This window comes from Homo sapiens, chromosome 1, assembly GCF_000001405.40.
Source record: "Homo sapiens chromosome 1, GRCh38.p14 Primary Assembly".
NCBI classification, from domain to species: domain Eukaryota; kingdom Metazoa; phylum Chordata; class Mammalia; order Primates; family Hominidae; genus Homo; species Homo sapiens.
Genome location: NC_000001.11, coordinates 179,010,775 through 179,279,660, shown reverse-complemented (window position 1 = coordinate 179,279,660; position 268,886 = coordinate 179,010,775). Strand labels below are relative to the sequence as shown.

At 42.8% G+C, this 268,886-nt stretch overlaps 3 protein-coding genes, 1 non-coding gene and 7 pseudogenes across 22 annotated transcripts, besides 23 other annotated features; 3 read left to right on the top strand and 8 right to left on the bottom strand.

Moving 5' to 3' along the window:
* Positions 8,379-8,734, top strand: RPL39P11 (ribosomal protein L39 pseudogene 11; annotated as a pseudogene).
* Positions 23,580-23,928, bottom strand: COX5BP8 (cytochrome c oxidase subunit 5B pseudogene 8; annotated as a pseudogene).
* Positions 28,993-29,165: a silencer, noted in NCBI's record as "fragment chr1:179219631-179219803 (GRCh37/hg19 assembly coordinates)". NCBI's record gives its function as "represses an EF-1alpha promoter that drives an FKBP-Casp9 reporter gene in an ReSE screen in HepG2 liver carcinoma cells and K562 erythroleukemia cells {active_cell/tissue: HepG2 | K562}" and the evidence as "EXISTENCE:reporter gene assay evidence [ECO:0000049][PMID:32094911]".
* Positions 49,934-50,690: an enhancer, noted in NCBI's record as "H3K27ac hESC enhancer chr1:179198106-179198862 (GRCh37/hg19 assembly coordinates)". NCBI's record gives its function as "activates a minimal SCP1, AML or CMV promoter by ChIP-STARR-seq in primed H9 embryonic stem cells {active_cell/tissue: H9 hESC(primed)}" and the evidence as "EXISTENCE:reporter gene assay evidence [ECO:0000049][PMID:30033119]".
* Positions 49,984-180,331, top strand: ABL2 (ABL proto-oncogene 2, non-receptor tyrosine kinase). Of its 13 annotated transcripts, none has more exons than NM_001168237.2 (13): positions 49,984-50,420; positions 146,287-146,349; positions 148,180-148,350; positions 152,989-153,284; positions 157,794-158,066; positions 159,387-159,471; positions 160,897-161,074; positions 162,145-162,329; positions 164,631-164,783; positions 167,263-167,352; positions 169,206-169,379; positions 170,220-170,453; positions 170,763-180,331. In NM_001168237.2, the coding sequence occupies exons 1-13, from the start codon at positions 50,264-50,266 to the stop codon at positions 171,941-171,943; spliced, it is 3,240 nt and encodes a 1,079-aa protein (NP_001161709.1). In that variant the 5' UTR covers positions 49,984-50,263; the 3' UTR covers positions 171,944-180,331. The 13 variants fall into 13 exon arrangements, 10 of the variants coding, with proteins under 10 accessions (NP_001161709.1, NP_001161710.1, NP_009298.1 ...); NM_001136000.3 differs by lacking the exon at positions 49,984-50,420 and adding an exon at positions 136,585-136,728; XR_007058798.1 differs by lacking the exons at positions 170,220-170,453; positions 170,763-180,331 and adding an exon at positions 168,839-169,086 and having other exon boundaries at positions 169,206-169,297.
* Positions 50,069-50,478: a silencer, noted in NCBI's record as "silent region_1588". NCBI's record gives its function as "represses an Ori minimal core promoter by ATAC-STARR-seq in GM12878 lymphoblastoid cells {active_cell/tissue: GM12878}" and the evidence as "EXISTENCE:reporter gene assay evidence [ECO:0000049][PMID:35858748]".
* On the bottom strand, positions 57,427-59,181 carry LOC100499223 (beta-1,3-N-acetylgalactosaminyltransferase 1 (Globoside blood group) pseudogene; annotated as a pseudogene).
* EIF4A1P11 (eukaryotic translation initiation factor 4A1 pseudogene 11) lies at positions 77,586-77,960 on the bottom strand (annotated as a pseudogene).
* On the bottom strand, positions 78,034-78,174 carry LOC124900429 (small nucleolar RNA SNORA67). Its single transcript, XR_007067386.1, has one exon. It is a non-coding gene; the product is annotated as a small nucleolar RNA SNORA67 (small nucleolar RNA).
* On the bottom strand, positions 83,082-83,188 carry LOC124900432 (uncharacterized; annotated as a pseudogene).
* Positions 94,795-95,887, bottom strand: SETP10 (SET pseudogene 10; annotated as a pseudogene).
* Positions 135,819-137,018: an enhancer, noted in NCBI's record as "MED14-independent group 3 enhancer chr1:179111778-179112977 (GRCh37/hg19 assembly coordinates)". NCBI's record gives its function as "activates an origin of replication core promoter dependent on BRD2, BRD4, P300/CBP and CDK7 cofactors, and independent of MED14, by STARR-seq in HCT116 cells {active_cell/tissue: HCT116}" and the evidence as "EXISTENCE:reporter gene assay evidence [ECO:0000049][PMID:35650434]".
* Positions 140,337-140,843: an enhancer, noted in NCBI's record as "H3K27ac-H3K4me1 hESC enhancer chr1:179107953-179108459 (GRCh37/hg19 assembly coordinates)". NCBI's record gives its function as "activates a minimal SCP1, AML or CMV promoter by ChIP-STARR-seq in naive H9 embryonic stem cells {active_cell/tissue: H9 hESC(naive)}" and the evidence as "EXISTENCE:reporter gene assay evidence [ECO:0000049][PMID:30033119]".
* Positions 149,693-149,742: an enhancer, noted in NCBI's record as "active region_2149". NCBI's record gives its function as "activates an Ori minimal core promoter by ATAC-STARR-seq in GM12878 lymphoblastoid cells {active_cell/tissue: GM12878}" and the evidence as "EXISTENCE:reporter gene assay evidence [ECO:0000049][PMID:35858748]".
* Positions 165,302-165,801: an enhancer, noted in NCBI's record as "H3K4me1 hESC enhancer chr1:179082995-179083494 (GRCh37/hg19 assembly coordinates)". NCBI's record gives its function as "activates a minimal SCP1, AML or CMV promoter by ChIP-STARR-seq in primed H9 embryonic stem cells {active_cell/tissue: H9 hESC(primed)}" and the evidence as "EXISTENCE:reporter gene assay evidence [ECO:0000049][PMID:30033119]".
* Positions 165,802-166,303: an enhancer, noted in NCBI's record as "H3K4me1 hESC enhancer chr1:179082493-179082994 (GRCh37/hg19 assembly coordinates)". NCBI's record gives its function as "activates a minimal SCP1, AML or CMV promoter by ChIP-STARR-seq in primed H9 embryonic stem cells {active_cell/tissue: H9 hESC(primed)}" and the evidence as "EXISTENCE:reporter gene assay evidence [ECO:0000049][PMID:30033119]".
* Positions 183,665-197,591, bottom strand: TOR3A (torsin family 3 member A). Its single transcript, NM_022371.4, has 6 exons — positions 197,274-197,591; positions 196,608-196,721; positions 193,768-194,033; positions 191,572-191,750; positions 185,444-185,568; positions 183,665-184,693 (listed from the first exon to the last, which is right to left on the bottom strand). The coding sequence occupies exons 1-6, from the start codon at positions 197,530-197,532 to the stop codon at positions 184,443-184,445; spliced, it is 1,194 nt and encodes a 397-aa protein (NP_071766.2). The 5' UTR covers positions 197,533-197,591; the 3' UTR covers positions 183,665-184,442.
* Positions 187,203-187,703: an enhancer, noted in NCBI's record as "H3K27ac-H3K4me1 hESC enhancer chr1:179061093-179061593 (GRCh37/hg19 assembly coordinates)". NCBI's record gives its function as "activates a minimal SCP1, AML or CMV promoter by ChIP-STARR-seq in primed H9 embryonic stem cells {active_cell/tissue: H9 hESC(primed)}" and the evidence as "EXISTENCE:reporter gene assay evidence [ECO:0000049][PMID:30033119]".
* Positions 187,704-188,204: an enhancer, noted in NCBI's record as "H3K27ac-H3K4me1 hESC enhancer chr1:179060592-179061092 (GRCh37/hg19 assembly coordinates)". NCBI's record gives its function as "activates a minimal SCP1, AML or CMV promoter by ChIP-STARR-seq in primed H9 embryonic stem cells {active_cell/tissue: H9 hESC(primed)}" and the evidence as "EXISTENCE:reporter gene assay evidence [ECO:0000049][PMID:30033119]".
* Positions 190,222-191,123: an enhancer, noted in NCBI's record as "H3K27ac-H3K4me1 hESC enhancer chr1:179057673-179058574 (GRCh37/hg19 assembly coordinates)". NCBI's record gives its function as "activates a minimal SCP1, AML or CMV promoter by ChIP-STARR-seq in primed H9 embryonic stem cells {active_cell/tissue: H9 hESC(primed)}" and the evidence as "EXISTENCE:reporter gene assay evidence [ECO:0000049][PMID:30033119]".
* Positions 191,124-192,025: an enhancer, noted in NCBI's record as "H3K27ac-H3K4me1 hESC enhancer chr1:179056771-179057672 (GRCh37/hg19 assembly coordinates)". NCBI's record gives its function as "activates a minimal SCP1, AML or CMV promoter by ChIP-STARR-seq in primed H9 embryonic stem cells {active_cell/tissue: H9 hESC(primed)}" and the evidence as "EXISTENCE:reporter gene assay evidence [ECO:0000049][PMID:30033119]".
* Positions 193,275-193,775: an enhancer, noted in NCBI's record as "H3K4me1 hESC enhancer chr1:179055021-179055521 (GRCh37/hg19 assembly coordinates)". NCBI's record gives its function as "activates a minimal SCP1, AML or CMV promoter by ChIP-STARR-seq in naive H9 embryonic stem cells {active_cell/tissue: H9 hESC(naive)}" and the evidence as "EXISTENCE:reporter gene assay evidence [ECO:0000049][PMID:30033119]".
* Positions 195,967-196,026: a silencer, noted in NCBI's record as "silent region_1587". NCBI's record gives its function as "represses an Ori minimal core promoter by ATAC-STARR-seq in GM12878 lymphoblastoid cells {active_cell/tissue: GM12878}" and the evidence as "EXISTENCE:reporter gene assay evidence [ECO:0000049][PMID:35858748]".
* Positions 197,017-197,186: a silencer, noted in NCBI's record as "silent region_1586". NCBI's record gives its function as "represses an Ori minimal core promoter by ATAC-STARR-seq in GM12878 lymphoblastoid cells {active_cell/tissue: GM12878}" and the evidence as "EXISTENCE:reporter gene assay evidence [ECO:0000049][PMID:35858748]".
* Positions 197,327-197,616: a silencer, noted in NCBI's record as "silent region_1585". NCBI's record gives its function as "represses an Ori minimal core promoter by ATAC-STARR-seq in GM12878 lymphoblastoid cells {active_cell/tissue: GM12878}" and the evidence as "EXISTENCE:reporter gene assay evidence [ECO:0000049][PMID:35858748]".
* On the bottom strand, positions 203,094-262,327 carry FAM20B (FAM20B glycosaminoglycan xylosylkinase). Of its 7 annotated transcripts, none has more exons than XM_047436093.1 (9): positions 262,137-262,327; positions 235,437-235,946; positions 234,820-234,888; positions 229,296-229,382; positions 225,023-225,132; positions 215,563-215,734; positions 215,165-215,356; positions 212,802-212,861; positions 203,094-207,748 (listed from the first exon to the last, which is right to left on the bottom strand). In XM_047436093.1, the coding sequence occupies exons 2-9, from the start codon at positions 235,811-235,813 to the stop codon at positions 207,517-207,519; spliced, it is 1,299 nt and encodes a 432-aa protein (XP_047292049.1). In that variant the 5' UTR covers positions 235,814-235,946; positions 262,137-262,327; the 3' UTR covers positions 203,094-207,516. The 7 variants fall into 7 exon arrangements, with proteins under 7 accessions (XP_047292049.1, XP_047292050.1, XP_016858490.1 ...); XM_047436094.1 differs by lacking the exon at positions 262,137-262,327 and adding an exon at positions 253,803-253,857; XM_017003001.3 differs by lacking the exon at positions 262,137-262,327 and adding an exon at positions 253,563-253,767.
* Positions 232,413-232,707: a silencer, noted in NCBI's record as "tiled region #11809; HepG2 Repressive non-DNase unmatched - State 6:EnhF, and K562 Repressive DNase matched - State 1:Tss". NCBI's record gives its function as "represses a minimal TATA promoter and a strong SV40 promoter by Sharpr-MPRA in HepG2 and K562 cells {active_cell/tissue: HepG2 | K562}" and the evidence as "EXISTENCE:reporter gene assay evidence [ECO:0000049][PMID:27701403]".
* RPS26P16 (ribosomal protein S26 pseudogene 16) lies at positions 243,983-244,423 on the top strand (annotated as a pseudogene).
* Positions 249,993-250,287: a silencer, noted in NCBI's record as "tiled region #12139; K562 Repressive DNase matched - State 5:Enh". NCBI's record gives its function as "represses a minimal TATA promoter and a strong SV40 promoter by Sharpr-MPRA in K562 cells {active_cell/tissue: K562}" and the evidence as "EXISTENCE:reporter gene assay evidence [ECO:0000049][PMID:27701403]".
* Positions 249,993-250,931: a biological region, named in NCBI's record as "Sharpr-MPRA regulatory region 12139".
* Positions 250,056-250,931: an enhancer, noted in NCBI's record as "H3K27ac-H3K4me1 hESC enhancer chr1:178997865-178998740 (GRCh37/hg19 assembly coordinates)". NCBI's record gives its function as "activates a minimal SCP1, AML or CMV promoter by ChIP-STARR-seq in naive H9 embryonic stem cells {active_cell/tissue: H9 hESC(naive)}" and the evidence as "EXISTENCE:reporter gene assay evidence [ECO:0000049][PMID:30033119]".
* Positions 252,981-253,720: a silencer, noted in NCBI's record as "silent region_1584". NCBI's record gives its function as "represses an Ori minimal core promoter by ATAC-STARR-seq in GM12878 lymphoblastoid cells {active_cell/tissue: GM12878}" and the evidence as "EXISTENCE:reporter gene assay evidence [ECO:0000049][PMID:35858748]".
* Positions 253,761-253,950: a silencer, noted in NCBI's record as "silent region_1583". NCBI's record gives its function as "represses an Ori minimal core promoter by ATAC-STARR-seq in GM12878 lymphoblastoid cells {active_cell/tissue: GM12878}" and the evidence as "EXISTENCE:reporter gene assay evidence [ECO:0000049][PMID:35858748]".
* Positions 262,200-262,711: a transcriptional cis regulatory region, noted in NCBI's record as "candidate enhancer chr1.10033 targeted for multiplex CRISPR interference". NCBI's record gives its function as "positively regulates FAM20B gene expression with high confidence in K562 cells {active_cell/tissue: K562}" and the evidence as "EXISTENCE:mutant phenotype evidence [ECO:0000015][PMID:30612741]".

Below are 268,886 nucleotides of genomic sequence, written 5' to 3'. Positions count from 1 at the left end.
GAGAGGATAGAGAAAGGAATAGGAAAAAAAATACTCATTCCAAGAAGTAGTGGCTGAAAACTTCCCAGATTTAATGAGAAACATTCATCTAAACATCCAGGAAGCTCAACAAATTCCAGATAGGACAAACTCAGTCAGGTGCGGTGACTCACACCTATAATGTCAGCACTTTGGGAGGCTGAGGGGGGCATGTCGCATGAGACCAGGAGTTTGAGACAAGCCTGGCCAACATGGTGAAACCCCACCTCTACTAATATTACAAAAATAAGCCATGCACGGTGGTGCACGCCTGTAATCCCAGGTGCTCATGTGGCTGAGGCATAAGAATCACTTGAACCTGGGAGGCGGAGGTTGCGGTGAGCCGAGATCATGCCACTGCACTCCAGCCTGGTCGACAAAGCAAGACTCAGCCTCAAAAAAACAAAACCAAGTAGTACAAACTCAAAGAAATCTACACTTAGACACATCGTAATAAAAATGTTGAAAGCCTAAGGAGAAAATCTTGAAAGTAGTAACTTATTGGGAAACCCAATAAGATTAACAACTAACTTCTCATCAGAATCAATGGGGGCCAGAAAGCAATGGGATGATATGTTTCAAGAGCTGAAGGAAAGGGAAAAAAAAAGACCTGACAACCAAAAATCTGAGAGCCAGAAAAGCTATCTTTCAAATATAAGGGCAAAATAAAGACATTCACTGATAAACACAATGAGATTTTTTTTTTTTTTTTTTTTTTTGGCTAGCAGACCCACCTTACAAGAACTAATAAAGGAAGTTCTTCAGGCTGAAAGCAAGTGGCTCCAGTAATTTGAATTTATGTGAAAAAAACAAAGAGCACTGGTAAAGGTAATTATGTAATTACAAAAAAATAGTATATTTCTTCTTCTTTCCTCTGTTACTTGATTTAAAAAGCAATTATATAAACCAGTATATATGTTCCAAATTGTTAGATAAATGTAACATATTTAGCAATAACCGCACAAATGAGGTACATAGGAGCAAAGCTACAGCAAGATGGTAACTCTGGAATCCACAGGAACTAATGAGGAGAACAAGAAATGGTAAATAGGAAGGTTAATGTAACAACTCTATAAATATATACTTGCTCTCTTTTCTTTTCACAGCTTCTTTTTTCTCTCTTGTGGTTTTTTTTTTTTTTTTTTTTTTTTTTGAGATGGAGTCTTGCTCTGTCGCCCAGGCTGGAGTGCAGTGGCACGATCTCGGCTCACTGCAACCTCCGCCTCCCAGGTTCATGCCATTCTCCTGCCTCAGCCTCCTGAGTAGCTGGGACTACAGGTGCCTGCCACCATGCCTGGCTAATATTTTTTGTATTTTTAGTAGAGACGGGGTTTCACTGTGTTAGCCAGGATGGTCTCGATCTCCTGACCTCGTGATCCACCCGCCTTGGCCTCCCGAAGTGCTGAGATTACAGGTGTGAGCCACCATGCCCAGCCACATCTTCTTTAATAGAGATACAATTATATAAAGTAATAAGTATAACAAAGTATTTATAGGTATAAATATATAGCCATATATAGATATCATTGGTATAACAATATTAATACAAAAGGAGAAAGAGGGAATAGTGCTATATAAGAATAGTATTTCTTTTTTCTTTTTTCTTTTTATTTTTTTTGAGATGGAGTCTCGCTCTGTCACCCAGGCTGGAGAGCAGTGTCATGATCTCGGCTCACTGCAACCTCCGCCTCCCGGGTTCATGCCATTCTCCTGCCTCAGCCTCCCGAGTAGCTGGGACTACAGGCGCCTGCCACCACGCCTGGCTAATTTTTTGTATTTTTTAGTAGAGATGGGGTTTCTCTGTGTTAGCCAGGATGGTCTGAATCTCCTGACCTCGTGATCCACCCACCTCAGCCTCCCAAAGTGCTGGGATTAGAGGCACGAGCCACCACGCCCGGCCAGGAATAATATTTCTTTACCTCACAGGAATTAACTTGGAATAAATCTGAACAAGACTCTGCTCAGTTAAGATGATATGGTAAGCCCTACAGTGAGCACTAAGAAAATACAAATATAGGGCTGGGTGTGGTGTCTCACACCTGTAATCCTAGCACCTTGGGAGGCTGAGGCATGAGGACCACTTGAGTTCAGGAGTTCCAGATTAGCCTGGCCAACATGGCTACCAAAAATACAAAAATTAGCCATGCGTGGTGGTGCACACCTGTAATCCCAGCTACTCTGGAGGCTGAGGCACGAGAATTGCTTGAACCCATAAGGTGGAGGGTGAAGTGAGCTGAGATTGTGCCACTGCACTCCAGCCTGGGCGACACAGTGAGATTCTGTCAAGGGAAGGAAAGGGGAGGGGAGGGGAGGGAAGGGGCCACACAAAAACTTGTACAAGAATGTTCACAGCAGCATTATTCATAATAGCCAAAAAGTGGAGATAACCCAACTGTTCATCCATTAATGAATGGATTGTTAAAATGTATTATATCTATGCAATGGGACATTATTCAGCCATTAAAAAAAAAATGAAGTGCTGACATGTGCTACAACATGGATGAACCTTGAAAAGGTACTAAGTGAAAAGAAGCTCTTGCAAAGGGAAGGGGAGGGGAGGGGAGGGGAGAGGAGGGAAATGTAGTAAAAAAAAATCAGTAAAGGATTTAAATTTTACACTAAGAAATATTCACACAAAAAAAGTAAAGGAGGAAGAGAAGAATAAAAAGACATGAGAGATAGAAACAAAAAAAAATTTTTTTTTGAGACGGAGTTTCACTCTTGTTGCCTAGGCTGGGGTGCAATGGCACGATCTCAGCTCACTGCAACCTCTGCCTCCCAGGTTCAAGGAATTCTCCTGCCTCAGCCTTCTGAGTAGCTGGGATTACAGGCACCTGCCACCACGCCCAGCTAATTTTTTAAATTTTTAGTAGAGATAAGGTTTCACCATGTTGGCCAGGCAGGTCTGGAACTCCTGACCTCAGGTGATCCACCCTCCTCAGCCTCCCAAAGTGCTGGGATTACAGGCATGAGCCACCGGGCCTGGCCTACAAAAATTTTAATGTCAGGTATAAATCCAGCTATATCAATAATAATAATAAATGTTAATTAATTGAGCAATCCAATCAAAAGGTAGAGATTGTCAGGCTACATTTATAAAAAAGACCCAACTGTACACGGCTACAGAAGACAGTTTACATTCAAAGATACACATACAGCCAGGCACGGTGGCTCATACCTGTAATCCCAGCACTTTGGGAGGCAGAGGCAGGCGGATCACCTGAAGTCAGGAGTTTGAGACCAGCGTGACCAACATGGTGAAACCCCATCTCTACTAAAAATACAAAATTAGCCAGGCGCGGTGCGCGTGCCTGTAATCCAGCTACTAGAGAGGCTGAGGCACGAGAATCACTTGAACCTGGGAGACGGAGGTTGCGGTGAGCCAAGATTGCACAAATGCACTCCAGCCTGGGCAACAAGAGTGAAACGCCATCTCAAAAAAAAAAAAAGATACACATAGACTGAAAGTAAAAGAATGGAAAAATATATACAAAGAGCAACCATAAGAAAGCTGGAGTGACTGTACTTATATCAAACAAAACAGACTTTAAGTGAAAAGATGTAAAAATGGTACAACTACTTTACAAAAGAGTTTGGCAATTAAACATAGAGTTACCATATCACCTAGCAATTCTACTCTTAGGTACATACTCAAGAGAAATAGAAACATTAAGGCCACACAAGAATGTTCACAGCAGCATTATTCATAATAGCCAAAAAGTGAAGACAACTCAAATGTTCATCCACTAATGAATGGATTGTTAAAATGTGACATATCTATACAATGGGATATTATTCAGCCATTAAAAAAAAAAACAAAGTGCTGACATGTGCTACAACATGATGAACCTTGAAAATGTGCTAAGTGAAAAAAAGCTCTTGCAAAGGATGACAAATTGTATGATTCCATTCATATGAAATGTCCAGAATAGGTAAATCCATACAGACAGAAAGTAGATTGGCAGTTGCCTAGAGCTGGGAAAATGGGTGGGAAAGGGGGAGTGTTTGGAGATAGAGTTTCTTTTTGGGGGTGATGAAAATGTTCTAAAATTGTGTTGATGTTTGCACAACTCTGTTTATATACTAAAAAAAGCATCGAATTGTACACTTGAAATGGGTGAACTGTATATTTTGTGAATTATATCTCAATAATGTTTAAAAAACAGGCAAAACTCTTATCTGGTGATAGAGATCTGATTGATGGTTACCTTTTGCAGGGTTATCAGCTTGGAGAACTGGCATGAGGGAGCTTGCTAATGTCTTAGAGATATTCAGTGTCTGATCTGGGTGATGAATACATGGATGTACACAAGTATAAAAGTTCTTCAAATTATATACTTAAGATTTGTGTACTTTACTATATGCAATACGTTAGGTGAAAAAAAAAAATTTTATTTATTTATTTTTTTTGAGATGGAGTCTCACTCTGTTGCCCAGGCTGGAGTGCAGTGGTTCAATCTCGGCTTTCTGCCTCCTAGGTTCAAGTAATTTTCCTGCCTTGGCCTCCCTAGTAGCTGGGATTACAGGCATGCACCACTACACCCAGCTAATTTTTGTATTTTTAGTAGAGATAGGGTTTCACTATGTCTGCCAGGCTGGGCTCGAACTCCTGACCTCAAGTAATCCACCCAGCTTGGCCTCCCAAAGTGCTGAGATGATATGCACGAGCCACCAAACCTGGCCAAAACATTTCTAAATGTCAGATTTATAATTGTGACTTAAAATATTGATATTAATTAGTTATAATTTTATTTTCTACTCAATTTTAATAGATAAAATATTTTATAAGTAAAATAAAACATAAAATAAATCTTTTTGAGACAGGGTCTTGCTCTGTTACCCAGGCTGGGGTGCAGTGGCACGCTGTCAGCTCACTGCAGCCTCAACCTCCTGGGCTCAAGTGATTCAAGTGATCCTCCCGCCTCAGCCTCCTGAGTAGCTGTGACTACAGGCACGTACCACCAGGCCTAGATAATTTTTGTATTTTTTGTAGAGATGGGGTTTTGGCATGTTGCCCAGGCTGATCTCAAACTCCTGGACTAAAGCAATTAGCCTGCCCCAGCCTCCCCAAGTTCTGGGACTACAGACATGAGCCACCGTGCCTGGCCAGTAGTTTTTATTTTACATTTTTACATTGAGATTCTTTTTTTTTTTTTTTAATTTTTTGAGACAGAGTCTTGCTCTGTCACCCAGGCTAGAGTGCAGTGGCGCAATCTCAGCTCACTGCAACCTCCACCTCCCAGGTTCAAGCGATTCTCCTATCTCAACCTCCTGAGTAGCTGGGATTACAGGCGCCCGCCACCACGCCCGGCCAATTTTTGTATTTTTTTTTTAGTAGAGACGGGGTTTTGCCATGTTAGCCAGGCTGGTCTGGAACCCCTGACCTCAGATGATCTGCCTGTCTCGGCCTCCTAAAGTGCTGGGATTACAGACATGAGCCACGGCGCCCGGCCTACATTGACATTCTTAATGAAAATATATTCACCATATGCAATTTTTGTATCCTTTATTTATTTATTTATTTACTTACTTTTTGAGATGGAGTCCTGCTCTGTCACCCAGGCTGGAGTGCAGTGGCGCCATCTCGGCTCACTGCAACCTCCGCATCCAGGGCTCAAGTGACTCTCCTGCCTCCGCCTCCCAAGTAGCTGGGATTACGGGCCCCTGCCTCCACACCTGGCTAATTTTTGTATTTTTAGTGGAGACAAGTTTTCGTCATATTAGCCAGGCTGGTCTCGAACTTCTGACCTCAAGTGATCCATCTGCCTCGGCCTCCCAAAGTGCTGTGATTACATGCATGAGCCACTGTGCCTGGCCTGTACCCTTTAATTTTTACTACATCTAGGTAATTGCTGTAGATAGAATACAGATAAAAACTTGAATGATAATAACATAATTTGCAATTTTTTTGAAAAGATGGCAAGATAAAAATTATGGAATAAATATAATGATATATAAATTACACTTTAAAAATTTTATTTCTCATCCACACATCACTGGATTATCAGTGGAACATCTGGACACATGCGATAATATTTAAATTCTGTCATTTTTGACATTTCACTTTCAATCATATAAAAACTATAGCTTTACGCACATATTTTTCTATTTGGTTGCTATGAAAATTTACTTGTTGAGGTATGAGGCTATATTTTATTTGGTAGTCTATGTTAACTTGATTTACAACTTTAACAGATTTAAGTATATGGCATGTGGGCCTCAATTTGTTCTTTTGTTATTAATCCCAGAAATGTTATTGGCAGGCCTACACATAGCATGTGTGTTCTGCCTTATATTACAGTTTTCTATGTACTTTTTAACTCCCACTTCATTCTCCCACATACACACAAACAAACACACACACACGACTATAAAGCTCCTGAAGAACAGAGATGGTCTTACCCATTCTTGATTCCCCTGGGTAGTGTGTATCACAGCGATTGTAGGCACTCAATAAATAGGTTTTGAATATCACGGAATCACGCATGTAGGAAGTGGGATGTACACCTTAAGAAATTTCTCCTAAATAGGATGGATTTAAGAAATCCAACAGGCAGAAATGATGGATGTTGAAACTCAAGTCTTTTGTCCTCAGGACATATAAAGCCCCATAAGCAATAGAGAACAAGGTTAGCCAACCTGCCTCACTGAAGTGCCTCCTTTGACACAGTGGATGATTTCTGTAGGTGAGAGGGTCACTGACTCAGAACTGAGCTCTCCAATGTGTGATAATGAGACATATGTCTTCTTGGCATATCTTTTAGAATGAGAAATAGGAAGACATTAAACTTCATACTTGGAGATAAAAAAGTAGCTCTGTAGAACTATATAAATTCCTCTTTGCAATATTCTAACAGTCCACCTATTAGTTCCAGTGGAATGGAATCTAATTGTCTAGATTAGATTGTCCAGTAAAAATTCAAGTAACAATTGTGGTAATTTTAGCAATATAATCAATTGCCATCTATTGGGAAGTTGACTAAGATTCCCTCATAGGTGGGTTGGGCTGAATAAATTCTGAATAACAAAAAATATACATATATATATATAAAGCAACAATTAATTTCACCAAATAGCTATGATCCAGGTCTTCAAATTTCAGGTCAGGCAGACTTGCACAAACCTAAGATCATCTTCCTTCTGTGCAAAAACAGAATGTAGGTCAAAGTTGTGCTGGTGCCAGGCAAGAACAAGTTGGCTTCTCACCTACTTCCATCTTACCAAGTAAATTTTGTGACTTGAAAGGTTTGTATTGGAGATAATAGCAGGCACAAAAGCATGGAAGTCAGAAGAAACAGAATGTCTTCAGGAAATAATCAGTAATTAACTTGGCCAGGAGACCCACTGATTTTCAAACTTTTCTGTCCAAATACCCTCTACAGAGAAAGGATAAATTTGAATGCCCCACCTGCCAGGGAATGTAGGCATTTGGCCCCATGTCCCCACTTAGTCTGTTTTATCTTTTTTTTTGGAGACAGGATCTTACTCTGTTGCCTGGTCTGGAGTGGCATTATCATGGCTCACTGCAGCCCCAACCTCCTAGGTTCAAGCAATCCTCCCACCTCAGTCTCTCAAGTAATGAGGACTAAAGGTGCGCACCACCATGTTCAGCTAATTTTTTAAAAATTTTTTTGTAGTGATGGAGTCTTGCTATGTTGCCCAGGCTGGTCTTGAACCCCTGGGCTCAAGCAATCATCCTGCCTCAGCCTCCCCAAGTGCTGGGATTACAGGCATGAGCTACTGCATCCTGCTTGTTCTATCTTTGAAATGGATGTAAATTTTGCATTCTACTCTATCATATCAATGGTACTCTAAAAAATGTTTAAAGGTCTATCATTAGAGAAGAATACAAGTTTCCTATCTGTATTCTTGGTTAATAGACTTTCTAGGGGAAAACAGATTCCTGTTGGTTTTACTGGCTTATACATATGACCAACCCTTTTATTTATTTATTTATTTATTTATTTATTTATTTATTTAGAGACAGAGTCTTGCTCTGTTGCCCAGGCTGGAGTGCAGTGGTGCGATCTTGGCTCACTGCAGCCTCTGCCTCCTGGGTTCAAGCGATTCTCCTGCCTCAGCCTCCCAAGTAGCTAAGATTATAGGTGCCTGCCACCACACCTGGCTAATTTTTTGTATTTTTTAGTAGAGACAGGTTTTCCCCATGTTGGCCAGGCTGGTCTTGAACTCCTGACCTCAGGTGATCCACCCACCTTGGCCTCCCAAAGTGCTGGGATTACAGGCATGAGCCACCACGCCTGGCCCACCTTTTATATAAATGTATTTTTTTCAAATTTTATGAAAATTATAAATATAAGAATGTATGCAACATAAACGTATGTTTTAAAGATTAATAATAGGACTAAGTTTTTCACCATGTCTTCTCACAAGACTTTCAGGATCACGTAATTCCTGGCCAAGAAACAAAAGCAAAACTGTCTCATTCCCCAGCGGATTTGGATGAAAACTGGTAATCAGGTACAACACCAAGAGGAGACATTGGAGAAGAACGAAGCTGGGTCTATAAGGATTTGCACATGGGATGGCACACATATCTATTCTGTATCAAGGTCACTATCATCTGACCATATCAAGCTGGAAACATCACCACTATCTGGACAGTTGGACATGTTTAATTGCAAAAATTAGTATATACGAATATGCTCTGCACTACCAGCCTGGTTCAGTAATAAATATGTAAAATCTTTTGTTTGAAAAAAAAGAGATTAGCAATAAACTGAACACTAAATAACTACCACTCAACTTAAGAAACAGAACATTCCAGGCCAGGCGCAGTGGCTCACACCTGTAATCCCAGCATTTTGGGAGGCCGAGGTGGGTGGATCACCTGAGGTCAGAAGTTCAAGACCAGCCTGGCCAACATGGTGAAACCCTGTCTCTACAGAAATACGAAAATTAGCTGGGCATGTTGGTGGGTGTCTGTAATCCCAGCTACTCGGGAGGCTGTGGCAGGAGAATCGCTGGAACCCAGGAGGCAGAGGTTTCAGTGAGCCAATATCATACCATTGCACTCCAGCCTGGGTGACAGACCGAAACAGAAAGAGAAGAAACAGAACATTCCAGAACCTTAACCCTCCGAGTATGCCTCTTCCTGATTGTTTCTCCTGCCTGTTCTCCCTTCCTCAAACCACTGTCTCAAATTTAGGGTTAATCATTCCTTTGTTTTTCTCTATTGTTTACTAGTTTACCACAAATGTAGATATTCCTAAACAATATAAGATAAAGTAGCATAAATAGGTTTGTTCATATTTTTAAATTTATCCAGTGTTACTGGACAATGTTTCAGTTTTTTGTAATTACAAAATGTTTCTGTGTTATTCTAGTGTTGCTAGACATCTTGGTGGTTTTCATTTTTTTTTATAATAAAGAGAGTTTTGTCTCCAGGCACATATGGGAAAGAATTTCCTTAGGGCAAATACCCAGGTGTGAAATTATAAGTCATAGAGTATATAAATCTTCAGCTTTAGTAAATAGTGCCAGTAGCAGATTGTATTTTTGAAAGCTGCTTAGCCTTGCATGGTGGCACATAGCTAATCATGTAGTCCCACTTACTCAGGAGGCTGAGGTAGGAGGATCAACTGAGCCCAGAAGTTCCAGGTTGTAGTGAGCCATCATCATGACACCACACTCCAGCCTGGGCAACAGTGAGACCCTGTCTCCAAAAAAGAAAGAAAGAAAGATGGCCACAAAAGTAACTTTAATCTCACGTGGACTTTTTACAATGTGGCTTTGACACACCTCCCATTAAGACATGGAATCTATATCCCTTTCCTTTGATAGCGGGTGGGCAACTGTTTCAACCCTTAGAATATAGCTGAAGTTATACCATGTGGCTTTCAAGGCTAGTTCATAAAAGGCCATGCAGCTTCTACTTTGTTACATCAAATACTTGCTCTGAAAAGATCTTAGCTCCCTTGTAAGCACTGTAGCAGCCTTGTAAGCACTCTGAGGCCCCCATGTTTTGAGCTCAACCTAGTCCATGTTGAGAGGTCACCTGCAGGGATCCTGAGATAACATGAAGACAGATCCTAGTTAGCCGGGCATAGTGGCTCACATATGTAATCCCAAAAACTTTGGGAGGCCGAGGTGGGAAGATCACTTGATCCCAGGAGTTTGAGACCAGCCTGAGAACATAGGGAGACCTCGTCTCAAAAAAAAAAAAAAAAAAAAGACAGATGCTAGCCAACCCCTAGCTGCTCCAAGTCCCAGATGTCCTATTGTAACTAAAGGAGATTACAGAATTGCCCAGCCAAGTCCTTTCCAATTTGCTGACCCACAGAAAATGTGGTGTGTTATTTTGAGTCTCTAAGTTTGAGGTGGTTTGTACACATCTATGGAACTATAGAACAATACCAAATTGTCTTCCATGGGGGCTGTACCAACTTTCAGTAGCAGTGAAGGGAGCACCTGTTATTCCACATCTTCACCTCTGGCTAGTTTTGGCCTGTCTGGTATATGTGACAGGAAATATGATTCTGGTTTTACTTTGAATTTCCCTGATATCCAGTGACTTTGAGCACTTTCATGTATTTAGTTGACCCTTTGTGTTTTTTTCTTTCACACGGTTATATATATATTACAAATACTTCTTTTAGATTGTCACTTGCCTTTTTCACTCTTTTTATAATGTATTTTGATAAACAGCAGGTAGTGATATTTTCCTTTATGGTTTGAGTTTTTCTGTCTTAAGAAATCCTTTCACCCTGAGATCACAGAGATCTCCCATAATTTATTTAAGAAGTTTTAAAGTTTTACTTTCACATTTGAATCTTGAATCATCCATTTAAAATTTACTTTTGTTTGATATGAGTTAAAAAAAATCTTAATGGATCCAACTGAGTATCTTTTCCTAAACTGATGGTTCTATTTTATGTCAAGTTCCCATAGTGTGGTCGGTTTCTGTGCTTTCTTGTCTGTTCTATTGATTTATTTGTTCATTGTTTTGTCAATACCTCATATTTTCAATTAGTACAACTGAACAATAAGATTCGAAAACCTAGTAGAACATGACTCTCTTCCTGATAGTTCTTATTCACAGATAGGCTATGTCTTTCTATTTAGTCTCCCTTAATGTCTTTCAATAAATGTTGATAGGCTGGGCGCGGTGGCTCACGCTTGTAAGGGAGCACTTTGGGAGGCTGAGGAGGGTGGATCACAAGGTCAGGAGTCCAAGACTAGCCTGGCCAAGATGGTGAAACCCCGTCTCTACTAAAAATACAAAAGAAAAATTACTGGGCATTCTGGCACCTGCCTGTAATCTCAGCTACTTGGGAGGCTGAGGCAGGAGAATCATTTGAACCTGAGGGGGTGGAGGTTGCAGTGAGCTGAGATCACACAACTGCACTCCAGCCTGGGCGACAGAGTGAGACTCCGTCTCAAAAATAAATAAATAAATAAACTTTGATAAATGTCTCCATCAAGATCTTACACATTTTTGTCAGATTTATTCCTGAATATTTAAAAATTTTGTTGTTATAATAAGACTATCACTTAAAAAGAAAGTTTTAATGTGTTTTGGTATAATCTTATATCCAGAAACCTTCCTAATTGCTCTTATTAACTGGTTCATAGATCCTTTTTCAGTTTTTCATGTAGAAAATCATTATCTCTCAAGAATTAGAGTCATATCTTCCTTTCAACTTCTTATATCTCTTATTCATTGCCTTGCCTTATTATACTGGCTAATACCTACAGTACAACGGTGAGTAACAGTGGGGATAGTGGCCATTTTTGTCTGCTTCCTAGTTTTAACAGGAATGCTTCATTTCATCATTAAACACGATGTTTGGAGTATGTATTTTGAAACTTGCTTTTATCAGATTTAGAAGTTCTCTTTTTTACCAAGTTACTAAGAACATATTTTTTTCTGTCTAAAAAGGGGTAATCATATGGTTATTGCTATGTGGCACCTAGCCTCCAAGATAGCCCCCAGTGATTCCTGCCTTCTGTTTTTGTTTTTGTTTTTTTTTTTGAGACGGAGTCTCACTCTGTCACCCAGGCTGGAGTGCAGTGGCACAATCTCGGCTCACTGCAAGCTCCTCCTCCCAGGTTCACACCATTCTCCTGCCTCAGCCTCCCGAGTAGCTGGGAATACAGGCGCCTGCCACCACGCCCGGCTAATTTTTTATTTTTAGTAGAGATGGGGTTTCACCGTGGTAGCCAGGATGGTCTCGATCTCCCGACCTCATGATCGGTCTGCCTCGGCCTCCCAAAGTGCTGGAATTACAGGCATGAGCCACCGTGCCCGGCCGCCTTCTGGTATTAACATCCTCATGTAGTGTCTCCCACATTGTACCAGAATGGGTCTGTGTAATCAATAGAATATGGGAGAAGTGATGATATATAATTAGATTAGATTTTAAAAGACTTTGTGACATAATAGAGATATGAATCAATGGAATTGAATTAGGAATCCAGATATAAACCCTACATTCATAGTCAATTGGTTTTGAAAAGGATGCCAAGATATTTTAATGGGTAAAGAATAGTTTTCTCAATAAATGATTCCGAGACAACTCAACATCCACATTCAAAAGAGTGAAGGTGAACTCCTACCTCACACCATATACAAAAATAATGCAAAATGGATCAAAAACCTAACTGTAAGAGCTAAAACTATAAAATTTAGGAAAAAAACATAGGCCTAAATCTTTGTGACCTTGCATTTGGTGATAGTTTCTTAAATATGACACAAAAAGCAAAAGTAACAATAGGAAACACAGATAAATTGTACCTCATCAGAAGGTACTAGTGGCTGGGCACAGTGGCTCATGCCATTAATCCCAGCACTTAGGGTGGCTGAGGCAGGGGGATCACCTGAAGTCAGGAGTTCAAGACCAGCCTGGCTAACATGGTGAAACCCCGTCTCTGCTAAAAATACAAAATATTAGCCAGGTGTGGTGGCAGGCGCCTGTAATCTTAGCTACTTGGGAGGCAGAGGCAGGAGAATCGCTTGAACCTGGGAGGCAGAGGTTGCAGAGAGCCGAGATCACACCACTGCACTCCATCCTGGGCAACAAGAATGAGACTCTATCTCAAAACTAAAATAAAATAATGTACTAGTATCTAGGACAGGTGTGGTGGCTCACACCTATAATCCCAGCACTTTGGGAGGCCAAGGTGGGCGGATCACCTGAAGTCAGGTGTTTGAGAACAGCCTGGCCAACATGGCAAAACCAGTCTCTACTAAAAATACAAAAATTAGCTGGGTGTGGTGGCAGGTGCTTATAATCCTAACTACTCGGGAGGCTGAGGCAGGAGAATCGCTTGAACCCAGGAGGCAGAGATTGCAGTGAGCTGAGATCGCACCACTGCACTCCAACCTGGGCAGCAGAGCAACACTCTGTCTCAAAAAAGAAGAAAAAAGAAGGTAGTAGTATCCAGAATATATAAAGAACTCTTATTCAACAATAAAAAGACAACCCACTTTTATTTTATTTTATTTTTATTTTTATTTATTTATTTATTTATTTTTGAGATGGAGTTTCACTCTTGTTGGCCAGGCTGGAGTGCAATGGCTCAGTCTCAGCTCACTGCAACCTCTTCCTCCTGGGTTCATGCGATTCTTCTGCCACAGCCTCCCAAGTAGTTGAGATTACAGTCATGTGTCACCATGCCCAGCTAATTTTGTATTTTTAGTAGAGACGGGGTTTCACCATGTTGGCCAGGCTGGTCTGGAACTCCTGACCTCAGGTGATCTGCCCACCTCGGCTTCCCAAAGTGCTGGGATTATAGGCATGAGTTACCACACCCAGCCCCAATTTTAAAATGGGCTAAGGATTGGAATAGACATTTCTCCAAAGAAGATATGCAAATTACCGAAAAGCACATGAAAAGATGTCCAACATCATTAGTCATTAGGGAAATACAAATAAAAACCATAAAATAACATTTCACAGCCACTAAAATGTCTATAATAAACAGACAGTAACAAGTGTTGGTGAAGATGTAGAGAAATTGGAACCTTCTTACATTGTTGGTGGGAATGTAATATAATATAGCCCCTTTGGAGAATAATTTGGCAGTTGTTCAAAAAGTTAAACATAGAGTTACCAATATACATTCATATTCCTTGGGATTTCTCTGAGGTCCAGGTTTAAAGCACCTTCTTCCAGAGAGTATTTGAATTTGCTCTCCCAGGTAATTCTGCCAGGTGGAGCAGTACCAATCTAAGGCCACTTTAAATTTGTATCTAGGGATTTTAGGGATTTGCTTTTGTTGTTGTTGTTGTTGTTGTTGTTTTGCATGGTTAGGAACTTTCATAAAAACATATTTTTCCTCTGACAAAACTTAAGTTGAGACAGACAAGCATCCCTGACAAATCCTGCCATTTTTTTTTAAATTTACCTGCTGAAGTGAAGTATCTTTGTGGGGGGCGGGGGGCGGTTCCCAAATCCATGCAGGGGCTTCCATCCAATCTTGCACCATAAAGGGCTAAGTCTTAGTTTTCTCCCCTGCTCACTGAATCTACTAGAACCCAAGCATTAGGCCACCCATGTAGACAAATGCCCCCAGAGCAAATATTAACATTTGAGTGCACTGTTGATTTCAAGTCTTCCTACCAACTGAGCCATACATATTAAAGCTTTTTGAGTGTGCGTGTGTGTGTGTGTGTGTGTGTGTGTGTAAACACACACACATATGGTTTAATTGGGAGGCCATTAGGCTGAGATGGCTTCAGCACCTTGGGTTCCTACCCAAGCAAACCAAAGTTCAATGTAAATGGCAAAAGAAAACTTAAGCCTAACCAATCAGAAGCCATCAATTAACTTCTAACTAGGGATTTCCACGTTAACCAATCAAATATATTTTATTTGTCTTGCTTCCACAAACACGTCATAAAAGTTTGTCTCTCATTCCCCTTGGATCACTTCACTGCTTGCAGGCTGGTGCTGCCCCACTCATGCATTGCTGAATGCTCAAGTAAACTCATTAAAATATTAATGTGGTCAAGTTTATCTTTTAACCATTTGTATGTGTGTGATGTGTGTGTGTGTGTGTGTGTGCGTGTATTCCATCATTTTTAGGGGTTGCATGCCAGGAGGATTTTTCTGGACACCTAATCTTTCATACTGCCCCAAATGAAAAATCTGACAAAACATATTAATTGTGCAGACATTCACACACCCCCACTAAAAAAATAAAATCTTTAAGTAAACACTACTCTCTGGGAAAATGCTTATCTTTTGATTTCTTTTACCCCCTGGATATTCTTGCATTAATCATGTTCAAGGAACACAGTGGAGGAGTGAAAGGTTGGATTGAAGCCACATTTAAAATAGTCCTAAATGCAAAAATAGGAATATAAGACTATTTGGATTTCCAAACTGTCACTTTTGTGATTCAATAGATTGAAACTCCATGGCAGGCATAGTTCCAATTGGCAATAGTTATTTTTTTCAAGTAGATTCCTTCATTCAAACTGTTGAGTGACTCCTACAAATCTAACACTGGATTAATGCTGCATGGAACAAAGGAAATGATGAAAGACGCAGTTCTACCCTGAAGTAATTTGTAAGCAAATCTCAGAAACATTTCTTGTACGCAAATAATTATGATGTAAAGCAAAATATGACAGGTGCTAAATAAATGGTGAGAGTTCAGAGAGCTAAAGAAGTTAAAAGTCAGAAGCAGTATTTCTAGCTAGGAGTGCAGGTAGAGTGACCAATCGTCCTGGTTTGCTGGAGACTGAGGGATCTCCTGGGATGCAGAACCTCCAGTGAGAAAACCAGGATAGTCCTAAGATAACCAGGACAGTTGATCACCTAATAAAGGCGGATGTATAGAAAGAAGCAGAAAAGGCTTCATACAAGATAGGAGATGGAAGTTGAAAAAGACCTTGTGGAATTAATTGGATTGGATTGGCTACCTTTGTTAATACATTTAACATAAACACAACATTAACTTCCTCCTCTACTTCTCAATAGCAGTCCTAGCAACTGTGTAGTGATTCCATTCTTGCTTCAAAAGACAAAGTTACCAAAAAAAAAATTAGTTTAAATATCTAATTGACTTTCATCTGCAATTCAAGAAACAGGTAACATCTCATCCTACATAAAAGAATGGCGTTTCACGGAGCTGATAAGAGGGGATTGGCTTTATAGGCAAAAAAGCACTGAAGAAAGTAGAAAGATAACAAAAGGGAGATTGGTCTTTCAGCTACTTTTCTTATAGGGTTAAAACAGAGGGAACTTTCTAACATGCTTGGTCAGGTAAACTGGGCCCCTTCTGATTGGTTGCTGTGAATCTCCTGGTTGGTTGGTTTTAACTGACAATTTCAAAGTTCAGTTGATTATATGGCACTTAGTTTCAGTGACTCCATTCTGGTTTGGCCTGGTCTGTTGGGCCAGTGCAGAAGCTCAGTCCAAAACAATGGCCTCCCATAAATTTTATTTAACAGTTGTATTTGCTTTAGATTGTCATACAGGTTGAAATCCTTTATTCAGCCATTGATTTCTGGTTTCACTACTGTACTTGTGTATCCTAGACAGTTTTCTAATTTTCAGTTGCTGTACATCCCTTCAACACTGAGTTAAAAAAGCTTTTTGGAATGCTTCTTCCCCCCAAATGTATTAAATTATAATAGAGTATTTGTGGCAATTATGCCCTTGGGTCAACAATTGGAAGGCTGCTTAGAAACATCAAATTGGTCTTCACTGACTACAGATCCTCATAAGCAATAGCTGACCACGCTTTAAATTAAAGAGGAGAAAAGGTGTTTGCCTACTTGGAATACTATAAACCAGTGCTTCTCAAACTTTAACATACGTACAAACTACCCCGAGTTTCCCCTATCTTGTTAAAATGCAAATTTTGACACGTGGAACTGAGGTTCTTATTTCTAACAAGCTCCCAGCTGATTTCATTGCTATTGGTCCTAGGACCACACTTTAAGCAGCAAGGCTATAAAGCAGACAGGCCCTTTAAGTGACTTGTACCTTCCTAAATTTCCCTGCACCCCCTAAAATTTTTTTACGTTGCTATTAAGTCTGAAATTCCACCAATTACATTTCTGTAAAATGAGCTGTAGATTTATTCACAACTTAATATTAATTCTTTTAATCTAATAGTTTTCCTCATCATATCCACTGAGTTGGGAACTTTTATGTATGAACATTGGTTTTTATAAATAAGGAATTTTAATAATGAGGCACTGTGTACGAAAGAGTGAACAAAACAGTGGGCAGAAGGGGGTTAGAAAGAGGTGGGTGTTTGGCAGCTTGCAAAGTATGATGAAAGCAGAGACACCTGGGGTCAGGGCAAAGGCTTTATGAGGAAGTAGGAGGAGGTGAAGAAAGAGAGGTGTGAGGCTACCTGTACAAACCTCACAGTTTTAGAAGCCTTGCCTTGGGCCAGGCTGAGGAAATCTAACCATCTCAATAAAAACAGCAAGCCTATACCTAACTTTTTATAGAATGGTAGTAAGATCCATGTATATATCAGTAAGGATTATTATTTTTTCTTAATTTGCTTATGCAGTTGTGAAATGCACAGTCATTTTGCTAAATGCACAAGCCAGTTGAGACTGCAGGAAATGTCCTTTAATAAAAATTAAAGATGTCAAGAGAGGATTTAGAGCTCAAGGTAAGACCAATGAATGGCATCACAGAATGATAATGATAAATGGTAAATGAGTTAGAGATCTTTGAACAAGCAGATTTAATTGGATTGCTCAGTGTCATTCAGGTAGTTAATGAAATAGCCTGAACTTGAATACCAAGACTCTTGACTCTTCATCAAGTGCTTTCTTTTTTTCCTTCTAACATCAAATGCTTTTTAAAATACTACACACTAGTTCAGAAGTCTAGGTTAACATTTCCCAAAAGGCTTCATATTTTGGTTTCACTAAGTTCTTTCTAAAAATGTGTGGAAGCAGGCTGGGCGTGGTGGCTCATGCCTGTAATCCCAGCACTTTGGGAAGCTGAGGCAGGTGGATCACCTGAGGTCTGGACTTCAAGACTAGCCTGACCAACATGGAGAATCCCCATCTCTACTAAATATACAAAAGTTTGCCGGGCATGGCGGCACATGCCTGTAATCCCAGCTACTCAGGAGGCCGAGGCAGGAGAATTGTTTGAACCCAGGAGGCGGAGGTTGCAGTGAGCCAAGATCATGCCATTGCACTCCAGCCTGGGCAACAAGAGCAAAACTCCGTCTCAAAAAAAAATAATAAAATAAAACTATAAAATAAAAATGTATGGAAGCATTTTTGTGCTTAGTGATCTTATACTTTAATGGTTCAACTAATTTCCTTGTTGCTGTGTTTCGTTTTTGTTTTTGCTTTTTATGGAACTCATCTGACTGGCACGATATATTTTTTAAGGGATTTGTTTTCATTTCTAGGAGACCCATACAATTTATTGCACATAAAGTCCAAACTGAAATAAATCAATTTATTTTCAGAACATAATCCAGGTGACATCAGGAGCATTTGTTTTGAGAAACAATAAACCCTATTCTCCTGTCTCAAAAATAAGCCCTGTTTTCTTTTGAAATTCCTCCACCTACCATGTGCATACTCCATGTCTGGATTTGGACAGCAAAGGCAGATGTGAAATAGACAATGGAGCCAATTGAGATAGACCTGTGAGTCCTGACCTGGGACATTACCCCACCTGCCAGCTTTACCTACTTGGCTAGGACACACCTTGAAGCACCTGGAAGGTAAATGTGGAACAAATGAAAGATAATACCATGCCATCATGCAGGTCATCAAGCAGTGATATTTATTACCAGAAATGACACAAACTAGTATGTTTCCTTCCCAGGCTCTATCTTACCCTTTATCAAAAATGCATTATGATGTTATACTTTTACACTCCAGTGTGAATTAAACTCAATTTATTGCACTTTCTAAAACAGTTCGGATATTATACCTCAGTGCTACTCTAAGTAACAGTGATGGAAAGACAAGGTCTCCAGTCATATCCGTTATCGTAGAGGGCAAGAAAGCATTGTTTTTGTAGAGAGGAGTTTTCTAGAACCCCTGAAATCACAATGGGTAGAGAACAGAATATTCTGAAATCCCAATTATAGCGTCATAGAACTCTTAGGCAGATTTGTTACTTCATGGGTGTTATTCTTAAGGAGTTATTAAGAGAATCAGAATCTCACAATTAGGATCTCATAATCTTGCAGTTGAATTTACAAAAGAAAACTGCTCACAAAACATTCTTTTCTTTTTTTTTTGAGACGGAGTCTTTGCTTTGTCACCCAGGCTGGAGTGCAGTGGCATGATCTCGGCTCACTGCAGGCTCTGCCTCCCAGATTCACGACATTCTCCTGCCTCAGCCTCCCGAGTAGCTGGGACTACAGGCGCTCACCACCACGCCCGGCTAATTTTTTGTATTTTTTAGTAGAGGCGGGGTTTCACCGCGTTAGCCAGGATGGTCTCGATCTCCTGACCTCGTGATCCGCCCGCCTCAGCCTCCCAAAGTGCTGGGATTACAGGCGTGAGCCACCGCGCCTGGCTGACAAAACATTCTTTAGTGTCAGTATTAGACTCAACACTTGCATGGATGAATCACAAACGTTTCCCATAATAGCAAATAAAATCATAAAATCAAAGAGATTACCTAATACAAACTTGCATTTGACAGATGAAACAAATTTTTATGTTCTTGTATACTTGATGTCCTGCCATTAATGAAATAAGTAGGATAAAAAAAACAAAATATACAGAAACCATAAGAAAGAAAAAGAAGTACGAGCCCAGGCAAATAGCCCAGTTTTGCATTTCATGTTTATTATATCCCTATAATTGTTATCATCCTATAAATTTTCAGATAATTTTGTAACCATTTAATGCAAAGACTTCTTTTTTTTTTTTTTTTGAGACTAAGTCTCACTCTGTCACCCAGCCCCAAGACTGTTTTCTTTTTTTCTGAAATTTAGCTTCAGCTGAGCTGAAACTTAAAGCTAAATTTGCTACCCAGAACTCAATAGTGACTCACTATAGTTAAGGAGAGTATAAATAAAGAAAATAATCATAGGCACCTGCAGGTGCTAAGACAATTAAGAGAAACTATAAATATTATTCACATTGAAATTCATCAGCAACTCAATACAGATGCATGTATTGTTTCTTAAGAAATCACAAAGTAGGCCGGGCATGATGGCCCACACCTGTAATCCCAGCACTCTGGGAGGCGGAGGCAGGTAGATCACCTGAGGTCAGGAGTTCGAGACCAGCCTGGCCAACAGTGAAACCCCATCTCTACTAAAAATACAAAAATTAGCCAGGCACGGTGGTGCATGCCTGTAATCCCAGCTACTCGGGAGGCCGAGAGGGGAGAATCGCTTAAAGCCGGGAGGCGGAGGTTGCAGTGAGCCAAGGTCGCCCCACTGCACCTCAGCCTGGGCAACAAGAGTGAAACTCTGTCGGAAAGAAAGAAGGAAGGAAGGAAGGAAGGAAGAAAGGAAGGAAGGGTGGGCATGAAGTATATAGAATGAGCCAATGTTCAATAAACAGTAGAAAAGAACAGATCTAAGGGAAATTTGCTGTGTTTAAAATTTATACTTTCTTTTTTGCCTCATAAAGGATGAAAATCACTTCTTTTTTCTCTTTTATATATCCTCCCTTTAATTAGTGTTCAGATAGTGTGTATAGTGCTGAGAGTCCTACACTTCAGACACAGAATTCAAATGGAGAAGAAAAATGCAAAGTTCTTGCCAATTTCTAGATGAAGTTTCAGCAGTTTTACTTTTTAGGTACAGTGAAAATGGTTGAAGTTGGCTCAGGGATATATGTTATGCTGATTAAAGACTTACTAGATTTATGATAAAGAATTTCCTTGAATAATTTAAAAGAAAAAGATGCTAATTTCTAGAGATTATTTTATATTTAGTTGATCAAAGCTCTATGTAGCAAAATAATTCGCACTCTCCAACTGTGGCAGATTGTTATCATAATAACTCCTAAAGTATTATGAGTCTCATGAGTCCTCATTTTCATGGTCCATGACATTGCCTCTCCTTCCATCAAAAGGTAGACTCTATTACCCTATGGCCTAGAATCTGGACAGGCCTTGTGATTTGCTTTGACCAATAGGATGTGGCAGAATGATGTTGTGTGAGCACTGGAGCCTGAGCCTGAAGATTCTTGGCAGCTTCTGCCTTTGCTGTTTTGGAACAAAGGTGCCATGTAAAGAAGTTTAAACTGGCTGCTGCTTGCTGAATGATGAGAACCCACATGGAGAGAAAAATCTCAGCCTTGCAATTATCCCCATCAAAGTCAAGGAACAATGAGCCATGATCATGATCTTTAGATTGCATTTTTTTGCTAAATGTGAAATAAATATATTATATAATACACGTGTAAATAGAATAGGTTTTCCCCCGAGATCTTAGAAGAGAATGCCTATAGTATGTTAATAAGCCTTGGTATCATACTATAAAAAGAGCAGGAGGTAAAGGCTAACCATGTTGCATCATTATTTAAAATCCTGACCCGGCACACAACGGCTCACATCGGTAATCCCACAGCACTTAGGAGGACTGAGGTGGGAAGAATACTTTGAGCCCAGGAGTTCAAGATCAAGCTGGGCAACAAAGTGAGACCCCTGTCTCTACAAAAACAAAAGCAAAAATTAGCCAGGCATGGTTGCGTGCAACTATAGTTCCAACTACTCAGGATGCTAAGGTGGGAGGATCCTGATACACAATGAAGTTTGAGAACCACTGAGCTAAGAAAACAGCTATTGTTAGCTAATGAAATACTCAAGTGGGCAGCCCCAAAAGTTGATCAGTCCACTCTTGCTATTATTTATTTATTTATTTATTTATTTTTGAGACAGAGTTTTGCTCTTCTTGCCCAAGCTGGAGTGCAATGGCGCGATCTTGGCTGACTGCAGCCTCCACCTCCTGGGTCAAATGATTCTCCTGCCTCAACCTCCTGAGTAGCTGGGATGACAGGAGCGTGCCACCATGCCCGGCTAATTTTTTTGTATTTTTAGTAGAAACGGGGTTTCACCATGTTAGCCAGGCTGGTCTTAAACTCCTGACCTCAGGTGATCCGCCCACCTCGGCCTCCCAAAGTGCTGGGATTACTATTCTGGCTGGATATCGAGATAGTGGGCAGTTTCCTTGCCCCCTAGGGAAGGCTTGCCTAGCATGAGGCTACCCTGTGCAACCTCACAACAATTATAGAAACTCTATCCTATAAGACTGTGATGCTCTTACTTGCCTCAAAGTCTTCCCAGACTCATTAGCCAATACTGTGCTTGACAATCACTTGGCTTTTGATTACCTCTTGGCAGAACAAGGTGGGATATGTGTAGTCACTAACTCTTCCTGTTGTGCTTTGGTAAATAATTCAACATTAATAGAAAAAGACATTAAATTTATCTATGACCAGGTCAAGTGGTTGCACCAATTTACGAAAAGGGCACAAATGCTCAGGGAATATGGGAGATCATAAAATAGGCCATCCCTAATCTCACCTGGTTTTTACCCTTCCTGGGCTCTTTAGCTGCCATCCTACTTCTCTTGATTCTGGGCCCTGTCTCTCAAACTGTCTGGTCTCTTTTGTGTCTAAGTAAATTGAAGACGGCAGGGCGTGGTGGCTCACGCCTGTAATCCCACCACTTTGGGAGGCTGAGGCAGGTGAATCACTTGAGGTCAGGAGTTTGAGACCGGCCTGGGCAACATGGTGAAACCCTGTCTCTACTAAAAATACAAAAATTAGCTGGGCGTGGTGGCACACACCTGTAATCCCAGCTGCTGGGGAGGCTGAGGCAGGAGAATCACTTGAACCCAGGAGGCGGTGGTTGCAGTGAGCTGAGATCGCTCCACTGCACTCCAGTCTGGGCAACAGAGTGAGACTCTGTCTCAAAAAAAAAAAAATAAATAAATAAAATAAATAAATAAATAAAGTGAATTGAAGCCATACAGGGATATAAACAGCTAGATTTGCACCCAGGAGATAACCAGACCTATCTAAGACTAGTTAGGAAAAAATTTCACTAATCTAATAGGCCCCATGTAAACACCCAAACTCAGCTTGAAGAAGCTGTAGAAGACAGACCTTCATTCCACAGCACTCCTCAAGAATGAGGACTGAGGCCAGACACAATGGCTCACACCTGTAATCCCAGCATTTTGGGAGGCTGAGGCAGGCAGATCACTTGAGCTCGGGGTTCGAGACCAGCCTGGGGAACATGATGAGACCCCCCCCCCACCACCACCATCTCTACAAAAAAAATACAAAAATTAGCTGGGTGTAGTGACATGTACCTGTGGTCCCAGCTATCCTGCAGGATGAGGTGGGAGAATCGCTTGAGCCCAGGAGGTTGAGGCTGCAGTGAGCTATGATCATGCCATTGCACTCCAGCCTGGGTGACAGAGCAAGACCCTGTTTCAAAGAAAAAAAAAAGAGAAAGAATGAGGAGTGAATGTACAGAAAAAGGGAGATTTGTGTTTTTTGTTTTTTTGTTGTTGTTTTTGGGAGAAGAGGCCAATGCAAGTCTTTATTGGAAAGAAAAGACTTTATAGCACATTTGAGTAACTTAACACAGAGGCTCCATGGGCCCCCTGATGGGGCAGGTTCCACAGTTAGGATATCACTGGCTCTTGCCTTTGTGTAGCCAAAACTAGATGATGGCACTGTTGTCCTCTTCATAGATATAGCCCACTATTCACTTATTGGTGATGGTGGGGACCAAATTAGGGTTCCCTGTGACTGAAGCTGCCTTTGGGGGTATTATACTGTATGGGTCCAGTCCCTTCCGTGCAGCCATCATGAGCTCCCTCTCCAACCCAGCCGCCTTCTTGTCATCAGTAAGAACACCACCTCCAGATGCCATGGAGTACACCATGGCCACTCCATTGGAATTGCGGGCCCTCAGGGCCTGTGTGGCCAGCGCTCTGGTCTGCAAAGCATCTTGAAGCCATCACACCTGTGACAAGCAGTAGCACTGGGAGATTTGTCACCTGGTATAACATGTAGGTGACATAGGTGAATTCCTACTGTATCCAAACTCTTGTTTATCTTTAAGAAACAGGATGCCTGCAATTAAAAGTTCCCTTTGTAACCAGACTAACTGAGACTGGTTAGAACCAAGATAGCCAACCAAATGACTTCAAGAAGACCTCAGGCTTCATTATAATCTCACTTCCATGCTAAATGACACTCCCACTAGTGCCATGACAGTTGACAATTGCCAAGACAGTGACCAGAAGAAGCCATAAAAGCACAAAAAAGAAGGCAGCACTATGGTTCTGGGAAGCCCACCACCCATTTCCAGAAAAAATGTGAGTATTTCTCCCCTTGCTTTTAAAGTCCAACCCCATTATTAGAGAAGCCCTAAATTTTAGTCCCCTCACCTTTCACTTATTGAGACATTGATTAGTGAGCCAGGCTCCCACTTCTGGATTCCATGGCCATTGAATAAAGCCTGCACTGGTTGACACTCACTTTTAGTTTTGTATATTGACTTCATGACACCAAATAGTAAAGTACCACATCTTTATAGGGACCAGCTTTGTTGTTCATAAAACTGGCAACCCAGATGGGACACTGGACTAGATTAGGGAAGGCCTATTTGGGAAGGCCCTTTGCCTCACCGCAGACCTGGCAACAGGCACCTGACAGCTGGAACCAGCTTTGTCAGTAACATTGTGAAGATTAAATGTAGACATAAACTCTTAGGACAGTACATGGCACAGGATAGGAATAGTCTGATTTTTTAATTAATTTATTTATTTTTTGAGATGGAGTCTCACTCTGTCACCAAGGCTGGAGTGCAATAGTGTGATCTCGGCTGGGGCAGGCTCAAGTAGGCTGCCTCAGCCTCCCGAGTAGCTGAGATTACAGATGTGCACTGCCACGCCTGGCTAATTTTTGTATTTTTAGTAGAGATGGGGTTTCACCATGTTGGCCAGGCTGGTCTCAAACTCCTGACCTCAGGCAATCCGCCCACCTCGGCCTCCCAAAGTGCTGGGATTATAGGTGTGAGCCACCATGCCCAGCTGAATAGTCTGAATTTTAGCCATTATTAGAGATCTGGGGAACTCTTTTTTCCTTTATGTGTAGAGGAGTTGGCCTACTGAGGAACTCTACCACCAATCAGTCTGTGCTATGACTGAGTTTCTGGAGTCAGTCTACCTCTAAATGTGTTCATGGACATAGAGTAGCAAGCATGGCTTCATGTATCCCTATACAAAGTGTTTTCATTTCATTTCCTATTGCTGCTGCAATGAATTCTGGAGGCTCTAGGGGAGAGCCTGTTTTCTTGCCTTTTCCATCTTCTGTAGGCGGCCTGCATTCCTTGGCTTGTAACCCTGCTTTATTCCAGGCCTCTGTTTCCATCGTCATACCTCCTCTTCTTATTCTCAATATCCTGTCCCTCCCCTTATAAGATTCATGTGATTGCCGGGCACGGTGAATCATGCCTGTAATCCTAGCACTTTGGGAGGCCAAGGCGGGCAGACTGAGCTCAGGAGTTCGAGACCAGCCTGGGCAACATGGTGAAACCCCATCTCTACTAAAATACAAAAAAAATTAGCCAGGAGTGGTGGCGTGCGCCTGTAGTCCCAGCTACTCGGGAGGGTGAGACAGGAGAAGTGCTTGAACCTGGGAGGCAGAGGTTGCAGTGAGCTGAGATTGCACCACCGCCCTCCAGTCTGGGTGACAGAATGAGACACTGTTTCAAAAAAAAAAAAAGATTCATGTGATTACTTTGGGCCCATTGGCTAATGCAGGATTATCGCCCCATCTCAAGATCCTTAATTTAGTCACATCTACAAAATCCATTTGACCATGTAAGATAACATATTCTCAGGTTCTAGAGATTAGAAGGTGGGCATCTTTGATGAGGAAGTGTCAGTTTATGCTTACCACACTGGACAAGGAGTTTATCTCGGTTGTGGTGGACACATTTCTCTGAATCATACAGAGGTCATGTTAGCCACTTTCTCACGGATGGCTCTTTTCCCGAAGAATAACAGTGGGAAAGAAAAATGCCAGCCTTTGAAAAGACAGAGAGACAGAGGAGTATACCATTTTTCTTATGTGAGTGAAGAAATGGTGATAGGAATGGTTACTTTCTGAAAATATGCAAGGACTATCTAAAACCCTGGAATGTTAAGGGCTTGATGACATAGAAGTCATAGTAGCAACTCCAGCCTCAGCTGGAAGTAGGCTGAAGTAGGCTGCATGGCCTCTTTACACTTTCGCATATGCTTCCAGATCCCACATGTCAGTGACAAATGATCGTGTTATATAGCAAAACACGTAAGAACACAAGCTCTGGAGTCAGCCAAGACCCACATCCTTGCTCCGCTAGCTCTGCTATTTACTAATTGGGTGACCTTGGATGACCTGCTTAACTTCTCTAGACTAAGTTTTCTTGACTGTAAAATGGGGATAATGAGAGGTCACAGGTTTGTTATTAGGATTACATGAGATAATGTATGCAAAGTGCTTAGCATAGTGTCTGACACAGTAATTACTATTCAGTAAATTATTATTATTATTATAACTGGAATAAATATGAGGAAAGATAAAGTAGAACTGCACCATCTAACACAACAACATATTCTATAATCCCCTATAAATCTCCCCCCAAAGTCCCACTCATCATAGAAACTACTCTCCTAAATTGCTCTTCTTTGTCTCTTTGGAAACTCCTATCCTTTCTGGGTCTCTTCTTCTCACTTTTGGAATAATTTCTGTCAGACATCTTCTGTATGGCTTCTCATTTAGGCTCATTCCATTCTGTTTCTCTGCCCATTTAACTAATGAGTATAACAAAGGCACAATATTGAGTCATATAGATATCCCTTTAAAAGAGCTGAAAGTGGCAGAAACAAGTCTGTGAATACTTACCCTGGTCTCTTTTTGTCCTATCAACTTCTGTTTTTTTGTTTTGTTTTGTTTTGTTTTTGAGACACAGTTTCACTCTGTCGCCCAGGCTAGAGTGCAGTGGCACGATCTATCTCGGCTCACTGCAACCTCTGCTTCCTGGGCTCCAGTGATTTTCCTGCCTCAGCCTCCGAGTAGCTGGGATTACAGGCTCCCGCCACTGTGCCCGGCTAATTTTTGTATTTTTAGTACAGATGGGGTTTCACCATGTTGGCCAGGCTGGTCTCGAACTCCTGACCTCAGGTGATCTGCCCGCCTTGGCCTCCCAAAGTGTTGGGATTACAGGTGTGAGCCACCATGGCTGGCCATTTCTTTCTGTGTTGTTGTTGTTGCTGTTTTGTTTTGTTTTGTTTTTTCCGAGATGGAGGCTCACTTTGTCACCCAGGCTGGAGTGCAGTTTGTGCAATCTCGGCTTACTGCAACCTCTGCCTCCTGGGTTCAAGTGATTCTAGTGCCTCAGCCTCCCAAGTAGCTGGGGTTACAGGCATGCGCCACCACGCCCAGTTAATTTTTATATTTTTAGTAGAGACATGGTTTCACCACATTGGCCAGGCTGATCTCGAGCTCCAGTTCTCAAGTGATCTGCCCACCTCGGCCTCCCAAAATGCTGGGATTACAGGACAGTCAACCTCATTTTTTATCCTCATGCTCTTCCAGCTTACAACCTTGTTCAGGTGTGCCAAATGTTTGGAGAACCATATAAATTGAGCTTATTTATATTCAGTTTGGAATTCTGAAGCATTTATTAAACTCTTTCATCTATGTTGACTGGGGAACAATGCATCTGCTCAATAGTGACTGCTCTGGAAAAGTCCTTGTTAAGCTACTAGCTGCAGGTTTCTTCTATCCAAGGAGGACATCTAGAGGCTAACTGTGATGTGTAGCCTTTCCAGGAATGCTTTCCAAATTGTTTTCTTCACAGATCCAATCATAAATCATAAATCACATACCCAGTAAGTCTAACTAGAATAAATATTAAAGTATAGCTTATCTTAAGGGAAGAAACAGACCTAATGACGTTACATTTATTTTCCAGGCACAGTAGAAGTACATTAAGGGTACAGAAGAACTTTTAAATGTGATGAGTTGGGAGAAGAGCCATAAAGACAATTTGGGGGCTGGGCGCACTGGCTTATGCCTGTAATCCCAATACTTTGGGAGGCGGAGGCAGGTGGATCACTTGAGATCAGGAGTTCGAGACCAGCCCAGCCAACATGGTGAAACCCCCCTCTCTACTAAAAATACAATAATTAGCTGGGCATGGTGGTAGGCGCCTGTAATCCTGGCTATGTGGGAGGCTGAAGCAGATGAATGGCTTGAATCCAGGAGGTGGACGTTGCAGTGAGCTGAGATGGAGCCACTGCACTTCAGCCTGGTCAACAAGAGCAAAACTCCATCTCAAAAAAAAAAAAAAAAGGATTTGGGACAGGTGAAGAAATTTGAGCATGTTGGTTGATGTGACTGAGTTAATATTGATTTTCTTAAGTGTGTTAGGACCCTGTGCTTCTGCAGGACAGTATTCCTGTTCTTGGGAGATTCAAGCTGGGATATTTAAGAATAATGTAGGAAGACATCTGCAACCTACTTTCAAATGTTTTAACAAAAAGGAGATGTGTGTATACATATGTAGAGAGACAAAGCAGGTGTGGCAAGAGGTCATCAGTTGGTAAATCTAAGTGGGGAGAAATGTGAGTATTCATTACACTTTTCTACAACTTTACGTTTTTTCCAAATGAAAAAAGTTAGAACAGGCTGGGAATGATGGCTCATGCCTATAATCCCAGCACTTTGGGAGGCCGAGGCCCGTGGGTCACCTGAGGTCAGGAATTCAAGACCAGCCTGGCCAACATGGTGAAACCCTGTCTCTACTAAAAATACAAAAATTAGCCGAGCATGGTGGTGGGCACCTGTAATCCCAGCTATGTGGGAGGCTGAGGCAGGAGAATGGCTTGAACCCCAGAGGCGGAGGTTGCAGTGAGCCGATATCATGCCACTGCACTCCAGCTTGGGCGAGTGAGTGAGACTCCATCTAAAAAAAAAAATCAGAACATAAAAGCAATGAGCAAAGTCACTTAAAATATTACCTGAATTTGTATCTCCACCGTTGTGACATCTCTTATGCTGTGTTTTGTTCCTGTGTTGAAATTGGACTTTTTTTTTTTTTTTTTTTTGTGATGGAGTCTCACTGTGTCACCTAGGCTGGAGTGCGGTGGCACGATCTCAGCTCACTGCAACCTCCACCTCCCAGGTTCAAGCGATTCTCTTGCCTCAGCCTCCTGAGTAGCTGGGATTACAGATGCATGCCACCACACCCAATTGATTGATTGACTGATTAATTTTATTTATTTATTTATTTTTGAGATGGAGTTTTGCTCTTGTTGCCCAGGCTGGAGTGCAATGGCATGATCTCGGCTGACTGAAACCTCTGCCTCCTGGGTTCAAGTGATTCTCCTGCCTCAGCCTCCCGAGTAGCTGGGATTACAGGTGTGCACCACTATGCCCGGTTAATTTTGTATTTTTAGTAGGGACAGGGTTTCTCCATGTTGGTCAGGCTGGTCTGGAACTCCCAACCTCAGGTAATTCGCCCGCCTCAGCCTCCCAATATTTTTTTATTTTTAAAGATGGAGTCTAGGCCGGGCGCGGTGGCTCGCGCCTGTAATCCCAGCACTTTGGGAGGCTGAGGTGGGCGGATCACCTGAGGCCGGGAGTTCACGACCAGCCTGATCAACATGGAGAAACCCCATCTCTACTAAAAATACAAAATTAGCCAGGGGTGGTGGCACATGCCTGTAATCCCAGCTACTCGGGAGGCTGAGGCAGGAGAATTGCTTGAACCCAGGAGGCGGAAGTTGCGGTGAGCTGAGATCACGCCATTGCACTCCAGCCTGGGCAACAAGAGTGAAACTTTGTCTCAAAAAAAAAAAAAAAAAAAAAAGATGGAGTCTTGCTCTGTGGCCCAAGCTAGAGTGCAGTGGCGTGATCTCAGTTCACTGCAACCTCTGCCTACCTGGTTCAAGCAATCCTCCTGCCTCAGCCTCCCGAGTAGCTGGGATTATAGGCACCTGCCACCATGCCTGAATAATTTTTGTATTTTTAGTACAGGCAGGGTTTCACCACGTTGACCAGGCTGGTCTCAAACTCCTGATCTTGTGATCCGCCTGCCTCGGCCTCCCGAATTGCTGGGATTACAGGCATGAGCCACCGCGCCCAGCTGAAATTGGAGTTCTTATGTCTTCCAATCTCACTGTATTGTAATCACTCACATAGTTATTCTGTGCTCCTTGTATCACTCAGCATACAGCAAACACTCACAAATATTTGCTAATGCTAGAAAAAAAAAGTGATAGAAAACTTCACAGCTCCCCACTGTGCCATGCTCCCTCTGGTCTTCCTTAGGGCGGGGAGAATGCTTCCTTCCTCTGTTTCCCCTTCCTCCAGATTCCCACGTTGGGGGAAGCCTTCCTGGCCCTGCTTCTGTGCTCTTAGGTCATTTCCCCTTCTTTAGCACTCATTGCACAGTATATTCTAATTGTCAATTTTCTTTACTGGATTCTCCAACCACACTACAGTTTCCTTGAGGAGAAGGGAATTTTGTCTGCCTTTTTTACAGCTGTTACCTTAGTCCCTGATACAGCAGCTGGCACACAGTAAGAGCTTAATACTTAGTGAATGAATGGCCAATGCTAGGGTGACCAATGTTTTAAAGAGCCAAACTGGCTGGGCATGGTGGCTCATGCCTGTAATCCCAGCACTTTGGGAGGCTGAGGCAGGTGGATCACCTGAGGTTGGGAGTTCGAGACAAGCCTGACCAACATGGAGAAACCCCGTCTCTACTAAAAATACAAAATTAGCAGGGCGTGGTGGCGCATGCCTATAATCCCAACTACTCAGGAGGCTGAGGCAGGAGAATCGCTTTAACCCGGGAGGTGGAGGTTGCGGTGAGCTGAGATCACGCCATTGCCTGGGCGGAGCAAAACTCCGTCTCAAAAAAAAAAAGAGACAAACTGGAATACAGCCATACTAGAAACTCCCCCAAATACATGTATAGCTATACACATATATGTTGTTAATTTAGCATAAAATATGAACACAGTGTTTATTTGATATCAAAGGTGTTTTGATTATTATGGTAAAACAATTTCTTAGAAAGAAGTTCAAAGTCCTCCTTTTCAGGAGGGACTCTTTATTGAGTTAATCTTTATATTATTATTATTATTTTTGAGACAGGGTCTCACTCTGTTGCTCTGGCTGGAGTGCAGTGGCACGATCATAGCTCACTGCAGCCTTGACCTGCTGGGCTTAAGCAATCCTCCCACCTCAGCCTCCCAAGCAGGGAGTATAAGCATGAGCCACCACACTCAGCTAATTTAAAAACATTTTTTGTAGAGATGGAGTCTCATTATGTTAGCCAGGCTGGACTTGAACTCTTGAGATCAAGTGTTCCTCCCGCCTCGGCCTCGCAAAGTGCTGGGATTACAGGTGTGAGCCACCGTGCCCAGCCAATCTTTGTATTCTTTATTACAGTTTTATACTCACTTCCCATTTAATACTCTTTTCTTTTCCTTCCTTCCTTCCTTCCCTTCTCTCTCTCTTCCTTCCTTCTTTCCTCCCCTCTCTCTCTTCCTTTCTTCCCTCCCTTTCTTTCCTTCCTTCCTTCCTTCCTACCTTCCTTCCTTCCTTCCTCCCTCTCTCTCTTTCCTTTTTCTTTCTTTCTTTCTTTGACAGGGTCTCATTCTGTCACCCAGGATGGAGTACAGTGGCGCGATCTCGGCCCACTGCAACAATCTCGGCCTGCTGCAGCCTCAACTTCCCGAGCTCAGGCCATCCTCCTGCCTCAACACTCCCCACCCGACTACCCCTCTGTCCCCGAGTAGCTGGGATTACAAGGGAGCACCACCACGCCTGGCTAATTTTTATATTTTTTTGTAGAGACGGGTTTTTGCTATGTTGCCCAGGCTGTAATACTTTTTTCTGATCAACTTATTACATATACATATACATATAAACATTATATATATATGTATTGTATATAGATATACTTTGTTTATTTTTACTTTTTCAAATTCTATTTCTAACCCATTGCTCCAATAAAGGGAACCTACTAAGTTTATGGATCTTTACTTATAGCTAGCCATTCTAACTTGTTGTATTAATTCTAAAGCTCTTTAGTTGAGCATCCCAGATTTTCTATATACATAGTCATAGCGGCTGGGCATGGTGGCTCACGTCTGTAATCCCAGCACTTTGAGAGGCCGAGGTGGGCGGATTGCCTGAGGCCTGGAGTTTGAGACCAGCCTGGTCAACCGGGAGAAACCCTGATTCTACTAAAAATACAAAATTAGCTGGGCGTGGTGGCACATGCCTGTAATCCCAGCTACTCAGGAGGCTGAGACAGGAGAATCGCTTGAATCCGGGAGGCAGAGGTTGCTATGAGCCGAGATCACACCACTGCACTCCAGCCTGGGGAACAAAAGCAAAACTCTGTCTCAGAAAAAAATGAATAATGGCCTTCAAATTAATGCATGCATACCTTCGGGTTACACAAAGACTTTGCCAATGCTATATCAACAGGAAAGCTTTAACAGTCTCCAGATACTTAGGTTGTGTGTGTTCTTTTTCCTAAAGCTGGTGACCACGTGTCTCTCTCCCTCATACTTGAAAGGCACTTTTTGGTAATGATACTCAGGATTGTAATTAAATTTTCCAATAGTATTCTAGTTATCTAACCAAAGTATCATTTTACAGTGCAAGAAACTCAGTCCCAGTGAGATTTTCTGATGCTTCAAGGGTCATACAGTTCCATGTTACCTTCCTCTAATTTAGTAGAAAAATTTATGCCAGGCTGGCACAGTGGCTCAAGCCTGTAATCCCAGCACTTTGGGAGGCTGAGGTGGGCGGATCATCTGAGGTCAAAAGTTTGATACCAGACTGGCCAACGTGGAAAAACCCCGTTTCTACTAAAAATACAAAAATTAGCCGGGCATGGTGGCACATGCCTGTAATCCCAGCTACTCAGGAGGCTGAGGCAGGAGAGCACTTGAACCCAGGAGATGGAGGTTGCAGTGAGCCAAGATTGTGCCACTGCACTCCAGCCTGGGCAACAGAGCGAGACTCTGACTCAAAAAAAAAAAAAAAAAAAGAAAAGAAAAAAGAAAAATTTATACCAATTATGGGTTCAGAAATTATTTTAATGATTCTAATTTTTAAATGGTGATTGTATCAAGAAACTAAAGTTTATTATTAGCATTCAGTAGGCCCTTTTTTCCTGCTGCCTAACTTGCCTAACATCTTAGGATTACTTATTTCTCCATCAGTTTCTTCCATTTCTATCATATAGTCCTATATAAGAGATTCCTATATATTAACTTAGGTTATTATACTTATTAATTCAGGAAATAATTTTGAAACTGATGGTCAATATTCTCATCTTAAATTTTACAGGTAAATCTTGTTTTGAACCTTTCAGCTGTATTTCAAGTGGGAGTCTTACAGGTGTAGAAGATAGAAGATGAAAGGTGTTTTATGACGTAGGCTCCAAAATCAGAGTCAATTCTGCCATATTCATTGGTCAAAGCAAACCACAGGACCAGTCCAGATTCAAGGAAAAGAGAAACAGACTATACACTCTGAAGCACATTGGATATCATCATAAGTTAAACCTCTCTTTCTCAGGGGAAATGATTTTAAAGCACAGAGGTAATTTGAACCCGTGAAATTGAAGTTGAATTGCAAATAAATTACAGTTTTATTTTATTTTATTTTATTTTATTTTATTTTATTTTATTTTATTTTATTTTATTTTATTTTATGAGACAGGGTCTTACTCTGTCCCCAGGCTGGAGTGCAGTAGTCCAATCACAGCTCACTGCAGCCCCAACCTCCTGGGCTCAGATGATCCTCTCACCTCAGCCTCCCAGGTAGCTGGGACTACAGGCACACACCACCATACCCGGCTAACTTTTTGGATTTTTTATGGAGATAGGGTTTCACCATGTTGCCCAGGCTGGTCTTGAACTCCTGGGCTCAAGTGATCTGCCTGCCTCAGCCTCTCAAAGTGCTGAGATTACAGGTGTGAGCCACTGCACACAGCCCAAGTTACAGTTTTAGTACTGAAATTGAAAGTCTTGTTTAACTTGGCTATCCTTTCCTGGTGACACTTTTTTCTTTTTTCTTTTGAGACGGAGTTTCACTCTGTCACTCAGGCTGGAGTGCAGTGGCACAATCTTGGCTCACTGCAACCTCTGCCTCCTGGGTTCAAGTGATAGTCTCCTGAGTCAGCCTCTCAGGTAGCTGAGATTACAGGTGCTCAACACCACATCTGGCTAATTTTTTGTATTTTCAGTAGAGATGGGGTTTCACCATGTTGGTCAGGCTGGTCTCGAGCTCCTGACCTCAATTGATCCACCTGCCTCAGCCTCCCAAAATGCTGGGATTACAGGTGTGAGCCACTGTGCCCGACCTCTTTTTTTTTTTTTTTTAAGTTCTGAAGGGGGCTTATTTCTAAAAAAAATGAGTCTTTTTTTTCCATTGTGATTTTTTGTTGCAACCTACATGTAACAGTGAGCAACTCGGGGTGTTCCATTCATACCCTTCCCCGCTTTAAGGCTACTTAGGCCTCTTTAAAGATCATCAAATAGTTTTGGAGAAATGGCACATAAATTTCTGTTTTACTGTAATCCTTTTCTCCATTCTCATCTTCAGAATAATTTGCAAGTTAGAAATGAACATTCTTCTCATCCTATACTTTGAAAATATGATGTTATGGCAAGTCAATATTTTCTATGGCAGGCATCAATGATAGTCATCTTATAGGCACATGTCTAAATAGGCTACCTTCTTCCATTTCTGTCAAAAGTCTCATTGAGTGTTTCTACATGTCTTAAGAAAATTGAAAACTCACCAAAAACTTTTATTATTGTCTTAGCCTGTTTGAGCTGCTATAAAAAGATGCCTTAGACTGGGGTAATTTATAAACAACATGGGCCGGGCACGGTGGCTCACGCCTGTAATCCCAGCACTTTGGGAGGCCGAGGCGGGCGGATCACGAGGTCAGGAGATCGAGACCATCCTGACTAACACGGTGAAACCCCGTCTCTACTAAAAAATATACAAAAAAGTAGCCGGGCGTGGTGGCGGGCGCCTATAGTCCCAGCTACTCCGGAGGCTGAGGCAGGAGAATGGCATGAACCTGGGAGGCGGAGCTTGCAGCAAGCTGAGATTGCACCACTGCACTCCAGCCTGGGTGACAGAGTGAGACTCTGTCTTAAAAGTAAAAAATAAAATAAAATAAAATAAAGAACAGGGCCAGGAGTGGTGGCTTACGCCTGTGATCCTAGCACTTTGGGAGGCCAAGGTGGGCGGATCACCTGAGGTCAGGGATTTGAGACCAGTGTGGCCAACATGGTGAAACCCCATTTCTACTAAAAATACAAAAATTAGTCAGGTGTAGTGACGGGCGCCTGTAGTCTCAGCTACTTGGGAGGTTGAGGCAGGAGAATCACTTGAACCTAGGAGGTGGAAGTAGCAGTGAGCCGAGATTGCGCCGCTGCACTCCAGCCTGGGCGACAGAGTGAAACTTTGTCTCAAAAAAATAAAAATAAATAAATAAATAAACAGCAGGTATTTACTGCTCCCAGCTCTGGAGACTAGGAAGTCCAAGATCGTGGGGCCAGTAGATTTAGTGTCTGATGAGGGCTCACTCTTGGCTTCATAGATGGCATCTTCTTGTTGTGTCCTCATGTCGCAGAAGAATCCAGCAGCTTACTCAGGCCCTTTATAAGGTGTTAATCACATTAATGAGGGCTAGTCTTCATGACCTAATCATCCCCTAAAAGCACCACCTCTTAATACTATTGCACTGGGGATTAGGTTTCAACATAGGAATTTTGGAGGACACAAACATTCAGGGCACAAGTAAACAAATCATACATTGTCTTCGTCCATATTGTACTGCTGTAACAGGATACCACAGACTGGGTAATTTATAATAAACAGAAACTTATAGACTCACAGTTCTAGAGTCTGGGAAGTTCAAGATCAAGCAGCCAGCATGTTCCGAGGGCCTTCTTGCTGCTTTGTCTCATGGCAGAAGGTGGAAGGGCAAGGAGTAAGAGTGAGAGAGCAACAGGGTGTCGAACTTGGTTTTATAACAAACCCACTCTTGATAACTAACCCACTCTCACAATAATGACAATAATTACCTCCTATTAGGCCCTATCTCTCAACACTGTAGCACTGGGGATTAAGTTTACAACACATAAGCTTTAGGGGACACATTCAAATCATAGCATTCTGCCCCTGGCCCCCCAAATTCATATTTTTCTCACAATACAAAATACATTCATTCCATCCCAATAGTCCCCAATGTCTAACTTTTTCCAGCATCAACTCAAAAATCCAAAGTCCAGAGTCTCACCTAAATCACATGTGAGTGGGACTCAAGGCAAGATTCATCCTGAGGTAAATTCCTCTCCCACTGTGAGCCTGTAAAATTAAAAAACTAAGTGTTTTCAAAATACAATGATGGGACAGGCATAGAATAGACATTCCCATTCCAAATTGGAGAAATGGGCAAGAAGAAAGGGCTAACTGGTCCCAAGTAAGTCCAGAATCCAACAGGGAAAACAACATTAATTATGAAAGCTAGGGAATAATCTCCTTTGACTCCATGTCCTGCATCCGGGGCACATGGAGACAGGGGTTGGGCTCCCAAGGCCTTGGGCAGTAACTCGCATGTACTGGAGTCTTGTACCTGCAGAATTTATTGTTGTTGTTGTTTCTGTGACTCAAGGCATCACTTGATAGACTGTAGAAAGTGTGACTGTGACTGTTGGTGGCTGGGCGCAGTGGCTTATGCCTGTAATCCCAGCACTTTGGGAGGCTGAGGTGGGCGGCTCACTTGAGGTCAGGAGTTCAAGACCAGCCTGGCCAACATGGTGAAACCCCATCTCTATAAAAATACAAAAATTAGCTGGGTGTGGTGGCGCGTGCCTTGTAATCCCAGCTACTCGGGAGGCTGAGGCACGAGAATCACTTGAACCTGGGAGGTGGAGGTTGCAGTGAGCTGAGATCACACCACTGCACTTCAGCCAGAGCAACAGAGCAAGACTCCATCTCAAAAAAAAAAAAAAAAAAAGAAAGTGTGACTGTTGGTAGGACCTGTCAGAATCAGCTCTCTATTATGAGGGGCCAACCCATCTGTCATCAAATTTCCCCTTTTGTTTGCCAACAAGACATTTAGTTGCAACCTCAGAATCAGGAAATATAACTTTATTCAGTTTCATAGAGCAATCAAGGATTGCATGCTAATCCGTGTTAGTTTTTCTGATATGCCCAGATCAATTCACCAGCAACTGTTTTAGACAGAGCATTGGTGTCTTTTGAGGAGATGCAAAAATTTTTCATTGATGCAGAAGTACTTACCTTTCTTATTCTGGACTTGTGAGATTTAGTCTTAAAGTTAGTACTTTCACTGTCCAACTCCAAATTATTTCCTGCAAATTGTGTGGTACGCTGTTTTGGTTATTTGCCTCTTTAATCCTGTTATATGGGTCCTTCTATCTATATTGCATTAAAACAACACAATAGCTTAGTCTTGTTTTGCAATGATGTCAAGGTAATGCTGGCATAGGTATTGTAATTGTTCTTTTTCATTATTTGAACTTTTAGAAAACATGGTCACAATATTAAAAGTTAAATAGTACTATCTGCATACAAAACACAATCGTTAATCCACAGGCAAAGTCAAAGACAGAATATTACAAAACACATAAATAACCCACTTCAACTGCATCCCTTGGAGTAAGGCAACAATGGAAGATCTGTTCTTGTGAACTGCTAACCAGAGTGACCAACATCAGCCTGGGGAACTGAGACGGCAGCAGCAACCAGCGACTACAGAAGGCAGATAATTTATGTTGAATCTATTTGACACTAACAATAGTGTTGCTTTCAGCCTCTATTTTGGGGGCCATCACAAGGCTTTTGCACTGGGACTTTTCCTGTTGCTGGCAAGGGGCTTCCCAGGACCTGGGATTTTCATGCTGGGCCACTCCTTTCACATAATTGCCTTTCTCACTCTATTCAGATGCTCACACAAGATTGTTGCTCTGTGGGGACGCTCTATTCAGCCTACTTGGACTCTAACATGTCTTCCTCCTGGCTGATTGTCCTCCCAACATGGATTCTCCTTTACCCTGCCTGGGCTGTCCCTCGATAAGTGTAGTGCTTAACACACAAAAAGATATAGACTAGAAGAGAATAGAAAATAGCAGTATATCACAGTAAAAGTAAGGATTATAGCCAGGCACAGTGTCTCATGCCTGTAACCCCAACACTTTGGGAGGTAAGGTGGGAGGATCCTAGGAATTTGAGACCAGCCTGGGCAACATAGGGAGACCCTGTCTCTAAAAAAATTTAAAAATTGACCAGGCGCGGTGGCTCACGCCTGTATTCCCAGCACTTTGGGAGGCCGAGGTGGGCAGATCACCCTGAGGTCAGGAGTTCGAGACCAGCCTGCCCAACATGGAGAAACCACGTCTTTACTAAAAATACAAAAATTAGCCAGGCGCGGTGGCTCACGCCTGTAATCCCAGCACTTTGGGAGGCCGAGGCAGGCAGATCACCCGAGGTCAGGAGTTCGAGACCAGCCTCAGTAACATGGTGAAACCCTGTCTCTACTAAAAATACAAAAACAGCTGGGTGTGGTGGCACCTGCCAATAGTCCCAGCTACTCGGGAGGCTGAGGCAGGAGAATCGCTTGAACCCGGGAGGCGGAGGTTGCGGTGAGCCGAGATGGCGCCATTGCACTCCAGGCTAGGCAACAAGAGTGAAACTCTGTCTCCAAAAAAACAAAAAAAACAAAAATTAGCTGGGCGTGGTGATGCGCATCTGTAATCCCAGCTACTCGGGCGGGACTCGGGAAGCTGAGGCAGGAGAATCTCTTGAACACAAGAGGCAGAGGTTGCTGTGAGCTGAGATCCCACCACTCCACTCCAGCCTAGGTGACAGAGTGAGACTCCATCTCAAAAAAAAAAAAAAAAAAAGAGTTTAAAAATTATCTGGCCATGGTGGTGCACACCTGTAGTCCCAGCTAGTTGGGAGGCTAAGGCAGGAGGAATTGCTTGAGCCTAGGAGGTCAAGGCTGCAGTGAGCTATGATCACACCATTGCAATCCAGTCTGGGTGACAGAGTAAGACTCTGTCTTAAAAAAAAAAAAATAGGGGATTGTTTCCTGAAATCCATTTTTTTTTTTTTTGAGACAGGGTCTTGTTATTTCTCCCAGGCCAGAGTGCGGTGGCACAATCATAGCTCACTGCAGTCTTGATCTCCTGGGCTCGGGGTATACTCTTACATTAGCCTCCCTAGTAGCTGGGACCACAGGCACACACCACCATGCCCAGCTAATTTTTCATTTTTTTGTAGAGATGAGATCTCACTATGTTGCCCAGGGTGGTCTCGCACTCCTGGGATCAAGCAATCCTCCCATCTCAGCCTCCCAAAGTGCTAGGATTATAGGTGTGAGCCAACATGGCCAGCCTCTAAAATTCTTAAAATTTGTTGTGTGTGTGTATATGTGTGTGTTAACTGCATTAACTATATTGCAATGTAAAATGTATTTCTTACTGTTGATAAAGGTAAAATAACATTTGAAAACCAGTATTTATAGTATGATCCCAATTTTGCTTTTAAAAAAGTGAGCCAACTCTTAACGGGGTAGTGAGGAAAGAATAAAGAAAAACTTTTACCTTTTTAATCTATGTTCTGTATTACTTTAATTCTTGTAACTAAGATACGTATTATTTACTTTAAAAAATTAACAAAAATGGGGGCCGGGCGCAGTGTCTTACGCCTGTAATCCCAGCACTTTGGGAGGCCCAAGCAGGCGGATCACCTGAGGTCAGGAGTTCAAGACCAGCCTGACCAACATGGTGAAACCCCATCTCTACTAAAAATAAAAAATTAGCTGAGTGTGGCGGTGCATGCCTGTAATCCCAGCTATTTGGGAGGCTGAGGCAGAAGAATCGATTGAAACTGGGAGGTGGAGGTTGCAGTAAGCCAAGATTGCTTCATTGCACTCCAGCCTGGGCAAAAAAGTGAAACTCTGTCTCAAAAAAAATTAACAAAAATGGGCTGGGCACGGTGGCTCACACTTGTAGTCTTAGCACTTTGGGAGGCTGAGGCAGGTGGATCACCTGAGGTCAGGAGTTTGAGACCAGTCTGGCCAACATGTTGAAACCCCGTCTCTACTAAAAATACAAAAATTAGCCAGGTGTGATGGCACACATCTTCCACACCTTTAATTCCAGCTACTGGAAAAGCTGAGACAGGATAATCACTTGAACCTGGGAGTTGCAGTGAGCGAGTTCTTGCCACTGCACTCCAGCCTGGGCAATAGTGAGACCCTGTCTCAAAAACAAACAAACAAACAAACAAACAAACAAACCAAAAACCACAAAGGCCAGGCATGGTGGCTCACGCCTGTAATCCCAACACTTTGGGAGGCCAAGGCAGGCGGATCACCTGAGGTCAGGAGTTTGAGACCAGCCTGGCCAACATGGTGAAACCCTGTCTCTACTAAAAATACAAAAAATTAGCCGGGCCTACTGGCACACGCCTGTAATCCCAGCTACTCGGGAGGCTGAGGCAGGAGAATCGCTTGAACCTGGGGGGCAGAGGTTTTAGTGAGCCGAGATCACGCCACTACTCTCCCGTCTGGGTGACAGAGCAAAACGCACTCTCAAAAAAAAAAAACAAAAACCCAAAAAAATGTAAATATGTGTATATATGCACAAACAAAAGAAAATAACGCTTAAAGGAAAAAAAAGAAAAACGCCAAAAATACATACATCTGAGTGGTGAGAGTATGGAGAACTTTTTCCTTCTTTATACTTTTCTGCTTTTGCAAATTTCCGAAAATGAGAATTTATTACCTGATCATTTTCAATTTAAATTTCCAAAAGAAATATTAGAGTGGCATGTACCTGTAGTCTGGCTATTTGGAAGGCTGAGGCAGGAAGATCACTTGAGCCTAAGAGTCCAGGCTGCAATGAACTATAACTGTGTCACTAAACTCCAGCCTAGGTGACAGAATGAAACACCATTCCTCAAAAAAAAAAAAAAAAAATTAAAGAGAAATATGAGGGGGTCCACCTCAGTGACCTCATTTTAACTTGATTACTTCCGTAAGAACTCTATTTCCAAATATGGTCACATTGTGAAGTATTAGGGGTTAGGACTTCAACACATGAAGTTCGTGGGAGGCACAATTCAGCCCACCCACAACACCAAGTTTGCTCATAGCATGGTGGTCCCAGTGCTAAGAGAGCAAGAGCAAACGCTGCAAAGACTCCTGAGTCCTCAGCTACAAAACTCTTACAACCTTCCTTCCACCATATTCTATTAGTCAAAGCAAGTCACAAGGCCAGTACTGATTCAAAGGGTTTAAAGGGTGGGGAAATAGATTTACCTCTTGATAAAAAGACCAGCAAGGCTGGGCGCGGGTGACAGTGCAAGACTCCATCTCAAAAAAAAAAAAAAAAAAAAAAAAAAAGACCAGCAAAATATTATGGCCATGTTTTCAACCTATCACAGGTCTTTAATGTTTTTTGTGTGTGTTTTTTTCGAGACAGAGTTTCACTCTTGTTGCCCAGGCTGGGGTGCAATGGTGCGATCTCAGCTTACGGCAACCTCCGCTTCCCGGGTTCAAGCGATTCTCCTGCCTCAGCCTCCCAAGGAGCTGGGATTACGGGCATGCACCACCACACCTGGCTAATTTTGTATTTTTTTTAGTTAAGACGGGGTTTCACCATGTTGGTCAGGCTGGTCTCGAACTACTGACCTCAAGTGATCCACCTGCTTCAGCCTCCCAAAGTGTTAGGATTACAGTCAGGAGCCACCATGCCCAGCCCTTTTTTTTTTTTTTTTTTTTAATAATTAACTAGCTATAAGGCCTTGGGGTATGACAAAAGTATAGATTCTTAGAAACAGAAGGGACCCAGGCCAATTTTAAGTCCCACTACTTAATACATTTCCTCTGCCCTCTGCCACCCCCAGCTCCTCTTCTTTTCCCATTTGATGAGATGTTCCTGGATAAGCTCATCAAGCCCCTGTGTTCCTGCTTAGGTTGTTTCCTCTCACTTGAAAGCCAGTATCTCCACCCCCACCCCATCTTTTTATTGAAGTATAGTGTTCATACAGAAAAGTGCATATGCTTACTCACTAAATATGTACAACAATTATGTTCCGATTAAAAATAATGTAAACAGAAAAGTATTTATGTGTGTACATTTGACCCCTGAACAACACGGGTTTGAACTACAAGGGTGTAGTTATATGCAGAGTTTTTAAATCAAAGGCGGATGACTTCAAGGGATGTGAAATATGCACATACATAAGTTAACTTTTTGTATAGGAGGGTTCTGCAGGGCACACTGGGCAACTTGAGTATGCACGAATTTTGGTATACATGGGGGGGTCCTAGAACCAATCCCTCATGTATAGAAGGACATGTATAGAAGGACAACTGTATATATATATATATATATATATATATATATATATATATATATATATATGCATGCATACACACACATATAGAAATCACATAAAATATATCTCTCTCTCATAAGTTTACTGCTTGACAAATTTTGCAAGGTAAACACTCCATTAGCATCTGAAAGCAGAACATTACCAGTACCTCAGAAGCCCTATTCATGTCTGTGTCCAAATTTCTTCGTTTTAAAAGGGCACCAGTTATACTGGATGACTTCACTTTAACTTGATTACTTCTGTAAAGACCCTATTTCCAAAGAAGTTCACTTTCTGTGGTGCTAGGAGTTAGGGCTTCAACATATCTTTTTGGGGGACACAATTCAACCCATTTAATGGGTCATATTAGAATTCAAGACATCTGAGATTTGATGAAATCATGGTTATAATCCATTTTTTGCTTAAGCTAGTTTGAGTTGATTATCTGGTATAATCACAATGTAACCAATACAATCAATACAAATGCTCTGGTGCAACCATGTTTGCTTAATGTGAATTACTTACACATAATTAGTAAACTGGAGAATGGTGTCAGTAAAACAAGTAAGTTGTGTTACTTCATTTGGACTTTTCTCAGCATGTTAATGTTTTGAAGTGATATGTAATAAACATCCTCACAATTAGAGAAAGCTTTTAGCAATTTATGAAGAAGACTTAAAAAAAACATAATTGAACCATGCAGAAGTGCCATTGTATTTATTGTAAATACAAGTGCCTTCCTTCAGTGAATAAGCAACTAGTTCAGTGGCTTCAGGAACCACCAAAGTTTCTATTAAGCTATCTAGAAAGCTGCCAAGAGCAGATGAAGAAGCTGCAAAGACAATGTCCTGTGTTCTCCTTTTAGAGGGTTTTCCAGACCTTCCTCAGGATCCTTGTTTCCTCTCCACTTCATAGGTGCATCTCTTGTGACTCTGCTTTCTGCCAAAAAGGGCAAGCTAAATTTGTTTCTCAATGTTCCCTAAAATGCAGTGCTCTTCCCATTTTGCTAAGCTAACTCCTACTTATCTCTTACCTCTTTCCCTTTGCCTGCTCCTGGGAGAAGTTCCACATCTCCTCAACTACCTCACCTTCAAATGGTTATACGTTTCCACAGTAACCCCTTATCCCCCTATCAACACTTACTACACGTTATTGTAATTACATGTTTATGGATGTCTTCCTCAGTAGAGTATAAGCGGGTAGGTCTTATTCACTACTGTATCTCAGTAATTAGTACAGCGCCTGGAATACAGAAAGCGCTCATTAAATATGAATTAAATATGCTGGGCATGGTGGCTCATGCCTGTAATCCCAGCACTTTGGGAGGCAGAGGTGAGCGGATTACTTGAGGCCAGGAGTTCAAGATCAGCCTGGCCAACATGGTGAAACCCCATCTCTACTACAAATACAAAAAAATTAGCTGGTCGTGTTGGTGGGAGCCTGTAATCCCAGCTACTCAAGAGGCTGAGACAGGAGAATTATTTGAACCCGCAAGGCGGAGGTTTCAGTGAGCCGATATGGTGTCACTGTGCTCTACCCTGGGCCACAGAGCAAGACTCCATCTCAAATAATGATAATAATTTAATAAAATAGAACATTAGAAATCTTAATTTTCTATCTTTTGATAATTTGGTTGTAGTAATTTGCTAGGGCTGCCATAACAAAGTACCACAGATTGGGTGGCTTAAACAACAGAAATTTATTTTGTTACAGTTCTGGAAGCTGGAAGTCCAAGATCAAGGTTGGTTTCTCCTGAGACATCTCCTTGGTCTGTAGATGGCCACCTTCTCCCCGTATTTTCACAAGGTCTTCCCTCTGTGTGTGTCTGTGTCTAGATTTCCTCTTCTTATAAGGACACCAGTCCTATTGGGTTAGGGAACACCCTAATGGATTCATTTTAACTTAGTCACTTCTTCAAAGACCCTATCTCCAAAGACAGTCACATTCTGAGGTACTGCAGGTTAGGACTTCAATATTTGAATTTTGTGGTGGTGGGGCACCCAATTCAGATCATAAGGGCCTTATGGAGGAGAGCTGAGGCATTCCAACCGGCAGCAGCACCAATGGTCAGACATGCACATTCAGTCATCATGTACCTTCTAGCCCAGCCAGTGCTGTTACATGAACCAAGGTAAGATCAGCAGAACTGTCCAGCCAATCCATAGAAATGCAGGAAGTAATAAATCACTGCTGTTTTAAGCCACTAGGTTTTGTGGGGTGTTTTGTTATGCAGCAGTAGAGAACTGAAACAACCCATTTCACATCAGTAATAAACTAGGCCCACATCAATAATTAACTATCACTACACTACAGTTAGTGATAGGCTACATGTTAAATGGATTGTTTAGTCAGCTATTTCATTACCTTTGAAAGGGAAATGAGTAATAACTTATTAATTTTAAATGAATAGATATTATTGCTACTGGTAACATTTATACAGCACTTGGCCAGTTGTTCGAAATAGTCTCCTAATAATTTATAAGGTTTTTTAAATCAAAGAAATGTTGAATCATACACTCTTGGGGCTAAAAGGAACAAGAGGTCATTTAATCTGTCTCCCTACTTTCAAAGAGAATGACTAATTCTGTGCCAGCCAGATAGGAATCTTCTAACTCCTCCTCCTCCTCGTTATCTCATCCAAAAAGACTTTTAAAGTGTCAATCTGTAAATGGAACTGTATTTGGCACTCTATAGGTCTTTAAAGATTTAATACAACAATGCAGAGACAAATCACATAAACAAAGTCCAAAGAACTGTGTACATAAACAGTTTAAGAAAAATGCTGGCCAGGCTCTGGTGGCTCGCACCTGTAATCCCAGCACTGTGGGAGGCCAAGGCAGGTGGATTACGAGGTGAGGAGTTCAAGACCAGCCTGGCCAAGATGGTGAAACCTCATCTCTACTAAAAATACAAAAATTAGCCAGGTGTGGTGGTACACGCCTGTAATCTCAGCTACTCAGGAGGCTGAGGCAGAAGAATCGCTAGAACCTGGGAGGCGGAGGCTGCAGTGAGCCGAGATCATGCCACTGCACTACAGCCTGGGCAACAGAGTGAGATTCTGTCTCCAAAAAAAAAAAAAAGAAAGAAAAGAAAAAGGAAAATGCTATACGTAAAATTACAACAAAATTTTTTTCTCTCAATTTATCTACATAAACATTTTCAGCCCACGTAGATAAATATAGATAGATAAACATAACTATATAAACATGCATATATGCAAGAAAATAAAAGATTTGGGGAAACATGATAGCTTTCAAATATGTGAAAGATTTCATGTAGAATAAAGATTATATTTGTTCTGTGTAGCTACATGGTAGAATTAGAACTGGGGTGAAACAGGTGGAAGTTTCAGGGGAACATTTTTCAGTTTATCTTTAGGAAGAACTTTTTTTTTGAGACTGAGTCTGGCTCTGTCACCCAGGCTGGAGTGCAATGGTGTGATCTCAGCTCACTGTAAGCTCCGCCTCCTGGGTTCATGCCATTCTCCTGAATCAGCCTCCTGAGTAGCTGGGATTACAGGCGCCTGCCACCACGCCCGGCTAATTTTTTGTATTTTTGGTAGAGATGGGGTTTCACCATGTTAGCCAGGATGGTCTCGATCTCCTGACCTTGTGATCCGCCCACTTTGGCCTCCCAAAGTGCTGGGATTACAGGCGTGAGCCACTGCGCCTGGCCCAGGAAGTATGTTTTAATAATTAGAACCTTTTGAAAGAAATGGATACCCTCACTGGAATTACTGCAGAGAGGATTCCAGATTAGCCTACATGACCTCTAAGTTTCTTTCCAACTCTATGACACTTGAGTCATGTGTCAAAACAAAACAGCCGGGTGCGGTGGCTCACGCCTGTAATCCCAGCACTTTGGGAGGCCAAGGCAGATGGATCACAAGGTCAGGAGATCGAGACTATCCTGGCTAACACGGTGAAATCCCATCTCTTCTAAAAAACAAAAAATTAGCCGGGTGTAGTGGTGGTCGCCTGTAGTCCCAGCTACTCGGGAGGCTGAGGCAGGAGAATGGTGTGAACCCGGGAGGCGGAGCTTGCAGTGAGCCGAGATCGCGCCACTGCACTCCAGCCTGGGGGACAGAGCGAGACTCCATATCAAAAACAAAAAACAAAAAACAAAAAACCATATTTGAGGGATGTAGAGGAAGGTAAGCGAATTTTATAACGAAAGAATTATTACCAGTTGTGGTTAAGGCCTGTACTGAATAGAGTCCGAGGAAACTGTTAGGTCTGTATTAATAAGTCTGAGGTTCTCTTATCAAGGAGGCAGGATCTGAATAGAATACTGAAGAGGACAGTAGAATCCTGTAAGGGAGTCACTCGAGACTTATATTAGGGAGAATATAATTATTGCAAAACTCATAGCTAAAAGGGATACATCTCAGAAATAGGCTAATTGGATAAAGTATGTATGCCTGCCATAGGAAAGGTGGAGGTTGGAGGAACAGGAGATGGAAGAACATTAGGCAATTATAATCCAGTTATCCTGGAAAATAACTTCGAAACACTAGGTGAAACGTTTATTTTGTTTATTTATTTATTTATTTATTTATTTTTGAGACAGAGACTCCCTCTGTCACCTAGGCTGGGGTGCAGTGGCGCAATCTCCTGTCACTGCAACTTCCGCCTCCTGGGCTCAAGCAATTCGCCTGCCTCAGGTTCCCCAGTAGCTGGGATTACAGGCACGCGCCCCCACGATTGGCTAGTTTTTGCATTTTTAGTAGAGACGGGGTTTCACCATATTGGCCTGACTGGTCTTAAACTCCTGACCTCAAGTGATCCGCCCACCTTGGCCTCCCAAAGTGCTGGGATTACAAACATGAGCCACTGTGCCCGGCCCATTAGGTGAAAATTTTAGACTTAAGACTTTGTACGTAATGAATGAGAGGGAGAGTGTGGTCAAAGCAATGAGAGAAGCAGTTTCTTTGAGTGAGTTGCTTGGTGCTAAAGGTGAGGAATCTCTAGGAAGAAAGGGCTAGTAGCGGGAGAAACCAGCGCAGAGATGCCTAAGCTAACACTGTGTCTTACATAACGCTGTTTATATAGATGAAGGGAAGAGGTAGATATGAGAGATACTGTAAAACTGTAAAAAGTATGGCAATAGCCTAGAAATGCAGACTGGTGAAGTCAGGGATTGGTGAGGCATTACTCACAAGCTCCTTCCTTCTGGAGAGAGTGGTGTTGCTCCTGTGATAAGGATGATGAGGATGAAGAGTATCTGTGTCTTCAGCACGCCTTACTGCTGTTGGTGATGTGTCTGATCTTTTATGCTGGCCTCTGGCCATTGCTCAAATTTATATATATATATATATATAAAATTTGAAAAAGTTAGGCTTGTAAAACCTAAAACCATTATGTTTTTTGTATTAATAGTATATGCATATATGACACCAGTTATATGCCAAATACTGTTTTAAGTACTATACATATATATTGACTAATTTAATTTTCACAATATTCCTATAAGGTAGATACTATTTGTTATCATCATCAGTTTACAGATAATGTACTGAGACACAAAAAGGTTATGTACTTTGCCCAGATCAAATAGTCCATAAGTATCAGGGCCAAGTTATGAACCCAAGCAGTCTGGCTTCAGAGCCCCTGCCCTTAGCCACTGCACTCTACTGCAGGCTGAGCAGCCCTTATCAGAAATGTTCGGACCACAAGTGTTTCAGATTTGGGAATATTTACACACACATAATGAGATATCTTGGGCATGCGACCCAAGTCTAAACACAAAATTCATTTATGTTTCATATACACCTTTATACACATAGCTTGAATGCAATTTAATACAATATTTTAAAAATTTTGTGCATGAAACAAAGTTTATGTTAAGTACTTACGTGAAATGTTCCACCTCTGGCATCATATTGGTGCTCAAAAAATTTCGAATTTTGCAGCATTTTGGATTTTCAGATTTGAGATGTTCAACCCATATATTCATCTATCTTTATATAGTATGCATGAATTAGCAGAGAAACCAAACCATTATCCCCAAATTAAAATTTTCTCCCATAATAAAAATCAAACAGTAAACCAAATTCCGGCTCTGTGACATCTTTATCCCTTTCGAATGAATTTTTTTCAGTAGTTGCAAACACTGGGAATTAGAAGAAAAGACAGGTATTTTAAACACAGGGAAACTTTAATCCAAATGGAAAGTTCATATTTTATCCAGTGTTTACACATAGTGTTTCCGTTCCCATTTTGGAGTTAATTTCAGTTATTTCTGGCTACACCCTAGATGGCAATGGAATAATTTCATAGTGCTTTTACAACAGGCAATATCTACGTCAGTGGATGGTTCATCTAAGGTCAACCTGGTTCAGGAAAGATATGCAAAGGAGAGCTTCATCCACCTCTTCTCCCAACCCTACATTTCCAGTGGTTGTTTTGTTCCTTCTTTGCAGTGGCTCCCGTCCTGTCTAATTTAAGCAAAATTTCAGTGTAGTACCTCCATTAACTGATACTTTTTATAAAGCAAATTGGGAAGCCAAAAGAATAACAGGAGAATGATCAAGATTTGAGAATTAAAAAAAATTGAATTAAGATGCAAGTAAACACAGTGGGAGAGGGGGATGGCGAGTCAATTGTATATAGTATATGTGTATGTATAAAACGCTTCTTTTCTGCCTCATTCACTCTCTTTAGACTGCATAAGCTAAAATGAGTAAGTTCTGACTCAGAAACAGGGTCAAAGATATATATTTTTTCTCCTTTGTCATCAAAAGAAGACCTGACCACGTGCACAGTGTATAAAGGATGCCAGTGGGAAGATTAACTTTACTGTCAGGCATTGTAAGGAAACAGAAACTCACATATGGTGAGATGGTAAAGGAGTTCAAGAGGAATTCATGGTAATATAATATGAGGAATGGGGCTACAATTGCGTCCCCAATGAGACTATAGAAGGCACACAATCCAGGCCAGTGCGATTTAACATCATGAAATAATCTCCAAAAATTAAAATCAAATAAGGTAGCATTTTACTCTCTTCTTGTAAATTTTATACCATTTTAATTTTTACTGGAGGCCTGCTGCTGACAAGGGTGTTTAAAAGAGATCCCCCTGGGTATTTTAGAGCTCCTTAACTGGATGGCAAGGACCAAATAAATGCCTTGTGCTTTTCTGCCCCACCTGTGCCTGCACCTGAGCTGCGCACGCGGTGGCACTGAGCCCTCGACTCACTCATTTGACAGGTGGAGGTGGGATGGGGAAGGCCGGAGACCGACCAACCCCAAAGGCGGTAGCGTGTGGAGCCGAACGCGGGAGGGGGTCGGCTGAGGCGGATTGAGGGGGGGGACGCCGAGGTGCGGCGACAGGACGCGGAGGACGAAAGACCTCAAGCAGCGGTGGCCGGCAAATGAGGTGGGCACTGGGGGACCCACCCTGCGAGGAGGCGGGGGCGGGGACGGGGGGCGCGGCGCGGCAGGGCGGGGCGGCAGCCGGGAAGCCCTCCTTCCCCGCGGCGGAGGTGACTGGCGGGCGGGGGGCGGGGGGCGGGGGGCGGGAGACGCTCTGTCCCACGCTTTCCCAGCGCTCGGTGGTTTAAAGATGGCGGCGGCGGTGGCGGCGGCGGCGGCGGCGGCGTTGGGGGCGCGGAGCCGCGACAGGAGGAGGGAAAAGCAGAATCTGTGAGTCGCCTGGAGGCAGCGCGGCGGCTGCCGTGAGGAGGCCGGGTGCGGAGCCGCCGGTGGCCCAGCCACTCAGGGCCAGGGCCTGGGCTGGGAGGGAGAGACCGGAGCAGCGCCAGGAGCCCGAGGCCGGAGCCGAGGAGGAATGTGACCAGGGGTCGGCGGGGGCGCGGGAGTACGCGAGAGCAGGGATGGGGCAGCAGGTGGGCCGCGTCGGGGAAGCTCCGGGGCTCCAGCAGCCTCAGCCCCGCGGGATCCGGGGCAGCAGTGCAGCCAGGCCCTCCGGCCGCAGGCGGGACCCGGCGGGGCGCACCACAGAGACCGGCTTCAATATCTTCACCCAGCATGGTGAGTGTGTCTGGGAGCCGGCATGAGAGCGTGGGGGAGGCCGGGGGTGGGGTCGGGGCGGGGTGGGTGGCGGACGGGCTGCCCGAGGGGTCGGAGGGTGGAAGGTGCCTGAGAGTGGGGGCGGAATCCGCTGCCATCTGGTCCAGTCCTGGGAGGCGAGTCACACCCCTCCCCCCTCGCGTCTCTAGCCTGGCTGGCAGATCCCGGGGGCGGAGAAGGAAAGAGAAGTGGGTTTGGGGACCCTGGATGGTCTGTCCTCTACTCTGGGACGGGACTATGCGGCTGCAGAAAGAAAGTGAATGGCAGCTTCAGGAGAGGGAAGGATGAAGGGCAGTATTAGCTCAGTCCCAGAGGTGGGAGCATAAACCCGTCGTTAGTGAAGGGGAAATGGGTTGTATCCTAAGGGATTGGGAAATGGGAACTGAATTTCAGGAGATTGTGGAGTACAAGGTATGTGTTTACGTTAGGTGATGAGCAGTGTCAGGATAGTGAACTGTGGACAGTGTCAAATGCTTTTCTGTAGGGAAGATGAAGTTAGCATCATCTTATCACTTTTGACATGCTTTTGTGGTTTATTTTGTTTTGTATTTCGTTTTTACTAGAAATGAAAGGCTTTGCCAAAGCCTCTGTACTATGCTTCAGAGTAGGACACACAATTCTGAGATTGCTGGCAAGGGCTAGAGGTTGGTGGGCATGGTTAGGACGTCAGTCAGGATATGAACAAGTTTTCCTTTGTAGTGTGTGCGTGTGCCCATATACATACATACATGTATGTATGCTCCCTGTAGTCTGAAACCTATTATTTTGATCTCATTGTCAATGTATTTTTAGAATAGTTGTCTCCAAACTTTTTTTGTCTTGTTTTTTTGTTTTGTTTTTGTTTTTGTTTTTTTTGAGACAGAGTCTCGCTTTGGTCCCCATGATGGAGTGCAATGGCGGGATGTCGGCTCACTGCAATCTCTGCCTCCCGGGTTCAAGTGATTCTCCTGCCTCAGCCTCCCGAGTAGCTGGAACTGCAGGTGTGCACCACCACGCCCGGCTAATTTTTGTATTTTTGGTGGTGGTGGGATTTTGTCATATACTCCTGACATCAGGTAATCTGCCTGCCTTGGCCTCTCAAAGTGCTGGGATTACGGGTGTGAGCCACCACCGTTCCTGGCCCAAACTCTTTTTTTTTTTTTTTTTTTTTTGGAGACGGAGTCTCATTCTGTCGCCCAGGCTGGAGTGCAGTGGCGTGATCTTGGCTCACTGCAACCTCTGCCTCCCAGGTTCAAGCGATTCTCCTGCCTCAGCCTCGGAGTAGCTGGGATTACAGGCGCCCGCCACCACACCCGGCTAATTTTTTGTGTTTTTAGTAGGGTGGGGTTTCTCTATGTTGGCCAGGCTGGTCTCGAACGCCTGACCTCATGATCCACCCGCCACAGCCTCCCAAAGTGCTGGGATTACAGGCGTGAGGCACTGCGCCTGGCCACATGTCTCCTATTGAAGATGTGCTTGAGTGTCTCTTTCGGGTATATGAACACTTTATGAAGGTGATATATGAGCTAATCTTTATTAAAATCACTTCCTAAAACACAGGATGGAAGAATGGATTAGTAGTTTACAGGGAAGAAATCATCCAAGTAAGCTTCACTTTGTGGGAAGTGTTACTATGCATTAAACTTGGCCTAGTAGGCAATGGTGATCCTCTTGCTTTACTATCTTATTCGGTATGTAAGATTTTCCAAGAAAGAGGAAGTCATGAAGAATGGAATAGGAAGACATTTTGAGGATTTGGATCTATGGAGAGGGAGAACAATTTGGGTAGAAGAAACAACTTGAACGGGAACATGGGAATAGATATAATTTGTTGATGGGCTAGTGAGGAGACAGCTGTCAGGAATGAAGCATCATTATGAGTTGGAAGAAAAAGATCATAGAGCAAAAATTGGAAGAGTCAAGTTCTGGTTCTGGCTCCACCTGCCTGGGTGATTTTAGTCACCATCTTTGGGTTTCTTTATCTGTAAAGTGAGGAGGTTGGACTGGATGATCTCTAAGATACTTTCTGGTTTTAAGATTTTATGATTCTAATTAAGAAGCAGTAGAAAGAAAATTTTGATAGGCTGGATGGGACTGGGTTATGGAAAATCTGGCAGAGAAGTTTATATCCATTTACCTGATTGGCTAGTCTTTACCTGAAAGACTGGCCTTGAGTGGTGGCAGTGGAAATGGGAGGAGTAATTTCAAGGGTCCTTTCATTCATTCAACAAACAAGGGTTTTTTTTGAGCACCTGTTATGTACTGGATTGTGGGAATGTTGCTGTGAACATAACAGAGTCCCTGCCCTTTGGAACTTAAAGGACTTTATGATTTGATAGAGGATGAAAGAAGAGAGATCACTTTGGAGTATTTGTTAAGGGCATGAACTCTGGACCCATTTTTCCTGGATTTGAAACCTTGCTTGGCTGCTTATGAGCTTTGTGACCTGGGACAAGTTATTTAACTTTTTGTGTCTTGGACTCTTCATTTGTAAAGTGGTGATAATAATAGTACCTAGTATTAAATGAATAGTGGCTGGGCACATAGTATGAGCTAAATGTGTGTAGCTGCTGCCATTACTAATACTACTGTTATTATTAAAAACAGGAGTAATTCGGCCAGGTGCGGTGGCTCACGCCTGTAATCCCAGCACTGTGGGAGGCCGAGGTGGGCAGATCATGAGGTCAGGAGTTCGAGACCAGCCTGAGCAACATGGTGAAACCTCGTCTGTACTAAAAATAGAAAAATTAGCTGGGCATGGTGGCACGCGCCTGTAGTCCTAGCTACTCAGGAGGCTGAGACAGGAGAATCGCTTGAACCCGGGAGGTGGAGGTTGCAGTGAGCCAAGATCGCGCCACTCCAGCCTGGGTGACAGAGCGAGACTCTGTCTCAAAAAAAAAAAAAAAAAAAAAGTAGGGATAATTCAAAGATGACACCAGGATTTAGAACCTGGCTAACTGGGATGATGAAGATTCTATTGACAAGTTTGGAAGTTAGAAGCTGATTGAAAAAATGGGAATAGGTCGAGTTTATTGCCAAAGACTAGTATGAAAAGAAAGGAATTAGCAAATAATATAGGAAACAAAGGTGCAGTGAGTACTGTTTTTTAGACAGATGGGTTTAAAAAGTTTTTTTCTGTACATCATAGTTTCTTTTTTTTTTTTTTTTTTTTTTTTTTTGAGGCGGAGTCTCACTCTGTCGCCCAGGCTGGAGTGCAGTGGCGCGATCTCGGCTCACTGCAAGCTCCGCCTCCCGGGTTCACGCCATTCTCCTGCCTCAGCCTCCCGAGCAGCTGGGACTACAGGCACCTGCCACCACGCCCGGCTAATTTTTTTTTGTATTTTTAGTAGAGACAGGGTTTCACCGTGTTAGCCAAGATGGTCTTGATCTCCTGACCTCATGATCCGCCCTCTTCGGCCTCCCAAAGTGCTGGGATTACAGGCATGAGCCACCGCTTCCGGCCACGTCATAGTTTCTTAACCTCGGCGGCATTGATATTTTGGGCTGGCTAATTCTGTGTTTTGGGGGGCTGTCCTGTGCATTGTAGGATGTTTAGCAGCATCCCTGGACTCTACCCACTAGATGCCAGTAGCACCTTCTTTTTGCCCCTTACTTGTTATAAAAATGCCTCCAGACATTGTTAAATCTCTTGGGGGGCAGAATTGCCCCTAGTTGAGGACACCACTTAGAAATGTGATAGATTCTGAATTGAATGAATGAATGAATGAATTAGATTCGAAAGCTTCTCAGTGGATGTATCATTTGACCTTTACATGGTAAATGTAGGTGCTCGAATCTAGTGTACAAATTACTGTCTTGAGTTTGCCATATTGAGGTATTAGCACATAATTTCATATATGAATGTTAGGTCTGTTAGACTCTTGGGTTTACATGTAGGTTTTAATATAAGCCAAATAATACATTTAGTTAATCAGTAAAAAGGTACATACATTATGGAAATGGTTTATCAGAGTCCAGGACTTTTCTTTCTTTAGCTAAAATGGTCATTTTTTATCGTTAATAATATGTGGGTAAGCTGTGATAATAATTTGCCTTGCCAAAAGTGATTTTTGTGAATGTAATTTAGAAGGAACAAAAATAATAGAGCCATTTTTGGTATGAAAGGAGTGAGTGCTGTGTGACTTTTCTGAGATCTGCTATTTTTTTTGTCAACTCTTTTATTTTATGTTTTATTTTAGAGAAAGGTCTTGCTCTGCCACCCAGGCTGGAGTGCAGTGCTGCGATCGTAGATCGCTGCAGCCTTAAACTCCTGGACTCAAGCAATCCTCCTGCCTCAGCCTCCCGAGGAGCTGAGACTACAGGCACACGCCATCACACCTGGGTAATTTTGTGTTTTTTTTTTTTTTTTTGTAGAGACGGAGGTCTCACTATGTTGCTCAGGCTGGTCTCAAACTCCTAGGCTCAGGTGATACTCTGCCTCGGCCTCCCAAAGTGCTGGGATTATAGGCGTGAGCCACTGCGAGAGGCAAGCTCTGCTATTAAACCTTTCTGGTGAGCTGATGTTTCATGACTAATAATCTAGGGTTGAATACTTACTTGCTGTTGAATATCTCACATACCTTTTAACAGCTGAATGATTTTACTTTAGCTTCCCTCTCTCATTTTCTAAAAATTCTATTAAAAATTAACTTTAGGCTGGGCGTGGTGGCTCACACCTATAATCCCAGCACTTTGGGAGGCCGACGTGGGCAGATCACCTGAGGTCAGGAGTTCGAGATCAGCCTGGCCAACATGGTGAAACCCTGTCTCTACTAAAAAAATACAAAAATTAGCCAGGTGTGGTGGCGGGCACCTATAGTCCCAGCTACTCAGGAGGCTGAGACAGGAGAATCCCCTGAACCCCGGAGGCGGAGTTTGCAGTGAGCCGAGATCGCGCACCTGCACTCCAGCCTGGGCGACAGAGCAAGACTCCGTCTCCAAAAAAACCAACAAACAAAAACCCTTACATTATGAAGTTTGGAATAACAAAAATTTTTCCTTAAATCAAACTCATTATTTTAAGTGATCTGATTTATTTATTTATTTTTTATTTTGGATCTGTAGTTTTTTTTTTTTTTTTTTTTTTTTGTAGTGAGTAGGGTCTCACTCTCTTGCCCAGGCTGGAGTGCATTGGCGAGATCATGGCTCACTGCAGCCTTGACCTCCCAGACTCAAGTGATCCTCTCACCTCTCAGCCTCCTGAATACCTGGGACTATAGGTGCACGCCACCATGCCTTTCTATTTTTTTTTTTTTTTTGTAGAGACAGAGTTTTGCCATGTTGCCCATGGTGGTTTTGAACTCCTGGGCTCAAGTGATCTGCCTGCCTTGCCCTCCCAAAGTCCTGAGATTACAGGTGTGAGCCACCGCACCCGGCCAGTAGTTCATGTTTTAATCTTTGTGGAATGAAGGCTGTTGGCACCCCAGGTTGAAAACGATGCTATGGAAAGCACAGGAAGGCTGTTGTGAGGGAATTTTAATTGTGGTGACTTAATATAAGAACTAAACTTCATTTTTTATTTTTATTTATTTTTCTTTTTTTCTTGAGTGCCAATCCTGCAGACTAAACTTTTAAAAAAAAATCAGCTGTTAGATTTTTATTAATCTCCAAATCTGTGTAAGTTATAGATGTGTAGTTGGGGTCCATATTTTTAGCAAAGTAATAAGTTGTGGTACAGATTCTGTTCTCATAGCCCACTTGGCAGTAAAATTCCAAGTAAAGTGATGAAGTCTGAAGTTTCTCTGTAAGGGTCTTCAGCCTGCTTTATTCGATAGTTTATTTATTTACTTAGGTGGTTTTTTTTTTTTTTTGAGACAGGGTCTTGCTCTGTTGCCTAGGCTGGAGTGCTGTGGCATGATGATAGCTCACTGCAGCCTCAAACTCCTGGCTGAAGCCATTCCTGACTCAGCCTTCTGGGTAGCTGGGACTATAGGTGCGTGCTACCATGCCTGGCTAATTTTTAAATTTTTCTGTAGAGATGGGGTCTTGCTGTACTGGGCCAGGCTGGTCTTAAATTCCTAGGCTCAAGTGATTCTCCCACCTTGGCCTCCCAAAGTGCTGGGATTACAGACATGAGGCCCTGCATCTGGACTTTTTTTTTTTTTTTTTTTTTTGAGAGGGAGCCTTGCTCTGTCTCCCAGCCTGGAGTGCAGTGGCGCGATCTTGGCTCACTGCAACCTCCTCCTCCTGGGTTCAAGCAATTCACCTGCCTCAGCCTCCCGAGTAGCTGGGATTACAGGCGGCTGCCACCACACCTGGCTAATTTTTGTATTTTAGTAGAGATGGGGATTCACCATGTTGGTCACACTTGTCTCGAACTCCTGGCCTCAAATGATCCGCCCACCTCAGCCTCTCAAAGTGTTAGGATTACAGGCGTGAGCCACTGTGCCCGGCCTGTTTTTTTTTTGTTGTTGTTGTTATTTTAAAGGTATTTTAAATATATTCCTCTGAATATCATCTTTAAAGGATCTGACATGATTTTTGTCAAAATAAATCATAAGGTGTAACCAGTTTGTGGGTTCCTGGTGAGTTTCAGGCCAGGCGCGGTGGCTCATGCTGGTAATCCCAGTACTTTGGGAGGCCGAGGTGGGTGGATGACGAGATCAGGAGATCGAGACCATCCTGGCCAACATGGTGAAACCCTGTCTCTGCTAAAAATACAAAAATTAGCTGGGCATGGTGGCGCGCACCTATAATCCCACCTACTCAAGAGGCTGAGGCAGGAGAATCGCTTGATCCTGGGAGGCAGAGGTTGCAGTGAGCCGAGATCGTGCTACTGTACTCCACCCTGGGCAACAGGAGCAAAACCCTGTCTCAAAAAAAAAAATTAGCCAGGCATGGTGGCGGGCACCTGTAATCCCAGCTACTCAGGAGGCTGAGGCTGTAGAATCACTTGAACCTAGGAGGCGGAGGTTGCAGTGAGCTGAGATCACGCCACTGCACTCCAGCCTGAGGGACAGGGCGAAGACTCTGTCTCAAAAGAAAAAAAAGTTAAGTGTAAGCCAGTACACTGACCTCTCCATGAACTTTTCACAGTAGGAACTTTAACACTTTCCGCAGAGTATCCTGTTCTTCTAGGCTTTTCATAGAATGCGAAGTTAATGGCATGTGATGTTCCATAGCATAATCTGCTAAAAAGTGATCATCTCCTTGGAAGAAAAGCCGTGGGCTGCAATCACACATCCAAATTGACAGACATCTGAATGGATTCTATATAGAAAGAAAAGATTCGTGTCTTCTGGAATATGAATGTCCACTTTTAATAAATTCAAACAGATCCTGACATAAACATCATGGGTTTTACGTGACCCATCATTTCATGGATCCTTGGCACCAAATCTTTGGGCATTGTATAACCCAACCCACTGCAGTAGGGAGGAAACACCTTGAAAGGACACTCCTGGTATGAAATACGTTTTTTTTTTTTTTTGGTAAAATCCTCTATGGGAATAATTATCAATTAGGGGATAACCTGTGAAAAACTTCTCTGAGTGGTTTAAGTTTAAAAGATACTACACTAAATTGCCAGTATTGATGAACACATAAGTGTCTGTTGTCATGATGTAGTTGGCAATGGGGCAAAACTCAGTTACCCACCTGAATGCCATAATAGGTTGTTTTTGTTGTTTGTTTGAGACGGAGTCTTGCTCTGTCACCCAGGCTGGAGTGCAGTGGTGCGATCTTGGCTCACTGCAGCCTCCACCTCCTGGGCTCAAGCAATTCTTGTGCCTCAGCCTCCCAAGTAGCTGGGATTACAGGCACACGTCACCATGCCTGGCTAATTTTTGTATTTTCAGTACAGATGGGTTTTCACCATATTGGCCTGGCTGGTCTCAAACTCCTGGCCTCAAGTAATTCACCTGCCTTGACCTCCCAACGTGCTGGGACTACAAATGTGAGCCACTGTGCCTGGCCAGTTTTCAAGGTCAGGTTTTTGTATGTGTCTAAAAAATCTCGTTGGATTACATCACTATAAAGAAGATGTTAATCGTCCGAGGACAGTGCTAACAGTTTGTCTTCTCTTTTAGCCCGTTGGCCTACTAAGAAAAATGTGAGAACCTCATATCGCCATCAAGACTTTTTTCACCCCAAGTAACTCTAATGGCCTGTCTGGCTTTCACATCTGAGGGGTGGGAGGTCACTAGGATAACCAGAATTGGATTTTGATCAGAGCAGTTTGAATGCTCTCAAAATGTGAAGTGAAAGCCTCATCTGTAAATTGGCTCATACTTGTAAAAGTACATCCAGTCTACATATTCTGTCACATTGTAGTGGGGAAGGCTGAGAGGTACCACATCAGGAGGAGAGTCAGGAGTGGCAGCAGCAGGAGACCCCATGTGAGAGATCTCAGTGGGAAGGGCAGTCTGGAGAGCCAGGGCCATCCACAGCAGCTCAGAAGCTTGCGAACTGCAAGTTCTTCTTGATTGATTTCTTCTGAGTGAAAAGACCTTCAGTTTCACCAGTTGAACATTCAGCAGTATGTAGCTGTCAGAAATAATGCTACTGAAAACCAGACTTTCAGACTGGCTTAAAATCCTGCCATATACTGCTTATAAAACACATACCTGTAGAATTTCAGCAGAGATTAAAGCACTAGCTGAAGTTTGTTTTCTGTATTCCATGCTTTAGTCAAAACACTCAAGATTTGCTGTGAACTACTCCATAAACAGAAAAAAAGACATGGTTTGGTAATTTCTTCCTTGGTAGATTTTCCTGACAAAGTGACCATCGCCTAAACAAGGCACTGTCCTGTGCGGCACATACCCAGCTCACAAGTGGCAGGCAGCTGGTGCTCAACCTGCTTTAAACGGAAAACAAAAACCAAACAAGAAAAACCAGCATCTCCCCACCATTGTATGTTTTTATTCCTCTTTACTTCAGTCTCTTTCAAAATAGGGAATGATAATGTTTGTGTAGTTTTTAGAGCTTTTGAAGAAGACCTTTTATGTCTTTCATCTCACTTGACCTTTACAACTACTCTGAAATAGGTGAAGCAGGTATTAATCTTCCCATTTTGTAGATGAAGAGTTTAGAAAATTAAGTGACTTCTTGAGGTTACATAGCTGTTAAATGATAGAGCTGGGACTGATAGTTTTGTCTCCAAGTCTTGCCATAATGTGGAGATTTAGAGAATGTGGGTTTTAAAATCAGTTATAATTGGATATAAATCTTGCTTTGTGTCTGACATTGGTACATGGTTTATCCCTCACAACAGGTTGTTGAAATAATTAAGTGATAAAATTGTACGAGACTCTTAAGTGCCAGGCACTGTGGTGCTCAATAAATATCAGTTTTATTGTCATTATTTACCTCAAGATGATTGTGAAGATTATATGAGTTGTATGTGAAAATGTTTTGTAAACCTAAGCACTGCTATTGTTATCATTGTGATGGCATGCCAAAGTGTAGAATTGCCTTAGCATTTATATTTATTACTTCATTTTCTCTTCTTATTAAGCTACTCTTATTAGAGGACTTTCAGAAAGCAGTAAAAGGTAAGGGAATTTTGGGGATCTGAAATCACAGGAGAATCTGAAATCACTTTAGGTCTACCTTCCTTGTAAGGTAAGTGATATCCTCTCTAGACCATTTGTCTTTGTCTTAGGGACTGGGTATCAGTATATGTAGTGCCTGGTTCTTGTAGACATCTTTTTCTTCCATCAAAGAACTTGAACCAGAAACACTGGCCAATGCAAATTTAAAGTTGATAGAGACTTCATTCTAAGTTGGCCCATTTGTTTGCTGGTTAATAGTTAATGACTTTTTTAAATGACTTTGTTGTAACCTTCTTCATCTGACATCCTTTAAGACCTTTTTTTTTCTTCTTCTCTGTGTTATTTTTACCTCTGGATGTAAAGTTTCTTCTTAAAGGCTTGTTTAGGCCAGGCATGGTAGCTCACGTCTGTAATCCCAGCACTTTGGGAGGCCGAAGCAGGTGGATTGCTTTAAGCTCAGGAGTTCAAGACCAGCCTAGGCAACGTGGCGAAACCCTGTCTCTACAAAAAATAGAAAACCTAGCCAGGCGTGCTAGTGCACACATGTAGTCCCAGCTACTGGGGAGGCTAAGGTGAGAGGATCACTTGAGGCCAGGAGGTTGAGGCTGCAGTGAGCCATAATCACGTCGCTGCACTCCATTCTGGGCGACAGAATGAGACCCTGTCTCAAAAAGAAAACTTGTTTAGTGTGATTATCTTCTTGAAGTTGTGAGTCAGATGGGCTTTTTCTTAATGTGGCACTGCACATACAGAGATTTCAAAATACTTAAGAACCTTTTCCATGTTAACAGATGTCTTCTGGACGAGGTAAATATGTAGCTACTTCAAATCATATAGAACAGTTCTGAAACTTGAGCGTGGAGAGCTTGTTAAAGCAGATTGCTGGGTCCCACCTCCAGGGTTTCTGATTTAGGGCTGAGGAGGAGCTCAAGAATTTGCATTTCTGGCAAATTTTCAGGTGTTACAGGTGCTGCTGGTTGGGGACCATGCTTTGAGAATCTCCTGCTCATGTGAGATTAAGAAGAGTACTTGGCCTGGTGTGGTGGCTCACGCCTGTAATCCTAGTGCTTTGGGAAGCCAAGGCAGGTGGATCACAAGGTCAGGAGATCAAGACCATCCTCCTGGCCTACATGGTGAAACCCCATCTCTACTAAAGATACAAAAATTAGCTGGGCGTGGTGGCGTACGCCTGTAGTCCCAGCTACTCGGGAGGCTGAGGCAGGAGAATTGCTTGAACCAGGGAGGCAGAGGCTGCAGTGAGCCGAGATCGTACCACTGCACTCCAGCCTGGGTGACAGAGCGAGACTGTCTCAAAAAAAGAAAAGAAAAGAGTACTTGATCAGAGGTGATTGAATGACTGTCAGAAAACAGGATGTAATGTACTAACTCTCTTCAAAACTGGTTCAGAAATTCATTTGTTCCTAGCCTATTAGTGTCCACATGCAAGTCACCACAGTCTTATACCATTTTTTTGGTGGTTTATCTCTAAAAGTTCGTACATTAGAGGTCTCTTGAGAGACACATTTTTGAAAAAAATCTGGAGTTATCAGGGAAAGGGGAAGTAGAAAACAGTTCTGCTGACTCATTCTTGAGCAGATTGGGCTACAGTTCCTGGAAGAATTGGGTAATGAAATAATTGCCATTTATTGAGGGCTGTGTGCCAGGCATGTTCTAAGTACTCAATATCTGTTTTTTCTTTTAAAACTCATAAAACCCTCGTTGCTCAAATTAAAAAATATTAGAGACCAAAGAAGATGGGATGTCTGTTTGTGATTCTATAGTTTTGGTATATGCTGGTGCCTAGTTACCTTTTAGAATATGTGTGTATGTAGTTATACATATGTATGTATATATATAATACAAAGATTTTTAGGTATTTTTTACCCCATCTGTCTTGACCAGTGATGAGGTTTTCAGACTGGTAGACCAGGGTTAGATTTGTATAGTATGTGGCTATGGATTGAGTCTTAGATATATATGATGGTCTAATGAAGGAGAGGTGGGAACTCACCATACCATTTGGAATCTCATGGTAATGTTGAACTCCTGTCTTAATCTTTAGGCTTAGTGTTACTAATATTTCTTTTCTTTTTTTTTTTTTTTGAGGTGGAGTCTTGCTCTGTTGCCCAGGCTGGAGTGCAATGGCACGATCGAGGCTCACTGCAACCTCCACCCACTGGGTTCAAACGGTTCTCCTGCCTCAGCCTCCCGAGTAGCTGGGACCACAGGTGCATGCCATCACACTCGGCTAATTTTTGTGTTTTTAGTAGAGATGGGGTTTCACCATGTTGGCCAGGCTAGTCTTGAACTCCTGACCTCAGGTGACTCATCCACCTTGGCCTCCCAAAGTGCTGGGATTACAGGTGTGAGCCACCACACCTGACTGAGCCACAGGCCGAGCGGCTCTTTTTTTTTGAGATGGAGTCTGGCTCTGTCACCCAGGCTGGAGTGCAATGGTGCCATCTTGGCTCACTGCAACCTCGGCCTCTTGGGTTCAACCTCGGCCTTCTGAGTTCAAGCGATTTTCCTGCTTCAGCCTCCTGTGTAGCTGGGATTACAGGTGCACGCCACCACACCCAGCTAATTTTTGTATTTTTAGTAGAGACGGTTTCACCACGTTGGCCAGGCTGGTCTTGAACTCCTGACCTCAAGTGATCCGCCTGCCTTGGCCTCCCAAAGTGTTGGTATTACAGGCGTGAGCTCCCACGCCTGGCCTCCAATCATCTTATATTAGAATCTATGTAACTGGCCGGGTGAGGTGGCTCATGCCTGCAATCCCAGCACTATGGGTGGCCAGGGCAGGCAGATCATGAGGTCAGGACTTCAAGACCAGCCTGGCCAATGTGGTGAAACCCCACCTCTACTAAAAATACAAAAATTAGCCGGGCATGGTGGCGTGCGCCTGTAGTTGCAGCTACTCGGGAGGCTGAGGCAGAAGAATTGCTTGAACCCGGGAGGTGGAGGTTGCAGGCCCAGATCACGCCACTGCAGTCCAGCCAAAAAAAAAAAAGAATCTGTGTAACCACATGATATATTTAGCTTATTATTGCAATATGCAACTTATAAAGACCTTTTCCCCCAGGTGATAATGGCAGGAGAATTTTTAAAAAATTTTAGCTTAACACTCCAGAGCATTTTCTATTTTTTTATTCATTTATTCTGTACTAATTGCCTATGTTGATGGCTCTGAGAGAATTTTTAGATACAATTTAGACAGAACTGCTATCTAAAAGAATGTTGCTGATCAAATAGATGTTGATGAACATCCTTACGAAACAACTAAAAAGAGATGTGTGTGTCTGTGTTTGTGAGGATATTTTGTACAAAAACTCTTGGTTGCCTTTTTGGATTGAGTGCATAATTTCAGTATGTAAATTTGTTGTCATTATACTAATTAGAACATTTTGTCAGTATTTTCAAATGAAATTCACTCAAATTCATGGATAAATACACATTAAATATATTACTATCCAACGTTTAAACTTAGTTGCTTAAAAATATGAAAACAGCACTTAGCTTTTTTCCCACTTGCTGGTTGCTGTAAATGTGCTGATTCTGCCGTGGTAGAACTGCCGGCTTCTCTATAGTGAACTCTGCCATTATTGGCTTTTGATCCAGCAGAACGCTAAAGCTGGGCAGGCCCAGGCCATTTGTATTCTCGGGTTTGCTTTCTAGGGAGAAGAAGTGTTCAAAAACCTTTCACTTCATGTGGACAAGGTCAAAAAAATATTCTGGAGCTTAGTATAATACATAATATGTACACATGTAATTTTGTTAACATGTTTCTCTCTGTGTGCTAATTCCAGCAAATTAAAAAAACAGTACTGAGTTAGGACTGAAGATTACCACTTAGCATTTTGTTTCTAGGTAATTGCTAAGAAAACATTAAAAAAAACTGACAATACTAACAAGTACAATTTGTATCACTCATCTGTTCCTTATAGGAAAGAAAGGTTGATACCTGAAGGTTTTTGTTACAGTAGCTTTCTTTTACTCATTTTGAAATTGGCACTTTTCTTTTCTTTTTTTTTTTTGAGGCAGAGTCTGGCTCTGTTGCCCAGGCTGGAGTGCAGTGGCATGATCTCAGCTCACTACAACCTCTGCCTCCTGAGTAGCTGGGATTACAGGCATGTGCCACCACGCCCAGCTGATTTTTGTATTTTTAGTAGAGAAAGGGTTGTTAGCCAGGCTGGTTTCGAACTCCAGGCCTCAAGTGATCCACCCACCTTTGCCTCCCAAAGTGCTGGGATTACAGGCGTGAGCCACAGTGCCTGGCCATGCATTTTTCAGTTGCATAAAAATATACAAAGGTATCTCAAGGTTAAAAAAATAATAATTCAGAAGCATATAGACTAGACATGAAAGTCCCCTTTGACATTCTTGGCCCAATACATATTCCCTTATTAGAAGAAACTACTGTTTGTGGTTCGATAGGTGTTTCCCACACCCAGCCATTTCAGAACTTGCTGTGTATTTACATATATATGAGTATATATATTAACACTTCTCTTGCCGTTTCATAAATGGCATTATACTGTATGAATTTTCTCCCCAATTTTTTTTTTTTTGGAGACTGAGTCTTATTCTGTTGCCTAGGCTGGAGTGCAGTGGTATGATCTCGGCTCATTGCAACCTCCACCTCCTGGGTTCAAGCGATTCTCCTGCCTCAGCCTCCCTAGTAGCTGGGACTACAGGCGCCCGCCACCACACCCGGCTAATTTTCGTATTTTTAGTAGAGAAGGAGTTTCACCATGTTAGCCAGTCTGGTCTCAAACTCCTGACCTCAGGCAATCTGTCTGCCTTGGCCTCTCCAAGTGCTGGGATTACAGGCATGGGCTACTGTGCCCGACCCACAATTTTTGTGTGTGTGTTTATTTATCTGGAAGGTCTTTCTATTCCAGTATTTGTAGATTTCTCATCCTTTTTGACAGCTTTATAGTGTCCCATGCTTTAGCCATATATTTAACCACTTTCTTATTGATGAATACTTGTTTATAAGAATATTTAAATATCTTCTCCATCTTTCCTGTGTTTTTTCTTTATGTTTGTAATTTGAATCCATCCGAAGGGTATATATATTTGAGCTTGGAACAAACAATGTTTTTCCATTGTATTAATTTGTGAATAGTCCATCAATTCTCCACTGATTTGAAAAGCCATATTTATCATATATTCTCATATATATATATATATATATATATATATATATGTCATTTTAAAACTGTTGTTCCATTGATCTTTGTCTCCTCCTGCACATTGTTAATATACTATTTTAATTATTGTAAGCTTATATAGTGTGTATGTGTATGTGGTTAGCTCCCCAATCATTATGTTGTTCTTAAAATTTTATTTAGATGTTGCATCTTATATCTTCCAAAGATCTTTAGGATTATGTTGTTAAGATTTAGGAGATTTTGATGGTCATATCAAATTATAGGTTAATTTGGGGGTGAATTGATGTTGCATTATTGTGTTTTTATGGCCAAGAACATGACATCCCTTTGCCAGTCCAGGCAGATCTTTTTTTGCCCCTCAGTAAAATCTTTTTCATTTTCTTAATCTTGTTTTTGGACATTACTTGGTAGGTTTATTAGTGGGCATTTTATGATTTTTGTTGTTAAGTATAATCTTTCCTAATTGCTTATTGCTAATGTATAGGAAGCCTTGATTTTGTATGTCCATCTTGAGTCTAGGTTTGGTTGCCTTACTTGTATTGCATCTAATAACTTTGTACTGATATTTTTATTTTATTAAAACTGATATTTCTAGATAATTTTTTTCTTTTAAGAGATAGGGTCTTACTCTGTCACCCAGGTTGGAGTGCAGTAGTAGCATGATCATAGCTCACTGCAGCCTCCTGGGCTCAAACAATCCTCCTGCCTATAGCATCCCAATGTACTGGGATTACAGGTGTGAGCCACCACGCCTGGACTCTTTTAGTTATTTTTACCACAGTAATACATGCAGGCAGTTTTAGAAGTCAAAGAATATGACAAGATTTAAAATGGAAAAAAAATTAGCAGCACCCATCCATTTCCTCCCTATATTGGTACTGTTGAGGATGGCAGCTAGTAGCCACTGTGGCTCTTGAGCACTTGAAATGTCCTTTGTCCTAACTGAGAAGTATTGGCCAGGAGTGGTGGCTCACACCTGTAATCCTAGCAGTTTGGAAGGCTGAGGTGGGAGGATCACCTGAGCCCAGGAGTTTGAGACCAGCCTGGGCAATATAGTGAGACCCTTTCTGTATTTAAAAATAAATAGGCTGGGCACGGTGGCTCATGCCTGTAATCCCATCTCTCAGGGAGGCAGAGGCGGGAGGATAGCTTGAGCCCAGGAGTTTGAGACCTGCCTTGGGCAACATAGCAAGACTCTGTTCTCCACGAAAAGGAAGAAAAAAAAAGACAAAAATAAAAATAAGCGTAAAAATAAATAAATAAATACAAATAAGCTAATTGAGAAGTACTGTAATAAAATACACATTATGTTTCAAAACTCAGTATGGAAAAAATGAATATAAAGTACTGCATTAATTTTTTTATATTGATTACATGTTTTAAATAATATTTTAGATAGACATATATATAAAAATTAATTTTTTGAATTTAAATTTTTGATGTAGTTACTAGAAAAAGTAAAATGGCATTTGTAGCTTGCATTATATTTCTTTTTTTTTTTTTTTTTTGAGACGGAGTTTCACCCCTGTTGCTCAGGCTGGATTGCAATGGTGTGATCTTGGCTCACTGCAACCTCCGCCTCCCAGGTTCAAGCGATTCTCCTGCCTCAGCCTCCCAAGTAGCTGAGATTACAGGCTTGTGCCACCACGCCTGGCTAATTTTGTATTTTTAGTAGAGACAGGGTTTCTCCATGTTGGTCAGGCTGGTCTTGAGCTCCAGATCTCAGGTGATCCTCTTGCCTCGGCCTCCCAAAGTGCTGGGATTATAGGCATGAGCCACCACGCCCAGCCAGCTTGCATTGTATTTCTTTCTTTTTTTTTTGAGACGGAGTTTTGCCCTTGTTGCTCAGGCTGGAGTGCAATGGCACGATCTTGGCTCACCACAACCTCCGCCTCCCGAGTTCAAGCAATTCTCCTGCCTCAGCCTCCCGCGTAGCTGGGATTACAGGCATTTGCCACCATGCCTGGCTAATTTTGTTATTTGTAGTAGAGACAGGGTTTCTCCATGTTGGTCAGGCTGGTCTCGAACTCCCGACCTCAGGTGATCCACCTGCCTTGGCCTCCCAAAGTGCTGTGATTACAGGTGTGAGCCACCATGCCCTGCCCAGCTTGCATTATATTTCTAATGGACATTGCTGCTTTAGATGGTAAGACCTGTGAGAACAGGAACTTGGTCTTGTTCACCCTTGTAGTCCCTGTACCTTTAATGGTGCCAGGCACTCAGTAGTATTTAAATGATTGATATATTCAGCAAGTAGGATGATGTGGTTTGGCTCTGTGTCCCCACCCAAATCTCACCTTGAATTGTAATAATCCCCACGTGTCAAGGGTAGAACCAGGTGGAGATGATTGAATCATGGAGGCAGTTTCTCCCATGCTGTTCTCCTGATGGTAAGTTCTCACCATGTCTGATAGTTTTATAAGGGGCTTTCCCCTTCACTTGGCTGTTCTCTCTCCTGCTGCCCTGTGAAGAGGTGCCTTCCACCATGATTTCAAGTTTCCTGAGGCCTCCCCAGACATGTAGAACTGGGAGTCAGTTAAACCTCTTTCCTTTATAAATTATGCAGTCTCTGGTATTTCTTCACAGTAGCGTGAGAATGGACAAATACATAAGGAGAGAGTATTTTCCTCATTGTACACTCAGAGATATTGTACCTGGCATGTTACAGTGCAGATTTTATTCCACGGAGGTGCTTTGAACTAATCTGAGTTTTCTTTGCAGTTATTGATTGGTAAACAGTTATTTAAATTTTTTTTTTTTTTTCGAGAAGGATTCTTGCTCTGTCACCCAGGCTGTGGTGTGATCTTGGCTCACTGCAACCTCCATCACCCGGGTTCGCAGTGTTGAACAGGCTGGTCTCGAACTCCTGACCTCAAGTGATCCACTTGCCTCGGCCTTCCAAAATGCTAGGATTACAGGCATGAGCCACAATGCCTGGCCTAAATTTGGTTTTATTCTCCTGTATATGTTTTTCCTTTGATTACTGTATTTTTAGTTTAATTGCACTTATAAAAATTTTATTTTTATTTTTATTTTTTGAGACGGGATCTCACTGTGTTGCTCAGGCTGAAGTGCGGTGGTACAGGCTCACTGCAGCCTTGACCTCCTAGGCTCAAGTGATTCTCCCACCTCAGCCCCCTGAATAGCTGGGACTATAGGCACATACCACCCCACCTGGTTAAATTAAAAAAAAAATTTTTTTAGGGATTACATCTCTTTTGTTGCCCAGGCAGATTTCAGACTCCTGGGCTCAAAGCAATTCTCCCGCCTCAGCCTCCCAAAGTGCTGGGATAACAGATGTGAGCCAGCAGGTCCAGCCTAATTGCACTTTTAAGTCTTAGACTGAAAACTTTATGAAATCCTATCTTCATCACTATATGTCTTGTTTTCTGTTTTATTTTGTTCTTTCATTGACCCTGATATTTGGAAAAATTCTAATGCTTTTATAAGTTCTTTGATCTAATTGTTTCAAGTCTTCTGTTTCCTGAAATTATTAACTATCTTTAAAGAGAAAAGTCATCTTGGCTATATGCTGTGGTTGTCAAGGTGGCGTCAGCTCTGAGCAAATATTTTTCCAAGCTTGCAAGCTTGAGTATTCTCAAGTCTGAGGTCATGCTCATCTATTTATATTTAAATATTTATTCTTTCTTCCTGGCAGTATATGAAATATTTTTATTTTTATTTATTATTATTATTTTTTTGAGACAGAGTCTTGCTGTGTCGCCCAGGCTGGAGTGCAGTGGTGCAATCTCGGCTTACTGCAACCTCCACCTCTCAAGTTCAAGCAATTCTCCTGCCTCAGCCTCCCGAGTAGCTGGGACTACAGGCGCCCGCCACTAAGCCCAGCTCATTTTTTTTGTATTTTGTTGTAGAGGTGAGGTTTCACTGTGTTAGCCAGGATGGTCTCGATCTCTGACCTCGTGATGCGCCCACCTCGGCCTCAAAGTGCTGGGATTATAGGCGTGAGCCACCACGCCTGGCGAAATATTTTTATTTTTATCCTTTAAAAATTTTTCTCTTAAAGCTTTTTTTTTTCTTTTTTTTTTTTTTTGTGAGTTAGAGTCTTGCTCTATCACTGTTGGAGTGCAAGTGGCATGATCTCAGTTCACTGCAACGTCCACCTCCCATGTTCAGGCGATTCTCGCCTCAGCCTATCATGTAGCTAGGATTACAGGTGTGCACCACCACGCCCAGCTAATTTTTGTATTTTTGGTAGAGGTGGGGTTTCACTGTGTTAGCCAGGATGGTCTCAAATTCCTTACCTCAGGTGATCCGCCCACTTCAGCCTCTCAAAGTGCTGGGATTATAGGCATGAGCCACCGCACCTGGCCGGTGTTGTTTTTTAAAATCATTTTTTTTCTCATTTAAAGTATTTGCTTTTAACATATTTCTGTCCTGGTACAGTGGCTCATGCCTGTAGTCATAGCACTTGAGGAGGCTGAGGGGGAAGATTGCTTGAGGCAGGAGTTTGAGACCACCCTGGGCAAAATAGCAAGACCCCTGTCTTTAAAAATAAAATTAAAAGTTAGCTGTGTGCCTGTAGTCCTAGCTACTAGGGAGGCTGAGTTGGGAGGATTGCTTGAGCCCAAGAGTGTGAGGTTACAGTGAGGTGTGATTGTGCCACTGCACTCCAGTCTGGGTGCAGAGTGAGACCCTGTCTCTAAAAACAAAAATAAACATGTTTCTTATTACTTGAAATGTTTGGCTGCAGTTTAAGAGCTGGCCATTTTGGGTCATTTCTCTGAATCTCTGAATTTCTCTGAATCTCCTGCTGGTTTGTTTTTCTTTTTCCTGAGAGTGAGTATTTGTATGAGGGTGTTGGTTGTTTTTAAGATAAAATTTTTGATTTTGGTAGCTAGAGAGACATAGGTATAAAAATTTAGAACTGGAAGAGACTGTAGAAGTCATATATTCTAATATATTTGAATTACAGATGGGTAAATGATACTTGGGTAGTTGAAACAAGTTGATTATGGACCCATAGCTTAGCAGTAGATGTATGGGGAGAAAAAGTAGTTATTTTTTCCTCATCCATTGCTAGGTTCATGGCTGAGACCACTACAGCAAAGGGCAGATTAGTGAGAAGAACATACAAATTTATTTAAGTTTTATGTGACATGGAGCCTTCAGAAATGAAGACCCAAATCAACAGGGAAACTTATGTAATTTTATGGGTTAGGTTTGATGGAGAGTGGACAGCGTGTAGAAGTCTGATGGACAGAGGGAGAATGATCTAATGATAATAACCTGGGGGGAACTTAGCAAGGCTTGTTTGGTCATAGTCTTCTCAATGTCCCTGTGTCTTCAGAGATAAGGACATTCCTTTCCTCTGAGTAAAGGGAGGGTACCTCTGGAATGAGGGTCTTATAACCTACTTCAGAGAAGAAGATGAGATAATTCTTCTATGGTCTGCTTCAGAGGAGAAGGGCTGGAGAAGGTCAGAGAGACCTCTTTGCTTCTGCTGTTTCCTCAAATGCCAAGGTGCTGTATTTTGGACTAGTGTGCCCTGAACCCAGTCTTAGAGCACAGAAAGACTAGAATCTAACCCATTTTTCTAGATTTAGTTTCTAGTTATTTTTTGTTAGTGCCTATTTTTTGCTTTTGGTAGTATTATTACATCATTGAGCATTTATGTGCCAACATTTCTGTAAACTTTATCTCATTTAATTCTTAGCTGATAAATGATGAAAACAGTTTTCAGAACAAGGCATATAACTCCAAAAATTACACTCTTAACTGTTGTGCTTTAGTGGTAGAATGGTTTAGGGATTGGGTGCTTGTGTGTCAGACACATTATCCTACTACTTCATTTAATCCTCAGAACTGCTCTAAGAGCTGAACATACTCTCTGGCTTTACAGACAAGGACATTTGGCTAAGAGAGATTGTCTTCTGCCTTCAGACCACACAGCTAGTAGGTTGCAGAGCTTGATTGTAAGTTTTGTTGTTTCCCAATTCTCTGCTACATCTGAGGGGAGATATCCCTCATTGATATTCCGGTCTTCCCAAAGCCTTCATGATAATATGATAAGAGAAAAAAGCAAATGTATACATGCAGCCATAAAAAAGAACAAAATCATGTCCTTTGCAGCAACATGGATGCAGCTGAAGGCCATTATCCTAAGTGAATTAATGCAGGAACAGAAAACCAAATACCCTGTGTTCTCACTTATAAGTGGGAGCTGAGCATTGAGTACAAATGGACATAAAGGTGGGAATAATAGACACTGGGAACTATTAGAGGGGAAGGAATGGGGGGGGCAAGGGTTGAAAAACCTGTTGGGCACCGTGCTTACTACCTGAGTGACAGGATTATTCGTACCCCAAACCTTAGTGACACACAATTTACCCATGTGACAAATCTGCACATGTACCCCCTGAACTTAAAAGTTGAAAAAATATATATATAACATATACAATTCACTTTATTAAAGGTTAATAAATATAACTGATTTATTTTTAGGCTAGTCTTCGTGTACTATTTTTGTGCCTTTCTCAGATATTTTGTGGACTTGAGTCTGAAGTAAATATTTATAAAGGGAAAGTAGATAACTGCTATTACCAGGAAAATACTTATTCAAAAAAAAAGGATATTTAAGAGATAATTAGAATGACTTTACTGACCTTGTTTTCTTACACTAATAATTCATGAAGCATTTAGATTTTCTGATTGAGTGTTTTCTGTGACAATATCAGTCAGAGATGTAATCATTTATAAACATGCTGTTAATGGCATGGACTCTGGTGTCAGTCTGTGTGGGTTTAGATCCTCTGTTAAATTTCTGATTTTGGTAGCTTGACATAGGTATAAAAAAATTTACAACCTGAAGAGACCTTAGAAATAATGTATTCCTGGGCAAGTTATTCATTCGCTATGTGTCCCTTTTCTCACCAGTAAAATAGGTATGCTAATAATACCTACCTCATAGAGTTATGAGAATTAAGGAATTATTACATGTAAAATTCTCAGCTAGTGCATGATTAATGGTAAGTACTCAAAAAGTTATAGCTGTTATTGTTTTTTAAACATTATTTTTTAACATTTTTATTGGTTGAAATAGGTTTCAGACAATTGTAAATAAATTTTAAAAAATTAAAAAATGTTAAGGCTGAGAGAATTTTGAGACCTTAATACAAGGTAGTATATTGTATCAGGCTTGTTCTGTGCCTAGGCTTAATTACCAGATTTCTGTGCTTCTGGACTTATAATGTATAGTTGTCGTTTTAATGCTAACATTCTGATTGGATACGTCCAGCACTTCACTTGGGTAAATCACAATCTTTCTTTCCTCCCTCACAAAGGACACTTTGAAATGATCCTAAAATACCTTCTTATTCAGATAGATAGAACAGCTAGTGGTAGAGGCCCTAACAAAAAAAAAAAAAAGAAAGAAAAGAATGGAGAATCAGAGGAGCTGACTTCAGAAGGTAATGGAAGGGACTGTTGTTATGTGGGCATACTGGGGATCACGACACTCCATGGACAGGCATCACTGTACAGCTGTGCCTGTTGGAAACTGGAGCTGGCAAGCTATTAGAAATTAAGACTGCATATTCTGTCTCTCTCTTTCAGGAACTGCAAGGTTTGGCATCTCTTTTTCGCTCTGTACATCTGTTCAGTTTTCCTTTCTTCCAGCTGGCTTTCTCAGTTTCAGCTTGTATGTGGAGTGTAATGGCTGCTCAGCTCCTTTATCAAGAGAATTCTCAATCTATCCTTTCGGCATTTATCCCTGCTGCTAAATGGCTGAGTTTTTTAAAAAAATTTAAATCATTTGTTTGTTTATTGAAGGGTCAGTACATTTATGTGGTTCAAAATTCAAGAGATACAGTTTGAAGTCTTCCTGCCACTCCTTTTCTTCAGCCACCCAAATTTTGGCAATCCAAATCACCAGTTCGTTGTATATACTTTCAGAGATATATTATGCATGTGTACCTGTATCCGTGTATATTCTCCCCATTCTTTTTTTTTCCCCCTAGATGGATGCTATTATATAGCTTATGTTGGACATTCTTTCATGTCAGTAAATAAAGAACTTGCTTTTTTTTTTTTTTTTAAATGGATGCATAGCATTTCATTGTGTGGATGAATTATATAATTACTTTGTTTTCAGTTTTTTGCTGTTGTAAACAGTGTCCTAGTACAAACCCTAATATGTGTCATTTTAGACATGTGCTAGTATGGCTATAGAATAAATGCCTTGAATTTGGAATTGCTTATAGAAAGGGGGTGGGGATTTCAGAATAACCATGTGTTGAATAAGCTTTTATCCACCTTTTTGTATGCTAAATCCTGTGTGCATTTGATTCTATTTCTGCACTTTATGTTCTCTTAATTTGCCTGTCAAATAATGTGCCAATATCACAGTTTTAATTATTGTACTTTTATAATGTACATGTATACATTATAATGTATAATGGTAGTTAAGGGTATAGACTTGAACTAAGCTGCCTAGCTTTGAGTCTTGTCTTTATCACTTTCTTAGCTGTGTGACCTTGGGCATGTTATTCAACATCCCTGTAATTCAATGTCCTTATTTGTAAAATAGAGATGATAATGATACCTATCTAATAGAGGGCTGATGCAAGGATTAAATTAGTTAAGCTATATAAAGTGCTTAGAAAAGTACTTAGCCTGTAGTTGGTGTTGTATAAGTATTAGGTCTTTATTTTTTTGCTGTTATTGGCAGGGCTAGTTCCTCTTCATTGTTATTTTTTCAGAATATTCCTGGCTGTTCTTGTTTGCTTACATTTTATTTTAACTTTAGAATCAGTTGGTCTGTCTAATCAGGATAGACTAGGTAATAAGTTAGTATCCACAACAACAATCCCCCTTACCCGCCCTCCCTAATCTCAGTGGATTAACACATCCAAAGTTTGTCACTTGTAATACATGTCCCATATGGATCAGGAGGTGGGTCTTACCCCCTCAGACCCCCCAAAGGAGGTGGGAGGTGGGCTATACCCATTTTTTATCACCCAGAGACCCAGGCTGACAGAGTCTTCAACCATCGTTCTAGAAAGCTGGCAGTTAGCATTGCAGAGAGAAACAGAGTAATGAGTCAAGTACTAGTGGAAACTAAAAGCCAGAAGGGATATATGTCACTTCCTTTTATATCTCACTGGCCAAAGCAAGTCATGTGGTCTCATGTAATGCCGGGGGGCATGGAGAAAGTGTAGTTTTGTTATGTGCCTGGGAGGGCAGCTGGAAATATTTGATGAAGAGTTGTAATGGGCCGGGCGCAGTGGCTTATGCCTGTAATCCCAGCACTTTGGGAGGTTGAGGTGGGCAGATCACGAGGTCAAAAGTTTGAGACCAGCCTGACCAACATGGTGAAACCCCGTCTCTACTAAAAATACAAAAATTAGCTGGGTGTGGTGGCACACACTTGTAATCCCAGCTACTCAGGAGGCTGAGGCAGGAGAATCTCTTGAACCCAGGAGGCACAGGTTGCAGTGAGCCAAGATCACGCCACTGCACTCCAGCCTGGGCGACAGAGTGAGACTCAGTCTCAAAAAAAAAAAAAAAGAAAAAGAGTTGTAATGACTTTGCTCTGCTGGTTGCTAAATATTTGGGTCACCCATTATGTTACATGCAGCACTCTGAGCCCCTTCGTTGGAGACACTACTCATGTTTCTATCTAGTAACTACATTTATCTGAAACTCTAGAATAACCGATGTACAGAGTCTATTAATCAGATTCAGAGGAGGTTTCTCTTGGTCTAGACAACTGTGAATGAAACAAATAAGTTATCAGTTGGTCTAAAACAATCATCTTAGTTTTTTTGTGTGTGTGTTTGTTTTGCTTTTTGAGACAGGGTCTTGCTCTGTCACCCAGGCTGGAGTGCAGTGGCGTGATCTTGGTTCACTGTACTCTCTGCCTCTCAGGTTCAAGCGATTCTCATGCCTCAGCCTCCCGAGTAGCTGGGATTACAGGCATGCGCCACCACCTCTGGTTAATTTTTGTATTTTTTAGTAGAGAGGGGGTTTTGCCATGTTGGCCAGGCTGTTCTTGAACTCCTGGCCTCAAGTGATCTGCCCGCCTCGGCCTCCCAAAGTGCTAGGATTACAGGTGTGAGCCACCAGACCCAGCTCATCTTAGTATTTTTGTAGGTTCCTTGCTGGGTGGGAGTAGAGATGCGGAGGGAACTTTCACTTTTAACTCTGCATATGTCTGTGTTATTTGAATATTTTTTTGCAGTGAGCAGATAGCATGTAAAAGGAAATATTTTGCCGGAGGTGGTGGCTTATGCCTATAATCCCAGCACTTTGGGAGGCAGAGGCGGGTGGATCACCTGAGGTCAGGAGTTCGAGATCAGCCTGGCCAACATGGCAAAACCCTATTTCTACTAAAAATACAAAAATTAGCTGGGCGTGATGGCGCCCACCTGTAATCCCAGCTACTCGAGAGGCTGAGGTAGGGGAATTGCTTGAACCTGGGAGGTGGAGGTTGCAGTGAGCTGAGATCAGGCCACTGTACTCCAGCCTGGGCGACAGAGCGAGAGACTCCATCTCTAAATAAATAAATAAATAAATAAATGGAAATATTTTAAAAGCCTAAAACTTTTAATCCTCACATCAGCTCTTTCTATTAGATAGGTATCATTATCATCTCCGTTTTACAAATAAGGACATTGAATTACTGGGATGTTAAATAACGTGCGCAAGGCCACACAGCCAAGGAAGTAGTAAAGAGAAGGGTCAAAGAGCCAGGCAGTTTAGCTCAAGTGTACTGCCTTAACCACCAGGCTATGCTGCCTGTTATAAAAATGCAGTATTTAAAACAGCGTGATACTGGCACGTAATTTGACAAAAGAATTCTCTTATCCCAATTTCATACTAAATGAAATAATGTATAGCATGTGGGGCCAGAGCTGGAACATGAGACCTGAGACCTAACTGTAAGCTATTGCCTACCAAGATGCCTTTCTTAATGCATGGGCTTCTTTGCATAGCTTGTTACAATAATACAAATAGAGGTTATTTTTTTTTTCTTATTTGCAGTGAACATAGCAACAAAAAAAAAAGACTGTTTACTTTGAGAAGAATGATCTTTGGGATAATAATACTTGAAAATGAGGGATGATCCAGGAAAGTTACCTGGAGAGGATGACCTCAGTGAGAGGGCAGTCTGTACTGATAGGGAGGGTGATGGTGCATACTAACTGGTTTCCAATTTGAAGATCTTTTCTGGAGTACTTAGTTGTATTTTATTTATTTTGATCACTGAGTTTTAAGGAAACAGCTTACAAAGGCAACAGAAGAGAGGAAAACCTTCATTCTTTGTGCAAGTATAAAATGTTTATTAAAACACAGAGATTTTGTTTTGACGTTAGGAAATAGAAAAAATATAAGCCATTTATATACTACATTCTTCCTTTACTTCTCTGATGGGAAATGAAAAAAATGATTTGTTCTTTTTACAAATGCAGTATGTTTTATTACGGGAAAAAATCAAGCAAAAACTAAAAACAAACCCCATACCCACTTTCCTACTGGGAGACAACAATCTAATAAAAGTTCTGGGGTGTATCCTTTTAAGCCTCTTTGATGTGTGTATCATTTTGTATTGCTAACCAAAACATATACAAAGCAATTTTTTGTTGTCATTTTTCACTCATGTATTTTGAACCTTCTAAACTGGAGATCTTAAATTGAAGGAGAAAGGGTTTTTGGTGGTTGGTTTTTGTTTTTACCTCTTTTTAGAACTTACTTCACATTTATTTCTTTTCACACTATTTAACATCCAGTACTTTTGTCTTACAATTTTTATTGTTATTTGTTTCTTCTGTTAGATTCAGTTCCTTGAAGGCGTCTGTATTCTTCATTCTGTTGAGCTCATATTAAGTTTACATGAGGACAGGACATATGTTAACAGAAGTGATTGTAGGGGAAAAAGGCAGAAGACATTTCAGCAGTTATTTCAGGGTACAGATCAATCACTGATTCACTTACAGTCCAGTGTTACTTAATTTGCTGGTGTAACCAAAAACTAAGGAAGTACACATTTGTATACAGGTATTTAGGCTCCTTTCCTATTTTTTAAGCTGAGGTAAAATATTCTTGTGATGTTAATTTTTTTATGTGACCTGTTGAACAGAACATACTCAGTCTAAGATACTGTTAACTATTGAAAACAAAAATGTGTAGGAGGACAGCAAGGCTAATTCCTTTTAAAATGTCATGAGTTAATTTCTTTTAAGAAGAGGGAAGCGTGGGTTTCCTGACTAGTTTTTAGGTGGTGATTTTTAAAAGAATAGCACTTCCATATTGTTAGCAGCTAATCTGGAAATTTGCATATTAATTGGTAATAAGCAGAAATAAGAGCCAAGATTTTCTTTTCTTTGCTGAAAAAGTATTAATAGTTACCAATTCTGTTACAGTATAGAAGACCAATAATGATATATATGTTAAATTGCATCAAATGATATTTATCCCAGTGTGCTGAGATTATTTTTTTTTTTTACTATCTTTAAATCTTTTTTTTTCTTTTGCCTCAAAAAGTGACATTTATTCAAAGAAAAAAAAATGACAAGATGTCCATCCCTTGGCTCCCTTCCCTCTCCTCTCCTGCTGTTCCTCGGACCCCTGAGATTGAGCCCTGGCTGGGGTTGGGTGGCAGGACAGCCCCTCAGATGAGGTCGGCAACATTGAGGGGCATTTCCTCAATGGAGGTGTTGTAGAGGGTCTTGATGTCTCAAAGAGTCCTTTTGTCTTCTTCTGTCACCATGTTAATAGCCACACCTTTATGGCCAAACTGTCCACCTCAACCGATTCTGTGGATATAATTTTCCCTATTGGTGGGAAGGTCATAGTTGATGACTAAAGAAACTTGCTGCATATCAATGCCTCTGACCTACGTCAAGAAAGACAACTCTTCAGCATGTGCACAAGAGGACACGCTATCCCGAAAGGAAGACTCTTGGGTATCCATGTAGGCAGCCAAGGAAGGCAGAGGAAATAACCAGCCCTGTTCCCCAAATGCCTTAGGCATGCCAGATTCTGTTCCAGGTTGCTACTTTCCTGAGAGGGGCACTGGATGTTCCCCTTGGAGAGGGAATCACCTTGGATTACTATCTTTAAATCTTAAAGGGATTTTTCTCATAGATATTCTACTTAAGTATAGACAAATAATTTAATCATCCCATAATGTATCCACCATATTTGTGGCTTGTAAAAGTTTTAAAAGTTGGGCATAAGTAGCTGATAAGTTACAAAAAGATACAAATTTCAATAAGGTAATTTTAGTTAAAGTGACAGGAAATGGGGGTGCATTTTGAATAGAAAAACACAGAACTCCAAAAACAAGACAAAAAACCATGTTATTTCCAAAGAGAACATCTCAGTTGTGCAGAAAGAATTAACATAGCAGGCCTGATTGAGACTGATATGCTTAGCGAGGTCTGCTTGCAAGGTTGGCCCTTGGCTGGCATCTAGGAACTTAGATTTGGGGAGGGTTCCTACATTTCCAGAACCAAAAAGAGTGGCCCATTGTGCCTAAGCTGTTTGTATAAACAATGTGGTTTATAGAGAACACCTTTCTTTCTGGGAGTCTGGAATTTTGCTGTGTAGTAGGCAGAGGGTGCTTATGTGATCACCCCCTAAGAAGAACCTTGGAGACAGCATTTTACACATGTTGTTTTAATTCATTGCTGGAGGAAGTAAGTATGTCTTGTGTGACTCCACTGGGAGAAGACTTGGACACTTGCGCCTGGTTTTCTCTGGACATTGCCCCATGTACCTTTTTCCTTTGCTGATTTTGCTTTATATCCCTTTGCTGTGATAAAGCACGGCCATGAGTACAACTATGTGCTGAGTTTTCTGAGTCCTCCTAGTGAATCATCAAATCTGAGGGTGTTCTTGAAGATTTCCAATACAATAGTGGATCAGATAAGTTTATAATTGGAATCTCCATGTTCATACAAAATCTCTACATGGAAGCTTTCAATGGGTAGGTAGCATTTTTTGGGTTTAAGTTGTGCCCAAATGGGGTGGGAGATAGAATATGCGAAACTAAAAGTTTGGGATCTGAAGGAGAGAAAAAAAGGCTCTTAATTTGTGACTGAAAAACTTCTGTTTAACTTTTATCTTTGTGAAACTGTACCTTGCTGTCTAGCTATCTGATAAGGTTCTGTACTGTATAGAAATATATTATTCAGGAAGGAGAACTGAAAGTGCGACAACATAAATGTAACTCAAGAAAGCATTGTGGGCCAGGCGCGGTGGCCCATGCCTCTAATCCTAGCACTTTGGGAGGCTGAGGCAGGCAGATCACCTGAGGTCAGGAGTTCAAGACCAGTCTGGCCAACATGGCAAAACCCCATCTCTACTAAAAATACAAAAATTATCCAGGTGGAGTGGTGTGCACCTATAATCCTAGCTACTCAGGAGGCTGAAGCACGAGAATCTCTTGAACCTGGGAGATGGAGGTTGCAGTGAGCCAAGGCTGTACCACTGCACTCTAGCCTGGAAGACAGAGGGAGACTCCGTCTTAAAAAAAAAAAAAAAAAAAAAAAAAGGCATTGGGGGCCAGGTGCAGTGGCTCATGCTTGTAATCCTAGCACTTTGGGAGGCTGAGGCAGGAGGATTGCTTGAGTCCAGGAATTTGAGACCAGCTTAGGCAACACAGTGAGACCCTGACTCTACCAAAAGTTAAATTTTGGCTGGCATGGAGGTACATGCCTGTAGTCCCAGCTGCTCGGGAGGCTGAGGTGAGAGGATTGCTTGAGCGCAGGAGTTCAAGGCTGCAGTGAGCCATGATTATTGCCACTGCACTCTAGCCTGGGTGACAGAGAGAGAATCTGTCTCAAAAAAAAAAAAAAAAAAGGAAAAAGTGTATGGGTTTTGGAACTAGATAGATCTATGTTAAAATTCTGGTATTAACTGTGATTGTTTAATTATTTCTTCATTTATAAAATGAGGATAATGCCTGCTGCATAGGGTGGTTTGAGAATTAAATTAGATACTGTATATAAAACTTCTACCACTATATCTTTCATATAATAACTCAAAATGTTAGAGTACATGTGCTGTGAAGATGTAGAGAGATTGGAGAAGTTTAAAGGGGGAGAAAAAGAGAGAAGGTAAAGTTTGTGTTTCTCTTCTGTTTATTGTTTGATGTGAGGTTGCATAGGAAGATTAGTAGGAGAGAAGAAACATTAAGTTTTGGAAAATGGAATTTTAAATGGATCTCCACAATCACCCACTGAGACTTTTTATAGTTTAAGAACTAGGAATATCATAAATACAAAGTCATTTAGAGGATGGAAGAGGCATAGAAACTGTTTCCATACCTTTACAGTGAGGTTGTCATGAATTATTGACACCTGTGTGTTAGTAGGTTTCAATAACTGATTTAAACACATCCAACCTCATTCCCTCATCACAAATGCTTCCAGATAATAATGGGATAATTTGCCAGGTGTGGTGGCTCACGCGTGTAATCTCAGCACTTTGGGAGGCCGAGGCGGGTGGATCACCTGAGGTCAGGAGTTCGAGACCAGGCTGGCCAACATGGCGAAACCCCCATCTCTACTAATAATACAAACATTAGCTGGGCATGGTGGTGTGTGCCTGTAATCCCAGCTACTAGGGGGGCTGAGGCAGGAGAATCGCTTGGACCTGGGAGGCAGAGGTTGCAGTGAGCCGAGATCGTGCCACTGCACTCCAGCCTGGGCAACAGAGCAAGACTCCATCTTTAAAAAAAAAAAAAAAAGGATAATTTGGATAAATTTATAGACATGATACCCTATTAGCATTCCTAGAATTCATGTTTTCATGTTTGAAAAGATAGTGGCATCTTGAAACAGAATTGTGTGTGATTCTGGTATATGTGGCTTTGTTTTTTTTTTTTTTTTTTTTTTTGGAGATGGAGTCTTGCTCTGTTGCCCAGGCTGGAGTGCAGTGGCGTGATCTCGGCTCACTGCAGCCTCTGCCCCCCTGGTTCCAGCAGTTCTCTTGCCTCAGCCTCCTGGGTAGCTGGGATTACAGGTGCCTGACACCACGCCTGGCTACTTTTAGATTTTTAGTAGAGACGGGGGTTTCACCATGTTGGCCAGGCTGGTCTCGAACTCTTGGCCTCAGGTGATCCACCTACCTTGGCCTCCCAAAGTGCTGGGATTACAGGCATGGCCACTGCGCCTGGCCTGGGTGGGTTTTTTAAAAATAACTTTTTAATCTTGAAATAGTTTCAGGATTACAGAAAAGTTGCAAGAATAGCACAAACAACTCTCATGTGCTCTTTGCCTAGATTCCCTAATTGTCAACATTTTGTCTCATTTATTTTATCGTATTCTCTCCCTCTTTACCTTTCCTTCCTTTTCCTTCTCTTTTAAACTAGGAGTGTGTATCAAAATCACCTGGAAAACTTTTTTTTTTTTTTTTTTGGCACAGGGTTTCACTCTGTCATCCAGGCTGGAGTGCAGTGGCGTGGCACAACTCGTTGCAGCTTTGACCTCCTCAGGCTCAGGGGACCGTCGCACTTCAGCCTGTCAAGTAGCCGGGACTATAGACGTGTGCCACCACGCCAGCTAATTTTTATATTTTTAGTAGAGACATGGTTTCACCATGTTTCCCAGGCTTCTCTTGAATTCCTGGACTCAAGTGATCCGCCCGCCTCAGCCTCCTAAAGTGCTAGGATTATAGGTGTGAGCCACTGTGCCCAGCAGAAAACAATTTTTTTTTTTTTTTTGAGACAGTTTCGTTCTTGTCACCCAGGCTGGAATGCAGTGGCGTGATCTCAGCTCACTGCAGCCTCTACCTCCTGGGTTTAAGCAATTCTCCTGTCTTAGCCTCCCGATTAGCTGGGACTACAGTCACATGCCACCACGCCTGGTTAATTTTTGTATTTTTAGTAGAGACAGGATTTCACCATATTGATCAAGGTAGTCTCAAACTCCTGACCTCAGGTGATCCACCCTCCTTGGCCTCCCAAAGTGTTGGGATTACAGGCGTGAGCCACCTCACCCGGCCTTTTTTTTTTAATTTTTTTTTTTTTTTTTTGAACCAAGCAGGTGTATTCTGGAAGAAAATCAGACACCCTCCCTGGTTAAGAATTAGTTAACTATAATGTATTGGTGAATTGAGTTTATAGTCTTTTGGTGGGGGTAAAAGGGCCCTCAAAGTCATAGCAGGTTTAGTTGTACAGCCTTGAAGAGTATTTGATTTGCTCTTTAGCTTTTTCAATATATATTTTTTATTATCCCTTGGGTGCCATTGTTGCTATTGAGAAACTGTCAGTATAATTGTCCTTTCTGTAGACAATCTGTCATTTCTATCTGGTGGTTAAATTTTTTTTTTTGTCTTTAGTGTCTTGCATTTTCACTGGAAAGTGACTAGGTATAGATTTCTTATTATCCTACTAGCAATTTTTTGTGCTTCCAGAAACTACAGCAGTTTTTGGAAAAGTCTCAGCAATTATATCTTCAAATATTGCCTCGTTCTCATTTTTCTTTTCTTTCCCTCTTGAATGGTATTTAGATATGTTGGACATTCTATTCTGTCCTCATGTTGCATAACTTCTGTTTGATATATTCAATTTTTGTATCACCATGCTACATTTTGTGTATTCACAGTCATCTTTAGCTGAGCTAATCTGCTATTTGATTCATCCATTGAACTAATTTCAATTATTATGTCTTTTATTTCTGCAGGTTCTGTTTGATTCTCTTTAAAATCTGGTCTTATAAAAAAATTGTGGTAAAATACATGTAACATAAAATTTACCATTTTAACCATTTGAAAATGTACAGGTCAGTGGGGTTTTTTTTTTTGTTTTTTTTTGTTTGTTTGTTTTTTAAGACTGAGTTTCACTCTTGTTGCCCAGGCTGGAGTGCAGTGGTGCTGATCTTGGCTCACTGCAACCTCTACCTCCTGGGTTCAAGCGATTCTCCTGCCTCAGCCTCCCGAGTAGCTGGGATTACAGGCACCTGCCACCACACCCGGCTAGTTTTTGTATTTCTAGTATAGATGGGGTTTCGCCATATTGGCCAGGCTGGTCCTGGAACTCCTGGACTATTCTATTCCAAGTTGCTACTTCCTGAGAGGGTCACTGGATGTCCCCCTTGGAGAAGGAATCACCTTGGATTACCATCTTTAAATCTTAAAGGGATTTTTCTCATAGGTATTCTACTTAAGTACAGACAAATAATTTAATCATCCCATAGTGTATCCACCATATTTGTGGCTTGTAAATGTTTTAAAACTTGGGCATAAGTAGCTGATAAGTTACAAAAAAGATACAAATTTCAATAAGGTAATTTTAGTTAAAGTGACAGGAAATGGGGGTGCATTTTGAATAGAAAAACACAGAACTCCAAAAACAAGACAAAAAACCATGTTATTTCCAAAGAGAACATCTCAGTTGTGCAGAAAGAATTAACATAGCAGGCCTGATTGAGACTGATATGCTTAGCGAGGTCTGCTTGCAAGGTTGGCCCTTGGCTGGCATCTAGGAACTTGGATTTGGGGAGGAACTCCTGGCCTCAAGTGATCCGTCCACCTCGGCCTGCCAAAGTGCTAGGATTACAAGCGTGAGCCATTGCTCTTTTCATACTGTTGTGTAACCATCCATCACTACCATATAACCATACATGACCACCATCCATCTCCAGAACTCTTTTCTTCTTCCAGACTGAAGCTCTGCATCTGTTAAATTATAATTCCCCGTTTTATAATTTCCTCTAGCCCTTGGCAACCACATTTTACTTTCTGCCTTTATGAGTTTGACTACTCTAGGTTCCTCATATAAATGGAATCATATAGTATTTGCCCTTTTGTAACTGGCTCATTTCATTTAACTTAATCTTCAAGGTACATCTGTGTTGTAACGTGCAGGAGAATTTCTTTTTTTTTATTTAAGGGCTGAATGATATTTAATGGTGTGTATGTAGCCCATTTTCTTTATCCACTCATCTCTTTATGGACTACTTTGATTGCTTCCACTTTTTGGCTATTGTGACTAATGCTGCAGTGAACATGGGCATGCAAGTATATCTGAGTTCCTGCTTTCAATTCTTTTGAATATATATATACAGAAGTGAAATTGTTGGATCATACAGTAATTCTATGTTTAATTTTTCTGAGGAACCACCATACTGTCTTCCATAGTGGCTTTACCATTTTATATTCCCACCAATAATGCACAAGGGTTCTAGTTTCTCCATACCCTCACCAACATTTGTTATTTTCTGTGTTCGTGTGTGTTTTAGTAATAGCCATCCTAATGGCTGTGATGTGGTATCTCACTGTTTTTTTGTTTTTTGTTTTTTTTGAGACAGAGTTTTACTGTGTTGCCCAGGCTGGAGTGCAGTGGTGCGATCTCAGCTCACTGCAACCTCAGTCTCCTGGGTCCCAGCGATTCTCTTGCCTCAGCTTCTTGAGTAGCTGGGACTACAGGAATGCACTGCCATGCCCGGGTAAGTTTTGTAGTTTTAGTAGAGATGGGGTTTCACCTTGTTGGCCAGGCTGGTCTGGAACTCCTGACCTCAGGTAATCCACCTGCCTCAGGCTCCCAAAATGCAGGGATTACAGGCGTGAGCCACCATGCCTGGCCTCTCATTGTCGTTTTGATATGCATTTCCCTAATTATTAGTGATGTTGGGCATTTTTTAACAAGTGTTTATTGGCTATTTGTGTATCTGTTTTCGAGAAATTTTTAAGTCCTTTGCCCATTTTTGAATCTGTTTGCTTTTTTGTTGTTGACTTGTTGGTCTTTGTTTTATAGTGCCATTTTCTTCTTACTATCATTACCCTCTTTTTTTCTTTAAGCATATTAAACGCAACATATTTGTTCCTGAGTAACCAGTTATTCCCAAATTTAGCAGCTTAAAACAAACAACATTTATTCTGAGTGTCAGAAATCTGAGAGTGGCTTAGCTGGGTGGTTCTAGCTCAGGGTCTCTCACAAGGTTCCAGTCATACTGCTAGCTGGAGCCCTTGTATTCTTCAGTGGATTTTAATTATTTGCAGAAATATGAAGTGTTTTGTGTGTAGAGTTTTAATATGTGTGTAAATAGTGTGTTGATACCTTAAAAATTGTTTTTTAGAAATCCTTATTCCATGTTAGCAGAAATTATATGATATGTAAAAAAATCATTTTCAAGCCTCCATCAGTAGTTTCTCAAATTTATCTTTGATAACCCCTGGCTCTTTAGGAAGCACTCTACTTAATGTTCATGATTTGATTGTTGACATTTAGTTCAGTGAAGTAGTTTAATTTCCATAAAAACTTCCTTTGCCCGTTAGGAAACTATTAAGGATGATTGATTTTTCACTTACTAAATTCGTGCTCATGTAACAAGATTCTTGAAAGAGGTTATTGTATTTGAAACACTGGAAATGGTATTTGTCAAAAAAAATGTGTTTCTACCTTGTAGGACCTTCACTGTAGTCAAAATTATGAAATTTATGAAAACTAATGTTAACTCTGTTTTGACCATGGGAAAAAAGATATTTAGGTGAGATTATAAAAAAGTGAATTTATTATGACAGAGTTTGATTAGTAAGTCAAAAAACTGTTCCTCACCAGTCCACTAGGGGATACTCCAGTACTTAGGAAGAAAATCCAGTTGTTGCTATCACTTAAAAATTTGGCCAGGATCGAGACCATCCTGGCTAACAAGGTGAAACCCTATCTCTACTAAAAAAATACAAAAAATTAGCTGGGCCACATGGTGGCGGGCGTCTGTAGTCCCAGCTACTCAGAAGGCTGAGGCAGGAGAATGGCGTGAACCTGGGAGATGGAGCTTGCAGTGAGCCGAGATCGCGCCATTGCACTCCAGCCTGGGCGACAGAGCGAGACTCCGTCTCCAAAAAAAACCAAAAAAACAAAATACAACAGCAACAAAAAATTAGGCCAGGCACGGTGGCTCACACCTGTAATCCCAGCACTTTGAGAGGCCAAGGAGGGTGGATCACTTGAGGTCAGGAGTTCAAGACTAGCTTGGTGAACATGGTGAAACCCCATCTCTACTAAAAATACAAAAAATTAGGTGGGCGTGGTCGCAGGCGCTTGTTATCCCAGCTATTTGGGAGGCTGAAGCAGGAGAATTGCTTGAACCCAGGAGGCAGAGGTTGCAAGTGAGTCAAGATTGCGCCATTGCACTCCAGCCTGAGTGACAGAATGAGACTCTGTCTCAAAAAAGAAACAAACAAACAAAAAATTAAATCCCACTTGCTTACCTGAAAAAAAAAAAAGCAGACATTTAGGGCTGGTTTGAGTTACTGATTTGACAATAATATTCACCTTTAGAAAGAGCCTAGTACATTTTTAAAGTTTAGAAATTTTGTGTGATTTCATTGGCCACTTTTTCTGGTAGTGTTGCCACAAATTGACTTCTTCGGGCACTTTAGAAAAACAGATTATTATATTTTTTTTCTTGATACATGAAAATTATGGTTCTCATTTTTTTTTGCAAGTTGTGCCCTTTTTTGGAAATTCAGAAAGGCTGATATTTGGTGTGAGTTTGTATAATTTTCTCCATCATACCATGTATGCTGTTTAAATGTTTACCTTAGAAAAGTATGAAATATGATATGACCTTTGATATAGACAACAACGCAGAAGATAATTCATTCTGTTACCAAAGATATTTTAAGAGTTTAATGTTATCTTGATTTCTTTCTAGTAATTTAAGTAGTAATTCAAATAGACATAATACAGTGTGACTTAATGCTTTAAAGAAAAATACGTGAAAAGTTCTGTACTTGAAATAGCAAAATTTTAAGAAAATAATTCAGACTCTTGTATTTATTAGGAAGAAGTTATCAGACTTAATGTTTCAGAACATACTTTGAATAACCAAAATTTATTAATTTACTTAACCTAGTTTTAAAATTTTTTCTATGTGATGTGATTGTACAGTTTTTCTGCATGCCATGTGTTTCATTCTTTTATGTCTGGCACATAAGTAATTAAAGGTTAAGTCAATTGTCAGATTTAACTCAACCTGCTTGAGTTAATTTACTTGATTTTTCTGGTACTTACAGGTACAACAAATGGGTGAATTGGTGTGCCATTATGATAACATGACTTGGAAAATGGAAATTCAGGCAGTGTGGGACAAGAACAAGGATATTTATTTGTCCAGTGAGAATAAAAGTGGTCTAGGATTTATTGAGAGTTTGTTGTAATTCGAGCTTGAGTGATAATTTTATAGGATGTTATGGAGATAACAGTGTTGGTGGAAGGGTTTGACATTCCACATTTGACATTCTCTTATCATATTTTTTGGTTTGTCTCTGTCTCCCTAATGAAATGAAATAGGAAACAGCTAGAGAGTGGTGGGATATGAGTAGTTGTGCATTTGGATAGATTGACTAGCATGCTCAAGATGCCAGCCATATCTACCTTTGGTAGAGTGAGAGCCAAGGTATTCCTGTGGATTGTTTTTCGTAACTAAATCTGTAACTACTGAGTATAGAGTCCCTGCTATATACGTGACTAACCAAGGAGTGAAATATGATTGGTTCAAATATTTTGTTATATTTTGACTGTAGGGGAATGGTAAAATGTCACCAAGTATAAGTTACTCTTCTGCTTTATACTTTGTTTGCAATTAAATGTATTTTTCTTAAAGAGAATATAAAAGCAAAGGAAAAACCATTTGTAATGCTTTTGCTTAGGTCCAACCTTAATTTTTATATGACAGTTTCCAATTGATTGTCAGATTTTCTGTCTCATTTCAATTGAGTAATTGTTCCATCTGTCATTTAACATGACACAGACTGTTTCTTAGTAATTGTTTTGAAAACTCTTTAGTGATTTTTAAAAACCTTTACAGAGTGTTGATTATTTAAATGATAGCAGAATATGTATATATGAAGTAATTTCAGAGGCCGGACAAGGTGGCTCATGCCTGTAATCCCAGCACTTTGGGAGGCCGAAGTGGGTGGATATCACCTGAGGTAATGAGTTCAAGACCAGCCTGGACAACACGGTGAAACCCTATCTCTACTAAAAATACAAAAAATTAGCTGGGTATGGTGGCACATGCCTGTAATCCCAGCTACTTGGGAGGATGAGGCAAGAGAATCGCTTGAACCCAGGAGACAGAGGTTGCAGTGAGCCGAGATTGTGCCTTTGCACTCCAGCCTGGGCAATAAGAGCGAAACTCCGTCTCAAAAAAAAAAAAAAAAAAAAAAAAGGGATTTCATACAGAAAGATTAAGGTTCTCATACTATCATACAACATCTAATAATTTAATATAGAAGAATTGGAAAAGTATACAGCCTTATTTGATTTTGAAAATTAAGTGCAATCATCTATTACCTTATAGCTGGCAGAAATCAGTGCTTATTCTTTCTAACTTTGGGTTTATAATCCTTACCCTTTGTGATGTAGTAAGAATATAAAGTACTGGGAAGACCATTAGTCTAGTATTGGTCCATGAAGGATTTCATTACTGTCATCATTCTGGGTTTTCTTTTCTGAAAGTGACGTTCTTCCTGTGGCCTTCTTGGCAATTGAGAGGACCGCTGTTTTCAAGAGAACTGGGAGTGGCTTCCTATCTAAATAGGGACTAGCTGTGGTTAGAAGGGGAAGTGGGAAGTGGCTGGATCGCTGCCTCTACTTTTTCCTATTAAACGCTTTTTCCTCTCAACTCCATTACCAGGCCTAGGACCTTAAATTCTGGATATAATGGACCATATCCTGGAATATTGTTTTGTTATGGCAACTTTGGTGACAGAATTTCTTATAACAATGAAACATTATGTGATATTGTGAAATGTATATTTGGTCTTTATTCCGTTTCCCCGGCCAAAAAAAACCTCCTAAAATTCTAGGACTCTCACTGGTGATTAGAGCATCTTTTGTATGCTAATGAGGTGACTGGAGGCTGGGGACCCCTAGATAGCTTCAGGATGGGGACTGGTCACCTGAAAGACTGAGGAGAGGCGTGATTAGAAGGTTGGGGCTTTCATCACTCACCCCCTCACCCCCCTCCATCCCACCCCACCCCCCACGTCTCTGTGGAGGGGGGAGAGGCTGAAAGTTAACGTCATCAACGTCATCAACAATGGCCAGTGATTTAATCAACTATGCCTATGTAATGAAGCTTCCACGAAACCTAGAAGTACTGGGTTGAGACAGCTTTGGGATAGCTGAACACATGGAAGTTCCTGAAGGACTCTGCTCAGCCCCTCTTCTCCCACACCTTGCTCTGTGTATCTTTTTATTTGGTTGTTCATCTGTATCTTTTGTAATATCCTTTATAATAAATAAGTAAACGTATGTAAAGTGTTTCCCTGAGTTCCGTGAGCCACTCTTGCAAATTAGTCTAACCAAGGAGGGGGTTGTGGAAATCCCAGTTTATTGCCAATCAATCAGAAATGGCATCTGAAGTCTGGGACAGTCATGTGGGCCTGAGCCCTGGACTTGTGGAATCTGACACTATCTCTAGGTAGGTGGAATTAGAATTGAGTTAAATTGTAAGACACCCAGGCTGGGCCCGGTGGCTCACGCCTGTAATCCCAGCACTTTGGGAGGCCGAGGTGGGCAGATCACCTGAGGTCAGGAGTTCGAGACCAGCCTCAACATGGAGAAACCCCGTCTCTACTAAAAATACAAAATTAGCCCGTCATGGTGGTGCATGCCTGTAATTCCAGCTACTCAGGAGGCTGAGGCAGGAGAATTGCTTGAACCTGGAAGGCGGAGGTTGCCATGAGCCGAGATCACGCCGTTGCACTCCAGTCTGGGCAACAAGAGCAAAACTCCGTCTCAAAAAAAAAACAAAAAAAATGGTAAGACACCCAGCTTGTGCGCTTCTGTCTCTAGGTAGATAGAAGTGAGTTAAATTGTAAGACACCAGCTTGTGCACTGCTTGCTTGGTGTGTGGAGGAAATAACCCCACACATCTGGTGTTAGAAATATTGTGTTGAGTGGTGAGAGTAGGCCAAAACACTTTGGGGTTTTGTTTTTTCTATCCTCAGACTCCTCTTACCGTTTGGTAGCTGTGTCACCCTTTATGAATGAATAAATGAATGTACATAACGACTTCCTAGTGACAAGACGATTGCTAATTAAGATGTAATATGATACAAGAGTAGGGAACATTTAAGAAAGTAACATTTAACTTGTTCTCTGAGAAATTCCTGGAGAGTCTTATTAAAATACCCTAGAACAGGGCAGGGCGCGGTGGCTCATGCCTGTAATCCCAGCACTTTGGGAAGCCAAGGTGGGCGGATCACCTGAAGTCAGGAGTTTGAGATAAGCCTGGCCAACATGGTGAAACCCCGTCTCTACTAAAAATACAAAATAGCCGGCTGTGGTGGTGCATACCTGTAATCCCAGCTACTCGGGAGGCTGAGACAGGAGAATCACTTGAACCTGGGAGACGAAGGTTGCAGTGAGCCTAGATCGCACCATTGCACTCCAGCCTGGGCAACAAGAGTGAAACTCTGTCTCAAAACAACAACAATAACAACAACAAAAAACACCCGAGAACAACATGAAGATTGTCATGTTTTGGCCATTAGTGTTCCACATCATGAGAATGCAGAATTAAACTGGAAAGTTAATGTAATTCAGTCATTGTTATAACCTGTTAAATTAACATGTTACATTTTGTTTAATTTTGAAAAATTAACTCGTTAATATAGTTCAAGATTTAAGGGGTATACATTTAATCTCCCTATATTTCTCTCCCTTTAGCCTCTTCTCTAGAGGCAATCAATAGTCTCAGTTTAAATATACTTTTAACATTTATTATTTAAAGGACTTCTTTGGTGTGTATGAATAATTAAAGTTGATAACATGGATTCTAGAGTCAGACATTTTAGATTTTCATCTACTCAACAGTTACTGAGCACCTACCAGGTAGTTTCTTGGCACTGGAAATACAGCACTGAACAAATCACAGCCTTCTTGGAAATTACATTATAGTGCGTGGAGACAGGTGCTAACTAAATATTTATTTACTATACAATGTGGTGATTAGTGGTAGGAAGGAAGATAGTGCTGGGTAAAGGGAGAGAGTGATAGTAGAGGTGCTGTTTTAATTTTATTTTTTTGAGACAAGAGTCTTGCTCTGTTGTCCAGGCTGGAGTGTGGTGGTGTGATCTCGGCTTACTGCAACCTCTACCTCCCGCGTTCAAACAATTCTCCTGCCTCAGCCCCCTGAGTAGCTGGGATGACAGACGTGTGCCACCACGTCCCGCTATTTTTTTTTTTGTATTGTTAGTAGAGATAGGGTTTCGCCATATTGGCCAGGCTCATCTCCAACTCCTGCCCTTAGGTGATCTACCTAGCTTGGCTTCCCACAGTGCTGGGATTACAGGCCTGCGTCACCACGCCCAGCAGATGTGCTGTTTTAGATTGGGTGGCTGGGGAAAGCCTCTGATGGGGTAACGTTTGAGCAGAGAATTACTGAAAGAGTCAAACTTTTGGCTTTTGAGATAAAAACATTTCAGGAAGAGGACCATCAAGGGCAAAAGTCTGGAGACTGTATTTACAGTAGAGGTGTATATCCTTCCAGAATGGCAGAAGAGGCTAGACTGGCTGGAGAAGAAGGCTGAAGGAGAATGGTAGGGGATAATATATAAGAGGAAAAAGAAAGTAAAAGAATTGTGTGGGAGTAGTGATGGGGATTGCTGATGACTGGTTATGTAGGATTTGTATATCATAAGGAAGTAGGATTTTATTCTGAGTGGGATGGGAATCTTTTGGAGAGTTTATAGGGTTCAGTCTAGCTGATTTGTGGACAATAAACTCTTGGGGACAAGGGTGAAAGCAGAGAGATTAGTTATGAGTCTGAAATAGCCATAGAGTATACAACACTGTACTAGATACAGTGAGCTTTATCAAATTTAGTTAGTATTATTTCTTCCCTAGATTTGACTTTTACCCCTTGAGGAATGGAGGTAAGAAGTAAAAATGAATTCATAATGAACATTTATATTTGTAAATGATAACTTTAGGAATTACAGTTAAACTCTGGAGGGATTCAAATTTGTACAGATCCCTTATTTCAAGAAATATGGTAAAATTCCCCAAAGAAACTCCAATACCTTTTATAGTTATATTATAGCATACAATAATTTTTTTTCTTAGGCCTTCCAAAAAAGGCTGTGTTGCACAGTTTTGACAAATTAAATATTGGGTACTATTTTTTCCTCCCCATTTTGACTAGATGACATTTTGAATTTGAAACTTCTTTGGTTTCTCCAATGTATATCAAAGTGCTAGAAAGTATTTAAAAGGCAAAATCCTTAGACTTTAAGCAACCAAGTTGCTAGTGATGAAAATAAATGGAATATAAAAATGTCAACTTGGAAAATTTAAACTGACAGAATAATATGTTTGAATTTACTGGCAAACCTGCTGCATCTGGTATTGCAGAAAGGAGTGGAATGTGGGAAATCTGAAATCTGAGGATCTCAGAACTCCTAATAACTAACTGGGTGAATGAAGGCCCTTGAGTCAAAAATGAAATCACATATAAGAGAGACAAAGAGACTAGACATGGTAAAGATGTAGAAAATGGAAAACCAAGGTGGACACTGAAAAGTACACTATAAATGGTAATGGGGCCGGGCGTGGTGGCTCACAACAGTAATCCCAGCACTTTGTGGGGGCAGGTGGATCACTTGCAGTCAGGAGTTCGAGACCAGCCTGGCCAACATGACATAACCCCGTGTCTACTAAAAATACAAAAATTAGCCAAGCATGGTGGCATGCACCTGTGGTCCCAGCTACTTGGGAGGCTGAGGCCTAAGAATTGCTTGAACCTGGGAGGTGGAGGTTGCAATGAGCCTAGGTTGCACCATTGCACTCCAGCCTGAGTGACAGAACGAGACTCTGTAAATAAATAAATAGTATTGGAAGCAGAAGAGAAATGGGAAATGAAAGTTAAATGGAAAGTCCGGCATATTGACAAAACTTTAAATAAATATTTGCTGGATCCAGTCAGGTTTAAGAAAGAAGTTGAGGCCGGGCACAGTGTCTGAAGTCAGGAGTTTGAGACCAGCCTGGCCAACATGGTGAAACCCCGTCTCTACTAAAAATACAAAAAAATTAGCTGGGCATGGTGGTGGGCGCCTGTAATCCCAGCTATTTGGGAGGCTGAGGAAGGAGAATCGCTTGAACTCAGGAGGCGGAGATTTCAGTGAGCCAAGATCACGCCATTGCACTCTAGCCTGGGCAAGAAGAGCGAAACTCCCTCTCAAAACAACAACAACAACAAAAAAGAAGTTGAAATGGCTGATAAACCCAAACACACACGCTCAAAAAGAATTGTGAAATAAATTCCAAGGCTAGTATACATTACTCATTAAGTAGTTGTAGCCCAGAAGAGGGCATTGCCAATTTTTTTTTTAAGACAGCGTCTCCCTCTGTCACCCAGGCTGGAGTGCAGTGATGCCATCTCGGCTCACTGTAACCTCTGCCTCCCAGGTTCAAGCGATTCTCCTGCCTCAGCCTCCCGAGTAGCTGGGATTATAGACACGCCCCACCATACCCAGCAAATTTTTGTATTTTTAGTAGGGACAGGGTTTCGTCATGTTGTCCAGGCTGGTCTTGAACTCCTGGCCTTAAGTGATCTCCCCGCCCGGGCCTCCCAGAGTGCTGGGATTACAGGGTGAGCCACTGCGCCCGGCCCATTGCTAATTTTCTCTACTCTCAATTTCTATTAATTTGGTTTGCTTGTCTAGGCTTCCTAAAATAGGACTTATAAAAGTAGCTATTAAGTATTTCAAGTTAATGGTTTAGAAGGTAATTTTTTAAATTAAAAAAATAGTATTACAGGAGTAACTTTATCCAGGGAAAGCATTGTATATTCTTATTAATAAATTCTCATTATATATCTTCATGGGTTTTTATTATTGCTATAATCTTTATGTACAGCTACCTCTTTTTAGTCAAAAACAATATAATGCTACTTTTAACTCAAACTTACATACTTTTAATTTCTGTTTAAAATAAGAAAATGTAATATGGCATACCACACTTTGGGTCATGGAATCATAAGATGTTTGAGCTGAAATAAGTTTTTTCCTTTGTGGACACATTTAGTTTTATTATAACAAAGTGACTTATACAAAGCAACTTGTACACTTTTAACTTTTAAAACTGAGCATCATCTTTCCTTTCCAGTGAAACAAAAAAATTTTTTTTAAAAAAAACAGGGTGAAAATTACAATAGAGAATGTCAATTCCACATAAGATACTACAGGTTTTGCTGATTCTCCCATTGAGTGGCAGGGCTCAAGTCATCATTAGGAGAGAATTTATTTTAAAAGTATTACCTTAAACTGCAAGGATGTCTGTCAGACACCTCAATTTAACATGCCAAAAGAGAAGCCATGTTGTCAAAATGCCCGCTTAACCCATCCAAACATCTCAAATCCACCCTTTGCTGACCTTCTCTAACCCCATTTTTTAAAGTTTTCTTTCCCCCTTTTTAAACAAGAGAAAGTAGACAGATGCATATTGGTAAATGCTAACTGTCCATATTCACGTAGAGACACAGTGTACTGTCTGAGTCCAGTATACAGAGAAAGGAGAAAAGAAGCTAGAATTCTGTGTACTACTACACAGGGGCCTAGCACCCTCCAGCTTCCAGCAGAGTGAAGGGAGCAGGTTTTTCTTTTTTTCCGACAGAGCTAGGTGGTGGTGATTCCATACAGTTTTTGTTCAGACAGGAAGGGATAAAAATGAATTTGGAACAGAAAGGGGTAGAGACTCTTTTACCATAATACTCTGCTCAAGGTATTTACCTCCCAAATAAGTTGAGAATCATGGTGTATAGAAAAGAGACCTCAAGAACAGGGCAAGTGAGCCACAAGAGGGGGAAAAAAAAGACTGCAACTTACTCCCAGGGACTGGAGAAAATTTTAAAAAGGAAGGTTGAATCCATCAGTGTTCTATTAGTCATCTTCTCCTTCACCCTACTGTCCTTCCTTCCCTTTATCATCATCATCATCTTCTTCCTCATCCCCTTCTTCATCAATATCTTCTAATCCTTCCTCTTCCTCCTCCTCCTCCTCCTCATCTTCTCCTCCTTCTTCATCCATATCAGTCGGTAACCAAGTAGTACTGTAATGGGATGGGACAAATGTCATCTTTGATGAACTTTCCTAACATATGAGCACCTGCATCAGAATGGTCAGTAAACCAGATAAAGAAGCTCTCTGGTGCCTCATGCTGCCTCTTCCTGCTGGCTTTATTCTGTGTTTGACTTGAATGTTTCATCGCATCCTTTCCAGCTTTCCATTTGATTTCAGTGGACTTTGAAGATGGAATACCACTCTCATTCAAATGAAATTCGTTGAAGATAACTTTATTTTTAAAGGAAGGATTTTCATCAAAATAAAAGTCTATTCTGTAACCTGACTTAGTATCTTCAAATTCTGTCACTTCAACTTTGGTCAGATAATGCAGTGCGTCTTTGTCCTCCTCCCTAAGCAGTGCAGACACTTGAGGATGGTTGACAAACGTTGTAACCCCAAAACTTGGAACTTTGGCGATCAATTCTCACCTCTTCTGAAAAAGTGGCTGACAGAGTTTATTTTCTGTTCTGCTTTCAGAATCTCCTCCCTTAGTTCATTAAGCCTGTCTATTTCATTTTGTACTTCATCAATATGTTCAGTTGCTTCCTGCTGTTCTTTTTCTCTCTTCGGCAAGTCTAGAGAGGCTGATGATGTCTCTTCCAGTCTCAGAACAGGAGGTGGTCTTGGTTTCTTCTTTTGAGGTGGGCGTGGAGACTAGCATTTAGGGGCCATGCTGCTAGGAAAGTCCAAGAACCAGACCACAAGTCTCCTTGCTCATCAGGAAGAAGCTCAGAAAACTCTGAAATAATTTTAGAGTGATCTTTTCCCCTGCTCCTTAATTTTACAGATGAAGAAATGGAAACACAGTAAAATTCCCGTATCTAGTTATGGCAGAGAAAAGACCAGAACTTTGGTCTTCTGGCTTCTGGTTTAGTGCTCTACAACATTTTAACTTACGTTTGTATTATAATTTTTTTTTAATCATTTCAGTTGTACATGAACAAAAACAGGAATTATCTTTTTTTGTTAGATTGTTGCTTTGTGATTAATTGACCTGAATTGAGTGCTTTCTGCATACATAGAAAGATGCACTCTTTTTGTTGAGAAGGTTAACAGCCTTGTGATTGTCTTCCTTTAAGTGAAAATCAACCTGTACTTTCTAGGGATACATATTTATCTAAACTTTCTAATGTTTTTGTTGTTGTTGTTGTTGTTATAAATTTAAGTGGTACAAGTACAGTTTTGTTATGTCGTGGTGAAGTCTGAGCTTTTAGTGGAACCATCACCTGAATAATGTAAGTTGTACGCATTAAGTAATTTCTCATCCCTCACCTCCCGCCCCACCCACTGAGTCTCCAGTGTCCTATTCTACACTCTGTGTCCATGTGTACACATTATTTAGCTTCCACTTGTGAGAACATGCAGTTCTCTATTTGGGAGGCTGAGTAGGAGATCATTTGAGCCCAGGAGATCGAGGCTGCAGTGAGCCGTGATCTTGCCACTGCACTCTGGCCTGGGTGACAGAGTGAGACACTGTCTCAAAAACAAAAACAAAAAACTTAGCTATTTGTTAAATCAAGAGCCCCAGTGATTCTTACCAGCAATACTATGACAATCCACTTCCAGTTTTCTGTACCTCAAAAAAAATGCTGATATCCTAAAATATTCCTAGTATCCTAAAATATTCCATAAATCAGATATCCTACAAAGCCAAACTGGTCCTTCTTGTTAAAATTAATAAGATTCTATAAGCTGTTAACCAAAAAAGTTTCCACTAACACTGCATACTTAACTCTCCTAAATAAATTTAAATATGCAAAATGTTAATTCAAATCAAAATAATAATAAACACAACCATAAAGCTAGCAATTAAGATTAAAAGGTTTATGAGTGTCTATTAAAGGATAAATGGATAAAGAAAATGTGATATCTGTATACAATGGAATACTATTCAGCTATAAAAATGAATGAAATCATGTCTTTTTGTGGCAACGTGGATGGAACTGGAAGCCATTATCTTAAGTGAAACAGCTCAGAAACAGAAAGTCAAATATGCTGGAAGATCTTCTCTGATTACTTTAATTTTCTAAGCCAGGTCATTGGCTTAGTAAGAAAGGAAGCTATTAGGAGTTTGAAAAGAGAGGAGAGCATATAATTGTCTAGAAAGTGGGAAAGTGAATGGACTAGAGAAATACAGTATGATCACCAGGCAGTGTTAAGGGCTCATTTGAGGCTAAAGGTTCTGAGTTAAAAGTGAGGCCAGTCAGCTTGGTTTTGTGCTTTTTTTTCTCCAGCCACCTTCACTTTAGGAGTAGGAGAATAGTTGAATTTACCCAGCTTGTGGTTCTGCAAAGTGAGTATGTCCAAGTGAGAGAGGAGCAAGTGATTATAATGATGGACCATGGAACTTAAGCTGGTAAGGAGGGAAGAGAGGACTTCACAGGGTGAGAAACAGTGAAAAGATAGTTTGAAGATAGGCTGGGTGCGGTGGCTCACGCCTGTAATTCCCAGCACTTTGGGAGGCTGAGGCAGGCGGGTCATGAGGTCAGGAGATCAAGACCATCCTGGCCAACATGGTGAAACCCTGTCTCTACTAAAAATACAAAAAAAAAAAAAAAAAAAAAAATAGCCGGGCCTGGTGACACGTGACTATAGTCCCGGCTACTCAGGAGGTTGAGGCAGGATAATTGCTTGAACCTGGGAGGCAGAAGTTGCAGTGAGCCGAGATCATGCCATTGCATTCCAGCCGGGGCAATAGAGTGAGACTCTGTCTCAAAAATAAAAATAAAATAAAATAAAAATTAAAAAAAGATAGTTCAAAGATAGCGGTCAGTAGATGGGAGATCTGGTGGGGTCACAAGATTATATGAATTCGTGTATTAGAAAGAATGAGCTGGAAATATAAAACATGGTATTCAAAAAGAGTTGCATGAAATTGAGATTATTGACAGGGTGCATTAGAGTGTGCTGAGTTAGGGTTACATTTAGCTCTTTGCTTTTCACAGCAGCACCATGATATAGATAGTGTAAGCATCATTAAGCATGTTTCATAAATGAGAAAACTGAAGCTCAGCGAGGTTGGGCAGTTTTCCCAAGGTCACAAAGCTGCTGATAGGCTAGTTATTTAGGACTCAGATCCCATTACTCTGATTCTCAATACTCACTCCTCTACCATACTATATCAGTTTTCTGAAAGTTAGTAACTTATTTCCCTATCTTTGCACCTAGATTGCAATCTCAAGTTGAAACTTTTGACAAATATACATTACCAAAATTATTTTCCTCTTCAGAAATCTTCAGACTCTAATCTTAGGGCAATGTTGGAGGGGTTTACTGCCACTATTTTTACCTAGCTGATCTTATTGAAAACACACATATATTAGAGGCTTAAATATGATAGTTTTGTTTAAACTCCGTTTCATAATGGGGCTTAAGGTGGGTGGAAGATGGAACAAGAAGGAATGTACTGTTCTTTCAGCAGCATGCCTGGACAGACAGCTGTACTGTTAGAATGTGTCCAAATCCATGTGTGTTCTTTTTGGTGGCAGTTTGCACCATTGCAAGTCTAAAGGATAGTTGGTTATTGGATGTTGTCCATTTGGGATATGATTCTCTTCTTTCCCCCAATGAAATAATTATCACGCTTTTTGCATTTTTGCACATTTAGCTTTGTGGTAGGGGGCGGACTTGGAAGAATTCTTTAAATGTGAAGGAAGAATGGGGGAATTATTATTAAGTATACTCTGAACTGATCTTTATCATTTTAAATGACAGAATAGAAAAATGTTTCACCTAAATTTCAGATGGTTTTTTTCTTTTAAAAATTATTTTAAATTGTGATAAAATAAACACAACATAAAATTTACTTTGTTATCAGATGTTTTAATATCCTCTATTATTTTGTTGGTATAATGTTCTGTTTAAAATATGAATAGTTCCCTGGAGGTGACCCTTATGCACCTTGGCCACGGGAACTCTCTTTCTTCTCTGTTACTTTTCTGTTTCCTACCTGCTACTGGTACTGGACCTTTTTATTCCACTAGTGAAGTCTGATGATAGAACATGGGGGTAGAGAGGTGGTAGGCCTTAGCAGCAGAGTCTCATTCAGTATCTGTGAAACATGGGACATATCAGCTCCTTCCTCTCCTCTAGAACCTTCGTGGCAGCTCCTCAGAGGGAACGTATAAGAAAGCCTGAGTCAGGGTATATACAACTCTGATCTTATTGCTTCCTTGCTTACCAGCTTTTATTGATTTCTTACCATCTTCAGAGTGAGGTCCCAACTCCTTAACAGAGCATCCAAAGCTTTCATAATTTGGTGCATTCCCAATCTCATACATGCTCCTGAGGCTGTAGCCATACTAAAGTACAGGTGGGCCTGTAAATATAGCCTGTCCTTGGCATACAGTAGGTGGTCCAGAAGTATTTCCCCCCTTTTTTTTTTTGTTTTTTTAAGACAGGGTCTCACTCTGTCACCCAGGCTGGAGTGCAGTACCCAGGCTGGAGTGCATGGCTCACTGCAGCCTCAACCTCCCTAGGCTCAAGTGATCCTCCCACCTCAGCCTCCCAGGTAGCTTGGATGACAGGCGTGTGCCACCAACACCTGGCTAATTTTTTTTTTTTTTTGTATTTTTAGTAGAGACAGGGTTTCGCCATGTTGTGCAGGCTGGTCTTGAACCCCTGACCTCAAGTCATCCCCCTGCCTCGCCCTTCCAAAGTCCTGGGATTACAAGCATGAGCCACTATGCCCAGCCAAGACATATTTCTTGAATGAAAGAATATAGTATTAATATATATCACAGTTGTACTATTTTACATGCTAACTTGCTTTTATTCAGTGGCTAACTCTTGAGTTTCCTTTAAGACTCAGGCCAAGAGTCCTCTTTCAAGAGGGCTTCTCTGCGTTTTGTGTATCCTAGTAGACACTCTTGCTCTATGATACCAAAAACATTCAGGCCATATCTCTGTATTATAATAGCTGATTTACTTTTTTGTTTTTCCCGTATTAGTACATGAGGTTCTTGAGGGCCAGGGACCATGTCTTATTTTTACCTTAGTACCCCCTAACTCTGGGCCTGTTCTTCCTAGGTACTTTCTATTACAAAAAAAAAACCCTTTAAGATAGCTGTTGCTCTTGTTTCCTAATATTTACATTATATAACATTATATATTGAATATCTCGGCTTTTAAATTTTATTTTTTTGCCTTTTCAAGGTCAAAATTGCTTAGACACTTGACTTGTGAAATAATCAGTATTCCAATGAGTATAAATCATGACAGTCATAATTAGTATAATGTGATTGCCTATTATGGGATTGGGACGTTGGGTAGGAAGCTTAGAATTGCAGAGTTAATCCTCATGTGGAGGAATTATCTGAGCACTTTAAATAATTGGACAACATTATATAAGCCTTACCCTTTTAGGTCTGAGTTTTGCACATTTTAAACTGGTGACTCATTAAATTGTATTCCTGCTTAGGATGTAACTGTTGTTAATGTAGTTGTGTTTCCTAATTTCCACTGTTTTATCAATGCTCCTTTTCTTTTATACTCTGATGTCAAAAGTTATGTAATCTGGGTATTCCTCAGATTTAATGACTTGGTCAGTGGGTATTAACATTATTTGTTCCTATAAGAAGGCTTTATTTTAGATGTTCTTCCTTTTCTTGAGACAGGGTCTTGCTCTGTTGCCCAGGCTGGAGTGCAGTGGTGTGATCATGGCTCCTCAACTCACTGCAACCTCCACATCCCGGGTTCAAGCAATTCTCCTACTTCAGCCTCCCGAGTAGCTGGGATTACAGGCACCCCCCCCAGCCCACCACACTCAGCTAATTTTTGTATTTTTAGTAGAGGCGGGGTTTCACCATGTTGGCCAGACTTGTCTTGAACTCCTGGCCTCAAGTGATCCACCTGCCTTGGCCTCCCAAAGTGCTGGAATTACAGGCATGAGCCACCATGCCCGCCCGATGTTCTTACTTTTTAAAGTCCAGATCTTGATACTTTTGCCATAAGTTTTTATTCTCTCTGTTCCTAATTTTAGTTATAAGGTCATTTAGTTGAAACAGTGGACGAGGAAACTATAAGCTTACTAAAAATGCCTTGGGTTTCTGGAGCATGAATCTGCATACTCTAAAGATTTCTTACACAAATAATTTTTTTTTTTTTTTTTTTGAGGCAGAGTCTTGCTCTGTCACCCAGTCTGGAATGCAGTGGCGGGATCTCGGCTCACTGCCACCTCTGCCTTCTGGGTTCAAGCAAGCAATCCTCTTACCTTAGCCTCTCAAGTAGCTGGGACTGCAGGTGCATGCCACCACACCCAGCTAATTGTTGTATTTTTAGTGCAGACAGGGTTTCACCATGTTGACCAGGCTGGTCTGGAACTCTTTACGTCAAGTGATCTATCCGCCTCAGCCTCCCAAAGTGCTGGGATTACAGGCATGAGCTACTGTACCTGGTCACTACAAGCTTTAATATAGTTGTTACTTTCAGTAGAATTTTGGCATGTTGGAACTTGAACCTTTTATTTCCAAAATTTGTGTATTCCATTTTATGTAATTATATCCCTGCAGAAATATTAGTATAGGCATATTTACATAGCACCTTAAATACATAGCAGAATGTTTTATACATACAATGAGTAGGGAGACCAGAGTCTTGGATCCCGTATTGTGGGTATTCTATTAGAAGTCTGTGATGCCCAAATGGACCATAATTCATTACGGAAAAGAAATTTTAATAGCAATTTTTCCCTTGGTTACTGATGACTGAGGTATGAGAAGTTCTTATTCTCCAACCAAAAAGCTACTTTTATACTGGTTTCATAACCTCTTAATACATAGTCTAACTTTGCAGAAAAGGACTGTCCACTTTTTATTCTTAAATATTTTAAAAGTTGATTTTACCACCTGTGGTTTCCCAGATAGTCCCTGAAATACTAGATTTACAAAAGAGGTAACTGTTTTACCACCTCCAATTAAATGAATTAATTGTTATCAAATTAAATGAATTAATTGTGGTTAAATCCCAGGTTCCTTAATCTACTGTTTCTTGAAGTTTTGTTGGATAAGGAAGGAAACAGTAGTAACAACTGACTGCCCTTCTGAATTCTGCTGTTAGTCCTAGGGCAAGATGCTCCCAGAAACAATCTCCCTGAGGATGACTGTAGTTGGAGGGGGATGGTATGCCACGACTATTCTTGGAACTTGACTTGGCTGTTTCTGTGCCTCTTTGGCAGAGGCCAGAAGGGCTGGGTTGAATCTCGGGGCATCTTTGGAATAATCAGGATGCTTAGTATAGCAGCCTGGCTTGCAACTAGGGTTCAGTGGTCTTGACAGTGTTTGTTGGCTTGTTTTTTTGTTTATTTCTCACATTGTTTTTAATCCCTGTTCTTCTTGTCAGAAATAGGAACCTGCTCCTCACTTGCTCATCTCTCCTAGGCTAGGGTGTTAAATTAAGTCTTTCTCTTCTATTGATTCATTCACTCTCTTAAGTGTTGGACATCAAAAGCAAGGTTTTATTTCAAAAAAGAAGTGTACCTCTTTATAGTTTTCTTAGGATAAGAAAATGTAACAACACTTGGCCGTGTGTGTTGGCTCATGCCTATAATCCCAGCACTTTGGGAGGCCGAGGTGGGCAGATCACCTGAGATCAGGAGTTCGAGACCAGCCTGACCAACATGGCAAAACCCCATCTCTACTAAAAATACAAAAATTAGCCAAGCATGGTGGCGGGCACCTGTAATCCCAGCTACTTGGGAGGCTGAGGCAGGAGAATTGCTTGAACCTGTGAAGCGGAGGTTGCAGTGAGCCAAGATGGCACCTCTGCCCTCCAGCCTGGGTGACAGAATGAGAATCTGTCTGGAAAAAAAAAAGAATATGTAACAACACTAAAAACAAATGCTGACTGCTGCTAATAAAAGCCATATTATTTTTGTTTTCTTGAATAGCACTTGAATATGCCAGATATTTGCCTTCAGCTCCCAAAGTGAGATAATCTTAAATAGAACTTTATAACAGCCTTTTATGCATATAGTTAAAAAGGAGTGATTGATTTTGATCAATTTCTTAGAAACTTTTTAAACATTTTTTGTGGGTACATAGTGTATATATTTATGGGGTATATAGGATATTTTAATACAGGAATACAATGTATAATAGAGTATCCTGTTAAACATTGGGAAAATGGGGTATCTATCACCTCAAGCATTTATTCTTTGTGTTGAAAACAATCCAGTTATACTCTTTTAGTTATTTCAAAATGTATGGTTAAATTATTATTAACTAGAGTCACCCTGTTGTGCTATCAAATACTAGATCTTATTTATTCTATTTTTCTGTACCCATTAACCATCCCCACCCTCCCACCGCCCTCACTAACGAACTTGTGACTGTAGAGACTGTGGTAAGAATGTGTCTACTTGGCCAGGTATGGTGTCTCACACTTGTAATCCCAGCACTTTGGGAGGCCGAGGCAGGCGGGTCACTTGAGGTCAGGAGTTGAGACTAGCCTGGCCAACATGGTGAAAACCCGTGTCTACTAAAAATACAAAAATTAGCCGGGCGTGGTGGCACACACCTGTAATCCCAGCTACTTGGGAGGCTGAGGCAGGAGAATTGCTTGAGCCCGGGAGACAGAGGTTGTAGTGAGCCAAGATCGTACCACTGTATTCCAGCCTGGCCGACAGAAGGAGCCCTCGTACACCCCTCCTCAAAAAAAAAAAAAAAAAGAAGAATGTGTCTACTTGTCTAGCAGTCTAGCATGCAGTCTTCTTTGTTAATTTGCTTCATCATTCCCTTTCATCAGCCTTTAGTCTCACTGCCTAGGGCATGAGCTCACATCCTCATTTGTTAGACTTACAAGACAGTGACATGCCAGACAGTAGTAAAACCTCCCTAGGATATCTGTCTGCTAAGAGACTAAAATTAAGAGCTAGATATTTTCTCCCTTAAGGACATCCATTTAAGGACAGTGGTTCCCCCACTATCCTACCCCGAAAGTAGCTCATTTATTTCATTTAGGTAACTTCAGACTTGTCTGTTGTAATATTCTAATTAAGTCTTCAGATGTTAACTAAGCTTTTATTATTGTGAAACATTCTTGGCAATGGAAGTCTGGTCTCTGCCAGTTCCAAGTGACTGGTGGTGGCTTTTCTGTTCTGGGCAGGGCAGGGAACAGAGGACCCATTCAAGGGGACCAGGGAAAAGGGTAAAGGAGCTAGCTGAACAACTGTCAGCCTGGTCTAACATCTTGCCTCTCTTTATTTTCTCTCTCTGGCATTGACATCCTATTGCTATTGTGGCTATGTTTGGTACCTTACCCATTTCTGCTAAAAACATAACTAACTCATCTTTTCTCCTGGTTTCGAAATAAAAAGTGCTCTAAGAAATTTCAGCTGGGCATAGTGGCTCATGCCTGTAATCCTAGTACTTTGGGAGGATGAAGCAAAAGGATTGCTTGAGGCCAGGAGTTCAGGATCAGCCTGGGCAACATAGCAAGACCTAGTCTGTATTTTAAAATACTATTTTTTTAAAAAAACTAAGAATTCCATGGGGGAAAGACACTAAAAGATCAGGGGATAAGCACCCTTTTATATTTCTCTACTTTCTCCTTTTTGCTTAGAACCAATAGAATTATTATTATTATTATTATTATTTTTTTTATTTTATTTTTTTTTTTTTGAGACAGAGTCTCTGCTCTGTCACCCAGGCTGGAGTGCAGTGGCACGATCTGGCCTCACTGCAACCTCCACCTCCCAGGTTCAAGTGATTCTCCTGCGTCAGCCTTCTGAGTACCTGGGATTACAGGTGCGTGCCAACACTTTGAGGTCTCAAACTCCTGACCTCAAGTGATCAGCCCACCTCAACCTCCCAAAGGGCTGGGATTATAGGTGTAAGCCACTGTGCTCAGCCCCAGTAGAAAATTTGAGGAGTATAAAAAAGTTGTAGAAGGTTTTAAGACTGCGCCTGGGCTGAAGTAATATGAAGTAGTAGTCATTCATATATACATACATACATATATATGTATATATATGTATACACACACATATATATATTTCAAAGTATTAGCCTCCCGAGTAGCTGGGGTTACAGGCATGTGCCACCACGCCCGGCTAATTTTTTGTAGTTTTAGTAGAGATGGAGTTTCTCCATGTTGGTCAGGCTGGTCTCGAACTCCCGACCTCAGGTGGTCTGCCTGCCTTGGCCTCCCAAAGTGCTGGGATTACAGGTGTGAGCCACCAGGCCCCAGCCTTACCAGTATATTTGAAACCTTTTTTTTTTTTTTATTGGAGACAGAGTCTTGCTCTTTCGCCCAGGCTGGAGTGCAGTGGCACGATCTCGGCTCACTGCAGCCTCCACCTCTTGGGTTCAAGTGATTCTTCTGCCTCAGCCTCCTGAGTAGCTGGGACTACATGCACACACCACCACGCCCAGCTACTTTTTGTATTTTTAGTAGAGACAGAGTTTCACCATGTTGGTGAGGATGGTCTTGATCTCCTGACCTTGTGATCCGCCCACCTCGGCCTCCCAAAATGCTGGGATTAAAGGCGTGAGCCACCGCACCCGGCCAGAAACCATTTTCTTTTTCTTGCAAGTAACAATATCATACTTCAGGGTTTTCTTGAGAAGGTAGGTGGCATTGTAATTATTCCTTTAAAAAATTTTTATGTTTTGCTTTTATATAGTCACATCCAGTCAGTGTTCAAATCTCATTCTTTTTCAGCTTTTTAAATTAATATCCAGGTAAGATCTACACATCACAATGATACATTTAATAATTGATATAATACTTAATAATATGTCCAATGGAATTGATCCGTTATCTTAAGTCTCTTTTGATCTGTAGATTCTCTGCCTAAAATAATTAGCTTGGTATTGTTTGGGGCAAAGTAAATTATTATTCTAAAAACCTATTAAAAGCCTTTCTGGCTGGGCATGGTGGCTCTCACTTGTAATCCCAGCACTTTGGGAGGCCAAGGTGGGCGGATCACGAGGTCAGGAGATCGAGACTATCCTGGCCAACATGGTGAAACCCCCTCTCTACCAAAAATACAGGCGTGGCGGCACGTGCCTGTAATCCCAGCTGCTAGAGAGGCTGAGGCAGGAGAATTGCTTGAACCAGGGAGATGGAGGTTGCAGTGAGCTGAGATCGTGCCATTGCACTCCAGCCTGGTGACAGAGCAAGATTCCGTCTCAAAAAAAAAAAAAAAAAAAAAAATTACAGCCTTTCTAACTTTAATGTTTGTGGCTATGTTATTCTAATTGTATGAGCTATTTCCTAAAACATACTTTCAAAATACTTCTTGATAGTTTTGGAAGAATGTATGTGGAATGAAGACTTTTCTGTTAACTTACGTTTTTTTTCTGTTGTTGTTTTTTTTTTTTTGAGGCCGAGTTTCACTCTTGTCGCCCAGGCTGGAGTGCAATGGCACGATCTCCGCTCACTGCAACCTCCACCTCCCGGCTTCCAGCGATTCTCCTGCCTAAGCCTCCTGGGTAGCTGGGACTACAGGCGCCCACTACCAAGCCCAGCTAATTTTTGTATTTTTAGTAAAGACAGTGTTTTGACATATTGGCCAGGCTAGTCTCGAACTCCTGGCCTCAAGTGATCCATCCGCCTCAGCCTCTCAAAGTGCTGGGATTACAAGCGTGAGCCACTGTGCCTGGCCGAACTTATGATTTTTAATAGTTTATAAATACTCAGGGCTTACTGTATCTATGTTTTACAGTGCAAAGTACCACATAATATTCTGGGTGGACATTTGTCTAACCCTGTTAATTTAGTATCTTAAGAGATTTGCCACTTTTAGGCCATATGTATTTATAAGAGGGATAGAATAGGCTTTCTTGCATAATTTGAGGAATATCAGCAGTGTCTCCTTGCCTTCTTGTTAATGCCTAAAATTCTCTTTTCGAGGGAAATTGCTTTTATTTTAACTCTGTATCCTATGAAGATATAAATATTTCTATGGTCAGGGAGATTGAGAACCATTTTTTCTATATTAACATCTTAGTACAAGTTATTTATCAGATTATCTTTACATTCTAAGGCTCTAGAGCAGAGACCTTGCCCTGGATGAATAAACACCCTCAACCTTTAGCTCCTGTGTAGGTAAAATAAATTGAATTCATTCTCTTTCTCCTGTTACCACTCAGCAATCAAAGATAAAGTCACTTCAGTCTTTAGATTGAAAAAGACTGACTTAGAACAATGTGCATGCACATACACATTTGCGTATGTGTATATACAGAGAGTGGTAGAGGTATCATGAAGGGTTAATAGATAGTAGGACAAATTCAGCAAGAGATCAGTAAAGGAGGGTGCCTGCCAATCAAGGCCTCCTTTATAATCTTCCCTAGGACAAGACCTAATAAGGAATTTCCTTTTCTTTAAGTGTAGCATATACCAACTTTTAATTCTAGTCTTTGCTATTTGAAAATGCTGATAATCTGTTATTTAAGATGTTTAAAGTGAATTTATTTGCTTTGTACTTTGCCATGAATTATTTTGGGCTCTAGCTCTGTGACTACCTTCAGTAAGGACAGATGTATTTATTTGTGGTATACATTGGGATTTTTTCCATTTTTTCCCCCTTTTGTTCTTGGGGAAATATTCTAATAAATAAGAAACGCCTTTGACCAATGGTTAAATGGTGGTTAGTTTTGAGTTTTTTCTCCCATCAATGATTTTATTCTTTTTCAAAAATGAAGAAATAAATTAGGCTAGAGTTTCCTGGATACATGAAAACATGGACATGAAAAGTCAGGCTAGTCATGGTGGCTCATGTCTGTAATCCCAGCACTGGGAGGCCAAGGTGGGAGGATTGCTTGAGGCAAAGGGTTTGGACAACAGAGTGAGACCCCATCTCTACAAAAACATAAAATAGTTAGCTGGGCATGGTGGCAAGTGCCTATAGTCCCAACTACTTGGGAGGCTGGGGCGGGAGGATTGCTGGAGCCTTGGAGTTTGAGGCTGCAGTAAGCCATGATCATGCCACTGTACTCCAACCTGAGCTATGATGGTGCCACTGCACTGAAGCTGGGTGACAGTGAGACCCTGTGTCTTTAAAAGTCATTCTTTGAGGTTTCACAGAGTTCCTTACAGAATTTTATTTATATTTTTTAATACCTACATGTAGCATAATTAATTACATACTATAATTTATTTCATAACAGTGTAAAATGAACTTGTTCTAGCGAAATCTCTAATGTAGATATTAAGCTCCTTGAAAGGAGAGTCTCTGTGTCTTTTGGTTTTGTATTCCCATTAGTATCTAGCTAACAGTAAAATCCTACTATAAGTGGGGTATAAAATCTGGCATATTGTTATTAATAGGTTAGTAAAATCATCAGTGTGATTTTGCACAGACGGCCAATAGTTATAAAGGCAATCACCAGTCATATCAGAACTGCAGCCTCCTGGTAAGAATAGTTGCTCAGAGTTTTTTCAGTGAATGAGGATTTCTGTTTTTATTAATTATGCTAATACAGATTATTTAAGTTCCCACTTTTCATTTAATTCTAAATACAACTACGTTGGGGATTATTATTATTTTTTTAAGAAAGGTATTATTGCCAGATGAGGTGGCTCACGCCTGTAATCCCAACATTTTGGTCAGGAGTTTGAGAGTAGCCTGGCCAACATGGTGAAACCCTGTCTCTACTAAAAAATACAAAAATTAGGCTGAGCGCAGTGGCTCCTGCCTGTAATCCCAGCATTTTGGGAGGCCGAGGCGGGCAGATCACCTGAGGTCAGGAGTTTGAGACCAGACTGGCCAACATGGTGAAACCCTGTCTCTACTAAAAATACAAAAATTAGCCAGGCATGGTGGCAGGTGCCTGTAATCCCAGCTACTCGGGAGGCTGAAGCAGGAGAATTGCTTGAACCCTGGAGGTGGAGGTTGCGGTGACCTGAGATCGTGCCACTGCACTCCAGCTGGGTGACAGAGCGAGACTCCCTCTCAAAATAAATAAATAAATACAAATACAAAAATTAGCTGGGCATGGTGACGTGGGCCTGTAATCCGAGCTACTCGGGAAGCTGAGGCAGGGGAATCGCTTTAACACGGGAGGCAGAGGTTGCAGTGAGCCTAGATTGCGCTACTGCACTCCAGCCTGGGTGACAGAATAAGAGTCTGACTCAAAAAAAAAAAAGCATTCTTTAATGTTTGGTCACAATGACTAAAATAATCTTCCTTTGTTACCAGGTTGCCATAGTTTGATTATGTCCCCCAAAGCTTGCATGTTGGAAACGTAATTGCTATTGAAAAAGTAGTAGGAGGTGGGATCTTTTTAAGAGGTAATTAGGTCATGAGGGCTCCACCCTCATGAATGGATTAATCTCATTATCATGGGGGAGTGGGTTAGTTATTTCAGAAGTTGGCTCCAGATAAAAGGATGAGTACTGTTGAGTATGCTTTCTCACCATATGATGCCTCCTGCCATGGGATGACCTTCACCAGATGTTGGTGCTATGCCCTTGGACTCCTAGTCTCTAGAACTGTGAGCCAAATAAACATGTTTTGTTGTTGTCGTTGTTGTTGTTGTTTTTTGAGACAGAATCTCTCTGTCACCCAGGCTGGAGTGCAGTGTGGTGATGATAGCTCACTGCAGCCTTAAAATCCTGGACTCAAGCTCCTGCCACTTCAGCCTCCCGAGTAGCTGGGACTATAGGCACATGTAACTCTGCCCAGCCAATTTTTTAATGTTTTATAGAGATCTCACTTTTTTGTTGTTCAGGCTGGTCTTAAACTTCTGGCCTCAACTCAGCCTCCCAAAGTATTGGGATTACAAGCATGAGTCATTGTGTCAGCCCTACATTCTTTAAAAATTACCCAATCTGTGGCATTATGTTATTGCAGTGAAAATGGATAAAGACATAGGCTTTTCTATAGAGTTGGATAGAATTAAAATTTTGTTCTTAAATAATTCAACAAGAACTACCTCAGGTTATTTCCTGTATTTGACTTTCCCCACTTATGTTTCTCATACCTGTTTAATGTCTCTTAGTCTTTTTTTTTTTTTATTTTGAGATGGGGTCTTGCTCTGTCGCCCAGGCTGGAGTGCAGTGGTTCAATCTTGGCTCACTGCAAGCTCTGCCTCCCGGGTTCATGCTATTCTCCTGCCTCAGCCTCCCGAGTAGCTGGGACTACAGGTGCCCGCCACCACGCCCAGCTAATTTTTTGTATTTTTTGTAGAGACCGGGTTTCACTGTGTTAGCCAGGATGGTCTCGATCTCCTGACCTTGTGATCTGCCCGCCTCGGCCTCCCAAAGTGCTGGCATTACAGGCGTGAGCCACCGCACCCGGCCAGTCTCTTAGTCTTCAACTGTTATTGTTTCTCATAGTGGTGGTATGCCTGGTGAAAGACTATTAAAACCCCATTTTTGGGCAAAAGGGTTTACTCCTGTTTGTGTTACACTGATATTTCATTTCTATTTTATGATTTTCATTTCTAACTCTCAACTCTCTGAAAGAATTAGGCAAGCAGAAAATGGGAGAAAATTCTAATTCTGGGGTCTTTTAACACTCTCCAATATTACTAACCATTCTGTCTAAAGATGAAGGTAGTGTCCAGATGAAATTAGACTATATCATCCTCTGTGGATATTGTGGAGAAATGCAAGTCTTGACTGCAAGGCACTGTGAGTTGCTTATCGGATATTTTTGGCATTATTTATATTAGTAAATGAACTAGAATTTCATTGAAAATTTAAAGCCTTAGAAATTGGACTACGAAGTCATGCTAGTTAGTGTCATATAGCAGTGTCCTTATTCCTTTTTTGTTCACATACTTCCTTAAAAAATTTCTGAAAGCTGTGTATGTGGGAAGAGGATGTGACTCTAAAGGGATAGCACGAGGGTCATGTATCTACTCTGTGTCCTGTACAAGCAGGTGGTGAGTCCATAAATCTGTGCATGTATTAAAATTCATAGAACTGTACACAAAAAGAAAATAGCTATCTACTCTGTTGCACATGCTTTGCAAGAGCATCTAAGAGCTTTGGGTGACATCTAAAACCTTTTTCACTACAAGTTTTAAAAAGTGCTAATTCTATCATTTTTGTTGTGTTATAAATACAGTCAGTCCTTCACATCTCCAGGTTCTGCATCTTGGTTGGATTCAGCCAAGCACAGATTGAGAATATTTGAGGGACAAAAAACAATAAAAAATATACAACGGAAAAAAAAAATAACAAATACAGTATAACAACTATTTATGTAGAATTTACATTGTATTAGATATTATCAGTAATCTAGAGATGACTAAAAGTATATCAGAAGATGTGCATAGGTTATGTGCAAATACCATGCTATTTTATATAAAGGACTTAAAGATCTGTGGATTTTGGTATCTGCTAGGGGTCCCTGTGGAAACCGTGGGACAACTGTAATGTCATTTTAAAATGGAACTGCATCAGCATTATTTTAAATGTATCCAGGAACCTAATATTGCAGGAATTTGTTACTTACCATTATCTATTTAAAAATATACATGAACAAGCTCTTCTTTAACAGCTGAATTTGTAACTTATCTCTGTTTTTATTTGGATTTGTATTTCTCTTTTAATTTGTTGTTGTTGTTGTTTGTTTGTTTTTGAGATGGAGTCTTGCTGTGTCACCCAGGCTGGAGTGCAGTGGCACGATCTCGGCTCATTGCAACCTCTGCCTCCCGGGTTAAAGTTTCTCCTGCCTCAGTCTCCTGAGTAGCTGGGATTACTGGCGCCTGCCACCACACCCCGCAGAGTTTTGTATTTTTTAGTAGAGACTGAGTTTTGCCATGTTGGCCAGGCTGGTCTTGAACTCTTGGCCTCAAGTGATCTTCCCACCTTGGTGCCCAGCCTGTATTTCTGTTTTTAAAAAAATGTTTAATTGCTACATATTTTTACATTTATTGGGTATATGTGATTATTTGTTACATGCATAGAATGAGTAATGGTTAAGTCAGAGTATTTGGGGTGTCCATCACCTTGGGTATTTATCATTTCTATGTGTTGGGAACATTTCAGATCCTCTTTTCTAGCTACCTAGAAATGTAAAATACGTTGTTTCTAACTATAGTCACTCCACTCTGTCAATGAACATTAGAACTTACTTCACTCTGTTAATGAACATTAGAATTTTTAATCTTCTTACAGTTAAGTTTATACCCATTAATCTCTCTTCATTCCCACCTCCCACTCTTTTCAGCCATCTATAATTTTATACTCTCGCTCCATGAGATCAACTGTCACATAAAAGCGAGAACATGTGGTATTTGTCTTTTTGTGCCTGGTTTATTTCACTTAACATAATGACCCTCAGTTCCATCCGTGTTGCTGCAGATGACATGATTTCATTCTTTTTTTATGGCCAAATAGATTTCCCTTGTGTATATGTGGTATATACACCACATTTTCTCTATCCATTTGTTGATTTATAGACACTTAGGTTAATTCCATATCTTTCCTATTGTGTATAATGCTGAAACAAACGTGAATGCAGGTAGTCTTTTGATATACTAATTTCTTTTCCTTTGGATTAATACCTAGTAGTGGGATTGCAGGATCGTGTGGTAGTTCTATTTTTAATTTTTTGAGAAATCTCCAACTGTTTTTCATAGTAGCTGTACTAATTTACATTCCCACCAACAGCATATGAGATTTCCCTTTTCTCTGCATTCTTACCAGCATCTGTTATTTTTTGTCTTTTTAATAGCAGCCATTCCAAGTGGGGTAACATAATATCTCATTGTGGTTTTGATTTGCATTTCCCTGATGGTTAGTGATACAGAACATTTTTTCTTTTTTTTTTTTTTTTTTGAGATGAAGTCTTGTTCTGTCACCAAGGCTGGAGTGCAGCGATGTGATCTCGGCTCCCTGCAACCTCTGCCTTCCAGGTTCAAGCGATTCTCCTCCCTCAGCCTCCAGAGTAGCTGGGATTACAGGCAGGCACCATCATGCCCAGCTAATTTTTGTATTTTTAGTAGAGACGGGGTTTCACCATGTTGGTCAGGCTGGTCTCGAACTCCTGCCCTCGTGATCCACCCACCTTGGCCTCCCAAAGTGCTGGGATTACAGGCGTGAGCCACCGCGCCCTGCCAGGAACATTTTTTCATATACCTGTTAGCTATTTGAGAAATGTCTATCCATGTCCTTTTTCCACTTGTTAAATGAGTTTGATTTTCTTTTTTTTTTTTTTTTTAGTATTGAGTTGAATTCTTTGTATATTCTGAGTATTAGTTCCTTATAAGATGAATAGTTTGCAAATATTTTCTCCCATTAAACAGGTTGTCACTTAACTCTTGATTGTTCCCTTTGCTGTGCAGAAGCTTTTTTTGGCTTAATATAGCTCCATTTGTCTGTTTTTGTTTTTGCTATCTGTGTTTTTGAGGTCTTAGCCATAAAATCTTTGCCTAGATCAATGTCCTGAAGCATTTTTCCTATGTTTTCTTCTAGTTGTTTTCTAGCGTCAGGTCTGACGTTTAAAAGTCTTGAATCTGGGCCAGGTGTGGTGGCTCATGCCTGTAATCCCAGCACTTAGGGAGGCCGAGGCGGGCAGATCACCTGAGGTCAGGAGTTCGAGACCAATCTGGCCAACATGGTAAAACCCCGTCTCTACTGTGAATACAAAAAATTAGCTGGGCGTGGTAGCATGTGCCTGTAATCCCAGCTACTTGGGAGGCTGAGACAGGAGAATCGCCGGAACCTAGGAGGCAGAGGTTGCAGTGAGCCAAGGTCGCGCCACTACACTCCAGCCTGGGCAACAAGAGCGAAACTCCGTCTGGAAAAAAAAAAAATAAAGTCTTGTGTCTGGCTGGGATTATATACTGAGGTAGAACATCATGATTTAGCTATTATCTCAATGATCTAGTGTGTGTTTTTGTTATTTCCCTGGCATAACTGTCCCCTCCCCCATAATCCAGAAAAGTAAAAGTATGTATTTATCTAGAAGAAGCACTCTTGTAAATTGTTACTGTTATGTTAATGGCTTCTCAATGCCAACAAAATAAATCTGAACTTCGTAGTGTGACATTCAAGGCCATCTAAGATCTGGTCCTTGCTTACCTCCTCTACTTTAATATTCTTAGCACATCATTTCTATGCACACATACCCTCTGCACAAAAAGCAAATGGAAAATCTGGGGCTGTACTAGTTTTTTTTTTTAATTTCCAAAACGTATTATGGAGTTTTGTTGTCATCAGTCACCCTCTACCTGGAATGCCTTCTTCCTCATTCACTTTACCTGCTTCAAATGGTTGATATAAAAATGACTTGCTAGTGCCTTTAAACTGGAGGTGGTACATGGGGACACAGATCTCATCCTTCCAGTTTATTGGTATATACCTGGTTCCTGTTACAGTAGTTGGCACATAGCAGGTGTTTACTAAATATTTGAGTAATTAATACATTGATAAATTATAGTTATGCATTTATAACTTTTACATGCTGTGTCACAATGTCTGCATCATTCACCTCACTTCATCTCATCATGTAGCTATTTTATCATCTCACATTATCACTGGAAGAAGGGTGAGTACAGCACAAGATACATTTGAGACATAGATCACATTCACCTAACTTCTACTACAATATAAATTGTAATTATTATATTTATTCTATTTTATTGTTCATCTCTTGCCTTACCTAATTTATGAATTAAACTTTATCATAGGCTTATTTGTGTAGGAAAAAAGCATAGTATATATAGGGTTTGGTACTATCCAAGGTTTCAGGAATCCACTGGCGGTCTTGGAATGTATCTCATGAGAGCAAGGTGAGACTACTCTACACAGATACATTCATATATATTTCATGCATAGAAACTATAGTGTATGAGTAAGCAGTTGTTGCATGCTTCCATAGTCTCAAGGGAAACAGCTGACTGCTTGGGTTACAAAGGATTGTATTGTAGATCTTGAGGAATGATCTAGTTTTATTTGCAAGTCCCTCCTCAGGAATGTCAGCTCTGAACTTGAGGTCATAGTACCAGGTGCTAGCAACATTGAGTTTGGGAATTCTATTAGGGAAAGAGGATTGGCACATTCCTTTCATCCCTTAGATATTTCATTATCTTTTGCCTAAATAACATAGGCAATGGTGTTTTTCTGAAGATGCAAAGATCTTGGAATGCTGAATTCCACATATTTTATGTGTTTAGGAAGGACCTTACTTTCACCTAAACTTTTGTTACAATTCTGAGCAGAAGGTAATTATATCTAAAATAAGTGTGGAAATTTAAAATTCAAGTGAAGCTGCAAAATTCTCATCTGTAGTTATTCAATAATAACTATGTGTCCTATGATATGACATTCATGGCATGACTTTTTATTATTTACATATAACTGGCATGAAAATGTGCTTCAACACATTTTCTGCTTTTTTTCTCTTAATTTAAAAAATCGTCACACAGTAAAATGGATTTTGTTGGTTTATTGTACGGTTCTGTGAATTTTAACACATGTAAATTCGCATAACCCCACAAACAGCGGAACAGTTTCATCACCCCAAAAGACTGTCTCATGCAATCCCTCTGTAGTCACATATTCCCCCCCTTTAATCCCTGGCAGCCACTGATGTGTTCTCCACCACTAGAGTTTTGTCTTTCAGCAGTGTCATAGAGCTAGAATCATATAGTATGAGATCTTTTGAGATTGGCTTCTGTGGGAGACTCAGCAAAATGCCTTTGAGATTCATCCAACTTGTGTCTATCAATACTTCATTCCTTTGTATTGTTGAGTGGTATTCCATAGTATGGATGTGTACCACACCTTGTTTATCCCTTCATTCACTGAAGGACATTTAAGTTGCTTTCAGTTTGGGACAATTTTCTTTTCTTTTTTTGTTTTTTTGAGACGGAGTCTCACTCTGTCATCCAGACTGGAGTGCGGTGGCGCGATCACAGCTCACTGCAACCTCCGCCTCCTGGGTTCAAGCGATTCTCCTGCCTCAGCCTCTCAAGTCACTGGGATTACAGGTACCTGCCACAATGCCCAGCTAATTTTTGTATTTTTAGTAGAGACAGGGTTTCACCATGTTAGCCAGGCTGTTCTCGAACTCCTGACCGCAAGTGATCCACCCGCCTCATCCTCCCAAAGTGCTGGGGTTACAGGTGTTAGCCACTGCGCCTGGCCCAGTTTGGGACAATTTTCAATAGAGCTGCCATAAACATTTGTGTTCAGGTTTTTGTGTGAACTTAAGTTTCCATTTTTCCAGTGTAAATACTCAAGAATGGGATTGCCAGGTCCTATGGTAAGTGTTTGACTTTATAACAAACTGCCCAACTGCTTTCCAGAGTGGCTACACCATTTTGTGTTCCCCTCAGCAACATGTAAGAGTTCCAGTTGGTCTGCTTGCTTGTCAGCACTTGATGTCAGTATTTTCTGTCTTAGCCATTCCAATAGGCATATAGTGGTGTCTCATTGTGGTTTTAATTTGTATTTTCTTAATGGCTGTTGAACATCTTTTCATGTGCTTATTTGCTATTTGTATAACCTTTTTGGTGAAATGTCTGTTCAAGTTCTCTTTTGGTTTTTAAATGGGTTGTTAGAGCCTCAACTCATTTTTGCTTGGGCTTTGTACCAACAGTAATGTTTCTTGTTCCCATTGCTTTTCTTATTTTCTTTCCTTTCCACCACACCCCATAGGACTCTCTTTGATATTTTTTTCTTATTAAAAAGACAATGTTGCAGGACTTCAGAGACATACTGTTGGCTAGGTTTTAAATGTGGGTTCTGCTATAATTCACCTTGTGATCTCAGACAAGTTAATTACTTGATAGGATTATTGTGAGAATTAGATAATTTTAAATGATGTATATGAAGTGCTTGATACATAGCTGTATTTAAACCTTTCTTTTTCCTCTCAGTTCTTATCTCAAGAGTCCATTCCCTATAATACTAGTCTTCTGAGATGCTTAGTGAAAAGAATATCTGTGAGAAAAGAAATCTGAGATACATTACATGCTCTAGCTATTTTTTGGGGTTTTTTAAATTTATTTTTTAATTTTTTTTAAAAACAGAGTCTCGCTCTGTTGCCCAGGCTGGAATGCAGTGGCTTGATCTCGGCTCACTGCAACCTTTGCCTCCTGGGTTCAAGCAATTCTCCTGCCTCAGTCTCCCAGGTAGCTGCGGTTACAGACGTGTACCACCATGCCCGGCTAATTTTTGTATTTTTAGTAGAGAAGGGGTTTCGCCATATTGGCCCAGCTGGTCTTGAGTTCCTGACTTCAGGTGATCTGCCTGCCTTGGCCTCCCGAAGTGCTAGGATTACAGGTGTGAGCCACCTCTAGCTATCTTTTGGATGGTTTCTAGGAACGTGAATATATTAATGGCTTTTATAAGTTAGCCATTTCTTTATTGTTGGACTTGTTATATTCAGCATTTTCCAATCTTATTTGACTATGGAACACTTGACTTGTGACATCTATTTAGCCTACTTTTATGAAACACACTTTGGGAAATATTGACTCATTCAGCATGTGTGTTAGTCCATTTTGCGTTGCTATAACAGAATACTTGAGACTGGGTAATTATAATGAACAGAAATTCATTTCTCAGAGTTCTGGAGGCTGGGAGGTCCAAGATCAACGGGCCGGCATCTGTCTTGCTGCATCATGGCAGAAGACATCACCTGGTGGAAGGGCAAAGAGAGTGAGAAAGAGAGCACGAGGGGTTGAACTCTCAGCCTCAAGCTATTTTATATTGACATTAATCCATTTATGAGGGTAGAGCCGTCATGTCCTAAACACCTCCCATTAGGCCCCATCTCCCAGCACTGTTGCATTGAGGATCAAGTTTCTAACATACAAACTTTGGGGGACACATTCAAACCACAGCAGCATGTTACCTCAGTATGGCACCTGATAAGTACTCGTTATTTCTTTATTGAGAGAGGGTCTCGCTGTGTCATCCAGGCTGGAGTACATTAGCACAGTCTCAGCTGACTGCAGCCTTGATCTCTCAGCCTGAAGCAATCCTCCTGTCTCAGCCTCTAGAGTAGTTTGGACTACAGGCACGCGCCACCACGCCTAGCTGATTTTATTCATTTTTTGTAGAGATGAGGTCTCACTATGTTGCCCAGGCTGATCATAAACTCCAGAGATTTTACCACCTTGGTCTCCCAAAGTGCCAGAATTACAGGTGTGAGCCGCCACACCTGGCCAAGTACTCATTATTTATCAAACATATTCATGCATGGTATCATTTAGTTTTTAAATCTGTTTTTCCTTTTTTTTTTTTTTCTTTTGAGGTAGGGTATCCCTGTGTTGTCCAGGCTAGTCTTGAACTCCTGAGTTCAAGTGATCCTCCTACCTGAGCCTCCCAAGAAGCTGGAATTACAGATGGGCACTATTGTGCCAGGCTTAAATCTTGAAAATTAGCATTATAAAAATACTGTAATTCATACCTTGAGAGGGGTATGTAGCTTATCAAGTCTTTTGCTTTTTTTAAAGAAAAAATGTTCTCTGTTAATGACCCTTTATCCCTATTTGTATAGGAAGTTCTAGGCAGTTTGGTCCCTAGACTACTAGCATTGGTATCACCTCTGAATGATATTAGAAATGCAGGCTGGGCATGGTGGCTCACACCTATAATCCCAGCACTTTGGGAGGCCGAGGTGGGAGGATTGCTTGAGGCCAGGTGTTTGAGACCAGCCTTTGCAACAGAGACCCTGTCTCTACAAAAAATGAAAAAACTAGCCAGGTGTGGTGGCTTGTGCTTGTAGTGGTATCTCATTGTGGTTTTAATTTGTATTTTCTTAATGGCTGTTGAACATCTTTTCATGTCCCCCACTGCCTCGCCACACAGAATTATTTGGCTCCAAATGTCAATAGTGTCATGGTTGAAAAACCCTGGCTTAAATGATTACATTTGGAAAATTATGAATTGTCATATATGGTACATAATGTTTGTCTTATTATTAAGAATATAACTAAGATATTTTTAAAAGACTCATATCTCAGTATTTCAAAGCATGAATTTTTATCATAAAATATATAAGGAAGATGAAGGAAATTGGAGCAAATCTGTGTAATCTTGGACAAGTTATTTACCTGATAGGATTATTACGAGAATTAGATAATGTAGATATGTACTAATTGTATACATACTAATCTAATAATTATATATTTATATTTGTTCCAAAAGTTTGGAATTTCAGCTTAAGTGGTATTTTGATATATAGGAATGATGTAGAAGTATATACTTTTACAAAATGTTTTATTTTTTATTTTAAAATTTATTTTATTTTTAGAGATGGGGTCTCACTATGTTGCCCAGGCTGGTCTTGAACTCCTGGCCTCAGGTGATCCTCCTGCCTCAGCCTCGTGAATAATTGGGATTGCAGATGTAAGCCACCACCCCCGGCTGAAGTAGATACTTAATATTTATGAGTATTAATAGTTATATGAATATTATAGAAGTTATATAAGTATGGTATACAAGTTATATAAAATACAAGTTATGTATGTTTTTGTTTTGGTTCTTGAGGTGGAGTCTCACTCTGTCACCCAGGCTGGCGTGCAGTGGCGCCATCTTGGCTCACTGCAACTTCCACCTTCCGGGTTCAAGCAATTCTCCTGCCTCAGCCTTCCCTGTAGCTGGGACTACAGGTGCATGCCGTCATACCCAGCTAATTTTTGCATTTTTAATAGAGACAGGGTTTCACCACGTTGGCCAGGCCAGTCTTGAACTCCTGACCTCAGTTGATACGCCCACCTTGGCCTCCCAAAGTGCTGGGATTACAGGCATGAGGCACCACACCCAGCCTTTATGTTTTATATAGGTTATATATACAAGTTATATATATAAGCATTATACAAGTATTTTTATAAGACATTATTTTGTATTAATATAAGCAGTTTCAGAAAAGCCTGTACTTCATTACATCATTTAAACCCGTATTTGAGAGATTAATAAAATTCTGTATTAGTCTATATTGGTCAAGTATAAATCAGTGTAGCAGCCCATGGCTATTAATCAAAATTTTAGGAAGTCTTCAAGGTAATGACAGTTGCAAAAACAACCAAAAACGACACATTTTGAAGTGACAGGCTACCATATTTTCTAGCTCTTTCTTAAACAGATGTATCTCTTAAATTCATGGTCAGAAAATCAACAAATCAGCTGAACCAGAAATCCCATCATAAACAGCTGTTGCCGATAGTTTATGGAATGATGTCAGTATATTTGAGCCAATATGTTGAGTAGGACTACTTATTCCTTCACCAGCAAGCTGTGATAATCTTCATGTGTTCTGTGACTATTTTACTATGTGTTACCTTGCTTGTGGAGCAGTGGTGTAGACCCTCTTTATGAATTGGAAAACTGATTGACCTTAGACTACAGGTTCTAAGGATTACAGATTAAAGAGGTTATCTGTACTTACAGCATGTATTTTATTCACATTAAGTTGAATTTAGGTTACATCCAAGTTATACTGTTCACTTTTAGATGAGGAAACTGAAGAAATGCTGTTAACTTGATCACAGATGTAGTAAGTGGTAGAATTAGTATTCAGACCCAGGGAATCTGGCTCTGGCATCTATGCTCTTGACCACCATGCTCTACTGCTGATTTATACTCATAATATAACAGCTGCCATGCAGCTATTATTATAATTAAATTAATTTCATATTGCCTCACACTTCACATGTGTTAGGTACTCAATAAATGGGAGATGATATTATATTCTCATTAAGTACAACTAGAAAGTTCTACAAGGCATGACTCTTTTCTGTTAATATGCTGTATTATATATTGATTTCCATATGTTGAACTAACCTTGCACTCTAGGGACAAATCATAGTTGGTATAGTAAAATAATCTTATTATCCTGCTAGATTTGGTTTGCTAGTATTAAATAATTTATTGAGGACTTTTGCATCTATATTCATAAGGAATGTTCTTTTTGTGTGTGTGCGCTACCCATGTCTGGCTTTATGTTTTCTTAAATTCATTCTTCACCATCCACTCCCTCATCATGGAAAAGGACTTACGTTAGTCACTGGTTTCTAGCCTTAGGTCAGAGGCCAGTTTCACTACGTAAGTGCAGAAAGACAATCAGGTGGTTGTGGGGGTCCCTTAAACTTTCTGGTTGTGATAGTCCAAGAAAATTGATCTCTGAACCAGGAGGCAGAATTCCAAATCCTATTCCAGAATTGTATCTCTACATCTTACCACATGGTCTGTTCATCTGTGAAATGGGATAATATAATATTTTTAGCAGAGTTAACATGAGGGTTCATTATAATATATGTAAAGCACCTGGTTTATATAACCAAGTATTCAACACCTGTTATGTATTATTTCTCTCCCATTCTCTATCTTCTAAATTGCTCTTGGATATTGTGATGCTCAAAAGTCCAGAATTTAATTTTTCCTGTTGTGGAGTTAGTATTTCATTGCTTTTCTCTACCTTTTGCCTATTCTTTCCTGTCCCCAATCCTAGTCCTCACAATCTGGCTCAGCATTCAGGAAGAAATTTGATGTCTGATTTGTATTCTTTCCTTGACTCTCCTATGGTCTCCTTTTATTTGTGAACACCGTATTCCACCCTTCTGCCATCAAGATAGAATCAGTGGAAATCTAGCAAAACTGAAAAGGAAAATGGAAATGAACCATTCTTTCGAGACGGTTTAAATACACAAAGTCATTCCTTTCTTAGCCTGGGCCCAGCTATCCTGGTGAAGAAACTCTACTAGCTCCTATGCTTAAAGATTCTGTAATTTGGGCCAGGTGCAGTGGCTCATGCCTGTTATCCTAGCACTTTGGGAGGCTGACGCAGGAGGATCGCTTGAGGCCAGGAGTATGAGGCTGCAGTAAGCCGTGATTGCACCATTGCACTCCAGCCTGGGCAACAGAGCGAGACTCTGTCTCAAAAAAAAAAAAAAAGATTCTGTAATTTGTCTTTTGGATAACTTTAAAGGGCCTTTCTTTCCTCACTCCCTCCTACCTGATCAATGGACTAGTGCACTAGAAAGACATTACAGGCTAAGTATCCCTTATTTGAAATGCTTGGGACCAAAAGTGTTTCGAATTTTGGATGTTTTTCAGATTTTGGAATATTTGCATACCAGTTCAGTATTCCTAAGTTTTTTTTTTTTTGAGACAGTCTCCCTCTGTTACCCAGTCTGGAGTACAGTGGCATGATCTTGGCTCACTGCAACCTCCGCCTCCCGGGTTCAAGTGATTTTCCTGCCTCAGCCTACCGAGTAGCTGAGATTATAGGCACACGCCATCGGGCCCAGCTAATTTTTTGTATTTTTAGTGGAGACCAGGGTTTCACCATGTTGGCCAGGCTGGTCTCGAACTCCTGACCTCATGTGATCTGCTTGCCTCAGCCTCCCAAAGTTCTGGGATTATAGGTGTGACTGTGCCCAGACCGTATCCCTAATTTGAATATCCAAAATCCTAAATGCTCCAGTGAACATTTTCCTTGAGTGTCATGTCAGTCCACAGAAAGTTTCAGATTTTGGAGCATTTTAGGTTGTTGGATTAAGAATACTCAACCTGTATTGGTAGTGGTGGTGGAGTTAAAGCAGAGTTGTTGCTGCTGCATGATTTTTACCTCTCATAAATAAAGCCAGCGATAACAATGAGCTTTATTGTGAGTCATTCACTGTTTGATACTGACAGAGCATCTATTAAAAATTAATTTAATAGAGTTTTATTTATTTATTTATTTATTTATTTATTTATTTATTTATTTATTTATTTTGAGACAGACTCTCACTCACTCTGTTGCCCAAGTGGGAATGCAGTGGCGCCATCTCAGCTCACTGCAGCCTCTGTTTCCCTGGTTCACGCAATTCTCCTGCGTCACCTTTCCAAGTGACCGGGACTACAGGTGCCACCACCACGCCAAGCTAATTTTTTGTATGTTTTTAATAGAGACGGGGTTTCGTCAAGTTGACCAGGATGGTCTTTGAACTCCTGGCCTCAAGTGATCCATCCTTCTTGGCCTCCCAAAGTGCTGGGATTACAGGTGTGAGCCACCATGCCAGGCCTAGTAAAGTTTTATTAACTAAGGTATGTAATGAAAAATTTCCAGTGCTTTTGTAACTTCCATGATAGTCTTGTTTGAAGCTGGAGAAAAATGATGTTCAGCAGTGAAAGCACAGGGACTGAATCCTGAGCATGCTTTTATAAATTATTTGAGCAACAACAAAACTATATTAGTGTGTCCTAAACCAAAATTTTGTAATTTCAAGTATGGTTTTTCTCCTTCTTACTTCTAACACATTCTATATGGAGGATCAGAATTCTATTGCTTTGGGTAGCCAGTAGCTGCTGAAATAAGGGTAGTGAATAGGTGCTTTGTTTCTCTTGGTTAAGGCAGTTTGAGTTCAGCCAGTAGGAAATAGCTTGCAGCCAGTACCCAAATATATGTAGGGAGTGTATATACATATAGACATACCTCTTCATAAATATTGGAGAACTAGCTCCGCAGGTCTGAAACAAGAAGAACCTGTTTTTTTGTTGTTTTGTTTTGTTTTTTATTTTTAACATCATATGAAAAGCTTGTTATGTTAGTACATTATCTACAGTACAGTGACAGGTGTCCTAAAAGAGTAAGGTTAGGGAAACTTTATAAGAAATATTTCCTAATGAATACCCACACATACATTGTCTTTTTTGGTGAGATGTTTGTGAGGTGAGCCATATATTAGGGAAGATTTTTGTTCAGCTCATCCTTTTTTTGAGGAAAAACCAAAGGGAAGGACACTGTGTATTCAATTTTTGGTCCAAATAAGGTTGTTCCAAGAAGAGATGGAAATTGTCCAGTCATACTAGAGAAAAAGTTATTTTTTTTGGATGGATTCTAAGTTCTGGCATGAGCTGTATAATTTTTTTTTTTTTTTTTTAATTGAGATGGAGTCTTGCTCTGTCTCCCAGACTGGAGTGTAGTGGCCCGATCTCGGCTCATTGCAACCTCTGCCACCTAGGTTCAAGCGATTCTTGTGCCTCAGCCTCCTGAGTAGCTGGGACTAAAGGCATATGCCACCACGCCTGGCTAATTTTTTTGTATTTTTAATAGAGACGGGTTTCACCATGTTGGCCATGCTGGTCTCAAACTCTTGATCTCAGGTAGTCCGCCTGCCTCGGCCTCCCAAAGTGCTGGGATTACAGGTGTGAGCCACCGCGCCTGGCCGAGCTGTATAAATTTTAAAAACTGTTCTCTGAGTCATTGTGCATTCACTTTGGAAAAATTTGTGATTACCCTGTTGCTGGGAGTAAATGGCAGACATTTCCAGTTTCCTTTGATGAAATGGATTGTTTGGTAAGCACATGCATATCGTTCCGATTAGTCTGTTAGGTTTAACTCTTAAATATCATCACGTGTATAGGCAGATGAATCAAGATCAGCCGACTTTGGGGCCTGGCTGTTTTCAAAGTCTTCACCAGAAGATAAGAAAAGGACTTTTCCAGTTCTTTTTGTACCACTCTCTATTGCATTAGAGAGGCAGCCTGGTATAGTGAAAAGAGCATGGGCTTTGGAATTAGAAAAGACCTAGTGTTTTGAATCCTGGTTACACCAACTAGCTTTGGGACTTGAACAAGTTAATTGACATTTCCAAGTATTTGTAAGTTATGATAATAATGCCTGTCTTTCAGGGCTGTAGGTAATGATGTTATAAATTACAGTATATCAGAAGTACTTGGGGCTGCTATGTGCAAGGTACAGTGATTAAATACAGAGGAAAATCCGTGATCATACTGTCAAATGCTAACAGCTGTTTAAAGATGAGTCTTTCCCAAATGTGAATACCGTAATAATTATCTCAGAACACCTATACCTTCAATAAGAAGGCAAATAATAATCTAATAAATAATGAGAAGGGATGCTATTAGGGAGATGATATTAAGAGGTTCTTTTGGCCAGAACACAAGAATCCCTGTGTTCTACCATAGGTCAGTCCTTCAGCCAGTATTCTGTTTCAAGGATGAAATCTGCACATGGTACTAAGTAAGGCAGGATTACACTTTCTATCATCAGCAGTAGGTTTGGCCTCAAGCCCCGGTGAAGAAACATAATTGGTTAGGACCGAATTAGAGATCTTACCTTTCTAGTTGCATGAAAGGGCCATACTTTTAATAAGAGGCAGGAGGAAAACACAGTAGACACAATATGTGGCTCAGTCAGAGTTTCCGAATATAATAAATTATAGCAAGTCCTCTATTTCCTTGAGGATAGAGTCGAAAGACAAGATCCTGTTTGATCCTTGTGAGAAGAATGAAGAGCTGGGTGAGGAGAGAGGAGACGTGGAACATGTATTTCATAAAGACCGACACATAATTAAGTGTAACATTTAAAAATCACAAACTCATTGGAATAAATTTCTGAAGTATTTGAACTTTGAAAACTTAGCTATTTGACTTGGGGAACTTGTGGGGATTATTTATACTTTTGGGCAGTTGGTTTTTGGCCATAATGTGATAAATGAATGTTGTAGCAGTTCAGGCAAGGAAATAATGAGGAGCTGAATTAAGATAATGGTACCAAATGAAGAGGAACGGATGGGTTTGAGAGATATTTAAGAGGTATGATTCATAGGATATACTCATAGAGTGAATTAGGGAAGAAAGAGGACTCTAGAATGATCATGATGTTTCTGGGTTGGATGCCTGGATATGCCATTAGCAACAACAAAACATACACATGTACATGTACATGAAACAGAAGAGAAACAAACCAGGAGTAGGAACAAAATGGATTTTTGTTGCCTTTAGGATATCCAAAGGTATCTACTTATCCATAGGCTATAGGAATCAGGCAATCTGTTAATCAGGAAAATGTTCTGGGCTGGTGACATTTGGGAGCTATGGTAGGTTGAAAAGTACCCCCTCAAAAGATATCCATGTCCTAATCCCTGGAACCTATGAATGTTACCTCTCATAGCAAAAATAAAGTTGCAGGTGGGGGGAATTTTTGGTCTTTATACATGTGATGGGGAGCTTATCCTGGATTATTGAGTTGGACCCTAAATGCCATCACGTGTAACAGAGGACGATTTCACACACACATAGGAGAAGGCAATGTGAACCTGGAACAGAGACAGATTTGAAGATCCTGGCCTTGACGATGGGTTGGATTACAAGCCAAAGAATGTTGGCAGCCACTAGAAGCTGGAAGGGGCAAGGAATGGATTCTCCTTGGAGTCTCCCGCTGACACCTTTATTTTGTCCCAGTGTTGCTCATTTCAGACTTCCGGCCTCCCAAACTATGAGAGAATGCATTTCTGTTGGGTTAAGCCATCTAGTATATGGTTATAGCAGCTGCAGGAAACTAATACAGGAGCCAATAGCCTAGAGTTTATAACTGAAAGAATTGTATGTGAATGACTTCACCTAGGGAGGATGTACGAAATGAACAGGAAAGAGTAATGAGGTTAGAAATTTCTGTTATCCGGCACCATCCAGAAATGTATTATTTTGGTTTAGAAAGTATTTCAGAAATTGAGTATAAAATCTTACAATTATTGCCACTCTTTTCATTGATAAAAATGTTTTTGAATGCTAATAACTTCCTTTTTTTTTCTGTAAAATGTTGAGCCATGTTTATTACTTCTGAATTTGTGTCCTTAATGGAAATACCCCACTTACATTCTAGTCTTGTTCTTGCAACTCTTTCTTTGATATCTGGGTGTTACTTTATATTCATTTTGCTCCAAACCAGAGATTTAATATTTGTTTCCTTTCCGATATCCTTTATTTCCAGATAATTATCAAATCCCTTCTCCAAAAGATTTCTTGAATCTGTCTGTTCTCCATTCTGTGGCCAGGCCCTTATCATCTCACTTTAGTTTTCTGCAGCAGACTTTTAGTTATTCTCTGCAACTTCAGGTGGTCTATGAGAAGTCTTATAGATCAGTATTCTTTAAGTAGCACATTGTGCTGCTACTACTCACAAACCTAGAATGATTCCTTGTTGCTTACTGTGATAAGTCTGAATTCTTTTGTCTGAATGTCAAGAACATGTCATTTGGCCCACATATATTTCACCTTATTTTATTTACTTACACACAAACACAAACGCACACATGCACATGCACACACACAGTCATCTCTCTAATCAGGCCAAATTCATCATGCAAAAAACTCAGTGAGCTGGATTAAGGAAAGTACCACCTGAGCTCCTCTTCAGGGAGTTGGTTTCTGAAGGTTCACAGGAAATGTAACAAGATGAAGAAATGGTTTACTAAAAATACTCTCAGAGAAGGTATTTTATGTAGCTTTGGGAAATATTTTCATAAGCAGTTTGGGCTAGTGTGTGAGACCACCAAAGGACATGCCAAACTGACACTTGAGGTCAGTAATTCTGATTAACTGCAGGGCTTTTAGCTGAATCAAGACTCCAAGTTAGGGACAAAGGTGAATTCTTCAGGACCAGAGCAGAGGTATAATGTAAACTTCAGGCTTCTCCCTGAGTAAATGTTGAACACACATTTGGTACTGGTTTGAAGAAGTGTTAATTATTAGCCTACCCAGGTTTCCACATCTTGATCTGGCCTTGAATTTGGACTACCTTTCCCCGCCATGTCTTTGTTTATATTGTTTTTTTCTGCTTAGAAAAATGTGCTCTTCCTTTATCTGTAATAGAAGACTTTGAATCCAGTAGGTTGATACCTATGGTTACATAATCAGAAAAGGCTCCTACTCTACCAGGAGCAAATGCATCCTGTTTGAACCTTTAAGTATATGGTTTAGATAGGTATAGAGCATGCATTTTCAACAGGGGTGATAACAACTTAGATAGTTACAATGGTTTGTGATCCTCCAAAGCTCAATGCTACGGTAAAGAATTTTATCATTTCAGCATTTAATTTCTCTTGTTAGGGAGAAATTGAATTAAATTAAATCAATGAATTATAGTTACTTAAATTTAATTTTATTCCATAGAGTAATGGTTATGAAAAAAAAGTTGAGAAATACTGATGTAGAAAAAGAGAAAAATGCTGTTACAGCTTTTACTTTTTGTGGCAAGAAGTCTCATACGTACTGGATTTTTAAAATGAGTTAATCCTTTTTTTGTCAATTATTAGCAAAGCACTCTGCTGACTTCATTGGAAGCATTGATTCTGTACCTACAGAAACTTGAGAAAAAAAGACATAAAAACAGGATGTATAAATTATATTAAATATAGTATAGAGGATGTCCCATATTAGTATAACAATTGCTATTTTAGGCAATGGGTGCTTTGAGCTTAGGCAAAGGAAGAGATTACTTAATCTGAAATGACCAGAGGTCAGGTTCAAGGAGAATCTAGGAACTTAAACTATACCTTGAAAGAAATATAGGATTTGAATACACAGAGGGGGAGGATAAGCATAGTTCTGATTAAAACGCCATCTTGATTTTTTGTGAATGTGAGTGTATGAGAGGTAGGGAACTATCCTCTTTAACTATAGTCATACCTTGGAGATATTGCAAGTTTGGTTTCATGCCACTGCAATGAAGTGAGTATCACCATAAAATGAGTCAAACAATTTTTTTTTTGTTTCCCAGTGCATATAAAAGTCGTGTTCATGCTATACTGTGGTCTACTAAGTGTGTAATTAGCATTATGTCTATTAAAAAAGGACATGCCTTAATTAAAAAATACTTCATTGCTAAAAAATGCTGATGATCATCTGAGACTTCAGCAAATCATTTTTTTGGTGGAAGGCCTGGCCCCAACATTGATGGCTGCTGAGATCAGGGTGGTGGTTGCTGGAAGTTGGGAAGTTGGGAAGTTGGGGTGGCTGTGGCAATTTCTTAAAATAAGACAACAATGAAGTTTACCAAATCCGTTGACACTTTCTTTCATGAAAGATTTCTCTGTAGAATGCAGTGCTTTTTGACAGCATTTTACCTACAGTAGAACTTCTTTGAAAATTAGAGTCAATCCTCTCAAATCCTGCTGCTGCAAACTAAGTTTATGTAATAGTCCAAATTCTTTGTCATAATTAAACAGTATTCCCAGCATCTTTACCAGGAATAGATTCCATCTCATGAGACCACTTTCTTTGCCCACTCATAAGAAGCCACTCCTCATCCGTTCAGGTTTTGTCATGAGATTGCAACAATTCAGTCACATCTTCAGACTCCACTTGTAATTCTAGTTCTCTTGCTGTTTCCACCACATCTGCAATTACTTTCTCCCCTGGAGTCTTGAACTCCTCAAAGTTATGCATGAAGATTGGAATCAACTTATTCCAAACTCTTGTTAGTGTTGCTATTTTGACCTCTTCCCATGAATGATGAATGCTCTTAATGGCATCTAGAATGGTAGATCCTTTCTAAAAGGTTGTCAATTGATTTTAACAGATCCATCAGAGAACTGACTGTGGCAGCTATTACTGTATAAAATGTTTTGTTTCATTTTTGAGACGGGGTCTTGCTTTGCTGCCCAGGCTGGAGTACAGTGTACCATGGCTCACTGCAGTTTTGACCTCCTGGGCTCAAGTGATCCACCTCAGCCTCCCTAATAGTTGGGACTACAGGTGTGCGCCACCATGCCTGGATAATTAGAAAAAAAAAATTTTTTTTTTAGAGATGGGGTCTCACTATGTTGCCCAAGCTGGTCTTGAACTCCTGGCCTAAAGCAGCCCTCCCACCCTGGCCTCCCAAAGTACTGGGATTGCAGGCATGAGACACCATGCCCGGCCCAAAATGTTTTTCCTAAGTAATGAGACTTGAAATTACTCATTGATTTATGGGCTGCAGAATGGATGTTGTGTTCACAGGCATGAAAACAACATATCATTAAATGTACCAAGTGACCAAGTGCATTATCAATGAGCAGTAATATTTGGAAAGGAATCTTTTTTATTCTGAGCTGTAGGTCTCAACAGTGGGCTTAAAATATTCACTAAACCATGCTGTACATAGATGTGCTCTTATTCAGGCTTTGTTGTTCCATTTATAGAGCATAAGTGGAATAGATTTAGTGTAACTCTTAAAGGTCCTAGGATTTTCAAAATGGCAAATGAGCGTTGGCTTCAATTTAAAGTCAACAGCAACATTCACCCCTAACCAGAGAATCAACCTGTCCTTTGAAGCTAGACATTCTCCTCTCTAGCTATGAAAGTCCTAGATGTCATCTTATTCCAATTGAAGGGTGTTTCATCTACACTGAAAATCTGTTGTTTAGTGTGGCCACATTCATCGGTGATCTTAGCTAGATTTTCTTACTTGCTGCAGCTTCTAAATCAGCACTTGCTGCTTCACCTTGTACTTTTATGTTAAGGACATGGCTTCTTTTCCTTAAATCTCATGAACCAACCTCTGCTACCTTCAAACTTTTCTTCTGCAGCTTCCTTACCTCTCTCTGCCTTCACAGAATTGAAGAGAGTTGGGGCCTTGCTCTGGATTAGGCTTTGGTTTAAGGGAATGTTATGGCTGGTTTGCAGACCACTCAAATTTTCTCCATATCAGCAGTAAGGCTGTTGTTTCACTTTCCTATCATGTTTGTGTTTACTAGAGTAGCACTTTTAATTTTCTTCAGGAACTTTTACTTTGCATTCACAACTTGGCTAACTTGTACGAGAGACGTAGTTTTTTAGCCTATCTCAACTTTTGACATTCTTGCCCACTGAACTTATTTCTACTTTTTGGTTTAAAGTTAGAGACATGCAACTCTTCCTTTCACTTGAACACTTAGAGGCCATTATAAATTGGTCTAATTTCTTTTTTTTTTTTTCCTTTTTTTTTTTTTCAAGACGGAGTCTTGCTCTGTTGCCTAGGCTGGAGTGCAGTGGCATGATCTCGGCGTACTGCAACCTCTGCCTCCCAGGTTCAAGCAATTCTACTGCCTCAGCCTCCTGAGTAGCTGGGATTACAGGTATGCACCACCACACCCAGCTAATTTTTGTATTTTTAGTAGAAACGGGGTTTCACCATGTTGGCGAGGCTGGTCTCGAACTCCTGACCATGTGATCTGTCCACCTCGGCCTCACAAAGTGCTGAGATTACAGGCGTGAGCCACTGTGCCCAGTTTTGGCCTAATTTCAGTATTGTTGTGTCTCAAGGAATAGGCTTGAGGAGAGGGAGTGAGACAGGGAAACAGCTGATCAGTGGAGTGGTCATGATTAATTTTGCTGTCTCCTATGGCGCAGTTTGTGGCGCCCCAAAACAATGACAGTAGTGACATCAAAGATCACTGATCACAGATCACCATAATAGATATGATAACAATTAAAAAGTTTGAAATATTGTGAGAATTACCACAAGGTGACACAGAAACATGAAGTGAGCACTTGATGGAAAAATGGTGCTAGCCAGGTGCGGTGGTTCACACCCGTAATACCAACATTTTGGGAGGCTGAAGTGGGCAGATCGCTTTGAGCTCAGGAGTTTGAGAGCAGCCTGGGCAACATGGTGAAACCACTTCTCTACAAAAAAATACAAAAATTAGCCGGGGGTGATGGCACACACGTGTGGTCCCAGCTACTCAGGAGGCTAAGGCTGGAGGATTGCTTGAACCTGAGAGGTGGAGGTTGCAGTGAGCTGAGATCATGCCACTGCACTCCAGCCTGGGCAATAGAGTGAGACTTTGTCTCAAAAAAAAAAAAAAAAAGAAAAGAAAAGTGGTGCTGATAGACTTGCTCAATGTAGGGTTGCCACAAACCTTCAATTTGTGAAAAACACAGCGTCTGCAAAGCACAGTAAAGCAAAGAATAATAAAACAACATGTACTTATACTATTATTGACTAACCTAAAGAGAGTTAATCTTGCAAAAGCTGAGGTCTCTCTATTGCTTTTTTAAAAAAAGTTTATAGATTTGGAGGGTACAAGTGCAGTTCTTCCATGGATATATTGCCTAGTGGTGAAGTCTGGGCTTCCAGTGTAACCATCACCTGAATAGCATACATGACATGGGACCCAATAGGTAGTATTCCACCTTTTGGAGTCTCCAGAATATATTATTCCATTCGGTATGTCCATGTGTACCATTGTTTAGCTCCCGCTTACAATGAGAACATAGGGTTTTTGGCTTTCTGTTTTTAAGTCATTTCACTTAGGATAACGACCTCCAGTTCCAACCATGTTGCTGCAAAATACATGATTTTATTCTTCTTTATGGCTAAGTAGTATTCCATGGTATATCTATACCACATTTTAAAAACTCCAGTCATCCATTGATGGACACTTAGGTTGATTCCATGATTTTGCTATTGTGAATAGTGCTACAATAAATATATGGAGTGCAAGTGTCTTTTTGATAGAATGATTTCTTTTCCTTTGGGTAGATACCCAGTAGTGGGATTGCTGGATTGAAGTATAGTTCTACTTGTAGTTCTTTGAGAAATTTCTATACTGTTTTTCGTAGAGGTTGTGCTAACTTACATTTCCACCAACAGTGAATAAGTGTTCCCTTTTCTCTGCATCCTTGCCAACATCAGTTGGTTTTTTTTTTTTTTTTTTTTTTTTTTTGCATTTCTCTGATGATTAGTGATTGGACCATTTATTCATATGTTTGTTAGCCACCTATGTGTCATCTTTGGAAAATGTCTGTTCATGTTCTTAGCCTACTTTTTAAATTTTTTTTTTTTAAAGACAGGGTCTGGCTCTGTCATGTGGGCTGGAGTGCAGTGCTGTGATCTTGGCTCACTACAGCCTCAACCTCCCAGGCTCAGGCCATCTCTGGGCTGATAAGAGTCTATAGTTGTCACCAGTAAAGGAGAATTTGTATCCTGTCTTTAGGTAGAAAAGCAAGAGGATATGGAGAGCTTTTCCCCTATTCATTGCTTTAGGCTCAAAAATAATTTTTATGTCAGAGACATATTTTGGGGTGATATATCTTTTTCCTTTCCTTTTTCCTCATGGCAGAAGGCAAAGGAGAAACAGGCACCTTCCTCACAGGGTGGCAGGATGGAGTGAGTACAAGGAGAGGAAATGCCAGACGCTTATAAAATCATCAGATCTTGTGAGACTCACCATCACGAGAACAGCATGGGGGAAAATGCCTCCATGATCCGATTATCTCCGCCTGATCCTGCCCTTGACACGTAGGGATTTATGGGGATTACAATTCAAGATGAGATTTTGGGTAGGGACACAGCCAAACCATATCACTTGGGACTCAACCTCAAGATATCTCATTATATATATGCACATATTCTAAAATCTGAAAAAATTTTAAACCTGAAACACTTCAGGTCTCAAGTGTTTTGGATAAGGTATACTCAACCTGTGCTACTGCTGCTTCTCAGTGAATTACATGGCCATCTACCCAGTTACAGTTAAGCCTAAAACCTGGCAGCCGTTCTTTATTTTCTCCTTCTCTCTTATGTTGTATCCAAGTAATCTGCAAGCCCTGTTGATTCCCTCTTCAAACCATATCGTTAAGTTCTTCCACTTTTCTTTGTCTCCACTGCCACCATCCTATTCTAAGCCAACATGATCCCATTGCTGAACTACTGCATAGTTTTCTGCTTCTAATTTGGTTCTCAATGTAATTCATTTTTTTTCATGTAATAATGGTCTTTTAAAAAATGGAAATCAGCAGCCTGGCCAACATGGCAAAACCCCATCTCTACTAAAAATACAAAAATTAGCCAGGCATGGTGGTGCACACCTTGTAATCCCAGCTACCCAGGAGGCTGAGGCAGGAGAATCGCTTGAACCTGGGAGGTGGAGGTTGTAGTGAGCCAAGATCACGCCACTGCACCCCAGCCTGGGAGACAGAGCAAGACCCTGTCTCAAAAAAAAAAAAAAAATGGAGATCAGACCATATGGCCATCCTGCTTAAAACTGTTCACTGGATTTCCATTGCACTTGGAATAGAATCCTAAATCCCTAAGCACTTGATTTGGCCAGCCCCTGTCTACCTTACTTTGTTTCATGCTCATCTTTTGACTTCCGTAACAGTAGCCACACTTCTTATTTCCTGTACATACCAGGTTCTTTTCCTACCTCAGAGTTTTTGCATTGAACTTGCTACATTGTCTACTCAGAATGCCCCCGCTCCTCCTCATCTTTGCTTAGATTCTTCTTTTGCTTCTGGCCTTAGTTTGTCACGTTCATTAAAGTAATGCACTTTTCCACCTCAGCCTATTAAAGAGATTTGCAAAAACTGAAAATGCTACTCTTATCTTCTTAATTCTTTTTTGAAAATAGTTTTCTTTTTGGTAAAAATATGTTATTAACATAATGGGTTTATTGTTATTTTAGAATTAATAGGTATTCAAATTTCTCATTAAAATTTCAGGTTTAATTTCAAATATAGTAAATACTGATAGCTATAACATAAACAAAAGGCCTTTGGAGACCTTAGTAATTTTAATTTTTAATTATGACAAAGTATCAGAATTTACTATTTTAACTATTCGTAGATGTACAGTTTAGTAGGATTAAATATATTCATAATGTTGTATAGCCATCCATTTGCAGAACTAGACTTCCAGAACTAGAAAAATTCTAAATATTTCATGTAAGTAGAATTATATAATATTTGCCTTGATGTGTCTGGCTTATTTCACTTAGCATCATATTTTCAAGGCCCATCTACATTGTAGCATATATCAACATTTCATTCTTTTTATGGCTAAATAATACTTCATTATATGTATAGACCACCTTTTGTTTATCCATTTATCTCCTCTTTATTCCAAATTATGCTATAAGTAATTGAAAATGTAACTACTAATTATTGGTAATTTAAATAGAAGATTTATTGATTAAATAGTAAACCATATGGTATAGAGTCTACATATGGATAGAATGTGGATGATGAAGATCCTTTCCCATACCTTTTTTTCTATAATCCGGAGAATGAGATATTCAATCTGGTATTTGAAATTCTTAGTCATAATTGTGGTAACCTTTAGTCATCTAACTCTTTTATTTGTCCCTTGATGTTGAAAGTACTGGCTTTATAAAGGATAATTTTATTGAAAACATAAGCTTTGTTATTTTAAATAGTTAATAATTACCTACATTAAAGTTATTCTTTCTCTAATAAGGTTAAGTTACCATTTTATTTTTCAATTTTCTCTAAGGCTGTTTCAGTCCTGTCATCCTATTATCTTACCCTGTTACTTATATTGACCTAGAACAGGGGCTGGTACATAGTAGGTGCTTAATAAATATTTATTGAGTGAATGAGTGTTCTCAGATACACAGTTAAACAAACACTCTTTTTTTTGTTTTTTTTGAGATGGAGTCTCGCTCTGTCGCCCAGGCTGGAGTGCAGTGGCGCGATCTTGGCTCACTGCAAGCTGCACCTCCTGGGTTCATGCCTTTCTCCTGCCTCAGCCTCCCGAGTAGCTGGGACTACAGGCGCCCGCCACCATGCCGGGCTAATTTTTTGTATTTTTTGTAGAGGTGGGGTTTCACTGTGTTAGCCAGGAGGATGGTCTCGATCTCCTGACCTTGTGATACACCCACCTCTGCCTCCCAAAGTGCTGGGATTACAGGCGTGAGCCACCGCCCCTGGCCTACAAACGCTCTTTAATATTATTTTTGTAGATCATACATTAAAGTCATGTATTATTTGTAGGTTTTACTAGTTTAATTCTCATAAAGTACTATCATTTTCAGGTTTTTAAATTTTCTTTAACTTTGTTCCTGTTTATTAACAAAGATTGGGCTTTTTGCTTTAAAAACTTTTAACACTCAGGCTGGGCATGGTGGCTCATGCCTGTAATCCTAGCACTTTGGGAGGCTGAGGCAGGTGGATCACGAGGTCAGGAGTTTGAGACCAGCCTGGCCAACATAGTGAAACCCCGTCTCTTCTAAAAATACAAAAAATTAGCTGGGCGTGGTGGCGGGCGCCTGTAATCGCAGTCACCTGGGAGGCTGAGGCAGGATAATCACTTGAACCCGTGAGGTAGAGGTTGCAGTGAGCCGAGATCGCGCCACTGCCTTCCAGCCTGGGCGACAGAGCGAGACTCCGTCTCAAAAAATAAATAAGTAAATAAAAATAAATAAGTAAATAAACTTTTAACACTCAAAAGTTTTCAACACTATATTGCCATGTTTTTAACCTTTATTAAGCTATAGAGCCAGATTGTTAGCAAAGGCAGTTATTTCTTGGCTTCTGTGCTCATGAATCAGATCACAGCTATTTCTTTGACTTTGGCTTTGTGGTTTCTTGAACTATTTAAGTGATGTAAAAGATGAGTCTTGTTAGGCGTTTCCTTTCTTTTAAAAGTGTATTTCGTGTTTTATTGTAAACAGATTTTCTCCAAGGAAACTTTTCTCTCTAGTCTCACCTCATCATCTCCCTATAAAATAGAGATATATTAACTTCTACATTGTTTTATTATTAGGCTATTTGTTATACATATATATGTTGGTTTTTATTTTACTTACATTTTAAAAGTGTTCTCAGAGATTTTGAAGTAACTCCATTCTGACTCAGTCTTTTGCGGATTGCTGGAAATTTTCCTTTAGGTCACTCTCCACCCACTTTGGGAATTGTGAATGCTCACCATTTTATTGGTTCCCTCTGGCCACTGAGTACATGAGTAAATGTCACATGCATGTGGTATTGCTTGTCAGAGAATGGAATTCTAAGACTTCCTCTTTACACAGAACAGTTTAACTTTTGTGCTTCTGGGCAGAGGTATGGTCCTTGGGACAGTTCTCCTTCCACCTAATAGTTATGGCAGAGATCAGGACACTTCACTTTGCTGCCTGTGCACTGAGGCCTCAGAATCTGCTCTACCCGACTTAACAGGTATGGTTCAGAGTTGATAGTTTCAGGGAGGCTTGATAACCACATTAATCAAGTGTGAATGAAGATTTCAAAAAATTCATCTTATCTGCTACTGTTTTTGTCTTCATTCTTGGTCAGTGAAAGTTTGTGTGCTTTCTTGGGGGAATATCTCATAGTAGGATCTCAATAAATACTGAATGGAAGAATGTATGGATAATATGTAGTATTTTGTAATAATAAGATATAGATGGCTTGATGTGAAGAACTTAAGCTATATTGAAAACTGTTGAATAATTTACCTTACATAATTTTTAAAAGAAGTTATTAAAACTTATTAGCTTCTTAGAGAATATACAGTCAGATAAAGTAGAATTCTGGCAAGATAATGTTTATAAAATACTTGAAAATGCCTAAACTAAAAATTTGTAATATTAATTTCTCCTATTACTACCTGACAAATTTCTAATTAAACTGATAAAAGTTACTGAATGACTAACTGGTGAAAAGTATTTTTAATAAAATTAAACATGAAGCTTAGGAATTTTCTCAATTTCAGTTTTATTATTTTGGGTTTTAACTTTTTCAATCATGATAATTTACTTTGTACAAGTGGCTATTCTGTTTTGCTTTATTTTTGTTGTAGCCTGCAACTGTAGCAATAGAAAAAAAATGCCTTTTTTAAATTGTGATAATATATTTCTGTTATCTAGGTTCTTTACATGTGAGTGAAAATCAGTCTTCTCTTATCCCATCTTAAATCTCTGATCTACCTCTATAGCAGTGAATAATGGAAGATAAGTTAACTTGATATCTAAGTTACCTAATTTATAGTAGTCATTTCATTTTGTTCAAAAATAAACCATTCCCAGCCCACACACTTGCATTTGGGCGTATACAGTACATCTGAATCATCCAGACATGTCTGTCTTAACCAATGAGGAAAGTGACATAGACTATAGCTACTGGGTAACACTGACATTTACTTGCTCTTCCCACAGGCTTTTGTTTTCTTTTGTTTTTGCCTTTATCCCTTATCTTGTTCCCCCTCATTTAGTTCCCTTACTCTTTATGATTCAAAATATGTTCGTTCTTAGCTTCAGAAAAATGTTAGGGTGTTTTTCTCTTTGAAAAAGTTTTCCTTTTGTTTGGTGCTAATGGGTAGAATGGTGTTTAAGTGGATATCCTGTGCAGACAGATTGTGCAGGAAATTGACCCTAAGTTCTTTGAGAACAAAAGAGGAGTGGGAAGAAAGAAGAAAGGAAGGAAATAAGATCTTTTGACTCAACCAAAAAGACCGTAAAACCAGAGACGGGAAGAAGGGGAATGGGGAATAAGAAGGATTGTTTTCTAAGTTGTGGTTCTTTTAGTACTTTGGCCTCAAAAATTACTTTTATCCTATAGTTATTACTTTACATATTTCAGAAATATAATATTGTTTGGCCTGCATATATCTTCTAAATTTACATAAAATCGTGCTGTAGATCTCATTCTGTTTTCTCCTTTTGTCAGATAACACAACTTTCAGGAAGTTGACTTGTCTTTAAGAGTCCTCTTTTGGGTTCAGAGTTTCCCCTTATTATAAACATGTCCTTGCGTATTGACAGTCTGTCACTCTACTGTCATCAGTGCAGAATTCCTATTAATCTAATTTTTTTTTTTCTTAAAGACAGGGTTTTGTTCTATTGTCTAGATTGGAGTACAATGGTGTGATCTTGGCTCACTGCAGGCTCAACCTCCCAGGCTCAGACAATCCTACCTCAGCTTCCTGGGTAGCTGGGACTACAGTTGTGTGCCACTATGCCCAGCCAATACTTAATTTTTTTTTTTTTTTTTTTTTTGAGACAGAGTCTTGCTTTGTCACCCAAGTTGGAGTGCAGCAGTCTGATCTCAGTTCACTGCAACCTCTGCCTCCCGGGTTCAAGCAATTCTCCTGCCTCAGCCTCCCGAGTAGTTGGGATTACAGGCACCCGCCACCACACCCAGTCAGGGTTTTGCCATGTTGGCCAGACTGGTCTCGAACTCCTGACCTCAGGTGATCCACCTCGGCCTCCCAAAGTGCTGGGATTACAGACGCTAGCCACCACACCTGATGAAGTCTCATGATGTTGCCCAGGCTGGTCTTGAACTCCTGGCCTCAAGTGATCCTCCCGCCTTGGCTTCTCAAAGTGCTGAGATTATAGGCATGAGCTACTGTGCCTGGCCTGCGTTCATCCAGTTTAAATGTTTATCTAATTTTAAGTCTGAAACCTTGCCAGACTCTAGAGTTTTGTTTTATATTCTTTCCTCTCATAGCATCCTCTGTGAGTAAGGATGTATACATAGTTCATTCATTCAGCAAATCTTTTTTGAGAGCCTCTTATATGTAGACACTGTTCTGGAGTCACTGTTCAGTGAACAAAACAGACAACAATCCTGGTCCTCATAAAACTTACATTTTAGCAAGGAGACTTAGATACATGAATATAATAATAAATAAGTAAATTATACACTATGTTTGGTGGTAATAAGAGCTATGGAGATAAAATAAATCAGGAAAGGAGTCAGTGGGGGATGTGAGAGTGTTATCAAGAATAGATGTACTTTAAAATGGAATAATCAGAGAATGACATACTGAGAAGGTAACATTTGGTGAAATGTCATGGGGAAGAGTGTTTTAGGCAAAAGGAAAAGCCAGCGCAAAGGTCCTGAGGCAGAAGTGTGCCTGCTTTGTTCAAGCAATAGCATTGATGTCAGTGGCCAGAATAAGGTAGAGGAATAGCAGCAGGAGATGCTGGGCAAGACCAATTGTGAAGGACCTTGCAGGGCCTTTAAGGATTTTAGCTTTTACTCTAAAATGGGGAACCTTTGAAGAGTCTTGAACAGAGGAGTAGCAATCTGACTTATGCTCTGAAAGATGGCTGGTATGTTGAGAATAAACAGTAGGGAACAAGCACGGAAGCATGGAAATCAGGAGTCTAGTGAAATAGTCTACATCAGTGGTCCCAACCTTTTTGGCACCAGGGACCAGTTTCATGGAAGTCAATTTTTTCACAGACTGGGTGGGGAGCGGTGGTTTCACATGAAACTGTTCCACCTCAGATCATCAGGCATTAGATTATCATAAGGAGCATTCAACCTAGATCCCTTGCTTGAGCAGTTCACAGTAGGTTTCAGCTCCTGTGAGAATCAAATGCCTCCACTAATCTGACGGGAGGTGGAGCTCAAGCGGTAATGCTCGCTGGCCCGCTGCTCACCTGCTGCTGTGTGGCCCAGTTCCTAACAGGCCACAGACCTGTCTGTGGCCCAGGGGTTGGGGTCCCCTTACCTAGATGATGGTGGTCATGAAGTGGTACTGAATGAGAAGTGGTTAGATTCTGGATATATTTTTGAAGGCAGTGCCAATGGAATTTCTGAGTGAATTGGATGTTGTTTGTGAGAGCAAGAAGGGAGCTGTGTCCGGAATTGGTGGGTTCTTGGTCTCACTGACTTCAAGAATGAAGCCGCAGACCCTCGCGGTGAGTGCTACAGCTCTTAAGGTGGCGTGTCTGGAGTTTGTTCCTTCTGATGTTCAGATGTGTTCGGAGTTTCTTCCTTCTGGTGAGTTCGTGGTCTCGCTGGCTCAGGAGTGAAGCTGCAGACCTTTGCAGTGAGTGTTACAGCTCTTAAGGTAGCGCGTTTGGAGTTGTTCGTTCCTCCCGGTGGGCTCGTGGTCTTGCTGGCTTCAGGAGTGAAGCTGCAGATCTTTGCGGTGAGTGTTACGGCTCATAAAAGCAGTGTGGACCCAAAGAGTGAGCAGTAGCAAGATTTATTGCAAAGAGCGAAAGAACAAAGCTTCCACAGTGTGGAAGGGGACCCGAGTGGGTTGCCACTGCTGGGTGGGTGGCCTGCCCCGCGGGAAGGCAGCTAAGGCCCAGCGAGAAATTGAGCGCAGCACCGGTGGGCTGGCACTGCTGGGGGACCCAGTAGATCCTCCACAGCCGCTGGCCCAGGTGCTAAGTCCCTCATTGCCCGGGGCTGACAGGGCTGGCTGGCTGCTCCGAGTGTGAGTGCGGGGCCCGCCAAGCCCACGCCCACCCGGAACTCCAGCTGGCCCGCAAGCGCGGCAGGCAGCCCCGGTTCCTGCTGGCGCCTCTCCCTCCACACCTCCCTGCAAGCTTGAGGGAGTGGGCTCCGGCCTTGGCCAGCCCAGAAAGGGGCTCCCACAGTGCAGCGGTGCGCTGAAGGGCTCCTCAAGTGCCACCAAAGTGGGAGCCCAGGCAGAGGAGGCACCGAGAGCGAGCGAGGGCTGTGAGGACTGCCAGCACACTGTCACCTCTCAGAGCCATGAAGGATTCCATGGTTTTTGGCCTCAACATTTGAAAAGATGGAATTGCCATTAACTGAAATGGGGAATTCAGTGAGAGAAACAAATTTGGAGGGAAGGATGGATGATAGTTTTGCATATTGAGTCCCAATGGTGTTATTAGTGATTTCTCATCTTTATATTCTGAAGCCCAGCACAGTGCCTTGCATGTGGTATTCACTCAAATTACTAGGGATTTCTTTTTCCCCAATAAACATTTAAAATAATTAAACAGGCTGGGCGCGGTGGCTCGTGCTTGTAATCGCAGTACTTTGGGAGGCCAAGGCAGGTGGATCGCTTGAGCTCAGGAGTTTGAGACCAGCCTGGACAACACGGCAAGACCTTGTCTCAATAATAATAATTAAACAATATCTGACAGCCACTGGAAAACTCTCCTAAACTGGCAGCATTTTGGAGCTTGAAAAGATCCCTGGGTCATTCTCTGGAGCTGTAATCAAAGTAACTGAGTTATCAGCATGATTAATATCCAGGCAGGGGGCAGGTTTCATAGTGAGGTTTAATGCTGTGTGCTTAAAACACCCCAGCTGTTTTCAGAAATACAAGAAATCTTAAGTTGCACTGTAGATTCCCTGAGCGTCCATCCTGAGAGCTTGGGCTGTTGCAGATGCAGCAGGCGCTGACATGGGAGGAGCTGGCACCACCTGACAGCAGAGGGGTTCATGGAGGCATCAGTTTAATCAATCATCCTTCTTAAACTTGCTGTGGATGTAAGGCACCCGGTCCAGAATTGGCCTCCAGTCAGTGGCCCACAGCAGCTCCACAGTGCCCGTGGCGCCCCTTATGTCCACTGTGGAAATCCAGTTCTTGGCCAGCTCCTGATTGTGTGAGCCCAGGAAGCTGCTCAATATTGCATCACTGTCCTCACCCTCAGGGTGATCAAATTACTGTTTTGTAAACTTTAAAATTTAATATACTGAGTTTCACAAAGTAAGGTATAACTATATGACATTTGCTGGTTTTGTCCTGATAGGGGTTAAGAGTTGGCTTCTGCTTATTACTATTTCTAACTTGGTTGTTGATAGTACCAAAGTTCTTTTTACTGTTGAGTTTTTCTCTTATAATTTCAAACAAGGGGAACTTTTCCTGTACTACGAATAATTAAATAAACTGATAATCATTAAACAGAGTATTTATAAACATTGTAATGTGTTACCAGTGTCACTGGCAAAAATATATATATATATTTATAAGTGTGGATTATGTAGTGTTCAGTAATGGGTGCTAATAAATATGGATATTTTCTGTACTTTTTTTGGCATTTTTTTCATTTTAATAAAGGATTGGCATTTTGTAGCCAGTGGAAATTCTGCTAGAGTAGATAATTTTTGCATTAGAATAAAGACAAATACGATATATGAAACCGGTTTGAAGAATGTTTTTTACAATATGGATTTTTGTTGATTTGGTCATCCCAAATTGGCTATCTTGGTATAGAATACAGCTGTTCCCATTCACCATAATTCTGCATTTAAATAAGGAACAACATAACTACTTTAACTTTCCATGATATCAGAACTTTTTTTAAGTTTATCATAATGTAAAACAAAATTGAATTAACTGGAATTTTAAATATATATTCTTTTTGAGAGAAGGGAATATGAAACTCTGAAACTGGAGAATTACAGAGCCAACCTACAACAGGAATTTCTGTGTGTATATCATGTAGAAGTTATGAAGCCTTTTTTTTTTTTTTTTGAGACAGGGTCTCACTCTGTTGTCACCCAGGCTGGAGCACAGCGGCGATCTTGGCTCACTGCAACCTCCACCTCCCAGACTCAAGCAATTCTCGTGCCTCAGCCTCCGAAGTAGCTGGGATTATAGGCATGTGCCACCATGCCTGGCTAATTTTTGTATTTTTATTTTTATTTTTATTTATTTATTTATTTATTTATTTATTTATTTTTTATTGATCATTCTTGGGTGTTTCTCGCAGAGGGGGATTTGGCAGGGTCACAGGACAATAGTGGAGGGAAGGTCAGCAGATAAACAAGTGAACAAAGGTCTCTGGTTTTCCTAGGCAGAGGACCCTGCGGCCTTCCGCAGTGTTTGTGTCCCTGGGTACTTGAGATTAGGGAGTGGTGATGACTCTTAAGGAGCATGCTGCCTTCAAGCATCTGTTTAACAAAGCACATCTTGCACCGCCCTTAATCCATTCAACCCTGAGTGGATGCAGCACATGTTTCAGGGAGCACAGGGTTGGGGGTAAGGTCACCGATCAACAGGATCCCAAGGCAGAAGAATTTTTCTTAGTACAGAACAAAATGAAAAGTCTCCCATGTCTACCTCTTTCTACACAGACACGGCAACCATCCGATTTCTCAATCTTTTCCCCACCTTTCCCCCCTTTCTATTCCACAAAACCGCCATTGTCATCATGGCCCATTCTCAATGAGCTGTTGGGTACACCTCCCAGACGGGGTGGTGGCCGGGCAGAGGGGCTCCTCACTTCCCAGTAGGGGCAGCCGGGCAGAGGCGCCCCTCACCTCCCGGACGGGGTGGCTGGCCGGACGGGGGGCTGACCCCCCCCACCTCCCTCCTGGACGGGGCGGCTGGCCGGGCAGAGGGGCTCCTCACTTCCCAGTAGGGGCGGCCGGGCAGAGGTGCCCGTCACCTCCTGGACGGGGCGGCTGGCCGGATGGGGGGCTGACCCCCCCCACCTCCCTCCTGGACGGGGCGGCTGGCCGGGCAGAGGGGCTCCTCACTTCCCAGTAGGGGCGGCCGGGCAGAGGCGCCCCCTCACCTCCTGGACGGGGCGGCTGGCCAGGCTGGGGGCTGACCCCCCCACCTCCCTCCCTCCCGGACGGGGCGGCTGGCCGGGCGGGGGGCTGACCCCCCCACCTCCCTCCCGGACGGGGCAGCTGGCCGGGCAGAGGGGCTCCTCACTTCCCAGTAGGGGCGGCCGGGCAGAGGCACCCCTCACCTCCCGGATGGGGCGGCTGGCCAGGCGGGGGGCTGACCCCCTCACCTCCCTCCCGGATGGGGCGGCTGGCCGGGTGGGGGGCTGACCCCCCCACCTCCCTCCCGGACGAGGTGGCTGCCAGGAGGAGACGCTCCTCACTTCCCAGACGGGGTGGCTGCTGGGCGGAGGGGCTCCTCACTTCTCAGACGGGGCGGCTGCCGGGCGGAGGGGCTCCTCACTTCTCAGACGGGGCGGTTGCCAGGCGGAGGGTCTCCTCACTTCTCAGACGGGGCGGCCGGGCAGAGACGCTTCTCACATCCCGGACGGGGTGGCAGGGCAGAGGTGCTCCCCACATCTCAGACAATGGGCGGCCGGGCAGAGACGCTCCTCACTTCCCAGATGTGATGGCGGCCGGGAAGAGGCGCTCCTCACTTCCTAGATGGGATGGCGGCCCGGGCAGAGATGCTCCTCACTTTCCAGACTGGGCAGCCAGGCAGAGGGGCTCCTCACATCCCAGACGATGGGCGGCCAGGCGGAGATGCTCCTCACTTCCCAGACGGGGTGGCGGCCGGGCAGAGGCTGCAATCTCGGCACTTTGGGAGGCCAAGGCAGGCTGCTGGGAGGTGGAGGTTGTAGTGAGCCGAGATCACGCCACTGCACTCCAGCCTGGGCACCATTGAGCACTGAGTGAACGAGACTCCGTCTGCAATCCCGGCACCTCGGGAGGCCGAGGCTGGCGGATCACTCGCGGTTAGGAGCTGGAGACCAGCGCGGCCAACACAGCGAAACCCCGTCTCCACCAAAAAAATACGAAAACCAGTCAGGCGTGGCGGTGCGCGCCTGCACTCGCAGGCACTCAGCAAGCTGAGGCAGGAGAATCAGGCAGGGAGGTTGCAGTGAGCCGAGATGGCAGCAGTACCGTCCAGCTTCAGCTCGGCATCAGAGGGAGACCGTGGAAAGAGGGAGAGGGCGACCGTGGAGAGGGAGAGGGAGAGGGAGAGGCTGAGGCTGCAATTTTCACCTATGCTGGTTTATGACCTAGTTAGAGAAGACATCATAGGGCATTATTTAGGTAATAAAATACAGAGAGAAAAGAGCCACTGGCATTTCTAAATAACGTTCCTGTGTTTCCTACTGTAAGTATAGGAAAGTAGGTGTTCGCAGATGCAGAGAAAGGGCATCTCCAAGGCCTCGGAGGAAACTTTTGATTTTATAAATAACTTGATGGTGGAAGGCAAACGCCATCCCGGTTCCCAAGCAGGCTCCACGCAGCCTCCACGCAGCCTCCATGGCCGAGTCCATCTCCTCGCCCAATTTTTGTATTTTTAATAGAGATGGGGTTTTTCACTATGTTGATCAGGCTGGTCTCAAACTTCTGACCTCAGGTGATCCACCTGCCCAGTCTCCCAAAGTGCTGGGATTACAGGCCTGAGCCACCGTGCCTGGCTGAAGCCAATTTTTAAATACTGTTTAATGTGATTTTAAAATTAAGATACATGTTGTTTCCTGTCACTTATATGTTTGTGTAATTTGGGCATTTGTTTAGCTAACAGTTATTAAACACATACTATGTAACTTTTGGTAGGAGAAGAATACCATTCCAGATACAAGGAACATGTTATGATGTTTGGGGAACAAACATACGTAGAATGTATTATTAATATAGAGATAAAGATAGAGTATTAATGCAGCAACTGTGATGCTTTTGAGAGTACAGATGGGAGGTGCAGTAGCCCCCATTATCCAGTTTTGCTTTATACAGTTTCAGTTACTGGCACTCCACCCCAGTCAGAAAGTATTAAGATATTTTGAGGGAAAAAGAGAGATACCACATTCACATAAATTTTATTACAATATATTGTTATAATTGTTCATTGTATTATTGTTAATCTCTTTCTGAGCCTAATTTATAAATTAAATTGTATCATGGTTATGTATGTGTAGGAAAAACGTAGTATATAGTGGATTTGGTACTATCCTGATTGATTTTAAGCATCCACTGGGGGTCTTGGAACATATTCCTCATGGATAAGGGGGACTACTATATATTGGAGCTGAGTATTACAAGTAGAAATCAGCCAGTCAAAAGAAAAGTGGGGTGAGAACCCATTCCAGTTAGTCTGGACTGTGTGAACCAAGGCCAGAAGATGGGAAGCAGCATGGTGTATATTAAAGTTTACAATTTGAGGTATGGAGTAGGGAGAGGCGAAGCTGGAGAAGTAGGTAGAGACCTGATCATGAAAGGCCTTTGAATGCCATGAAAAGGAGACTTTAGCTTGATGTTAAACTATTGAAGAAGCTTAAGAAAAGTGACGTGGTCAATTTTTTTCTTAAATAGATCACTTTGCCAGCTGTGTGGAGGATGGATTTGAGGGAGACAAGACTGGAGGCAGTAGTCCAGGTGAGAGATGTTGAGATGTTGCAGATTTGAACTAAGGCATTGGCAGTAGAGATGGAGAACAGGGAATGGATTTGAAAATAAATGGAACCACAAATTCAAGGGTTTTTCCTTTCATATATGATAAAACTATTTTTATATTAAAAATAAGTTGGCCTGGCTGGGTGTGGTGGCTCACGTTTGTAATCCCAGCACTTTGGGAGGCCAAGGCGGGCAGATCACAAGGTCAGGAGTTCAAGACCAGCCTGGCCAACATGGTGAAACTTCGTCTCTACTGAAAATACAAAATTTAGCTGGGCTTGGTGGCGTGCACCTGTAATCCCACCTACTCGGGAGGCTGAGGCAGTAGAATTGCTTGAACCTAGGACGTGAAGGTTGCAGTGAGCAGAGATTGTGCCACTGCACTCCAGCCTGGGCAACAAAACAAGACTCCATCTCGGTGGTGGGAGAGGGGTGCGGACGGGGAATAAGTCAGCCGGGTGTGGTGGCTCACGCCTGTAATCCCAGCACTTTGGGAGGCTGAGGCGGGTGGATCACCTGAGGTCAGGAGTTCAAGACCAACCTGGCCAACATGGTAAAATCCTGTCTCTACTAAAAATACAGAAAAATTAGCTGGGTATGGTGGCAGGCGCCTGTAATCCCAGCTACTTGGGAGGCTGAGGCAGGAGAATCACGCTTGAACTCGGGAGGCAGAGGTTTCAGTAAGCCGAGATCACGCCATTGCACTCCAGCCTGGGCAACAAGAGCGAAACTCCATCTCAAAATAATAATGATAATAATAATAATAATCATAATAATCATAAGTGGAGGAAGAGAGACATAAAAGTGTTGTTATATGACATAGACATTTGGATAGTTTGCCTTTGTAGACAGGCACTAAAAATAGTCTGATCAAGAAAATTGATACTGGAAAAACTGTTTTTTGTATAATCGATCTGGGCTGTGAGAAGCAGGTGATCTTTAAGATGGTATAGGGATCACCTGTGCTATGTACTATGAATAAATTTAGAAACTGTAAAGGCTTAAGGAAAAAACAGGTCGTAAAAGGCTTGGACCACTTTGAGTAGAAACTCAATAAATGCCCGATGATAGTAATGTTTTCTAGGCTCTTCAATTAAGTTATTGATATTTACAAAAAATCACTGCTCAGGAAAACAAAATAGAGTTTAAAAGTCATTCAGGCCGGGTGCGGCCACATTTCTTTTGTTTTTTTAAAACGAAAAAAAGATTATTTTTTGCCATGTTGGCCAAAAAAAGATATTTTTCTAAAAGCACTTTTTAAATAATTTTTTCTATACTTAAATAGAGGGCCTGGATTTATACAGTATTACCTAATTCTGAAAAATAATCCCTGTTGTCTTTTCTACAGTTTGTTTTCTGTGGAGAGAGAAAGGAATAAGGGTAGTTTGAGTGGACTTGTAAGAAACTTACAATCATTTCTTCCTTAAAACTACAACCACTACTACAACAAAATATCCTCTATGTTTTATAAAGCTAGTAACCATTTCTCTTTGAGATTCTTTTTTCCATTTTGAGAAAACTGCGTTTCCTATTAGTTTATGTCTGATTTTGGTGAGTGCATATAAATCACGGCTAAACTCTCATTTTGTGGTCTTTTCTCTGACTACCTTGTTTTACATTTTCAACAAGTAAATTGCTTCCTCATGCTTAGGAGACACAGTGCCTATTTGCTAATTCTTCATAACACTTTATACTGTACAGTTCTTTCCTACTCTGGAGCCAGCAGCTGAAATACTGTGTATATAATGAATTCAAACAAATGTTTCGCTGTTGAACTCACCGTGAATTCCCTTCCCTTCTTATGTCTTTCAGAAGCTTTGCATCGTCCCTATGGTTGTGATGTTGAACCCCAGGCACTAAATGAGGCTATCAGGTGGAGCTCCAAGGAGAACTTGCTCGGAGCCACTGAGAGTGACCCTAATCTCTTCGTTGCACTTTATGATTTTGTAGCAAGTGGTGATAACACACTCAGCATCACTAAAGGTGAGGCTTCTATGTAGCATCCTTTCACTTTTCAGTTTTCATTAATGATTAAGAGATAAAGGGGCCTGGCCAGGCACAGTGGCTCACACCTATAATCTCAGCACTTTGGGAGGCCAAGGCGGGCAGGTCACCTGAGGTCAGGAGTTTGAGACCAACCTGGCCAACATGGTGAAACCCTGTCTCTAATAAAAATATGAAAAAAATTAGTCAGGCGTGGTAGCCCATGCCTGTAGTCCCAGCTACTCAGGAGGCTGAGGCATGAGAATCACTTGAACTCGGGAGGCAGAGGTTGCAGTGAGCTGAGATCACACCACTGCACTCCAGCCTGGGTGACAGAGTGAGACTCCATCTCAAAAAAGAAAAAAAAAAAAAAATTATCCTGAAATACATTTTTTTCCCCGGCAGTGGCTTTCATATGTTCAAAAGGTAAGAATAAGCTTAGGCAGACTAGCAATCCAGTTCATGTACACAAGGATAATCTCCCCATAATCCTATTTCTTTCTCATAAAAGTTACTTTTTTTTGCCTTTGCATGCGTGTGTGCGTACACACACACACACACACACACACACACACACACACACAAAATCAATAATGATTGATTTTATTTGGTCATGTTCTTAATGTTCCCTTTTATAAGAATTTCCCACGGAAATAAACTACCACTCTCTTGAGAATATTACTATAATGGAAATCAAATAAACCTTTCCTACCATTCCTTTCACTAATCTATATAAACACAAACAATAGACATTTATGTTGTCTAGGCCAGTGCTACTCAAAAATGGTCCACAACAAGGTAAGATGCTTATGCCAGAATGTGAAACACTGAACTACTATCTTCATGCAGAAAGCCTTGCTCCAAAAGGTAAAACTATTAGCTGAACTAAGTAATAAATAGTGTGCTTAGTGATATAGTTGGTTTACATTTAGTTGAAGTTCTTAATCTCACTGTGGACTAGTAATGAATGAACAGTCCTCAGATAGGCAGTCAAGTTCGCAGACATTCTGAGTAGCAGTGAGGTCTGGCAACATGGCTCATCTTAGCCACAGTTCAATTAGAATAGGTGTGACCAGGCACAGTGGCTCACGCCTGTAATCTAGCACTTTGGGAAGCCGAGGCTGGTGGATTGTCTGAGCTCAGGAGTTTGAGACCAGCCTGGGCAACACGGTGAAACCCCATCTCTACTAAAATACAAAAGACATTAGCCGTGTGTAGCGGCATGTGCCTGTAGTCCTAGCTACTCAGGAGGCTGAGGCAGGATAATTGCTTGAACTTGGGACGGGGAGGTTGCATTGAGCTGAGATGGTGCCACTGCACCCCAGCCTGGGCGACAGAGTGAGATGCCGTCTCTTAAAAAAACAAAAACAAAAGAATAGGTGTATAGTGAGTCTAACCTTCATGGTAGTTGCATGTGCTGGCCAATTGTACATAGGACAGAATTAAAAGTGAAAGTAAAAGTGCATCATCTCCTAGTGTCAGTTTTACTTCCTGCTTTTGGATAGTTTTGGGGACAGGATGATACATGTTATGTATGTGGGGGTTGTGTTTATGCAGTTGTAGGAACATTTTACGTAAAATTTGAGGATAGAACAAAAGACATCAAAGAATTTTTTTTTTTTTTTTTTTGAGACAGAGTCTCGCTCTGTCACCCAGGCTGGAGTGCAGTGGCACAGTCTCGGCTCACTGCAAGCTGTGCCTCCTGGGTTCAAGCGATTCTGCTGCCTCAGCCTCCTGAGTAGCTGGGATTACAGGCACGCACCACCACGCCGTGTTAATTTTTGTATTTTTAGTAGAGACAGGGTTTCACCCATGTTGGTCAGGATGGCCTCGAACTCCTGACCTGTGATCCACCTGCTTCAGCCTCCCAAAGTGCTGGGGTTACAGGCGTGAGCCACCACGCCCAGCCAGAAAGTTTATATTGTGTAGTAGTCTCTTTGGACTACAATATACTTGATTTTACCTTTATTGATTCTTCACTGGAGAAATTTGTGAAGTGATGACTCAGAAATTCTTTCATAGGTATGTTTTCCTGTTGTTTTTTCAAGATAGCCCAGTCATCAAGGAAACATTGATAAAGAAAGACTGTTGATTCCTCACTTATGGGTTATGACTGGCCTTTATCTTATGACCAACAGTGGTTTCTCTTAAAATCCACAGAATGCCAAATTTTTATATCAGGTTCTCACTAATTTAAAATGATGTCATACTAAAGCTATTTTATTATTTTAAAAGACAAGAAAATATATTTAAAAAATAAAGCAACACTTTAGTTTTTGATTGAAAATGATATTTTGCTTGAATTTTTTTTTTTTAAAGTTCTACCAGCCAAGCGCAGTGGCTCATCCCTGTATTCTCAGCACTTTGGGAGGTTGAGGCAGGAGGATTGCGTGAGCCTAGGAGTTCAAAACCAGCCTAGGCAATGTAGTGAGACCCCTGTCTCTACAAAAAATTTAAAAATTAGCCAGGGGCAGTGGCATGCACCTGTAGACCCAGGTACTTGGGGGGCTGAGGTCTGAGGATCACTTGAGCCTGAGAAGTTGAGGTTACAGTGAGCTGTGTTTGCACCGCTGCACTGCCGCGTGGCGACAGAGGGAGACCTGTTTCAAAACAAACAAAAAAGTTCTCCCTAGGGTTGCTCTGCCAGTTTGGCCAATATTTGAATCCATACTAGTCATCCCCCTATCAGTTTCCATGGTAGTCAAAACTTCCAGGGTAGAAAAATTTTCCTGATAACTGACAAAAAAAGAACAACAAACAAAAAATCCTGGGGTCTTTGACTGTATCTTAATTATGATAGCCTGTTATTACCAATTCTTTTCAAGGAAGCAACAATATTAAAAAATGTATATATAGATATATATACAAAGTACTAATATTCTTTATTTTTAGCTCATGTGGACTAACAGAGAAAAGCTACAGAGCAACAGGTTTTCTTCAGTTTTTCTAGCAGGATTCTTTTTTTTTTCTTCCTGTAAATATGATTGGCAAGTATTTGTGCACTTATGCATATCCACCGCTACACCAGACTTACTCTTATCTGTATATATGTATATTTTATGTACCCATAGGTGTATATATGTACATATACTCTTGTGTTTTTTCTCATTATCTCATATCCATGTGTCTAAGGTGAGATGGTGTCTGATACAAAGTTATTCTATGGAAACGTTTCTGAAGGCCACTAAAAAAGGACAGATGGTTACAAGGATAATTATTTTTAGTTCTCCTAAAAACTTTTGCCTGATACTTCTGGCCATGTGCTTTTTTTTTTTTTTTTAGCAGTCTCACTCTGTCTCCCAGGCTGGAGTACAGTGGTGCAATCTCGGCTCACTGCAACCTCAGCCTCCCGGGTTCAAGCAATTCTCCTGCCTCAGCCTCCCGAGTAGCTGGGATTACAGGCATGCAGACTATCACACCCGGCTAATTTTTTGTATTTTTGGTAGAGATGAGGTTTCACCATGTTGGCCAGGCTGGTTTTGAACTCCTGACCTTAGGTGATCCGCCCCTCTCAGCCTCCCAAAGTGCTGGGATTACAGGCATGAGACACCACGCTCAGCCATGGCCATGTGCTTTTGATTGACTTGGCTTCCTTCTACTTTTTGACACTGAAGAAGTAGATGTGAATGCTGTAGGAAGACTTGCATCTCTTAGAGATAAGAGCCTGAGGCACTACAAGGATTCTTTAGATTAGCATTTATTTATCACTAGTGATATCTCTTTCACTTTTTCTGTTTTGTCAAAGAAACCTAATTTGTGCTGCAAGTATCGGGGCAAGTTATATGTTGAAGTCTGAACTTGATGTTCACAATTTTAATAGAAAAATTAAGAACATTGAAGTTGACAGCAAAGATACACTGAGTGACTTGGGTTTTGGTTTCCAACTTCAGAGTGAGCTTGCCATTCCACACACTGATTTTAATGTGGAATGGAAAGGAGTGATTCATTCTTTGTGGGAACTAGGAAGGAAATAAGAAAGCTATAGCTATTTTTAAACTTGCATTCTGGAAGGGATTGTGTTTTGGGAGTCCTAACTGCCCATTCCCCTCACCCCACTAAACAGTTTTCTTGCTGAAAACTCTGTGGTCCGTGTTTTTTTTTGTTTGTTCATTTTTTGTTTTTGTTTTTGTTTTTTTACATCAGTGGTTTTGTTGCCTTGGTGCCAAGTGAAATTTAGAAGTCACTTTGTATCTCACATGTCTTATCCCTAATCCTTGATTGTTGTTAACATTGAATCATATATAAGATACATTCCTTGATAAACTTTTGAGGGAAAGTGAATTTTCTTCTTTTGAAGAGTGAGCACTGTGTCCTTTTCCAGCCATTTTAGTAACCTGTCTGGCATACATAGAATTTCTTAAGGATATTTTTTAAGTTGTATATAGACTTTTAAAACCCTGTAGTAAATGCCAGAAAACCATTTGTGACCATACTTCTGTGGTTAAGCTAAAAGCTAAAGAGAGCAATCAGGATATGATGAACAGCCAAGTTTGTTTTCATTATTTAAAAAAAAAATTTGGCATAAAAGTTCTAGATTCTTTTTTTTTTTTAATGAGTTTAAAGTTTGACAGTACACTGCTTCAGTTGAAATAAAGTCTTAACATCGTTTCTTTCATCCTGTGATGACCTTATGGCTAGGTGAAAAGCTACGAGTCCTTGGTTACAACCAGAATGGTGAGTGGAGTGAAGTTCGCTCTAAGAATGGGCAGGGCTGGGTGCCAAGCAACTACATCACCCCAGTGAACAGCCTGGAAAAACACTCCTGGTACCATGGACCTGTGTCACGCAGTGCAGCTGAGTATCTGCTCAGCAGTCTAATCAATGGCAGCTTCCTGGTGCGAGAAAGTGAGAGTAGCCCTGGGCAGCTGTCCATCTCGCTCAGGTACGAGGGACGTGTGTATCACTACAGGATCAATACCACTGCAGATGGCAAGGTAAGACTCCCTGGTCACCACCTTTAAGCATGGACTGGCTACTCTGTGAAATAATATTCAACGTGATTGAAGTGAAATAATAGATTTTATGTCTGACGTGAAATAAAATATTCACTAGCTTTGTGAGTTTGGGCTTTTTGGCATGTTAGAGCTTGTACTCTTGAAAAGGATATGGTAATAGAAATTTTTAAAAACAGTATTATATTAATATTTTAAAGATAAGCTAGATTTGAAGGTGAAGAATGAAGGGAACTGCTCTATAAGTTAGCTGTTCTTATAATCAGTACACAAATATACACCCAGTGCACTGGTATAGAGTTTATCAGTTAACATTGTATCATTGAAAATTAGAATAATATCTACCAGAAAGTTCACAGAGTAAGAATTTAGACTTTTGAGCTTGGTGTCGATCATTAATGTATATTAACTGAAACGGATCATTCAGTCATTGAACAGTTTGTATATTGGGAACACCAACCATGTTAGTTAGAATGGATGTGTTACAGTGTGTTTACACATTATAAACTACAGAGCATGAGCTTATGTCCGTTGGTTATCTGTTGAGCAGTAAATTTAGGTTGAATTATTTCTTCTATTCTCCTCTATGTGATAGGCAAGCTGTGGGGGAAGCACAGGCTTTGGAGCAAGCAGATCTGATTGTGACCTTACATAAGTCTCAATTTCCCTGTCTGTAATTAGATCCCACTTTATTGGGTTGTTGTAAGGATTAAATGAAGTAATTTCTGTAAAACATAATGACTGATACAAAGTAGAAAATAAGTAAATTTTTAATTTTCTTTCACTTTTGCACCAGCATACAGACATAGTATGTTTCCTCTTGACCAAACAGAACAGAATCAGATGTGTAATAATATAAGAGTGACTTAGCAGTTCTAGTTATTTACCTAATAGAAATGAGTGCATATGTGTGCCAGAAGACATGTATAGGAATGTTCATAGCAGCATTGCTTGTGATAGCCAAAAACTAGAAACACCCACAGATCTAACAACAGTAGAATGGATTAATAAATTGTGGTATATTCATAAAATGCAATTTCATTCAACAACAGAAGCGAACACAGTACTGCTACACACACCACCACCAGGTAAAACTATGGCCCTCCAGCCGTCTGCTTTTTTTTGTAAATAATATTTTATTAGAATACAGCCACACCCATTTGTTCATGTATTGTCTATGGTTTCTATTACTAGGCAGTGCTGAGTAGTTCACAGTTCTGACACACTATGGCCACAGCCTAAAATATTTATTATCTGGCCCTTATGAAGAGTTTGCTGGCCCCTACTCTAGATGAGTGTTAGCTGACTCAACAACTTCAGCAAAGTTGAAGGATTAGTATTAGCCAGGGGATGAGGATGTGGGGAGTGGGAAGGACTCCTAATAGATATGAGGTAATGAGAATGTTCTAGAGTTAGATAGTCATGATGGTTGGACAACTTTGAGAATATGCTAAAAACCATGAAATGGTATACCTTAAAATGATGAATTTTATGGTATCTGAAATATAATGCAATTTTTAAAAGTTGGGTGGAAAAAAGCAGACATAAAACAATACATATTGTGTGATTCTGTTTGTGTATAGTTCAGAAGCAGAGGCCAGGCATGGTGGCTCACACCCGTAATCCCAGCACTTTGGGAGGCCGAGGTGGGCCTCATCACTGGAGGTCAGGATGTCAGCCCCACAAACATGGTGAAACCCTGTCTCTACTACAAATACAAAAATTGGCCTGGCATGGTGGCACGCGACTGTAATCCCAGTTACTCAGGAGGCTGAGGCAGGAGAATTGGTTGAACCTGGGAGGTGGAGGTTGTAGTGAGCCAAGATCGTGCCACTGCACTCCAGCCTGGGCAACAGAGCGAGACTCTGTCTCAAAAAAAAAAAAAAAAAAAAAAGCAGAAGCTAATCTAAGATGTTAGAAGTCAGCATAGTGGCTATCTCTGCAAGGGCAAATAGCTGGAGAGCATAAGGGAGGCTTCTGGGGTGCTGATCATGTTATAATTCTTGGTGTGGGTGATGTTTACATGGGTGAGTTTACTTTGTAAAAATTATCAATTTTCTGTTTATGAATTGATACTTTATACACTAAAACAAAAGCTTCTTTTTTTTTTTTTCTTTTGAGATGGAGTCTTGCTGTGTCGCCCCGGCTGGAGTGCAGTGGCGCGATCTCGGCTTACTGCAAGTTCCGCCTCCCAGGTTCACGCCGTTCTCCTGCCTCAGCCTCCTCAATAGCTGGGACTACAGGCGCCCACCACCACGCCCGGCTAATTTTTTGTATTTTTAGTAGAGACGGTGTTTCACCATGATAGCCAGGATGGTCTCGATCTCCTGACCTCGTGATCCACCCGCCTTGGCCTCCCAAAGTGCTGGGATTACAGGCGTGAGCCACTGCGCCCGACCAAAAGCGTCTTTAAAAAAAATAAATAACAGGCTAGGCATGGTGGCCTATGCCTGTAATCCCAACACTTGGGGAGGCCAAGGAGGGTAGATCACTTGAGCCCAGGAGTTCAAGACCAGCTTGAGGAATATAGTGAAACCTCATCTCTACAAAAAATTTTAAAAATTAGCTGGGCATGGTGGCATATGTCTGTGGTCCTAGCTACTCGGGAAGCTGAGGCAGGAGGATCACCTGAACCTGGGAGGTCAAGGCTGCAGTGAGTCATGATTGTGTCACTGCACTCCAGGCCGGGCAACCGAGTGAGACCCTTATTTCTCAAAAATACATAAAAATTAAGGCTCCCTTGGGAGAGAAGTCCAGAGAATTCCCTCTTACTTTACATTTCTTATTGCTTAGCAAATTAACAACTATTTTGTAAGCAATTCTGTGAAATCCAGTGTGGCTCTTTTCTTTTTTTTAGATGGAGTCTTGCTCTGTCACCCACTCTAGAATGCAGTGGCGTGATCTCAGCTCACTGCAACCTCCACCTCCCAGGTTCAAGCAATCCTCCCACCTCAGCCTCCCAAGTAGCTGGGACTGCAGGCACGCACCACCAAGCCTGGCTAATTTTTGTATTTTTAGTAGAGAGGAGGTTTCACCATGATGGCCAAGCTGGTCTCAACTCTTGACCTCAAGTGACCTGCCCACCTCAGCCTCCCAAAGTGCTGGGATTGCAGGTGTGAGCCACTGCTCCTGGCCACCGGTAAATTGTGGCTCTTTCTTTAATGGCCTAGACACTCAACTGCACGTCATAATTAAAATTATGAGATATTTGAATACTCTTACCAAAAAAATCTAAATCAGTGGTTTTCAAGTTATGTTTTTTACAAGATTAAGGTGATATTTTGTAAATTTCTACAAGAGGCCAAGTCCTTGCTTGCCTACTTTGATCAGGGTATCTCTTCTTTACGTATCTTCTGTAGTTGAGTCCATAGTCTTGTGGCTTAAAAATATTTGAAGACTGGCCGGGCGTGGTAGTTCACACCTGTAATCCCAGCAATTTGGGAGACTGAGGCAGGCAGATCACTTGAGGTTAGGAGTTCCTGACCAGCCTGGCTAACATGGTGAAACCCCATCTCTACTAAAAATACAAAGAAAAAAATTAGCCAGGCGTGATGGCGCATGCCTGTAATCCCAGGTACTTGGGAGGCTGAGGCAGGAGAATCACTTGAACCCAGGAGGCGGAGGTTGCAGTGAGCTGAGGTCATGACACTGCACTCCAGCCTGGGCAACAGAGTGAGACTCTGTCTCAAAAAAAAGAAAAAAAGAAAAAGAAATATATATTTGAAAAAATACATAATTTGAGTATATATATATTTGAAAATATATATATATTTGAAGACCAATGAGCTTGATTATCCAGAGAGAGATCTTGGAAGGTTTTTCCCAAGACTAATTTAGGAAGAATAGGAAAGGCAGATTAAATAAGATTAAACTGAAGTTCTGTGTTTACCCTTGCAATCATCATTTAACTTTTTTATTTACCTCAATTAAGATAAACTCTTGCTGGGTATACTGGCCCAGTCTGTAATCTCAGCACCTTGGGAGGCCCAGGCAGGAGGATTGCTTGAGGCTGGCGTTTGAGACCTGCCTGGGCAATAGTGAGACCCTGTCTGCAGAATATTTTTTTTTTTTTTTTTTTTTTTAAAGATAGCCTTCTATCTATATCTTCAGGCCAGTGAAATATGGGCTTTAAAAAAGAATTCCTAGGCCGGGAGCGGTGGCTCATGCTTGTAATCCCAGCACTTTGGGAGGCTGAGGCCGGCAGATCACGAGGTCAGGAGATCAAGAACACGGTGAAACCCCATCTCTACTAAAAATACAAAAAATTAGCCGGGCATGGTGGCGGGCGCCTATAGTCCCACCTACTCAGAGAGGCTGAGGCAGGAGAATGGCGTGAACCCGGGAGGCGGAGCTTGCAGTGAGCCGAGATCGCGCCAGTGCACTCCAGCCTGGGTGACAGAACAAGACTCCATCTCAAAAAAAAAAAAAAAAAAAAAAAAAAAATTCTTAATCTCTTTTCAAGTTGTTTAGCTTTTCTCCTTTTCTTACCAGGTGTATGTGACTGCTGAGAGCCGCTTCAGCACCTTGGCAGAGCTTGTACACCATCACTCCACAGTGGCTGATGGGCTGGTGACAACATTACACTACCCAGCACCCAAGTGTAATAAGCCTACAGTCTATGGTGTGTCCCCCATCCACGACAAATGGGAAATGGAGCGAACAGATATTACCATGAAGCACAAACTTGGGGGCGGTCAGTATGGAGAGGTTTACGTTGGCGTCTGGAAGAAATACAGCCTTACAGTTGCTGTGAAAACATTGAAGGTGGGTTGCTGAGAATTACAGTTTTCAGGCATCTTTTTCTTTTGTGCTCAATCACTTGGAAATATCAGCATGCCCTTCTTTAACTTTGGAACACTTTCCACCCACTAGTGCCAAGCACATCAGCAAATTGAGATGATTAACCCTAGTGCCATTGCTGACAATGCAGAGGTAGATTATTCACTGCAATGCAGTGAAACCCACATGTGGGAAAGGTCTGTCTCTGGAGGCTGTTGATGTAGATCTTAGTGGGAGGTTAGAAGCAAATTAAAAGTTATAAAAGCAAAATAAGCTCTTTTGCTTCCTGAGAACGACCCCTGCTGGACAGAATTCTTGTCTGAGAGTCATGGGCCTCTTTCTTGTTCTGTCCTTTCTCTCCCTTGTTCTTGTTCCTCCTGTCTCTTTGCAGTTAGATCACTTCTTAATATTAACAGAAATCTTTTTCGTAGTACTACTATATGTCTCCTTTAAACATCCCAGTATCAAATTATAAGGTTTTCACTCACTTGATTCTCCCAGAGCCTCAGTAACTGTCTCTGGTGTATCACTTATAAGGGCTATTCTTTAGCTATTAAGTAGTAGTCAGTTCTGTTTCTTAAGCATATTCTGAGTGTGAAGCAATATATAAGGCCTTGCTCTCTAAGAAGATTATGATCTAAGCAAGAAGATAAGTATGTAAGCAGCTAAGTGCTCTGTCTCGTCATTCAAAGCCTGAGATATCTGGAGAAGTAAACTATGAGAGAACTGAACTATCCAATACAGGGCTCCTGTGTTTCAGTTGATTATAGGACACGATTGCTGAATTTTGCTCCTCCTGCTAATTTTTACTCCAGGGCATTTTTCTTTCTAAGTTGGACTTCTTAAAATAATAATTATTTCAGCTGGGCGTGGTGGCTCACACCTGTAATCCCAGCAATTTGGGGAGCTCAGGTGGGCGAATCACCTGAGGTCAGGAGAGCATCCTGGCCAACATTGCAAAACCCCGTCTCTACTAAAAATACAAAAAGTAGCCAGGCATGGTCGTGCATGCCTGTAATCCCAGCTACTTGGGAGGCTGAGCCAGGAGAATCGCTTGAGCCCAGGAAGCGGAGGTTGCAGTGAGATCACACCACTTCACCCCAACCTGGGTAACAGAGCGAGACCGTGTCTCAAAAAAATAAATTAAATTAAAATAATAATTATATCTTGTAATATGCTAAAATATTCAAAAGATAGTTTTTACTTTTAAAGCTGAAGCTTTATGATTGTGAGATGAATGAAATGATTTTAAGTTGAGGGTTTGTCCCTCTCGTTTTCTTCTTTCTTACCTTTCCCTTTTTCTAGGAAGATACCATGGAGGTAGAAGAATTCCTGAAAGAAGCTGCAGTAATGAAGGAAATCAAGCATCCTAATCTGGTACAACTTTTAGGTGAGGAACCTTGCCTGAACCATAGATTTCCTCCAAAAATGCTTGCCCTTTAACCCCTTGTTATCTCCAAATGCTTTTTTTTTTTCTTTTTAAATATAGAGACAGGGTCTCGCTCTGTTGTCCAGGCTGCTGTTGACGTGATACTTCCGCCTGGGCCTTTCAATATGTTGGGATTACAGGCATGAGCCACCATGCCCCGCCTTTTTTCCTCCCCCAAACCTTTCTTTTTAGTCACCATGGTGGAAGCTGCAGGTTTGAATCCACTTCAATAAATAGTTATTTTAATCAGTAGGTTCTGTGTTTAAAAATAGCCCAAGAAACAGTGGCCTGGATTGATTTTGGTGTATAAAACTGCTCAGTTTGTACTAATTGCCCCAGATTCAAAGTTCAGAAGTGTTCAAAATGGTACTGAACCAAAAACTCATGAAATGTTTTTGCAAAATAAAGAGACATTAAACAAAGGACTGTTGAAAAGAAGCAAATTAAAAACTGTGACCACACCCCTCAGTTTACCTTTACAAGCAGGAAATGCTTTATTATGTTAGATTGGCTTTTCACTGTTCAGGTCACAAAGAACTCTCTTACTAAGCCTTTTTCCTTTTTTAAAATAGGGCCAGGTTTTTTTTTTTTTCTTTTTTTTGGGGGGGTGTGGGGGGTGTTTTTTTTTGTTTGTTTTTTAAATACAGAGTCTTGCTCTGTCACCCTGGCTGGAGTGCAGTGGCATGATCCTGGCTCACTGCAACCTCCACCTCCCAGGTTCAAGCTATTCTCGTGCCTCAACGTGCATCACCACGCCCAGCTAATTTTTGTAGTAGAGACAGGGTTTTGCTATGTTGGACAGTCAAGTCTTGAACTGCTGGGCTCAGGCGATCTGCCTGCCTCAGCCTCCCAAAGTGCTAGGATTACAGGCATGAGCCACTGCACCCGGCCTCTTGTTGGTTTTTTATAAGGAATCTGCCATATATCAGTGAAATCCTTGACTATGGAAATGATGAAAATCATTTTGCAAAGCAGTATTGCAGGTGGGGCTCACATAGTCTTCAGCTTGTGCACAATTGCTATTACTTTTGAATAAGTATTGTTAGCCTGCAGTTGAGGAGGAGAATCATGGGCCATGTGCAAAACTCTAGACATGTTGGTTTTCTTGGCCCCTTATAGAATTAATACAGGTAACTCTGCTTTTGCTCAAATAGACAAATACTCAGAGGCATATGAATTCCCAGAGAACAATACAGTGAAAGCAAGGACTCCCTTATAAACCAGCTTCTTAGTTTTTGCTTATTAATTTCAGAGAACGTGGTGGTAAGAAGGGAAAAGATTATTGCCGAACTAGACCTGAAAAATTGTCAAATTATTCTTGGCCAAAGTGGTTTGGAGTGTTTGAATGTACACTAATAAAAACAAGCACTATTGTTCAACTTTTAGGTGTGTGTACTTTGGAGCCACCATTTTACATTGTGACTGAATACATGCCATACGGGAATTTGCTGGATTACCTCCGAGAATGCAACCGAGAAGAGGTGACTGCAGTTGTGCTGCTCTACATGGCCACTCAGATTTCTTCTGCAATGGAGTACTTAGAGAAGAAGAATTTCATCCATAGGTGTGTAAAACTTACCTCTGACCAACCATGAAGCCATCTTGCTTGACATGCAGATAAAAGGAAGAATGTGAGAACCTTCCCAGAAAATTTCAGATGATTCAAGAAAGTAATTTTGTATTTCACAGGGCCCATTATAATGTCACTTCTAACTTGTAAACCTACTGTACTCTGATTAAAGTATTAATAAGGGGCCTTTGCTATTCTCAAACCTGAGAACTCTCTTAAAAAAAAATTGCAATAGTGATGGGGTCTTGCTATGTTGACCAGGCTGGTCTCAAACTACTGGCCTCAAGTGATCTTCCCATCTTAGCCTTCCAAAGTGCTGGGATTATAGGTGTGAGCCACCATGCCTGGCCAGAGAGCTCTCTTTATTTTGCCAGCACTGTATCCAAGATCCTTTTTCACCATCTAGTGGCTTTTTTTTTTTTTCCTTCTTGAGACAGGCTGGCTCCATCGCCCAGGCTGGAATGCAGTGATGCGATCTTAGCTTACTGCACCCTCAGCCTCCTGGGCTCAAGCCATCCTCCCACCTCAGCCTCCTGAGTAGCTGGGATTACGGGAATATGCCACCATGCCCGGCTAAGTGTTTTTTTATGGTTTTTTTTTGTTTGTTTTGTTTTTTGTTTTTTTTTTGTAGACTGGGTTTCGCCATGTTGCCCCGGCTGGTCCTGAACTCTTGAGCTCAGGAGATACACCCACCTTGGCCTCCCAAAGTGCTAGGATTACAGGCGTGAGCCACCACACCTGGCCTAGTGGCTGAATTTTTAAAATAGTTTTCTGCATTAGTAAATAACTTAGTCTTGTAGAAAAGCATCTATTGCTCACCTATCCCAGTGTACTTATAAATAGGGACCCATTTTATAAAGCCTGCTTTATTCCGCATCTTGATGAGTGCTCTACAGTGACATATCATTAGTGGCTTTCTAAGGTGTTAGTGATTATCAGAAGATACTACCATATTTGTCAGCACTTACTTAACTCTGCCTATAACACAAAACCAAGAATAGAGTGTTCATGACCATTTTCCTCACCATCTGAATGGAATCACATTAGGGTTCTCTTTCCCACAGAGATCTTGCAGCTCGTAACTGCCTAGTGGGAGAAAACCATGTGGTAAAAGTGGCTGACTTTGGCTTAAGTAGATTGATGACTGGAGACACTTATACTGCTCATGCTGGAGCCAAATTTCCTATTAAGTGGACAGCACCAGAGAGTCTTGCCTACAATACCTTCTCAATTAAATCTGACGTCTGGGGTAAGGTTGAAAGGGACTTTTTTCTGTGTCATTTTATTTTTTTTTTTATAAATGCCTTGATTCTTTAGAGCTTCTCTTACGATGTTCAGTATCCTCTACCTTTACCTGCCATTCTTCTTCAGTTATTCAGCAAGCATTTGTTAAATACCTCCTATCTGCCAGGACTGTGTTAAGAACTTTGCATAAACAGAAGTATAGGCCTGGTGTGGTGGCTCACGTTTGTAATTACAGCACTTTGGGCCGAGATGGGTGGATCACTTGAGGTCAAGAGTTCGAGACCAGCCTGGCCAACATGGTGAACTCCCATCTCTACTAACTACAAAAATTAGCCAGGCGTGGTGGCATGCGCCAGTAATCCCAGCTATTCAAGAGGCTGAAGGCTGAGGCAGGGGAGTTGCTTGAGCCTGGAGGGCAGAGGTTGCAGTGAGCCAAGATGGCGCCACTGCACTCCAGCCTGGGCAATAGAGCGAGACTCTGTCTAAAAAGAAAAAAAAAAAAAAAAGTATAAAGAAGAAAGTTTAGGGCCAGGCACAGTGGCTCATGCCTGTAATCCCAGCACTTTGGGAGGCCGAGGCAGGTGGACAACCTGAGGTCAGGAGTTTGAGACCAGCCTGACCAACATGGAAAAACCCTGTGTCTACTAAAAATACAAAATTAGCTGGGTGTGGTGATGCATGCCTGTAATCCCAGCTACTTGGGAGGCTGAGGTAGGAGAATCACTTGAACCCGGGAGGTGGAGGTTGCGGTGAGCTGAGATCACACCATTGTACTCCAGCCTGGGCAACAAGAACAAAACTCTGTCTCAAACAAAAAAAAAAAAGAAAGAAGAAAGTTTTAAAAAAGAAGTCCCTGCCTTCAGAGAGCTCACAGTCTAGATCTCTTATTGCATTGGAGTGCTAATGATCCTCCCTCTGTAAAGCATCCTATTTCCACATTAGGTTTTTTGTTTTTATTTTTGAGACAGAGCCTTGCTCTGTTGTCCAGGCTGGAGTGCAGTGGCACAATCTCAGCTCACTGCAACCTCCCATCTCCCGGGTTCAAGCGATTCTCCTGCCTCAGCCTCCAGAGTTGCTGGGACTACAGGCATGCATCACCATGCCCGGCTAATTTTTGTCATAGTAGTAGAGATGAGGTTTTGCCATGTTGGCCAGGCTGGTCTCGAACTCCTGACCTCAAATGATCCACCTGCCTTGGCCTCCCAAAGTGTTGGGATTACAGGCATGAGCCACTGTGCTCAGCCTCACATTAGGTTTTATCACTCATTTGCAGAGTACTGTGACACAGAGCTTTTTTTTTTTTCGAGGGAAGTGTGATGAGGTTTCCTCTAGAATTTGTCCTAATTGATCTGGTTTCTACTGCTCTGAGAGGTAATATGATTTGGTTGAAGCTTAGTAGACTGAACAATCTGGAAATTTGGATTGTGGACCAATAGAAATAGTCATAGGATTCTAAGTCATTTTTTACTGGAAATCTCAAACTCAAATAACTGAGACAAAATCAAACAAATTTTTTTCTGCTCTGAATTTTATCTGATTTTAAATGAATCCATTTTTATTTTACTCCTCTTGTATTAGCTGACTTTAAAACTGTTATGCTTCTTAGATACAGTGGTTCTCCTTTATCCTCAGGAGAATACATTCTAAGACCCCCCCCTTGGATGCCTGAAACCAAGGATAGTGTCAAGCCCTGGATATATAATCTTTTTTTGATCTGATAACCGAGAGGTCTTCTCAGTGACTAAGGGGTGGGTAGCATCTACGGTGTGGATATGTTGAGTAAAAGGATGATTTATGTGCGAGGCGGGAAGGAGAAGCATGGCTTGAGAGTTCATCATGCAACTCAAGGCAGCATGCAATTTAAAACTTTAGAATTGTTTATTTCTGGAATTTTCTATTTAATATTTTTGGACCTTGGTTGACTGTGAGTAGCTGAAACTGTGGGAAGTGAAACCATGGATAAGGGGTGACTACTGTATATCAAAAACTTTTCTAAGAATAGTTGGATTATGCCTCAGACTTCTTAAATGGTCATAGTTTATTTTCCCTCATTACAGTAAAGGAAATCTAAATAAAAATTGGGAAATTTAAATAAAACTGTCTTGAGATTATCTGCAGCATTCCTGTTGCAAATATTTTAGAAGGACAAATCATGCTGTAAGAATTGATAAAAGAGTATATTATATATTAATGTTGTTGTAACAGTGTGTGAATGTTACCTAAAATATGAAAGAGAATCACCTAATTATGTAAAATAAATAATCGGAGAAGAAACACTAAGTGCTTTTTTTAATTCCTTATGCAGCTTTTGGGGTATTGTTGTGGGAAATTGCTACCTATGGAATGTCACCATATCCAGGTATTGACCTGTCTCAGGTCTATGACCTACTAGAAAAAGGATATCGAATGGAACAGCCTGAGGGATGCCCCCCTAAGGTTTATGAACTTATGAGAGCATGTGAGTATTTTTGCATGTTTTAATTTTGAAGGCATAAGCTAGCAGTTCAGAATAGTTAACAAAATTAGAAACATTTCTCCTCTCAGTGTTGTTAGATTGAATCCAGCCTCATGACATTTAAAGAGTTTATCATTGATCAGCCAGTTGTCATATCATATACCATTGAATCTTATTGGAATCCTAAGCATAGTTGTTATGGCCCAAATATTGACCCAGTTTCTCAGAGACATTTGCATATTTAATAAGATAAGAAATTGAGTTTAGAGATTAAGGTGGGGAGGGCCGTTTTCAACTAGATAAAAATGATTGCTAAAGACTATGAAGAATGCATAAAAATAACCTCTGTGTAGATAAACAGAAGCATCCGATTGCTTGCAGATGAAAAAGTAGGAAAGTGAATAGTGGATTAAATTGCAGGGTTTTGTTTGTTTGTTTATTTGTGTTGTTGTTTTTCAAACACTCTTGCTTTGTTGCCCAGGCTGGAGTGCAGTGACGTGATTTCGGCTCAGTGACGTGATTTCGGCTCACTGAAACCTCTACCTCATGGGTTCAAGTGATTCTCATGCCTCAGCCCCTCAGTAGCTGGAACCACAGGCACGCACACCATGCCCAGCTAATTTTTTTTTTTTTGAGACGGACTCTCACTATGTTGCCCATGCTGGAGTGCAGTGGCACAATCTTTGCAACCTCCGTCCCCCAGGTTCAAGCGATTCTCCTGCCTCAGCCTCCCAAGTTGCTGGGATTACAGGCACCTGCCACCACGCCTGGCTAATTTTTGTATTTTTGGTAGAGATGGGGTTTTGGCATGTTGGCCAGGCTGGTCTTGAACTCCTAACCTCAAGTGATGCGCCCGCCTTAGCCTCCCAAAGTGCTGGGATTACAGGCATGAGCCACCACGCCCGGCCTAATTTTTGTATTTTTATTTATTTATTTATTTATTTTTTGAGACGGAGTCTCGCTCTGTCGCCCAGGCTGGAGTGCAGTGGCGCGATCTCGGCTCACTGCAAGCTCCACCTCTCGGGTTGATGCCATTCTCCTGCCTCAGCCTCCTGAGTAGCTGGGACTATAGGCGCCGGCCGCCACCACGCCCGGCTAATTTTTTTTGCATTTTTTAGTAGAGACGGGGTTTCACCGTGTTAGCCAGGATGGTCTCCATCTCCTGACCTCGTGATCCGCCTGCCTCGGCCTCCCAAAGTGCTGGGATTACAGGCTTGAGCCACAGCACCCGGCCTGTACTTTTAGTAGAGACAAGGTTTCACCATGTTGGCCAGGCTGGTCTCGAACTCCTGGTCTCAAGTGATCTGCCCGACTCAGTCTCCCAAAATGCTGGGATTACAGATGTGGGCCACCAGGCCTGGTCCTAATTGCAGTTGTGTTTGAACATAAGTCTGTGTTGTTTCCTCATTGAACATTGACGTTCTCTGTTGCACTTTGTCAAAAATGAACTCTGAGATCCTCCTTTTTGATATCCTTTTATATTTCTGAATGTATACAGTTGATTATATGGTTAGGCTGAGTTTGAAGACAGGTTTTACTTCTTTTATTTTCAAGTGGAAGAAAACTTGCCATTTTCTAAAACATCTCCTTGTTTCTCCTCATCCTTTTATTAGAGGGAATAGGAGCTGAGGCTAAATCGAAGCACCAGCCTTAGAAAGTGGGTTAATGGCCAGGTGCAGTGGCTCACACCTGTAATTCTAGCAGTTTGGGAGGCCGAAGTGAGCAGATTGCTTGAGCTCAGGAGTTCAAAAGCAACCTGAGCAATGTGGCAAAATCCCATCTACATAAAAAATACAGTAGCTTGAGATCGCTGTGTGTGCTCACTTTGGCTGGGTGCAGTGGCTCAAGCCTGTAATCCCAGCGCTTTGGGAGGCTGAGGCGGGTGGATCACCTGAGGTCAGGGGTTCGAGACCAGCATGGCCAACATGGCGAAACCCCTGTCTACTAAAAATACAAAAATTAGCCGGACGTGGTGGCGTGCGCCTGTAGCCCCAGCAAATCGTGAGGCTGAGGCTGGAGAATCACTTGAACCCAGGAGGCAGAGGTTGCAGTGAACCGAGATCGCGCCACTGCACTCCAGCCTGGGTGACAGAGTTAGATTCCGTCTCAAAAAAAAAAAAAAAATTAGCTGGGCGTGGTGTTGCACACCCATAGTCCCAGCTACTTGGGGAGCTGAGGCAGGAGGATTGTTTGAACCCAGGAGGTCAAGGCTGCAGTGAGTTGAGATCATGCCAGCTGCACTCCAGCCTGGGTGACAAAGCAAGACCCTGTCTCAAAGAAAAAGAAAAAAGGAATTTAGAAAGTGGGTTCATTATACCTCTGAGTCTAGAGCTGAGAAGTGGCTATGTTGCTATCATTGTGAACATGCTGTAACTGTACTTTAATAAGTGTGCATCATGATGCATAGAACTCATTATTAGATACACCACTGGATATTGAATTTCTGCAAGGAGTTTTTAATATTTTTTCTTCTGTTACATAGGCTGGAAGTGGAGCCCTGCCGATAGGCCCTCTTTTGCTGAAACACACCAAGCTTTTGAAACCATGTTCCATGACTCCAGCATTTCTGAAGGTGAGAATCTGTTGGATTTACTGTTGGTGACTAATTCTGGGTAGTGGTGGTGGTGGTGATAATGGTAATTACATTTCAAAAATGATCAACTTTTGTGGAGTTTGAGACTCTGTTTCAACTTTTAACTACAAGGACATTGCATCAGAGTATAGTTTATAATAGTGAGAAATTATGAACAACTTATATATCTAGTGGACTGTAAATTATTACAACCATATAGCTGAATATTTAAAATGATATTCATATATATACTTTTTTTTTTTTGAGATGGAGTCTCACTCTATCACCCAGGCTGGAGTGCAGTGGTGCGATGTCAGCTCACTGCAACCTCCACCTCCCAAGTTCAAGCAATTCTTGTGCCTCAGCCTCCTGAGTAGCTGGGATTGCAGGCACCTGCTACCACACCTGGCTAATTTTTGTTATTTTTAGTAGAGATGGGGTTTCGCCATGTTGGCCAGACTGCTCTCGAACTCTTAACCTTAAGTGATCCACCCACTTCAGCCTCCCAAAGTGCTGGGATTACATGTGTGAGCCACAGCGCCCGGCCTTCTTGGATATATTGACATGGAAAGTAGTTAAAGGTTAACTTTAACTTAGTAAACGAGGATATCCATATGTCCAATAACCATGTTTAACATTACTCATCATAGAGAAATACAAAATAAAACCACACTGAGATACCAATCCACAGCCTACCAAAAAGGCTAAAATTAAAATCAGGCTTGGCAGGCACAGCAGCTCACACCTGCAATCCCAGCACTTTGGGAGGCTGAGGTAGGTGGATCAGTTGGGGTCAGCAGTTGGAGACTAGCGTGGCCAACATGGTGAAACCCCGTCTCTACTAAAAATACAAAAACTAGCCAGGCGTGATGGCAGGCGCCTGTAATCCCAGCTACTTGGGAGGCTGAGGCAGGAGAATCACTTGAACCCGGGAGACGGAAGTTGCAGTGAGCTGAGATCGCACCTCTGCACTTTAGCCTGGGCAACAGAGCAAGACTCCCTGTCAAAAAAAAAAAAAAAAAAAAAAGACTGAGCACTGTGGTTCACACCTGTAATCCCAGCACTTTGGGAGGCTGAGGCGGGTGGATCACAAGTTCCGGAGTTCGAGACCAGCCTGGCCAACATGGTGAAACCCCATCTCTACTGAAAATACAAAGAATAGCTGGGTGTGGTGGCGGGCTCCTGTAATCCCAGCTATTTGGGAGGCTGAGACAGGAGAATCGTTTGAACATCGGAGGCAGAGGTTGCAGTGTGCTGAGATCACGCCATTGCACTCCAGCCTGGGCAACAGGGTGAGACTCCATCTGCAAAAAAAAAAAAAAAAAAAAGCCAAAAATAATAACATCAAATTTTAGCAAGCATGCAGAGTAACCACAGCTTTCATGCAAAATAGTATCGCTATTTGGGGACAGGTTGGCAGGGCCTAATAAACCTGAATACACGTATACCCTGTGATCCACCAGTTCTCCTACATTGTGCCAATCAGACGTGCATAACATTGTGAACCAAAAGACACAGAGCAGGATGATGCTAGCAACGTATTCATAGTAACTCCAAACTGGAAACAACCTAAACATCCATCAAGAGGAGAACAGGTGGATTGTGGTATATTCACACGTTGGCATGCTACACAGCAATGAGAACCCCTGCCACATGCAGCAGCGTGGACGAATCTACACACATGATACTGGGCGAAAGAAGCCAGACAAAAGAGTACATACTTTATGATTCCGTGTATGTATTTTAGTACTCTACTTGCCAGTTCTTTCTCAGTTGTGTGCCTTTTCTGAAAAGAACTCCCTTTTTCTGCTATGAAATTGTTCTTTTTATTGGTCCCCTTGTCTTCCTCACAGAGGTAGCTGAGGAGCTTGGGAGAGCCGCCTCCTCGTCATCTGTTGTTCCATACCTGCCCCGGCTACCTATACTTCCTTCCAAGACTCGGACACTGAAGAAACAGGTGGAGAACAAGGAGAACATTGAAGGGGCACAAGATGCCACAGAAAATTCTGCTTCCAGTTTAGCACCAGGTATGGGTCCCTTAGCAGGTAGAATCAAAATAGAAACTGCCTTGTTTAAAGAAGCATGGGGTGTGAGGCTTTTATGTCCACTTTCATGCCCGTCCTCCCTGGGGAAAGCATGGCGTCTCTTTTACCCACCCATGAAGCCCTTGGCTATCCATCCAACATACAACTCTGGCTCCAGTTTCATCTCCGTACCCCTGGGTTCCCAAGTATGTATCATCTTTACAGTTCCATCAAAAACTTCGCTGAACCCGATAGAGGAGAAGAGGTTGCGCAGTGGTTTTTAAAGAAAGGATGAGTGTTGAGGTAATAACCAGCAGGTTATCTCCTCCCCCATTTTTTTTTTCTTTTTTTTTTTTTGAGACGGAGTCTCACTGTGTCGCCCAGGCTGGAGTACAGTGGTGCGATCTCGGCTCACTGCAAGCTCCGCCTTCTGGGTTCACGCCATTCTCCTGCCTCAGCTTTCCGAGTAGCTGGAACTACAGGCGCCCGCCACCATGCCCAGCTAATTTTTTGTAGTTTTAGTAGAGATGGGGTTTCATCGTGTTAGCCAGGATGGTCTTGATCTCCTGACCTCCTGATCCTCCTGCCTCAGCCCCCCAAAGTGCTGGGATTACAGGCGTGAGCCACCGTGCCCGGCCCCCTATCTTCCCCCATTTTTAACTTACATCACATTTGGAACACCAGTCACTGTGAAATGATAATGTATTTATTATTTGCTTCTGAGTCCTGCCAACACCTGACCTTTGATAAATGCTGACAAAACTCATAATGCAGCCTCGGTAACTCAAATGTAATAGATTCACTTCTTGTCTTTTAAGTTACTGATCGGCCATTTCTCATCAGGGTTCATCAGAGGTGCACAGGCCTCTAGTGGATCCCCAGCACTGCCTCGAAAGCAAAGAGACAAGTCACCCAGCAGCCTCTTGGAAGATGCCAAAGAGACATGCTTCACCAGGGATAGGAAGGGGGGCTTCTTCAGCTCCTTCATGAAGAAGAGAAATGCTCCTACACCCCCCAAACGCAGCAGCTCCTTCCGAGAAATGGAGAATCAGCCCCATAAGAAATACGAACTCACGGGTAACTTCTCATCTGTTGCTTCTCTACAGCATGCTGATGGGTTCTCTTTCACTCCTGCCCAGCAAGAGGCGAATCTGGTGCCACCCAAGTGCTATGGGGGGAGCTTTGCACAGAGGAACCTCTGTAATGACGACGGTGGTGGGGGTGGGGGCAGTGGCACTGCTGGGGGTGGGTGGTCTGGCATCACAGGCTTCTTTACACCACGCTTAATCAAAAAGACACTGGGCTTACGAGCAGGTAAACCCACAGCCAGTGATGACACTTCCAAGCCTTTTCCAAGGTCAAACTCTACATCTTCCATGTCCTCAGGGCTTCCAGAGCAGGATAGGATGGCAATGACCCTTCCCAGGAACTGCCAGAGGTCCAAACTCCAGCTGGAAAGGACAGTGTCCACCTCTTCTCAGCCAGAAGAGAATGTGGACAGGGCCAATGACATGCTTCCAAAAAAATCAGAGGAAAGTGCTGCTCCAAGCAGGGAGAGACCAAAAGCCAAGTTATTGCCCAGAGGAGCCACAGCTCTTCCTCTCAGAACACCCTCTGGGGATCTAGCCATTACAGAGAAGGACCCTCCAGGGGTGGGAGTGGCTGGAGTGGCAGCTGCCCCCAAGGGTAAAGAGAAGAATGGTGGGGCACGACTTGGGATGGCTGGAGTTCCAGAGGATGGAGAGCAGCCGGGCTGGCCTTCTCCAGCCAAGGCTGCCCCCGTCCTCCCAACCACTCACAACCACAAAGTGCCAGTCCTTATCTCACCCACTCTGAAACACACTCCAGCTGACGTGCAGCTCATTGGCACAGACTCTCAGGGGAATAAATTCAAGCTCTTATCTGAGCATCAGGTCACATCCTCTGGAGACAAGGACCGACCCCGACGGGTAAAACCAAAGTGTGCCCCACCCCCACCACCAGTGATGAGACTACTGCAGCATCCGTCCATCTGCTCAGACCCTACAGAAGAGCCAACTGCCCTAACTGCAGGACAGTCCACATCAGAAACACAGGAAGGAGGAAAGAAGGCAGCTCTGGGCGCAGTGCCCATCAGTGGGAAAGCTGGGAGGCCAGTGATGCCTCCACCTCAAGTGCCTCTGCCCACATCTTCCATCTCGCCAGCCAAAATGGCCAATGGCACAGCAGGTACTAAAGTGGCTCTGAGAAAAACCAAACAGGCCGCTGAGAAAATCTCAGCAGACAAAATCAGCAAAGAGGCCCTGCTGGAATGTGCTGACCTACTGTCCAGTGCACTCACGGAACCTGTGCCCAACAGCCAGCTGGTAGACACTGGACACCAGCTGCTTGACTACTGCTCAGGCTATGTGGACTGCATCCCTCAAACTCGCAACAAATTTGCCTTCCGAGAGGCTGTGAGCAAACTGGAACTCAGCCTGCAGGAGCTACAGGTTTCTTCAGCAGCTGCTGGTGTGCCCGGGACAAACCCTGTCCTTAATAACTTATTGTCATGTGTACAGGAAATCAGTGATGTGGTGCAGAGGTAGCCACTGTTAGCCTGGTGGGAAAATGCACACATTTCTGAGGGGAGAGGGAAAAGGACTTGTTTTCCTGTGTTCTTGTTTTCAGAAAATGAAAGACTCATACTTGAGTGTGTTTATGTGAAGTACCTCAGATCCCTGAGTTCTCACGTTTACAGTTTCATCTCAAAAATAAGAAGCAAACCACATAAGTATAGGAGAGGTAAATTAAGTGGGGGCAAGGCAGTAGTGGACAGGGTTGGAAACTGCACTGGAAAATAGGGAACATGTGTATGTCATAAGGAAGGCAATGCAGCCCATCCCTACCTGGAATGCTGGGAAGTGCTAGGCAGGGCTGCTCTCAGCAAGACTGCAGCAGCTGCACCCAGACCTGGGGCTCTGGTAGGTACTAATGGTGATTATGCTCCAATTTACCTAATGAATTTGGTGGGACAGCAGAAAAGAAAGCTGGGAATGTACCAAGAGAAATTTTTGTTCAGGGCTGTTGGAAGTAGCTGTTAGCCTTGCTTCCACAAGGCCATTGCTGCTGTAATAAGAACTGCAAATCAGAGTGCTACAACATAAAACTGGGAAATATGGCCCTATCTGAATGCCTCTGTCCTATTTTCCGCTGGTGTATCAGTTAGTGCAGGAAGTAAAGAATGCTGGAAAGTTGAATCAGAAATTGAAAACCTTCTAAAATCTTACACAGATTAGCAGAAGTCACTTCTCCCAGTCTGGTATATTATTTCATAATGGACCAGGATCGGCTTCCTGCCTGTTGGTGGCTATCTGTAAACCATAAGTACAGGGGTCTCCCTAGTGGTTCTTCTCTGTCTTTTGCTGGGCAGGCTGTCTTCCTTTATTCCTGGTAGCATTCAGAGCATTAACCAGTGTTGATTTTGAAAATAGTAGTCCCTACAGGTTCTCACAAAGGAATGAATCCTGTTCTGATACAGTTCCCCTGCATACTGACATACTGGCCAAGGACTTGAGCAGCTGTGTATTTTTCTTTATCAACTAAAATACCAGGGAGATGGTCTTTTCTTGAAACCCAGTGGCCTGTATGTGACTGAGAGGAAAAGCTGGCTTGGTCCTAATGGCTGTTTCTCTGTACCTTTCCCTTCCCTTACCACCTTAAGCCCAATCCAGGTAGAGAATAGGGAGAGGCATTCTCCTCTCTATGGATTTGAAGTGAATCACCCCCACATTATTCTCACATGCTTTTCTTCTCTCACATATTCCTCCCTACTCCCCCACCCAATCATTGTGCTTATTTGTACAGATCTTATTGGGAATATTCTTTATTTATTTTGTCATTTCACTTCTATTTTAAGAATGCATAATTGAAGGAGTAGTCATTTTCAGGGAGCACCAGGTAGACCCTGGGAACCTAATGACTTAATCCTTAAATATGTTTTGCCCTTGAAAAATAGGCCTTTTCCTTCCTTCCTTAGTTATAATTGTGGAAGCTAATTAGGATGGCATGGAAGTGAATCTAATGAGTTAGGTATTATTAATGTTCTTGGTATCGGGTCTAATTCCAGTTACTGCTTCATTCTCTTTTTAAAGCTTTATGAATACTTCCCCCATCCTCCCCAAGGAGAGCTCAATACACACATATTTTTATTTTATTCTCTCAAAGGAATATTAGCTTAGGAAGATAGGAATTCAACATTGAGCACTGAGTTTTCTTCTGGCTCTGTCATTGATACACTGTCAAACCACAGCCTCATCTCTTAATCTATTTAATTAAGGTAACAGTACATGTTCTCAAGGGTGTTGCAAGTAAGTGTGCAGCTATCCCTTGGAGAGCCTCTCTGGAAAGCTCTTTTAGTGCAGTGTTGTTATGCTGAATTGTTTTCCATTATCTTATTTGCTGAGTAGAAAATATTAATGAAATTAAGAATTGTTGAGATTATATGAATTGGGCTAGAATACTAAGGGGAAAACTATGTTTTGAATAGAGTTTGGCATTTTTGACCAAGAACAAAATTGAGTTTTCATTGGAAAGAAAGGAAACCTTGATTCTTACCATTGCTGCTCCAAAGGAGGCCCAGGTTAAGAGGATTAGAGGAGACACGCGGTGCTGGGCATTCCTGGCAGGTGTTGGGTGATCCCCGCAGTATGTCACCTGCAGTTGCAGCACAGGCAGCTAGTGATTGGGTTCATCTCCTCCTAGTGGTTGGAAGAGAACTCAGATGTAAAAACCAGCGGTCCTTCTCCCACCTTCTTTCCTGCCATTCTTGCTCATCATACATGTCCGTAAACTTGAAGAACTCGTTTTAGCAGCTAGCCTTTTAAGGTCGAGGATGGGAAAGCTAAAACTGTAGAATATTATTATGCTGCTTTTTAGGTTTATCCCTGTTGTTGTGGGATGCAAGTTAAGGGATTGTAATTGTTTTTCAGGGTTTTTTTGTTTTTTGTTTTTTAAGCAAGGGCTCTATTTTCCCTTGAGAGTTCTGGAACTAAGCCTTGGAGAAACACTACTGAGTGTATTTAGGCTCCCTGGTTTTCTTGCCCAACAACAATCTGAAGGGTAGGGGGTGGGGGCTGTGTCTTACTCAGGGGCAGCACCTAGCTGTCTTGCCTACAGTGGGTGCACGATATATAAATGGAATTGATTTTTGTCAACACTGTCAAGAGTGGCATTGACTATTGGAGCATACCCCGTCCACATGATGCTTGAACTATGTAACTTCAGGGGTTGAGGGCTCAAGGTTCAGGTTAAAGAGGCACTGTCAACTTACTATACAAGCATAATTTAGGTTTTTCCTTTTTCTACTTGAAAAGGACCAGCTTAAACACAAACCCTTATGTAAATTAAAAGGTTTGAATCCAAAGCAGAGAGAACTGCTTCTGGAAAAGTGTAGTTTAATTTTAACTATTCTAAAAGCAATGAGCAAAGGCCCTTGTCCAAGGCGTTGACAGTTTTCTAAAGTGGTTATGCTGTATATCTGGATGCATGCCTTTGGGCTGCCACTGCTTGATTCCTTTCATGTACAGATAATATTACTTCAGTTTAGATTTCCCACTTTAAAATGCAGTGATTTGTGTTGAATACATCTTGATTGTGCTTTACCTAAAGTATTTTCTTAAAAGGCTTTGTGTAAAATTTAAATGTATATATTTTCCTGTAGACTTCCATCATGATTTTCAGAGATTAGCCTTAAAAAATTTGGCCCTAAGAAATTCATTCAGTGTTTTTCTAGATGACCTCTGTACATAGAGGTCATTATAGTGGAGACCCTTTACCAGCAGCATTTTAAGATTTAAATTAGATAGAAAGTTTCTTAGGATTCAACTGAAAATTGGCTAGTAAAATATGTCCCAGGTAATAAAGCATGCTGACTTTGCTAAGGCACTGCCCATTTTTATTTAACTAAAGTCATGGAGATTTTGAGTTTAAAGGATGCAGTATAGATAGTGGTTTAGTGTTTAGGCTCTAATGCCAGTCTAAAAGGCAAGTCATTTAACCTTGGGAGCCTCAGTTTCCTCACTGTAAAACAGGGATAATAATAGTAACTACCTCAGGGTTGTTGTAAGGATTAAATGAGATGATATTTGTAAGATACTTAGCTCAAGTGCCTGGCACACAATGAGCACACTCTATAAATGTTCTACTACTACTATTATTAACACCTAGTCTAGGGATGCACAGCAGAATCCCCTAGGGTTAAAAAACAAAACAAAACAAACAAAAAAAACTGACGGAATAGCCCCACTCCAGATCAGAATTCCCAGTGGGCTGGGGTCTCGGCCAGTGTATTCTCCAGTAATCTCGCCAGGTGTTTGAAACACCCAGTGCTATCTGAAAACTATCAGTACCCCAACCCTTTGGTTTATAGATTAAGAAACTAGCAGAAGATGGTTAAATTACTTGCCTATTGTCTCAGAACGGTTAATTAGTGGCGGAGCCAAGGCTAGAATTCAAGTCTCTTGACTTTATGGTTGTGGGGTCTTTCCACCATACCTGCTGCCATGTGAGACACTGCAAAAAAGTGGCTCAGACCGACAATCAGCCTGTGTGGTGCTGCACACTTTCTAAAGCACATGCTCCTGACACTTTGACCTTAAGGGGCTTGAATGTGGAGTAATGGGAACACAAGCCAAGCAAGCACTCAGTAGAATTCAGTCATTTAAAAAATTCAATGGGGTCATTCTTTTGGACAGACCTCAGCAACACAGCAATGTGCACTTTGTAGTAAAGAAATACCAACTTGAGTTTTTAAAAAACCTAGTTAGTCCTACATTCCCTTTTCTTTAAAAAAACTTTATTGTTCACATTATTTTAATGACTATGAGATAATGTATATGACAGCACTTTGAGAAAATATCAACTGTAATATAACTATAAGGTTGTAGTATTGTCTGTTTAAAAGATAAGACAGTTGATTCAATGTGGATGGACCCTGTGGGGTACCTGAAAATGTAGATACGTAAGAATCACCTCTGTCATTTATCACATTTAGAAATATGAAACTGCTTAACAGGTATGAGCAGGTATAGCAAGTGTTTGCTAAAGTTGTAGTTCAGAGCTGAATTACTTCAGGAAACTAGGGACCAACTTTTTGGTTTAATTCCGATCTTTAAAAAGTAAGAATGTGTACTCACTCCAGAACACAGAAGCTCTTCCAAGGACCTTGACTCAAGAAGGATGAGGTCCTCTTACTCTTCTCCATTTATCCACTATATGCTTGGCCATTTATCCTAAATGTGGTGGGAACAGACTTGTTATCTGTTGATGTTGACAGTGTCTTTTTTAACCTATGTCCTGCATAGTTTTGTTAGGTTTACAGGGGGAGGTGGATGGCCATAAAACCAGTGCACTTTGGGAATTACTTTTCTAGGATTTCCTACCAGTTATAAATGACATTGACATTTGTCATCTTTTTTTTCTTTTTCTAAAAAGAATAGCTGAATTTAATTCACCTATTATAAAATACTCAAAAGTAAATTGCCTTGGTGGCCACTTCTGAATTATAGCTACATTTCATTATGACCCCTTCTGCTCCCTTCCATTTTGCTACTGATGTCATTCTTGTTATCAGGCTGTGCCCCTACCAGGAGTTCATATTGGGTTGACAGGGTTATCTATATTTTTGTTCTTGATTTTTGAGTTTCATCATCTTGCATTAAATTGTTCCACCTGGATTTGGGGTTCATCTCTGTGCCCTAAGGATCTGCTATGACCAATCCTCTTTTTGTAGGTGGGTCTCTGGCTTAAGTATTGATAGGCTTCAGCGGTTTGTGTCTCTGTCTTAGCTTGTATCAAGCCAGTAGTAGCTCACTTCCTTTGTAAATTCCTGCTTCAGTCTGGGATCCGTAGGAGTATGTGAGAACTTCTGAAACGTCTCCAACTCTTAACAGTCAAGATATCTATATCATTTGGATAGAGTTCTGGTTTTCCAACTACTAGACTTAAAGAAATTCTGGCCGGGTGCGGTGGCTCACGCCTGTAATCCCAGCACTTTGGGGGGCTGAGGCGGGTGGATCACGAGGTCAGGAGATTGAGACCATCCTGGCTAACACGGTGAAACCCCACCTCTACTAAAAATACAAAAACTTAGCTGGGCGTGGTGGCGGGCGCCTGTAGTCCCAGCTACTGGGGAGGCTGAGGCAGGAGAATGGCGTGAACCCAGGAGGCGGAGCTTGCAGTGAGCCCAGATCGCGCCACTGCACTCCAGCCTGGGTGACAGTGAGACTCCGTCTCAAAAAAAAAAAAAAAAAAAAAAAAAAAAAAAAAAAGAAATTCTAATGCAAAGCTTGCTTTTTTTTTCTTTTTTCCAGCAAGCCAGTAGTAATAGTTATTGTTACTTGCTCTGTTCAGCACAACTGTAGTTCACTTGAACTTCACTGTCATTCCCTACGCTCCTCTCTTACTGAGAAGCATGGGTGGGATTCAGGGCTGTGGGACAAGCTACAGCCTACTCTGGAGCACTCACCCCCATGACTCAGTCCAGCCTGTCTCTTGGGAAGTTTATTGCAATGTGCAGACGGATGAATTTCTGCTTTTCATGCCACCTCTCTGAGGTATGTATTCTATCTTGAGTATGTACAAGATGATACCTTTTGGCTGGGCACAGTGGCTCGTGCCTGTAATCCCAGCACTTTGGGAGACCAAGATGGGCGGATCACTTGAGGTCAGGAGTTTGAGACCAGCCTGGCCAACATGGTGAAACCCCGTCTCTACTAAAAATATAAAAATTAGCCGGGCGTAGTACATGCCTGTAATCCCAGCTACTCCCGAGGCTGAGGCAGAATTGCTTGAACCCAGGAGGCGGAGGTTGCAGTGAGCTGAGATCGCGCCGCTGCACTCCAGCCTAAGTGACAGAGTGAGACACGTTAAGAAGAAAAAAAAAAAAAAGGATACCTTCATTTCTGACTCAATATCCTAGATCCAAAGGACAGGAAATTAGGGAAGGCTTCACCCTGTGGGATCAAGATAAGAAGATCCCATACTTCTTCCCAGGTAAGGAGGCCTGTGGCAGGTCATGATTCAAAGCTGACTTGGAATGGCAGAAACTGCTGAGAGGCCACCCTTGGAGATTTGTGCCTTCAAAGATGGGTTTCATGAGTCTCAGAGAGGAAAAGACTTGTCAGCTGGGTTGATTTTGCATGATTATTGAACTAGAGCTGGTAGACACGAGCTTCTCAGATGGCAGTGGCCAGATCCTCCATCTGTGAGAATCCGCCACTTGAAGTGGTTTCCTGAGAGTGTTCACTTGGCAGTTGCTGCGTTTCTCAAGCCCACCTGGCGAGGTCTCGCCGGACCCTTCCCTCCAAGTGCACTTACTTCTTCATCCCCATGTACATCTCTAACTTTGAAATTGTTTACCTCTCCTACAAAAATCTTACCTTTTGACCTGAGCAGAGTAGCAAAGCCCTGTTCACTCTGAGGGAGCAGCTGGCGTGTTGAAGGGGAAAGGCCAGGCACAGCACTGTCCTCAGACCACACCATATTTGGAGCAGAATTGTGATACATGTCATCTGTGTCTATTCTGGAAGGTTCTTTGTTCATCACTGTACTCGCATCAGCAAATTTTCAGGGTCCTACCTGTCACTCCAGGCTACTGAGCTGAACCCTCAGAAGCTGAGGTCTCCGAGCATGCTAAGTAACCTTTTAGAAAAGCTGGAGGCAAACTGTCGAATGCTAGCAGGCTTTATGAAAGGAAACATAAGGAGTTTGTGTAGTCAGAACTTGCTTAAATTTGCTTCGGAATTAGGCACCATAAACTTTAGTTGGAGAATGGGACTTAAATTTTCACATATATGTATACTTAATTTTCAGCAATTATGACACAATAAAAAGAATATGCAAATTTATTGTTGTTTCAGAAGGTTTTGCAGGACTGGGAACGCTTTAGTGTCATCAACAGTAAACCTCAGATACTGTTCTGCACAGTTCAGAAGTACCATACCAGGTATTGTGAGTGGCAAGAACGCCAGGGGACAGAGATGCTTCTGGTAGATGAGGGCCAGAGAAACCAGCTCTCCTCCATTTTGACAGCAATTTCTCACTGTGGCCATTTGGCCTCCATTATGTTTTGAGAGGAATTTCTTGAGATCTTGAGAAATCACCATGATTAGGCCAATTGTCAATCAGTATTCAGAAACTAGAAAGGAACAATGAGATACTTGTTTATGGTTCTTTAGGGCATATGTTTGAAAACCCTCTCATCTCAGATCTGTATAGCTGGTGTGTGTTTGTGTCCATAAATACACGTGCATTGCTGTCGTGCCCATTAAGAAAGGGGGAGTAAGTAAAAGAGGAATCGCTCAGATCTTTCCTTGGATGAACAGCAGTGGCGTGGTTGGTGTGTTGACTGTGAACAGGCTGACTTAGCTGTTGATGTATACTCAGAACCTCCATCTCCTCCCAGACCCTGCACTTTTCCTTCTCTGCAGTCTGATTCTCTAATGACTGTCACTGGACAAACCCCAGTTTTATGCTCGCTTAGTAAAAATAAGTTTAAACATTTCATGGTGGTTGACAGAACTTTGTCCCCAAACATGCGGATTCAATTCTTTAAAACTCGTTGAACGTTTATACCAAAGGTCCCGCCCCGCAGGTGTGTATGTGGTGCACAGAGGGTGAGGTTTGGAGCATCGGGCACTGTGTGCATTGCTAAGGGGACATAGTGAGACAATGTGGGATTTAACTAAAAACACATCAATTGTGTGTCACATTACCAGTGTTGTCAGGTATTTGTTCTTAATTGTTATTGTAATATATTTTCAGTTGTTTTTCTAATTTAATTCTCTCCGTCTGTTGTCTGACTGTGAACTGCTAACAGTGTTAAACTTGATGTAAATAAATGAGGCCCTTGAAAGGGACTGCTTTCTCTGTCTTCTCACAAGGTTTGCCAAGTTGTGTTCTGTTTTAAATAAAGGTTGCAATATTTTATTGGCAAAGTAGGCTGGAGATTGGAGTGTTTCTCCCATGATTTTAGTTGACAGGGAGTCTAAGCAGCATTTCTTTCTCTCTCTGTAATGCAGATGTCTATAAGGTAAAGAAGCTGATTTTAGCAAGCATCCCTCTGGCACATTCTTTTTTTTTTTGAGACTGAGTCTCGCTCTGTCGCCCAGGCTGGAGTGCAGTGGTGTGATCTCGGCTCACTGCAAGCTCCGCCCCCTGGGTTCACACCATTCTCCTGCCTCAGCCTCCCGAGTAGCTGGGACTACAGGCGCCCGCCACCACGCCCGGCTTAGTTTTTGTATTTTTAGTAGAGACGGGGTTTCACCATGTTAGCCAGGATGGTCTCGATCTCCTGACCTCATGATCCACCCACCTCTGCCTCCCAAAGTGCTGGGATTACAGGTGTGAGCCACCGCACCCAGCCTGGCACATTCTTTAGAATGTCCTCTGCGGGGGTGAATACTCATCCTTTGATGGATTACATTTTTGGAAGTGAACAAAAGGCATCATCTGGAGTCCAGGCTGCTGTGCATAAGGTGGGTAATGTGTTTGTTTGTGTGTCTTCAACATGAAGCGACTGTCAAGTGAAATTTAATTCTCTCAAAATCCATTCTGAGGACAACTCCAAGTAAGTTCTAAGTGTTTTGAGTCAATGTAGCATTTATAGAGTAGGTGTAGAACCTCACAGGATAACATTCTATTCTTGTTTGACGTGGTCTTCAAGTTTTTATGAATGAGTTATTGCTTTTAGAAGTAACCTTAACAGGTATGGGTAGAATATACACAAGTTGTGCGTACGTGAGGCCCAATTGAAAAGGCTGGTAAGCAGCAGTTTATACACCTCCTCACACTCCACCTTCAGTCCTTTTCTCCCACTCATTTTTGGTTGTCTAGAAAGTCTTTTTAGAATCTTCCAAGAATCTCTCAATGTGATTTGACTTACGATATTTTTTTTTTTTTTTGAGACGGAGTTTCCCTCTGTTGCCCAGGATGGAGTGCAGTGGCACGATCTCGGCTCACTGCAACCTCCACCTCCCGGGTTCAAGCCGTTCTTCTGCCTCAGCCTCCCAAGGAGCTACGACTACAGGTGCGTGCTACCATGCCCAGCTAATTTTTGTATTTTTAGTAGAGATGGGCTTTCACCATGTTGGCTAGGCTGATCCGGAACTCCTGACCTCAAGTGATCCACCCGCCTTGGCCTTCCAAAGTGCTGGGATGAGTTTGCCCACTGCCTAGACAGAGCCAGTTTATCAGGACAGAAGAACTGCGATGGCGAAAGAATAATTCACACAGAGCTGGCTGTGCGGGAGACCGGAGTTTTATTATTACTCAAATCAGTCTCAGAAAACTTGGGGATCAGAGTTTTTAAGGATAATTTGGTGAGTAAAAGCATGGGGAATCGAAGCTGTTCTCTTCTGCTGAGTCAGTTCCTAGGTGGGGGCCACAGAACTGGTTGGCAGGTCCAGGTGGGGCCATCTGGTTGTTAGAAATGAAAAACCTGAAAAGACATCAAAAAGGCCAATCTTAGGCTCACAATAGTGACGTTAACCTTCAGGAGTAATTGGGGAAGTTGCAAATCTTAGGACCTCTAGAATAATGGCTGGTAAGAATTCCAGTTTCTCTCATCTTGACTTGGTGGCCTTTCATTTGTTTTACAAGAACTGTTTAGCCTTTTGGGAAGGGCTATTTTTTGACAAACTATACACAAAAATCCTTCCCAAAGCTAGTTTGGCCTATGCCCAGGAATGAACAAGGACAGTTTAGAGGTTAGCAACAAGATGGGGTCAGTTAGGTCTGATATGTCACTCATAATTTTCTCAGTTTATGAATTTTGCAAAAGCGGTTTCATAGGCACTTTATAAAGATGAACTCATGTCATCCAGCAACCCTGTGAGGTAGGTAGTTATGCTGGAGTGGACACTGAGGCTAAACTGCTTTCCCATGGCCTCACAGTGCTAAGTGATGAAACCATGGCTCCAGCCCTGGTAGTCTGGCTCCAGAGCATGTGTTTGGAACCACTATATTCTGCTGCTTGTCTTGGTTCCCAAGGTGGGAGGTTCAGATCCTCTATTTATGACACCAAACACAGCTGGCCAGTGCTGGAACGAATGCCACGTGTTCTGTCTCTGAGACTTACCCTTCAACGAGTGTATTCAGTGTGTTTAGAGCCTGGTGTGCAGTAGCATCGGGTGGCCTACATCTTCTGGGATGCTTGAGACGGAAGACCTGTGAGTAGGAAGCTAACACTGGCTCCATCTGATTGTACCATTAGGCCGAGTTCTCTTTTATCCCTTGAGTGGTATGAAACTAAAACCCTTTTATTTCATTGATTTGAATATTTGAGTACCTAATGTGGCTCAGGGTAGGTACTTTCTAACCTTGAGGCAGTTGAGTAAATGAGCACAATAAACTGTTGAATGTGGGAGAGACAGAAGTGTTTCATTTTACAAGAACTAAAGGAGAGAGGGTTGAGGAAGGCTTTTATTTTTTTTACTTTACTTTGAGATGGAGTTTCGCTCGTCACCCAGGCTGAAGTGCAATGGTGCGATCTCGGACCATTGCACCCACCACCTCCTGGGTTCAAGTGATTCTCCTGCCTCAGCCTCCCGAGTAGCTGCGACTATAGGTGCATGCCACCTCACCTGGTTAATTTTTGTTTAATAGAGACGGGGTTTCACCACGTTAGCCAGGCTGGTCTTGAACTCCTGATGTCAGGTAATGTGAGGAAGGCTTAAATTAAGAAAGGACGTGAGATGATGACAAATAGAAAAGACAGAAAAGGCTAGGCATAGTGGCTCACGCCTATAATCCCAACACTTTGGGAGGCTGAGGCAGGAAGATAGCTTGAGCCCAGGAGTTCCAGACCAGCCTGGGCAACATAGTGACACCCTGACTCTATATGTGTGTATAATTAATATATAAAAAACATAGGGAAAAAAGACCTGTGTTATTCCAGAGGCATGGGAGAAGAACCAAGAAAAGGGGAAAGGCACATAATGAACACTGTGTCTAGGCACAGTGCTACATGTCTACACGGTGCCATTTAATCCTCAGAATGACTGCTTTTCTTTTTATAGCTGAGAGTACAGGAGTGAACATTTTCATATATAAGAGCAATGTGCTATGGGAGTCTCTTCAGTAGGAGGTTGGCATGACTTGGCTTCACTGATGTGGTCCCAAAGCAAACAGACTAGACAGGCAGACCAGTCACATACCCTGCCAGCTCCGTGTGTGCCAGCATCTGCCCTGTCTCTGCCAGGCCTTATCAGGATTACCCAGTGTTTGTTTGAAATTTTGCTAGGTCTCAGAAACAGAAAGTACGCCAAGGATTTTAGGAAAATCAAAAATTTTAATCTTATCATCTTTACATACAACAAACATGTCAAGACCCCCTATTGTCTTTGAAAAGGTCCCCCCTCCCCCGCCAAAATCTGTAGACCATAAGTCTTGGCCTACACTGACCTGGTTTGTAAAATATCTTCCTCTGTGTACTTTTCCCTTCAGCCTCAGGCTCTTGGCTGATTCGCTCACAACAGAAGCAGCTTGGCTTTCCTCTGGAAGTACCAATTTGAAAGCCCACCAGCCTGCAAACCTAGAGTGTATTCTCCACCCCTGGGTCACAGAACTTCGTTCTCCCCGGCTCTGTAACCCAAGGACCCTACAGCCTCTGAGGCCTAACACCCAAGCTCTTCCTTGCAGAAGAGCTGAGATGCTAAGGAGACCATCTGGAGTGTCATAATAAGCCCTTGGGATTTGCTGAGCTCCCACATGGCTTTCTTCAACCACCTGGCCCACTTTCTTCAACCACATTCCACTTTGGAATGCGTGTCTTTAAGGCACCAAGTGATCTTAAGAATGGGCTCTGTTTTTGAATTCAGCAATCCAAGTTCCTATCTATCTCGGTGGGACCTCCAAAAAAAAGAAAAAGGATTGGCTTGGCTTCTAATGTAAGGCCTGCCTTTTACACACCAGTTGTGTGTTTGTTAGTGGCTGCTGGATGCCAGTCCACACCCTCAAACACCTCACAGTCCCAAACGGGGTGCTCCTACAGGTCCCAGGGTCCTGTTAGTGGAAGAAAGGCAGTTCCAGGAAGTCTTCCTCTAGCCTTCATGACAGGAAGTAGTTAATCCTCTGGGAAATAGACTTGCAGCCCTGGGAAGAAAAGAGTTGTTCCTCCTTGGGGACATACACCATCATCTGGGCTATTTCATCCAGTGTCTCTTCTTTATACAGGAGCTCCTGGCTCAGGAAGGCATCCCGTGCACACAGCCTCACGTGACGGTACTCCAAAGGCAGGAAGGGGATGAAGTAGTCAATCAGGTTTTCCTTCACAAGACGGCTGTGGCCAAAGCCATTGTCTGAAAGCAAGACCAAAGTTACATGGAGTCTGACCTAGGACTGAACCTAGCTGGAATTTAGCGGGGGTGGGGGTTGCTGTTGGTTTCTTTGAAACAGGGGCTTGCTCTGTCAACCAGGCTGGAGTGCAGTGGTGAGATCTGGGCTCCTTGCAGCCTCCACCTCCTAGGTTCAAGGGATCCTCCCATCTCAGCCTGTGAGTAACTGGGACCACAGGCGTACAGCACCACACCTGGCTAATTTTTGTTTTTTTTCTAGAGACGGGGTTTCACTATGTTGGCCAGACTGGTCTAGATCTCCTGGACTCAAGTGATCCGCCCGCCTCAGCCTCCCAAAGTGTTGGGATTACAGGTGTGAGCCACCACACCTGGCCCCGACTGAAGGGGCTGGGTGAGGTTGGATCTCATCTCTCAACTCCAGGAGTGCTGTCTGCAGCGTATGTCAAGAACTCTACAGCTGTGTCTCCTTTAGGTAAAGTCTTGCAGTGAGACTCAGAGTCTCAGGCTTCAGAGACCACTGCGCCTGTTCTTGGGGCCAGTGCAAACTACTATTTCCAAGCATTCCCAGAAAAGGAGCTCAGGCTTTCTTACCACTTTTCTTGTGCCCACCCAGGGTTGACAATGTGAGATGATTATAGTCTGCCCTCTGTGTTCCCAAGTACCCTGTCTGCTTCATAAACACACATTCCAACAAACACATTAATTATCACCAGCTGTGGCTCTCACCAGAGGCATATTGAGTCAGTTACTCACCTATGGTCTCCACAATCTCCGCCTGGAGGTGGGGCTCCAGGTGTTCCATCGTAATTTCTTCCCGGGACCATCCAGCCTTGAGCAACTTTAGGACCACCTCATTGATTATATCGCCCCTGAGATTACTGAAAGAGACAAGAGCTTGTTAACCCATTTGTTTATATTTAGCTTCCATATATGTTATCTCACCGCTGAAACCAATGCATTAGTGCCTGGAAGAATAGAGGCTGAGGGGCGTGGACCTTCTCTCTCTTCCAGGAGACCTTGTCACAACCTCACAACCCAAAGGTCTGCACAGAAAAGACACTGTCCAGTTTTGCCACCCATTCTCTCTTGTTCCCTCTTGACACACACTTACTGAGACTGTGCTAAGTGCAGGGAGCATGAAAAGATGGTAAGATATGGTTCTTCTGTGTGGTCTGAGGGGCATCCGTGTATTCGGTTCCAGGACAGTGTGGCAAGCGCTAATGGAGGAGTGACTGAGTTCTAAGGAGAAGGCTTCAGAGGGAGGATGAGGCTTCTGAGCAAATAAAGACCAAGTAGTGATCATCAGACACTTGGCAAGGAAGGGAAGTGTCTAGGCCTGGGTGCGCCAGAGGAGCACAGGCATGAAAGGCTGGCTAAGGTGAGGAGGGCTTTGTCTGCCATTTGCATGGACTTGAGCTTATGGATCATGGAGAAGGGATGGAAAGGAGGATTTAAGAATTAGTTATGGAGGCACAATTGAAAAACCCTGTAACTGATGGATGTGAGAAGTGAAAGGAGGTCATCAAAGAACAAGCGTTAGCCTCAAGCTGCTTGCTGTCCCCCTTAACAGAGGTGGAACACGGAAAGGTGGAGATGAAAGTTTGGTTTTACACACGTTTGAGTGTTTTTTGCTTGCCTGTGATCTCTCTCAGGTTGTGATATCACTGGGCAACTGGAATTACGGGTCTGAAGCACAGAAAGTGATTTGGGTTAGAGATAGGAGGGAGAAAGGGGATAAGGAGAGAAGATGCAACCGTAGAGCCACCAGCAGGGAAGCTGGGACAGAGGTAGTGGAGACTTGGCCTTCCTCCGCCCTCCACGGCCCAGGCATACTTCTCCCCCACCTCACTGCACTCTCCTCCCCTCCCTGGGCTGCAGCCTCAGCCAGCTCCACCAGCTCCTTAAACCAAGTCCTTGCCCAGCTCCACATCAATGCACTTGCACTTCCCCGTGCTTTCTCTCTTTTTGGAGACAGTCTCATTCTGTCACCCAGATTGGAGTACAGTGGCGTGATTTTGGCTCACTGCAGCCTCCACCTCCCCAGGCTCAGCTGATCCTCTCACCTCAGCCTCCTAAGTAGCTGAGACTGCAGGTACATGCCACCCTACCCAGCTATTTTTTTTTTTCTTGAGACAGAGTTTCACTCTTGTTGCCCAGGCTGGAGTGCAGTGGCGTGATCTCAGCTCACAGCAGCCTCTGCCTCCCGGATTCAAGAGATTCTCCTGCCTCAGCCTCCCAAGTAGCTGGGATTACAGGCACATGCCACAATGCCCAGCTAATTTTTTTAGTAGAGACAGGGTTTCACCATGTTGGCCAGGCTGGTCTCAAACTCCTGACCTCAGCTGATCTGCCCGCCTCCCAAAGTGCTAGGATGACAGGTGTGCCCGGCCCTATTTTTAAAATTTTTTTGTAGAGACGAGGTCTCACTATGTTCCCTAGGCTGGTCTCAAACTCCTAGGCTCAAGTGATTCTCCCACCTCAGTCTCCCAAAGTGTTGGGATGACAGGCATGAGCCACTAGGCCTAGCCTCCCTTGCATTTTCCTCAGGTCCAGCAGAATGAGGGAGGGTAAAGGACAGGGAAGGCAGGTGGCAGGTTAAGGAGTGGGGAACCAGTATCTCCATCTCTTTCCCTCCTTACCCAGCTCTGAAAGCCCCCATGACACCTACCAGTATATTAGCTCACATCTTTGCTCATTTAGCCTGTGACCACACCCTGTTGACTAGGCTCCATGGGGGCTGCTGGGAAATGAGGGGAGCTGTGTGGTTCTCTCCCTCCCTGCCTCCACCATTGCGTAGAGGCTAAGGCTGGGCAGGCGTCCTTCCCTGCCACGCAGGTTAAGCCCGGACAGCCAAGTTGTCTAGCTAGGTGCCTCATTGTAGGGGGAGGTGCTAATGTGTCTTTCACTGCCAGAATTTACCAGGGGCTGAGAGCTCCCAGCTGGAGGAGCCCGGCAGGAACAAGGGCCATCTGCAGTGCTTGCTCAAGGTCAGTTGCTCAGCCAGGCTTTCCCCGGGGAAGCTGCTCACACCACTCTTCCACTTTCTGACACTGCCCCTGCTGCAGGAAGGCCTTCCAGGCACATGATCTGTGCACACAGGAGCAGCCACAGTTGCATCAGCTGAGGCAAGACCCTGCTGCCAGGGCATTGCCCCATCCTGCATTCCCCACAGGAGGCAGGCAGCACTGTTTACCTTGGCAGGGGCTGGAAGGCAGGATCCAGGGTGCTGTGAAACCCCACAGAGTGATACTCCCTCACCCCATCCTAGGGGCATGGACTCCAGGGCCTTCTCCATTCTGTAAGGTGCTTACATGGGTAAAGAGAGGTCCCATCACATAGGGCAGGAAGCTTGGCCTGTTTATTTCTGTAACCCCAGTGCTATGTGCGTATCAGGCACTCAGCCTTTAGTAAATAAAGGGACATCTCTGCACATGTGTCTGCACCATCTCCACCCTTCTCAATCTCTCCTGTTTTGTCCCATAGCCAAAGTCCCTTTTCTTCCACCACTTTAGAGGCTTTAATCTCACCCACTGACCCATAACCTGGGGCCCCTCTCTACGCGCCGCCCCTCCCATCTTCAGGACCACCACTCTGGCACCAGCGTTCTACCTTTAGACAGACACTGTCTTTCTGGAGCACCTCAATTCCCTTCCACAGCCTCCCAGCTCATCTGCTGACCTGGATCGCTGGGAAGTCTGGAGGGGCCAGAGGGCACCTCTCTCAACCAGCCCTCATCCCCCGTCTCCAGCCCCTGCCAGGGCTGATCTCACCAGCCCTTATCCCTAAGACCCCAAAGGAAGGGGACTTCAGGCCTCACCAGAGAACTGGTTGTTACTGGTAACAAACCCCATGCTAACTGCTACATCTTTCCTAAAGAACAGACATAGACTCAGTCATCTCTTTGAGCCTTAGTGTTCTCATTTATAAAGTCAGGACTGGACCAATCTAAGCTGTCCTCTCATTAGTCAACAGGCAGCCAACAGACACTGGGGGCTGGAGCGCAAGGCCCACCACGACTCCACAAATAATTTCTATTTGTGTAGTTCTGTAATTTTTCAAAGTCCTTTCTATCCTTTTCCTGACAACAGCACAAAGGAAACAGGCTTTAATTACCCTTGTCACTTTACAGCTCCCATGAGAACAGGGCAGCAGCTCCGATCGCAGAGTTCCACGTTCCTGTCCTGCCACGTGAGCCCATTCCTGCAGCCTTCTATACTTGGCAGAAGTGGGCGAAGTAATGTTACTTTCCTGGTGCCCAGTCACCGGCCCCAATTCCCTGGCCCGGATGAAGGACAGGCTCTGAGCACCACACTCAACTCCCTGCTTCAGCTCCCACCTCCTCTCTCCTGCCACCAGGAGGAAGCCAGCAAAGCCACTGGCAACTCACTTCAAACAGCAGGTTTAGGATTTATTTCAGAATTAAACTGCTGCTCTTCCTTCGTGCAGTATGACTTGGTCACTCTAGCAGTTTGAATCAGCTGTGCTTTTCTTTCATGCCCTAGAATCCTTATTACAGTGGATGATTAACTGAAGCTCATTATAGAAATCAAGTCCAGAGACTCCAATATCAACAGTGTGTCTCCTCCCAGCCATCGCTGGACTACCTGAGAACTTGAGGTTGAGAGGCTGCTGCCCTGGACAGCCTGGGCACAGACTATGTCAGCCCAGCCCTCGGCTGGAGGGGGGAACCTCTGGCTCGTAAAGGCTGGGCACAGGCCCACACCAGAGCCACTAGAACCTAAGGCCACATCTTTTTAATGTGTCCTTTACATCCTTGTCAAAGGCTCCTGGGGGACCTCCCCACCCTGCTGTGGCATGGAGGAGTCTGGCAGGCGGCTTTCCCGCAGGCCCCCCCCCCCACCCCGCCCACAACCACATGGCCTCGGACAGTCCACCCAGGCTGGGTCACTGGGGGAAAGGACAGGCAGCTGGAGGGTGGTGCTGTCAGGTCGACGGCCAAAATACTACAAAGGCTATAACATTTGCCTGGAGACTGCAGGGTCACCGGGTCACGTTAGGCAATCACGGCCCAGGTGAGGTTTTCCAAGCTGAGAAGTGGGTGGGAGAGTCTGTGTGGCCGGCACCACCTGAAGCCGGGAGACCCCTGTCTCGGGGAGAGGGAGGAGGAAGACACTCAGCGCAAGGGAGATCCCTGTGGAAGCGAAAGGGAGGCCCGAGGCTGGGTCACCATGCTTTGCTCCGTGCCGTGGGAAGGACTGGCTTCCGCATCGGTGGTTCAGAGGGTCCCCTGGACTGCCCGACCCAGGGCTCAGGTGGAGAAACCACAGAGCACCCAGGTGACTCCTCTGTTCAGGCTCATCTGCATGTTGCAGCCCCCACCTGACTCTCTGTAACAGGAGGAGAGGTGAGCCCGGCTGCCTCCGAAGGTGGGAAATAGTACAGAACGTGGGAATAAGAACTAACTGGAAGAATGTATTGTCCTCACCTCCTGGTTCTGGGCACCCAAATCATGCAAGAGATCTCTCTCTCCTCTTAAAAATCACCCTGGGCGCCCCACTCCCCTCCCACTTCGCAATGCATTTTAAGTCTCCACAGCTTCACCTGCAGACCAGGAAGGGCTTCCCGCCACTACACAGAAATCCCAACCCAGCAACGGCTTAAACCTGTTTCACTTTTTTTTTTTTTTTTGAGATGGAGTCTCTCTCTTGTTGCCCAGGCGGGAGTGCAATGGTGTGATCTCAGCTCACTGCAACCTCTGCCTCCCAGGTTCAAGTGATTCTCCTGCCTCAGCCTCCCGAGTAGCTGGGATTACAGGCACCTGCCACCACACCCAGCTAATTTTTGTATTTTTAGTAGACAGGCCACTGCGCCTGGACCCTGTTTCACTTCCTCTTGTGAATCCACACCGAAACTAGATCTGCCCTCCACAGCTCAACCCTTCACCCCTCCACACTCCCCAAGCTAGGATGAAAATCAGCATCCCCTCACCAACTTCCCCATCCTCACAAAGTGAGCCCTGCAGCTTGGGAAACCCCCCCAGCAAGCAAGTGCTGGCCTGGGGAAGGCGAGGCCGGAGTGGAGTTGGGAAGGGAGCACTCAGTTTGACTCCTACCGAGGCTCGAGCTGTTGTGAAGCCTTCAAATTGGGTCAACAAGGGCCCAAACTTGACTTGTAACAGACACAGGACTCCCCCAGTTGGAGCCTCCGCAAAAAGATGAGGTTGGACAAGTTATTTCTAAGTTGGCTTCACGCAAAGATGTCAGTGAAAGCACAGGAACCTCAGTGCAGTGATTCAGTGACTGGGTCCCGCATGGTAGCGTCACAACTGAACTACAGGTACTCAGAGGAAGCATGGGTTTCTCAACCCGTATACCCTGGATTTTAAGCCAGTGATGACTTCTCATAATCGGAGAAGAAACAGACTTCCAAGGCTGAAGGAAGAAATGGCCGTGTTGGACTTGATGGGAGACTATGCCGTTCTCTAACCAGGCTTGCCTTGGGAATTTGTTTCAAAAAATCTGTCACCCAGATTGGAGTGCAGTGGCCCGATCTCAGCTCACTGCAACCCCCACCTCCTGGGTTCAAGCGATTCTCCCACCTCAGCCTCCCGAGTAGCTGGGACTACAGGCACATGTCACCACGCCCAGCTAATTTTTATATTTTTTGTAGAGATGGGGTTTCACTATGTTGCCCAGGCTGGTCTTGAACTCCTGGACTCAAGGGACCCGGCCGCCTTGGCCTCCCAAAGTGCTGGGATTACAGGCGTGAGCTACCACAGCTGGCTGCTGCTTTCTGTACCAGAGTTTGTGCTGTTTTTTCTTGAGGAAAGGTTCTGAACCTGGGGGCGTGTGGAAGCCTCCACTGCCAGCTAGTATCTTCCCCTCCCCCAGCCCTCCTGACTATTGTTCCCCAGAACCCACCTGAGAAACAGAAAGATAGTCCATGGAGACTCAGCCCTGTGGCCCTCAGGGGCCCGGCGTTCTAAGTGTGGCCCAAGGACCTCCAGCAGCCCTGGGTGCAGCTTCTCCGCTTCATCGAAGATGAACAGGGTCTGGTGGCAGAGCTGCTGCGTCTCCCGGATCTGGCTCATCAGCTGCTCCTGCACGGGATATAGGGAGCAGCTGGGGAAGTGGTGACTCCTTCCACCTCCGGCCTTGAGGGCGTGGTTTCCCCTGGGCATGTGCAATGGACCCCCTGGGGCTGGGTTCCCCACCCCCCGCCCCCCGCCAGAACCTATCAAATCCAAGCTCTTGGGGAGGGCCTAGGACATTTGCATCTGACCAGCTCCCAGGTGATTCTCAAGCACCCTGAGGGTTGAAAGCTAAACAAGGTGAAGCCAGCTTGGGGACTAGGAGACAGCCTAGAAAGGAGTGGGGAGAAGCCCTTCTGCCCTTGAGAAGGGGCCCCTGCTCCAGCCCTGCTCTCTCCTCTCCAGGACTACATCCCATCCAGGAGCTAACAATGTCCACACACCCGCAAACTTTCATTACTTCTACAACAAAAACATCCAGGCGCAACTTCCCTGTTTAAGCTCAGGGTCTATTCCCAGGGGGTGGATAGGAGTTGAGCTTTCATACAGGGGTGATGGGCAAAGAGAGGCTCATGTGCCCAGAGGCAGCCACAGTCCCCTGCCCTGAACTCCCGGGTGCAGAGCGCCCACTGGCACCCTGGCTGGGCCGAGATCTCAGGGGAGCAAGCCTGCTGAAGGACTGACTGGGCCTAACCAACATCCAACTTGGCTCCTGCAAGCTGTGGAGGGTTCCTTGCCCCAGGCAAGACAGTAAACCCTCAAGTGAAAAGATGGTTCTTTGCAATGTTCATCGAAATGGGCAGGGAATATATTATTCAGGGCCAGCTCCCACTCCAGAGCCCACACTCCCTGTCTACTGGGTGCACCTTTGTGGGGGAAAGTGTGAGGTGCAGGGCTATGCACATGCCAGTTTTCACAGCAGGGAAGCTGGGGCTGCAGCAGTCTTGCCACAGTCTAAGCCAGACAGTTCTGCCCGGAAAGGCCCAGCTCAGCCTGCCCCTGCCCTCCAAAGCCATATGGAAACTGCCAGGAGACGCGGGCAGCCTCTGTCCTCAGACGCTGACATAATCTTCCCAGGTGAACACATTCCAAATATTAAAACAAAGCCAAAGACAGGTGCAGTCAATTCTGTCAGGCTCTTCTGGTATGTTTTCAATACTACATGGCTGAATTAGTAGAAGAAACCCAAAATGGCAGAACAGCCAAGGAAATTTCTGTCCATCCACTTGCTGGTATATAATAAGCTGATACGGGAAGACATGAAAAAATCAGGTAAGATAGGATAGGCCTGTTTTCTTTTTTTTTTTTTTTTTTGAGATGGAGTCTTGCTCTGTTGCCCAGGCTGGAGTGCAGCGGCACGATCTCGGCTCACTGCAAGCTCCGCCTCCCGGGTTCACGCCATTCTCCGGCCTCAGCCTCCCGAGTAGCTGAGACTACAGGTGCCCGCCACCACGCCCAGCTAAGTTTTTGTATTTTTAGTAGAGACGGGGTTTCACCGTGTTAGCCAGGATGGTCTCGATCTCCTGACCTCGTGATCCACCCACCTAGGCTTCCCAAAGTGCTGGGATTACAGGCGTGAGCCACCATGTCCGGCCAATAGGCCTGTTTAAATTTTAAAAAGGCAGGATATACAACTTTCTGTCCAACGTAGTTACAATGACAAAGAGCCTGGGGAAAGGTTCCGCACCAAAGGCAGCACATAAAATGCTACCTCTCCTTAGCTGACAAGGGTGTGTCCGTGTGGAGAGTCTGACAGTTTTTGCTTTTCTCTGTTCTACACTGCAGTCTGTGACATTTCACTACTTCTACAACAAAAATCAACATGCAGCGTCCCTGCTTAAGCGCAGTGTCCAGCCTCTCGAGTGTGGCTGTTTGGGGACAGAGCAGGGGGTGGTGTTTGGAACGCCAGTCTCTTCCACATGCTAAGGGCCTCTGTGAGGAGTGGACGGAGTGGCTCTGTCACAGGTTCTGCCACCTGTCCCCACCTCCCCAGGCTTCTCCAGAGCCCATTTCCTTGCAAGGAAGGGCTGGCAGAAGGGTCTCCCTCCCAGCACAGAGGCCTCACCCCAGCCCTGGTCGGCCTCACCTTGTACAGGTCCACATATTTGGGGTGAGGAAAGTGGAACGTGGCGATGAACATCCTGACACAGTCACTCATCAGCCCGTCCCGATACAGGTTCTCCACCAGCATCCGTGCCACGAAGTTCTTGCCTGTGCCAGACCAGCCGTGGAACGACAGAGCAAGGGCCTTTTCTGGCTGGGGCGTCTCTAAGTAGCCCCTCACTGTTCTTAGGACCAGCTGCTGGACCAAATGCTGGCCATGCAGCCGCACATTCAGGTCCCACTCTAAGCCTAAGGACAGGAAAGAGGTAGTCACAGCAAAAGGCACACACAGGCCCATCCACCACAACAGCCAACAGCCAAGAAACCAAGCAACTCTGAATCTCTCTCGGGTGGAATCAGTTACTCCTCCTGTTTGGCCTTAGAATAAGAAGCCAGAGGGCAGACTTTGTAGCAGAAGGGATTCAAGGACTACTTTCTTTTTTTTTTTTTTTTTGAGATGGAGTCTTGCTCTGTCACCAGGCTGGAGTGCAGTGGCGCAATCTCAGCTCACTGCAACCTCCGCCTCCCTGGTTCAAGCGATTCTCCTGCCTCAGCCTCCCGAGTGGCTGGGATTACAGGTGCCCACCACCATACCCAGCTAATTTTTGTATTTTTAGTAGAGACGGGTTTCACCAGGTTGGCTAGGCTGGTCTTGAACTCCTGACCTCGAGATCCGCCCACCTCGGCCTCCCAAAGTGCTGGGATTACAGGCGTGAGCCATTGCGCCCAGCCTCAAGGACTACTTTTTGAAGAGTTTGGGAAATCAAGATGGGACTCAGGGAGAGTGGAATCACCCTTCCTAAAGATCCTGCAGATACCCAGAACAGTTGGCACAGACCTGTCTAGGGAGGAACCCTGTCCCCCATGTCCTGAGGCTGCTCCCATCCCTTGGTTTCAGGGCTCCCTGTTTTATGGAGAAGCCTGATTTTATTCATTCTCATTCAATTCAGCCAACACTTGGTGAGAGCAGCTCCAGTGTGCAAAGCCTTCTGCTAGGTCTAACTTCCTCCTGTCAGACGTGAGGTTGTAGGATTTGGAGATGGCGCTACCAGGAGCCACAGTGCAGACAGGCAGGGTGTGCGGCCAGCTGTGGGTGAGCATTCCAAATCCAGGATCAATTGGTTGAACACCTTAAGCCAGCCCAGAGCAGGTATTCTGGAGCCTTGGGAGGTCAAGGTCTATGATAAAACATTGAGGGCATCACACATTGCTCCAAAAGTAGTAGTGACATAGAAGAAAATTAACATTTGCTGCTTTTTTCTCTGTATTCAGAACTGGGCTAAGTGTTTTACATTTGGTCTTCACAATTCTGCAAGGCAGGCATTATTATTCCCATTTAAAGCTGAGGAAACTGGCTGGGCGAGGTGGTTCCCGCCTGTAATCCCAGCACTTGGGGAGGCTGAGGCGGGCGGATCACGAGGTCAGGAGTTCGAGACCAGCCTAGCCAACATGGTGAACCCCCTCTCTACTAAAAATACAAAAATTAGCTGGGCATGGTGGTGGGCACCTATAATCCCAGCCACTCGGGAGGCTGAGGGAAGAGAATCGCTTGAACCTGGGAGGCAGAGTTTGCAGTGAGACGAGATTGCTCCAGCCTAGGTGACAGAGACTGACTTGGTCTCAAAATAAATAAGTAAAAAAAATAAAATAAAATACAGCTGAGGAAACGGACACTTGGGAAGGACTCTTCAGTTTGCCAGCAAGGAAGAGGCACGACTAGGAGGGGTCTCCAATCCGCTGGCCAGAACAATTTGGATATCCAGGCCCTTGTCGAACAAAAGGCATGTTGAGGACAGAAAGTAACTTGCTAATTGCTACCTAGGGTCTTATCCAAGTCAGCAGTGATCCAAATTAAGACTTCCTGACCTGTATGTAGTCCTATCTTCTGTCCTGAGCCAGACTGTGTCCCTAAACACACTGTGTTATTGGCATTTTGGCCAATTAAGTGACCTAAATATCTGGGGTGGGCCTCATTTATGGAGATTGAAGGACCTGGGATCAGGAGAACTCTGGGCAAGAAATTGCTCCTGGGGAAAAGAGAGGAAGCTTTTGCAAATGTCTGAACAGGTTTCAGAACATGGGGCCAAAGATCACCTTGTGAGAGTGAAAATGCAAATCAACTGCGATATGCAAATCAAGCAACCCAAACTAATTAGAAAATACTGGTTGCCATGGCACAGTGGCTCACGCCTGTAATCACAGCACTCTTGGAGGCCAAGGCAGGCAAATCACAAGGTCAGGAGTTCGAGACCGGCCTGGCCAACATGGTGAAACCCGCCCCCCCCCCCCCCCCCCGCCTCTACTAAAAATACAGAAATTAGCCGGACGTGGTGGCAGGCACCTGTAATCCCAGCTACTCGGGAGGCTGAGGCAGGAAAATTGCTTGAACCCAGGAGGCGGAGGGTGCAGTGAGCTGAGATCGCACCACTGCACTCCAGTGTGGGTGACAGAGCAAGCCTCCGTCTCAAAAAAAAAAAAGAAAAGAAAGGGACACTTTTAATCACAACCCAGAATTTCTGATCAGTTCTCTCTGGATAGTTCCAGCCCCCTCTGAGAGGTAGCTGTTTCTGTTTAGAGTGAAACAAGGTGCTCTGGGCCTGACAAACAGCTCAGTTTGCCTGGGCTATTAAGCTAGAGGCTAAAAAGGGGCTTCCCTGACTCAAGCATTTGGTACTCCCTCAAAACTTCAGTCAGACTGTGGCAGTTCCTGCTTGTCGGGAGGCTGGGCAGGATGACGAAAGGTCCCTTGCATCTAACCATTTCCCCTGGACTGCCTCCCCTCCCCACAGATCCCTAGCCCCTTGAAGCCATGCGGGGTCCAACCTGTAAAGTTGTTGGAGATTCTGCAATCCCCTCTAGGGCAGCAGTCTTTGAAGCTGCAGTACCACGTGGTCAGGAGGTCCAGGTACCGCTGGCCCAACAGAGGAAGGCGCCAGCCTGGAAAAGGAGGAGCTGTGAGACCGAGAGGAGACCATCCGGTGCTCTACAGTGATGCGGCAACCTTGCCACACAACTTGTCAGGGACAGAGGGACACCCAGAACTCAGATTCTAACTCCCAGCCCCGACTCGGCCCACTGTCGGTCCTCAAGCCCTGCGTCCAAAAGCAGCAAGGGAGACGGCAGTCACCAGGCATGTCCACAGCGGACGTTCCCTAGAGCTGTCAAGAGCAACACCTTCGAATAACGCCAGGGTGGGCTGGGAGATGGCACAGGCGGTGCGAGAGAATCTGGAAAGCGCAGGGATCAGGGGAGGCGGGGGACGGGAAGCCGGGCGCCAGGGGGGTGCGCAGGGGACGCGGGTGGGGCAAGGGCGGTGATGGGGCTCCCTGCTCCGCGGAGGCTGCCCCCGCCCACAGCCGGTACCGGCGGCTGAGCAGAGCAGGACTGCGGGCCCAGATGTCGCCCCGGACAGGAGCGAGGCGACCACAGCCGCGCCCGGATCGCACTCTGCTCCGCAGCGAACGGCGGACCGTGGGGACGGGGTCTTACCCAGGGGCCCCGTGGCTGCCTCCTCGTCCTCGTCACAGTCGTCGGGCCACACCTGGCAGCTGAAGAGCGTCCAGTACCGCTTGGAGAGGGCACCCGCCGCCCTGAGCTGCTCCTGCAGGCGCTGGAAGCCCGGCCAGGCCCAGGCCGAGCCCGGCTCGTCGGTTCCCTCCCACGGCCTGGAGGCGCCGCGGGGCTCAGGCGCGCCCGGGAGCAGCAGCAGGAAAAAGAGCCAAAGCTGGCGCCACGGACCGCGAAGCATGGCCGGCCCCGAGCTGCGGGACCATCCGGCTGCCGGCCTAGCCAGGCTCCCTTAAGCCCGGGGCGGTCAGGCGGGGACCGCACTTCCTAGGCGGGCTTGAACCCGGGATTGGTGTTGCTGTGGCGACCGGCGGGCCGGGCTGAGTGCGCACTGGCAGCCTCCGTACACGTGACCCAGGCGGGAACCCGAAACCCTGTCTGGGGTCCTGAGAGGCAGTCCCGAGACTGACTTCAGGCCAGGTGCAACTAGCCGGCTTCCAGGAAGCAGTTTATTCTGGGTCGTGATTGTGGTTGCAAAGAAGGTGAACTCAGGCTTTGAAATGGCCACTGTCAATCACTCCGCTAGGACTTTCGGACGGCTCTGGTGGCCCATCAGAGGCCTACCGAATAAGGACACTCCTGCTTTGCCTCGCGTTTGCAGATCAACTTCCCGCCAACCTGTTAGAGGAAGCCGGAAAACCGTCTCAGTCAGGAGCGTTAGGCAGGCCAGGGGAGTCAGCTGAGTGGAGAAGAGGCCCTGGAAAGAAGGGCACAGCTAGGTGCCTGTCTGGCCAAGGTTGCCCTGGCTCCTCCGCAGAGGGAAATGAAACCGCAGCAAAACACCAGCAGGTTTCCACAGTGGGAGTCCACGAAAAGCAAGAGGAAGCTGATTGACGGGCTCCAGTCTGGAGGTGTTTGGAGTTTGGAAACCCCCCGAGTCATGGGTAAATCATGAGGCGTCATGTCAATGTAATTATATCTCATAAAAATCCGAAGTACTGTGTGCACTTTCTTGACTAGGTTTGCAACTTTCAAGTGCTGGGACTGAGCAGCCCATCCGACACCATTGGCAAAAGACTACAGGGCCTCTTTCCCTCAGCGCTCTCTTCTCCATAGCGAGGAGCATGGAACAAGGCTGTTAGATTTCAGAAGAGCTTAATGCATTGTTTAAAATCACCTGGCTTACTTCAGCCAAGCCAAAAAGCCGTCTTGTCTTAGGAGAAAACTGCTGTCTAGAGAGATCAGAGGACTTGGCTAATGTCATATGTTTAGTGGCTTTGAGGTTGGGCCCTCCAGACAGTAAGGTGAATACTAGCACCGTGTCTCACAAATGTCACAGGCAACTTGATTCATCTGTTCACCCCAGTCTCTTAGATCACACCGTGCCAGGTCTGCTCCATTCTCAGCAGCTCACCAAATTTGTGCCTTTCATTCGAACAGCTACAGAAACTAGATAAAGCACCTTTGCTAGGACACGAGGTTGAGTTGAAAAGTAAAATGTTTATAGTGTCTCAGCCATTCAGTGTGATGTCAAAAACTTTTCATAGAGTAGCAGCCATGGCACCAGCCCAGCACTGTGTACATCGAGCTTGCGGAGTCCACCGGAGACAGTTAACAGCACATACACCACAGTGCTTATTGGAAAACCAAAAAAAATTAGGCAGGGTGTGGTGGCTCACGCCTGTAATCCTAGCACTTTAGAAGGCCGAGGCGGGCGGATCACCTGAGATCAGGAGTTCGAGACCAGCCTGGCCAACATGGTGAAACCCAGTCTCTACTAAAAATCCAAAAATTAGCTGAGTGTGATGGTGCGCATCTGTAATCCCAGCTACTCAGGAGGCTGAGGCAGGAGAATGGCTTGAACCCAGGGGGCAGAGGTTGCAGTGAGCCAAGATGGTACCACTGCACTCCAGCCTGGGTGACAGAGCAGGGCTCCATCTCAAAAAAAAAAAAAAAAGAAAAAAGAGAAAAGAAAAAAAATTAACTCACTCAACAAATGTCGTTTGAGTCTGAATGGCAGTCTAATATAGTGATTACCATTTTCTATTTGTGCAACCATGGATGTTACTGAACCGTCCCATGCCTGTTTCCTCACCTATAAAAAGGGATAATAAAATAGTCCCCTCATAGGGCTGCTGTGAAGATTAAATGAGCTCATTCAATGAGCACATCATCAACACTCAATACGTGGCCAGTTTTATTTTTGTATCTACCCAGCCATGGAGGAGGCTCTGGGTGGTCTACACAGGAGGCAAGGATGGCTTTAGTTAATACTGGTGGTTTATAAGTGAATTTATGGTGAAAAAATTAATAGTAACAATAGTTTATTAAAACAATCCAAGTTTTAAGATGTTGTGGAAAGAATTATCTGTACTTGGAACTTTTATGTAGGGCTACCTGCTCATTTCTGAGATGTTCTGACTTGGATTTAGCATCCCATTGTAAATAAAGTAGGTTAGCTGGGAAGTTCTTCGACAACCAACTTGATTTCAAGACATTTTTATTATTTATTTATTTATTTATTTATTTATTTAGAGACGGAGTCTTGCTCTGTCGCCCAGGCTGGAGTGCAGTGGTGCAATCTCGGCTCACTGCAACCTCCGCCTCCCCGGTTCAAGCGATTCTTCCCCCTCAGCCTCCCAAGTAGCTGGGATTACAGGCGTTCACCACCACGCCCCCGCTTTTTTTTTTTTTTTGTATTTTTAGTAGAGACGGGGTTTCGCCATGTTGGCCAGGCTGGTCTCGAACTCCTGGCCTCAGGTGATCTGCCTGCCTGCCTTAGCCTCCCAAAGTGTTGGGATTACAGGCGTGAGCCACTGCGCCTGGCCGTTTTTTTCCAAAAAAAAAAAAAAAAGAGGTAAACACTTTTTCACCAAAGAGTCAGTCCCGTGTAGAAACAATAAATCCAAACACCAGTTTCTAGATACGTCTCTTGAGTATTTCAATAAATACTCCTTTCCGTCTCAGGCCTTGGAGGCTGTGCTCGTTTTAAAGTTCTGGAAGCAGTATCTCATGGATGACGGGGACATCTAGAGGCTGCTGGGAAAACTACAGACAACTATGATTCTTTAGCAAGCATTACGGTGCTACTCAAGGGCGGTTCCAGAACCCCACCACTGGCATCACCCAGGAGCTTGTTAGAAATGCAGAATCTCAGGCCCCAGACATACTGAATCAAAACCTGCACTTTAAGAAGGTCTTTCTGTGCAGGGAGCCATGGCTCATGCCTGTAATCCCAGCACTTTGGGAGGCTGAGGCAGGAGGGTGGCTTGAAGCCAGAGTTTCAGACCAGCCTGGGCAATAAGGCTAGACCCCTTGTCTCTACCAAAAATAAAAATAAAAAATAAGCTGCGTGTGGTGGTGCGCGCCTATAATCCTAGCTACTTGAGAGGCTGAGGGAGGAGGATCACTTGAGCTCAGGAGTTCGAGGCTGCCAATGAGCGATGATTGTGCCATTGTACTCCAGCCTGCGTCAAAGCAAGACTGTCAATCCAAAAAAAAAAAAAAAAGCCTAAGGCAAAATTGGCACACAACACCTTTATTGATGTCATCTGAGTATGACCTAGCTTTACAACAGACATCTTCCCAACCCCACTGAAGGCAATCAGAACCATCTGCCTTGGAAACACTGGGTCAAAAGCAAGTCTCGGCCTGGGACGGTGGCTCACGCCTGTAATCCCAGCACTTTGGGAGGCCAAGGCAGGTGGATCACTTGAGGTCAAGTGTTTGAGACCAATCAGCCCGGCCAATATGGAGAAACCCCGTCTCTACTAAAAATACAAAAATTAGCCGGGCGTGGTGGCATGCGCCTGTAGTCCTGGCTACTCGGGAGGCTGAGGCAGGCGAATTGCTTGAACCTGGGAAGCGGAGGTTGCAGTGAGCTAAGATCGCGCCATTGCACTCCAGCCTGGGCACTGCAGTGAGATTTGGTCTCAAAAACAAAACAAACGCAAGTCTCCATATTTAAATAACCCTGCATGAGAAACATTACAGGAATGTTTCCCAGCTCATCTATGTTCCTTTAACATCTACACAGCACTTGAGGTGGACTGAGAATGTCCTCAAGAGACAGGGCACACAAACATTTCCTAGAACAATGAGAAACCCCTGAAGCGATATTTCTGGTGACCCAGATACTGAAAATACAGGCCCAGAAGGCCCTGTATCCACTAAGCAAATAGTTCTGCATTTCCGGAGTCAGGGGTTCTATACACACCTCTCGTCAAGCCTGGATCAATCTCCACTTTTTCAATGTAGGTACTGCCTAACCCAATCCCTCCCAATCCCCACCTCCATGATCCTCTCCCGTTTCTTATTCTCACTGCAATTAATTTATATAATTCCTGAGGGACTTGGTGCCTCACAAGCAGTTTTTTTTTTTTTTTTTCTGCCAGGTCTAGACTGCAGGCTCTTTGAGGGAAAAGACAGTCACTATCATCTCAATGGTATACCACAGCTTGCAGCACAATGGCCCACAGATCTACTGATGACAGACCAAATATCTCACAAATTGTGATTTAATACCATTATTCCTTGGGGCTTATACTGCAACTTACCTTACAAAACCCTACCCATGGAAATCCAGTGGCTATGACCATTCCTATCTATTTTACAAAATGACGACTGCTAAAAATCAGTCTAATAAGCAAACATACTAGGTAAAATTACCCAGTAACAGAGCCCCGCCCTCCCTACTCCCAGCTACCTTTTTCAAACTCTAATACCAGTCGTTCTGATATGCTTGAGAAGCAAATGAATCCTGAACTCTAGCCTGGAAAAGAATTTGTATGTGGTGAGTCAGTGAGATACACAGACCAGGCTCTACTAGCCTCCCACATGTATTCATGTACAAATGACAAAAACTAGCACAAATATGCTGCAAATAAAATAGTTTTGTTTTGTTTTTTGAGACAGAGTTTCGCTCGTTGCCCAGGCTGGAGTGCAATGGCACGATCTCGGCTCATTGCAACCTCCGCCTGCTGGGTTCAAGCAATTTTCCTGCCTCAGCCTCCGAGTAGCCGGGATTACAGGCGCCTGCCACCACACCCAGCTATTTTTTTTTTTTCTTTTTTTGAGACTGAGTTTCACTCTTGTTGCCCAGGCTGGAGTGCAATGGCACAATCCCAGCTCTCCGCCTCCCGGGTTCAAGCGATTCTCCTGCCTCAGCCTCCCCAGAGTAGCTGGGATTACAGGCATGCACCAAGCTGGCTAATTTTGTATTTTTAGTAGAGAAGGGGTTTCACCATGTTGGCCAGGCTGGTCTCAAACTCCCGACCTCAGGTGACCCACGGGCCTTGGCCTCCCAAAGTGCCGGGATTACAGACATGAGCCATGGTGCCTGGCCCAATAAAAATCTTAAGAGCTTTGCTCAGTTACCTGGTTGAGGTTTATGATGCTGGATTCTATTTCAAAAGTTAAAAATCTAGGTGTCCTAAGAAGTACTACTAGGGCAACTGGCCTTCTCTTCCTGCCTTTTTTGTAGTGTGCTGACAAGTTCTTCAGGATTCATAATTCTTTACCTCTAAGGAAGCTGCAAAAATGGAGTTAACTATTAAATATACAAAAAGCACCTAACAATGATCCCATAGAAAATTTTGGTATAGTTACAATCTAGTATGAACCGTTTGAAGACTGGTGAGGAAATTTAAAGGTCTAATCCACCAGGTACTGTGAAACTATCCCTGTGGAAGTTTAAGTGGTCACAAAAGATGTAATCTTCTTCTGTCCCCTAACAGGAAGGGAACTGAAATAGGAACCACTGGAAATATCCTGAAGGGGGAAAGAAGAGGAAAAGATCAGATATCAATATTTATTAAAATCTTTATTCATTTTCTTTTTTCAGAATTGAAACCCATAGAACACATTAGAAATTTAGATCCATATCTGTCTTGTTTGGTATCTTACCAAGTACAATCTCTGTCTGTGCAACAGCTCTGAGAGGAAATCCTTGGCAGATCAAAAGAGAGGGTAGTGGCTCCCACACTTTCCATTTAAGCAAATAAATGAGCTTCTGAGTAGTTGTTCCCAGTTTCACCCAACATTTTGTGTTTATGAGAAACACCTTAGTTCCTAAAAACCTGTGGTAGTCCAGTACCTAGCCCCTACCTTGTCACCACCCAGACTTGAGGAATTGAAGGGAAAAAAACTGGCCTTCCCCTGTAGGATGAGTTTCCCAAGGCCAGATGTGCCTGGCTCACTAGTATGTCTGGCCTGTGCTGGCACACTAGAGTTGCTCAGTAGTTATTCGCTGATGAATGGTCTTTATGTTAATTAGGGTCCACTCTCAGAGACTGAGAACCTTTCACTAAGGTTCTTTCTGAATCCTTCAGAAAGTCAGTGTTCCCCTTTGTCAAAATAAATATGTTTTTCTTGCTAGAATACATATACGACTATATACATTACATATACTTTTACTCATGTTTCCTGAAGCTCAAACTCACAGGATGAGGCATATAAGATAGCTTACTGATGATGCTGTTTTACCATCATTGAGGTGTGGTCATTTACTGGTCAAAGAATACACGGGTGATCGAGAAGAAAGGCTGAAGAAATATGGCGGATGGGAAGGGAAGGGAAGGCAAAAGCATTTTTTTTTTTTAGAAAAAAAAGATCGATTTCTTTGGAAGATAATGCTGGCTTCAGATGACATTGAAAAATTGCCACGTATAGGACTCATCTTTCCCAAAATAATATGCAATTAATGTACCTGAATTCTTCCATTTCCTTCTTAAATTTCATTTGACATATTAACCCTGAGTGCAAACAGGGGGCAATGCCTTATTAATACATTCTTGAATAATACTCTGAGCAAATCAGATCCTATGAATTTGTTTTACACAGAAAATTATTTACATTTCCCCCAAACCCACAATGCAGCCTTACACTAAAGAACAGTTTTATAACAAAACCTTTATACTCAAATTTATCCATTCGAACTTTAGAATAAACATGTTTTAACAAGTTGGAGGAGGGCAGGAAATGGCCATGAGTTCTGATTTTCCTAGTTTTGTAGTATTAAAATGTCTCCACGTCTACCTTTGGATGTTTGGTAGGCATACCTAACTTACAGCTGATCCAAACCCTGCAACGACTTGATTGTAACAGCCTTAGATTCTAATAAATAAAGTAGGACAGTGTTACAAAACTTAAAAAAAAATTCACCTCCTTTTTTTTTTTTTAAGACAGAGTCTCGCTCTGTCTCCCAGGCTGGAGTGCAGCAGCACAATCTCAGCTCACTGCAACCTTCGCCTCCTGGATTCAAGTGATTCTCCTGCCTCAGCCTCCCGAGTAGCTGGGACTACAGGCGCATGCCACCGTGCCCTGTTAATTTTTGCATTTTTAGTAGAGACGGTCTCACCATGCTAGCCAGCCAGGCTGGTCTCGAACTCCTGGCCTCAGGTGATCTGCCTGCCTCAGCCTCCCAAATGCTGGGATGACAGGCATGAGCCACGGCACCCGGCCCCCACCTCTTCTTTCAAACAGTGTTTGAAATTTTAGGGCTTTCTGAATTTTAGAGCTGTAAGTTTATGGTTGGTTTTCTCCAAGATTTGCCTAAACATACTTTTCCAGCTTACTCCAATCCTGACTTACAACAAAAATTTATATTTTTAGTGCCATGTCATACCACTCTATTAGCTCAATTCTAACTTTATGGATTAGAGTTCTAAATTTTATAGATGAAAATTCTAAATTTATCATCAGAATGCCTTTTAAGATCACGAGTTTGAAAACAGATGGGAATAAAATGAAATGATATATTTTCTGCAAATGCTTTCAAGAAAGGATGAGACATTTTCTTTCCTGCCTGCTTTTTTCCTTAGCAGAATCTTCTGCCTTCAATGTTATGAAGTTCCCAGTTTCAGAAGACTTCTTATTCATTTCAGTGTGGCATACTAAAGGCGTCATGTATTTGAAAGACCACAAATCCATAACTTAGTTCAACTAACATTTACAGGGAGAGCAGAGATGACATCTCTTCCTATTGTCTCCTCCCAGCTGGCTCCTGGAAGCTTGTGGGTGAGCACTAACCAAGGTATTCTCATACTGAGCTGTGAATTTCCCTGGACACACAACACTGAGTAGCCTTAAAACTGAAATCAATGCCTCCTTTGGTTAACACGAATTCTGTGTTTTGTGCTAGTCTGTCTTCTTAAATTCAATACACGCTTTTTATAACTCAGCCCATTGTTCTGTTCATCTCAAAATGTATATAAAATGTACAAAAGTTTCCTAATTTCATGCCATTTAAAAATAGTTACAGGTTATTACTCAGTTATCTTTCAATGCAAGAAAACTGGGCATAAATTCTAAAGCTGTTTTTGAGAGTGGTTGCCTAAAACTAGTTTCCAATGGCTGGCATTAAATGTATTCAACCACACTGTTTATATATTCGCCTCTACTTGACAGAAATGCAAAGCTGGAACAGCACCTCAACAAGATGCAGGAGCAAAGCACACAGCTCTGAGTCCATAGATGAGTGGGCACATCAGGCCTGTCTTCCTTTGCCCCTGTGTTTTACTGCAACTACTTACATGTTGAGATCACTTTGCCAGAACACAAAACAAAAACTGTGTTTTACAAACCTGAAATTTGAGAGTGCTAAGAGGAGAAAGAAGCATAATACAACATCATGGGTTCAGAACTCCAAACAAGACTGAATGATAGAATTAGGATTTGACATAAATCAAAATCTTAAGGCTCTTCCTTTTAACCTCCTCAATTTCAAGGCTCAGAAGGCTTAAAATCTTGGCCGGCCACGGTGGCTCATGCCTGTAATCCCAGCACTTTGGAAGGCTGAGGCAGGTGGATCACCTGGGGTCAGGAGTCCAAGATCAACCTGGCCAACATGGTGAAACCCGAAACCCTGTCTCCACTAAAAATATAAAAATTAGCTGGGCACGATGGCGGGCGCCTGTAATCCCAGCTACTCTGGAGGCTGAGGCAAGAGAATCGCTTGAACCTGGGAGACGGAGGTTGCAGTAAGCCAAGATCGTGCCACTGCACTCCAGCCTGGGCAACAGAGTGAGACTTGGTCTCAAAAAAAAAAGAAAAAAGAAAAAAAGAAGAAGGCTTAAAATCTTTGTTTCCAATCTTCCATGGCCCCAAATCACAAGATAAGTCCAGCCACTTATCTGAGAGAGTAAGGTATACACTCTCACCTGTAGGAGTGTCCCTTTCTTATGAGAAAGGGACAAAAAGGTTGCCGATCTCTTGGGAACAGCAGCTTCAGTGACAAAAATGCCTTAAAGGCAGAGGTGGAAATTCATTTCAGAAGAGAAACGAGGATGACAGAGACCACAGGCAACCTGTTATTCAAGGTATTATTTCAGTTTGCTTTGTTAATTTGGGAAGGACTGCTTTTGGCAAAAGGGGAAAAAATTAGTCTCCACAGAGAATCATGCTTAGATTGTAATAGTATTTTCTCTAGAGACAACTTTTTGGTTAATTGGGACACAACTATGAGAATGCAGAATTTACTTAGGTGCAAAGTCATGTTTGCTTTTTATACACCTTAAGATCCTAAATACAAGGGAACCTGTTTTTCAGTAGTTCAGTCATCTCCCTGATTCTGGTTCTACCATTGGGTCTCTCTCTCTTCTTCCCTCCTCTAAGATCATCAAAACAATACTACCCAATGGCTTAAAAGCCCAAACATTTTTCTGTTTTTGTCCTTCCCTCCAATTCTATCTTAAACATGTATCTCCTCTAACAGAGTGTGCTATTTTGGCTTGATGGAATGCAAGGTTTTATTTGCTGCCACTCTGTAGGACAGTAAGCATTCCAATGTAACTAGTTCTGGTAAAAAAAAAAAAGACAAAGAGATTGCAAAGTGTTTCCACAAAATCCACGGGCGTAGAGAAAGGACTGCAAGGTTCAACTCAAAACACATGCTCCAGAGCCAATCCCAGTATTCATCTATCCAAATGTCACACCTGTTTGTCCTTTGGCATGGGAATTAAGACTGACCAACTATGATGCCCAACCCTAGAATGAGCAATTGCCGAGGAGGTGAGAAGGCGATTCAGCAGGAATGTCTCCATGCTCTGAAACTTGTGGTCTTTGCTTTAGTTTCTACTACAGAAAATACCAAAGACATCCAAGGCCACTCTGTCCCGTCACCAGAACTTGCTGCTGGCCACTTCCAATCCATCTCATACCATTTGGAATTGATTGTGCTGTTTCTCTATCTTTGTAAAAAGAAGTTTCACTTATTTTGTGTCGAGAATTACAAGTGTGAGAGAGGCATCCTGTCTTCCACCAGTACTGTGTCCATCCCAAACTGGTCGGTGCACTGCTTCACGGTGGCCAGGACACTCAGGAGCCGCTGGTCCACGGCGTCCAGATGAGGATCAGAGAGCACTGGGGAGATGGGGTCATGGGCCATGGCAGATTTTAAGGCAGACTTTAGCACACCATTCTTTAGGTAGTTCAGTCTGTTCCAGGTGGACACCCGAATGCTGGGAGAAAAAGTTATAGAACAAGGTACATAAAACTTCTCATTATCAAACGGAGTTGAAAGCCTGCTAGGCAGACAAAAGTGAAAAAATAATTAGGTAAAATCCTTTAACTAAATAATTTTTGCTTTAGAATTACCCCTACATAATGAGTAAGCCACATTACTATGTTTTGATATTGTTTCTGTGTAACTAATCAGAGATATATACAGAGATTTACACACATGTTCACTGCAGTGCTGTTTATAACAGGAAAAATGTTGAACAATCTGAATGTCTAACGACTGGGAAATAGTTAAATTATGGTTCATCCATTGAAAGGAATACCATGCAGCTGTTAAAAACAATTTTGAAAATTTAGTGGAATGGGAAAATGCCTATGATATGATGCTGGGTGGGGGGAAGAGGTTGGAGGAAAAACCTGTTTCACTTCAAATCTGTAGGAAAACAAAATACACATACATGGATTGGAATGAAGTACACTACAGTGTTAACAAGAGGATCCTTAGACGTTAATCCTTAGACGTTAATGGGTACTATAAACTTCCTTCTTCCTCATGTGTTTCTGAAGTCTAAAATAATTTCTACTGGGAAAAAATTATTATTATTATTTTTTTTTTGAGACAGAGTCTTGCTCTGTCGCCCAGGCTGGAGTGCAGTGGTGTGATCTCGGCTCACTGCAAGCTCTGCCTCCCGGGTTCACGCCATTCTCCTGCCTCAGCCTCCTGAGTAGCTGGGACTACAGGCACCCGCCACCACGCCCGGCTAATTTTTTTGTATTTTTTAGTAGAGACGGGTTTTCACCGTGTTAGCCAGGATGGTCTTGATCTCCTGACCTCGTGATCCGCCCGCCTCGGCCTCCCAAAGTGCTGGGATTACAGGCGTGAGCCACTGCGCCTGGCGGAAAAAATTATTTTAAGGATACCTATCTGCCTTATTTCACCAACTGCTACCATTTGAATGTCTGTCCCCTACAAAATACATGTTGAAATTGCCATTGTAACAGTATCAAGGTAGAGTCTTTTAAGAGGTCGTTAGGCCATGAGTGCTCTGCCCTCATGGGTGGAACTAATGCTGTTATTAAAAGGCAAGTTCAAGGCCAGGAGCGGTGGCTCACATCTGTAATCCCAACACTTTGGGAGGCCGAGGTGGGCCCTCAGGTTGGGAGTTCAAGACCAGGCTGGCCAACATGGTAAAACCCCGTCTCTACTAAAAATACAAAAATTAGCTGGGCGTGGTGGCAGGTGCCTGTAATCCCAGCTACTTGGGAGGCTGAGGCACAAGAATCACTTGAACCCGGGAGGTGGAGGTTGCAGTGAGCCAAGATTGTGCCACTGCACTCCAGCCTGGGCAAAAGAGCAAGACTCCATCTCAAAAAAAAAAAAAAAAAAAAAAAAAAAGGCGAGTTCAGCCCCTTGTTGCCCTCTCTCTTTGCCCTTTTGCCTTCTGCCATGTGACATGATGACACAGCAATAAGTCCCTTGTCAGATGCTGGCACCTTGATATTTAACGTTCTAGCCTCCAGAACTGTGAACCAATAAATTTCTGTTCATTATAAATTACACAGTCTGGCCAGGTATGGTGGCTCATGCCTGTAATCCCAGCACTCTGGGAGGCCCAAGGGGTCAGATCACTTGAGGTCAGGAGTTCGAGACCAGCCTAGGCAACATGGTGAAACCCCATCTCTCCTAAAAATACAAAAATTACCCGGGCATGGTGGTACATGCCTGTAATCCCAGCTACTTGGGAGGCTGAGACATGAGAATCACTTGAACCTGGGAGGCGGAGGTTGCAGTGAGCCAAGATCGCGCCACTGCACTCCAGCCTGGGCAACAGAGCGAGACTCCATCTCAAAATAAGATAAAATAAAATAAAATAAATTACCCAGTCTGTGGTATCCTGTTACAGCAGCACAAAACGAACTAAGACACCAACTATAGCATATCTTTTATTTAAAATCTGAGAAGAAAAGTTCTTAGCTCTCTGTGGGTAAAGGAGGAATTACTGGGTATGCAGAAATGTCTGATTCTGTAAAAGGCAGCCTGTTGTGCAGCAATTTAAAAGGTAAGAAAGACTGCTGCATAAAGCATGCATGGAAGGGACAAACAGGCACAGACGGAGTACAGTTATTTTTATTCTTAAATATATTACAAATGCCCAGAGCATCAGAGCTTCCTCTGTGAGACTAAGTTATTATGTTACTTCCTCTCAGCTCCAAATTCACTCTTCAAAATATGCTCTGCTGGCCAGGCACGGTGGCTCATGCCTGTAATCCCAGCACTTTGGGAGGCCAAGGCGGACGGATCACCTGAGGTCAGGAGTTCGAGACCAGCCCCACCAACATGTTGAAACCCTATCTCTACTAAAAATACAAAAAATTAGCTGGGCGTGGTGGCAGGTGCCTGTAATCCCAGCTACTCAGAAGGCTGAGGCAGGAGAATCGCCTGAACCCGGGAGACAGCGGTTGCAGTGAGCCGAGATCGTGCCACTACACTCCAGCCTGGGCGACAGAGCGAGACTCCATCTCAAAAAACAAAACAAAACAAAAACAAAAACAAAATGTGCTCTGCTACGACGGATGGGATTCCTTTAAGCATCTTTCCCCTAAAGCATTCTCACTAGAGGGCGCAAAGGGGACACTGCAGGGTGAAGGGGCTCTCCAAATGCTTCTGTGGGTCAATGGTGGTGTTGGGGAGGCAGAGAGGTCATCCACTGAAGACCTGTCTAGCCACACTCCCAGAAGGTGTGGGTCCTTGGTGACCTGAAGCCTTAGCCTGGCCTGGGGATAACTCTCCCGAGGCCCTCTCAACATGGAAACCAGAGCTTTGAAGGCCATCTGCTCACCCTGGCCCCAATTCCCTCTGAAGGCCCACGTGTGTGCCTCACTTGCAGCACAGAAGGTTTCTACTGGATTCTCTCTCTCCTTCTGCATGTCATGACACCAGCTGTGGCTTGAATGTACACCCCACCTGCACTCTGGAGAGTTGCTTCTGGCTTGCTCAGCACCTGCAAACTAGCAAACTTCTCTGCTATCTGGTGGGCTGAGCTAAACCTTCTCCACTGAAGTCCAAACTCCAGTCATTGGGAGGGGATCCCCTTCCAAGTTTGTCCTTCCTTGGGTACTCTCCCTCAGCCCTTTTATAGTCACTCCTGTTATTGGAATTTAATAATTCTTTATATTGGGTCGGGCGCAGTGGCTCACGCCTGTAATGCCAGTAGTTTGGGAGGCCGAGGCAGGCAGATCACAAGGTCAGGAGTTCTAGACCAGCCTGGCCAATATGGTGAAACCCCGTCTCTACTAAAAATACAAAAATTAACCAGATGCAGTGAGGGGCGCCTGTAATCCCAACTACTTGGGAGGCTGACGCAGGAGAATCACTTGAACATGGGAGGTGGAGGCTGCAGTGAGCCGAGATCGCGCCACTGTACTCTAGCCTGGGTGACAGAGCAAGACTCCATCTCCAAAAAAAAAAAATTCTTTATATTAAACACCTCTGTTTATCACACTATGTCTTTGCTATCTCCTGATTGAACCAGACTGATAAAACTACTACCACAAAAACATCTTCAAAGACAAACACACAATTCTTGATTGTATATATCACTGCTTCCTATCATTAATAAAGACAATGAAGGACAGCCTGGGTAAACTGTTACTTTCTACAGAATTTTGTTGTCATTTAAAAAAAGAAAGAAGATTAAGAGACCAGTTGCTATGGCAGTCTTATGTGATATGATGTTGCTGGGAGCTGACCAGTATTAAATGGTGCTCTTGAACTTGTTTTTCTGTGTAGCCAAGCAAGGTGGATCCCAGCTAATTCTTGATGTGCGTGCTCTAAAATTACACCAGGATGGTCGGGCGCGGTGGCTCACGCCTGTAATCCTAGCACTTTGGGAGGCTGAGGCAGGCGGATCACTTGAAGTCAATAGTTTGACACCAGCCTGGCCAACATAGTGAAACCCGTCTCTACTGCAAATACAAAAATTAGCTGGGTTTGGTGGCAGGTGCCTGTAGTCCCAGCTACTCGGGAGGCTGAGGCACAAGAATTGCTTAAACCCGAAAGGCAGAGATTTCGGTGAGCTGAGATCGCACCACCACACTCCTACCTGGGTGACAGATGCAGACCCTGTCTCAAAAAAATAATAAAATAAAAAATAAAATAGTAAAATAAAATTATTTCAGGAATGATGAAAAGAAGCTTCTTAGAGCTTAGACTTTATCTCATTTTCTTGACTCATTTTTCAATTTCTCTGTTCTCTAATACAGAGTTTTTTTAAAAAAACCAATTATTATTTATTATTTATTTTTTTTGAGACAGAGTCTCACTCTGTCACCCAGAATGGAGTGCAATGGCACAATCTCGGCTCACTGCAACCTCTGCCTTCCAGGTTCAAGCAATTCTCCTGTCTCAACCTCCTAAGTAGCTGGAATACTGGTGCCTGCCACCATGCCCGGCTCATTTTTGTATTATTAATAGAGACGGGGTTTCGCCATGTTGGCCAGGCTGGTCTCGAACTCCTGACCTCAGGTGATCCACCCACCTTGGCCTCCCAAATTGCTGGGATTACAGGAGTGAGCCACTGTGCCTGGCCAAAATAAATTATTATTTATGGAAAAAGTTACTTTTGGTTTAGACAATTTCAAACTGAAATATGTAAACCCCAGGTGGTATGTGATGGGTGAGTGAGAGGAGTTAAAACCACAAGGTAACCAGGTGTAGTAACCAGGCATACAGATTTTACTCCTTTTTTTTTTTTTGGCAGTGGGGTGGGGAGTGTGGGTGATTATATTCTGCTATTAAACCAAACATGTATTACTGTATACATACAATCTTCTATTCATACAAAATTTGAGATGAATTCTGAGCTTTGGGTTATCTGCCTTCACCTTTCCCTGATATCCCATTTCAGGATGTCCAGAGGTTCTAGGTTGGAAAAGTATGAAAAGCACTGCTCAGGTATCAGAAAGTTTGAGGGCCAAGAAAATGGATGTACTGTTACCTGAGCCTGGAAAAGAAGGCAATGCAGGCACATGTATTTGCTGTGCATAACTTACATGCAACACTGATAGAGAGGGGCAAGAATGCTTCTTTCATCCAGCGAGGGGTTCCCAAAGCTGAAAATTAAATTAAAACTTAGTGAATTAGGTGGAAGTACTGTTCTCTTCTTAGCATCAAAGCAATAGCAAATTCTATATGAAACTCAAATGTGATCCTAGATAATTTCACGCTCCAGCAGCTCAAATCACTTAAATTGAAAACAAGCGGGGCATGACCAATTAGACACAGGATCCCTAACAGCCTGTACTAAAATATCTGACAACAAATATACTCATTTACAAGGGACATTTTCCTGCCAAGATATCACAAGGTGCTGGAGCATAACTATGGTAAACACAGTGCGGAGTTCACAGACCAAAGGGAGAACTTGAAGACCCCTAAGCCTGCAAAGGTTTTAAGGACCAGAGAGAAATAAAAGCCATTTATATTAGATTCCCACAAACAAGCAGATGACCATTACTTGTAAAAAGAAGTCACACTTATTCTACTCCCAAATTAGCAATATCCTATTCCCTACAAGTAAGTATAAGTACAGATTCAAATTGGAAAAACTGTTCACACAGGCTGAGGAAACTGATTCACAGCAGATGCAAAAATTACCTTAGCAGCAATTCAGAGTTAGAAAAGGAGAACTGATTCTGGAAAACTGTCAACCTTTCAATCTTTCCAGAGGCTCACCTTAATAGCTAGAGTCTGGTAGCCCTTAGTACAGTGTAGGTCCTCCAGTAATTCAAGGCAAAGGCAACTGCTATGGTCTGAATGTTTGTGTCCCCCTCAAATTCGTAATCCCTGGTACAACAGTCCAACAGTATTAAGAAGTAGGGCCTTTGGGAGATGATTAAGTTACGAGGGAAGAGCCCACATGAACGGGATTAGTGCCCTTATAAATGAGGCCAGAGGGAGCGTGTTTACCTCTTCTGCCATATGAGGACACATAGAAGGCACCATCTGAGAAACAGGCCCTCACCAGACACTGAATCTGCTGGCACCTTCATCTTAGAGTTCCCAGCCTCCAAAACTGTAAGCAATACATTTCTGATGCTTATGAATTACCCAGTCTAAGGGATTTTGTTATAGCGGCCCGAGTGGACAAAGCAACTATTTTGATATACACCAAATATCAAGTATCATGTGTATCACAGGATGAGTGCTATGTGCTTTGCTGTAATGGGGTAGAGGGAGAGGCAGTGTTTGCTGGTTTTTCATTTTCTGTGGCCATCACCATCTTTCACAAAGCATGAGGCGCCTGGTGTTCAGTATAAGATGGTGGCATCATTAGCAAATGCTGCCCAAGCACTCTTTGCTGAGGAGCCATGTCTTAGCTTATTTCCAACAACCAATGTTAACAGTAGTGACCTAGGGCCTGGAAAATTCTGTACTCCAAGGAAGCGTTCTATTTAGTAAATATTTATTAAATGCAACTAAAAGTGTGGCACTACACCTGTAATCCCAGCACTTTGAGAGGTCGAGGCAAGCAGAGCACTTGAGGTCAGGAGTTCAAGACCAGCCTGGCCAAAATGGCGAAACCCTGTCTCTACTAAAAATACAAAATTAGCGAGTGCCTGTAGTCCCAGCTACTCAGGAGGCTGAGGGTGGAGAATCGCTTGAACCCAGGAGACAGAAGTTGCAGTGAGCTGAGATTGTGCCACTGCACTCCAGCCTGGGCAACAGAGCAAAACTCCGTCTCAAAAAAACTTAAAAAAAAAAAGTGTGGCACTAAACCGGCCACCACAGAGAATGCAGAATATGAAATGGAAATACAATGTGCTCTCCAAATAGCTCAGGCCTAAAAAAATAAGGACATTCTATTTATTCAAAATGAATAAACATTTTTTATTCAAGATAAAAGTAACTTGTTGTTATATATAAAATCCACACTAGGCAACAGCTCTTCTTCCCATGACAGCAAAAGTATGGACCTAGACAAACACAAAAATAGCAAAACATCCTACCAAATAAATTAATTTTTTAATTGCAGGAACCTTTGGATAGAATAAATTTAACGACAAATTCCACACTCTATTACATCTGTATTTCTCAAGCTTCTAAACACCAAATATCATAGCCAAGAAAGAACGATGTAGGTAGTAACAAATGAATAACCCTGGTTTTCCAGTTGTCTGAGAAGAGGCTCATAGAGTCTTAGACTCCTTGGAAGAACCACTTTTCCATTTTTTGAAGTACTGAGATCCCTGAGAGTGGAGAGAAGGACAGGTACCAATAGCAAAGACTCCAAGTGGAAAAAAGAAGGATGTTGCCTATCAATTGCATTCTGGATATTCTCCAGGATGCTCTGGAAAATGCCCTTCTTTCATATACAGAAACCCCTCCCTGACAAGGACAGTCCTGCTGGTCTCACCTTTTGGCATTATCAAGAAGGATGAGCATACTAGCGCCTTCATCATCTTGAAAGCTCTCATAGTGATGGCGGTCAGCATTGCCAATCAGGTAATCAAAGACAGCTGTGTCAATGATGTCCAAGAGGCGCGGGCCAGAGTCATAAGGGGACGTTTTCTTCACAGCATCACAGTAGCTCTCATCATACTCCCACCTGGAGACAAGCAGCATCACAGCACTGAGTGACAACACTGTACCTGGCACTGTTACACACAAAGAGAAGACAGAGTTCCTACCTACCGGTTTGCCCCTGACTCCACAGTTCTTTTCACTCTTGGACAGAACTGCTGGCTCCTTTACAGAGTTGGCACCTGGCTAGGCACAGGGGAGAATTAAGTAATGGCTCATAGGAGCATTTACCTGGCCAATTTGCCTTCTCGGTAAGTCCTGCCCCATGGGTGACGGTGCTTCTGCAGAGGCCACACATCTGGAAGCCAAAGTGTGACAGATCCCTCCATTATGTCTCCATCAGCACAAGCTGGTTCTGTTTCTCGGCAGTAATAGCACTTCCCATAAAAACAAGTATTGTTTCCTAAAGGACAGAAAGGAGCCAAATACACTTAAGGAAATAACGAAGACTCCAAGTTCTCTCCCAAATAATGCAGAACAGAGTAGCTAAGTAAATAAGCATGGTGAAAACAAAGACCCTGAGTTTACTATATTTCAAACATTTATTTTCCTGTATAGGTAATAAAAAAGCACACGGTGTAAAAAAAATTTAAAAAGTACAAAAGGATATACACCCAAAAGTAAGTTGCCCTTGCCTCCTGTGTCCTTTCTACCCAGTCTCACTCTCTGGTGTCAACTACCATCACCAGTATCCTTCAAATTCACTTTTTGTTTGTTTTGTTTTTGTTGTTGTTGTTGTTTTGAGACAGGGTCTGGCTTTGTCATCCAAGCTGGAGTGCAGTGGCGTGATCTCAGCTCACTGCAACCTCTGCCTCTGGGGCTCAAGCCATCCTTCCATCTCAGCCTCCTGAGTAGCTGGAACTATAGGTATATGCCTCCATGCCCAGCTAATTTTTGTATTTTCCTGGTAGAGATGGGGTTTCGCCATGTTGGCCTGGCTGGGCTCAAACTCCTGGACTCAAGTGATCTTCTTACTTCAGCCTCTCAAAATGCTGGGATTATAGGCATGAGCCACCATGTCTGGCCTCTAAACTCACTATTTTATTTTTTTTTGAGACTGAGTCTTGCTCTGTCGCCCAGGCTAGAGTGCAGTGGCAAGATCTTGGCTCACTGCAACCTCTGCCTCCCAGGTTCAAGCAATTCTTCCGTCTCAGCCTCCTGAGTAGCTAGGATTACAGGCGCATGCCACCATGCTTGGCTAATTTTTGTATTTGTAGTAGAGACAGGGTTTCACCATTTGGTCAGGCTGGTCTCAAAACTCCTGACCTCAGGTGATCCGCCCACCTCAGCCTCCCAAAGTGCTGGGATTACAGGTGTGAGCTACCGCGCCCGGCCTGAACTCACTTTAATTAAAGGAAAGTAACATCCTCCTCTTCTTCATTAGGGCTGAGATCTTGGCCAGAGTGCCCAGGGGAGGGCAAAAGAGGTCATGTACTAGGCCAAGTGTGGCCAAGAGTTTGGTTACATAGAGGGGTAGGTATAGAGGAAGGGGGGAAGTTGAGCAAATAAGTAGACAGACTGAGTGTAACAGTAACCAGGCTTCTCACCAGTGGAGAAGAGAGTTAAACATACAGAAAGAGAGAAAGCCAGGATAAATCCTGCAGTGGTGAATTAGAATTGGAAATACTAGTTTGAATTGATGGGTGTTTTTTTTTGTTTGTTTTTTGTTTTTCTTTTTTTGAGATGGAGTCTCGCTCTGTTGCCCAGGCTAGAATGCAGTGGCATGATCTTGGCTCACTGAAACCTCCGCCTCCCGGGTTCAAGCAATTCTCCTGCCTCAGCCTCCCGAGTAGCTGGGACTACAGGCGCCCACCACCATGCCAGCTAGTTTTTGTATTTTTATTAGAGATGGGGTTTCACCATATTGGACAGGCTGGTCTCAGAACTCCTGACCTCATGATCCACCCACCTCAGCCTCCCAGAGTGCTGGGATTACAGGTGTGAGCCACTGCGCCAGGCCTGAATTGATGGTTTTAATACACACAGATTCAGAAAAAGATACAGATGTATCTTGTGTGTATGTATGCACACATATACATATATTTCCCACCTCTGTCCTTCAAGAGAACATGGAAACAATGACACCCAGGAAGTAATGAGCACACCTAGCGCCCACAGGGTAGTTCCTAAATACCATTTTAGTACCACATTAAAAGGAATTAAGGAGTAGTGGTGTGCACCTGTAATTCCAACTACTTGGAAGGCTGAGGCAGGAGGATCGCTGAAACCTGAGAGGCAAAGTTTGCAATAAGCCGAGATTGCGCCACTGCACTCCAGCCTGGGAGACAGAGCAAAACTCCATCTCAAAAAAAAAAGGAACTAGGGTTCCTTTTAATGATCCTGGACCACAGTGTTATGCCAGTTGCAAGAAAGTGCTTGGAGAATGATGGGACCATTCCAAAATGACACAGGAACTAGTTTGTAGAGGTTCCCACCGGCCAAATGTGGAACAGTTTAAGCATCCAAATAATTATAATGGTCATAAATTGTAGCTCATAGTGAGTTCATGGTGATATAAATAAGCACATGAATGTGTGGAGGCAGGGGAGTTCTACCCTTCAACAGAATGACAACTAATAGGTCTAGAAGCAACGATAGAATGAAAAAAATCATCATTTGATGACCAGGAACTGTGGCTCACATCTGTAATCCCAGCACTTTGGGAGGCCAAGGGAGAAGGATCACTTGAGCCCAGGAATTCGAGACCAGCCTGGACAACACAATGAAACCTTGTCTCTATAAAACTAAAAGTAAAAACATTAGCCAGGCATGGTGACTCATGCCTGTAGTCCAAGCTACTCAGGAGGCTGAGGTAGGAGGATTGCTTGAGACCAGGAGATTAGGCTGCTGTGGGCCATCATCGTGCCACTGCACTCCAGCCTGGGTGACAGGGTGAGACTCTGTCTCAAAAAAATAAAAATACAAAAATCATCACTTGGTGATACTGCTGAGAGAGAGCATTTCAAAAAAAAAATCACCATTTGGCAACTATCATACTAAGTGAACTCCTGATCACTTGAGGTCAGGAATTTGAGACCAGCCTGGCCAACATGGCGAAACCCTGTCTCTACTAAAAATACAAAATTAGCTGGGAGCAGTGATGTGCACCTGTAATTCCAAATACTCGGAAGGCTGAGGCGAGAGGATCACTGGAATCTGAGAGGCAAAGGTTGCAGTAAGCCGAGATTGTGCCACTGCACTCCAGCCTGGGTGACACAGCAAAACTCCATCTCAAAAAAAAAAAAAAAAAAAATTCGACAAAGAGTATTTACATCTCATGTCACAAAAGACTATATGCCCTAGGGATGAACTCCTATACGTCAGTAAGACCAATGACACAGCAGAAAATGAGCAAAGGATATGCAAAGACAGTTAACAGAAAATACAAATAGCTCTCAAACAAAAAGATGCTTCATATGAAATACACAAAACCAAAAGTTTAATAACATATTGTTGGTGAAGCTAGCAGAAAGAGTCACTCTTATATATTTCTATGGGAATATAAACTGGTTAAACATCTATATAGGATAATGTGGCCACACCTATCAAAACTTAAAATGCACGTGCCTTTTGACCTAGCACTCCCATTTCTAGAAATACTTGCTCATGTGTGAAATAATATATATGGGTGGTCCCCAACCATTTTGGTACTGGGGACTGGTTTAGTGGAAGACAATTTTCCACAGACAGGGGTTGGGGACTGGGTGGGAATGGTTTCAGGATGAAACTGCTCCATGTCAGATCATCAGGTATTAGATTCTCATAAGGAACGTGCAGCCTAGATCCTTCACATGTGCAGTTCACAATAGGGCTTGTGCTCCTATGAGAATATAATGCTGCCACTGATCTGACAAGGAGCTGGTGCTGAGGCGGTAATGCTCGCTCACCCCTCACCTCATGCTGTGCAACCCAGTTCCTACCACGCCACAGACTGGTACTATTCCGCAGCCCAGGGGTTGGGGACCCCTGACATATATACAAGGTAATTCTGGGCAACACTGGTTGTAAAAACAAAATATTGGAACAACATTTAAGTCCAATAAAATTCTGGTTATATGAATTATGGTAGACCCAAATAATGGAACACTTTGCAGTGTGAAACAACAAAACAATGAAGCTCTTTTGATGTGATACAGATTTCTAGAATCTATTAAGTAAAAAAAGTAAGATGCAGAAGTATGCAAAGTGTGCCATATGTTGTATAAAATGGTAGAGATAAATAAAAAAATATATATATATTTCATACAAAAAGACATAAGGAAATTACTAGTTAAAGGTTGCCACTTGGAGAAAGGGGAAGGAACTAGACAGACGAGAAAATTTTTCATTGAATTTCACAGAATTTTTTTTTTTTTTTTGAGACATAATCTTGCTCTGTCTCCCAGGCTGGAGTGCAGTGGCATGATCTCGGCTCACTGCAACCTCCACTTCCCGGGTTCAAGTGATTTTCCTGCCTCAGCCTCCCAAGTAGTTGGGATTACAGACGTGCACCACCACACCCGGCTAATTTTTATATTTTTAGTAGAGATGAAATTTCATCATGTTGGCCAGGCTGGTCTCAAACTCCTGGCCTCATGTGATCCTCCTGCCTCAGCCTCCCAAAGTACTGGGGTTACAGGCGTCAGCCACCGCACCTGGCCTGAATTTCCCTGAATTTTGAATTGTGTGAATCCATTACTGATTCAAATAAAAATGTAAAGCCCTAAAACAAACAAAATACTGCCTGGTATAGGAAACCTGTTTCCTATAGGATACAATCCAAACTCTTGAGTTTGGTAAGTAAGAATCTTCATAACTAGAAGGGAGAATGTGGGGTCTGAGGTCAGGTTCCTGGGGTTAACATTTAGACTAGTTTAATGATGAGATTGCAAGACTCTGGGCATGTAATTTAGTCTCTCTAAGCAACTTCTGTAAAATGGAGACAACAATAGTACCTCCTCCACCACTGAGTTGTGAAGAGTGAATGAGGCAATCCATGGCAATGCTTAGCACAGTGCCTGACATATTGTCAGACACCAATCGATGCCAGCTACTTATTTTAATAACATGGTTCGATCTACCTTTCCAGAGTTCAATATCCCTGTTTCAGTACCATGAGCTGAGGCTCTGAACCTCTATTTCCTGGATTGCCAAACTTTTAAAAACTGGTTTTCTGATCAACTCAGTCTCCATGCTCTCCTTGGGTGAACTACCAACTGTGACAAGAATGTCTATGGCTTCAGCCAAGCCTTTTCTCCTAAACTGTAGGCTTTAGCTCCTAAATGATTAGTCTACACTTACTCCTGGATGTGCCTGTGAAGGAAACAAAATATCCAAGATTAAATTCATTATCTTTCTCTGCTCCACCTCCCTAAATATGCTCCTCTCCCTACATTCCTAAAATAGTTAACAGCTCCACTAATCATTTGTCATCCAATCCAGAAACCTAGGAGTCATTCTTAATTTTTTCTTCTCTCTCAATTGCTCTCCCAGCCCAAATGTTCACCAAATTCTTTCCATTCCAACTCTTGAATAGCCCTTAAATCTTTCTATTCCCTGTCCCTGCTTTAGTTCTCTTATTACATATGAATTCACAACACTCCCAGAGTGCTCTCAGCTCTTGATTCTCCCCTTCCCAATGCACCCTTGACAATGCTGCCACAATTCGCTCTTGAAATTCAAATCTGATTTTTCCATATTCAAACTCTTTTAATGGCTTTCTAGTGCCTAAAGAGAAAGTCTCTACTCCTAAGCATGGTACACAGGCCCTTCAGTGACACTGTCCTGACCAGCTGTCTTCCTCACTGGCCAGCCCCCACACATCCTTTCCTTCAGCTAAACAGCACAGTCTCCTGAGCTTGTTGCTCTTCTCTCATTGCTCATCACCCTTGTCCAGGCTCTGTCCTCTACCTGGAACAGGGTCAACTCATAGGGTCTGTAAGCTGGATGGGAACAAAATTACATCTTTATTTTCACTAACCTCTACTAAAAATTAGCATTTCCTTCTATTATGATGGCAGGGAGCAAACCGTCATATTTGTATTACATGTGACTTTGTCTCTACAAGAAATCACGGATTTTTCATATCATACTAGCATTGTTGCAGATAACCTCAAAATACTATTTATAATCATAGTTTGAAATCACAGTAGTGACTAATCTGATAGATCTTATTTAATGTGTTAAATAACAAAGCACATATTACTGTATCTAAATTTGCTTTTTAAAATTTTTGATACTGAAATTATACTTCAATATTATTGGTTTCATTTATAAGTCTATGTATTTTAATTTCTGTATGTATTTAAAACCTTTATTTTTAGAAAGGATCTGTAAGCTTTTCCAGACTGCCAAAGGTATCTATAGCACAAAAAATGTTAAATACAAACCTAAAATATTCTTTCCCACTGTATCTACCTAAGAGACTGCTATTTTCCCTTTAAGACTTGGTTAAAATATCACCTTCACGAATTATCACCTGGCCATAACTTCTTGGCCACCTCCCTATTCCCACCCCCACCCCAACAGTCCATAGCCCCTTTGTACATGTCTGGCTCCCGCACTAGACAAAGATCCTTGAAGATAAGAAGGTCATTCAGTTTTGCATATTCAGCACCTAGCTCAGTACCTGTCAAACAGAAGTGAAATAAAGTCGTACTGAATAAATAAAGACTATAAGCTAATGAAAGATTTTAGAGTCTTAAAATCTGAGTTTGGATCCTGGCTAACAATTAGTAGTTTTGTGACTTTGGGAAAGTCATTAGACACTTCTAAGCCTCCACTCTTAGGTATAAAATGTGGGTAACACCTCACCTACTTATTGCATGCTATTGTCAAAAGGATCAGATAAAGTAACAGTGTGAACATACTTGGGTAGGTTGCCGGGGCTACACAGATTTTAGTTATTCTTGTATTATAGGCCAACTTACTTAATAATACATTTTAAAAATTGCATCAAGAGAATGAAACAAGTTATACATTTGAAGAAAATATTTTTTTTTTTTTGAGATGGAGTCTCACTCTGTCGACCAGGCTGGAGTTACAGTGGCGTGATCTCAGCTTACTGCAACCTCTGTCTCCTGGGTTCAAGCAACTCTCCTGCCTCAGTCTCCCAAGTAGCTGTGATTACAGGTGTGTGCCACCATGCCCAGCTAATTTTCGTGTTTTTAGTAGAGACAGGGTTTCACCATATTGGCCAGGCTGGTCTCGAACTCCCGCCCTCAAGTGATCTGCCCACCTCGGCCTCCCAAAGTGCTGGCATTACAGGCATGAGCCACCGTGTCCAGCTGGAGAAAATATTTTCAAAAGACACATCTAACAAAGGACTTTCGGCCATACCATACCAAGAACTCCTAAAACTTGACAGTAAGAAAACAACCAACCTAACTTAAATATGAGCCAAAGACCTTAACAGACACCTCAGCAAAGATATACAGATGACAGAAAAACATATGTAAAGATGCTGTACATTATATGTCATCAGGGAGATGCAAACTAAAACAATGAGATACACCTACTAGATTAGAATAGTCAAAATCCAAAATATGACAACATCAAATGCTGCCAAGGATGAGGAGCAACAGGAACTCTCTCTTTGCTGGTGGGAATGCAAAATGGTACAGCCACTTTGGAAGACAATTTGGCAGTTTCTTACTAAATGTACTCTTACTATATGATCCAGAAATCACACTCCTTGGTATTTACCCAAAAGAGCTGAAAACTTATGTCAATACAAAAAGCTATACACAGATGTTTATGGCAGCTTTATTCACAACTGCCCAAACATGGAAGCAACCAAGATGCCATTCAATAGGTAAATGGATAAACTGTGGTACATCAGACAATGGAACATTAGTCAGCAATAACAAGAAATGATAAATCAAGCCATGCATGAAAAGACATGGAGGAATCTTAAATGTGTATTATTAAGTGAAAGAAACCACTCTGAAAAAGCTATATACTGTGATTCAACTATGTAACATTCTGGAAAAGGCAAAATTATGCAGACAGTAAAAAGATCAGTAGTTGCAAGGGGATTGGAGAGAGGGGTGGAGAATGATGAATAGGTGGAACATAGAGGATTTTTAGATCAGTGAAAATACTCTGTGTGATACTATAATGATGTATACATGTCATTATATATTTGTCCAAACCCACAGAATGTGCAACACCAAGAGTGAATGGGAATGTAAACTATGGAGTCTGGGTGATTATGATGTGTCAGTGTGGACTCATCAATTGTAACAACTGTACCACTGTGATGTGAGATGTTGATAATGGGGGAAACTATGCATGTGACGGGCAGCGGTTATTTGGGAAATCTCTGTACCTTCCTCTCAGTTTTGCTGTGAACCTAAAGCTGCTCTAAAAACAATAAAGTCTAAAAACACAACAATAACAACAAGGTTATGCTAAGGTCAGACGATTATTAAGAACTTTACCTCCAGCCAAATCCCTCTACCTATTACTTTCCAGTCTTTATGCCCTTGTTCTCATTAATATTCCCATTATTTTGCCAATGCCCTTTCCTCTTTGCTGCCTTGGTAACTCATACTGGTTCTTCAATACTCAGTTCAAGTGTTAATAACCTCCTCTACAAATCCTCTGCTTTTCCCTTACCCACACTTCATACAATGTGTGAGTTGACCATCTGTGAGCCTTTGAAGAGCAGGTACCCTGGCTTCTTCTTCTTGGACTCTTTCCCTCAATCCCAGCACCCACCAGGAATTCATGCTTGCTAAACATAAAACTGAACAACCAAAGGTGATTAGAAAATATCTGAAACAAATATCTGATACAATATCTAACATTGTATGCTTTTGGTTATCTATAAGAAAAGTATAGCCCAAGCCTTATAAGTTGAAATTCTGAATGATGAATCTGTCATAAGTCCTTTAAATATTCAGTTTTTCCTCATTTTAAATGTAAATCCACTCACTCTAGCAAAAAAAAGCAAGGTGAAGTTCATCTTGCAATGTCTGTTTCAACAGTCATGCCCTAATGCAGAGCACTGTATCACTGAAAAAGAGTCAAGGTGAAGAGGTGGAAACAAGAAACCACCGCACTTTTGAATTCTTCCCATTCTCATCTTGCTCACAACAACAGGAGTGAGAATTTTAGCTCAGATCTCTTACCTCAGAGTTAAGATAATGGAAAACAGAGGCCAGGGGCAACATAGCCAGTTCCAGGCACAATGAGTTATAGGTTAACCCTTGCAGAAGGAGTAGGCCTGTTGATCTTCCAGGTCCAAATACAACCTTACAAAATAATTTCTGAGCCTCCTAAAGAGTTGCCTTAAGATTTCCTCAATTCTAAGGAGATGGGAGACAGTTCCTGAGGAAACATATTATATATGTAAAAACAACTGAGCCAATGATATACAAACAATAACCAATTTAGGCCAAATTCTGAGTTTGAGACTTACTAATAGCTCTAAGAGAAAGCAGAAGGAAATAATCACCTGCTTTCACCATCACTAAATGACCTCACTCCCTATGTCACAGACAACACAAAGTATACAGGAAAATTTCAATTTCCTGCCATCTCCTTTAGATTCATTTTCCCAAATAACCTGAGAGCTGGTTGTCTGATTTGCTTTTGTATTCCACTGAGTTCTTCAATTCCTAAAAGTCATGAGCCAGCTTGCTCAACAATGCCCCATTTTAACTTATTAATCATTCCCCTATATAAATGTCCTCTACAATCTTCTTACCTACAGTTAGGAAGGTGCTCAACAGCTGCTCTGTGGCGACAGGTTTGATCTCTGTCCGAAGATTAACAAATCTGCCAACTACCAAGGGGGCTCGGTGGAAACCCAGAATCCTGGTTTGGAAGATTGAAGAACAGAAGAGAAAAATCTTAGGGGATGTTTTTTAAGTAACAGTCTTAAAAATTACAGTTCATCATGTCAAATGTGTAAAGGGTTTTTAGCTAGTAGCTAAACCTAATTTTTTAGAGGTACATATATTTAGGAATTTAATGTGAAGGTGTGTATAATTTATTTTAATATACATTTCAGCAAAAAGAATAAGACAAATCTGATAAAATGTGAACACTTTTTAAATCTACAGAGTGGGTATATGGGCTCATTATACTATTCTTTCTACTTTTGTATGATAGAAATTTTTTCATAATAAAAATTAAAAATAGATTTTAGGAAAGTATTAGAAAAAAAATGGGACCCAAACTCATATATGGGTTCAAATCTTTAAATAAAACAGCATGTTGGTTAAAAAAAAAAAAGCAGACTGATCTAAAAGGCTAAGCCCACAGAGCAAATTAAATATAGAGACATTTGAAGATATCTCTAATAATCTAAAAGGTTGAAAACAATGATTTATTTTAAAAAAATGAAATTTCCTGGCTAAAAAATATACACCAACTGAACAAAAGTTGGAGGGGCAGAATTTGGAACACACAGAAAATTTACAATGAAGAAAATAAAAATCACCTATGATTCCACAACCCAGAAATAATTACAGGTGCTGACATTCTGGCATATAAGCATGCTTTCCCTTTAAGTGTGGGTATATAAACACACACTCACACTTACGTATATACATACAATCGAGATTATATTGTATGCAGTTTTATATCTTGCTTTGTACTCATCATTGTATCATGAACCTTTTCCCCAGTCATTAGAAAGCCTTTACAAATGGCTATTGTTTAGGGCTGCTGATTCTGTCCTAAACACAGTCTTAGAAAAGCCACAAAGGCAAGATCAACAGATTTGTCAAAATAACATAGAAATCCAGAGATACCCCCAGAGGCAAGGGAAGGTGGTTAAATCTGACTGTAATGAAGAAACAGCAACCCAAAGCAGAAAAGTATCAAGATCCACAAATGGAAAAGGTTGGGAAGGGTTTTTTGTGTGTGTTTTGTTTGTTTGTTTGTTTGTTTGTTTGGGTGGTTGGTTTTTGAGTCTCACTCTGTTGATCAGGCCAGAGTGCAGCGGCATGATCATAGCTCCCTGCAGCCTGGAACTCCTGGGCTCAAGTGATCCTCTCACCTCAGCCTCCCTGGTACCTAGGACTACAAACGCAGCCTAGATTGGGAAGTATTTTTTCTTCCCATTGAAAATTGCCAAGCCCAAGAACAGCAGCCAGTTTAGCATTGAGGGGCAATGTTACTGTGGCACTTGAGGCTGGCTACGGTGGCACTTAACAAAAGTGACAGGGCGACTGGCAAGAGAACATCTTTCAGACTTTGAGGTAGGGAAGGACTTTTAAATACAAGACTCCCAAAGCCCAAGTCACAAACTGAAACATTATAGTTAGTTAACATCAAAAGTACACAAATACTCTAAGATAACAAATAGGTGTCCTGCTGTGAAAAGATAAACTTTGCCAGTAATGGGGAAATACAAAATAACAATGAAATAACAATGAAATATCACTTTACATATATATCAACAAAACTTAGTGTGTTGGGCAATACAAAACACTGGTACAGAAATGAGGAACTTTATGCCTGTTGGTTTCCAACAAACAGGATAGGAAGAAGGGAGTTGGGGACGAAGAAAAGAGGCAAACAGATAAGGTCTTGGAAAGCCTGATTCTAGTGTGCCATTAAGTGAGGAGAAGGATTTATCCAACTGTCCACCACTAGGTCTTAAAAGGGGCAGCAAAAATTCATGGTATTGTACACACATATCTAAGCTTTTCCATATCAATAGATGTTTAGGTTACAACCAGTTTTCCCACTATTGAAAATGCTACAGCTAAGACTGTTGTATATATATCTTTGAATTTTGTATTCTTTCTCTAGGGTAGTTCCTAGAAATGTCTTAGATATGTGTATAAAAAAGCAGTTATTTGTTCAAAGGATATGAACATTCCTTAATGTTGATATATTTATCCTTAATTTTGATATATAATGCTAGGGTTCTTAACAAAAAGACTGAAACAATTAACAATGCCATAAGCAGCATATGAATCTCAATGTATTCCTCCCAATAAAGTATTATCTTTTTTTTAAGCTTTGCCATTTTCAACAGGTAAAAACAGTATCTCATCTGAATTTTTAAAAATTTCTGGTGAGGATGAACCTCCCCCCACCCCACATATTTATTAGCAATTGACAATGTTTATACTCTTAACCCATTTTCTAATAGAGTTTTAACATACATATGTTTGTATAAACACATATTAAGACCATTAATATTTGTATAAACACATATTAAGGCTATTAATACTCAGATTACATTAGATTCAAGTGTTTTCTCCGTTTGTTGTTTGCTTTTAAATTTTGTCTCTTGCTATATAAGTTCATTATTTTATTTAGTCAAGACTATTGAATTTGTGATTTTTAAGTTATTGCTTTTATGTTTACAAAATCCTAATTCAGAAAAAGACAAACATTTCACCTTTTTTTTTCTGGTTTCCTTATAAATTCATTTTTAGGCTGGGCGTGGTGACTCACGTCTGTAATCCCAGCACTTTGGGAGGCTGAGGTGGGCGGATCACCTCGAGTCAGGAGTTCCAGACCAGCCTGGCCAACATGGTGAAACCCCGTGTTTACTAAAAATACAAAAAATTAGCTGGGTGTGGTGGTGCGTACCTGTAGTCCCAGCTACTCGGTAGGCTGAGGCAGGATAACTGTTTGAACCCAGGACGTCGAGGTTGCAGTAAGCCAAGATCAGGCTACTGCACTCCAGTCTGGAGGACAGAGTGAGACTCTGTCTCAGAAAAAAAATTTATTTATTATTTTATTTTATTTTATTGAGACAGGGTCCCACTCTGTTGCTCAGGCTGGAGTGCAGTGGTGTGATCACAGCTCACTGCAGCCTCGACCTCCCAGGCTCAAGCAATCCTCCCTCCTCAGCCTCCCCACTAGTTGGAACTATAGGCACACGCCACCACACTCAGCTAATTTTTGTATTTTTTTAGTAGAGACGGGGCTTCTCCATGTTGTCCAGGCTGGTCTTGAACTCCTGGGCTCAAGTGATCTGCCCACCTCAGCCTCCTAAAGTGTTGGGATTACAGGTATGAGCCACTGCATCCAGTCATAAATTAATTTTTTAAAACAAATATTGTTAGCAGTTTCTTTTAAAGTCAGCCAATATGGCCTTATGAAAGAGCTGGTCAGCAGAGTAACTGGGATACCAGACAGTTCAGCTGCAAGGTTCCTGACTAGTAACCTGCTGAAAAAGAAAAAAAAAGAATTTTCCTAGTTAACTTACAAACTTATAATTCACATCTATTTTCTTTCCTTTTTTTTTTTTTTTAAAGACAGAGTCTCGCTCTGTCGCCCAGGCTGGAGTGCAGTGGCACGATCTCGGCTCACTGCAAGCTGTGCCTCCTGGGTTCAAGCGATTCTCCTGCCTCAGCCTCCCAAGAAGCTGGGACTACAGGTGCCTGTCACCACGCCCAGCTAATTTTTTGTATTTTAGTAGAGACGGGGTTTCACCATGTTGCCCAGGCTGGTCTCGAACTCCTGAGCTCATGCAATCTGCCCACCTTGGCCTCCCAAAGTGTTGGGATTACAGGCATGAGCCACTACGCCTGGCCCTTTCCTTTTGTAATTATTCTGGTTTTTGAAGCTGTGCATAGTTTGTATAAAGAATAATAAAACTCATATTTCATGCTATATGTTTCCAGCACATGGAAATAAGTCAGCATTACTTACTTAAAACAAATACATAACAAAACAACAGGATGGCTAGACCCAATTAACGACCAGTTCAATTCAGAGATTTAAGTTCAAAGTTTATTTACCAAGAATATCTTCACTGATGATAATAACAGAGCAGGCCAGAAATGAAATGACCTAAAGAAGCATGGAAGTAAAATACTTCAGTATTCCTGGTGCCAACCAAATTATGAGACTCATACAAGTTTAATGGAACTAGTCAATTAGCTATCTAAAATCGATAACAAGTTATTTATTAGTGTTGCATCCTTCTGAAGGAGTCCACGAGTCCTCTCCAAGAAAGATTTTTGAAAGCAAACAAAATGAACATAAGCTGCTGTGATCATACGCACCTGTCCAAGTGAAAGGCTGCTACCTCTGCATTGTGTCTATCATAACCAGCATACGGTTCCCCTTCCACCACATGGTCTCGGCTATACCTGCAAAGTGAATGGGAAGCACAGATGTATACGTGGATTACACCAGTAACAGGTGACAGCACAAGTGGTAGAATACACCCATTAGCAAGCCTGATTCTGCTATAGTCACCTTCTCTGTCAACCCTGCAAACAACTGTGGATTAGCATGAATTGCCGGTAGATGGAATGAAGATGAGGTAGAGAAGGAAACTAGAATTCTCTATCTACGTCACCAATCATTCTAAGAATAAAACATGGAAGCTGTCATTTTTGCCCCACTAAAGGGCTTTTGATGTAGTTTTAGTACAGATAAAAGGTAGTTTTCTGGAAGGCAAGGACTGTCTTTGTATTGCCAGCACAGTGTTAAGCACATAGTTGGTGCTTAATAAATGTCTACTAAAATGTTTATTAGACTGACCTGAAGAAATGAAGAAAAATGTGTAATTAAAACTTTTGCTGGCCAGGCACGGTGGCTCACACCTGTAATCCCAGCACTTTGGCAGGCCAAGATGGGTGGATCACCTGAGGTCGGTAGTTCGAGAACAGCCTGGCCAACATGGCGAAACCCCATCTCTACTAAAAAACACCAAAATTACCTGGGTGTGGTGGTGAATGCCTGTAATCCCAGCTGCTCAGGAGGCTGAGTCAGGAGAATCGCTTGAACCTGGGAGGCGGAGGTTGCAGTGAGCCGAGACTGTGCCACTGCACTCCAGCCTGGGCAACAGAGTGAGGCTCTGTCTCAAAAAACAAAAAACTTTTGCTTACCAGAATGGCTGTGGCAAAGCTTATAAGAGAAATTTAAATTTGGGGGAAAATAGTCTGATATAACTCAATCTTTGTTAATGGGAAGGCAACAGCGCTTTTGAAAAAAGTTGTTTGAATAACCATTCTTGTTCTTTTTTTTTAAGTTTATGATGACGTACTACAAGGAGTCCTGGACTGGCAGTGGGAGGTTGGTGTGGCTGTCATTACTTGACTGGGTAAGCTTGAGCAAAACCTTTCTCTTCTCTGGGTCTCAGATTCCTTACTTACAATATTAGGGGCTGGACTAGGAGGTAATTTCTAAGGTCTCTTTCATCTCAGACTGCATTCTGATGATTTTCTATCACATGTATGACATAAGCAAAGGATAATGAAGACTGGCATATTTCTTTCTACTAACCATTTTAAAAGATAGAATTTAAATCTGTTAATTAGGAAGAAAAAAGTACTTAATTCACCTATGTCCTCTCTATTGGTCTCCTGCATTTCCTGAATCTAAAGGAGACCTTTTAGGCTTTACAATGGACCTATGAAATAGAAATAAATTGAGAGTGATGTGGAGAAGAGAGGTTCCACTAAGGATAGTTGGCTCTCTCATGCTAAAACAGCAATAGGGAAGTGGAAAACAGTACTATAAAAGGCAGTGAACTTCAACTTAAATGACCTTAGAATATAAAGTGAAATCATATCCACAAAATATATCTTCAAGGCAAAATGATGAAGCATTTGTTAGAAGACAGCCATGTATCACCTTCTGGTTGGGCACCAGTTTCTTCTTAGCATGGTCAATATACCCAAATGTAATTTTTTGTTTGTTTGTTCCTAGTGCAAAGGATTACTTAGGAATAATTTTTTAAAAGGTTTATATTAGCTACCTCTAAATTAAAAGTCAAATTTGAAATACCCCTGCAGCAAAAAGCTGACACTATTCAGGTACTGTTCTACTACAGATGTAGGCTATCCTTGAATACTTTATTTTTAGTACTTCAGGGCAGCCACAGGAAGGTATGTGGTGAAGTGCAGTATGGTCCTTTCAGTGAAACATTAGAGAGCTTTCCAATCCATCTAAAGGCTGCGCAGAGTAAAATGCAAAAGCTTAGAGGAATACAGGAACTTTGGGAGTGGGCAGGAGAGGAAAAGATGGAGGGAAGAGAAAAGGAATAAGAATCAAAAGAACTACACTGAAGTCAGGCCTGAATCCTCAGCTCATGTTTTGGTTATGTGAAATATGGAAAATCAGAATTCTGGATCTCATTTTTCTCACCTGTAAAATGGACAGTTGGACTAGCTGATCTCCAAGGTCCCTTTTAGTACTTCCTGAGATTACTCATTCACTTCTACGCGCTTCTAGGCCCCTGCCTTCTTGTTCTTTTTCCAACATAACTGCTGTTTTTGCCTGTGAAAATCAATTACTTCTAGAATGGAAATAGCTACATTAAAAAAAAAATCACCTTTACTTATAATGTAAGGCAAAATGTGTAAATAAAAGTGTCACTCTATTCCCATATATATCATCTACCTATACTGCACACACCTTGTATCTCTGAGAGCAGGACATGGATAATCAGGCTCCAGAAATGTTAAAACCACAAGTGGCTTTCAGAGAAAGGACTTAGATTCTTCTCTTACCAGAGAGTGATCCATCTTAAGTCACTGACAGAGCAGCAAAATTCATACAGTAACTGCCAATAAATCATTCCTATCCTTCTGCTGAAGGACATCAGAGTATGACCAAGGACATTAATTTGCACTTACACCAGGACTAAATAAATAGCCTCTGAAGCCCTGGGGGTCAGAACAGCATTTTGCTGGGTGTTTAGGGACTGGAGTCAATTTCTGCAAGCACTTAAACTTACAACCACTTTCCCCAGCCTGTGATATTTCCTGATATAAAGCAGCACAGGTCAGTATGTGCAGTGACTAAGAGAGTTAGCACCTATGGCAGGGGCCAAAAAAAACCTTGCTGAGTTGGAGAAGAGAGTGCCCTGTTGCTGGGAGTGGACACAGGCTGTTTAGGAGATGATGCGGGAGCAGGGGGCCAGAGTTTGACAGAAACAAAGAGCAAAAGGAAGATAAGGCTGAGTATAGAGAGGAGGACCAGACAGTCAGGGGCTTGACCTTAGGCTGTGGAGGCTGGGTTTTGTCTGGTGGGCAATGGGAAGTCCCTGGATGTTTTAAAGCTGGGGAACATAGTGATAATAAGTCTTCTGGGGAAGAACGGGGAAGAACGGAAGTGGTTTCCAGGATGGTCTGGAGGAGGGAGGTAATGAGAAGGCTGCAGTGGTAGTAAGAGATATAAGATGAAGCAAGAAGTGACTAAGGTTATGCATTATCTGTTACTACCTCCCCTACTCATCAGTCTGGCCTCTCCTCCCACCACTTATATCTTGTCTGAACATTTCAGGCCTATCCTGCAAAGCACCTGGTCTAACACTGCACGCTCTTGGGAATATCTGTCTTCTAACACACTTCCTGCTGTCCCAACTCCCCTTCAATTCTCCAGTGTACAAGTGGTAGGTGTGATGAGGATCTCTTTTTTTTTGAGACGGAGTTTCGCTCCTGTTGCCCAGGCTGGAGTGCAATGGCGTGATCTCGGCTCACTACAACCTCCGCCTCCGGGTTCAAGCGATTCTCCTGCCTCAGCCTTCCGAGTAGCTGGGATTACAGGCACGTGCCTAGCTAATTTTTTGTATTTTTAGTAGAAACGGGGTTTCAGCATGTTAGCCAGGCTGGTCTCGAACTCCTGACCTCAGGTGATCCGCCCGCCTCGGCCTCCCAAAGTGCTAGGATTACAGGCATGAGCCACCGCACCCAGCCAGATCTCCTCTTATTTAAACACAAAATGCTCACAACTCATCTCTTTATTTATTTTATTTTACGTTTTTGAGATGGAGTTTTGCTCTTGTTGCCCAGGCTGCAGTGCAATGGTGCAATCTCAGCTCACCGCAACCTTCGCCTCCCAGGTTCAAGTGATTCTCCTGCCTCAGACTCCTGAGTAGCTAGGATTACAGGCACATACCAAAACGCCCGGCTAATTTTTTGTATTTTTAGTAGAGATGGGGTTTCGCCATGTTGGCCAGGCTGGTCTCAAACTCCTGACGTCAAGTGATCCGCCCACCTTGGCCTCCCAAAGTGCTGGGATTACAGGCGTGAGCCACCGTGCCCGGCCATCTCTTTATATACAAATTTTATTTTTGTCTTTAGTTTGCCTTTTTCCATTACTCTGTTTATGCTGCTTATCTCTCAGGCCAAGAAGTCAAAGACCAAACTTCAAAGCTAAATGCGATTTTTGATGATGAGTGCTCCACGTCATCACTTATGGGAAGCAAACAAACTTAGAGAATTCCATGTGTGTGGCAGAATACAAGCTGTTTACAACTCTAACAAATATGGGTTCAAACTTCTGTACCACTGATTGATGTGAGGTGACCTTGTCAAGTTAGTTACACTCTCTGAACCTCAGTTTCTTATTCAGGAAATAAGAACTGAAATTGTCCAAAAAGGTTAAACCTTCGTATAAGGGTTTAAAGGATTAAGAGATACAAAAGTACTTAGTGTAATCCCTGGCAAATAGTGTGCATTACAGAAATTAGATCCCAGGCCCACATAACCACGGTTTTTTTTTGTTTTTTGGTTTTTTTTTTTGAGACAGGTCTCACTCTGTCACCCAGGCTGGAGGGCAGTGGCACGAGCATGGCTTGCTGCGGCCTCAAACTCTCGCACTCAAGCAATCTTCCCATCCTCCCACCTCAGCCTTCCAAGTAGCTGAGACTATAGGTGCACACCACCACGCCCAGCTAATTTTTTATTTTTTTATAGAGACAGAGTCTCACTACATCACCCAGGCTCAAGTGATCCACCCACCTCGGCCTCCCCAAGTGCTGGGATTACAGGCATGAGCCATCACGCCCAGCCCCAGTCAAATTTTTATTCTCTGAAAGTCTACCAAATGTTTTAACTTTCCTAATTTCCACATCACTGACATATATTTCCCAGTTCCAGACCAACAGTGATCCCTTCCATTTCTGGGCTCCCTATACATTCATGCTCTGACTGCCTTTCATTTACTAATAGTTGGGTAAGAAAGGGAGTTGAATTTTGTCCATCTTTTCCCTACATTTCTTCTCCCACTCCAGAAAGAAATCTAAAGTCATGTTATAATTTTTTCAAAAGCTCTACTGAGGAATGAAAAAAATGTTTAGTACCCAAAAGATTTCAGACATTACAAACTTTGAGAATATTCATTGGTAACTAACTCCCGGCAAAAGAATACAAATCACCATCATGATGTTAACCTAATTCAGATTCATACACTCAGAAAACATTTTTAGAAAATTAACTATACCCTCCAAGCTGTCTTGTGTAGAGAAATAAATAAATAAATAAAAATAATTAACTGTATCACAGAATTGTCACACAAATTATCTCTGTAGATCCCTAGGAAGTCCAAAGGGATCATGAACAACATACATATTTAGTTAACTAAGGTAACTAAAATGGCCCAATTCTTTACTTAAAACAGGTGAAAGAAATAAGAGATCTATTAGAACAGCTATGATCTGAAACACTGATGCCAAACCCTGGTGAGGATGTGGAGCAACAGGAATTCTCATGCATTGCTGGTAGAAACACAAAATGGTACAGCTACTTTGGAAGATAGTTTAGCAGTTTTTTACAAAATGAAACGTACTCTTACCATGTGGTCCAGCAATTATGCTTCTGGTATCTATCCAAATGAGTTGAAAATTTATGTCCACACAAAAACCTGCACATGGATGTTTATAGCAGCTTTATTCACAATTGCCCCAAACTTGGAAGCAACCAAGATGTCCTTCAGTAAGTGAATGGATAATTAAGCTGTGGTACATCTAGACAATGGAATATTATTCAGTGATAAAAACAAATGAACTATCATGCCACAAAAAGATATGTATAAACCTTAAATGCACTTTACTAAGTGAAAGAAGCCAATCTGAAAGGGCTTACATTCTGTGATTGCAACTATATTACATTCAGGAAAAGGCAAAACTACGGAGATAGTAAAAAGACCAGTGGGTTACCAGGTGTTCTGGGGCAGAGAGGGAAAAATGAGTAGGTAGAACACAGAGGATTTTTAGGGCAGGAAGACTATTCTATATGATACTATAAAGGTAGATTCATGTTAAGTGCTAGAAAAGACTTTAGAGATCTAGTCTACCCCTCTTATTTTACTGAAGAGACTTCCAAGAGAAGATGACAAAATAAATCTTATATAAATCCCAAGTTAAATGAATCAACCAACTAGCACATGCAGCTTCCAAGATCAAAACTTACCGCTTAGGTTTGAAAACAACTTTCTGGCCTCCTTCAAGTATCAGTAAGGCTTTCAGCTGTGTCCCTTTATAACCCACATCAGCTTTAATGATTTTCTTGGTGGCCATGGCATGCATGACTGCCCCCAGCTCTGGTGTCTCTTCAGGGTACACTTCCCGGGGAACCACCCACTGGGCTGCAATCTCCCAGGGAGACTGCAAGGTATGGTCCAGCTTGGGTGCCAGCTCCACCCGCAAGCCAGTCATCATTCGGTGAAAGGCCCTCTGGTCCTCCCGGTTGGCAGCTGATGTATCTAAGTTGTCAATCAGGAAAACTTTGGTGAAGATAAAAATGACAAGGAGAATTGCTAACAGCACGACTCGCTGCTTTAGCTTCATGTTGACCTCTTTTCCTTCTCCCCTGACCCACTCTTGCTCATGTATTAAGGAGAGCTGGTGGTGATGGTTAGCAAGGAGATTCCATGATTATACACATTGGTCCATTTCTTCACTGATGCACCTTCCACAGTTCCTGCAAGCCCAAGTACAAAGCAAAATTTGATCAAAAATTCTGTCCTTCCACCCCTGAATCTTTTGTAAGCCTCTAATATATGACTCACCCTTTTAGGCTTTCTATTCTTGAGCTCAAGAAGGTTCAATAATTTAAAATTAACTAATCTGGAGAAGGACCTAATGATGGCAGCAGTGGCCCAACTGGAGCAGCTGCTGCGAAGACACCAGCTGCAGTGGGAGAGGCATGGCCAGGGCTGCACACTCCACGGAGCTGGAAGGAGCTGGGAACAGGTGGGAGCCCTGCCCTCTTCCAAGATGGTGGAGCAGGGGCCCCGTGTTCCTGGGTACAGCTGCAGCCACCCAGCCACAGCTACACCCACAGGCTCCAAAATGCCACTCCTGCTGCCTGGCCTCTCCCCACTCCCCGCACCCACTCTGGGGTGGAGCAAAATTGTGGCAAAGCCCAGGTGATGTCGTGACCTGTATATATGTGGTTGGGGCAGTGCTGATACACCAGGCCCCTGCTGTCTCAGCCCACTCCGGACTTTGGGCACCAATGAGCATGGGAGGGAGGCCAAGGGAGGACTGAGGATGGCTCAGTGTAGGCCTGCAGGCATCCCTTGGTACAAACAGCTTGGGCACTGTGGATGACATGAATGGTGGCAGGAGGCAGGCTCCTGGGCGGAAAGGGATGGGTCCCCAGTGAAGCCCCACCTTCAAGCCAGGGATGGCCTGAAGCATGGGGGCTGGGCTGTCGGTTCTGGTTAAGAGTCCGCAAACCACAGTGAGAACTTATGGTGCTTTTTCTGGGCCCACCCATGGCCACCCATGGGCCAATCAGCACACACTTCCTCTCTTCTGAGCTCATAAAAACCCTGCACTCAGCCAGACTCAAACAGATATCCGGACAACCTGCGTGCACAAGGGATCTACCCACTGTGGGTCTCCTCTCCACTGAAAGCTAGACTCTCATCAGAACAACATGGCTGCAGAAAGAGCTATCCACTTTGGGTCTCCAGAGAGCTGTTCTATTGCTCAGTGAAGCTCCTCTCCACTTTGCTCACCCCCAGTTGTCAGCGTGGGGCATGGGACAAGAACTCAGAACCCACCAAATGGCAGGACTGAAAGAGCTGTAATGCAAACAGGGCTGAAACACACCCCCTGCTCACCATGTGGTAGGCAATCAGAAAGAGAGAAGAGCTGGGGCCCTTTGTGGAGCTCAGACCTAGGGTCTCCCCGAGCCAGGGCTGTGACATCCTCTTTGGGGTTCTGAGGTTCCTGGTGTCTCCAAGTTTCTGGATGCCACCATGTTCCCCTTGTCCAGACATGGGCACCCGCAGCAGAAGCTGCATGTGATACTCTGGTCCAGCTGCAGACTCACACAGAACCGGCAGCTGTGCTTATGCTTGGAGCTGCCTACCCCACCACAGCAGCCCCAGCGTGCGTGGCTGTGTACAGTGGCCAGACCCCATGCTAGCTTGTCCACACACCCCTTGCTGCTCTGCACCTGGCTTGCCCTTGGCAGGTATAAGATCCAGGCCAGTAGTACGAGCTGAGCACGGCCTGCAAGGCTGAGTGGGTAGAACGAGCCCAGTGGGCACAAGCACTACTCAGGCAGAAGGCACCACGGCCACAGAGGTTTCTCACTGGCAAAGTGACACCCCAAGGATCCTGTGACACTAATAAGCAAGAACCACATACACTGAAAATTTTAAAGCAAATATTTCTATTTTAATTGGAATGCAAGCCATCTAGGAGCCATGAGGTTGGCTACACATGCCTAATAACCAAAACAATGAGGAAAAACACAACAAAAACAAAAGAGCAAGCTATACATAATTGTTTAACTTTCATTTTTTTAACTTTCAAAATCCATAAAGGACTTTTGCATATCCCAAACCACCAGTATTTGGTTCTCATTCTGGTAAGACAACAATTCCTAAAAATGCCAGAGGGTCCTTTCCCTCTCCCCTCTCCCCTTTCCCTGCCCGTCTCCCTCTCCCGGCCCGTCTCCCGTCTCCTGTCTCCCTCCCCGTCTCCCGTCTCCCTCTCCCTCTCCCTCCCTGTCTCCCATCTCCCGTCTCCCGTCTCCCCACGGTCTCCCTCTCCCTCTCTTTCCACGGTCTCCCTCTGATGCCGAGCCGAAGCTGGACTGTACTGCTGCCATCTCGGCTCACTGCAACCTCCCTGCCTGATTCTCCTGCCTCAGCCTGCCACACCTGACTGGTTTTCGTATTTTTTTGGTGGAGACGGGGTTTTGCCGTGTTGGCCGGGCTGGTCTCCAGCTCCTAACCGCGAGTGATCCGCCAGCCTCGGCCTCCAGACGTGCCGGGATTGCAGACGGAGTCTCGTTCACTCAGTGCTCAATGGTGCCCAGGCTGGAGTGCAGTGGCGTGATCTCGGCTCGCTACAACCTCCACCTCCCAGCCGCCTGCCTTGGCCTCCCAAAAGGCCGAGATTGCAGCCTCTGCTCGGCCGCCACCCCGTCTGGGAAGTGAGGAGCGTCTCTGCCTGGTTGCCCATCGTCTGGGATGTGAGGAGCCCCTCTGCCTGGCTGCCCAGTCTGGAAAGTGAGGAGCGTCTCTGCCCGGCCGCCATCCCATCTAGGAAGTGAGGAGCGCCTCTTCCCGGCCGCCATCCCATCAAGGAAGTGAGGAGGCGCCTCTTCCCGGCCGCCATCCCATCTAGGAAGTGAGGAGCGTCTCTGCCCGGCTGCCCATCGTCTGAGATGTGGGGAGCGCCTCTGCCCGCCGGCCCCGTCTGGGATGTGAGGAGCGCCTCTGCCCGGCCGTGACCCCGTCTGGGAGGTGAGGAGCGTCTCTGCCCGGCCGCCCCGTCTGAGAAGTGAGGAGAGCCTCTGCCTGGCAACCGCCCTGTCTGAGAAGTGAGGAGCCCCTCCGCCCAGCAGCCACCCTGTCTGGGAAGTGAGGAGCGTCTCCGCCCAGCAGCCAACCCGTCCGGGAGGGAGGTGGGGGTCAGCCCCCGCCAGGCCAGCCGCCCCGTCCGGGAGGGAGGTGGGGGGTCAGCCCCCGCCAGGCCAGCCGCCCCGTCCGGGAGGGAGGTGGGGGGATCAGCGCCCGGCCAGCCGCCCCGTCCGGGAGGTGAGGGGCGCCTCTGCCCGGCCGCCCCTACTGGGAAGTGAGGAGCCCCTCTGCCCGGCCAGCTGCCCCGTCCTGGAGGGAGGTAGGGGGGTCAGCCCCCCGCCCGGCCAGCCGCCCCGTCCGGGAGGGAGGTGGGGGGGTCAGCCCCCCGCCCGGCTAGCCGCCTCGTCCGGGAGGTGAGGGGCGCCTCTGCCCGGCCGCCCCTACTGGGAAGTGAGGAGCCCCTCTGCCCGGCCAGCCGCCCAGTCCGGGAGGGAAGTGGGGGGGTTGGCCCCCCGCCCGGCCGGCCACCCCGTCCAGGAGGTGAGGGGCGCCTCTGCCCGGCTGCCCCTGCTGGGAAGAGAGGAGCCCCTCTGCCCGGCCACCACCCCGTCTGGGAGGTGTGCCCAACGGCTCACTGGGAACGGGCCATGATGACAGTGGCGGTTTTGTGGAGTAGAAAGGGGGGAAGGGTGGGGAAAGGATTGAGGAGTCGGATGGTTGCCGTGTCTGTGTAGAAGGAGGTGGACATGGGAGACTTTTCATTTTGTTCTGTGCTAAGAAAAGTTCTTCTGCCTTGGGATCCTGTTGATCTGTGACCTTGCCCCCATCCCTGTGCTCTCTGAAACATGTGCTGTGTCCACTCAGGGTTAAATGGATTAAGGGCGGTGCAAGATGTGCTTTGTTAAACAGATGTTTGAAGGCAGCATGCTCGTTAAGAGTCATCACCACTCCCTAATCTCAAGTACCCAGGGACACAAACACTGCGGAAGGCCGCAGGGTCCTCTGCCTAGGAAAACCAGAGACCTTTGTTCACTTGTTTATCTGCTGACCTTCCCTCCACTATTGTCCTATGACCCTGCCAAATCCCCCTCTGCAAGAAACACCCAAGAATGATCAATAAAAAAAAATAATAAATAAATAAATAAAATGCCACAGGGTGCAGAGGAGAGTAATAGCTGTCTCTGAGTCCAAGTATTCAGCGATCCTGGACGTGTCATATCTGCTGCTCATGTATTTAAATACAACCCCAGACACATATTTCTACTTAGTCCTTCGCCAATTATTTTTCAAAATTAAAATACCTGCAAACCATGGATAATCAAAACTGGGTACATTAAGTAAAGGGAAAAAAATATGCCCATACCATCTAGCTATTAGCAGAATATAACCAGAAAACTAATAAAGCCTGGTACTATGGCAGCACTACTACGTCTGGAATGGTCAAGCATATAACAAGGATATTCATGTCACAGACATAAAGAACTGCTCCTTCTAGCATGGGGCTGACCACACTCTGGGCAATTCTTAAGTTAAAAGGCTCCAAATACAAGATTTTTGCAAGGGTGTCAAGAACATACAATTCCGTCTCACTTGCATCCTGAGAGGTTGCTTTCTACTCCATAAGGCCATTTAAAAACATGCACAGGCTTGCTCTGCTCTATGCCTGCAGACAGCACAGCACTGAGGTAAGACAAAGATGACAAGAAGATAACAGGATGTTGCTTCACTCTCCAATTCATTTAACAACTCAAACCATTAATCCAAAAAATAAAACCAATACAAAAAAATAGAGCAAATGATTCAGGCTAAGACACTCCCACTTAAACGTGATACTGCTCCCTTAATAACAACTGGAAACAATCAAAAGCAGCTTATCAGAGCAATGTATTCTGAGGGCAACACTTTGCAGTGGGCCAGCTGAATGAAGTTTATTCTCAGTGATTAACCACTCCTTTTCTGTTCATGAAGGAAGCAGAAAGTGAGAGTTAATTTCAAATTCTAATTATTCCCTGCCACCTGTTTTGTTTCATCATCATCTCCCAGGGTACACAACACTATTAGCTGAAACAAAGGCAATTCAAGTGCATCTAAAATGTAATTGTGATGGTATCAAGTTTGGTGTGGAACTCAGTAAAACAGTTCCCTGTGATTACTGATAACAGCAGTGCTAGCAGAGAAGATTTCAGAGATTTTTGCTAGTTCTAATGCAACCTAAACCACACAACATTTTCAAGTGCTTGTTCAACAGTACACTTCTCAGGCTGCAGAGATAAAAGGCAATATGGAAATCTAGTTGTATTGACAATCACTTCTTCAGCATCTCCAGATGCCACTAGCTACAAATGCAATACAATTCTGGCACAAAGGGGTCAGCTTCATAGGCTTTTACTTTCTACAGAACATCCTTCAGGACTAAAGTCTGGTTAACCCATAAACTTTTTTCTTTTTTTTTTTTTTTGAGATGCAGTTTCGCTTGTGTTGCCCAGGCTGGAATGCCATGGAGCAATCTCGGCTCACCACAACCTCTGCTTCCTGGGTTCAAGCGATTCTCCTGCCTCAGCCTCCCAAGTAGCTGGGATTACAGGCATGCGCCACCACGCCCAGCTAAGGCTTTTGCATTTTTAGTAGAGACAGGGTTTCTCCATGTTGGTCAGGCTGGTCTTGAACTCCTGACCTCAGGTGATCTGCCAGACTCAGCCTCCCAAAGTGCTGGGATTACAGGCATGAGCCACTGTCCCGACCAACCCATAAACTTTTAATCGTATTGCTCATTCATTTAGAATGAAGAAAATCCTCCCCCTCGTGCTATATAAATATATCACATCCAAACATTTTGCACAAAGGTTAGAGCTGTGGTTTTTTGTTTTGTTTTTATCATCAATGCAATAAGAAGTTCTAACAGTTCCAAAATTCAGATAAGAAAAACGGTCCAATCCCACAATCCAAGTTTGTGTCCTTTTAAGTTTTGAAACTTATTTCAAAACTTCTCCTTTTGAAGCGGCCTCAGACGAACACATTCATCAATTCAGGGCCATAAACAATTCACTCACTCAGCTAGGTTAGAAATTTACATTAAGGGAACTGGCTGGGGACAGTGCCTCACGCCTGTAATCCCAACACTTTGGGAGGCCGAGGCAGGCAGATCACCTGAGGTCAGGAGTTCAAGACCAGCCTGGACAACACGGCGAAACCCCATCTCTATGAAAAATACAAAAATTAGCTGGGCGTGGTGGTGGGCACCTGTAATCCCAGCTACTCAGGAGGCTGAGGCAGGAGACAATAGCTTGAACCTGGGAGGGAGAGGTTGCAGTGAGCTGAGATCGTGCCATTGCACTCCAGCCTGAGCGACAGAGTGAGGCTCCGTCTCACAAAAAAAAAAAAAAAAAAAAAGACCGACATACAGAAAGCAAGCAAGCAAACAAGAAATAAATTCATATTAAGGGAACTGAAGGGTTCTATTATTTCACTATTTCCTTCTGCAGATTCTAAGTGAGGGCAGGTTAAAAAAAAAGAGACTAAACAAGTTTTCATGTTTGTGATTACAGTCACCACATCCTGGTGGAATGAGTAAGAGTGCAATTTGTCATTGTTCTTTACAGCCGTCTTTCATTTCCACAGCCACCAACTTCAGTGCTCATCACCTTCTTTTGGACCACAGAAAGAACTGATGCCTGAGCCTCCAGGTTCTCCAATCCAGCCTAGATAATGCAGCCAAAATCATTTTTCAAATCACTCAACCACCTTTGATTCTAGATTCCTTGGCAAGGCATTAAAGCTGTATCCTAAATAGCTTCCAAGTTAGACATCACTCCCATTGTTCCTCTTCTCAGCTTTAGCCACAATGGATCAACTGAACATGCTATGGTCCTCCTCTTGATGTGTAGGTGCTCTTTGCTTCTGTCATTCCTTACACTGTAGTCCCTCAAAATTCCTCTTTCTCTTAACATTTCTTCCAATCTCCTCCTGATAAAGTCTGAGCCTCCTTTCAAGGCTCATCTCCAAGGCCATCTCTAAGGCAATTTTTCGTCCCTCCTTACACTCTTAAAGTAACTTCTCCCTCCTTTCGGCCAGTACTTAACTACATTCGGCCTTGTATAATACCTTATTGCATATGGTTCTTAATTCTCCTTTCAGAATCTTGGCTCCTTAGAATGATCCCCTTCACTCCTTTATATGTGAGAGAGGAGAAAGTACCAGAGACAGGGTTTCCATGCCATATAATCTTCCTTTTTTATTTGGGACAAGGAGTATACTATATTGTGCAAACTGGACTTTTCCAAAGATTCCCCATTTCAGACACTAAGGAAATAAACGCAAATTCACTGGGTATATTCAAACTATTCACGAAAAACCTCACTAACATTCTCAGAAGAATGTGCCTGCTCTATTTCACACCCTCAGCTCCTCCGATACATGCTTCAAACAGTGCAACAATGTCCAGTTATATTACGGTCATTTATTTTAATGTTTCTGTTATGCAGAACAGAAACTACCTCAAAGAACAAACAAACTCAAGGTAATAACATAACTTTAAAAGTGTTAAATATAAAAAAGGCAGTACAAATGGCATATCTGTAAATAGTTTTCACATGAAAAGCTGGCATAAACTCCCAGCCTGGAGTTCTGGAAAGTAGACCTTTACAAGGAATTTTCCCACTGAACCCTGGTTTCAACCTGAGCTCCATCAGCTATATGGGGCTTGCTACGGAGGCTAATTTACTTACTTTCTTTTTTTATTTTGAGACAGAGTCTCGCTCTGTCACCCAGGCTGGAGTGCAGTGGTGCTATCTCGGCTCACTGCAACCTCCAACTCCTGGATTCAAGCGATTGTCCTGCCTCAGCCTCCCAAGTAGCAGGGATTACAGGTGTCTGCCATCACACCCGGCTAATTTTTGTATTTTTAGTAGAGACGGGGTTTCTCCACGTTGGGCAGGCTGGTCTCGAACTCCTGACCTCAAGTGATCTGCCCACCTCAGCCCCCCAATGTGCTGTGATTACAGGTGTGAGCCACCACGCCCAGCCGGCTAATTCACTTTCATTCTACACACACACACACACAAACACACTCATCCTACTCATTTGATAAATATTGTATAAGGGCAAACGTAAGACTATGAAGTTGTTTTGGGAGAAGAGATATAGATTCCACAGAAAAAAAGTGAGGTCTTAATGTAAAGTCTTCTTTCAAGAATCTCCTCTCCGGTCCATGCCTCCAAGATGACAAAGAAAAGAAGGAACAAAAGTCATGTCAAAAAGGGCCACAGTTACGTGCAGCCATTCGCTGCATGAACTGTGCCTGATGCGTGCCTAAGGACAAGGCCATTAAGAAATTCATCATTCGAAATATAGTGGAGGCCACAGCAGTCAGGGACATTTCTGAAGCAGCGTCTTCAATGCCTATGTGCTTCCCAAGCTGTTTGTGAAGCTACATTACTGTGTGAATTGTGCAATTCACAGCAAAGTAGTCAGGAATCAATCTCATGAAGCCCACGAGGACCGAACACCCCTACCCCGATTTAGACCTGTGGGTGCTGCCCCACGACCCCCACCAAAGCCCGTGTAAGGAGCTGAGTCCTTAAAGACTGAAGACAGACCATTCTCTGGAGAAAAATACAATGGAAATTGTACTTAAAAAAAAATCTGGCTGATGGTGGAGGAACATTTACAGAAAAGCATGTTGGTGTGGGGGTCTACAGATCATGTGATAAATCTCAATGTATGTGGCTGCCAAGGAACATGAGAACACCTGGCCTTAACGCTTACTACCTTACTAGAGGGTCCTACAAGCCACCAATGAGATTCCAAGCCTTATTAGAAGTGTCCCCTTGAATCACCCTCTGATTAAGTGACAAGCTCACAATACTACCTCTGAGGTCATAGAGAAGAAATAAATACCAACCTCTGCTCATAGCAACTAAAAGTGAAAGTTATGGTAAAAGTAAACATAAGTTTCACTTCTTGTGTTTCTAATTTAATGGTCAAATCAGGTTCTTATGACTTAAGTAGAATGTAACATGCCTTGTAAATGCAAAGCACCACAAAGGAAATGCTTAGTAAGAATGCTTCATGCAGAGGACTAACAACAAAAGAGATCTGAGGCAAAGGGGTAGGATTTCTTAACTGGTATAGAATTATATTTATGCACACAATCTCTTTGCCCTTGATCCTGAGTAGGAACTACAAGGATCCTTTAACAAAATACTTTGGTAATTATTGGTTTGACTAAAACTCTGAAGGTTTGGTGAGTATAGGAGGTAAGACTTGAATTTGAATTTTTTGTAGACTGTCTGCAAAGACAGACACTAACAATTTATCCTATCAAGAGGTGGAGTCAGGGCCAAACATGCTGGTTTACACCTGTAATCCTAACACTTTGGGAGGCTGAGGCAGAAGGACTGCCTGAGCCCAGGAATTCGAGACCAGCCTGGGTAACACAGTGAGACCCTGTCTCCATTATTAAAAAAAAAGAGAGAGAGAGAGAGAGAAAGAGGTGGAGTCTGTTTTTCCTCCCCTTGAATCTGGGCTGGCTTTGTAACTTGTTTTGACAATAGAATGTTGTGGAAATGACTGTGTGCCAGTTCTGGGCCCTGGTCTTAAGAGACCTGGCAGCTTCCACTTTCACGGGATCTAGCTACCATGTAAAGAAGCTCAAGCTAAGACTACCAAATGCCAAGTGATCTATATGGAGAGAGGTCCAGCCAACCCTTGGCTATCCTGGTCACCCCAGGTGAAGTGCCAGACATGAAGATGACACTTTCAAGGACATTCCAGTCCCAGTTGTGGTCTGGCAGAATGTAGTCACTGTTGTGACCCCAGCCTATACCATTTGAGCAGGAACACGTGAGACCAGATGACCTATATAATTATAAGAAATAACAGGCTGGGCGCAGTGGCTCACACCTGTAATCCCAGCACTTTGGGAGGTGAGATGGGCGGATCACCCAAGGTAGGGAGTTTGAGACCAGCCTGGCCAACATGGTGAAACCCCATCTCTACTAAAATACAAAAAATTAGCTGGGCATGGTGGCACATGCCTGTAGTCCCAGCTACTTGAGAGGCTGAGGCAGGAGAATCGCTTGAACCCAGGAGGCGGAGGTTGCAGTGAGCCGACATCACGCCACTACACTCCAGCCTGGTGACAGAGCAAGACTGTCTCAAAAGAAAAAAAGAAAAAGAAAAAGAAAGAAAGAAATAACAAATCATTGTCTTAACCCACTATTATTTTGAGGTAGTTTGTAAAACCCAACATTCTCACATCTGTTCTGCTCCTATCAACTCCTTTTGGGGATAGTAAAAATACCAGGGGAGAAGACATAGGGAAATAAATTACGTGACTAAAAACAATTATCTCAGGGAGGGAGTAATCACTAAATTAACCATTAAGTGCAAATAAAAATTGGTTTGATAAATTGTTAGGTCATATTTGTAAATTATTATTAATGGCTTCTAGGAGCAATACACTCATTATAAAAGTTACATGTCATTTATATTTTTCTGTTTTCATTGTATATATTTAGAAAGATACATAATTAACAAAGTCTCTTAAAGGTACCACAAGAAGAAATAGATTCTCAACTGGATCATTTACTAAAATCCACTTGCATACTTCAGAGCCCTACTTAGACTTATGCAGAGCAATCAAGGCTAACCTCACACATTCACACACTGACACATGTCCGGTTTATAAAGCCTAACTTTTGTACTTCAGCCAAAACATAAATAGCAAAAATCACATCTTTTAGTGCAAAAAAAGTTAGACACACACACGCTTTTACCGTGGGCTGTCTGGTATACTGCCCTTTTGATTTTTCACTAGCAGTGACAGTAGGGCACTGTGCATATTATTATTAACTGTTATGAGTTTACACCCCGTTCCCTAGAAATAAATGTCTCTACTGATGGTTAGTGGCAGTGATAAGTAAAATTAAGAGCATTCAGAAGTCTTTTAGTATTGTGTGACAGTCAAGATGTCCAGAAAGTCAAAACCTCCAATATTAAACAGCATTACATGTTTATTATCTCAGTAAATGCTGAGTACCCTGGGAAAACCAGCCCACTCCTGCTTTGCTGCCTGCCACAACAGCATGCTATTCTTCCTTTCATCTTCACATGAGGGTCTTCAACTAAAAATAAAAACTAATACTAAGTAATAGCATTAATCAGTATCTATAGATATTTTTTCTTCTTTTCTGTGCTAATTATCCACTTAAGAAATAGCTTCTTAATTCACCTTCTTATTTTAAATATAAGCTTTCTGTAGCAGAGGGGTTAAAAGCATGTCCTCTGGATTCAGAATGCCTAGGCCTGGATGCTTCCTTTACCACCTAATGTGGGTCTTGGGAAAGATATTTAACTTCTGACCTCTCTGGGTCTCAGTTTCTGCATATAAAAAAATGAAACAAGAATACTATTACCTAACTCACAGGGTTGTTAAAAATGAATGAGCCAGCTACTCGGGAGGCTGAGGCTGCAGTGAATCAAGATCATGCCACTGCATTCCAGCCTGGGTGACAGAGCAAGATCCTGTCTCAAAAAAAAAAAAAAAAAAAAAAAAAAGAATGAGACCTCTACATGTGTTGTGCTAAGATTAGTGCCTGGATGACCCACAGTAATCACTTGCTAGTCATTATCACCATATCAAAAACCCAGATGACCTCCAGAGAGGAGAAAAATGACAAAGAAAACCCTCATTGGAATCAATATACCATAATGTTGTCTTCTCAGTTACATAGTGAGGGGCCAAATCCACACATTGCATTACTAAGAGTTTAGTAGTAATTAGTAGTCTTGTATTTCTGAGCCAAATTCTTGCCTAAATTTGAGAGGTAGATAAGACTAGGCAAATAGATATCTTCAGAGTGAGTGTCATGCAAAGCAGAAGACTGGGAGGCTGTCACTAATTTGGCCAACCTGTTTCCCTTCTCTACAAAGTTCAATTCTACCACACTCAATGTAACTGAAACAGATGGGAAGCATGAACTTATCCCACTTCACAAAAAAAGGCTAAAATAGAATGCCTTTCACAACTGTTTTCAGTTTGGAAAATTAGTTCTGTGTTTTAAAGATGACAGCTTTTCATGTGCTAAAGCCCTTAAGATAAGCCTTAAGAGTAACTTAAGAGTACAGGTGTAGAAAATCTAATTCTTACATAATCCAAATTGGTCCAAGTGTCAGGTTTTCCTTACTGTTTTCACTTCCATTTAAACATTTATTTACATCTGTAAACTCAGAATCACTTATATGAAATTCTCTAACAAGTTCCCTCTGAAGGAAGGCAACTAAAACCATTACCAGGCATTAATGAAGCATTAAGGTAGTCTTTCTTGCTGGATGTGAAAGTAAAAATGAAATAGGCAATAACTGAATAATTTCAATAAGTGAACTGAAAAAAAATCAATCTCTGCAACCTGTCCCATTTAAACCTTGATTTAGGGCAACCCTCTTCCTTGAAAAATGAAAAAGAAAAAAACTTTAGCTCATACTGCTAGCGAGTTCTGTTCTAAAAAACCAACACACGCAGTAATCTTGACACTACGTGGAAATGAGTAACAATTTGCATTTTCCTTTAAATAAGCCAGGTATAATGACACTTCCCAAGTTCCAGGTATTTCACAGCACAACTGTCAGTACAGAACCACCATTTAAGGCTAGATTATAGAAGGTAATTCCTGTATAGTGTTGAAATACGGCATTACAAATATTATAACATTTTCCTTCAGCTTTTCATATGCTTTCCATCTTTAGTGTTCAATTCACTACAGTTCTTGGAAAACCACATAAACTTTATACAACAATAGACCTCGCATTTTTAGCCTTATGTTCTATGGTACGTCAAGCTGACAGCCCACACAGGAGATCACTCTCAGAAGCAGGAGAACCTCAAACAGATCTGTGCTGAAATTATGGCTAGGTGGCTCCAGGCATGATCCCTCTGTTATACTATGAACTCACACACACACAAACACACACACACACATTTTTTTTTTTTTTTGGCACATCTGTCTCTTCTAATATATTGTGTTTTTTGAGGATGGGATAGATTTTACTCACGCTTTGTACTTCCAAGTAACTTAGCACTGTGCAGGGCCTGTAAGAGGCATCTGATAAGTGTTTGTGGAATAAAAGGAGAGAAGGGCAAAGGAGAAAGACCTTTAGGGTTATAAGAATTTCTTCTAAACTGGCAACTCTCTGGTTTAAAGACTGCCTCTTTCAGAGACAGGGGGAAATAAGTCCTACAATGAATTCAAGTATACAGTATATAAAAGATGCAGAAATAGCGAATATGTATACCAATTATATACACTCAATTTAAAGTTGCCACCTTCTGTATATCCTGCTTCCACCTTTCAAGGCCACTGCTATTGCCAACCTGGTTCCTAGTATCGGCTGGGATTAAGAGTAAAGACAATTTGGAAATGCTAAAAGGAAGAAAGGAGGTTGTCTAACACACTGCCCAAGGATGATACAAGACAGGGCTGAAATCAGATCTTCAAGTATTATTGGCAGTGCTTTCTGAAACAAGAACCCACACGAGTAAGTACTTCCATATTATTTTGTTTTTTTTTTTACAGAAAACTACAGGAACATAAATGCACCTATACAGAGCACACGTTCACTATCTACACCAACGATAAGAAACAAACAAACAAAAACGTCCCTGGGCAACAAAAATAAGTGGTTACAAAGTTCATACCCTAAAACTTGGAGAAGAGCAGGTAGAACATAACTAAGCCAATTTAGCTGTTTTACATTCAATGTCAGGAAGCTCCTACTCCACAGATAAGAAGCTGCAAATTTAAAAGAGGGCAGCAAGGATACTAACAGCAGCAAAAGAGCAGCTTTCCACCACTGAAAGAAGACAAAGACTGACTACTGAATCGACTCAAGTAGATTCAATAATTCAAAAAGCACAGTGGACAACAAACTACATTTTTCGATCATCTCATAGCCTCACTCAACTACTGCCAGTATGCTAGTAATAATAACCAAAGCATATATTGTAAAAATTTTTCCACAAAAGGTATAGCTAAAATAAAATTTTCACATATAATACCTTACTCCCCAACATTAGGTAAATGAGGCATTGCTATGTATATAAAGCAGAAAGTTAACATTTGAGAGCATGGAATGATAGACTTCACTGCCTCCCTCTGTACTTGGTTCTGTCCTCTTTACACATTCATAATTTCATATTCCTTGACCTGCCTTTATAACGTGCCCAAGTTAGCACCCTCTTCTCTAAAGGGGTTATCTTGCCAGAAAGTACAGACCTTAAACACACACCAAAGCTCAAGGTCTCTTCTGCATCAGCTTACATTTTTCTCTTATCTCACACTGGGATGACAGACGCACCCATCTGTCATGTAGATTCTTTACATCCCAAGCTAGGCATTTCTTCTTTTGTTTTTGGTAAGAAAGACCAAATCAGAAGTGAGATCTTTGCATTATTTTCTCTTCTAGGCAGCTCGAGCAGTCATGCTGACATTGTAAGTTAGTCAGAAGCTGGTTTCAATAGCAAAGTAAGCTTCTGTTCTGCAGCCCAGGCCTATGTTAAAGAATTCATTAGTACTTGGGGTTACAGAGACAGCTGAAGGAAAACAGGAAGATATATGTAGGTGTAGAAGAAGGAACTGCTGGAGAAGTACTCTTAAAAAGGGATAACTCCCCTCTTCCACCGTCAAAATAAGGGACAAGGGCAGTCAGGTCAATGCTATTGACATGGCCATTGCCAAGAGCTCTAAGTTCTTCTATTAATGCAAAAACACTGGCTATCAATCCAACTGCCCAATTAGCCTAGCCAGAACAGACTGTAGGAGCAAGGTTGTGAAGCTGCACTTGACTGGAACCTGCACAGGCTACTGCCAGGCTCCAGGTGGTTTAGAACACCATATAATCACAGAAGCAAATAACACACCTCTACAGAATATTTTGAACAGTAATCCGAAACACATTTTCTACGCTTTTTTTTTCTTTTGACAAAAAGAGGAACTAAATAATTTAGTATATACATTAGAATATTTCCCCTTCCCTCATACTGTTTTCCATTTATTCATTCAACTGACGAATATTTATTGTGCACCTTCTACATACAGGCACTGTCAGGTGCAGAGAGAAAAATACACAGATACACAGATTACTGTAACAATTACAACAAACTGTAGGGCCTCATTGTAACTGTGTTCCCCATCCCAATCCACAAAACCACCTGGCACTTAGTCCCAGAAGGACTAAGAGTCAGATTCAGAAGACAGTCTCCTTCTGTTGTTGTTGTTGTTTGTTTGTTTGTTTTTTGAGACGGAGTCTCACTGTCAGCAGTCTGGAGTGCAGTGGTGCAATCTCAGCTCACTGCAACCTCTGCCTCCTGGGTTCAAGCGATTCTCCTGCCTCAGCCTCCTGAGTAGCTGGGACTACAGGCGTGCACCACCATGCACAGCTAATTTTTGTATTTTTAGTAGAGACGGGGTTTCACCATGTTGGCCAGGATGGTCTCAATCTCTTGACCTCGTGATCCGCCTGCCTCGGCCTCCCAAAGTGCTGGGATTACAGGCATAAGCCACCGCGCCCGACCAACTGTCTTTTTATGTATTCTTACAGAATACAAAGAACGCCCTCCTGCTTCTGTTATGAGATTGTGGCAATCACCAAAAGACAACCTCTGTGGTTAGCTATTTTAAAAAGTTATCAATTCAACAGCTGAAGTATCTGGCTTTAGGGTTTTACACTAATGAAATGATTTTAGGGTTTTACACCAATGAAATGATAGACACACAAAGTGTGGGAAGCTGAAGTCTGCCCTAAAACTGAAGGAACAGAAAGTTTCATTTAGGAATTTAAAATTCAGAAGAGATAAGAAGCAGAAACTTTAAGGCTGTGTGAAAGGGCTGGAATCTACAAATGGAAATCAAGGGAATGAACTAAAAGTCAAGGAATTATCAATTTAACATAAAATACTTCCATGATATAAAAGATTATAAAAATAAAGATGATAGAAGCAGTGATGTGTTTTTTCTCTAATCTTAAGAACCAAAAAGAAAAGCAGTGTATGTGTTTTCTAGTTTCCATTCATTCACCAAAACATAGCTACTGTCCTACCAGTTCTAGAGAAACGAATAGAGCATACCAATGTCACATTTTCACCACACAGAAAAGAAACGCTGTGAACTCCAAGATGTCTTGATCATCTTTTACCTGTATCCATATTTATCACTGCACTTTATCATGAGTGAGGCTGAGAGTCTGAATTATACTTGTGTGTGCCTTTGTATTCTCCTTTGATAAGTAATTTCAAATGGGAAAGGGACTCCTGCTGACTGATTCCATTGTACGGTTCGAGAGGCCAAAGTCCAACATCTTTGCAAACTTTAGAAAAGTTATTAATAGAATACATTGATTTTAAATCTCCCTGAGATTGGCTATGAGTCTGGGCAAATAATTTAGCATCTTTACCATTTGTACCTCAGTTTCTCAGACAGTCGTGATAACGAATCATATTTGAGGAAGTGCTCTAAGCTTAGCTCAAAGATCCTGCATAAACTCAAGGAATGTTTGTAATACATAAGAACACTGAGATCTCTAACCAGATTTTTAGAAATCAACGCCAGTGAAATTTTTGCAAGAATTTACAACGCAAAAAACATAGGCGTGGCTAATAAATGGCAATAGTAATTTGTACCAGATTATAGATTTATAAAGTCCTACAGTTTAAAGGCTAAAGGCTAAAAAAAACCCCACATTCCTACTTCCCTTCCAAGTGAGAAATCAAACCTCCAGAGGGAAGCTGGCTGGGTGGGGAAGATGCTGATATCTGGCACTAGACCCAAGTCGCAATAGCAAGCAACTCTCATTTTCCCAAATTAGAAACTCCTTATCCATCCCAATGATGGTATGGTCTTTAAAAGGACTAATAATTCCATTAAGACTAACCAAGCCCTGTTACCCCTACTTTCCCTCCAATCCATCCTTCTACCCCTTCTCTTCTTATCCGGAGACTGGCAGGTTAACAGAAGTCAGATTAGAATGAATCTCTTATCAGAACCCACAATCAAGGACGCAGCTCGACAACTATTCACATTCATCATTAAGGGAAACGTATCGGTCCGCTCTTAATCGCGGGGCCGTCACACCCGGAAATGAAATCTCAAGCGCAGCCCACTGAGGGCTAACACAGCATTCGTTAAGTTGTGCCCTTCTGCGAGCGCCCGGCGCAGGACCCCAGGAGACCGCGGGCCCCGGGCACGGTTGCCCCGCCTTCCGCCTCCGGCCTGCAGGTCACTCGCGCTTCCCGGCCACGAGGCGGGCCCAGCAAAGACCCCGCGAGGGCGCGCTCCCTGGGCTGCCTCAACGGGCGCTCCGGGGAACACAAGAGAGGCACCGGGGCCAATCGCCTCTGGGGACCGCGCAAGGGGACGAGAGACGGTCACTAGAAGGACCTCTGGCAGCCTGAGGCGGCCCCAGGTGGGCCCGCGCCTCAGGTGGGCCAGGGACGTGGCGGCCGAGGCCGCGTCCCTTCAGCCGCGACCGCACACAGGGACACGCGGCCCGAGCGGGTCTCCCAGGAAGCCTCGGGCCCTCGCCCGGGACCCGCCCGCAGCCACTCGGGGACGGCTCAGGGCACCCGGTGCCCGGCCCCTCAGGGAGGCGCCCCGCCCCCAGGCGGCCCCAGCCCGGCGCGCGCTACGTACCGTGCCCCGCCCGCGTGCCGGTCCGCATTTTCCCGCCCGCCGCGCCGGGGGCGGGGGTCGCGCGCCCTCCCCCGCCCCCGCGCCACTCACCTGTCGGGCCCTAGGCTCGCTCCATGGCCGCCCGCGCGGTGCGGTGCGGCGCGGCCCCGGCCGCCCCCGCCGCCTCCGGGGAGGGGCAGCCCCACGCCGCGCTCACCGCCCCCAGCCGCCGCCGCCGCCACAGCGGCTCCGGCCCACCCCCGGCCCGGCCATTCCCAGGCCACCTCTCGCCGCGCAGAGCGGCAGTCCCACACCCACCCCCCCGCCTCCGAGGCCCCCGGCTGTTGGTACCGTCCTAGCGTAGCGCCTGCCCGACGGCCAATCCCAGCGCTCGCTCGGCGCGGCCCCGCCCCCGCCCAGTAGGCGGCCCCTACCGGACCCGCTCCGGACTGCCCCCCTTAACCTCTTCCATACCGGGCCCGTCCGCTTAACTCCCTCGGCGCCGGCGCCGGTCTCCTGCCGGCCGCGCCGCCCTGCCCGCTTACATAAACTGGCCTCTCACTTCTCACTTCCTTCGCTCTTTTTTCTTTTTCTGTATTTGTCCTCCATCCCCCACCCCGTCTTCTCTTTTTCTTTCCTGCTTTTCTTAGGTAGGTAGGCAGCCAAGCAGCAGGACTGGAGAGTTGCGGTCCCCTAGGTCGAGTTCTGTTTGTGAGAAGCATTTTCCCTCCTCCTGTTGCCTTTTTAATTTGCCTTGACTTCTGCTCGGAACTTCTGCCTATCTAAATGTATCCCCCGCTTCTTTTGCCCAGAAAAAGGCTAGCCTTTCCACACTGAGTGCAAATGGCTCTTCATTCGGACCAGAGCGGAGCGTCCTGCTACATACTTTCAGGAGCATCTCACAAAATTATGATTCATTTACTGTAATATTAGTTGTTTTACATCTGTTTTTTGCTAAGGACCGTAAGCCCCATGAGGGCAGGTCAGTCGCTCCTGGGTCGCCAATGCCCGACCGTAGTGCACCCAGTGGGCGCGGATAAATCGTGTGAATGAAAGATTCTGCCTTCCCTTTGTTTGCTTTCAGCTGACTTATACAGAGCCGCCACTGTGTCCATCCATTTATTCACCATATACTAAAGCGCAAACTTAGTGTGCCTGACCCTGAAATATAATGCAGGTTACTCCATGGAATAAGATGCGTGATGGGGAAAGACTGAGCTGACACTTTTTCTTCAGGCCACATAGTTCATTTAATCAGTAAGGCGTACTGAACAGAATTCTTTCTTACTGGCTGTATGATACTGGATGTGCCAGTTAACTTTGCTGAGCATCAGTTTCCTTAACTGGAAAATGGGAGTTAATAACTTCACAGGGTTGTTGTAAGGATTAAGTTAGGAAATGTATGGGGAAAGTACTCTAAGATTATTGTGTATGATTAGGTGTTATTCGTCTGTATATTTGCTGAGCATTTACTATCAGGAGATCCTAGAGAAATAATTGGGCTTGACACTTGCTCCGGACAATGTAGTTAGGGAGGCAGCATTAATCACTGCAGGAGACGTACAGTCAAATGCAGAAGGCATTGTATTAGCTTTTTGCTGCGTGTAGTTGAAAAGGTTTGGAGGTTTGGAGGTCGTTTTCTGGCCGGAGAATACATAATTCTTGGGAAAATGAGCTGGAAGATAATGAGAATCTACCTTATTTCTCTGCACAGGAAGATCAGTCTGCCTGCAGTTAGCTAATCTCCCTGAACCTTGCTCACTACATCAGGAGACCATAAAGCAAAAGGGTAAATCAACAGTTCCTTTAAGACACTTTATCCAAAAGGATTCTCCTTTCTTGCCTGTAACTCTGACAAGGACAGTGAGGGTGAACGCTCCAACTGTCACTGTTCAGGAAAAGGCCAGCTTATCCTGCAGCCTCAGCTTCCTGGGCGGATGATCCCTTCTGTCTTTAAGGATTTTCAGGTGAGGGCAGGGGGCAGTCATTGCCTCTCCAAGCAACCCACTTCAGTGCTTAATTTCGCATCCATCTATCCATCCCACATACTGCAGGACAGACACACTTCCTCCTTTTCTGTCCTCAGAGAAGGAGAGCTATGGGTTCAGGGCCTCTCTGTGAAAGGCTTTCAGACGACAAAATTGTTCTGCCCCCCAGTTTTCCCTTCTCCATGTTGCATTACCCAGGCCCTTGTTGAGTGTATGCATAGCACCAGCACCGTGCCTGACACTCCATGATGTCAGTTTCTGCCCCCTCCGCCTGTACGGGATTATTTTCCAACCAATCAACAGTCAATATATTCTAAGTATTGTGAGGGATGCAATCATTTAAGAAGGGCGTTTACATGACTAGCACACAGGAAGCAGCTGCAAGGAATAGGGACACTTAAATTATGCAGCACAGACTCTGTGATCACTGAAAGAATCACAGTCCAGGAAAACAGTGTGGGCTGGTATTGAGGTGAGCAAAATACAGGTAGGAGAAGAGAGGAACAATATGAACCAAAGTTAGGCAGTGCTCTGTGAACTTACAGCCGCCATCTTCAGCAGATCCTGCGTGACAGGAGAATTGTTCATTTGTTTGTTTATTCATTCATTCACTGATGCATACATTCATTCATTTAATGAATGTCTACCAAGTGCCAGGCACTGAGCTACCAGACCATGCAGAGATGAAGAAAGCCTGGTTCCCATTCTTGAGAAGCTGGCAGGAACCCCAATTAAGGAGGTCTGAGCACTTTGTCAAGACTCTTGTGATGCTCCTTTTACCACTCATACGATGTATGGTTCTACATGTCGTTGTCTAATCTCCTCTTTGCCCTTCTTCCTTGTTCCCAAACTGCAAGGATTTTTAAAGACATACACTATTTCATCTTTATTCCCACTTGTAGAGTGCCTCATACGAAGTACCTTCTCCACATTGATGTGTTGAAGCTCACTGAGTTAAAACCAGAGCAGGAATTTGGCTGTCCCCCTCCAGCCAAGGGTGGTAGGCATCCTTAGCAGAAGGATGGATATTAGCCCCAATGTGGAACCCCAATCTTGGAATTAGCCCCAGTGTGGAACCCACCAGAGGCTTGTCCGTGGCCTGCGGAATTCAATAGGGACACCTGTGCTTGGCATTTACTGCCATAGTCACCTTTTCAGGACCATTTTCTGCTAATTCCTTATCCTCCAACCTAAGGGGCTCACTTGCTGTCCTTTCCCTGCCCTCATGGTTGTGATCACATTGATTCTTCCTCCAGGAAATCCACCTCACTCCCACCTGTAAAAATGTTATACAGCTCTCAGTGCTGCTTGTTCATGAAGCCTTTCATAGCCTTCCCAACAACTGCACATGCTTTCCTTGGCTTCTGAGACCCAGCACTTTATTTGTAACTGTCTTGCGGTGGGGTGTATTGAAGTCTTTGGGGATCTGTCTGACCCCGTTCCCCGGGTTGTATTGACATCTGCGTCTTCTGTAGCACTAACACTGCACATGGCCCATGGTAGCCATGCAATGCTTGAAAGGAAGGTTTGAGAACATGTACTACAGAGCAGGGAATTGAGCCCCAGAGACTTATTTCTTGGTTCCTTCATCATTGTAAGCATTTTCCTTAAACTGTTTCAGAATTTCCAAGTCTCTGCCAATTTGTCAAGCCCTAGGACTCCAATAACAGTCCAGCAATCCCAAGTTAGAAGGAGGATATTGTCTCAAGGTGCTTTTGCATACACGAAGGCAAAATATATATGCATACACGCGCGCGCGCACACACACACACAGAGTTTCTTTTAACCTAGGCAACACAGCCACCATGATGGATCCCTCTGAAACTAATTAAATTAATTCTACATCAAGCAAGTCGAGAGGAGCCCTAGGAAAGCTCACGCTGTTCCAAGGTGCCAGGAGCCTGGGGAGAGGGTGACGGGAAAGGCTAGCGAGTAAAGGAGCACACATATCTCTCTGTTTCCTTCCAGGAGCATGTGCCCTGCCTCAGCTGCTTCCCAGGCAGGTTTGTTCTCTGCATTGGGCTGTCTGTGGACAGCTGCTTCTGCATTTCTTTCCTAACAGGGAAAACTCCTTTCTTTCATTTTGCCACCAGATCTGCAGAGCTACTCCCAGCCCGCCTCTTGCTTATAGCAACGGACTGCCCACTTACCCCATCACGTGGCACCCCTGTCAATGCCATCTGAGCAAACAACTCACGTCCCAGGGACAGCATCATAAGCTACATACATACACAGCACACCCAGCTTCTCTGCTGAGACATTCGGGCTGTGGATTCTGAAAGTGGTGGGAATATTTCGGTTATTTTTTCACTCTAGCAATATTATTTTTAAGAAAAGCTTTATTGAGATATACATACCACAAAACTCACTTGCTTAAAATATACTCAGTGCCTTTTAGTATATTTACAGAGTTGAGCAACCACTAACATAATCTAATTTTAGAACATTTTCATCACCCCCAAAAGTAATACGGGATGTTTTCTTTTTTATTCTGAAAATATATTTACCTATTTATTTTGTTCTTTAAATCTGCACAGTAAAAGCAAAAAGAAAAATACATTAATGGATATGTTAGATTTCTAGAGTTAGTAAGAAATGCAGAGGAGTTATGGCTCTCAAAGCTGTGTATCACTTAACTGTCATGTATGGCTATAGAAATTTGTTTAACTACCCCAAAGTGTACACTTTGTTGTGGCATATACGCTTCAGTAAATGTCCAGGGCCACATCTTTGACATTTTCCAGTTTGTTATGAATTTCTCTAATGCCACATATGGCTTTTCAAGGGATTGGGTGGAGAGAGAATTGCAAATTCCAGATTGCTAATTCCCACAAGGTAATACTTTTGTAATATGCCTAGGATGGTACCACAGGCATATTGGTATTTAACACACATTTTTTTTTTGTTGTGATGGAAGCTGTTTTTTATTGACTCAATTCAATGCATGAAGTAATTGCAGTCACATGGAAGTTCTGGGTTCCTCAGACTTCTCTTTGAGACCCTGCTTGGAAAGCCAGGAAGCTTCTACCATCGATGGATAATGTGGTAAGGAGTTCAGCAGAAGGCTCTTTGAGCCTTTCTCATGGCTGGCCGAGGGATGTGCTAGAGGACAATTATCAGTCTGGCTGTAGGGGAGCTTTTTTTTCTTTTTGAGACAAAGTCTCCCTCTGTCGCCCAGGCTGGAGTGCAGAGGTGCAATCTCAGCTCACTGCAAACTCTGCCTCCTGAGTTCAAGCGATTCTCCTGCCTCAGCCTCCCGAGTAGCTGTGACTACAGGCGTGCGCCACCATGCCTGGCTGATTTTTGTATTTTTAGTAGAGATGGGGTTTTGCCACAGTGGCCAGGCTGTCCTCAAACTCCTGACTTCAAGCGATCCTCCTGCCTTGGCCTCCCAAAGTGCTGGGATTACAGGCTTGAGCCATTGTGCCCAGCCCAGAGGAGCTTTTTAAATAGCTCTATGCCTGCCCCCATCTGCAAAAATTTGAATTTAATAGTCTTGTGGTGAGGTCCTAGCAAGGGTATTTTTTAAAACCTCCAGTTTATTCTAATTTGCAACCAAGGCTGAGAACCATTGTCCTACTAGCGACTAAGCCAGGGCCATGTTAATAGGTTGAATCATGTGAAATTGTCATCTTTATAGGGCAAAGTTGAACATGGACAATTTTATATAGTTCAATCTAATATACAGGCAATTGGGTTTTATTTTCAAGGGAAGATAGCTTGGTCTTTTGGTAACCTTCTGTAGGAAGCCAGCCATCTCTCCAAGCGCTCATCCTGCTGTGAGCAAGGATGAGAAAGATGTGACAAGGAAGAAAGCCAGTGCCCTGTTGGTCCAGATGCTGCCCCTTGGTGGACCAGACCCCCTACATCTTTCCTTCCAGTGGGGCTTAGACATACAGAAGCCTGTGGCTGTCAGGCATGAAGGGAAATGAGCAAAGCAGGCCAAAGGTGAGGCAACCAGAAGGGTTGAGGGAACATGACATACCAGAGAGCCTGGTCCCTCCTTCAAAGGCATTTACATTTAAGTGTGTGTGTGTGTGTGTGTGTGTGTGTGTGTGTGTGTGTGTATACACACACATACACAGAGCAGGCCAAATCATAGACATCTATGGGTTGAAATCTAGTCTTCAGTCCTACAGTTTGTGATCCTTTCCTGGAAGGTAGATGTTTGTGGCACAGGGAGGTGACCCGAACAGAGGAAGACAAGGTACTCAACACAGTGGGACTATAAGCCCAGGGAGAAAGAACCAGTACCTCACTGATGGCTGCTGTACCCCTCTGGGGCCCATGGGTGAAATAAGGAGGCATGGCATGTAGGCAGGGAGATCCCTCAGGCAAGGGAGTACAGGGGACCACTGAAGGGAGTGTGCTAGGATTTTCAGAGATGTTAGCAACGCTTTGAAAGAAATGGTAATACCAGGCTGGTATTTTCACCATGGCAATGCACAAGAAAGGGTCTCGGCCAGGCGCAGTGGCCCACACCTGTAATCTCGGCACTTTGGGAGGCTGAGGTGGGCAAATCACCTGAGGTCGGGAGTTTGAGACCAGCCTGACCAACATGGAGAAACCCCATCTCTACTAAAAATCCAAAATTAGCTGGGCATGGTGGCACATGCCTGTAATCCCAGGTACTCGGGAGGCTGAGGCAGGAGAATCACTTGAACCCAGGAGTGAGAGGTTGCGGTGAGCCAAGATCGTGCCATTGCACTCCAGCCTGGGCAACAAGAGCAAAACTCCATCTCAAAAAAAAAAAAGAAACAAACAAACAAAAAAAAAAACCAGAAAGAAAGAAAGGGTCTCACTTAATGTGACCACCAGTCATCCAACCAAAATCATCAGTTGTCTTAGACTCATTTTTCTCACCCCCACCTCTGATTAGCACCAAGTTCTGCCAACTGTGGCTGCTAGAGAGTTCTCAATCCATCTCCTTCCTTCCAGCCACCCAACCACTGCTCATGTTCAGGCACCATTTTCTCCCCACTGGATTATGGCAACAGTTAATTTTATGTGTCAACTTGACTGGGCCATGGGATGCCCAGATAAATATTATTTCTAGATATATCTGTTAGGGTGTTTCTGGAAAAGATTAGCATTTGAATTGGTGAACTGAGTCAAGCAGATGGCCCTCCCCACTGTGCGTGGACTGCATCCAATCTGTTCAGGGTATAAACAGAACAAAAATGTAGAAGAAGGTTGAATATGTGATCTCTGACTACTTTAGCTGGGATATGGATCTTCCCCTGCCGTTGCTACCCCTGCTTCTCAGGCCTTCAGATCTGGACTGCAATCTATACCATCGGCCCTCTGGCTCTCAGGTTATACGACCAGCTTTCCTGGGTCCTCGGCTTGCAGACAGCAGATTGTGGGACTTCTCAACCTCCATATTCACGTGAGCCAATACCTTCTCATAAGTCCCTTTCTAGAGATATATGTATACATAGATCCTATTGGTTCTGTTTCTCTAGAGAACCTTGACTGATACAGATTTAATGCTATGGAATGAGTGTGTCCCCACAAACTCATAACTTAATGGTATATCATGAACAACTTCTACATTATTACATATTTTTACTACAACATTTTCTTAAATCACAACATTTTTAAAAGATCTTTGGGGCCGGGCATGGTGGCTGACGCCTGCAATCCTAGCACTTTGGGAGGCTGAGGCGGGAGGATCACCTGAGGTCAGGAGTTTGAGACCAACCTGGCCAACATAGTGAAACCCCGCTTCTACTAAAAATAAAAAAATTAGCCAGGCGTGATGGTGGGCACCCATAATCCCAGCTACTCGGGAGGCTGAGGCATGAAAATCGCTTGAACCTGGGAGGTGGAGTTTGCAGTGAGCTGAGATTGTACCATTGTACTCCAGCCTGGGCGACAGAGTGAAACTCAGTTTCAAAAAAAAAGATCTTTGGTATTCCATGCTGAGGTTATACTGAGGTTTGTTTAGCTGGTTCCTTTTAAGTTAGACATTTAGGCTGCTTACATTGAGACTTTTTACATAAAGGTCATAGGGCAGAGAGGCATAACAGAGATGGAGGTGTTCTCCCAGGACCCAGGCACATGTGACACAGAGGGAACTTGTCACAGATACAGCACAGTTCCACTCCAAGGGCTCCTGGAGAATCCATAAGCAACTGGAATTATCCTCTTTGATGATTCATCCAGATGTCAAGGGCAGAACACCCTCTGGCCTTCTTAGCTAGCTGCCTGCTAATCAGCAGCTTACTCAAGAAAAGGCAAAGTTCATTATCTTTCACACGTCTGCAGTTTTTCATTTTTCTCCTTTCTCCTCTTTTCCTATTTCTTATTTTGGCTCTGATATATGAAATAAAGCTATTTTTGGTTTCCCTTGTATTCAAGTAAATGGTGCCCTAATAATTAACCCTATGTCTTTGAATTATTCTTTGATACTATTATACACAGTCTTTCTGTGATCATTCTTGTAGCAAATTGGTGTGCTTATTCAGGACTGTGTTCCATGGCACTAACTTCTGGTGGATGCTGTGTGACTGTATTGCCCTATCTGACTCTAGCCCACAATGTGAAGGAAGGCAGCTTTCAGCATCACAGGTTATAAAATGCACCAAAGAATGACATAATGACACAGAAATAAATATAGAATGCTCAATGAAAAGCTAAGTACTGGAGAAACTTACAAGGAAAATGAAAATAATTCCAGCCCTGCAAATCTTACCTTCCTCCATACGCAAACACAGACTGGCAATTCACAAGTAAATGCAAGGTTTTCAATATCCAACAGTTTGTAGTCATGAAAAAAAAGTCAAAAGTAAAACACTCCGTACAGTGCCTTTCCTTGTCCTTTTTAAAGCTCAAAAGAGGCTCAAGCAACAACATTCTCCTTCTGAGTTGAAACCAACAGGAGCTGAGGCTGCCCTGGGACAGTGGCCCTTTTATGAACTGGGAGTGAAGACCGGGCTTATTCACAGGACTTGTGGGGCAGTTGGACCACACCCTTTCTGGGCTGCTTGCCAGTGTGTGGTTTGGGCTGGGCCTTGATGGGATTGCTGATCTCCAGAGGGCAACATGGGGTGTGCATTTGAACCAGCCTTCCTTCGGGGAAGCTTTAACGTCAACTATGAGATGTGGCTCTTGATAGATTTTCAATCCCCATTTCCTGAGCTGCTGCTGCATGCTGGGCCTGGGGACAATAAGGACACCTTGCTGGCCTGTGCAGGATCCCAGTCCAGTGGGAAGATTGACACATAGGCCCAGAATCACAGTAAAATTCTGCCATCATTTGTATAACAGACATCTACTGGTCAGCTCTTTTTGCCAGCTCCACGATTCCAAAAGAGGAAGGGTTTCGTAGAGGCTGTCTGGTTGGAAAGGGGTAGCTAGGGCACTAGATGGAAGCAGTTTTTTCATAGATTATACACTGCAGCCTATAAATATAGCAAAGTTTTCCAAAGGTGTTTTTATTCATGTACATATGATTGAGAAAATGTTTCTCAGTTTCCATGTCATTACATATATTGCCACATTCTAAAATTGTTTTTCATATTTGATTATTACTTGGGGTAGTAGGGGAGGCACTAATAGATGGTAAGAGGCAGATACATTCTCCCTAAACCACTCCTCAGGCTGCATTAGGTACAGAGGATGCCATCTAACACTGCCTGCGCAGCAAGCAGGGGCTTGCGATGCAGGTGGGGAGTCAGCAAGCAAATGCAAAATACAGTACAACTTAGCAAGTGCTGCTCATGCATCTGCTTAATGGCTCATTCTTTTAGTGTTTATTGAGTGCCTACTGCAGCCAGCCACAGTGCTGGGCCCTGAGGGTGCTCCTTCTCTGAACTCACAGGGCAGTGAGTCCTAGGGGTAGGGTTGCCTGATAAAACACAGGTGGTCCCATTAAATTTGAATTTCAAGAACAATTTTTTGGTATAAGTATGTCCTATGCAATGTTTTTATTTGTTAAGTCTCACAACCCTCCCAAGGAGAGACCATAAAGAATGCAGAATGCTCACAGCCGGGCACGGTGCCTCACACTTGTAATCCCAGCATTTTGGGAGGCCGAGGCAGGTGGATCACCTGAGTTCAGGAGTTTGAGACCATCCTGGCCAACATGGTGACAGCTGTCTCCACTAAAAGTACAAAAATTAGCCTAGCATGGTGGTGCACACCTGTAATCCCAGCTACTTGGAAGGCTGAGGCAGGAGGATCGCTTGAACCCAGGAGGCAGAGGTTGCAGTGAGCTGAGATTGCGCCACTGCACTCCAGCCTAAAAAAATTAACCTGGCACGGTGGCACGCACCTGTAGTCCCAGCTGCTTGGGAGGCTGAAGTGGGAGAATCGCTTGAACCTGGGAGGTGGAGGTTGCAATAAGCCGAGATCACACTACTGCACTCCAGCCTGGGTGACAGAGCAAGACCCTGTCTCAAAAAAAAAAAAAAAAAAAAAAAAAGAATGCAGAGTGCTCAGGACACGGAGGGTTAGGAGGAACTCCTCAGGTATCTGCTTACTTGGCATCCCCTCAGCAAGGCCGCCATGAGTGTCTTATCATTCTGCAGCCCTTCACCTTAATCATTCTGAAATTATACAGGATGATATAGCAAGGATTATCAGTCTTGCCCAGATGAATGTACTCCCCAAGAGCAGGGTCCTTAACTGTCCTAATTCCCAGCACATAGGTGGGGCATAACTACTTGTGGAATGAATGAATGTTCCTGGGGCAGATGAATGGAGGGCACTGTGGTCAGGAAAGGCTTCACAGAGAGGTGGATTGGAGTAGGGCCTAAAGAAAATGAGGGGTTTACTAGGTGGACAGAGGGGAGGGAAGGACACTCCAGGCAGAGGGATCAGTATGAACAGAGACATGGAGGAGTGGAAGAGCCGGTGGCCAGACTTTTTTTTTTTTTTTTTGAGACAGTGTCTTGCTCTGTCACCCAGGCTGGAGTGCAGTGGTGTAATCTTGGCTCACTGCAACTTCCACCTCCCAGGTTCAAGCAGTTCTCCTGCCTCAGCCTCCTGAGTAGCTGAGACTATAGGCATGTGCCACCATGGCCAGGTAATTTTTGTATTTTTAGCAGAGATGGGGTTTCACCATGTTGGCCAGGATGGTCTCGAACTCCTGACCTCAGGTGATCCACCCGCCTTGGCCTTCCAAAGTGCTGGGATTACAGGCATGAGCCACCGTGCCTAGCCCCAAGTGGCCAGGTTTTATAGGAGTGTTGAGGACGTGTCTGGGAAGGAGTAGGGATCAGGAAAAGCAGCAAGGGCCTGGCCAGGTTCTTGTGTGCCTGCCTAGGTAAGGAACCAAGGGGTTTTTAGGAGGAGGGGAATTGAAGAGGTGTGGGGTCAGAGCAGAGAGGGCATCACAGAAGCTATCCGCCTAGCAATGGTCTGGGCAAGAGAGCCTGAAGGTCTGAAGCAGGCAAGGATGAGATCATTTGCGGGTATTTAGGAGAAAGAATCAGTAGAACTTGGGTGTAGAAAGTTCTACAAGCCAAGGTAACAGATAGTGCCACATCTGGGGGAGAAAGGGTGACATTCCAGGAGGGCAGGGGCAAAGCCTTGGGAAAGAGAAAGGAGTTCTGAGCTAAGCAACCAGCATGTGCATATAGGCTGAGGTGCAATGGGCCATGACCCTGTGGGGGCATGGCGGGCACTGTATGATCAAGGGGGACCTTGAAGGCCCTGTTCCATAATTCCCTCTATGTGGATGAATAACAGCTCATGGCCCTGGCCCCACCAGCTGGGAGGAGCCATGGGTTATGGGTAAGAAGGATCTACTGGGTGATAAGTTCTCCTGTGTGCCCCAAAGGGACTCTTCATTGGCTTGATGTCAGAGAGCAAGTTCTTCCTTGGGGAGTTGGGGCAGCTCCAGCTATTTCTGAGTGGTGAGGTCCAAGGATTAAAAGGCAAAGACACAAGAATGGACAGTGAGCTAATGGCATTTCACAGGACCATGGTCATTCCAAAGCCACATGAACAGTAGGATAAGAAATTAAGCTCATGAATGTCTGCTCTCAACCAGGTCCTATCCTAGTCCTCAAAGGCCTCTGCCATCTGCTCTTCCTGCTTGAGCTTGGAGGAAGGATGGCCAGAGCCCATGACGGGGGGCAGAGTTTTGTTTTGGGTTGTGTGTTTGATGGTTTTTCTTTTCCTTTTTTTTTTTTTTTGCTTTTATTTGAAAAATGGTGGGGTGTTTTTTGGTTTTTGGTTTTTGTGTGTGTGTGTGAGACAGAGTCTCACCCTGTCACCCAGGCTGGAAGGCAGTGAAACGATCTTGGCTCACTGCAGCCTCCACCTCCCGAGTTCAAGCAATTCTCCTGCCTCAGCCTCCCAAGTAGCTGGGACTACAGGCAACCACCACCATGCCTGGCTAATTTTTGGATTTTTAGTAGAGATGGGGTTTCACAATGTTGGCCAGGTTGTTCTCGAATTCCTGACCTCAGGTGATCCGCCTGCCTCAGCCTCCCAAAGTGCTGGGATTACGGGCTTCAGCCACCATGTCCAGCCAGCTTTTACTTGAAAAATGTTTTATTTGCATAAAGTAAAATTAACTTTTTGGTGTACACTGCATGCATTTTTCACAGATATAGACTTTTGTAACTATCACCTCAGGCAAGATACAGAACAATTCTAACACCCCAAAGATTTCTCTCACTCTGCCCCTTTGTATTCAGACCTTCCCCCATTCCTAAACTCTGGCAACTACTGATCTGTGTTCTGTTCTTATATTTTTGTCTTTTTCAGAATGTCATAAAAATGGAATCATATAGCATGTAACCTTTTGAGATTGGGTTTTTACTCAGTGTAATGCATTTGAGATTCAGGCATGTTGTTGCATATATCAGTAGTCCATTCTTTTTTATTCTTTTTTTTTTTTTGATGGAGTCTCACTCTGTCACCCAGGCTGGAGTGCAGTGGTGTGATCTCGGCTCACTGCAAGCTCTGCCACCTGGGTTCATGCCATTCTCCCACCTCAGCCTCCCAAGTAGCTGGGACTACAGGCGCCCACCACCACGCCCAGCTAATTTTTTGTATTTTTAGTAGAGACGGGGTTTCACCATGTTAGCCAGGATGGTCTCGATCTCCTGAGCTGGTGATCCACCCACCTTGGCCTCCCAAAGTGCTGGGATTACAGGTGTGAGCCATCACGCCCAGCCCCAAATCCATTCTTTTTCTTTACTAAGTGGTATTTTATTGTATAGACCTAACAGTTTGAAAGACATTTGGGTTGTGGCCAGTTTTTGACAAGTATGAGCAATGCTGGCATAAATATTTATATACAGGCTTTTATGTCAAATTAGTTTTCCTTTCTCTAGGATAAATACCTAAAAGTGGATTGTTGGGTCAAATAGTAGGTGAAGTTTTAACTTTTTAAGAAAATGCCTATTTTCTAGAAAGGCTATACCATTTTTCATATGAGAGGGCAGAATTTTGCCAGTCTTCCTTTCACTTATTCCTTCTCTTTCTTTCCTTCTTTCCTTTCTTCCTTTGTTTCTTCTTCCTTTCTTTTAAACTTACATTTTTATTGAAGTGTAACTCACATGCCCTCTGAAGTGCACTATCTTAAGTGTATAACTAGATGGACTTTAACATGTATATACATCAATGTAACCACCGCCCAAGACACAAAACATTTCCAGCACCTCGTCCCAGTTCATACTTCACAATCTTGCAAAGGATTGCCGTCCTGACTTGTACCACCATAGATTGGTGTTGCCTATTTAGAACTTCATGTAAATGGGATCACACAGTACGTGCTCTTACGTCTGGCCTCTCTTAACTCTACATTATGGGAAATTCATCCAGGCTGATGTGTGCTGCAGCATCTCATTCTTTTCTGTATTGCTGAGTTGTGTTGCATTGTATGAATATGCCTCAATATATTTATTCACCCTCCTGTGATGGACATTTGGGTTGAATCCAATTTTTGGCTATTAAGAATAAAGCTGCTGTGAACATTCTCTTCTGGATGTTTCAACATGTGGACACAGCTCTCATTTCTGTTGGGTATATTCCCAGGAGTAAAACTGCTGGGTATGTTTGGATACTGCCAAGCAGTTTACCAAGTGATTGGCCAATTTACAGTCCCAGCAGGCAATGGATAAGATACAGAGTTGCACTGCATCCCAACACTTGGTATTGTCAGTCCTTTTCATTTTGGCTATTCTGGGGGAAGTCTAATGGTTTCTCATTGCGGTTTTAATTTTTATTTTCATTTCTCAGATAACTAATGCTGTTGAGCATCTTTGTATATGTTTCTTGGCCAATTGAATGTCCTCTTTGGTGAGGAGCCTGTTTAAACCTGTAGTCTATTTTTTTTTTTTTTTTGAGACAGAGTCTCGCCCTGTTGCCCAGGCTGGAGTGCAATGGCACGATCTTGGCTCACTGCAACCTCCGCCTCCTGGGTTCAAAAGATTCTCCTGCCTCAGCCTCCCAAGTAGCTGGGATTACAGGCACCTGCCACCATGCCCAGCTAATTTTTGTATTTTTAGTAGAGGCGGGGTTTCACCATGTTGTCCAGGCTGACCCGGTGATCTACCTGCCTCGTCCTCCCAAAGTGCTGGGATTACAGGCATAAGCCACCATGCCTGGCCTAAACCTGTAGTGTATTTTTTGATTGGGTTATCTGTGTTGACCTTTCTCTTTTTCTTTTTTTCCCTCCTACTTCAGCCTCTGAGTACCTGGGACCACAGGCATGTGCCACCACGCCCAGCTAATTTTTTGAATTTTTAGTAGAGATGGGGTTTCATCATGTTGCCCAGGCTGGTCTCAAACTTCTGAGCTCAAGTGATCCTCCTGCCTCAGCCTCCCAAAGTGCTGGGATTACAGGTGTGAGCCACTGCGCCTGACTAGTATTGACCTTTCTTTGTAGAAGAACTGAGGCCATATGAAGCATCTAACCTTATCTGATGATCATTTCAGAAAGAAAATTAGCATTGGCCCAAGGGCAAAAGTTGCTTTTGGGGATGTGAATGAGGGCAAGGGATGGGAGACCAGTCCTCTCAGAAACCTTGCTTACAGGCCTAGAGTCATGCAGTATGGCCAAGGCAGTTCTGGGTAGTTGGCCCACCCACCTCAAAGGCCCTGACACCCCCTTTCCCATTCCTGGCCTTTTTCACAAGTCCCTTTGGTAAATATTGGGAGACTGGGGATCCTGGGAAGCAAACCTCACCTCCCCTTGCCCCTGGGCCTGTGACCATATCTGACTTTTTAGGTTATATCTCTATCCCTTGTCTTTTGGGATGTAGCCTAATTGTTTTTAGAAAATTTATAGGAGGAATATATTTACACAAAAGCTTAAAAGTCATAAGGTTATAGATTAATAAATCATCACAAAGTGAACACACCCATGTAACAGCCACCCAGGCCAAGAAATGTTAACATTACCAGCATCCCGGAAACCCTGACCTAACCCTCCCAATCTCTATCTTCTTAGTCTTTCTCAAAGGTAACTTCTACCCTGGCTTTT

Bases quoted from the DNA above. Each gene is read 5' to 3' on its own strand.
- ABL2 (NM_007314.4), top strand. From the start codon at position 50,264: ATGGGGCAGCAGGTGGGCCGCGTCGGGGAAGCTCCGGGGCTCCAGCAG. The intron at 153,285-157,793 runs GTAAGACTCCCT...TTTTCTTACCAG, and splicing joins ATACCACTGCAGATGGCAAG to GTGTATGTGACTGCTGAGAG. The intron at 161,075-162,144 runs GTGTGTAAAACT...TCTTTCCCACAG, and splicing joins AAGAAGAATTTCATCCATAG to AGATCTTGCAGCTCGTAACT.
- TOR3A (NM_022371.4), bottom strand. From the start codon at position 197,532: ATGCTTCGCGGTCCGTGGCGCCAGCTTTGGCTCTTTTTCCTGCTGCTG. The intron at 191,751-193,767 runs GTGAGGCCGACC...TATCCCGTGCAG, and splicing joins AATATGTGGACCTGTACAAG to GAGCAGCTGATGAGCCAGAT. The intron at 184,694-185,443 runs GTGAGTAACTGA...TCTTGCTTTCAG, and splicing joins GGAGATTGTGGAGACCATAG to ACAATGGCTTTGGCCACAGC.
- FAM20B (XM_047436093.1), bottom strand. From the start codon at position 235,813: ATGAAGCTAAAGCAGCGAGTCGTGCTGTTAGCAATTCTCCTTGTCATT. The intron at 229,383-234,819 runs GTAAGAGTACGT...TTCACTTTGCAG, and splicing joins CATAATTGCTGGACCACATG to GTATAGCCGAGACCATGTGG. The intron at 212,862-215,164 runs GTGAGACCAGCA...TTTAATTTTCAG, and splicing joins CTTCTTGATAATGCCAAAAG to CTTTGGGAACCCCTCGCTGG.